General features: G+C 42.9%; 6 protein-coding genes and 5 long non-coding RNA genes across 15 annotated transcripts in view; 6 read left to right on the plus strand and 5 right to left on the minus strand.

Annotated features, from left to right (window-relative positions):
* LOC310691387 overlaps nucleotides 1-2,304 on the plus strand; it is a 6,217-nt gene extending 3,913 nt beyond the window's left edge. Inside the window, exon 3 of the long non-coding RNA XR_014518488.1 lies at nucleotides 1,348-2,304. This is a non-coding gene — a long non-coding RNA (uncharacterized lncRNA). The remainder of the gene's footprint in view (nucleotides 1-1,347) is intronic.
* A 7,457-nt stretch (nucleotides 2,305-9,761) lies between these two features.
* ASNSD1 (asparagine synthetase domain containing 1) lies at nucleotides 9,762-20,435 on the plus strand. Of its 2 annotated transcripts, XM_083468674.1 has the most exons (5): nucleotides 9,762-9,941; nucleotides 11,503-11,556; nucleotides 14,008-15,565; nucleotides 17,045-17,226; nucleotides 19,865-20,435. In XM_083468674.1, the coding sequence occupies exons 3-5, from the start codon at nucleotides 14,105-14,107 to the stop codon at nucleotides 20,118-20,120; spliced, it is 1,899 nt and encodes a 632-aa protein (XP_083324800.1). In that variant the 5' UTR covers nucleotides 9,762-9,941; nucleotides 11,503-11,556; nucleotides 14,008-14,104; the 3' UTR covers nucleotides 20,121-20,435. The 2 variants fall into 2 exon arrangements, with proteins under 2 accessions (XP_083324800.1, XP_083324799.1); XM_083468673.1 differs by lacking the exons at nucleotides 9,762-9,941; nucleotides 11,503-11,556 and adding an exon at nucleotides 12,814-12,889.
* A 3,657-nt stretch (nucleotides 20,436-24,092) lies between these two features.
* ANKAR (ankyrin and armadillo repeat containing) lies at nucleotides 24,093-72,793 on the plus strand. Of its 3 annotated transcripts, none has more exons than XM_083467423.1 (25): nucleotides 24,093-24,239; nucleotides 26,033-26,668; nucleotides 27,702-28,139; nucleotides 30,009-30,172; nucleotides 32,642-32,757; nucleotides 35,051-35,228; nucleotides 37,809-38,028; nucleotides 38,807-38,836; nucleotides 39,370-39,414; nucleotides 40,618-40,825; nucleotides 42,917-43,125; nucleotides 45,604-45,708; nucleotides 48,767-49,011; nucleotides 50,302-50,470; nucleotides 52,150-52,391; nucleotides 52,594-52,747; nucleotides 53,302-53,463; nucleotides 56,145-56,251; nucleotides 58,448-58,570; nucleotides 61,834-61,992; nucleotides 63,392-63,509; nucleotides 64,869-64,978; nucleotides 66,985-67,181; nucleotides 68,483-68,529; nucleotides 72,365-72,793. In XM_083467423.1, exons 2-25 carry the CDS (start codon nucleotides 26,068-26,070, stop codon nucleotides 72,607-72,609), a joined length of 4,392 nt encoding a protein of 1,463 aa, XP_083323549.1. In that variant the 5' UTR covers nucleotides 24,093-24,239; nucleotides 26,033-26,067; the 3' UTR covers nucleotides 72,610-72,793. The 3 variants fall into 3 exon arrangements, with proteins under 3 accessions (XP_083323549.1, XP_083323550.1, XP_083323551.1); XM_083467424.1 differs by having other exon boundaries at nucleotides 24,097-24,239; nucleotides 26,040-26,668; XM_083467425.1 differs by lacking the exon at nucleotides 27,702-28,139 and having other exon boundaries at nucleotides 24,107-24,239.
* A 2,640-nt stretch (nucleotides 72,794-75,433) lies between these two features.
* Nucleotides 75,434-95,089, minus strand: OSGEPL1 (O-sialoglycoprotein endopeptidase like 1). Its single transcript, XM_083469466.1, has 9 exons — nucleotides 94,959-95,089; nucleotides 85,891-85,976; nucleotides 82,958-83,208; nucleotides 81,126-81,513; nucleotides 80,151-80,355; nucleotides 79,917-80,065; nucleotides 78,841-78,971; nucleotides 77,890-77,961; nucleotides 75,434-75,941 (listed from the first exon to the last, which is right to left on the minus strand). The coding sequence occupies exons 2-9, from the start codon at nucleotides 85,903-85,905 to the stop codon at nucleotides 75,866-75,868; spliced, it is 1,287 nt and encodes a 428-aa protein (XP_083325592.1). The 5' UTR covers nucleotides 85,906-85,976; nucleotides 94,959-95,089; the 3' UTR covers nucleotides 75,434-75,865.
* A 2,657-nt stretch (nucleotides 95,090-97,746) lies between these two features.
* LOC310709689 lies at nucleotides 97,747-98,304 on the plus strand. Its single transcript, XR_014527623.1, has 2 exons — nucleotides 97,747-97,854; nucleotides 98,251-98,304. It is a non-coding gene; the product is annotated as an uncharacterized lncRNA (long non-coding RNA).
* Nucleotides 98,305-103,002: 4,698 nt separating this feature from the next.
* ORMDL1 (ORMDL sphingolipid biosynthesis regulator 1) lies at nucleotides 103,003-114,264 on the minus strand. Of its 2 annotated transcripts, none has more exons than XM_083470591.1 (4): nucleotides 114,129-114,264; nucleotides 111,523-111,710; nucleotides 106,634-106,785; nucleotides 103,003-104,996 (listed from the first exon to the last, which is right to left on the minus strand). In XM_083470591.1, exons 2-4 carry the CDS (start codon nucleotides 111,694-111,696, stop codon nucleotides 104,861-104,863), a joined length of 462 nt encoding a protein of 153 aa, XP_083326717.1. In that variant the 5' UTR covers nucleotides 111,697-111,710; nucleotides 114,129-114,264; the 3' UTR covers nucleotides 103,003-104,860. The 2 variants fall into 2 exon arrangements, with proteins under 2 accessions (XP_083326717.1, XP_083326718.1); XM_083470592.1 differs by having other exon boundaries at nucleotides 114,165-114,263.
* Nucleotides 114,255-165,506, plus strand: PMS1 (PMS1 homolog 1, mismatch repair system component). The gene is made up of 13 exons (XM_083468276.1): nucleotides 114,255-114,448; nucleotides 119,664-119,817; nucleotides 122,384-122,566; nucleotides 124,736-124,838; nucleotides 128,110-128,273; nucleotides 146,869-146,985; nucleotides 148,474-148,596; nucleotides 149,992-150,135; nucleotides 150,364-151,232; nucleotides 153,072-153,530; nucleotides 155,393-155,523; nucleotides 162,912-163,063; nucleotides 164,847-165,506. Exons 2-13 carry the CDS (start codon nucleotides 119,686-119,688, stop codon nucleotides 165,003-165,005), a joined length of 2,736 nt encoding a protein of 911 aa, XP_083324402.1. The 5' UTR covers nucleotides 114,255-114,448; nucleotides 119,664-119,685; the 3' UTR covers nucleotides 165,006-165,506.
* On the minus strand, nucleotides 146,332-170,105 carry LOC310691148. The gene is made up of 4 exons (XR_014518358.1): nucleotides 169,839-170,105; nucleotides 156,006-156,092; nucleotides 150,344-150,458; nucleotides 146,332-146,651 (listed from the first exon to the last, which is right to left on the minus strand). It is a non-coding gene; the product is annotated as an uncharacterized lncRNA (long non-coding RNA).
* Nucleotides 170,106-170,256: 151 nt separating this feature from the next.
* Nucleotides 170,257-238,966, plus strand: LOC310691077. The gene is made up of 5 exons (XR_014518320.1): nucleotides 170,257-170,818; nucleotides 173,502-173,576; nucleotides 186,239-186,347; nucleotides 232,592-232,666; nucleotides 238,497-238,966. It is a non-coding gene; the product is annotated as an uncharacterized lncRNA (long non-coding RNA).
* MSTN (myostatin) lies at nucleotides 199,067-208,117 on the minus strand. The gene is made up of 3 exons (XM_083470277.1): nucleotides 207,530-208,117; nucleotides 202,591-202,964; nucleotides 199,067-201,805 (listed from the first exon to the last, which is right to left on the minus strand). The coding sequence occupies exons 1-3, from the start codon at nucleotides 207,885-207,887 to the stop codon at nucleotides 201,425-201,427; spliced, it is 1,113 nt and encodes a 370-aa protein (XP_083326403.1). The 5' UTR covers nucleotides 207,888-208,117; the 3' UTR covers nucleotides 199,067-201,424.
* On the minus strand, nucleotides 210,767-218,704 carry LOC310691357. Its single transcript, XR_014518478.1, has 2 exons — nucleotides 218,636-218,704; nucleotides 210,767-211,070 (listed from the first exon to the last, which is right to left on the minus strand). It is a non-coding gene; the product is annotated as an uncharacterized lncRNA (long non-coding RNA).
* Nucleotides 238,967-240,179: the final 1,213 nt, after the last annotated feature.

The raw sequence follows: 240,179 nt of genomic DNA on the forward strand, positions 1-240,179 counted from the left end.
ACACACAGGGGAGTAGAATGGAGTAGAAGGCACAGGAGGACTGGATGGGCAAATTCGCCCCACATCCTTGGCACATGAGAAAGGGCCTGCCACATTGAAGGCATAGTCCCTGGTGGACACCATCCAAACCTCAGGGGCATCAGGGATCACGAAAAGTAACCCAGCAGATCTTGCTGATCAAGTCAGAGCATAGGGAACCAGGGTTCCGGTTGTTTATGGCTTTGTACATAGCATCTTACATTGAAATACAGGACAATCCTGTATTCTACTGTTGTTGTTGTTTAGTCGTTTAGTTGTGTCCAACTCTTAGTGATCCCATGGACCAGAGCACGCCAGGCACTCCTGTCTTCCACTGCCTCCCGCAGTTTGGTCAAACTCATGCTGGTAGCTTCGAGAACACTGTCCAACCATCTCGTCCTCTGTCGTCCCCTTCTCCTTGTGCCCTCCATCTTTCCCAACATCAGGGTCTTTTCCAGGGAGTCTTCTCTTCTCATGAGGTGGCCAAAGTATTGGAGCCTCAGGTTCAGGATCTGTCCTTCCAGTGAGCACTCAGGGCTGATTTCCTTCAGAATGGATAGGTTTGATCTTCTTGCAGTCCATGGGACTCTCAAGAGTCTCCTCCAGCACCAGAATTCAAAAGCATCCATTCTTCGGCGATCAGCCTTCTTTATGGTCCAGCTCTCACTTCCACACATCACTACTGAGAAAACCATAGCTTTAACTATACGGACCTTTGTTGGCAAGGTGATGTCTCTGCTTTTTAAGATGCTGTCTAGGTTTGTCATTGCTTTTCTCCCTAGATTCTACTATTACTACTACTAATTTATTTATACCCCACCCATCTGGCTGGATTTCCCCGGCCACTCTGGGCAGCTTCCAACAAAAGATTAAAACTACATTAACACATCAGTCATTAAAAACTTCCCTAAACAGGGCTGCCTTCAGATGTCTTCTAAACGTCAGATGGTTGCTTATTTCTTTGACATCTGATGGGAGGGCGTTCCACAGGGCGGGCGCCACTACCAAGAAGGCCCTCTGCCTGGTTCCCTGTAACTTTGTTTCTCACAGAAGGCCCTCGGCGCTGGACCTCACTGTCTGGGCTGAATGATGGGGGTGGAGACTCTCCTTCAGGTATATAAATAGAATAAAATAAAGCCTTGAACTTGGACAAACTGCATATCGGCAGTCAGTTATATTTATTGTTACAGATTTTCAGCCTTATAAGTCAGGGAGATGGAGCCCATCTCGGACAGCATTAAAGGACAAGTGGTCAGTTGTTTAATTGTTTTGTTTATTCATACCACTAAGCAGGATGCCATTAGGGTTTTATTTTTATTTTCCCGACAGGCACCAAAACATCCTCAGGATATGAAACCTCACTATAAGACAAAGCCAGCCGCCTCGTACCAGGTCAGAACATTCGTTCATCTAGCACAACAGTCTTTACAGAACTGACAGCAGCTCTTCAGACAGCCCTACCTGGACCCAGAGATGTCAACCTGAAGATGCTGAATATAAGACTTGAGACCTTTTCCGTTGCAATTTAGATGCTCTAGTGTGGAGGTTCTACAGTCCCGTTCTTAATGTGGTTCAACATATGGCCCCGAAGTCTTTGCTTTCTCTGTTTTGCCCGAGGTTTAAATGTCTGAGTCAAGTGCTTAAATTGCAAAGTAAGGTCCATTATAGAATTTAAAACGAATTAAAGTCCTTCCTATCAGAAAGGCAAATAATCCCTTGCAAATGTGGCATGGAAACTTGTTTCTTTGCTGAGATGTTTTCTTCCGCTTGACTCAAAGAAATAGATGTGTTGTTGTGAAGTTGATTTTAGCAGATCAACAACTAGTCACTGAATGATGCACTTTTCAGCTCTTAACGATATTAGATTTATTTGCAAAGCTCCTGTAGCCTGAGAGAAAATAAAATCTAAACAGTCATCTACACTTAATTCCAGTTGTGAATAACATTGTCAGAAAACCACAAAGGGTATAAAATAATCATGCTATTTTTCTTGCTCTGATTGCATAATTTCAGCGACCTGGTTCAATGTTGAACTAGAAAACTACCAGCTTTCAAAATATGTATTTTAACTTTTTGACTGCTTTGAGTGACTCTTTGCTAAGCTTTTAGATTTAAATATCATTTTCTAATTTGCAACAGAAAAGGAATTGTGTAGCTGCGTGAAAATCACCTGAAATTCATTTGATTTGTTTTCTTTGATGCTTTACATGCCATTTTTGTTTTATTTCTGTATGCTGTTTGTTCACTAAAGCTGGGGGGTTACAATCCATTAAATGACAGCTGTTTGCTTAATAATGCAGCACCCAGCCTTATTTTACATCCTTTTTAGTATGCTTGTTATTGCTATTTATGCTGCAAGAAGTGCTTCTGTAGCCTTATGAGGCTTTGCCCTCGGGTGGGAAAAATATTGTGCCTGGGAAAGGGAAGTGGGAGTCAACAGACACTCAAGAAATAGTTTCGGAGAAAAGGCTTTTTATTTATACCATCCATGAACTGGTAAAAGGAGTAAGTGTGATAAGTCACAAAAAGCATGCACGAGTTCACAATCATGTGCACAAGCATATATACCCCTTTCCAGTTCCCTCCTCCTTTCTCCTCCCTCAGGAGTCCTGCCCCATGTTGAGGTTCCTGAGCATGTACAGAAAGCTGTCTTGGGACTATTGTGGACTCTTGGCAGGAAAGGGGGTGAGGGGGTTTTCAGAGTGTTCCCGTTGTTTCATTCTTGTGCTTTGGCATGGTTCCCGGAGAGAAAGCAAGTTGCAATGTGGTTCTGAGAAAGGCCTGAGAAGACAATGGGCTCTGTTCTCTACCTTGTTGCAATCTTTTTAGTTACAGCAAGCGGAATGTTTCTGATGCTTAGCTGCTGAGAAAATGATTTTGAAAAGCTTTGAGAAGCTTTGAGCCTGCTTTGGTGGGGGGTGACTTTGGGCCTAGGTGAGGTCACCTGTCCTCACCTTCCTTCACTTAAAAAAAAACAAAAACAGAAAGGCAAGGTTCTTTTTTTCTTTTTAAAAATAAATTTATTTGGTTTTTCAGATTAAAATTTTACTGTCACATATCGAATATACAACATAAAAACAAGATTCCAGAGAATCTCCTGGACTTCGCTTTTCTCCTTTATGAGTCCTGTTGTTAATGATATCCTCCTGCATCTTTTATAATAATCCAAATCTTTTACCTCTCCACTGTGTCCAAAATTCACCATTGAACCACAAGTGATATTCCAATCCTACTAACGATCTTAACTGTTTACAATAGTTTTTAAGATAAATTATAACTTTCCCCCATTCCTTATTAAAATTTTGGTCTTCCTGATTTCTGATTCTTCCGGTCATTCTAGCCATTTCGGCATACAGTGGTGCCCCGCAAGACGAATGCCTCGCAAGACGGAAAACTCGCTAGACGAAAGAGTTTTCCGTTTTGGAGGTGCTTCGCAAAACGAATTTCCTATGGGCTTGCTTTGCAAGACGACAATGTCTTGCGAGTTCCTGCTGGCTCCCCCCCTTTTTCTAAGCCGCTAAGCTGCTTATCAGCTGATCCGATCAGCAGATAAGCCACTAAAAGCCGCTAATAACGCTAATCCGCTAATCCGTCAATGGGCTTGCTTCGCAAGACGAAAAAACCGCTAAACGAAGAGAATCACAGAACGGATTCTTTTCGTCTTGCGAGGCACCACTGTAATCCATCAACTTGATCTGCCGTTCTTCTTTGGTAGCAACTTTATCTTATTTCCATCTCCGAGCTAATTACATCCGCGCAGCCGTGGTCACATACATAAATAGTCTTTTCTGCTCCCTTAGGATTTCGGCCCCTAGAATTCCTAAAAGAAAGGCTTCAGGTTTTTTTAGAAACAGAAAGGCAAGGTAAATAATAATAAATATGTCAAGTTTCCAGTTTCATAAAAGCAAATTAAAAAATGGAAATACCCCCTTACACGGGGGTTCTGGTCCTGGCTGTTGCAGACGTCAGCTCTGTCCCTAATAACCGAGAAGAAACTATCTAGCTGGTTGTGGCTAGGTTTCTTTCTACAAAAAGTGCAATCATCTGTACTGATATAACCTTTGTGTTATATCAGTTAATTTGGATATGCAGAAGATATTAAAAATAAATTTAAGGAACTGCAGAAAGAGGGCGAAGGAAGTCAAGTTTTGAAATGTCAGAATGATTGTAAAATTAGTGAAATGTATAAACCTGAAAAATAATTAAAAATTAAAAATCGAGACATTAAAAAAACCAACCCATTACGTTGCAATTATGTTGTAATGTTGAAATAACCACTGGTGATACTAAATCATATAAAACCAGTGCAGGAAAAACATCATGCCATGCTTAATAATATATGGATCCATAATGGGACCACCCATAAAAAGGGAGGTATCAAGTGGCTTAAGGAAACCCCTAGATTTTCAGAATAGTGTTGCACGCCACCACAATATCTGAGTGGGGCAAGATTCCAGGCGTTCCAGGTGCTTACCCATCGTTTATGTTTCCTTTTGGAAATGAGGCAAAGCAGAGACTGTGGTGTCTTTATGATATATGGTTTATATACACACATATACATCCTGAGCCCATCATGAAGGGGTTGACAGCATCAACACCCAAAATGGTCTTGTTTCTCCCATAGCTGCAGCCTTAGATTCAGATATAAGTCAACCATCTTGTTCTGACCCTCTTTCCAGCTTGCTGCCCTTTACCAGCCTGCAACCTTTTCCCCTCTAGGTCACACCATAGCCAACCTTAAAGACATTAATTCAAGCTCTGGCTTTGTCTTCTAACTAATTCTGAGTTGATTTGTCGTCTGCCACAGGGTCTTTGATTTCTCAGTGACTCATTACCTTTCCTTTGTTCTTGTAATGGCCCATTTCCCTGAACACGGAAAGCTGGGTCTAGCATCCAGTTTAACTCCCCAAGCCTTCTGAATTGTAACACCTACTGGACCCAGGAATTTAGGGGAGTCTGGCACCCACAAACTCATAGCAGTGAAAAAAAGTCCCATCCCACTGCCAAAGAAACCCATTAGAAAGAGGATTGAGCTCAGTCCCCACAGAATGTTGACTGACTGTTGAGGGAAGGAAACAGAAAACCAGAGGGTGGAGGAAGAATGGACTGGGTTGGCAGAATCCTGAACAGGAGTTAATTATGCCGCATTACAACACTTAAAACTTCATGTTGTTAAGTTTGCGATACTTTGGAGTGTTGATGGAGTGGTTTTTATGCAGGTGTTATTGGACTTTTACATGTGGTATGTTGCCTCCAAGAATGTAGTCTACTGACATTCCAGGAATCATGTTGAATAATCATTAGTCCTCAGTACACACACACACACACACACACACACACGTATATATATTACCATTAATGTGCAGGGAACTGTACAGCTTAACAACAAAAGACAGATCCTTTTTCTGAGGAATACTCTCTCTCTCTCACACACAACATATATAGCTCTCTTTTTCAGTGCAATCAAACTCTATTGATGCACAGATGCTAAAACTCCCCAAAAAGGGGACATGCAGCAAGTTTCAGGGCTATGCTGCAAATAAGTAGTTACCCTACTTGCTAAAAAGAAAACCAAGATGTGTTTGATTTTGGGACAGTTTCGCTGCCACCCTTGAAGCCCCACCCATCCATCATGGCTTCGTTGCAAAGATCTCCAAGAATTTCAAGCCCAGCCTTAAGAGCTAAAATCTGACCAAATGACCACACACAAAAACACTATCAGAGAAAAGAAACGGGTCAAGTATTCTACCTGAAGTATGGGTTACACGGGTGAAGAGGCAAACGATTTAGAGGCTGCGTGTTTTCCTTGAGGGGAAGAGAGGAGAAGCAGAACTTATCCACCCTGCATCAGAAAAAAAATCTCAAAAGCTTTCCTGTTTTTAGGTATGCCTGCGCACAGCTCTAAAGCTGACAGCCTGACATGATCCCAAGGCGTCCACTAGACGGCACTGCACACTTGTATTAAGAGACGGCTAGGGATTCCTGAGCTAACTTTTCAAGTGGTTGGAAAAGGGACTTCTGCTAGGTAATTATCCCACTCCCCAAATGCTGATGAAGAGAATGCCATTAAAATCCATTAGGTACTTTAGTAGTCCTAGTCTCTTTAATGATTCTTGACATCTTATTTGTAAAGGGACCCCCAAGGGAATCTTTTGTGGAACTGCACACCTGTTAAAACACAACAGCTGCCTCCTATTTGTAATTTCCAGGGGGGGAAATTAAAAACCATTTTCTTCTGACAAACTTTTTCAGCAGGATTGGGGAGTAAAGTCTCTGTCTCGGGTGTTTGTTTGTATTATTCCTAAACTTATCTTTAGGTGTTTTATTGTATGGTTTTAAATTGCCTCGAAATGTATATTGAAGTGCGATTTATTCATATTCCAAACCTCGCTCTCTTTCAAGCCTGTGTTTGGCTGTACCATTTCAGACCACAGGGACACGCAAGATGCTTCACACAGAATTATAGGTGTCAGGGAGAAGGGTTGTTGCTTAGCCTGGAGGTTCAAAATATTGTTCGAACTTTATCTTTGAATTATGCGGGCTACCTTCACCGAACAAAACAGCCCACCCGTCACAACGCGTTGCGTTGCTCAAGCCTCGGGGTGGTTAGATTAAGCCTCTTCCAACTCTACGATTCCACAGCGGCTATTTGGGATTTGCAGCCCCTACCCACCCAAGAGTCCCTCGCACGAAAGCACACCGAGGCTAGAGCAACAAACGAATCCGTTTAAAAAAGCGAAATCTGGAGCGAAGCAGCGATAGCCCCCGATTTGCATGCAAAAACGCGCCGGGGTTTGTTCCAATAGGAAAAGCAACCCAATGCAAACGGCAGCCTGCAAGCCGGCCACATTGCAGGCCGGGATTCCTTGCAATCATCTAATCTAAAGCGAAATCTGGAGTGCTGCAGCCTTAGCCACCGATTTGCATGCAAAAACGTGCCGGGGTTTGTTCCAGAAGGAAAAGCAACCCAGTGTAAACGGCAGCCTGCAAACCGGCCACATTGCAGGCCGGGATTCCCGGCAATCATCCATCTAAACGTCTTATAAACTGCTCCCCTCCTCAACCAGCCTGCCACTTCCTAGCTCCGTTTCGTGCGTAAAAGCGCAACGACCCTTTGCAGTGCTTCCTTCCGTTTGCATATTTTCTCCCTCAGTCCCCCCCCTCTCTTGAGCCGATTTAAGCCGTCTTCATAGGTTCTCCAACACGCCCGTCATCCCTCCGACCCAATCGGAAGAAGCACCGCGATGGACCCACCCTGCTTCCGAGCCCAAGGAAAGAAGCGCGTCACTGTGGGCGGAGAGGGTCGTTGGATGGCGGAGGAAGCGGAGCGCCGGGTACGCTGCACGTGTGAAATGTAAGGTGCCCGTGGGGAAACCCTAGGGAGGTCTCAGGCAACCCTGAGCTCGTTGGATCAGATTCTGAGTTCAAGTGGGACTTGTCCCCTAGTTCACTGGGCGCAGTAGCTTTGCAGCCATAGACATCAGAATCATTTGATATTGTGATGGCTGCTGCCTCGCAACGCTCTACTCATCTGCCAGATGTATGCGGGGTTTCCAGTGGGTTACCCCAGTTCTGCCTCCTGAGGCAGCCGCTTCAGTGTGCCTCATGGGAGGGCCGGCCCTGTGATAGAGTCAGGAAGCGATCCGGAGTTTTAGCCTGGGAGGGGAGGTGGAAAATGGATATTCAACCTGAAGGACTGTCTCCACCCCCATCGTTCCGCCTGGACACTGAGGTCCACCTCCGAGGGCTTTCTGGCGGTCCCCTCACTACGAGAAGTAACGCTACAGGGAATCAGGTGGAGGGCCTCCTTGGTAGTGGCACCCATCCTGTGGAACATCCTCCCATCAGATGTCAAGGAAATAAATAACTATACAACTTTTAGAAGACATCTGAAGGCAGCCCTGTTCAGGAGGGTTTTCAACGGTGGATGTTTTATTGTGTTTTTAATATTTTGTTGGGAGTCGACTGGGGCAACTCAAGTCAGATGGGCTGGTGGCATATAAATCATAAAATCGTCGTCGTTATTATTCAGAGAGTTGCATTTCCTTACTTTCCACCATGTGCAAAAACGGTGTCATTTTCCACAGATCCAGCTTGTATAAATGGACTGGGCTGGGGCGGGTCTCTTTTTGAATGTAAGAAAGGGAGCCTTAACCCATTTCCACCATAAGCAAAAGTCTTCCTGCTTAATATCAGCAACAGACTTTGGGCTGTCAGCAACACCCTGTGTGATGCCAAAATTTGGTGCCCCCTGCCCTCACTTTCTCTTCTACATTATTGTCGCGGTGCTTCCCCCCCCCCCCCGGCTTGGTATCCAGTGCGGGTGAACCATTCACGCTCCCCTAAATCTGCCTCTGTTAATCTAGTGCAGAGTTCCCCAAACGTGGGCCTCTAGCTGTCTTTTGGACTACAACTCCCATTATCCCTATATAGCAGGATCAGTGGTCAGGGATGATGGGAATTGTAGTCCAAAAACAGCCAGAGGCCCATGTTGTGGAAACACTGATCTCATGGCATGAGTGCCTCTTACATCCCATCCTTCTTGTTTAAATTTATCTGTGTTAGTTGGCAAACTTGCACTGGCTTTACTTCCCCTCAGAAGTTGTGTGATACTGCTTACTTGGCCTCCCCGACACCCCTTACGAAGGCAGGAGGGGAAGAAGTGGGGCTGAGGCAGCAGCGAGGTCACTGCAGTTCAGATGCCCCTTTTGGTAACCCATCTCCCCATCCCATGAGGTTGAATCCTGACAAGACAGAAGTACTGTTTTGGGGGGACAGGGAGCGGGTGGGTAACTGTGCCCCTGAAGGACCAGGTGCGCAGCCTGGGAGTCATTTTGGACTCACAGCTGTCCATGGAGGCGCAGGTTAACTCTGTGTCCAGGGCAGCTGTCTACCAGCTCCATCTGGTACGCAGGCTAAGACCCTACCTGCCCGCGAACTGTCTCGCCAGAGTGGTGCATGCTCTAGTTATCTCACACTTGGACTACTGCAACGCGCTCTACGTGGGGCTACCTTTGAAGGTGACCCAGAAACTGCAATTAATCCAGAATGCGGCAGCTAGACTGGTGACTGGGAGTGGCCACCGGGACCACATAACACCGGTTCTGAGAGATCTGCATTGGCTCCCAGTACGTTTCTGAGCACGATTCAAAGTGTTGGTGCTGACCTTTAAAGCCCTAAACGGCCTCAATCCTGTATACCTGAAGGAGCGTCTCCACCCCCATCGTTCAGCCCAAACACTGAGATCCAGCGCCGAGGGCCTTCTGGCGGTTCCCTCATTGCGAGAAGTGAGGCTACAGGGAACCAGACAGAGGGCCTTCTCGGTAGTGGCGCCCGCCCTGTGGAATGCCCTCCCATCGGATGTCAAGGTGATGGACAACTATCTGACATTCAGAAGACATCTTAAGGCAGCCCTGTTCAGGGAAGTTTTTAATATGTAACGCTGTACTGTTTTTAACACTTGATTGGGAGCCGCCCAGAGTGGCTGGGGAAACTCAACCAGGTGGGCAGGGTATAAATAATGAAGAATTATTATTATTATTATTATTATCCCACTGTGGGAGGCATTGTGACTCTTCAGTACTGCCAATTGCTGTGATTCACAGGTGTGGAGAGTGCTGTGCTGCTCAGGTCTTGCTTGTGTGCTTCCTACAGGAATCTGTTTGGCCACTGAAACCAGGATGCTAGACTACATGGGCCTCTGGCTTGATCCTGAAGCTTTCCCCCCTCTTTTCCTTCAGATCTCATGATCCTGGCTGGTTTTGAGGCGCGATTTTCATCCGTCGAAAAAGCAATTGCTGATTGCACCGAAAAAGAAGTGTGGGTGGCCTTGGAATAGCACGGACTTGCAGCAAATGTCGAGCCAAATACCGCAAAAGGCAGAGGAGATGAAGCTGTATGACAAAGAAGAGCTCAACAGAAAGGTGAATGGGAAAGGCATAACCTTAACAGAGGGAGATGGTCATCCAACACTTTGGTTTTTTATGGAATCGGTGCTGTTCATGGATGCAAGTGGGGTTTGGGGATGTGGGTTTGTTTGTTTTTGGTTTTTGTTTATTTATTTGCAGCATCCACCTGATATTGTCCTCACCAAAAGGCCAAGCTGCGGTTTCCCCCATTTAATCAGGATTTAGCATTTCCGTTGTTGTTGTTTTGTTTTTTGCTGCTGTTTTGTAACTTGCTGGAATTTCTGTGCAAATGGTAAACTCAGATTAAATGGGGAAATAATGAAGGGCAGTGTTTTCATGAAGACAACGTTGTGTGGCTGTTGTGTAAAACTTGCATGCAGCTTCATTTCATGCCTTCTGTAACAACCGTGTTCTTTATAAATATATCATGGCAATTTTCCATTGTGAGGTGGGCAGCTCCAATGGTCAGCTACCTCAGCTTGTATGAATATGGCTTGATATAGTATATTGGTGCAATATTTGTGCTCTGCTGTTTCTCTACACTTGGTTGATGTTATATTGTTAGTGGAAAACAATAACGGTTCTTTTTACAAAATAAAACTTGTATGCATGAGCAGTGTTCAAAACTCCCATTGTTCTGGGCTCATTTTGCGACAGGGAAGTTCATTAGCACCAGTGGTTTCTGAGCTCTGGGCGCAGTACTGCACCTAAGATTTCAGATTAAAACTGCGCAGTGGAAGAAAAGGAGGACCTTTTTCTGCCTTCTCACTTCCAGCTACTGTCTGTCCACTGGAGAAGAGACCCTCTTAAGAATATTAGGGGGGTGGGCAGGGGAAGGACTAGACCATGTGAAAAATGAACATAATATTTTAACCGCAGTTCATTCATTTTCAGGTTTGTAAGCGCACCTAGACATTCCGTTGTTGCACCCATAACCTAGGTTTAAGGTGCCATTTAGCTCCTAACTTTCATATCTTAGTTTCTAACATTGTGCATGAGCAGCACCAAGTCCATGGGAAACTGCCACACAGAGGCACCCTAAATTGTTGCTGTGCTTGCATTGTTTCTGGTGGAAGAATCTTGAGCAAGCGTTAAGCTCTGCTGTCAAGAGAGAGATAAAATAACTTGCTGTGACATTTTAACATCCTGATGTCAACAGTTGGTTATCTTACAACTGAATCCCTAAACACACTTATTAGAAAGAAAGCTCTATTGTACACAGTGGGGTTTACTTCTGAGGAAACATGCACTTGTGCCAGCCTGTTGATGCAACAACTATGTCTTGCAAATCATGAGAGTCTAATTAATGGAGTTGGTAATTCTCAAGGCATAGCTGCTGCCTTCAACACAGAAACACACATCAAGAAAGCAGAATTCCACAACTATTTCTATCACTGTGCATTTGCAGAAGGTGCAACCCCATTACTTCTTCCCATTGATGCTGTAAGGAAACTCAGAAGTGTGCCTTCAAGGCCATCCACATGCTGTGCTCCTGTAACGTCCAAGTGTATTGGTGGTATTGAATTTAGTAGCAGAACATTTGCATTTTCTCAGTTTCTTTTCCCTTTTGTTGCAGATTAAAGAGCAAAAAGTTGTAGTTGATGAAGTTTCCAACTTGAAGAAGAACCGGGTAATTTCTTTTGCTAAATTATAACTAACTGTATATGAAGAAACCTAGGGTGCTTTGAAAATGTGGTGTCCAGATTTGCGTATAACTGCAGCAGTGCACAGAGTAAACTGAGTTGTGATAGCTTTCGTACCTTCCACTTTTGTTCTGAAAGATATCTGCAATGTATTAGGTACGTGCAAAGCGGTAATTACTTCATGGGTCCCTAGAAATGTCGAAACAGGGAATTTAATCACACATGGATCCTTTGTGCCCGCTGAATGAGTGGGATCCTAATCCATGAAAACCATGACACGCTACTCGCCCTGACCTAGCCACTGTGATCCACGCGACGGTCACCTCCAGACTGGATTATTGTAACTTGCTCTACGTGGGGCTGCCCTTGAGACTGACCCAGAAACTCCAGCGGGTGCAGAATGCTGCAGCGAGACTCCTTACGGGGTCTTCACTGCGAGATCACATTCACCCGGTGCTATACCAGCTGCACTGGCTCCCGGTGGAGTACAGGATCAGGTTTAAGGTGCTGGTTTTAACCTTTAAAGCCCTATACGGCCTAGGACCCTCGTACCTACAGGACCGCCTCTCCTGGTATGTCCCACAGAGAAACTTGCAGTCTTCAAATAAAAACATCTTGAAGGTCCCAGGCCACAGAGAAGTTAGGCTGGCCTCAACTAGAGCCAGGGCTTTTTCGGCCGTGGCTCCGATCTGGTGGAACACTCTGTCACAAGAGACTAGGGCCCTGTGGGACTTGACATCTTTCCGCAGGGCCTGCAAGACAGAGCTGTTCCACCAGGCCTTTGGCCAGGGCACAGCCTGACTCCCTCCCTCGGCAATCTTCGCGGAGCTCTAGCCCAATGGTTGGCAGTGGCTTGAATTAATTAATTTTATAATGAATGATTTTAGAGTGTTGTTTGTGCTGTACTTTTGTACTGTTTTATTGTTGTTAGCCGCCCTGAGCCTGGCTTCGGCTGGGGAGGGCGGGATATAAATAAATTTTATTATTATTATTATTATTACTCTTGTGTCAAAGCTTTGTAAAAAAAAAATTAAGATAAACCTGCTTATAGACTTCTATAATCTAGTAAGATACCTCCCTCCCTGAAAAATGGTAGAGAAATAAGGTGATTTTTGATTTATTTTTTTAAAAAAACCAATTGTAATTTAAGACCAAAATTCAAAAGCAATAACAAAAACCTCAGAAATAAGAACACTTCCCCCCCCAGTGTAGTTAAACCTACTTGTTTTCTTCTTGTTTTGCAGAAAGTTTACAGGCAGCAGCCCAACAGCAACATATTTTTTCTAGCAGACAGAACCCAAACACTATCCGAATGCAAAAGTATGTTCCTTGGCTCTCTTAATTTTTTATTTGTGATTGGATGTAGAGAAGTTGCGTGATGTTACATAGTACGGATTTTACATGGTATTACACTTGTACAGATAGCGTTCCTTTATATATGCCCAATTATGTCCTTAATATAAGTAATCATGAATCATGTTTCATGAACCAGTTAGGAATTTTTGGTCCTTGGACCCATATAAAGTGTGTTGTGTGATGGTGGGAAGCATATCACTAGTCTGAAAATAGTCATAGATAGATAGATAGGTCAGAAAGCTCAGGTTTACTGAGGATCAAAGTTGTATATTTACGGGGTTTCTGATATTAAGAAGGAAAGAAGATTAAAATATTCTTCATATGTGGTTGAGATTAAGGTTAAATCAATTAGAATGATGCTTAAATATAGATTTAAGAAGCCAGCTTACCTCAACAAAATATACAGGGTGAATTGATGGATGGGTTTCATTATAAAATGTAAATTCTTACATAAAAGAAGCTACTGTCTTCATATCAGTTTTTAGCATAGGGATGTGATCATAAATCATCTGAAAGGAGTTCATTACTGTAATACAGAAATATCAGTATTTGGAATATAGCAGGCTCAGATACTGCTGTTGCTAAATTTTACAGAAGTGAAATTAAACAGCTATATCTGGTGGAAAAAAATATGCTATGAAGTTATGTGATACAAGTTCCTGTTTTCCTACCCTCTTTTTTTTTATTCATACCTTCCCCATGTGTTCAAAAGAGTTCTGTAACCCGCAGCTCTCAATTTTCAGGTTCTGGTGTAGATGCCCATGAGAATGCTAGCAGAATGAGTCTTCTGTTGCGACTATTGTGTTACCTTCCCTGCTGTTAGCTGGGACATAGATTACATATTGGCACCCCCCCCCCCATTTCCTGCTCCTGCCCAGTCCATTTGATTGGAGGAGTCGTTCCCCTACTTGTTATTGCAGATTTCTGCATCGTGGACGCAGTTTAAAGTGTTCATTTTAAATTTGGCAATAATTGGACATCTAGAGCATGCAGTTATGGACTGTTTAGAATACTTTATAACGCTTTTATTTTGCAGTTTTTAACTGATGTGCTAAATACAGGTTTTCCTCTCTTTTTTACAGACACATTAGATGAACTGAAGAAGGCACATCAGGAAATGGAGAATTCAGAGAAAGCCAAAATCAAGAAATAAGCTAAGGCTTCAAACAAACGTTTACAATGTGTGGAATTTGCTGTGTGGTCAGCTTGTCTGTACATCCCCCTGACGGCTGTTTCTTGAAAGAGGATATTTTATGTAATCTTAGGAGACGAGGACCCAGTAGTAGTCAACAACTGATTAAGACTGTACCCCAGCTTCCATACCACTGCTTATTTTCTGGCCACGTGCTTCACTTAAGGGGACAGTTGACTCCACAGCCTGTGGAAGATCCTACGACTGGCAATGTGTTTCTTTGGAATGGAGAAATCTTCAGCGGTGTTCCTGTAACGGCTGAAGAGAACGACACTCAAATTATTTTTCGGCAACTTTGCACGTGCTGTCGTGAATCGGACGTTTTGTCAGTGTTATCTTCCATTCGGGGTCCATGGTCTTTTGTTTTTTATCAGGCGTCGGAGCATTGCTTGTGGTTCGGCAGAGACTTCTTTGGCCGCCGCAGTCTGCTGTGGCAGTTCAGTAAAGAGGCAGACAAAATTTTCGTTCTTTCTTCCGTAAGTGCCGTCTCTGGTAATCCATGGCAGGAAGTTCCGGCATCAGGAATCTTCAGATTGGATCTCAAGGCCTGCGCTGCATCCGAAGCGGTGACTTTAACGCTGTATCCTTGGAAATACCCTTCCAGACAGAATGCTACCGAGAAAGCAGTCCTTGGTGACTTAAATATGGCTTCCAAATATTCCCCAAGTTACGTGTCTCTTGTGGTGAATGACTCACACACGTTGGTAGCGCCTGTCATTCCATTAAATAAGGAGACCCTTAACACACAGGAGGAGTCCCGGTTATTTGATTTTACCAATGTAGCGGATGTGGAAGTTCTGCAGATGTTTCTTGCAGAGCACCATAAGAAGGAACTTGTTCGCCAGTTTATTGACGTGTTGAGCAGAGCAGTAGAAAGACGAGTTTTATGTCTGGCTAGAGAGGCCGATCATTTAAGAGGAGAAATGTCAGGTACAACTCCGACGAAACCCCATGTTGCGGTGCTTTTTTCTGGGGGCATTGATTCCATTCTCATAGCAGCCCTTGCTGACAAGCACGTTCCTTCAGAAGAACCCATTGATCTTCTCAATGTGGCCTTCAAGGTAACAGACCAAGGAAGGCAAAGCAGTTCCACCAAGAAACAGAGCAAGGAACAGAAACAGTCGCCCCCTAGTCAGGGATGCTTCGATGACACCGGTATTGTGAAATGTGGCTCTTCGTCATCTTTTAACGTGCCTGACAGAATTACTGGCAAGGCAGGGCTGGAAGAACTGAAAACCATCAGTCCTTCCAGATCGTGGAATTTCGTGGAAATCAACGTTACGCTTGAGGAGTTAAAAGCAATGAGACAACAACACATAAGTCATTTAGTTTATCCCTTGGGCACTGTTCTGGATGATAGCATCGGTTGTGCTGTGTGGTTTGCTTCCAGAGGAGAAGGCCTGATTACCAGTCAGGGAGATATAAGGCCATATAAAAGCATTGCGAAGGTATAAAGCTAGCTATTGATTTATGACTAACGACTCTCTCACACGCATCTGTTTTTACTCCATAGTTGGTATTGCAATCCTAAGCCTACAAGGGAGTGAGCCCTGCTTATACTGCAGGCATAACTCTGCAGTTCATTTTTATTTTATTAGCTCTTTTGCCACACATGCAAAATTGAATGTGGACAAGTTACAGTGGTGCCTCGCAAGACGAAAAGAATCCGTTCCGCGAGTCTCTTCGTCTTGCGGTTTTTTCGTCTTGCGAAGCAAGCCCATTAGTGGATTAGCACTATTAGCGGCTCAGCGGGCTTAGCGGATCAGCTGATTAGCGGATTAGCGATCACCTGATAAGCGGCCTAGCGATCAGCTGATAAGCGGCCTAGCGGATCAGCTGTTAAGCGGCTTAGCGGATCAGCTGATAAGCGGCTTAGCGGATCAGCTGATAAGCGGCTTAGCGGATCAGCTGATAAGCGGCTTAGCGGATCAGCTGATAAGCGGCTTAGCGGATCAGCTGATAAGCGGCTTAGCGGATCAGCTGATAAGCGGCTTAGTGGCTTAGGATCAGCTGATAAGCGGCTTAGCGGCTTGGGGAAAAGGGGGGGGACCCGCAGGAACTCGCAAGACATTTTCGTCTTGCGAAGCAAGCCCATAGGAAATTCGTTTTGCGAAGCACCTCCAAAACTGAAAACCCTTTCGTCTAGCAGGTTTTCCGTCTTGCGAGGCATTCGTCTTGCGGGGCACCACTGTAGATGCGTGTAAGTAAGTTACGGGCTTACTGTCACTGATAGAAACTGAGATACGAAAGTTAGGAGCTAAATGGCACCTTAAACCTAAGTTAATGGGTACACCAACGGAATGTCTAGGCATACTTTTTTATAACAAGAATACAAACTGAAAATGAATGAACTGCAGTTAAAATACGTCCATTTTTCACATGGTTGAGTCCTTCTGCCGACCCCCCTAATATTCTTAAGAGGGTCTCTTCTATATTCTTCAGAAAGTGGCTGGAAGTGGGGAGGCAGAAAAAGGTCCTTTCCTTCCACTGCAGTTTTAATCTGAAATCTTAGGTGCAGTACTGTGCCCAGAGCTCAGAATCTGCTTGCACTAATGAAATTCCCAGTTGCGAAGTGCGCCTAGAGCAATGGGAGTTTTGAACACCGCTTACTGTATTCTTTTGGTAACGATGATGGCTCTATGATTAAAATGGGATGGAAATCTGGCCCAGTCGTAATAGTCATCTTCTGCATATTTCCAGCTGAATAAAAAGCAGTTCTGCTCCTGTCTAAATAGATCGCCAGTTGTTCATTGGAACAGAACTGAACCTTATAAAACTGTTTATTTAAATCTAAATAGAGTTTAATTTGGATGTAGCTATAATTAGATTTACCAAAGTAAATGCAAAATCTTGCGGAATAAAAGTGTTTTAGGGTACAGCGGGTTAAGTAAATAAATGCTAAGACTGCAAGTTGTGCTCTATTGCAGATTGTACTTACTGGAATTGGAGCAGATGAGCAGCTTGCCGGCTATTCTAGGCACCGGGCTTGCTTTGAAAAACATGGTTTGGAGGGATTGAATGAAGAACTGGAAATGGAACTGGGGCGAATTTCATCTAGGAACCTTGGCCGAGATGATAGAGTTATTGGGGATCATGGCAAAGAAGCTAGGTAAGCTGTTTGGAAGGGGAAGTTACTGGGCTATTTCTTTTTAAATCATCATAACTGAGGCTATTTTGTTAGCATCATTACTTCATTCAGGTGCAGCAAGTTGGAGTGATGATGTTGATGCTGATTTATTAAATTTCTATACTCCCCTTCATCCAAGGATCACAAGGTGGTTTTCAATATAAAAAGACAAAAAATACATACCATAACAACAAATGAAATCAGTTCCCCACCCCCACCGCTTTAAAAGGCCATAGATTGTTTCATTAGCCAAAGGTCTGGGAGAAGAGGAATGTTTTTGCCTGGCACCTAAATACATGCAGGAACTTGTGGCACTGAAGTCTAAACCACTGAGCCTCTTGGGCTTGCCGATCAGAAGGTTGGCGGTTCGAATCCCCGTGATGGAGTGAGCTCCCATTGCTCTGTCTCAGCTTCTGCCAACCTTGCAGTTCGAAAGCACACCAGTGCAAGTATATAAATAGGTACTGCTACGGCAAGAAGGTAAACGGTGTTTTTGTGCACACTGGTTTGCGTCACAGTGTCCCATTGCGCCAGAAGCGGTTTAGTCCTGCTGGCCACATGACCCAGAAAGCTGTCTGTGGACAAATGCTGGCTCCCTCGGCATGAAAGTGAGATGAGCGCCGCAACCCCATAATCAAGTTTGACTGGACTTTTACCTTTACTAACTACAGTCATACCTCGGGTTACAGATGCTTCAGGTTGCGTTTTTTCAGGTTGCGAACTGCCGAAACCCGGAAGTACCGGAACGGGTTACTTCCGGGTTTTGGTGGTCACGCATGTGCAGAAGCGCTGAATTGCAACTCGCGCATGCGCAGACGCACCACTGCGGGTTGCGAACATGCATCCCGCATGGATCACTTTTGCAACCCAAGCGTCCACTGTACAGTGGTAGCTTGGGTTATACGCTTCAGGTTACAGACTCCACTAAGCCAGAAATAGTACCTTGGGTTAAGAACTTTGCTTCAGGATGAGAACAAAAATCGCGTAGCGGCGGCGCGGCAGCAGTGGGAGGCCCCATTAGCTAAAGTGGTGTCTCAGGTTAAGAACAGTTTCAGGTTAAGAACGGACCTCCAGAACAATATAAGTATGTAACCAGAGGTACCACTGTATATGCAATGAGGGCACCGGCTGAACCTCCTTCCGGAGAGCATTGCACAGACAGGGAGCCACCACAGAAAAAGCCTGTTCTCATGTTGCCGTCTTCCAGACCTGTTGTGGAGGAGGCACACGAAGATTGCAGGGTTCAAGATTGGTTCATATGGGGAGAGGTATCATGGTCCTGAGCCGTTTAAGGCTCTATAGGTCAAAACCAGCACTCTTAATTGAACCCAGAAACTTATTGGCGGCCTGTTCAGACCAGGATGGGTGTAACCATCTTGCCCTGTTGAGCAACCTGGCTGCAGAATTCTGCACTAGCTGAAGTTTCCGATCCATCTTCAGAGGCAGTATAATGTGTTGCAGTAATCTATCCTAGAGTTTCCCAGAGCATGGGTGACAAGTTAGGCTATCCCAGATAAGGGCACAGCTGGGCCACCAGCCGAAGCTGATGGAAGGGGCTGTATGTCATTCAGGCCACCTGAGCCTCAAGCAACAGAATCCAGACGTACACCCCCCCCCAAAGGCGTACCCGCTCCTTCAGGTGGCGTGTAACCCCATCGAGAGCAGGCAATCTTCCCATCCATCCGGTCTAAGGAACCGCCCACTCACAGTGCCTCTGTCTTACCTGGATTGACCTTCAGTTTACGCATCTCAGAAGGATGTGTCTCTCCACAGTTTCCCACAGTATGCTTGTCTAGCTCTGAGCTGCTTGGTTTTTTTTATAGGTGTATGTATGAATACACGGGTGGCGCTGAAGTCTAAACCACTGAGCCTCTTGGGCTTGCTGATCAGAAGGTCGGTGGTTCGAATCCCCGCAACGGGGTGAGCTCCCGTTGCTCAGTCCCAGATCCTGCCAACCTAGCAGTTCAAAAGCATGCCAAAAAGTGCAAGTAGATAAATAGGTACCGCTCTGGCGGGAAGGTAAACGGCATTTCCGTTCAGTGCCGTGCGCTGCTCTGGTTTCAGTGTTCCATTGCACCAGAAGCAGCTTAATCATGCTAGCCACATGACCCGGAAAAACTGCGGACAAACGCCAGCTCCCTCGGCCTGTAAAGCGAGATGAGCGCCGCAACCCCAGAATCGTCCGCAACTGGACTTAACTGTCAGGGGTCCATTAACTTTATGAATACAGTGGTGCCTCAGGTTACGTACTTAATTCGTTCTGGAGGTCCATTCTTAACCTGAAAGTGTTCTTAACCTGAAGCACCACTCTAGCTAACGGGGCCTCCTGCTGCTGCCAGAGCACAATTTCTGTTCTTATCCTGAAGCAAAGTTCTTAACCCGAGGTACTATTTCTGGCTTAGCGGAGTCTGTAACCTGAAGTGTATGTAACCTGAAGCGTATGTAACCCGAGGTACCACTGTAGTTCACACATTCGGATACTTATAGGAAACTACTAATTAGCTCAGATCGTAACCGCCAAATAAGTCGATTCTAGGATTTTTCCAAAAGTATACTTTGCAATTTATTTTTGAATTCTCTTTAAAAGTATGTTTTGCTTGGCGTTCTTTTTTCATTCTAGGTTTCCGTTTCTTGACGAAGAAGTAGTATCTTTTCTCAATTCTCTTCCCATCTGGGAGAAAGCAAACTTGACTCTGCCTCGAGGCATCGGGGAGAAATTGCTTCTCCGCCTGGCAGCGGTTCAGCTTGGCTTGACAGCCTCGTCGGTCCTGCCAAAGAGGGCCATTCAGTTTGGTTCCAGGATTGCAAAAATGGAAAACAGCAGCGAAAAGGCATCTGACAAATGCACAAGACTCCAGTCACTTCCAGTCGAGTAGCTGCGTACAGGATTCTGGGAAGCCTGTTACGAACTCAATCACACGGTAGTCACAATCCAGGAAATGCCAGGTACAACCAGTGTGCTTAATTGGGAGTCAGCCCCAGTGGGATCAGCACTGGGACTTACTTTTGAGTTAATGTGTGCAGGATCAGTGCTAGAGATCCCACTGAGAACAAATGTATGTATGCAACCCACGATACTCTGTTGGCTTCAGTGGAACGTTGTCATGGCTAGCTAGCTAGATGTTCCCTGGTTTCTGAATGATGTTTGTGTGTTGTGAACATGAAAGAAAATAAAGGGTTTTTAAAAAGTCTCGGACTCTGTATATTCGTTAATGTAGTCGTACATCTTAGCCAAGGGCATCAAAGCAGACACTCAAGTAGATTCCACAAAGGGAACCAGCAAGTAGTTGAAAGGTTCTAGAGCTGCTCTGTGTGCAGACATTTTAAGCTGTACCCTTGTAAAAAAAAGTGTTATACAATGCCAGTGTATTAGCTCCCAAGTATCTCTCCATAAGGAGCCATTGGTCAATGCTGCCTCTGTACACTTGTACAGTTATTCCCAGTGCACATTTTTTGTTCCTGCAGAATATGTCAAAATGGTCAAAGGCCTGGAAACGATGCCTTATGAGGAACGGCTAAGGGAGCTGGGCATGTTTAGCCTGGAGAAGAGGAGGTTAAGGGGTGATATGATAGCCATGTTCAAATATATAAAAGGATGTCACATAGAGGAGGGAGAAAGGTTGTTTTCTGCTGCTCCAGAGAAGCGGACACGGAGCAATGGATCCAAACTACAAGAAAGAAGATTCCACCTAAACATTAGGAAGAACTTCCTGACAGTAAGAGCTGTTCGACAGTGGAATTCGCTGCCAAGGAGTGTGGTGGAGTCTCCTACTTTGGAGGTCTTTAAGCAGAGGCTTGACAACCATATGTCAGGAGTGCTCTGATGGTGTTTCCTGCTTGGCAGGGGGTTGGACTCGATGGCCCTTGTGGTCTCTTCCAACTCTATGATTCTATGTCTTTCACATAGAGCAGAGGTTTTTAACCTTTTTGAGTCCACAGCTCCCTTGACCAGCTGGCAGCCTCTCACCCTTTTTCAAACACCCTTTTTCACTCCACCCTTGCGCAGTGTTCCCTCAGCCTCCTCTCCCCTCTCCTTAGGAGTCCTCCAGGCAGTTGCTGCTGCTGTCCCTGGTCTCTGAGCTGCCCCTTCTCCAAAGAGGTGCCTCCCAAAGTCACCATTTGCCCACGGAGCTTGTAGCCAGGGCTGCTGCAACAAACAGCTGTGCAAGTCTTTGGGAGGCAGAGATGCAAGAGGGCACCCACACAGGGCACCCACACAGATGCTACGAGCCCAGAGGTGGAAAGAAGATGAAAGTCCCTAGCAGACAAGAATGGTAAACTAAGCTGTTGGAGTATGCCGAAATGGCAAAACTGACGGGAACACTCAGGAACCAAGAAGGCAAAAGTTTTAAGAAATAATGGGAAAGATTTATAATGTAAGAGACCACTGTAAGCAAATGAAAACTTTAGGATTTTAACAACGCTTGTAACAAATACATTGGATAACATGGAGAGACTTAAAATACAGATGAAGAAATAAGATGCAGTTGAAAAATATGACAATAGTGTGTATTTGATATTGTTATAATTTTACACTTGTAAAATCAAATAAAAATTACTTATGAAAAACACTGGTATAAATACTTCTGTGAGTGTAGAAGCAGCATGTACCTGTGTGAAGAAGGCTACAGAGCAGGTGTGCTGAATTTTCCAAGAGGACCAAAATTGCTTAGCATCTTTGCTAAAGTATACTGCCCGTAAATTTTGGCAGCTGCCCTCAGGCGCTAGAGGAGAAGAGTCTGATGATGGACAGTTCCATCTTCTTTTTCTTCTCAAGGACATCATAGCTGCTTGCTGTCTTGCTCCCACCAGTTTCCTTTGCATAAGCGAGGGGAAGGATGGTGTGGTGGTCCGAGATCGGAGTGCATTTTTATTGGGTAGATCCATACTGCAGCTGCACCTGAAATAAAGATATGGTGCAGTTGCTGGCAGAGATGTTGATGTAAATGACAACAAAACTGGTTCAGATGCCAAGAAAACCTCACTAGAATGAATATATCAGCAAAGGTTTGCTGCAGTCATCGTATTGTTCAATGTGGATAACAAATTACTGTTGCAACAGTGATCAGGTGCCAAAATCTCTTTCCAGGTTGTTTGACCCACACTTATACCTAAACTCCCCACTTGAGCTGGAAGAAAATTATGCAACTGATGTTTGAAGAGCAGCACAAAGGCAACTGAAAGCAGAGTGAAGAATTCCACTGTAGTAACTAATTGCAGAAGTAGCCTACTAGCTAACCCAAATTCACTAAAAAGCTGAGTCCAGTGTGGGCCTTGGGGGAAACACGAAACAGATCACAACCTTTTTTGTGCAGATGAATGCAATCTTGAATTCAAGAATTAAAAGCTACTGTTCTGCTCTGGTCAGACCTCACCTGGAGTACTGTGTCCAGTTCTGGGCACCACAGTTCAAGAAGGACACTGACAAACTGGAACATGTCCAGAGGAGGGCAACCAAAATGGTCAAAGGCCTGGAAACGATGCATTATGAGGAATGGCTAAGGGAGCTGGGCATGTTTAGCCTGGAGAAGAGGAGGTTAAGGGGTGATATGATAGCCATGTTCAAATATATAAAAGGATGTCATATAGAGGAGGGAGAAAGGTTGTTTTCTGCTGCTCCAGAGAAGCGGACACGGAGCAATGGATCCAAACTACAAGAAAGAAGATTCCACCTAAACATTAGGAAGAACTTCCTGACAGTAAGAGCTGTTCGACAGTGGAATTTGCTGCCAAGGAGTATGGTGGAGTCTCCTTCTTTGGAAGTCTTTAAGCAGAGGCTTGACAACCATATGTCAGGAGTGCTCTGATGGTGTTTCCTGCTTGGCAGGGGGTGGGACTCGATGGCCCTTGTGGTCTATTCCAACTCTATGATTCTATGTTAACATGCCACAGGAATAATCTCTTTTGGAGGAGACGGGATCCTGAAATAAAATTAAGATTACTCCTGATGGCAGAGACGTTTCTCTTTCAATAGTGGAATGGTTGTAAGTAATCTGAAGAGATTTGTTGATTGTAATAAAATTAATGGTTGTAAAACTCATGGAACACGCTGACCCGGCGTTCTTAATATTTTTAAATGGCAGATCTGGAGCTATTTTGTAGAATGGATTGCAACACAGGAGGTGATATAGGAAGAAATGCCTTGAGGATGAAGGAAATTTGCTTTTTTGATTAGCATGAGCGGGATGGCTCCTTGCCGAAAGCTCGGGTCTCCTCTGATTTTCATTTCTTAGGAGTCATTTTTCAGCTTGCTAACAACAGCTGTGCATTTGTTGGCAGAACCACAAAGAATTTGAAGTATATATACTGACTAGGCCAGGCATAGGCAAACTCGGCCCTCCAGATGTTTTGAGACTACAATTCCCATCATCCCTGACCACTGGTCCTGTTAGCTAGGGGTGGTGGGAGTTGTAGTCCCAAAACATCTGGAGGGCAGAGTTTGCCTATGCCTGTACTAGGCTGCCTAGATTAGGCCATGGAAAATTCTAGTGTGGCCATGAATATCCCTCTTTATTTGGAAAGGTGAGCTGTTTGGTGTGAAATAGGGAAGAGGGCAGCCTTTCAGAGTCAGAAATCCCATTGGATGCAGGCAGACGAGCACAGTGAAGTTCCTAGCATACTTATTTCATACTGAACTGTAGAAGGGACACTCAGAAACAGCACATAATACAATTGACATTGTCTGGGTCCACTGAAGAGCTGTCTGCCCCCACAGAAAAGGTGGAAATTGCCCAGTAAAAATAGTCTTTTTACTGACTCCATCCCACAGGCTCCCTCACTGTTGACTTCCCTCATTGTTCTTTGGTTTCCATGGCTACCACATCTAGTCAGCAGCCTCTCTTCCCACATTGTCTACTACACAACAGCTGAGGGAAACAAAAGTGGGTGCTCCCTAGACCTGGGTCAAGATACAAGGCCTCACAGTTGCTGGTTGGTACCTGCGCAGGCTTGTCTTTTGATTTGGAACTGCCTGGATTTGGAAAAGCATTTTTCTGGTGATGCTTCTATTTTTCCTTCTGAGAATTCGGCAATATTGCACTTTATTTCTTAACTACGGCAATCTTCTGTTTCCCTCCCCCTCTACACCCACCTCCCGCAATCCAGAAAACATACAGTTTAGAATGGGTGTTCAAGATTGCAGGTGGTTTTTCCCCTTGAGGCTTTTCAGTACCTTCATGTTCCAGTGGGTAGTTTAAAAAGAAGAAAAAAAGTAACCAAGTAGACTTTTCCTTTTACCTTACTTTTCAGGTCATGCTTAAATAGAAATGGTAATAATAATAATATTGTTGTAGCTTTCATAAGGGCCCAGTTCAAAATGGTGTCAGGGCTAGGATTGTCATAGCTGTTGAGGTATTTTTGGAGCAGGGGGGCAAAGTTGTCAAGCTTTTCAAAGTTTTGCCCCAAGTTGTTGAGACATTTTTGAGGTATTTTTAAGAAAGTTCGCCAAAATCTACAATACCAACATGGCAGTTGCCTTACCTCCAGATTTCCCAGGACATTTTCAGTGATTTCCACCCGGACGCAGCTTCTGACGGCCAAATCCCAGCTATCTAGACATATGACAACCCTAGTCAGGGCAGGCTATCTGAGGGGACTTTCTTGTCCCATAAGAAATTGCTTAGTTATTGCAAACTTCTATTATTTATTTACTTATTGCCTGCTATCCACCCTAAGCCCCCAGTGCAGATTACAGCAATTAAAAGGCAATATTAAATACTAAAATTAAAATATTAAAAACAGGTTGGTTGGTTTTTTTAAAAAACCTTACAATCGCAGAAATAAGGTTGGGCCAAAGCTAAAGAAATGCACCTCTAGAGAGGCATTCTTCTCTAGTCCTATTTGAGTGTCCAGCTTCACCTGGCAGTAATCTCTACATGTACCGTTGCACACCACACTGACCCCTCTGCATGCATTGAGGGCATGTCCACCCCAATAATCATAATTTTATTGTTTATATGCCGCCTATCTGGCTGGGTTGCCCGAGCCACTCTGGGCAGCTCCCAACGAAGTATTAAAAGCAGGGCTGCCTTAAGCATATGCCGCGCTGGGGTGCAAAGATCCGCCCGGGGCAAACCCCCCCCCCCCCAGGTTGCTCAGTCCCAGGCGTGCAGGAAGGTGGAGCTGGCCTCAGCGTCTCGCAGCCTCGGTCGCCCCCAAACTCACGGCGCAGAGCTGCCCGCAGCAGAAAAGCCCCTCGCGGCGCTCCGACTGACAGACGGGGTCTTCCCCAGACTCAACTCTCGGGCCCCGGACTCTCGGCCTGGTGCCCCTGAGAGCCCGGCGCCCAGGTGCCCCACACCCCTAGCGCCTTTGGGTAAGCACAATAAAACGTCAACCATTAAAAACCTTCCCTAAATAGGGCTGCCTTCAGATGTCTTCTAAAAGTTGTATAGTTATCTATCTCCTTGACACCTGATGAGAGGATGTTCCACAGGGTGGGTGCCACTACCAAGAAGGCCCTCTGCCTGGTTTCCTGTAGCTTCACATCTCACAGTGAGGGAACCGCCAGAAGGCCCTCAGAGGTGGACCTCAGTATCCGGGCTGGACGATGGAGGTGAAGACACTCCTTCAGGCATACTGGCCTGAGGCAGTTTAGGGCTTTAAAGGTCAACACCAACACTTTGATTTGTGCTCCGAAACGTGCCTTGTTAAAGGTCAAGGAATATACTACTTAGGCTCTGTGTTTTAGTCCTATCTTCACAGGAATATTTCTGTTCCAACAACCCATAAACCACTTGATTAACTCACGTGCATTACATATTCTCTCTCCCTCTTTTTTTTTTTTAAGTGTTTAGGAAACAATAGAACAGAAAAAGAGGCCATATGATGCTGAGACCACTAAAAAAGCAAGTGCTTAGGAATGAGCAAGCAGATGAGGCGACTTATTTAGCCCACCTAGCTGCGCAGAGAAACGCAAGTGCCTTCTTTGAGAAGTACGAGCGAAGCGAGCTTCAGGAACTACTGACCACTTCGTTTTGTAGCTGGCTGGCAACCAAAGATAACTTGCGACAAACGTTGGACCTCCCCACTGGGCTGCTGAGACAAATGAAAAGCATAAATGTCCCAACGGCTATTTTTCTAACACCCGTGGAGCCCGACTTAGAGTTGGACTGCAGAGAAATCCATCAGATCATCAGAGAGTTGTCTGTTGGGATTTACTGTCTGAACCAAATTCCGTCCATCAGTTTGGATGCTAATTACGACCAAAGTACTTCTTGCTCCCTCCCTCCAGCATACTTTGACACGCGAATCGGACAAATGTTGATCGCCGTGGATTACATGCTGAAAGCCTTGTGGCATGGGGCATACATGCCCAAAGAAAAACGCGTCAGATTCTCTGAACTGTGGCGTTCTAGCATGGATATTGACGCAGACGGCATCCCTCAAACAGAAAGAACTGCCTGTGCAGAGTTCTGTCAAGCTGGTAAGATAGGGTTGCCATATTTCAGAAGGTGAAAATCCAAAGCCCGGACCAAAAAGTTGCTGCCTAAAGTAGAAAATTGTACCTAATCATACTAGTTATAAGCCCTGTGGCACAGATGAGGAGCATCCAAATTCTTATCTGCATTGGCAACACCCACCAAAGGGTGCCTTGGAATGCTTGGAATTTGGGTGCCTGTATTTAAAACAGAAGTAAATGGGAATTTAATAGTTTCCAAATTTCTCCTTGACAAAATCAGCACTATTTCTCTAGAAAGAGAGGTTCCAGAACTCCCCATGAATGCCTCCCTTGTTCTCTTATAACGGCAATGGCGCCCACCTGAGAGGTGCCAGAACTGAATTCTGGTGAGTTCCGGCTGAAAAAAAAGCCCTGACAAAAATTAAAGTAAGGATGAGTAACCGAGTTCTCTTGACATGCAAGGTTATCCTGTATGATTTAAAAAGCCACTTCTGTGAACTTTTATTTGTGTTAGATTTTTTTACATACTAATTACAGTTATTTCACTTGCGCTCATATATATATACATGTGTGTGTGTGTATACATGTAGGTAAAAAGGTATGCGGGTGGCGCTGTGGTCTAAACCACTGAGTCTCTCGGGCTTGTCGATCAGAAGGTTGGCGGTTCAAATCCCCGCAATGGAGTGAGCTCCCATTGCTCTGTCCCAGCTCCTGCCAACCTAGCAGTTCGAAAGCACATCAGCGCGAGTAGATAAATAGGTACCGCTGTGGCAGGAAGCTAAACGGCGTTTCCGTGCACTCTGGTTTCCATCAGAGTGTTCCGTTGTGCCAGAAGCAGTTTAGTCATGCTGGCCACATAACACGGAAAGCCATCTGTGGACAAACGCCAGCTCCCTCGGCCTGAAAGCGAGATGAGCGCCGCAACCCCATAGTTGCCTTTGACTGGACTTAACTGTCTGGTCCTTATCCATGTAGGACAGGGAATATCTGTATTTTAACTGATGTGTTTTTATTTCATATATTTATATATCTTTTTGTGTACATATGTATGATATAGGTCTAATGGATATTTCAAAAGAACCAGATTTCCAAGGAATCTATGAGGAAAACCTGAATGAAGATCCAACGTATGACCCTAACAGTCCAGAGGAAAAGGCATTCTTTATGCAGTTTGCGGACTACATATTTCTTAAGTTGACTTTTGCCACCACAGAGGTTCAGCAGTATGAAAATGTGTTCAAGTTTGATGCAGCATACAACCTTTGTAATGCAATAAGGATGACTGAGGATACCCTAAGTATGCATGGGTACCAGAGGCTGCAGCAGAGGCTAACTCTTCAACAAAAACTTGTGAAGAAATACCTAGAAAAAAAGGTCGAGATCCGGAAAAACATAGCATATCTCAAGCTAATGAGTTTTCTTATTCCGTTTATTATCAATTTAAAAAGGAAAAATAAAATCCCGAATCTAAGTCGGCTTCTTCAGCCATATTCAGGTAAGACTGTGTTCTATCCTTTTGCTGAGAGATTGCTTTTAATCCATGAACAAGTTATAGGCCATATCTGTAAGAACAATCATATGAGCCCCTTAGGTAAAGGTAAAGGGACCCCTGACCATTAGGTCCAGTCGTGGCCAACTCTGGGGTTGCGGCGCTCATCTCACTTTATTGGCCGAGGGAGCCGGCGTACAGCTTCCGGGTCATGTGGCCAGCATGACTAAGCCGCTTCTGGCGAACCAGAGCAGCACACAGAAACGCCGTTTATCTTCCCGCTGGAGCGGTACCTATTTATCTACTTGCACTTTGACGTGCTTTCAGACTGCTAGGTTGGCAGGAGCAGGGACCGAGCAACGGGAGCTCACCCCGTCGCGAGGATTTGAACTGCCGACCTTATGATCGGCAAGCCCTATGCTCTGTGGTTTAACCCACAGCGCCACCCGCCTCCCTTTACGAGCCCCTTAGCAGTTGTCTAAAATGGTACAGTCCTGATTCAGGTTTAACAGCGCAGTGAGAACTAGAACTGCTTTTTTAAAACAAACAACTTTACAATCAGTCCAACCAGCAATGATACATCACACACAATCCACATTGGACAACAGTAGCATAAAGAAAAGTAATGAGAAATGCAAGTAACGCTTAGTAAACAAACAAAAAAAGCCAGGCAATCGACATTACGTGCTTGTATACCCTGCAATGGACTAAAACAAATGAAATTTTGTGTTAACAAAAGCATACAAGAGGCAGTGCACCTGAAACGTACCCTCCAACATTTCTCTGATAAAAGCAGGGACGTCCTTTTCCATAATAATAATTCTACTATTTATTAACCAGGCAGAGGGCCTTCTCGGTAGTGGCACCTACCCTGTGGAACGCCCTCTCATCAGATGTCAAGGAAATAAGCAACTATCTGACTTTTAAAAGACACCTAAGGCAGCCCTGTTTAGGGAAGTTTTTAATGTTTAATGCTGTATTGTGTTTTTAATATTCGGTTGGGAGCTGCCCAGAGTGGCTGGGGAAACCCAGCCAGATGGGCGAGGTAGAAATAATAAATTATTATTATTATATCCCACCCATCTGACTGCCTTGCTCCAGTCACTCTGGTCAGCTTCCAAAGTATATAAACTTCCCTATACAGGGCTGCCTTCGGATGGCTCAGGGGCTGGATAACTCCAGATCCTCAAACATTTCTCTGATGACAATAGGGACATCCTAAGGAAAAGCAGGACATTCCAGGATCAGATGAGAAACTGGGACAGTTTTCTGTAAATCTGGGACTGTCCCTTGAAAATAGGGACACTTGGAGGGTCTGCTAAAATTAAGGCACCAGACCCCCTCCAAATGAATCAATAACTGTTGATTGGGGTTCCTTGTGGCAAGAATTAATAAAGGAAATAAAAGGGAACCAGTCACCATGAAATTTGTTCCTAATGAACAAGAACTGGAACTACTTCTTAATCCAAAATGTCAATCTTAATATCAAAAGAGTACACTATGGCTCTATCTCCACCATACATTTAAAGCAATATTATACCACTTCAGATAGCCATGGTTTTCCCCGAAGAATAATCAGAATTGTAGTTTGTGAAGGGTTTTGTGAGGAGACCCACGTTCCTCTCATGGAGATACAAGGTGGTTTAACAATCAACTCCTCTTCCCAGGGAACTCTTACATAGGATACTCTTTTGACACCAACCAGTCCTTATTATGTGATGAAACTACGGGAAATCTGCATTTTTGAAAGTGCTGCTTAAACTTTGGGCATATAATTTTATATTATTAGTAATGTCATTCATTCGTGTCATTCGCTGAGAGCAGTGGCAGCTGCCTTCTCCTCTGTGGTAAAAAAGCAGTTCTTCCTTTTTGTAGACGACAAAGTCAAAACGGAACGTGAACTTCCTCCAATTTTGCTCGGACCAGATTTTAAGTGCCAGCATTTTGTATACACCCAGAACCAGTATTTCCATCTCCACGGTGGCATTGAATATGATGTTGGTACTCCTTCAGTTGAAGACCTTTCAGATGAGATTAAGGTACTAAATCGGCATTTTCGAAATAATTTAGCCTGCGATAAGGAGAGATTGTAGGGGTTGGGGATTTGCAGCTTCAGGGGATTACATTCCACCTGCTCTGGAAAATAATAATTTGCTCCCACTGAAGGTTCAGCTTTACAGCTTGGGGTGCCTCCTTTGTCATGGGAAGCTCATGAAGACTGCATATGCACTACACCTTTTAAAGCTCATTCGAAGCAGAGTCTCCCTCAAAAGAATTCTGGGCACTGTAGATAATGTTAAGATTTTCTGGGAAATGTAAATCTGTGACAGGTAAAGCTACAGTGCTCAGAATTCTTTGAGGGAAAGAATCTGCTTCAAATGTGCTTTAAAGATGTAGCATGGACACCACAGAAACTCGTCCTACCACTAGCTGGGTCTGGTTCAGCAGCTACAACCTCTCCAGAAGACAGGCCATCTAACCAGTCATCTATGCCCTGACAACCTCTTTTTCAGATTTCTGTAAAATGTTCCATCTGGGGCTGCCTTTGAAGCTGGTTTGGATGTTTCCCTTGGTACTTTCTTGTTCAGATTGTACCTCAGAAAAATGTCAAAACGGTTCGGCTTGTTGCCAATTCACTCTGGAGCCCTCTTGGAAGTACTAGGGCTCCCTTTTAAAGCCCTACGTATACCTGAAGGAGCGTCTCCACCACCATCGTTCTGCCCAGACACTGAGGTCCACCTTCTGGCGGTTCCCTCCCTGCGAGAAGTGAAGTCCCCTCCCTGCGAGAAGCCAAGTTACAGGGAACCAGGTAGAGGGCCTTCTCGGTAGTGGCACGCGCCCTGTGGAATGCCCTCCCATCAGATGTCCAGGAGATAAATAACTATACAACATTTAGAAGATATCTGATGGCTACTCTGTTTAGGGAAGGTTTTTAATGGTTGACATTTTATTGTGCTTTTAATACTTTGTTGGGAGCTGTCCAGAGTGGCTGGGGCAACCCAGTCAGATGGGCGGCATATAAACAATAAAACTATGATTATTGGGGTGGACATGCCCTCAATGCATGCAGAGAGGTCAGGGTGGTGTGCAACGGTACATGTAGAAATTACTGCTGGGTAAAGCTGGACACTCAGACAGGAAAAAGAAGAGTGCCTATCTAGAGTTGCATTTCTTTACCCAGGGGTATAAATAATATATTATCATGATCTTTTTTTAAAAAAAAAATTATTAGTATTTTCCACACAAAAACAACATGAAAGATATCAGAAAATAACAATACGCAACACACAAAAATCAACATTCGAAAACTAAAAAAGCAACAACAACAAACACAAAACAAAAAACCACAAATCCATATCTTATAAGTTAATATTATAAACACTAAAACAACAACCACAAGACATTGACTTCCACCAATCCCACAGCACCTCCTTTATCTCTCATTGTGTCTTCCTGTTTTCCTGTTACTTACTTACCTGGCAGGGGAGACACCTTGATCATATATCATCATCATCATCATCATCATCATCATCTAGGATGGGTGAAAGGAGCAGCTTCTCTTATATCAAACAGCCTGTACTTTGAAGTAATCCACTGAGGCCCCTTTATCTGCACCTTCTTTGTTATATTTAGGCATATGGCAAATAGAGAAGGGTCTTTTGTTGTGGTGGCCCCATGATGGAAAACATGCACATCCTCTCCTGCTAGCAACTTTACATTCTTTCAGGCATTAGGCAAAACAAAAACAAAAAACACCTCTCAGAGATTTGAAGGGACTCTCTAAGCATTTTAAACCTTTTAGAGCTGATTAGCATTTTGTCTGCTAGTTTTTTTATGATTATTGTTTATTGCAATTAATTGCTTTCAATATCAGCATTGTAAATGCCCCTGGTTTCATTCTCAAGCAAAGGCAGTATAAACATATTTAAAGTGCATACATAATTATTAAATGACACCATGAAAGGTAAATTGTAGGAGGTGATTGTCAGCTTCCTTTTACTCAGAGCAGATCCATTGAAATTAATGGGTCTAACCTAGTCGTGTTCATGAATGCCAATGAGTCTGAGCAAAATTTAGTTTAATACCACCCTTCAGTTCTGATTTGTTTCAAGAAAATGTATTTTAAAAGAGAATACATTTATTTTTATCTGTATTGTTTTATTTTAAAGAGCATTTACTTTGAAGAAATTCAGCATGTAATCACTTGACGGTAGCAAGAACAGGACTGTTGTAGAACTGTAACCTCACATGTTATGGGTTGGAAGTCAAATAACTTTGGTTCTTTGATTCTATGAAACTAAAAACCTGTTTCCACCATGTGCCCAGACAGGATTTGAACTTGTGTTTCTCTACCCATTGGGTTTTTTCAGCTCTTAGCAGATTTTGAGCCTGCATATTTTACTGAAAAGATGCTTTAACTACTTAAAGCAGTGCTTGGCCTTGATACAGGAAGTTTTAAAGGCTTTGCAAGCATAAATAGGGTCTGTTATTTTTAACATTAATTGTAGGCTGCCTATGACGAAATGCACACATGTGCAGCAAATCACCTCGCTCAGCTGTTGGACCCAGATGCACCCTATAGAGAACATTACCCCATACCAATAATGGATTTTCAAGGCAAGAGGTAAAGAGCACGTGAGATGCTTTCGATTGAGTTTTTGGGAACGTAACACTAGTTAATGGTTGAGAGTCAAAAAGTGGCTCATACATAAGTGCCAGCAAACACTTGTGTACATGCAGCAGATGTTACAGTATGCAATAATAATTGATTAGAAATAAGTTTGCCTAAAAGACATACTGACGATTGAGTATGGATGTTTATTATTTATTCATCGAGATTTTTTAATCTGAATGTAGAATTGAGTTTTGCTGCTTTTTAAAAACAAATTATTCTGACCATAGCTCTTTGCCCACTGTGCTTTATCATAAAGGGAATACAGTCATGTAATGGAAATCTTGTAGATGGAATCCAGTCTGGCATAAAGCATGACACAATCATATTTTCTGTGCTTCCTGTTAGCCCTTTAGTCTAAACTAGGCAAAGGCAAACTTGGCCCTCCAGATGTTTTGAGACTACAGTTCCCATTATCCCTGACCACAGGTCCTGTTAGCTAGGGATCATGGGAGTTGTAGTCCCAAAACATCTGGAGGGCTGAGTTTGCCTACAGTGTACTTCTACTCTATCAAGTTCCCCCCAGCCCCCAGAACCACCTTTGCTCCATCTTTTATGCCTAGGTTCCATTATTTCAGACTTAGGGAAACATACACTTCAGTGATATTTACAGTGCCCAATTACTAAAAGGTAAAGGGACCCCTGATCATTAGGATCGGCTCTGGGGTTGTGGCACTCATCTTGCTTTATTGGCCAAGAGAGCTGGCGTACAGCTTCCGGGTCATGTGGCCAGCATGACTAAGCATAGCTGTCAACGTTTTCCTTTTTTTAAAGGGAAATTCCCTTATTCCGAATAGAATTTCCCTTAAAAAAAGGAAAAAGTTGACAGCTATGTGACTAAGCCGCTTCTGGCGAACCAGAGCAGTGCACGGAAACGCCATTTACCTTCCCGCCGGAGCAGTACCTATTTATCTACTTGCACTTTGACGTGCTTTTGAACTGCTAGGTTGGCAGGAGCTGGGAGCAAGCATCGGGAGCTCACCCCGTCAAGGGGATTCAAACCGCCAACCTTCTGATCGGCAAGTCCTAGGCTCTGTGGTTTAGACCACAGCGCCACCCGCGTCCCTTTTGCCCAGATACTAGAGCAATGTTAAAAGGATACTACAGTGGTACCTTGGTTCTCAAACTTAATCCGTTCTGGAAGTCTGTTCCAAAACCAAAGCGTTCCAAAACTAAGGCGTGCTTTCCCATAGAAAGTAATGCAAAATGGATCAATCCGTTCCAGACTTTTAAAAACAACCCCTAAAACAGCAATTTAATGTGAATTTTACTATCTAATGAGATCATTGATCCACAAAACAAAAGCAACAAACAATGTACTGTAGTCACACAATCAATCAATCAATCAATCAATCAGTCAATCAGTAGCTGAACTGGGTTCCACACAGTCACAAAAACAAAACAAAAAGAGATGCAAAACCAAAAACACAAAATAAATAGCAAAAACAGACAGACCTCAGCATAACACTCAAAACAGAAGCGTAACACTCAAAACGGAGCACATTCGGCTTCCAAAAAGTTCCCAAACCCAAACACTTACTTCTGGGTTTGCAGTGTTTGGGTTCTGTACAAATAGTGTGGTGCAGTGGGTAGAGCATTGGGCTAGGATGATGGAGAGACCCAGATTAAAATTGACACTTTACCCATGAAGCTCACTGGGGGACCTTGGACCAGTCACACTCTCTTACCCAAACAACCAGGGTTGTCGCAAGGATAATTTTTGAGGAGGGTATGCTGCTGTATGCCATCTTGAGAGGAAAGGCAGGATTAAAATGAATTATAATGGTATGCCATGGTCCAATTTAGACAGCTGTACACAACCTGCGGCCCACTGAGCTAAATGCAGCTACTACTGCTTGATTTTCTTTAATAAAGTCCTATACATAAGAACCTGCTGAACCAGGTCAAAGTTGTCCACCCAGTCCAGTATCCTCACAGTGGCCAACCAGATACCCATGGGAAGCCTGTAAACAGAACATGAGTGTAACAGCACTTATGACTCCCAGCAACTGATTTTGTGTATTGTGGCCTGCCTAGTGTTTAACCACGATCCCAATTTTGCAGTCTCGGAGCCCCTGGTGACCACCATATTAAGCGGTTGGGATGTCCTTGGTTTGGTGGGTCAGAAGATTCTCAGGCTCACTTTACAGGCATTGTGAAATATAGGCTATGAAATAACGTGTTAAAATATTCCAGTTTCTACTGTGCATGTGTGTGTGTTCCCCCCACCCCCTGCATTTTCCAGCTATTATGTAATCGGGATCGAACTTGAACCATTTTATCTGCTTTTTAAGAGCCAATGGTGGGGAGCCATAAACGAAGTAGTAAGCACACTTAAACCCAAAAGGCTTCCATTAACTGATATTCAAGCAATGGACCAATTCAAGAAAAGATTTGGCTATAAGAAGGCTATTAAATGCAAGGTATGGTTTTTGTTTTTTTAAGGGAATGGACCCTGTGAGGTCCACCACATTTATGGTCATCTTCCTTTAACAGCTCTTTCAGAACAGTTTTGCTCCTCTCCCTCTGTCGCTCAAAATCATGCTTCATTCCAGTTACAGCAGCCTTTGTGGATGGAGTCAACCCGCCTGCCCTGCTTCTCAGGCCAGGTGGAAAATTTAAGGTTGCCAACCACCCTATATGAAGCGTAGGTTCCCACGAGGCAAGAAACAGCGATAACAGCAAGAACCTTTATTGAACTAACAGAACTGGACAGCAGGGGCAAACAACTGCTTATATACATTTCTGAAGGCCTGGGCCACTCCCACTCCCAACGTGATTGGCTATCTAAACTTCCAAGCTGCGAATCATGACTCAGAGTTTAAGGGCCAATGGCAGAGGCCCAAATCCTGAAATGTTCTGTGATTGGATATCATGTATCGAATCAGAACACAGGAGCTCAAAATCCTTAGTCCAGACTCAGGCTCAGGCAAACACAGAACACTGAATACATAACACTGTATAATACAGGATCGTCCTGTATGATAGTGCAAAATACTATGTCCTGTGCTGATTCAATATAGGATGAAGTTTATCCCATATTTCCGCTCCCCTGCCCCCACTTTCTCTCTGCCAAGTTAGGGCTCCTCTCCAAATCTATCTGTGTGAAAGGGTGTGTGAAAAGATATGTATTAAAGCTACGGGTAGCAAAGCTCAGACAGATTTACAAATTCATGCATATCTGTCTCTGTGCATGTGACAAATTCCAGAGGGGCCATCTTGTTAGGCTGCCACAGATTGTAATGGATTGCTTTGAGTTCATTTATGCACCAGGTGGAAAAGATAATCGCTCCAACGCCTATCTCTGCCCCACCCTACCCTGCCCAGTATTTTGCCAGAACAAAGGTGGCAACCTTAGTGGAAATTGCCCAAACAGCCCATTGCTTCCCTATTTATCAGACTCCTTCTGCCTCTGGCTGGGCAGAGCTGCTTGCCTTTTAGCTTTCTTCTCTGCTAACCTCAGCGAACGCCTGGTTTTGGGGGCAGCTACGTTTTCTGGGAGAAACTCCAGTGACAGCGTCTCATTCAACTGCTGCTCAAGCTTTGCCTGTTGAATGCTTTCAAAGTCCTCCTCCTCATCTCCCATTATCTCCCAAGTTTTGCTCTCATCTTCCTCTGTAGTGTGCCCTCTGCCAAACCACTTCTGGAGTATGGGGCCTCTCCCTTGGATAACAGGACTCTCATGAAGAGTTCGGCAGCAGTCCTGTATCTCAGCGACTCATATCTGCTCATTTGTTGTTGTTTAGTCCTTTAGCCATGTCCGACTCTTCATAACCCCATGGACCAGAGCACGCCAGGCACTCCTGTCTTCCACTGCCTCCCGCAGTTTGGTCAGACTCATGTTTGTAGCTTCGAGAACGTTGTCCAACCATCTCATCCTCTGTCATCCCCTTCTCCTTGTGCCCTCGATCTTTCCCAACATCAGGGTCTTTTCCAGGGAGTCTTCTCTTCTCATGAGGTGGCCAAAGTATTGGAGCCTCAGCTTCACGATCTGTCCTTCCAGTGAGCACTCAGGGCTGATTTCCTTAAGAATGGATACGTTTGATCTTCTTGCAGTCCATGGGACTCTCAAGAGTCTTCTCCAGCACCATAATTCAAATGCATCAATTCTTCGGCGATCAGCCTTCTTTATGGTCCAGCTCTCACTTCCATACATCACTACTGGAAAAACCATGGCTTTAACTATACGGACCTTTGTTGGTAAGGTGATGTCTCTGCTTTGCTTTTTAAGATGCTTTATCTGCTCATATGAACATGCAAACAGCAGAGTAAACAAAAGCTTGGCTGTGAAAGTATGTAGCATCGCATACTAGGGGGCGCAAATTACTTGCCTTGCCCCGGGTGCTGACAACCCACGCTACGCCACTGTTCCTGGGCTTTAAGAAGGATGCTGGAGCCCTGATGCCTCCGTGATGGGAGGACTCTTGGACCCGGTCAGAGCATCATGTCTCCCACCCTAAGCTGGGCAGAAGCTTCCCAGGCTTTGAGAAGCAGGCACCAGAGTATTAATACTTTAATACTCTAATTTACTGGGAACATTTAGGGGACTAACCTAGTCCCCCTAGTCCAATGACTGCATGCCACTGGCAGGGTGATGATTTGGCTAAAATTTGTTGAGGGAGGGGGGTATCTTGAGGATTCCATTAAGGGCCTCTCTACATTTCCCCCTGTAATTTGAGTACTGAAACTGACATCCAGTGGTTGGGGCCAAGACTTCAGTGGCCTATATACATCCTTGCCCATTCAATCTAACAAGCCAGGATGGAACGTGTGATACAGAACAAGTACAAAATTATATAATGCAATGCAGAATAAGAAAGATCCTGTGTCTTTCTACAGTCGGCTGGCCTCAGGAGTCAATTTATCTTGGTACAGAGTTTTAACTGTTCTCTTTCTTTCAGGGCATGGTACACACAGCCCAAATCAAAGTAGCTGGAGTGAAAAATCACTGTATTCCTATTCTTGTTGTTTTTCTATGTGCCTGTTGGCCGTGTGACATTTAGAGCCTGCCATTTGGCATGAGGGCTGCTGCTGAAAGAGGGTTGGCTGCTATCTTCCTCACCTTCTGCCGCAAGACATCCCTCTCCAGCCTTGCTCTTTCAGACGATCATGGCTACGGTCTTATCCACTATGCTGCTATCTACAACCGTGTGCCCATCATATGCCAGCTGATTAAATCATATCTGACAATCAACCAGAGGCGCAGCATCCCAGTTAGCCAAGGTAAGAAATAGTATATGCTGAGAAGTTATTAGAGTCACAACTCCCAGGGGTTCTTCCCACAAGGAAAGCATCCCCCCTGTCCCCTTTCTTGGTTGTAGAAAAGACTCTGTGAAGAACCAGAGATATCTAAATCAGGCTTCCTCAAACTTGGCCCTCCAGATGTTTTGAGACTACAATTCCCATCATCCCTGGCCACTGGTCCTGCTAGCTGGGGATCATGGGAGTTGTAGGCCAAAAACATCTGGAGGGCTGAGTTTGAGGAAGCCTTCGTTCACCTTTGTGGAGATCCCTCTTGATTCCAATTTTCTTTTCCAAGCGTGTGAGATACTTTATTGCTCCAGACATCACTGTTAGCCCTCATCTGACCTGTTACCGACTCCAGTTCAGATACCTGTGTGGGCGAGCAGGCAGAGCAATGTGGTCCCACTTGGCTCCAGTGGGGGGTTGCTTTGGCGCTGGGCTGGAGCAGCGGTCTCTGTCCCCCGCCTGGCATACGTGCCCACCCACCCTGGGCATTGGCAACCCACAATATGCTGCTGTGTTGGACAACAGCTCCCATCATCTGACCATTGGCCCTGCAGACTGAAATCCATCAACATCTGGAGAGGAGAACCACAGATTCTTCATCTCTGAAATAACTGTTTGGAGGAGGCCTTTATCATTAGAGTGAGAAGCAGGATAGTGTATAAAGAAAGAAAGAAAGAAAGAAAGAAAGAAAGAAAGAAAGAAAGAAAGAAAGACGCAATAGCCAAATCATAATAAATACATTTTTTTCTAGGGAAACGTCCCCAGAAACCTGATCCAAAGGGTAAGTGATAAATAATTTGTTGTCCTCTGACTTTTGTAGTATATATAAGTATACAAAATAAAGTTGCGCTAGCTTTAGGAAAACTAGGGGCTATAAGTTTAAGGGCAAAGGCTTGCAGCTTCTGTACCTTAAGAGATAATGCTCTATAGTGTCACTAGAACGGCTCATTCAGTGAAATATTTGAGTTAGTGGGAGCTTTGCTCTTGCCATTAAGGGGTGCACAGGTAAGCCCATTCGGAAGAAAATCCCTTCGGAATCCATTAAGCATGTTGCAGTTTTGTAATTTTGTTCTGGGAGTAAATTTAATGCAGAGATCACATTGTAAACACACACACACACATATAAAATAATAATAATTAAAAAGATTGATTGCACTGAAGTCGATAGTATTTCGTCACTGGAAATTCTGCATAGCCAATAGCTTTGGAACCTATGATATAATTAATCTTAAAATAAGAACCTATGTCTATATATCACACTGGCATGTAGGGATGTCATGCTTGGAGTGATTAAATAAATATGCTTTCTTTCAGGAACAACGAGCTTCCAAGATAAGGACATTGCAGGAGAGAAAAGTGGTGAGTTGCAAAAAAACCACAACATTAATTTTTTATAGTCTACACTGATGAAAATTATTTAGTTTGTTGCCATTGATTTCTCTTTCTTCCTCCACTAAGGCTGGGCTATATGCTGTTCATATTCAGGGGTGGGCAGAGCTTTTGCTATGTTTTCCATTTTTAATGCTACAATGCATGGCATGTTCGATGCTTTTTGAAAAATCTGATAAATTCACATGCTATTTTTCTAGTGCTGGAAAGAGAAACAATATCGATTCTGTGAAAATTCAGCGTGGTGGGGAGGTGAGAGTGTGAAACTAGGGCCTTAGAGAGACTAGGTTTCAAGTTTACTGGGTGACCTTGGGCCAGCCCCTGCCTCTCAGACTAACCTACCTTATAGGGTTGTCGTGGTTTTGAAACGAGGGGGGGGGGGAGAAGCAAAGACATCACCTTGAGCTTTTTGGAGAAAAGAGCTATAAATTCAACACATACATACATATACAGTCGTACCTTGGAAGTCGAACAGAATCCGTTCTGGAAGTCCGTTCGACTTCCAAAACATTCGGAAACCAAAGTGCGGCTTCTGGTTGGCTGGAGGAAGCTGCTGCAGCCAATCAGAAGCCACAGAAGCTGCGCTGGACGTTTGGCTTCTGAAAATCGTTTGAAAACCGGAACACTCACTTCTGGTTTACGATCATCCCGGAGCTGAAACATATGAGTTCCAAGGCATTCAGCCACCAAGGTACAACTGTACACATAAAACAATAAAGGAGTGGTGTAGAAACAGCACTGGTATAAAACTAGCAAATAATTATTCAAATCATTGGGGGCTTTGCCTTAAATTTTTCCAGCTGAAGTGTACCATGTCTGTGTAGTTCAGGGGTAGGCAACCTAAGGCCCGGGGGCTGGATGCGGCCCAATTGCCTTCTAAATTCGAGCCGCAGACAGCGTGTTTTTACATGAGTAGAATGTGTCCTTTGATTTAAAATGCATCTCTGGGTTATTTGTGGGGCCTGCCTGGTGTTTTTACATGAGTAGAGTGTGTGCTTTTATTTAAAATGCATCTCTGGCTTATTTGTGGGGCATAGGAATTTGTTCATATTTTTTTTCCAAAATATAGTCCGGCCCACCACATGGTCTGAGAGACGGTGGACCGTCCCACGGCTGAAAAAGGTTGCTGACCCCGGTGTAGTTCATTCTACTGCATCTTGTTCCCTCTGTCAGGTTTTGGTCCCACTGCTTTGCACCTTTCAGCTCAGTGCTCCTCCGTCGAAGCCCTCCATTTCCTCCTGGCCTTAAAAGCAGATTACGAAATACCCGATGAACATGGGTGGCTGCCTGTACATTACGCCGCCTTCTATGACAATGTTACCTGCTTCACAATTCTCTACCGAAAACACCCAGCTTCGTTAGAGTCTGAAACACGAAATGAGTAAGTAAGCAGAAAACAGCACGGGAATTTACGCCGCCTTGTTTCCTTTTGGAATTCAAGTAAGGAAGGTTAGTGATTATGCATAATGTAACACCAAATTGCCCGATCTTGGGTCAATCAGTTTGAGACAAGGGTTCATAATGTGCCCGTCAGCGGGCTACGTAACTACATTTGCCTGCAAGGGAACAGGCTATTCTAGGGTGTGATCATGTTTTGAAGTGTTTGCTATGTCGACTTCTGGTCAATCTAAATATGTAATGTCCCATATCAATCAAATCCTCCTGGAAGAGTCTACTGGGAGCGTGGAAGACCTTCAGATAGCCTAAGAATGCAGTCTAGACCAACACTCACCTTCATGTTCTGGGTTCAAGCCTGGAATCCTTGAAAAGAGTCCTTTTTAGAGCAATCAATGTTGCAAAGTGGGAAGGTAAAGAGAGCTGGATAGGCAGGCAAAGAGACTATCCCACCACAGCCCGGTTCAGCTCAACTGCGTTTCTGTTACATGCAATTTATCTGGAAGGATAAAATAACAATAAATTCTATATAAACTTGCCAGTGAGTATATCCCAATGAACATTAGGGCTGGCCAGCATATGGTTTTCAACACTGTGATATATCCCCAGTTAAACATCACAATATGCCAATATATCATGATGTCTGAAATAAGGATGGAGCTATGTAGAGGCATTGGCTGGCTTCACGGTTTTCCCCACATTGTGATTTTTCCATCGCACATGCACACATCAAGATCCACAATATGTTGCCAGGTCAAAAATTATGAAACCAGTATCATGATACGGATTTGAAACCAGTTTTGAGTGATATATTGCCCAGCCCTAACACACTTTGTGATTTGCAATATATTGCCAGGTCAAAAACAATGAACCCGATATCACGATATGGACTTCAGACCAATTTTGGATGATATATCGATATCTCACCAAGCCCTAATGAACATGATAGGGCTTTCCTTATTAGAGAACATAGGGAGATGTGTATACTTTTATTTGTTCGTTTTTGCCCACAATTCTTCATCTACTTTTCTGGGAGTGAATCTCATTGAACTCAGTAGGGCTTGCTTCTGAATAGATGTGTGCAGGATTCTACTGTCACTTGGCAGCTAACTTGCAGAAACAATGCCCTGGCTTGCACATAGCTTAGCATGAACACATGGATGTGCAAATAGCCAGTGTGGTATAGTGGTTAAGAGCGGTGGACTCGTAATCTGGTGAACCGGATTCAATTCCCCGCTCCTCCCCATGCAGCTGCTGGGTGACCTTGGGCTAGTCACACTTCTCTGAAGTCTCTCAGCTCCACTCACCTCACAGAGTGTTTGTTGTGGGGGAGGAAGGGAAAGGAGATTGTTAGCCGCTTTGAGACTCCTTAGGGTAGTGATAAAGCAGGATATCAAATCCAAACTCCTCTTCTTCTTTGGGAAAGGAATCACAATCGTAGTTTGGCTTAGCATCTTGTATGACTCCAGACCAATGGTTTAGCTCTCTCTGGACTAACCATGAACTATGACCAAGGCTTGTCCTGTACAGTGGTGCCCCGCAAGATGAATGCCTCGCAAGACGGAAAACTCGCTAGACGAAAGAGTTTTCCGTTTTGGAGGTGCTTCGCAAAACGAATCTCCTATGGGCTTGCTTCGCAAGACGACAATGTCTTGCGAGTTCCTGCTGGTTTTTTTTTCCTTTCCCCCCTTTTCTTAAGCTGCTAAGCCGCTTATCAGCTGATCCGATCAGCAGATAAGCCGCTAAAAGCAGCTAAAAGCCGCTAATAGCACTAAGCTGCTTATCAGCTGATCCGATCAGCAGATAAGCCGCTAAAAGCCGCTAATAGCGCTAAGCCGCTTATCAGCTGATCCGATCAGCAGATAAGCCGCTAAAAGCCTCTAAATGCCGCTAATAGCGCTAATCCTTCAATGGGCTTGCTTCGCAAGACGAAAAAAACCGCTAGGCGAAGAGAATCACAGAACGGATTCTTTTCGTCTTGCGAGGCACCACTGTATATGAAATAAAATCCATTTCATCATCCTATTTCGCTGAGTATTTATCTGCACCGCAGTGATGTTTCTCCTCTCTCCTACAGAAAATGCTCCACCCCACTTTTGCTTGCGGCTACATCTGGGGCATTAGATACAATCCAGCATTTGTTTTCTCTCAAAGCCAACTGGCTGAAAAAGGACAGCGAAGGAAATAATATCATTCATTTGGCGGTGCTGAACTTTCACACGGAGGTTCTGAAGCATCTGGTTGAGTTGCACAACCCTGATCTTCCGGTTTGGAAAACTCTTGTTGGTAAGCACATCAGTTCGTCTCCCTGCAAAGTGGTTCTAGGTGGTCCTGACTCACTGGGATGTTTCAGTAACAGATAGGTAGCTGTGTTGGTCTGCCATAGTCAAAATAAAAAAATTCCTTCCAGTAGCACCTTAAAGACCAACTAAGTTAGTTCTTGGTATGAGCTTTCGTGTGCATGCACACTTCTTCAGATACACTGAAACAGAAGTTGCCAGATCCTTCTATATAGTGAGAAGGTGGGGAGGGGTATTACTCAGAAGGGTGGTGGGAATGGGAGATTGGCAGATAGCTGAGATGAGCCTGTTGACGACTCTTAACGACTGCAATAGGTCTTACAGGAAAAGGCAAGGGGTGAGAAGGTGAAAAATGGCTTAGTCATGTATAATGAGATAAGTGTCAGTGTTTGTAGAAAGCAAAAAAAAAAGAAGGAAAGGGTTCTGACCTCCCTTTATCTTCTCAGTCTCCTTGTCGGTACAAAAAGAGTCCACAGGAATATCCTTGCAGAGTTTTATTAAAAGTCTTTGTGCAAAACACGACCGAACACACACCAGCACCAACCAACCCAAACACCAGCCAACACCCCAAACCAACATCTCTCACATATATATACAGCCTGCTGCAAGCCACTGAGTCATGCTGACCCAGCTTTATTCACATTAAAGAAACAGCGGCCATTTTAGCCGTGACAATAAGAATCCAATGTCTTTGTTCAGACCAGGTCTCTCCATGGTTTTAAGTTTGGTAATGAGTTGCAATTCAACTCATTGAATTGGGATGTTTCAGTTCATGAGGATGCAACAAGGTGGCCCATGGATGCAACAGGAGGGTGCAACAGCCTCCATAGCCCAGTGATAACACATCTGATGCTGTATTATCTAGAGGCAGGATAGGAAGCTGGAGGGAACTCTGGAAAGACTTGTCCTATAGCAGCGCCCACACCATAACAGATTTGTCAGAAGGAACTTTGAACTACCACGTGGTGGCAGCATAGGACTCAGCAGGCTGACAAGGAAATATTGGCAGACTAAATGCTTTCTATTAACCCACTAAAAAGGTGAACGGTAAAGGTAAAGGACCCCTGGACGGTTAAGTACAGTCAAAGGAGACTATGGGGTTGCGGCGCTCATCTCGCTTTCAGGCTGAGGGAGCCGGCGTTTGTCCACAGACAGCTTTCCGGGTTATGTGGCCAGCATGACTAAACCGCAAGACTACCAAAACTAAAACAAAATAACAATAAAAGCACACCGTTGTAGCTGTTGAATATGTTGGCCATCAAGTACTAAAGACCTGGGTAGACTGAAATGTTGTTTGAATGAGCTGTACCGCTTCAGGATCATGAAAAAGAGGAGGGATACCTCTTTTGAATGCCTCCAAGTTTTTAAAGCTTGCTCCAAGTAGAAAAGGAGCTTTATTTTAATGAAAGGGAATATTAAAAAGAAATAAAATCTGCCAACTGTAGCCTGAAATGGTATAATCTAGAGGTTGTCAACCTTGGCTCCCTTAACCGACTACATTTTCTTCTCCAGCAACCCTTTGGGGCTCAGGAGCCCAGTTACATCACCCCTTGCCTGCAGAGCTGCCAGCCTCTCACCCTTTTTAGAACACCCTCCTTTGTGGAGTGTTCCCTCAGCCTCCTCTCACCTCCCCTCTCCTTGGGAGTCCTCCAGGCAGCTGCAGCTGCAGCCCCTGGTCTCTCGTCTGCCCCACCCCTGCCCCAAAGAGAGGTGCCTATCAGAGGCACCATTCGCTTGCGGAGCTTATAGCCAGGGCTGCTGCAATAAACAGCCGTGCAAGCCTTTGGGAGGCAGAAACACAAAAGGGCATCAGATAAGGGAGGGAACGAAAGAGGAACAGAGGCCAGTGTTGCCCGCGGTACCCCTGACCATCATTCAGGGCAAAATGCAAAAAATAAAATAAAAAAATCACTGTTGATACCTCATTCTCGAACTGCCCCTCTGAAATACACTCGGAGTCGAGAGTGGATTTCATGCTCTTTATTCAGCTCATAGTGGTGAGGAGGAATAGAAGTTCCCCCAGAATGTCTGCTTTATATACATTATTTACACAATGGGCCCCACGTGATTGGCTAATTCAGGGATTCTCCTGTGGGCCAATCAGGTTGCGGATTCCCTTCCACCTGGAGCTGGATTGAGTGGCTCCTGTGGACCAATCAGACTGCTGCATTCTGGATCCTATTGTTCTAAGACCAATCAGGCTGCTGCATTCTGAATCTATTGTTCTAGGAGCAATCAGACTGCTGCATTTTGGATCCTATTCATCTCAGTACATAACAAATCCATTCTACCTAGAGCTGCATCAGCTCTATTGAAAATGTGTTTCCTGGCCATTTATTGGCTGGATAAACTCCAACGAAAAACAATTCTGCAAACTGGAGTTATTGCAAAAAGGTTCTGCTTGGGTACATCCTTTGGGGGTAACCAGCAAGTGTCTTCAGGTTGCTTTGGGGGTTCTCAACAGGTATGCTGGACTGCAAAGAGCAGAAAAAGAAAGAAATGGCAGTACGGTGTTTGGAAGTCCTTTGTCTCGCCAAAGATAATTACTGGAAGTGCATTTTGGATGCAGGTGAGATAAGCAGAACAAGATATGTTGCTGTCTTTATGCTATAGGTCGGGGGGGCAGATATTGTTGAAAGACAGTTCCAATAATCCCTCCCACCACTGGCCTGTCTGGCTAGGGCTGATGGAGTCCAACAACAACTTGGGGTGCCAAAGGTTCCCCATTCCTGCTGTAGGTTTTCATAGAAGTATCTGTGCACCAGCTAATAAATGCCCATATAAGGTGATTTCAAGCCTTATGAGGAACAGTTGAGGGAGTTGGGTAGGTTTGGCCTGGATAAGAGCAGATAATGACAGCCACCTTCAAATATCTAAAGGGCTGTCACATGGAAGAGGGAGCAGACTTGTCTTCTCCTGTTCTGGAGGCTAAGACCTAAAACCAATGGCATCAAGCTACGAGAAAGGACACTCTAAGCATCAGGAAGAACTTTCTGGTGGTAGGAGCTGTTTGACAGTGAAATGGACTCCCTTGGAAGGGGGTGGAGGTTTTTAAGCAGAGGTTGGATGGCTATCTGTCATAGATGCTTCAGTTGAGATTCCTGCATTGCAGGGGGTTGGACTAGATGACCCTCGGGGTCCCTTCCAACTCTACTGTTCTACGATTCTAATAACAGGGGGGGGGGGCAATAAAAGAGATTAATCCAAGCCTGATGTGAATGCATAGGAAGACATAGTACCTCTTCCTTCCATCCTTGCCTTTTTAAAGCAAATGGTACACACAGGGTTGGATCCAGACAAATGTGGTTCCCACTAAAAATCAACTATCTATCTGTCTGTCTGTCTGTCTATCTCTATCATCTATTCTTTTCAAGTTTATACATTTCACTGATTTTACAATCATTTTGACATTTCAAAACTTGACTTCCTTCCCCCTCTTTCTGCAGTTCCTTGAATTTTGTTTTTAATATCTTCTGCATATCCAAATGAACTTAATTTGCTCATATACTCATCTTCTTTAAATATATACTCTTATAAAACTGCAGGTTATTACAATAATCCTGCCAATGTTTTCATCTGTTTATAATTTATCTAGTTCCCACTAAAAATCAAAGGACTTGAAGCTATGACAAACTTGCCGCATTGCTTTCGGTGCTATACCTAAGCTGCGTTCGGATGACTTATTTTTAAACTGTTATTTATGCAGCACCATCCGTTGCAAATCCCACAAGGATGTACTCTAGGAAAGTTCTCTGCTTCTTTGCTCCTGGGAGTAGATCAGCTTAAAATAAAGCAAACTGTTGTGGGCAACTCTTAGCATGTTGGAAGCATCTTCTTCAAATACATTTTTAAATGAAATTGTGAAAGACTGAATGTACTCGCTGAAAGAAACCACTGGGGGCAGAATTCAGCAGAATTAACAGTAGATGATAAAGCCCCAGTTCATAACTGTATGGGGGTTGCAGCATCCTCACTTTTTTGTAGATACCAGCCACATTCAGATGTAACAGTAAACCATAGTTTAGTACTGCTCTATAGTTTTCTCCTCCTCTGGCACAGCCTCCCCTAAAACCTTGCTGCTGGGAGGAGATTGGCTTGATAGATTTAAAATGGCATAACAATGAAATGAAAAGGATGTTCAAAATAACTTCTATTCAAAAAACTAAACAGAAGCTTTTCTTTTGGGAATTATAGGGACAGAACTACCTAAGTTGTATAGAAATTTATTTACATATGTTACTACAGCAGCAGGGATGCAGGTGGTGCTGTGGGTTAAACCACAGAGCCTAGGACTTGCTGATCAGAAGGTCGGCGGTTCGAATCCCCGCGATGGGGTGAGCTCCTGTTGCTCGGTCCCTGCTCTTGCTAACCTAGCAGTTCGAAAGCACGTCAAAGTGCAAGTAGATAAATAGGTACCGCTCCAGCGGGATGGTAAATGACGTTTCCGTGCACTGCTCTGGTTCGCCAGAAGCGACTTAGTCATGCTGGCCGCATGACCCGGAAGCTGTACACCGGCTCCCTCGGCCAATAAAGCGAGATGAGCGCCGCAACCCCAGAGTTGGTCACGACTAGACCTAATGGTCAGGGGTCCCTTTATCTTTACCTTTACTACAGCAGCAAGAATGTTACTGGCCCAAAAGTGGAAAGAAGCAGAAGTCCCAGTAAAGGAAGAATGGATACAAAAACTTACGGAATATGCAGAAATGGCGAAACTTACCGGAAAAATAAGAAATCAAGATAACAAACTTTTTTTATAAAAGACTGGAAATGGTTTATTTAATATTTACAGATAAATTGCAAACAGATAAAAACATTAGCAGGATTATTGTAATAACCTGCAGTTTCTCAAGAGTATATATTTACAGTAGATAATTAAATGCGCAAGTTAAATGAATTTGGATATGCAGAAGCTATTAAAAATAAATAAATAAAGGAACCGCAGAAAGTAGGGTTGTAAAATTAATGAAATGTATAAACTTGAAAAGTGTAAATAAAATCTGTAAAATGTATAAATAAAATGGCATCTTTAAAATGATATGTTAATATTTAAGTTTCAGTATTTTTTTAGTTTTGGGACCTCACTTGTTTTCCATTTTTGGGCTAATGAAACATGGGCCACAGTAGTGGCATACATAAATAAACTTTTCTGACACATGGGAATTTCTATCTGAATTATCCCCAACAAAAAGGACTCTGGGTGTTTGTTTGTTTTTGGAAAAGTTATTTTAAACATTTTTTTCAATTCATTATGGATTATTTTCCAATACTCTTTTACCCTTTTACAAGTCCACCACATGTGAAAGAATGTGGGGGTTCCCCACATGATTTAAAGCCCTCTGTTGTATTTTCCATTGAGCAGGAAACCTCCATGGGTTTGAGAGCGAGAAGGATGGTGAGGTTAGGGGTGTGAGGAGCAAAACGTACTCAATCCTACCCTGTCTTGCTCACGTGTAGGGTTACATGCACAAGAAGGGCTTTTGTGATCTTTCATACATCCCTTCCCTGCCAACACATACAGATTCTCCTATTCTCTTCTAAACAAGTCAGGAACTTTCAAGTGATTCACAGGATGTTGTGTTTGTGAAAGAAATCTGTAACTGACCCTTCGTTTGCGCTCTGCACTGCAGGTACCATACCCTCGTTAATCAACTTGTTAAAAAGTGGCATCATCTACCTGGAGTGCATCACTGTGGGAGTTCTGAGTAACATCTCAATCCATGAGTCCATCGCCAAAGCTTTTGTTGAAGCAGGAGGCATCACAGTATTAATTAAGCTACTGGCATCTCATGAACCTGAATTGCTTTCCCGTTGTGCTGTCCTTTTATATGATATTGCCCAGTTGGATAACAATCAGGTTATAATTGCTGAACAGGTAAGCCTAACCCTAAAAAAACCAAAACACCTTAGTATTTTCTTTCATTCCCTCCTTTTTAAAATGTACTATAATAATAAAAAAACGTGTTTGCTTTTACTTCAGGTGTGTTCAATTTGTAAAAGTATCCTAAGTTAGAGACCCCCCTTTCTTCCTTTGAATCATAGAACTGTAGACCTGTAAGGGACCCTGAGGATCATCTAGGTACATTGAAACTAATCTTAATTGTGCCTAAGGTTCCTGATAGTAATGTCAGGAGTCCAGGTTCCCAACTTGATAACACAGTAAGCGTAGGTAATTAAAAAGGAGGATTTATTGCAAAAACAAACAGATAGCTTCTGACAGCTCTGAGAAAGCCTCTGGCATCATTACTCAAGATGACCCTTCTGAAGACTTCTTCCGGCGTTGACAGAAGATATTGAACTTACGACCCTTAAGTCTCTTGTGTTGCTTCCTATCAAGCAGCCCTCCCTTTCGCCGACTCTTCAGACTTAGTGGATCAGCTACAACCTCTTCCTGTTCTGCGAGGCTGACTCTGAGTCTTTTCGCGCCTATTTGTACTTCCTGCAAGCTTTGGCTGTGTTCCAGCCTGCTCTCAGCTACTGCCTTATCAGCCTGCTTGTCAAGGTCAGGAAGAGCCGGTCTGCAGCTGCCGGCTCTCCCCTGCCTGGCTAACATCTAAGCCCCTCTGTTCCTGGCTGCTATCTGCAGTTGGCTGCAAACCTTCGTTTGGAGCTGGCTCATTCCTGACAAGTAACTAGAGTTCTCCTCAGTGGTGGAAGCTGTTCCGACATTCTGCCGTGAGCCACCACCATGCTCCCTGGCCCCTTACTTACCGTGGGTGGCACTCTAAGGACTGGGTTGTCAGCTTCTTCCTCCTTAGTCTCAGTGTTGCCTTTGTAGAATTCAGTAGGGGGAATGGGGTCAAAACCAGAATTAGTTGGTTCTGCCTGTTTCTGGCTCTGGCTCCACCTTTTGCTGTATTCCCTGCCTTCTGCCCTACCAGCCCCTATGAGCACCAGTCTCCTCTGTTCCTAAACCCAGGATTAGGAACCCACGTCAAGCCAAGAGATTCAGATCCCAGGTTAAGAAAAGTACTGGTTAGCCTTAAGAAGGGGTGAAGATGTATTTACTAATTGCGGCTAGATAAAGAGGGAACATTCTCAAAGTTGGCTTCTGATGAACAGAGAACAAGAGTCGTGTCTGCACTATCGACAGTTTGGTATATGTGACTGAATGGATCTCGCTGCTTTCTTCAACACTATTTTTCTTTCTTTCTTTTTCCTGCAGGGTGGAATTCCTGCGCTTGTCAATCTGTTGCAGTACAACATAGAAGACCTGCTTGTGAACGTAATAAATTGCATTCGAGTAATGTGCATTAACAACCATGAGAACCAGTTGAAAGTGAAAGATGCCAGGGGCATCGAGCCACTTGTCAACTTCTTGCAGTCAGATTCAGGTACAGCAAAGGAACAAAATGCAGAATCACAAGTGCGGCTATCCATACACAGAGGAGTAGGCATGTTCTCCTGGACCCCCTTTTTGGAGGAGGGCAACAGACCATCAAAGCTGGGGGTGCAGCAGGGGCAGATATAGGGCAGTCCAATTGGTGCAGTCACACCAGGCCTGCTAAATGCTTGCCTGGCTTTGGGAAGGAGGTGTGAGGGCTCTGGCAGGGTCCTAGAATCCTCCTGTGAGCCAGCGTAGTGTAGTGGTTAAGAGCGGTAGACTCGTAATCTGGTGAACCAGGTTCGCTTCCCTGCTCCTCCACATGAAGTTGCTGGGTGACCTTGGGCCAGTCACACTGCTCTGAAGTCTCTCAGCCTCACTCACCTCACAGAGTGTTTGTTGTGGGGGAGGAATGCAAAGGAGATTGTTAGCCGCTTTGAGATTCCTTAAGGGGAGTGAAAGGTGGGGTATCAATTCCAAACACCTCCTCCTCCTCCTCCTCTTCTTCTTCTTCCTGCCTCCTTCCCAAAGCTGGACAAGTACTTACCGGACTTAGGAAAGGTGGGAGGAGGGCCCTAGGACCATGCCATAACCTCGTGCCTCTTTTCTAAAGCCCAGCTTAAGCCGGTGAATGGCCTTGCACAGGGCGGCATATTACCAAGGTTTGCCCCTGAGCCATAGCTGTCAACTTACAGATTTGAAAATAAAGGACCAGCAGCCTCGAAAATAAGGGATCAGCAACCAAAATAAGGGATTTTGCTTAGCTTATGAGTTCCATTGGCCCTTCCCCACCCAAGAGGGAGGGAGAGAGACTCTCTCCCACGCTGCCCGCAAGCCTGGCATGAGGCAGTTACAGCGCGGCCTCTGAAGCGCCACCCTTCTGCATCCCTCCCCATCCCCTCCTCTTCCTCCTCCCTCAGGCCAACTCCTCAGCTGCCACTGCTGCCTCCGGTTTCCCGTAGCAGTGCGGACGAAGAGAGGGGCTGCCTGCCCGCCCGCCACCACCCGTCTCCTCATGACGCGCCCCTGAGGGGGGAAAGGGAGAGACGGAGACGCGGCAGCTCGTGTGCGCTCTCTCTCTCTCTCTCTCTCTCTTTCTCTCTCGGCAGAGAACCCCAAGCCGCTGCTTCCCTCCCAAGCCGGGCGAGCATGAAACCCAGGAAATTTAAGGGACATCATCAATCCGGGACAGCAGCGGGACACGGCACTGGGATAAGGGAGTTTCCCGCCAAATAAGGGACGGTTGACAGCTATGCCCTGAGCACAGAGATAGATCTTCTTAGAGAGGCTGCTTTTTAGGGGAGGGGGCAAATCAAGGAGGGGTCAGGCCCAAGTAGCAAGTTTGGGTTACACATGGACATGGATTATGGATTTACTGGCTCGGTTGAGAGCCTATATTGCAGGGATAAGGAACCTGTGACCTTCCATATGCTGTCAGACTACAACTCCCATCATCCCTTACCATTGGCCTATCTGGTTGGGGCTGATGAGAACTCCCCCATCCCTGCAGTATTGCTTAACAAACATTGTCTTAGGTAACAGAATACTAGACGTTTATTACTACATCAAATCTCTGATCTGCAAATGAAACGTAAAATAATAACAGCAAAAACAGTAACAGGGCTGTTATTTGCTGTGGTCTTACATGTGGCTGGCTCTTACTGTTTCGTGATCTTTTTCTGCATAAAGATGTGCTGCTGGCCGTGGCTTCGGCAGCGATTGCAGAACTTGCTCGAGGGAATTTTAGAATGCAGAACGCCATTGCTGATGCGCAAGTCATTGCCCCTCTAGTTGAACTTCTCAGAGGAAGGAAAATCAGTGTCCAAGTGAAAGGAGCAATGGCGATCGAGGCACTCGCTGAAAGGAACACTAACATCCAGATGAGATTTCTATCCAAGTCTGTGACCAAATTCCTTTTAAAGCTCCTGAAGGCAAGTATTTTCCCATCTTTTCTCTGGGATTTGTAGAGCAGCTGAGTAGGCTGTTATCTGACCTCACTGGATAACTTTGTAGATTGGTCCTTCTGAGTTCAGCGGAGCTTATTGATGATGAAGTCTGCTTGGGATTATAGTTAATGCTTTGAAATATAACCAGGAACATTTTATTATTATTATTATTTTGCCCAATCTGCAGGCTTTTCACCTGAAAGTTAAAGAACAAGGTGCTGCCACACTTTGGGCCCTGGCAGGGCAAACCTTGAAGCAGCAGAAATACATGGCAGAACAGATTGGATACAACCTTATTATCGATATGCTGCTGTCACCCTCTGATAAAATGCAGTGTGTTGGTAAGTCAACTGTCAGGTGGCTGTTGTGGTTGCTCGAGAGTAACCAGGCAGGACTCCAACCTGTGTTTTACAGGCTTTATTTTGGTGCAAACTATTTACAGTGAAGAGCCCCAAAGTTCATGTCTGGCTCAATCGCTAGCAGAATCCGGGAGAGGTCTTTTTTTGGACCTCCCCCAACATAAGAGTTTTGTTACCCCCAACCGTCTCCTCCCCTCTCTGCACCTCAAACTACTGCTCAGGATGGGCGATGGCAAGGGCATGTTTCCCTCCTGACCGGCTTGCCCAGAAGCGGTGTTAAGGCTCCCACCAGCATCCTCTGGTCCTTGCACCTCATCCTCACTGGAGGTGGGTCTTTCCTCCTCCTCCCTGGAAGAGGAACTGCTTTGCAAGATTTTCAGAGGCTCACTGTAACACAACTGCCCTTCTATTTCTCGCCTCTGAGCTGATGGCAGTTTCCTGACATGACATCAACCTTTTCCGTTACATTTCTGAAAGAAAAACTAGGCATGGGGCTGAAGGTTTCTAAATGCGTGTTGCTGTGGTTGTTTTGGAAGGAGGTGAAGCCGTCATAGCTCTTAGCAAGGAGAGCGAAATTCACCAGAACCAGATCTGCGAAGGGAATGGAATTTCCCCTTTGGTTCGGCTGCTGAGGAGTGGAAGGATAGCAGAGGGCACACTGCTCAGTGTCATCAGAGCCTTGGGGACCATTTGTATTGGTTTGTAGTTCCTTTTCTGTTGTACTTAGGTTATGCTATAAGAAAAAACCTCTCCCTTTCCCTTATGGGGTATTCTAGAGCCCGTATAGAGTCCTTGAGGGTTCCCTATTGGTAGGAGCAAACAACAGAGGCAAACCAGAGCATATCTGAGAAGCAAAGTGGCTAGTAAGCCTGATCTTTGTTGAAGAAAAAATAAACTGTTGCGATAGGGTCCCCACTCACCACATACAGGAGGGAGGAGAACCCTGAACAATGGTGTGCAAGCCCTTATATAGACTTTTGAAATTGCCCACCCTGTAGCCCAAGACTACCTCCAAAAACATCATGCATACATCACAGAAAGGAGGTGGTCTACAGCAGAAATCACAGAAGGAGGTGGTCTATAGCAGAAATCCTTTCTGCCAGGATACCTGATCATGGTCACTGATTGCATTACCTGGGCAGTCTAGCCATTCTTTTGTGATGGTTAATAATTTAGTTCCTAACTCCAGGTCACAGGCTCACCCTATTCATACACAACTACACCCTTAAGAAAGGATTTGCAAGCAAAACGACAATGGGAAGGCTTACCCCATTTGCCTCCCTTACTGCAGAGGAATATTTAAGGTAATTGGGAGAGTCAAAATGGCTTCAGGATTGCTCTCCCATACTATTTCAGACACATGGTTCATATATTTAGATATGTGTGCATTATGAATATTTATTCTATATTTGAGACCTTAAAATTCTTCTAACAATCCCCCGTTTGGGGCTTACTACCCACTTTGCCTCTCAAATATACTCTAGTTGGCCTCTGTTGTTTCCTGCTACTGATAGGGAACTCATTTAAGGACTCTGTGCGGGCTCTGGAATACCCCATAAGGGAAAGGGAGCAGTTTTTTTATTATTATAACAGTTAACAATAATTAAGCAGTTTAGAACAATGCAAGAACTTTGGAAGTTGGGTTGTATACAACTAAGTTCTTCTCAGACTACACCCACTGAAATTTAATGGGCCTACGCTAGTCATGTTAATTAACTTCAGTGGATCTACTCTAAGTAGGACTGTCATCAGATATAATCCCTAATAAATTTTCAGTGATATAAGTAGTCTTTTCCATTATCAAAAGGCGTGTATGGTATTTGACCAGGGCCTTGATAAATCTCCTGGTTTTCCCAGTCTGTAATTGCAAGAAGAGTTTCTCAAGTAGGGATGGGGGAGAAATGTGATTCAGTTGACATTAGAAGACAAACTTGCCCAATTCTCAATTTTTTGCAACAGTAGGTGAACGCGAACACAGACATCCTCCTAAATTCACACTTCTCTGAATTTTGCAATGCAGTTCTCCAGCCAGGTGCTGGGTACAAAAATGCATTTTTACTAGTCTGCATAAAAATGCATATGTTTGTGAAAACAGCATGCAAAAATAATAGGGACAAGTGGGTGGCAAAAAATGTGCATATTAGGCAAAGTTGCATTAAAATGTGTATATTGGCCGAAGAAATTCACACTAGATTGCTGATGAATTTTCATGAGGACTCTTTTTTTTTCCTAATCACAAGCAGATGTGAAAATGTGGGGAATTGAATTTAAGATGAGGAAAACTGGAAATGGAGACAAACCAAAACTGACTTCCTAGTGTTAACTACCTAGAAGGCCTAGTCGGCCAATCCATGGCTGATGACCTGCATTTGGCTTGTGCCCCAAGTTTTCATAAGGACAATGTTGGTGAGCAGGCATAGAGCCTCTTTCTACTGCATGACTATGCAGATGTGTGAGCTTTATGAAACATGGACCGCTATCACTCTCTAACCTAGCTGCTATCTATGGGCCAATACACACAAACAGCCAGCAAGAGGCTACCTTGAATTGCTTTCGTTGGCAACCACATAATTCAGCCTTATTTATACCCCGCCCATCTGGCTGAGTTTCCCCAGCCACTCTGGGCGGTCCAGATGTGAGGTCACCACATATTATTAATAGAATTATCTGCAAACACACACCTCACATCTGGACCAAAACTCTATAAAGCCCACATTTTATTTTTATCTTATTTCATTGTTATTCTTCATTAATGTAAAATCAAAAATGCAAACAAACAAGTCAGAGTTACAGCCTCCGTACTGTTTGCCCGTTTTGCATTTTCCAAATATGTAGGGAGCAGATAATGTAGAGAAATAAAAGCAGCAAAACACACAATGAAAGCCAAATTTTGCTATTTTTGGGAGGAAGAGAGGGCTCGTTCACACTTCACTTGTCCTGAAAGCATGGGTTTGGGCGGTTTTCTGCTTTCCCCAGGAAAACCTGCTCTTTGCCATTAAATCAGAGCAAACAGCAATTCCCGGAAAACCTGATTGACATTTGTTCTGATTCAGCAGTAAAGAGCAGGTTTTCCCAAGTGAAAGTGGCTGGACATGGAGAAGTATGGATGATCCCAGGGTTTCATATGTCTGAATTTGACATAAGAAATGAAATCCCACCAAACGGCAAAGAAATTTTCCAGGTCTTCCACATTCCGAGATAAGGCTCCCTAGACTAGAGGTAGCCGTTTGGAACATGTTCTTGTCTAAAAAGTTAAGAATAGTTACAAATATGAGGTTTGCTTGTACTGACATTACATTTTCTGATTATCTTTTCAATTTTTCCTGCTCCTTATGTGCTCCTTATGTGGGGCTCTCTGCCTGATTTGTTGGACCTTCAGGTGAAGCCAACATAAACAATCCAATCAGTCAAGACAACGTAGTAGATGAAGGAGCCTTGCCAATATTGGTCCACTTGCTGAAACATCATAGTTCCCTTCACATAAAGGTGGGTTTTAAGTGGTAGCCTTATTCAGTATAGAGATGAACTCCTCCCAAGCATTTCTTGAGTAGGTTTAAGTGCTGGCATCTGTCTTTCTCGGAAGACAGTGGAAAAGTGTGCCATCGGAGGAGAAGTCAAACCGTTGGAGAATTACAGCGGCTGCTGTGGCTGTAGAAACGTGTTTTGTTGCAGCTGGAGAAGATGAAGGCGTCTGATTGTGCTGCTGCAGATGAACTATGGTTTCCCCATATCTGGCTTGATATCCTCACATCTTCTCTCCCCTATAATATCTAACATCTCCCCTGTGACCTCTAATCATACAACTCAACCACTAGTGGCACCCAGTTATGTGGAGCAAGGATGGGGAGATTTGCATTTTGATGACCATGTGATGACCATTTCACTAGAGGTTATGGGGAGGTTGTGGGAAGAGGGAGAGAATTAGGTATTAGGATGTTGTTTGGGGCATTGGCTATTTGGCTGGCAGAAGACTAATTGCGTGGACAAGCAGAGACACTCCCCCCCAACTCCAGGCGACTCCCTAGTGGAATAATGACTCGTGACAATGTGTTATGGCATTAAAATGGGCAACTTTATTAAAGATTCAGATGCAGGGAGACCTTTGCTTAGGCATTGGTCGTTTATCCCTCCCAGTCCCCAGGCGGGGATCTGGGGAACATCAGGGTTATCCAAAATGTGTGGGGAATGGGCTGACTCTGGAAAACATATGTTTAACAGAGAGCCTGCCCCCGCCCCCCCCCCATTTCGACTCAACGCAGGGGAGACCACTGACAACCTATTGGCGTATAGCCAATGACTCCCCTCAAAACAACCCCTTTAACAGGGAACCGTGATAGTTCAGCCCAGATAGTGAGGTCCACCTCCAAGGGCCTTCTGGCGGTTCCCTCGCTGTGAGAAGCCAAGTTACAGGGAACCAGGCAGAGGGCCTTCTCAGTAGTGGCACCCGCCTCAGTAGTGGCACCTCCCACCAGTTGTCAAAGAGAAAAATAACTACCAAACAAGACATCTGAAGGCAGTACTGTTTAGGGAAGCTTTTAATGTTTAATAGGTTATTGTATTTTAGTGTTTTGTTGGAAGCCGCCCAGAGTGGCTGGGGAAACCCAGCCAGATGGGCATGGTATAAATAATAAATTATTTTTATTATTATTATTTTGCTACGGGGAAGGCAAAACCTGCCAATGCAGGGAAATTCCTTCCCGGTCCTTTAACAGCAACCAATGACGTAGCAGCACCCACATACTTGTGGAGAAGAGGTTAACATGCAAAAGAAGGCGTAACTGAGGGAGGGCAGGGTGGGAGAAGCTCTGGAGCCACTGAGGACTCCCAGGTAAGTTCTACCCTCTATTGTGTGGGCAGGGCAGTCCCACACTACCTGGCCAACTCCCCTGGCAGGATTGGTTAACTGTCTGAGGATAGGTGGGAACCTCCAGGTATCCAGCGTGGGAGGGGGCAAAGCCAGGTTGTATTTTAGGGAGCTCCGTAGGATCGGGGGAGGGCTGTGCACGACCATGCAAAAAACGCCCCCCCCATTTGATGTTGGGAGCGGTTATTCCAGCCTAAGTGTCTTGGTGTGGCTACCGTGTTAGACTAGGACCTGGGGGACCACAGTTCAAATCTACATGAAGCTCCCTGGGTGACTATGAACCAGTTAGTCTCTCTGAATCTAGCCTATCGCACGGGGTTTTTTGTGAGGATACAGTTAGGGGAAGGAGAACTATGTTTATCAGTAAATATATTTGGGAAGCTCAGGGCAAGGCAAAAATCTCCATTAAGCAGTGTGGAACTGTTGTGCTGTGAGAAAGAGTCCAGTTTGTTATATATTAAGTGCACTTATTATCACAACTCTGGACGAGGTTGTGCCTTTTTATGGTGTAAATGTCCTTGTACTGCAGCTACATGTTACTTAAAGGGATTGTTCATTGGGGACTGAGGGATAGTCAGCAAGCTCTGAAGGACGTTTGGAACGGGGCTGAAAATTTGGTATTGGGCTAAAAATAATTGAATTTAACCAATGTGTTCAAGATCACCTATTAAATCAGTAAAAATATTCTTTATATGCAGTGTATATGTCTGAATCCCATTCTGAACTTTGATGTGATAGGATAGGATAGGATCTATTATATAAAACTGATATTTTCTCTCTTTTTTAACTTTTGCTTTTCCATCCAACTGATTGTTTAGGTTGAAGTTGCATATTCTTTGGCTTGCATTGTTCTAAAGAACGATAACCTGCAGAGTGTGTTGCGAGAGAAGGAAGGCTTTAGTTATTCTGATGTCCTTGGGCTCCTTTACGCACCAGAGAAGGTACTGGCTTTACTGGAGAACATCATAGTGCCCATTTAAGAGAAAAGATTAAATACGCTTCATGCTGTAATAAGGCACTGGCATTCTTTCTTTCTTTGTTTCAACTAATGTCAGTGCCTGATTACAGGAACGGATCCTTTCCCCAAAGCTGTGAGCAAATACTCCTTTCCATGTACAGATCTGCTCCCGCCATTAGAATGGAAGAGCCAGTGTACACATACAAGAGATTAAAGGGGACCTCCGAGCTCACATATGGATCAAATCAGGCTGTTTTGTAGCACAGCATGAGAACAGTTGGCAGTTACTTGTTAATTGCACAGAACCACCTTAGAACTACACCACAAGCTCGAGGGCCAATGAGTATATGCACCGGCCAAATGTGATGCAGCTAGGTAAATTTTAGATCCAAACTTGGGTCTTCAGCTGCTTTTGGACTACAAATCCCATCATCCCTGACCACTTTTCCTGCTAGCTATGGATGATGGTAGTTGTAGTCCAAAAACTGCTGAAGACACAAGTTTTGAGACACCCTGTCCTAGACCCTGGGCTTAATGGTGTGGGGAACAGAGACTTTACATGATTGTGTGTGTGTCTTAGTTGAGTTATGAAGTGCACAATTAACAATTAACCTTCACCCATGCTTTGCAACTGCATCTACATTCCTGATACCCTTCAGCCACAAACGATTTTAAAAACCACAACTCTGAGCGTGTGCCATTCTTATTCCAATCTCACTTAAATCTCGCCTGGCAGCTTCATTATACACCTTTCAGGCACCAGGCAAAAACATTCCTCTTTGACCATGCCTTTGGCTGACTGACATCCAATGCCCTTTTAAAATGTGTGTGTGTGTGGAGGGGGGTGTTGTTGGGGGGTTGTTGTTGTTGTTGAGTGTGTATTGTGTGTTTTTGTACTGTGATTTTATGTTGCAGCCACCCTGAGACCTGCGGGTACAGGGCGGTATACAAATTTTAATAATGAGGTGGTTGTTGTTGTTGTTGATGATGATGATGATGATACAGTGGTACCTCGGGTTACATACGCTTCAGGTTACAGACTCCGCTAACCCAGAAATATTACATTGGGTTAAGAACTTTGCTTCAGGATGAGAACAGAAATCGTGCAGCAGCGGCACAGCGGCAGCAGGAGGCCCCATTAGCTAAAGTGGTGCTTCAGGTTAAGAACAGTTTCAGGTTAAGAACAGAACTACAGAACGAATTAAGTTCTTAACCCGAGGTACCACTGTACATTCATCCTGATCCATTGTTTCTTAGTGAGCATGGAATTTCATGGCCTCATTTCGCCTCCTCCTTCTCTCTATCAAACTAGCTACAGACAAGACTGACACACTCTAGCCATACTCAGGTGTGCTGCATTGGTTTTAACACGTGTGGGAGCACTGGGGACAAGAGAGCTAGCTCTGCCCACCCCCCACCAGCACCAGTCAAATTGCCCTCCGTGAGGGCAAACTTAAAAAGTGGGCAACCTTCTGTGCTTACGGAGGTTCCCTGTCTATTCAGGAATGCTGGAAATTTATAGTTCTGCAATGACCGCTCCTCACATCAAATGGGGGCGCCTTTTGCGTGGTCGCGCGCAACCCCCCAGATCCCAGTGCTACTCCTGGTAGTCCGGGCTGGCTTCATCCTCCCAAGGCTAGATACCTGAAGGTCTCCGCCTACCTCAGCCAATCGCCCAATGACGTCTGGGGAGGCTTGCCAGGGGATTGGCCAGGTAAGGGGAGGGACAGTCCTGCCCACACAACAGAAGGTGAATCTTACCTGTGAAGCGGCAGGCAGCTCCAGAGCTTCTCCCCTTTCCCGGAATGCTGGAAATTTATAGTTCTGCAACATGGGCTTGCCGGTCAGAAGGTCGGTGGTTCGAATCCCCGCGACGGGGTGAGCTCCTGTTGCGCGGTCCCTGCTCCTGCCAACCTAGCAGTTTGAAAGCACGTCAAAGTGCAAGTAGATAAATAGGTACCGCTCTGGTGGGAAGGTAAACGGCGTTTCCGTGTGCTGCTCTGGTTCGCCAGAAGCGGCTTAGTCATGCTGGCCACATGACCTGGAAGCTGTACGCCAGCTCCCTCAGCCAATAAAGCGAGATCAGCGCCACAACCCCAGAGTCGGTCATGACTAGACCTAATGGTCAGGGGTCACTTAACCTTTAACATGCAGATAGCCTTCACAAGCCTCCTCATTTCAGAAGATCGCCTTCCAAGTCCTGAAGGGGAATGGGGGCAGAACTACCATGCTTGTCACCAGTGTCCCTTCCCTGATGTGTAAACACAGGTACAGGATTGCCTGAAGAGCCATCGAAAAACAAACAAGTGAAACCTTATGCCGCAATAAATATGTCGGCTTTTAAGGGTGCGCAAGATTCCATTCTTCATACTGCAACAAATTTACCCAGCCACCCTCTGGAATTTATTTTATTTTATTTTATTATTTTATTTTTATTTCAAAGCAAAAAAAAATTACAAACATCAAATTCAAAATCCATATTCATTTTCTAACATAAGCCTATTACATAGATTACCTAAATTAAAATATATCTAGTTGTGCTAGGCTTCCCTTTGCTATATGTAAATACAATGCAATTAACAAATTATATTATAAATGATATTATAGGTTCCCATATACCCCCCACTCCCCTTCACCCATGTGTGATCTCAATATTTTATTTCTTCCATCTTGCTGTGTTGTTATAATTTAATACGTATTCAATTGATTCTATTATGATTTTCTTGCTTACCCCTGCACGTTTTACATATTCTCTATTAATATTTCAATTCCGGAACCATATTTTTTCATGTATTCCTTCACTCCATACCACTCTCTAATTATTCTCTGATTTGCGTGGCCTCTAATAACTGCCATCAATTTTGCCATTTCTGCAAACTCACAGAGTTTGTTTTGCCATTCTAACAGCGATGGGATTTTCTCCCCCTTCCAGTTTTTTGCAGTCAAAATTCTGGCAGCTGCTGTTGCGTAATTCCACCCTCTGGAATGTAATAATACCACATGGAAAGTGCACCCCCTAAATCTGTTCTAAAGGTTCCCCCAATCCTCTGGAGCAGGTCTGGGTAGGGTGTGGGGTGCTTGCTTGAGTGTGTGTGTGTGTGTGTGTCTCCCACTGCACAAGCAGAAATTCTTGCACTGACAGGACTTGGTAGCTGAATACCACCCATGGGTGTGTGTGGGTGGGTGTTTTATGTACTTTATATTTCATGGTCAATACAATTTACTTCTTTCTCTGATTGCTTTAAGGATATCTGTTTGCGAGCAGGAAATGCTATCGCCCTTTTTGCATATAATAATCCCAGCCAGCAGTTATTGATTTTAGAGAGCGGACCAATATCTGTGTCTATATTTGAACCTTTCCTGGAATCGGAAGTAGAGACAGACAGAGCAATGGCTGCCTTTCAGGTACAAAACCAGAGATCATGCTCAGAGTTCACCCAGAATGCATAAGCACGCGTGTGCCATTTTTGAAAATGGAGTTTTCCATAAAGGACTGTTTGAATGCTATGCCTGTCTTCTTGCTCAAATACAAAGGACTCTGCTCAATCTACTACATTGGAGAAGGAGATTTGCATTTTCTCCCTTTCGGCAGCAGCTTCTGATCCTTGTGGGTGTTCCATAAACATCTGGTTTGCCACTGTGAGAATAGGGTCCTGGAAGAGAGATGGACCGTTTTCCTGATCTACAAGGGCTCGTCTTATGTTAGTTTTCTGGTATAGCTTCCGTTTCTCAAATCTCTGGAAAAAACGATATATCTATCATTTTGAATACCTTTGAAAGGTTTTCAAAGTGTCATAGGTACAACCTATGACACTTTCAGGTGTCATAGGTACAACCTAACACCTGCGTAGTACCCAAAAGAGCCTCATTAGACTACCTGCTACCTCCTCCCACATTTCAAGATTGTCACAATTAAATAAAGACTCCATAGTTTCTATATGAGTCAACTTTCCCCTCCTGACTCCTACTCTGTTTACCATCTAGCCTGGTGAAGAGTTCTGGAGAGCTTGAAAACTTGTGACCTCTTCATTGGCCTAATAAAGGTATATGTAATGTGGATTTTTTATTTTTTATTAAAGGCCACCATGGCTATTTTTGCTTTTTCTGTTATCAATGACTTGTGTCAACGTAGCCTGTCCAATTGTTCTTTCAACCATTCATCTATTGTGAAGAGTCATTTTTGCCTGAGAAGTTCAAGACATTGCTTGGGAATCTGTGATCTCAACATTTTTAAAGTTGTGCCCAATATCTCAATCTGTGCCCACTTCAAGTACTTCTGCTATTGTTACTTCATTGGTTGCAGTTTCATATTTTTAGTCTGCAGAGAAATGTATATACACTAACAAGGGCATATGTACATAAATAAACACAATAGCATATCTTTGTAAAATATAAAGAATATAGGAAAATTGCAATTTTTAAAGAATTGGTTTGAAGTATGGGAAAAGGTGTGTTTTTACTTGCAAAATGTGTACGCATGTCTTAATTTCTAGTGTAAATTCTCCCATGTATGTCTGCATATATTTGCATCATAGACTAATAAATGCTTCTGCAAACTCAGAAGTGTGAGGGCTGAGCTTTTGTGCTTTGTCTCCATCCGCAGGTAACACAAACATATTTTCTTCCATTCCTTTGATTCTGTAGCCATAAACCACATTCTCATTAAAATATGCTTGCTTTTTACTGGGACAAAAAAAGAATAACAATTTTTGCTGGAAGCAGGAAATGCAGAGAAATGGGGAAAAATGTGTGAGGCCTGATTAATATATTAATGCATTGTGTAAAAATGTTTCTTTTGTTTCAGATAGTTATACTAGCCAGAATAATAGTTGATAAGGATAAAGTCAGTCTGTCTGCAAAAGGAGTTTCTATTTTGGTCGACCTGCTATGTTCGGAAAAGACAGCGACTCTTGTGTTAATAGGCAAGTGATGATGCAAAGAAAAGCACTGTTTTTCAAGGCAGCATGCTTATACAACACTGAAATAGTGCAAAATCTTAAAATAGTAAGATGTGATTGTTGATATGCCTTGTCTTGGTTTCTATTACTCTCTAGAAGAAGGTGTTTATTCTGTCAAGACTATTATTATTATTATTATTATTATTATTATTATTATTATTATTATTATTATTGCTATGCCGCCTATCTGACTGGGTTGCCCCAGCCGACAATACAGCAAAGGTTCTTGCTTCATTTAAATTACCATATTTTTCGCTCCATAAGATGCACCTAGTTTTTAGAGGAGGAAAACAAGAAAAAAAAATATTCTGAACAAAACAGTGGATGTATGACTTTTGTGGTTCATGCTGTGGCCACAGACATGATATGTGATTTGACGGTGAGTTTGGGGTGGCCCAATGCAAAAATCCTGAGGATCCATGTGCTTATACCTCCCCCCTCCCAGGCAGCCACCTTTTTCGCTAGAGTTCCTTATCTCCCTCCAATCGCTTGCCGATCAGCTGCTCAGCGGCTTCGTTTCAACACCCCCTTCCCTCTTTCTAAAAAAAAAGAAAAAAGCACAATCTGCTTTTCGGCCTTGGGCAATTTGGCTCCAGGGACCACACATTCGCTCCATAAGACGCACAGACATTTCCCCTTACATTTTAGGAGGAAAAAAGTGCATCTTATGGAGCGAAAAATATGGTAATTACACATTGGAGCACACATTTTACCTAAAGCCATAAGTGTCAATATGTTCCAAGAGTGCAATAAAAAGAATACTGAAAAGTGTGGCTATAGAAATTGTGCTGGGGTTCTTGAAATGTTTCAGAAATGGACACCTGCCTGCTGAAGTTAATTGTACCAAAACGCTTTTTTGTATAATTTTACCTCAATTTACTAGTAATAATAATAATAATAATAATTTATTATTTGTACCCCGCCCATCTGGCTGGGTTTCCCCAGCCACTCTGGGCGGCTTCCAAAAATACAGTAAAATATCACAGATTAAAAACTTCCCTGAACAGGGCTGCCTTAAGATGTCTTTTAAATGTCAGGTAGTTATTTATCGCTTTGACATCTGATGGGAGGGCGTTCCACAGGGCGGGCGCCACTACCGAGAAGGCCCTCTGCCTGGTTCCCTGTAGCTTTGCTTCTCACAATGAGGGAACCGCCAGAAGGCCCTCAGCGCTGGACCTCAGCGTCCGGGCAGAACGATGGGGGTGGAGACGCTCCTTCAGGTATACTAGGTCGAGGCCGTTTAGGGCTTTAAAGGTCAACACCAGCACTTTGAATTGTGCTCGGAAACGTAACATTTAATCTCAGTTATCTCTTTCTCTATAGGGAAGCTATTGGCTAGTTTGGCTCACACAAGAGCAGGTATTCCAGAAGCAATTACATGCTTAGGAACTGTCCAGCGTCTTTGTTATCATTTATACGCAAAGGAAGAAGAGGTACAGCTATTTTATTTTTGCAGTTTTCCCCTCATTTGATCCATTCAGTCTAACTTTCTAATGCAACTAAACTGTTGAAATATAAAACACGATGAAAATAAGCAATGTTAACTCTTTAATAGTATCAAAATATCATCACCTCCTTTTACCCTGAGATTATTAATCCAAAATGAATGCCATATACAGTATTGGTTTTTCAGTAACGCACATTGGAAGCCATATTTCGCCAATATGCTTACATTAGACAGGTGGCAGTGATGGTGGGGGAAACCCAACTTTTAAAGCCATTATTTAGCCACTCTGCATTAATTTCATAAAAACAAGAAATAATTAATGGGAAAAGGTGGAGGGTTTTTTTTTTTTTTTTTTTTTTTTTTTTTTGTATATATGCTCTCAGGGTGCTTCCAGACTGAATATCACTCCAAAATAGCAACAGTCACATTCAGATTGCTCAATTAAAGACCATCTCTTTTGTAACACGGTTTTTTAAGAAAAGGGAGATCCAGGGAAGATCATGGACTCGACAGGCTGGTTGTATTGCCGTCTTTTCCTGGAAAATTGGTGAAAACGCTGGTGTAAATACAACCACCATAAATTGTAATTAAAATATCACTGCAGCAGGAACTGTTCAATGATTAATTGTTCATTTAAAATATATCACCTCCCTCAGTTGGATGGACCGTGAGGCTATCTTGCAGAGGAGCAAGCTGGATTTAGGCAAGGTAGATAGATCACTAGCATAGATAACTGTTTTGTCTTAGCATATCTTATTGACAAATACGCCAAGAAAACCTGTGGGGTCTTATATGCAGCCTTCATTGATTTGAAGGCTACCTTTGATTCAATTTCACGAGTAAGACTCTGGGCCAAATTGAATACATCCTGTAGTGGATGGGAGTTACTCGTGCATAAACTGTCCCCGTTTGGGAGCTTGGCTGCCTGGGTTAAACCGTCTTGACTGCACAGCCCATCTCAGCGTGGCTGCCTCAGTCGCTAGCAGAATCTGTCTGTGGGCGTTTCTTAAACCTTTGCCAGCATAAAAGCTGTTTGACACCCAATCGTCTCCGCCTCTCATTGCGCAGGAGTCTCCTGCGCAGGGAGGGCGTGGGTAGTGGAGGACCAGTGCTCTCCTCACTGACTTCCAAGGAAGAATCCCGGAGCCCTTCCCCCTCTTCTCCCATTTGCTCTCCTGGATCCTTGGTGTTACGCTGATTTCCTTCCCCCTCTATCAAGCTGCGTCTCCCCCTAGTGCTGGTACCTTCCCCTGCAGAATCGGAGAGCCTCTCCTTCTCCTGTTGCTCTGATGTCTGTTCCCTGACGCATCCAGTATAGATGAAAGATTATTATTTTTGATTAATAGCCTATCTAAAGATACTGTGTTGTACGTAAGATCCTCCACAAATGGCCAACTCATAGACCCCTGTACCAGCCACCAAGGAGGTTAAGCAAGGCTGCATTTTAGCCCCAGCTTTTTTAAACCTATATCACCTCCCACCACCACTTTAAGTAGAAAACAGGTACTATAGAAGGTGGACCTCCCAGACAAGATGGTAGAGAATACAAGAACAGACCAGATCCCACATGGATCACACATTCCAGGGTGTGGCGTGCAAGTCTTTTGATGCAGTAAACAGGGATCTGGGAGGTCTGAATTCCCATCACTTTAATTGACTGAATATAATAATTTACCAAGGGTAGCTAGAAACCTACAAGGGACTCAGCTACATTAGTCAAAAAAAATATTAGATTTTCTAATTTAATAATCCAATCAAATCTCGTTAAATATTCCAAATTATACATCTACATATCAGATAGTTCAAATATTCTGCCGAATTATAAACTTTCTGTGATGTGACAAGTTCTAATTTTGAGAGAGAACTCTCCATTTTAATTTCTCTTTCTTTCTCTGTGTTTTTATTTAGATGAGTTTCTTTTTATTGATTATATATATGCTTTAATAAAATCCTTCAGGGAAAAGACACCTGAAAGTGAGGTTCTTTTTTCAGGTTCGTACATCTATGGCATGTGCTCTGGGATATTTAACATTCAACCGAACTGCATATCGCCATTTGCTAGTACAATGTAGGAATAAGCCCAAGTTGTTCAAGAGGCTAATACTGAACCTTAGCAAGGATGCAAGAATAAATTCAGACTTTGTGAGAGAATTTAAGAGGCAAAAAAGAGTTGGGCTTCCAGCTCTCAGGTAACAATTAGCAACCTTTCAATTATCTTATGGTTTGTTTGCTTTTTAAGGTTTTGAGTCCCTCACTTTTCACGTACTGAAAATCTTACTGATTTCTATTCAGTACCCCATGCAGATAGCGATCAAAATATCAGTTGACTTCAGGGTAACATTGATTCTGGGGGACAGTGGTGGAGAGGGTTTTGATGGAGCAGCTGCAAGCATTATTGAATGACACAGATTATTGGGATCCGTTTCAATCTGGGTTCAGGCATGGACACAAGACTAAGTAGCCCCATGGTTTCTTTGCAGAGCAGGACAGGCAGAATGCAACCTGCTTCTTGATTTCTCATGAGTTGTTGCAATTCTCTTTTAAATCCATTCAGTTTGTATTGACGCTCTTAATTATGTTTTTATGGACCCTTGTTGAGTTTGTTTTTATATTCCAGTTTACTGTTATTGTTTTTTAATGACAGTGCAGCTTAAAAATTCATAAATATATATATTTTTTGTAATCTCCAAAACCTTCAGGGAGTTTTATATTTAGTTGTATAGCGACTTGTTCCCAAAGCAATTTTTTTGTGTGAAGGGTTATTTCCTTCACAAAGTTCTCTAACTGAGAGGTATATATCACCAATATTTGGATGTTTTAGCTTTATTTCTATCTCATTGGACACCTTCGATGGTGAAGTTTTGTGAAAATCTGTTGAAGAACAACATTTCCCCCCCCCGAAATAGTGGGGGGGGGAGCTTTGTCCCGTAAAACGAAAGCATTTTTTAATTTCCCAGTACTACCACAGAAAAAATCATAAACACAACAGCGTGTTTCTAGTTTGTCTGGAAGGCGATTACAGTCTAGCACCACAATTACATATCATGATATAAATAGGAAATGGCTGTTATATAACAAGCCGTGCATAAGATTTCTTCTTTTTCTCCTGAGGTTAAGGACCGGTGCCTAGCTTAGAGGAGAGGAACCTGTGGTCCTCCAGATGTTGTTGGACTACAACTCCCATCATCCCTAGCTAGCAGGACCAGTGGTCATGGATTATGGGAATTGTAGTCCAAAAACAGCTGGAGCTTCAAGTTTGGGAAACCCTAGTCTAGATCCTTAATACATTCCCCCGCAAGAAACTCATTTAAGTAAGCAAAGCTTCTGCCGTCCAAGCTGTTTGGAAATCAGAGCTGAGGTTCAAAACAACCTTCCGCATTAAATTGTTTAAATGCCTATTCCTTAATTGGAACACAGATCCTTTGTTGTCCTTGCTGCTTGTCATTATATGTCAAGACTACTGCTAACATCTTGCCTTTTTAATTTTCAGTTTGGAGATAAACGGAGGGCCACCTGCAGTTCCTGTACACATACGAGGTAATTTATTCAGAAATAACTCTCGTTGGCTAGACAGCTCTGCCCTTTTAGCTCAGCTATATACCGTATTTTTCGCTCTATAGGACGCACCGGACCACAAGACGCACCTAGTTTTAAGAGGGGGAAATCAATTTTTAAAATATTAAAGAGGAAGCAAAGACAGCCAGCGGGATGGATCCCGCTCACTGTTTTGGCTTCTTTAGCCGTGCACAGCCCCTCCGGCCGGGAGAGGCTGAGCGCGGCTATGGCAATTCCCCCACCTCCCGCAAAAGCCCACAGGAGCCGAGCACCCTTTCAGGAGCGCGCGGCTCCTGCGGGCTTTTCTACGAGGAGGGAGAAGGGACTGACTGGCCGCGTCAGTCCCTTCTCCCTCCTGGGGAAAAGCCCGCAAGAGCCACGCGGAGCTTGTTTGTGGCTCTTGCGGGCTTTTCCTGCCTGCCTCCCCCCTGCATTCGCTCCATAAGCCGCACACACATTTCCCCTTACTTTTTATGGTGATATACAGTATTATGACAAATGAAGGAAGTTCTGAATTACCCATAAAGAGCAAAGTGCATGAGAAGCCGAGCATGTTAAATCTCACTGTATGTGTGGCGGAGAGCTGCTGATCTCTATTAGCTCATCAAATACATAAAATAAAAGTTTGATTATATCTGGACAGAATCCAGAGAATTGAGGGGCCCATTCTGCCTTCCAGTGGCAATCCCTCACACTTCACAAGCTGTTGTTCTGGGGGGGCCCTTGATCTTTAGACATTACGTGAAGGGGACAGACACATTACCTGCGTGTAGACCAGACTTCAGGTGTGTCAGATTTTCTTTGTTTTTTCTTTAGAAACATAAGTTCTACCAAACCGAGGCAGATGCAAAAAGCCATTAAAGAACTGGGTACAGTATGCTTGGGCTGAATCTCAATCCAAACAGTGTGTCTAAAGTAGTGTTTCCCAAACCTGGGTTTCCAGCTGTATTGGGGGGGGGGGGATACAACTCCCATCATCCCTAGCTAGCAAGACCAGCTGCCAGGGATGATGGGAATTGTAGTCCAAAAACAGCTGGAGACCCAAGTTTGGTCTAAAGCAAAGCAGTTATTTTTTTTGCAAGTGAGGGGCAGTTTTTGTATGGCAAGAGTGCCAACAGTTCAGAGGGGGAAAGACAAACAAATGCTTTACTTATGTAAGCTTAAGAATCCCTTTGTTCCGTGGGCTGTTAGGCTGCTGAACGGAAAATAATATAGTGGAGGTTAAGGGGTGATATGATAGTGATGTTCAAATATATAAAAGGATGTCACATAGAGGAGGGAGAAAGGTTGTTTTCTGCTGCTCCAGAGAAGCGGACACGGAGCAATGGATCCAAACTACAAGAAAGAAGATTCCACCTAAACATTAGGAAGAACTTCCTGACAGTAAGAGCTGTTCGACAGTGGAATTTGCTGCCAAGGAGTGTGGTGGAGTCTCCTACTTTGGAGGTCTTTAAGTAGAGGCTTGACAACCATATGTCAGGAGTGCTCTGATGGTGTTTCCTGCTTGGCAGGGGGTTGGACTCGATGGCCCTTGTGGTCTCTTCCAACTCTATGAGTCTATGATTCTATGATTCTAGTGCAACTGACTTTCGGGGTTGGTGTGTTTCGCGACAAGCACACAGAGTGCAATGAGATTGAGTGTTGGGGGGGGAGGTACACAGGTTGTACATTGACAATAAAGGTATTATTATTATTATTATTATTATTATTATTATTATTATTATTTATTATACTTGCCAGTGCATAACAAGGGTGCCAACTTGAATAAAATATTAGAGGGTCCCAGGTAAGCCCTGCGCCCCACAAAATTGACCACAAGACGGGGGCACACATACCATTTGAGTGGCAACCGCCATCAACCAGGTGTTGGAAAAACGCCCGGGAAGGCCACCAACTTCCTGGGTGTCTCTCCAGTGGTCCTCCGTGGCTATAAATTTCCCTCAGTCCAGAGAGACCGGTGATAAGTGACCCTTCCCTCCTGAGAGGAGCATACTCGTCTTCTGGCATGTCATAGCAGAAGAAAGAGTCAATCAGTAGCTCTAAACTACTTTCTTTTACAGTCTATATACAGAGACTTCATCAGCATGTCTCATCAGTACAGAACAGCATCACAAACAGAAATGAAACTACCAACAGTACTCCAACAGTACTGAGACTTCCTGTCTCACGCTCTCTCAGACACTCACATGATATACACAACACTCAGGAACTTTCTACCATATGTGGTGGATATGTAGGAAGATACAGGTATTCTGGGAGAGTATCCATGCAGAACTGCAAAAAATGCTAAAGATCTCTTTCAATAAAAAACCAGAGGCCTACCTCCTGGGAATAACTGATTTGGATATTCCGCAAAAGAGGAAGGGTATCTTTTTATATGCGACGGAGGCAGCAAGAGTTCTGATTGCGGCAAAATGGAAGAGTAATGAAATCCCCTCTGTACAAGATTGGATCCAAAAGCTAACAATATGCCGAATTAGATGGTCTATCAGAAAATAAAAGAATAAATCAAAACAGGAATTTGTTTCAAAATGGGAGGTTTTCAAAGAATATCTGAAAAATAAATATACTAGTTTAATCCTGTTGCAGCATTTGAGGAACTTCAGTAATAGTTGCAAGGTAGATATATGAAATTAGATATATTAAGAATAAGTTTAATTGTGATAAAAGTGTGTATTGGCAATAAGTAATATGTAATCGAAATATGGAATAGACTGGAGGTTGGGTCTTTAGTGTTAAGACCAATATATGTGTGTATATATATATATATATATATGCAGGTTTTGGTGTCTTCGGGTGTCTTCCCGTGTAAGAGTTGGGGTGTCTAGGCGACGTTTCGACGAGGTCTCACTCGTCATCTTCAGGCTGGTGCTTTCGGCTTCTTGTTACTGGAACAGAGCAGGATCTCAGTGTTTGAGTTCCTATAAATACTGTTGAGGGGGTGTGGTGTATAGCCTCCAACGTTCTGGGCAGAGAGGAAGTTCCCAGGTTAGTGTGCCTTTTCTTCTTTTGTTCCTTAATTACTTGAGGGATATCTTGAGTGATTTCTTGAGTGATATTCTGAGTACCACTTAGGTGGGTCATTAAGTGTGGATTAGTTGCTAAAGCTTTCGTGTCTTGACCTCTTGAGCTTGTGAAGAGTTTTTCTGAGAAGATGGCTGTACTGCACTTAGTTGTGCTCTGGCTTGGCTTCGTGTATAGGGGCGAGCTGTGGTTTTGTGCCCTGTGCCAGCCAGATCTGTGTAGGGATTGCAGGGGGGAATGACCCACCTAAGTGGTACTCAGAATATCACTCAAGAAATCACTCAAGATATCCCTCAAGTAATTAAGGAACAAAAGAAGAAAAGGCACACTAACCTGGGAACTTCCTCTCTGCCCAGAACGTTGGAGGCTATACACCACACCCCCTCAACAGTATTTATAGGAACTCAAACACTGAGATCCTGCTCTGTTCCAGTAACAAGAAGCCGAAAGCACCAGCCTGAAGATGACGAGTGAGACCTCGTCGAAACGTCGCCTAGACACCCCAACTCTTACACGGGAAGACACCCGAAGACACCAAAACCTGCATTCCTGTACCCGTGAAAATCTACGAAAGCAAATATATATATATATATACACACACACACACATATATATATATACACACACACACACACACACACACACACACACACACACAAAACATAGTGCTACTGCTGGAGCAGCACAAATGGATAAAAATCCTAACACTGAGAGGGGGAAAAGTGTGACCCCCTCAAATATTCTAGGAGTCGGCTCCTCTGGTGCATAAGAAAGCAATATTTTCATTTTGCAGACAAATCCCAGACTAGTGGTGTCAAGATATACAAAACGAAGTGTCGTCCAAAGGATTCCCTCTTCTTGGTGCCCACGGTGCCCCACCTAATGGGAAGGTTCAAAACACCGGAAAAGCCCCGCGTCCCAGTATCCGGCCACATTCCCTTTCCACACGCCACAACATCGGACCTCATTCAAGTTTCGAGACCAAGAATTGTCGATGTCTCTGCGCTCCTCAGCAATTTGTCAGGAAAGAGATCTTGACTTTAGTGCCTGCACGGGGGCAGCCACGGAAACAGTAGTGTCTCTGCTAATACCTTTCAGATAATTAGGGTAATTATTACTGCTCTGTCCGTAACAGATTTGCACAATGAAAGTTTGTCTATTAATAATGCAAAAAATAAAATAATTGCTGCTGTGGTAGAGAATAAAAAGGCTGGCTATTAACTGTAAGCATTCATATCTTAAAAGAAACTTAGGTGCAGTATTGAAACAGAAGTGTTTTTCCATAGCCTGCAGTGTTGCCTAAGAGAACACTCACAATATCTCTCAATGTTGGTATCTTTTATAATAATTTAATAATAATAATTTATTATTTGTACCCCGCCCATCTGGCTGGGTTTCCCCAGCCACTCTGGGCGGCTTCCACGGAGACCAAAAATACACTAAAATGTCACACATTAAAAACTTCCCTGAAGTTGGACTGCCTTAAGATGTCTTCTGAATGTCAGGTAGTTGTTTATCTCTTTGACATCTGATGGGAGAGCGTTCCACAGGGTGGGCGCCACTACCAAGAAGGCCCTCTGCCTAGTTCCCTGTAGCTTTGCTTCTCGCAATGAGGGAACCGCCAGAAGGCCCTCAGCACTGGACCTCAGTGTCCGGGCAGAACGATGGGGGTGGAGACGCTCCTTCAGGTATACTGGGCCGAGGCCATTTAGGGCTTTAAAGGTTAACACCAACACTTTGAATTGTGCTCGGAAACATACTGGGAGCCAATGTAGGTCTTTCAAGACCGGTGTTATGTGGTCTCGGCGGCCGCCCCCAGTCACCAGTCTAGCCGCGCATTCTGGATTAGTTATAGTTTCTGGGTCACTTTCAGAGGTAGCCCCACGTAGAGCGCATTGCAGTAGTCCATGTTTTAAGCCTAAAATCCTAAGCACACTTGCTAGGGAGAAAGACCTTGGAAGAAAGACCTGGTGGACTTACTGTTGGTGCCAACACAGTGTCTTCAAGTGTTTGGAATATGGCGATGTTGGCGTGTTAAGATAGGCAGCCGTGCTAAGCCCCATTTCCTTCCAGTTGTTTTTCCAGGGTTCCAAGAGTTGTGGGGAGCCCACCCCCCACCCCCGAGATAAAGACAGCCCCCTGCTTATATACTCAACCTTCTTCAAGCTGGAAGGCAACAGAAATAGTAAGTGTGTAGCACCATTCAGCCACAGCCAAGCACTTTTTAAAGCATGATTGACTTCAATGGGAGACCATCAGCACATCCTTAACCATTAGACTTAAAAGAGCTAAATGATGGCTGGATTGCACACCACATGCTAATTCCAGCCTTTGCCCAGTTTAACTAGTATAGCACGGTGTTCCAGAGGCTGCATTTCATGTTAGAAAAATCCCAATTTTGGGAGCTGGGCTGTCTGAAGCCTTCCAGGCATGGCTAAGAAAACAGGGGATCGTTCATTGCAAATCAAACCCACTTTCACCCCAAGAAAACTCAGTTGCAGAATGCAAAATTAGATCTTTGCAGACAATGCAAGATTCTATTCTGTGCGATTCTGGTTCACCCCAGAATGTTCTGGGAAAACCAAGATCCTTCAAAGCACCGTCAAGACATTCATTCCAATTCCTAACAGATTGTCGAAGCCCACAAAGCTATCTTGGGCTTCGACAATCTGCTTGGAATTGGAATGAATGTCTTGACGGTGCATTGAAGAATCTTGGTTTTCCTAAGTATAGCTCAATAGAAATATAGCTCATACTTGTATGTACACCAAAGGTACAGGTGACAAATGTGAACTGTGTCTTTCGTATGATGCTTCCAGTCTTGCCTCTGTGTTAACTCTCACATTTCAAGCAATCACGTTAAAATTAATTTTATGTCTTTTCTATACGGGCATAGTAGAAAGGATGCTGGGACATCTACTCTAATAATTCAAGTCTTCTTCATAGAAAGTATCTGTCCGTGGTATGTTTTAAGGTAAGGTAAAAAGGTAAAGGATCCCTGGATGGTTAAGTCCAGTCGAAATCGACTATGGGATCCGGCGCTCATCTCTGCTTTTAGACCGAGGGAGCCGGCATTCGTCCGCAGACAGCTTTCCGGGTCATGTGGCCAGCATGACTAAACCGCTTCTGGCGCAACGGAACACAGTGACAGAGGCCAGAGGTAAACGGCGGTATGTTTTACATCCTTCCCTTCACCTTGAAAACTGGTTTAAGCAGATGTTTTAACTTAAAATAGAGAATTACGTTGTAAATGTGCTTATTAAACTACAGTGAGGTAGCTCGGTTTCGTAGGGATGTATCCTATTACAGTGATTCCCGCATCTTTCTTGGTCCATTTGAAAGGGGCTGCTGGGGCTGTATTCCTGGATGCAATATATCAACTTTAATATCAATAACTTTCAAGGCAGGTATAACATTTCTCCCCCACTTGCAAACAGGTGCAGGCTTTGAACTGGTATTCCCATTTGGAAGGTACTAAACAAACGTACCAAATTTGATTCTCATCCCCCAGGTGCTTAGTGTGGTTACTGAGTTACAAAGGGACTAAACCAAAGGACTTACTTCGCTGGGCCATGATCTTAAGCAAAGGATGGTGACAGCATGCTAAAGATAAACTATACAGTAGTACCTCGGGTTAAGAACTTAATTCATTCTGGAGGTCTGTTCTTAACCTGAAACTGTTCTTCACCTGAAGCACCACTTTAGCTAATGGGGCCTCCTGCTGCTGCGCCGCCACTGCACGATTTCTGTTCTCATCCTGAAGCAAAGTTCTTAACCCGAGGTATTATTTCTGGGTTTGTGGAGTGTGTAACCTGAAGTGTATGTAACCCGAGGTACCACTGTATTAACAAACAGAGTAAAATTATAAACAAGTTCAGAAGGGGATTTATTCCAATTCACTTTGGTATAGGTAGCCTCACAATCAAGAAGTCCACAATCAAGAAGAGCAACTGTATTCAAGTATGCAACCACTTGGGAAAGGAAATGGCATTATCTGTCATGCAGAAACCCTTCTGCTTTTACTTCTTCTTTCCACTGGTCCTTTTGGAAACCAAAAGCCTTGTTTAACTGTTGACAAGGGTCAGTGTTGAAATTTACAGAACAGGGTAGAAAGCTTAGAAATATCTTCTTCATTTACGGCTTATAAGAATGCCTATGCTGTTCTTGGTTTATTTTTCATTTTGATATCCCCAGCGTAGTAATGAAAAATCTCAGCAATGGCACATTGTCATATAGAGGCTGGGGCAACTGGCATGGAGCTCCCATTGAAACGGATGGTGGCAGAATTCACTTTTCACATCTGATTTGGTGCTGGCATTTTGATGGAAGCTTTTTGGACTTCTTCTGAGATATCCGTCCCAAGTGCAGCTCTAATAAATAATTTTTTTAAAAAAAATACATTTAAGACACAAGCATAGGCATCCCGTTATAAATTCAGTATCATACAAAATAATTAGCCAGCATTATAAACCGCATACATATTTGGCTCCTGTAGGTAATAATGAATTCTATACTCAGTATCCCCTTTATATCATTATTAATCTTAATTCCCAAAATGAAGATTGTTGTACTATGTAAAACAATGCAGCTATAGTTTAGTATTACTACATTGTGCAGAGTAACACTAAGCGGAAGTATTTGGGTTTTCTTGATCCGTATAAACAGATTTAACCTTTTGTATCTCATCTAGAATTTAAACATCTGTTAATAAATTTTAAGTTTCCTCATAAGTCTTCGGACGATTCCTCTCATAACAGTGACCTCTTTTCATAGGATTTTGGAGTTCAGTATACTTTCTTCAGGAAAAGAATTATACATTTTCCACAAGGATAAAATTATTATTTGCCCTCACCCTTCTTTTGTTCCCAAGACAAATATCAGTAGTTCATTCTCCCCTCTTTCTCTCCTCAACCCCAAGGAGAGGAGGAGCTACACAGAGAGATTTACTAAGTCCTGAAAGACCATATAAATAGGACAGAGAACATCCATAAGCGGAGCACTTTGTTTATTTCCTTCAGCCACGTGAGAAATGGTAAGTTGACACTATAGCTAAAGGAACGTATTTACATGTCTTTTATTTTCCCCACTCCCCCAAATTTCTATCTCGGAAGTAATTCAATGAGAAGCGTGGCTACTTCTGTTGGTTTTTGGGAAGAACTGTCCTCCCCAGAAATACAGAGGCTCTGAAAGTACAGCTGGAAGAGCAAGAAACTTGTTGTCCAAGCCAAAAGCTGTAGACAAAGTCGCAGGGAACCAGACACAGCCGTTTGTGAGTGAAAAATCAGATACATGGCTGAGAGCCCGGAAGAGGGCATTGACAACAGCACATAGCTCAAATTCTGATGAAAAGCCAAAATGAATTTGGTCCTTAGGAAAGTGTAACTCAGTCTATGTTTAGATTTGGGATTGCAGCTGAGCCTAAAGAAAAAAAAGATGCCAAGCTACAGCAAAAGAAAACAACAACACGCGACTAGTATTGCTGAACAAAATGCCACTTATTCTGTCTTTTTTATATATTAATTTAAACAATTTAAGGACCGCCCACTATATAATATCAGCAGTAGTGTGTACCTCCAAATCCAGTGAGCGGAATTATGTGCTGTCTATAATATGAACAGGGTCAACACTGATATGGAAATCGTCCATAAAAAAGCACAGTGGTGAATAAACCTGTTGAAATATCTGAGCACTGTAATTAAAATTTAAAAACATTCTTTCTGTCTCTATGAAACCCCTGGTGGATTCTGAGGTCATATAACACCTTATCCAAGGACGAGTAACAGAATTCAAAAAGCTCTATGTATCCATTCAACCTCCTGCATGTCCGTCAGTGTGGGCCAGCTGGAATTTGCCATCAACTTTTGTTCACCACAGTGGTTTCCAACGGACAGGAAATCATATTCCCAAATTTTGAGAAGAACACCTGGGTAACATTAAAAATCTGAAATGGTCAGAGATTAGTGTTTTCTCTGTCAATATGTCCAACTTTATTCCCAACGATTGTGCAACCTTTTCCTACACCCACCCACACACCCAAGACATTATATTTTGCAAGGTTTTAGGGACAGAATTTAAATACTGAACTGATTTGGGCTGCTATACAGCAAGGAAGAATACAGAGGTATAATCCTGGATATAAGGGAGAAAGGAGAGGAACAGAAAACTATGGCATGGGACTTCTGCTGCTCCACTCTCTCTAGGTCTCGTAAGATTTTAAAGCACTCAACAGATATTGTCTCTGTTTTTCTGGAGTGCTACAGAGATAACAGAACACAGTACTGAGGGGAAAATATAATAAATAAAATAAATACTACTTACTTTGGTTCGTATCTTATGCCTTCTGTGCTATATAAAACACCCAGTCCTGCACAAAGCCTTTCAATGCCATTCCTAAAGAGAGGATATTTGTGTAAAGTGTTTTCCATAAACTAGTTCATTTCCCCGCCCATTACAGTGATGTAATGTGCAGTATTGTTGATGTAAGCTCAGCAAAGAGATTTCAGACAGAGATAATTTCTGCTAGCCTAAGAAGGGCCCTTGACTGGAGAAAACGTGGTTTGGCCGTGCTCTTTCTTCTCCTTCTCCTTCTTCTTCTCCTTCTTCTTCTCCTTCTTCTTCGCCCAACAATAACAGGCAGTTTTCTCTCCGAAGGACAATGCTACCAGGGTGGTTCGCACTTAATGAACTTCCACGTAAGAAAGGTAAAGGTAAAGGTACCCCTGACCGTTAGGTTCAATCGTGGACAACTCTGGGGTTGCGGCGCTCATCTCGCTTTACTGGCTGAGGGAGCCGGCATTTGTCCGCAGACAGCTTCCGGGTCACGTGGCCAGCATGACTAAGCCGCTTCTGGAGAACCAGAGAAGCGCACGGAAACCCCATTTACCTTCCCACCAGAGCAGTATCTATTTATCTACTTGCACTTTGACGTGTTTTCGAACTGCTAGGTTGACAGGAGCTGGGACAGAGCAGCGGGAGCTCACCCCGTTGCTGGGATTCAAACTGCCGACCTTCTGATTGGCAAGCCCTAGGCTCTGTGGTTTAGACCACAGCGCCACCCGCGTCCTGTAAGAAAGGTATGTACCCCAAATATATAACGCCATCACATATACAAAACGTATACATTTGTTGGCAACTAACTCCCATGGGGCTATATACAACTATACAGAAACTGTGTTTAGATATACTAACGAAGTGTTTTCCAATTAACTATGTTGCATTATAATTCAGAACAGAATTCCAAACAGAAGAAAAAAACACATATTTGCTTACCATGCAATCATAACACCGTTGTCAGTGCACAGCCTGGGAGGCGGACATACCAGGGCGAAATCGGTGGCATCTGTTAAAACCTGCAGAGCTTTCCGGATATACTGGTTACTTGCAACACCTCCCGAAGCCACCTGAAACCAGTGTTCGAAAGTCATGTTTATGGGAAGTCTGAGGAAGTAGGGCGGCAGGATTATGCTTATAGCAACCTGGCTCACCTTGCCGGCAGTAATCCCTGCACAGGGCAGAAACATGCCCTCTCCCCCTCTGCCATTTTGAAATTCATATAAACATATTTGAGTAGGCACCATTAGGTATTACCTACAATGGGTGTGGCAAAGCCATAGCCCCCCATGACATGTTGACTTTCCCCAAGTACATGCAAAGTCTTGTGCTCTTGGATTCAGTTTTTATTTTATTTCCTTTGTGTTAGTTAATAATATTTGTTACTAATTTGTGTCTCTCTGTTGATCAGGTCACCACTTCCTGGACCTAAAGGTACAAGCGATTAATACAACTAAGCTGCTGGCCACATTGTTGGAGCTTAGGATAAGTTAACTGTGCAACACACACGTTGCGATTTCATTCCTCCCCACTGCTGATGTGTGATTGTTTTCATCACATGTCTGTGTTGACATTCCACATTGTTGGAGTCATGAGAACGGAAGTTTGGTTACACTGTTCCGTTATGTTATGCTTCCGCATTTTCTGTTCTCTCTCGGACGAGAAGGAGAGAGAAGCCTTGATTTCTTTGTTCTGCAACACTTGATCTTGTACATCATAAATTAGCTGAGTATTCTACACCTCAAGTCCAGCTTCTGCTTTGAGCTCTGCATTTGTGTGTGAAGATATCTTCAGATATATGTCGCAGTAGCAACTCAGGACAGAAGAGTGATGAATCATCCCAAGGGGTGCTTCGGAAGGAAAGACGCAGTTCCCTGGTTTGTTTTCCGGACAACACACACACACACACACACTGAAGAAGTGTGCATGCACACAAAAGCTCATTCCAATAACAAACTTAGTTGGTCTCTAAGGTGCTACTGGAAGGAATTTTTAAATTTTGTTTTGACACTTACCAAAGTTGCCTTCCTCTGTGGCAAGATACCCTTCCTTCTACAGAAATGAATGGCTCGGTGCGTTCGAGTGACAATATGAGCAGTTACCGTGTGCTGGACTGCTGCAGCAAGGTCTGGTATGCAGGACAGAAGTTGTCCTTCCTGACGCCCTGCAGAAATCACGATCAAATAGGTTTCCCAAGCCTATGTGAAGCTCTCACGCGCAATTTGTATCCGTCCTATTTTGGTCAGTACCTTCCTCCTTTTCTTTTTCTGCGATCGCTCTAGTGACCTGGGACTGAAGTCCAGCAAAGGAAAAGTTGCAGTTGTGATGTTGCTCCATGGGGACTTTGAATTCATAACGCCGTCTATTTCCCTGCTGAGCCAAACGTTCTATCGCTTTTCCACCGCTCAGGCCAGAGCACTCTGGGTGCTTTCGTAAAGAAAGCCTTCTGGCTACCTAAACATTCCAAATGGAAGCAGAAATAAAAGAAATGTGCACATATATTTTAAAAGTCACTGGAAAAGGCAAATGAGCACAAGGAGTAGCTTTATGATTCTGAAGGACCCAAATCACACCTCAAATCCTTGTTGTTATGTGCTAAGGCTTGAGACTGAGCCAGCCGCATGACAGCCACATCATTATGGTTTTATCCCAATTAGCTAAATGATCACCAAGTAAGTGGGACAACTGCACAGGCCTTTCCTCATTGGCCCTGTCCCGTGGGCTATTCTGCCAACAGAGATTTAGCAGGAGCCTTCTGTGCCAACTTTTAAACGCCTGCTGAAAACTTATCTATTCCACCAGGCCTATGCAGGCGATTAGAATACTCAATCGAACTCAATCTGTTCCTGTAGTCCATTCAACTCCTGAAACGGTTCGAAAACCAAGGCGTGGCTTCCGATTGACTGCAGGAGCTTCCTGCACTCAAGCAGAAGCTGTGGAAGCCGCGTCAGATGTTCGGCTTCTAAAAAACGTTCACAAACTGGAACACTTCCGGGTTTACGGCATTCAGGGGCCGATTTGTTTGGGAGCCAAGCCGTTCGAGTACCAAGGTACCACTGTACCTCCTTCCACAATGGTTAATTGATGTCCGTTTTTAACTTTATAGCTTTATTGTATTGTATTGCTTTGTGTTTTTATTGCTGTAATCTGCTTTGATAGATATATATTTATGATATAGCAGCATGCAAATGTTTTAATAAATAAACACTAATTAAAAGGATTACCTTATCCAACATGTCCCCAGGTGCAATGTCCAATGTCTGTCCAAGGAGAAGGAAATCTGAAACTCCTTGCGCTACCGCTAGTATACAGTGACCCCCCGAGAGCAAAAGTACCAGGAACGGGAAGTCCACACGATTGGTCAACCTAACGGTGAGAGCGTGCGCCTCCATATGATGGATGGGAATGAAAGGCTTCTTGCATTTCTCCACCAGTTCCAGACTATAGGCCAAGCCAACTCCGAGGCTCAAAGCAAGTCCTGGCTTCACGGTTGTTGCAATGGCTGAGAGTCCATCTGCGCTAACTCTGCTGATGGCAAGTGCTTCTTGCACTACCCTTGCAATGTTTTCTTGGTGAAGCTGTTGGGCCACCGAAGGAATAATTCCACCTGTTCTGATGAGAAACAAACAGGTACATGATGCTTACGTGATAGGATAAGAAAGAGGGATTTATATCTAGATGTTAGGATAGAGATGATAAGGAAAACAGGAAGACACAGTGAGAGATAAAGGAGGTGCTGTGGGATTGGTGGAAGTCAATGTCTTGTAGTTGTTGTTTTAGTGTTTATAGTACAGTGGTGCCTCGCAAGACGAAAAGAATCCGTTCTGTGATTCTCTTCGTCTAGCGGTTTTTTTGTCTTGCGAAGCAAGCCCATTGACGGATTAGAGGATTAGCGGCTTATCAGCTTATCGGATCAGCTGATAAGCGGCTTAGCGGCTTAGAAAAAGGGGGAGGAAGGGAAAAAAACCCGCAGGAACTCGCAAGACATTTTCGTCTTGCAAAGCAAGCCCATAGGAGATTCGTTTTGCGAAGCATCTCCAAAATGGAAAACTCTTTCGTCTAGCGAATTTTCCGTCTTGCGAGGCATTCGTCTTGCGGGGCACCACTGTATTAACTTGTAAGATATGGATTTTTTTTTTAGTTGTTGTTGCTTTCTTTAGTTTTCGAATGTTGGTTTTTATGTGTTGTGTATTGTTATTTTTTGAAATTTTTGTGTTATTGTTGTGTGGAAAATACTAATAAAATTTGTTTGTTTTTTTAAAAAGTACATGATGCTTACGTTGAATCTGTTTGGCCCAACTCAAAAACTCAAACGCAGAAGTTGATGTTCTGGCTAGTCAGCACTTCTTTCTTTTTTGGCAACCTGCAGGTCTGGCTTCCAACACAGCTGTACTAGCAACACTAGAGATCAATTGTGTGTGGTGTATGTTTTTAAGAAATCTGCCTTACTGGGTTTTCACCCAGACTTTAAGGAGTTTTTTGACACCACTGATCTTGGATTGTTGATACTGTGGCAGCAATCTAGATGCACTTACAGATACTGTGGCGTGACACGTGATGACAAAATAACAACATGATATTCAATGCACGTAGTGTATGGAAGTGAGAGCTGGACCATAAAGAAGGCTGATCGCCGAAGAATTGATGCTTTTGAATTATGGTGCTGGAGGAGACTCTTGAGAGTCCCATGGACTGCAAGAAGATCAAACCTCTCCATTCTGAAGGAAATCAGCCCTGAGTGCTCGCTGGAAGGACAGATCATGAAGCTGAGGCTCCAATACTTTGGCCACCTCATGAGAAGAGAAGACTCCCTGGAAAAGACCCTGATGTTGGGAAAGATGGAGGGCACAAGGTGAAGGGGACGACAGAGGACGAGATGGTTGGACAGTGTTCTCAAAGCTACCAGCATGAGTTTGACCAAACTGCGGGAGGCAGTGGAAGACAGGAGTGCCTGGCATGTTCTGGTCCATGGGGTCACGAAGAGTCGGACACAACTAAACGACTAAACCACCAAGTACCTAAAACTATGTTTTCACCAACGGTAAGAATTACTTACTTCAGATGAACCGCGCTTTGAGAATGCAGGGCTTCTCCTAAAATGTTGCCAGCTTCATCCACCACAGCTGCGGCTGTATCATCGCAGCTAGTTTCGATACCCAGAACTATTTTGGTAGAAAAGCATTTGCCACGGCAAACAGAATCTCTTCTTAAACAATAGATCCAGCAAGGTTCAGGAGGTTTCGAAATTGCTCCCCCAAAACCGCTCACTGCGTAAGATTTCTGTAGACAGGCATACCTACAAAGAAACTGTACAATAACAAAATTTAGAATTTAGAATTTAACATCTTGTAGCCACTACCGTGACCAGGCTCTCTATTCCCACCCTACAGGTGATTAGTTCTGGCATAATTTATGAGGGAAGGGAGTGCCTCAGTTGGCTTTTTAGATGATTTTCCAAGTGAAACTAATTGGTTTTCCCCCGTTCTCAGTGGGACGTCTTGACTGAGCTGACATTTAACCCCAAATCACCAGAACTGAGATCCTACATTCTGTTCCCTATGGACTACAAGCTATGGTTCAATGTGAACACTCAACATCCTGGAACACACTGTTCAAAAATTTTCCATGGTGCTCCTCTGCTGTTGCTGCTGTTCCCATACCACTGATGAAACAAGCCAGGATCCGGACTGTTGTGTTGTTCAAACCTGGGCTGCTGTGGACTGTTTTCCCCAAACCAACCACGAGTGGAAATCAAGGTTCATTCTTAGATTACTGCTTGTTGTTTGTTTGGGGGAAAGCAACCGTGAGCCCTTTGAAGACGTTATGATAAGCCAGGCTCAGGGTTGTTTCATACACATTGTCAGTGCTTTTCTTCTAGGAAAAAATGGTACTGCATACCTTGGAAAAAACCCCAGGGGTGAAAAACACTGCATGGTGTGGCAACAGCTGGAGCAGGGAACATATACCCTGGGAATTTTTGAGCATGCTACATGTTCACATTAAAACATAGTTTAAATTTTTTTAATGCAATTTAACAATACAGCCCCTCCCCACTATTGTTTGTATCCGTGTATGTGAGATACACCCACAGATGTTATTTAATGCATATAGGCTTGAACAAATTCTGTTCTCTAAGCATCAAGCAACATGACAACACTTTTGTCAAGGTTTATCTATTTATTCAAAAAAAAAAACCAAAGGCAGCCATCTTGGCTGACAAGAAAAGAATAAAAAATTCACATTAATAAAGATGTTGACCTAATATCCCCCCCCCCAAATAAGGATTTGAAAACCTGGAGGGGGGGGGAGAGAAATTGGTAAGCCTTATAATTCTCTTTATCAAAGCTGGAGTCCCAAATAAGAGCTAGATGGTTATTTAAAACAAATTTAAACTGCAATATATGTTGGGGTGAGACCACAGAGCCTAGGGCTTGCTGATCAGAAGGTCGACGGTTCGAATCCCCGTGATGGGGTGAGCTCCCGTTGCTCGGTCCTTCTTCCTGCCAACCTAACAGTTCGAAAGCACATCGAAGTGCAAGTAGATAAATAGATACCGCTCCGGCGGGAAGGTAAACGGCGTTTCCGTGCGCTGCTCTGGTTCTCCAGAAGCGGCTCAGTCATGCTGGCCACATGACCCAGAAGCTGTACACCGGCTCCCTTGGCCAATAAAGCCAGATGAGCGCTGCAACCCCAGAGTCGGTCACGACTGGACCCAATGGTCAGGGGTCCCTTTACCTTTTTGCATGTTGGGGTATTTCAAAAACCCAGTGGATTCACACAATCCAACAAATTCATTTGTTGGGAAAGATTCAGGCGTCTTTCCTTAATGTTTCTGGAATATCGGTTTCCTTGCACTCAGCAGTGCATTATTTTTCTACCAGGGCAAAAGCAATCCTCCTTCCTCCTAGCACAGGCATCTCCAAAGTCCATTTCAGGGGCCTAATCTGGCCCGCCGGTCGATTTAATCTGGCCCCCATGGCAGTATATGTCCTGGGGTAAAATCCTTTGAAAAGCTCAAGAGCTCAACAACTTTGGGGTTACCGTATTTTTCGGCCTATAGGGCGCACCGGCCCATAGGGTGCACCTAGGGTTTTTTTGGGGGGGGAATAAAGGGGGGAAATTATTTTTTCCCCCAGGCATGGGGCGGGGGAAGCCCGAGCTTCCCCTGACCCCAGCCCCCAGAACAGGCTGCTATCCGCAAGCCTTCGGAGCCCGGCGGGAACTCCCGCTGCGCTCAGAAGGCTTGCGGATAGTTGCCCGAAGCCCGGAGAGCTCAGCTCTGCGCTCCCCAGGTTTCGGGCTGCAGGCTGCTGTCCGCAAGCCTTGGGAGCCCGGTGGGCATTACCGCCGCACTCCGAAGGCTTGCGGATAGCTTCCTGAAGCCTGGAGAGCGAGAGGGGTCGGTGCGCACTGACGCCTCTCGCTCTCCAGGCTTCAGCGAAAGCCTGCATTCGCTCCATAGGACGCACACACATTTCCCCTTCATTTTTGGAGGGGGAAAAGTGCGTCCTATCAAGCGAAAAATACGGTAAATCCTAAGAACCTAAGAAAAGCTCAACAACTTTGGTCGGTCCTCACGCATGTTCACTTCATCAAATCTGGCCCTCTTTGAAGAAAGTTTGGGCAGCCCTGTCCTTGCATATTAATTGATTTTGAGGAATCTGTTTCATAAGCAGCACAAAGCAAACATATCCATTCTCTTGCGGTTTTGCAAACTTTATAGCTGCATAATTTTAACAGGTTTTTTTAATGTCTTGGCTATCTGTATAACTTGTTGACGTATGCTGGATTAAGGGCAGCCTGAGGCTAGTGAACTATGAATAAATGTCATCGAACTATTTGGAAAACACCAATACTGTCTAGAATGACAGTCATGCTGAAGGTCAAACACTGACAGAAGAAAACAAAACACATTCTGATGTAATGTAATGGGCTAGACATCTGGAAGCAAAGAAAGTGATCAATCATATATATATGGGATGATTTTACCTGTGTCAAAAACATTGTGTTGAAAGAGTGTTCTTTCTTTATCAATTCAGGCGTCACATTTCCAAAGACACACGGTTTGAATAAATCTGGAATAAATAGAAATCATGTTTTGGTTTAATAATAATAATAAGAAGCCAAGATAAAAAGTAGGCCTTTGGGTAATGCTACATGTTTTGGGATTGGCTGCAGCTCTTTGCCCCTTCTCTCTTTCCGCAAGCCAGCAAATATGTGCCACTAAACGATGAAGACTTTGATTAACTATAGTTTCCTGTTTTGTCTGAACTGGGAAACTGTGGCTAATTATTTCAGAAACAAGTCAGGATCTCAAACAATGGTTTGAAGCTGTCTTAATACCATGACTTGTTCCAAAGCCATTGACCAATTTTTCAACAAGCCAAGATTCTGGGTTGGTTTATTGGCTTGTGCAAAGGGAAAAGCACATGAACAGGCACGAGGCCCTGAATTCTTTGTGCTATTGTGTAGTACAATGCTAGGGGCTAACAGACAGAAGGGGAGGTTTCTGCTGGGGTTTTTCTTCTGCTGGGTCTTTTACTGTAGTTAAGCATAGGGCTATTTTCACAACAACCTTCTCTGCCCACGGCAGGTGTCAGTTATGGATAACAGGTGTTTATGAAACATAAAGTAGCTGTGTGAGTGTGGGACGTGGGTGGCGCTGTGGCCTAAACCACTGAGCCTTTTGGGCTTGCCGATCAGAAGGCTGGTGGTTCGAATTCCCACGACAGGGTGAGCTCCCGTTGCTCGGTCCCAATTCCTGCCAACACAGCAGTTCGGAAGCACACCCAAAAAAGTGCAAGTAGATAAATAGGTAGCACTCCGGCGGGAAGGTAAACAGTGTTTCCATGCGCTGCTCTGGTTTCAGTGTTCCGTTGCACCAGAAGCGGCTTAGTCATGCTGGCCACATGACCTGAAAAAACTGTCTGCAGACAAACGCTGGCTCCCTCAGCCTGTAAAGCGAGATGAGCACCTCAACCCCAGAGTTGTCCACAACTGGACTTAACCATCAGGGGTCCTTTACCTTTACCTTTTTAAAGCATAGGGCTCATTTGCACAACAACCTTCTCTGCCCATGACAGGCATCAGTTACAGGTAACTGGTGTTTATGCAACATAAAGTAGTGAGTGTGGATGATACACAGAAAACTGAAAGCAGTTTGATTCTTGGAATGCTGCAAAGAAGAAGTGCGTGGCAAAAGCTGGACAGTGGTGAATTCTGTGCATTTCTTCAGGATTCATGTGACCAGGATATTCAGGTGTAGCTGGAAGTCAGTATCAATTGCCCCAAAAGTGGGAGAATAGTGATAATAGTTGATAATATTTCTTGGAGTTTTATGAGGAAGAATCTTCATGGGATGGGGGTAGGTCAGGGTTTTGAGAATGGTATGGCTGCAATATATTCTGAACAAAAAGCCAAACTGATTGTAAACAATGTTGTGACTGAGGAACTTAAGATAGAAAAAGGAACACGACAGGGGTGCCCGATTTCCCCATTACTTTTTATTTCAGTTCTGGAGGTGTTGCTGAATATGATAAGAAATGACCAGCAGGTCAAAGGTGTGCAGGTCGGAGCTAAACATTATAAGTTAAGAGCGTTCGCAGATGACCTAGTATTGACTTTGCAAGAGCCAAACACTAGTACGAAAAAGGTTTTAGAAATAATACAACAGTTTGGCCAGGTAGCTGGATTTAAGTTGAACAAGCAAAAAACCAAAGTTTTAGGGAAAAACCTAACAGATATGGAAAAGGAGAAATTTCAAGAGGAAACAGGTTTGACTGTGGTCAAGAAGGTCAAATACCTAGGGGTTTACTTAACATCTAAGAATCAGAATTTGTATAAGGACAACTATGAAAAATGTTGGTCAGAAATTAAAAAAGATTTAGAAATATGGTCAAATTTGAAACTGTCAATGTTAGGCCGAATTGCAGTAATTAAAATGAATGTATTGCCTAGAATGTTATTTTTGTTTCAGACCTTGCAGATTATTGATAAGATGGAATGTTTTAAGAGGTGGCACAAAGATATTTCGAAATTTGTCTGGCAGGGCAAAAAGCCCCGAATTAAATTTAAAATATTGACAGATGTTAAAGAAAGAGGGGGTTTTGCCCTGCCGGACCTAAAATTGTACTATGAGGCAGCAGCTTTTTGCTGGCTCAAAGAATGGATGCTCCTCGAGAACACGGACATCTTGGATCTGGAAGGTTTCAATAACGCTTTTGGTTGGCATGCATATCTTTGGTATGATAAAGTCAACAGTGCCTTTAAAAATCACATTGTCAGAAAAGCATTGTTTAATGTTTGGATAAGATATAAAGATCTATTGGAAAACAAAACCCCTAGATGGGTGTCACCAGTGGAGACTAAAGCAGTGAAGAAACTCAATATGGAGGTCGGATGGCCGAAGTATTGGGAAATTTTAGAACAGGATGGAGATAAGTTCAAACTACAAAGTCAGGAGAAATTGAAGCATAAAGTAGAAAATTGGTTCCAATATCGCCAAATAATGGAATTTTTTAAACAGGACAGGAAAGTCGGTTTCCAGGTGGAAAAATCAAAATTAGAAACCGAACTGTTAGAACCCAATACTAAGAATTTATCTAGAATGTATAACTTGTTGTTGAAATGGAACACACAGGATGAAACAGTTAAATCGGCTATGATTAAGTGGGCTCAGGATGTTGGACATAACATTATGTCAGCTGACTGGGAATGGTTATGGAACACCGGTATAAAATTTACGGCATGTAATGCCTTAAAGGAAAACATTATGAAAATGGTATACAGGTGGTACATGACCCCAGTCAAGCTGGCAAAAATCTATCATTTGCCCGATAACAAATGTTGGAAATGTAAAGAGACTGAAGGTACTTTTTATCACCTTTGGTGGACATGCCCGAAGATTAAGGCCTTCTGGGAAATGATCTATAATGAAATGAAAAAGGTACTTAAATGTACCTTTCTTAAAAAACCAGAGGCCTTTCTCTTGGGCATTGTCGGCCAATTGGTGTCAAAGAAAGATAGAGCTTTTTTCATGTATGCCACAACAGCAGCAAGAATACTCATCGCAAAGTATTGGAAGACACAAGATTTACCCACTTTGGAAGAATGGCAGATGAAAGTGATGGACTATATGACACTGGCCGAGATGACAGGCAGAATCCGTGACCAACGAAAAGAGACGGTGGAAGAAGAATGGAGAAAATTCAAAAGCTATCTTAAGGACTACTATAAACTTAATGAATGCTAAAATGCCGTGGTTTCCAGAAACAAAGGGGTACAGGGATATAAGGTCAGATTATAAAAGAGGACTAAGATGATAGAGATTGGAAAGTAACAATTGGGAGTTGCTAGTTGAACTATGGACATTGGGATGCAGAGAGGGGGGGTATGGGGAAGTCCAAGAAAAGAGGTTTATGAAAATATGTTTGAAACTATACGTGTATGTTTGTCATTTTTAGTGTTTGTCTGTTTTTCTTAAAAATGTTGTAAAACCAATAAAAATTTTATTAAAAAAAAAAAAAAAGTGGGAGAATAGTGAAACTGGATATTTGTCTTCAGCCACCTTCATTTTATGAATGAAGACTATGCCAATACTAATACTAATCAAGCCCTGTGTGTTGCTTCCAAAGAATCCTCAAGATTTGAGAAAGCTAAGCGTTATGGTTGGCTTCGTATGCCAAAACTAAGAAAGAGAGATGTGCTTTTGAAAGCTTTCAAACACTGAGAAATCTGTTGCGGACAACAACAGAAGGATTAAATAATTGGACAAAACTCTGTTGGCAGGTTACAGAAGGGAACACAGGTGAATAAAACGTAAGCATCTGCGTTAATCCTTTATTATAGGGATTTTCCTTCATCGCTTCTCAATAAGCTTCTCTGGCAGAGATCTCATTCATTTAAGAAAGGCTTGTGCAGGAGAGCTCAGAGCAACCAGAGGCAATTTCTGCAGAGACGTCTGGTAGGTCTCTTGAGTGATTTGCAGGGCGATTGCAAAGAGCTCTAGGCTCTCAATCGTCTTAACAACAGCAGCAGCTAAAAAGCTCCCTCCTCTTCCACTCCACGCCAAATTAGATTGTTCAAACAGGAATCCTGAAGGAAAGCCAGGAATGGATTTTTCATGTGAAAGGACTTGTGAACTTGGAGAGGTATCCAATGAGGTAGTTCTGTTAGTACAAGGGTTTCGATTTGCACAACAGAACTTCCTCTTCTTTCTCCCTCTCCTCTCCTTTTCTCATGTGTAATTGGCTCCAAGAGGTTTAAGGAGACCCACAGAACATATATACAGAATGCACAGGGAGAGGAGAGGGAGAGGACGTTCTACTTCATAGGCAAACGTCCTTGTGCTAACAGAATTACTCTATTGGATGCTGCCCTTTTCCTGGTCCAGATCACAAATTCCTGGGGTTTGAGCATGATCCTTAGAGCCACCTGGCTAAGGGACTACAGTCGTATCTTTGGAATCCGTCTGGAAATCCATTCCGACTTCCAAAACGTTTGGAAAGCAAGGCGCAGCTTCCGATTGGCAGGACGCTCCTGCAGCCAATAGGAAGCCGCGGAACACGTGTTGGATGTTCGTATTCGAAAGAAGCTGAATTTCCGGGTTTGCGACGTTTGGGAGCCAAAACGTTCGACTCGCAAAGGGTTCGACTTGCAAGGTTACGACTGTATTTCTGAAGCAACTGGAGGACCTCAAAACCTTTAGATATCACAAGACTGGTCTGCCTATCCCGCTCCTAGAAGGGCCTAATCTAACACCCACAGGGCAGGTGTAGGGTTTAACAATGCAAAGGCAAATACACCGCCATCATTTGGAATGCAGTGGCAGCAGAACATAAAGGCCAAAGAAGGGGAAAATACTTAGAAGTACAGTGGTGCCTCGCAAGACGAAAAGAATCCGTTCTGTGATTTTTTTTGTCTAGCGGTTTTTTCGTCTTGCGAAGCAAGCCCATTGACAGATTAGCGGATTAGCGCTATTAGCGGCTTATCTGCTGATCGGATCAGCTGATAAGCGGCTTAGCGGCTTAGAAAGGGGGGGGGGGAGGGAAAAAAACCAGCAGGAACTCGCAAGACATTGTCGTCTTGCGAAGCAAGCCCATAGGAAATTCGTTTTGCGAAGCACCTCCAAAACAGAAAACTCTTTCGTCTAGCGAGTTTTCCGTCTTGCGAGGCATTCGTCTTGCGGGGCACCACTGTACTCTGATACCATTTGTTATTTTCTTTTACATTCATTTCCTTCTGTGCTGCGTCTTTATTGTTCAGCGTTACACAGCGACAAAAGGAATGTAATATGATCTCTTCTGGTTATTCAAGATAGGAGATTAAAATCTTGCGGAACAGGGTTTTTTATTCTCCTTGTTGAATATGTTGCCATCTGATCAAACATAGCTCATGCAAAGTAAACAGTATGGCTCACAAGAAGTTGTTTTTTTTTTTAAATACTGATGAGATGTCAATAGAAAAAGAAAGGTAACCATAATCAGTCATTGTTCCAAGTCATATTCTGAAAATTGATTATTCATTTATTTGTTAGATTTATATACCGCCTTTCATCCAAAGATCTCAAGGTGGTTCACAAGATTGATGATTATCTGTCTGAGGATTTGAAAATAAGAAGTTCTCCCTCCTGCAATTCTAGCTTACTTCCTGATCAACATGCATAGGATCATGCTATAAATCTGTTTTGATGCATAATCTTGTTTATAACTTCGAATGTAAATTTGGCTGTAGGTTTGACAAAATGGTGTGTTGTGACTTAAAAGACTCTGGAAGTTTGTTTTGTAAACTAACAGCACAGTCGAATACAGGTTTCCTCAGTACTGTAGTTAGTTCTACTGTACAATGAGACATGCTTCCTAGTAAATGTGTTTAAGATTGCTGTCTAAAGCAGGTCTATACAGTGGTAACTCGGTTTTCGAACATAATCCGTTCCGGAAGACGGTTTGAGTTCTGAAACATTCAAAAACCGAAAACTCAATAGCCGACAGCTAGGCCTCAGGATCTTGCGTTCAGTGGAAGCCGCGTGGCATGTTCGACTTCTGAGGCGTGTTCGAAAACCAAAGCATTTACTTCTGGTGCTCAGAAACCAAAATGTTCATCAATGGAGATGTTTGAAAACTGAGGTTGTTGTTTAGTCGTGTCCAACTCTTCATGACCCCATGGACTAGAGCACGCCAGGCACTTCTGTCTTCCACTGCCTCCTGCAGCTTGGTCAAACTCATGTTGGTAGCTTTGAGAACACTGTCCAACCATCTCGTCCTCTGTTGTCCCCTTCTCCTTGTGCCCTCAATCTTTCCCAACATCAGGGTCTTTTCCAGGGAGTCTTCTCTGTCCTTCAAGCTAGGTAAAGGTAAAGGGACCACTGATCATTAGGTCCAGTTGTGACCATCTCTGGGGTTGCGGCGTTCATCTCGCTTTATTGGCCAAGGGAGCCAGCGTACAGCTTCTGGGTCATGTGGCCAGCATGACTAAGCCGCTTCTGGAGAACCAGAGCAGCGCACAGAAACGCCGTTTACCTTCCCGCCAGAGCGGTACCTATTTATCTACTGGCACTTTGATGTGCTTTCGAACTGCTAGGTTGGCAGGAGCAGGGACCGAGGAACGGGAGCTCACCCCGTCGCGGGGATTTGAACCGCCGACCTTCTGATCGGCAAGCCCTAGGCTCTGTGGTTTAACCCACAGCGCTACCCGCGTCCCTTCTGTCCTTCAAGCTACACCTGCTTAAATTCCTTCTTCCATATAGCTATTCAAGGCACAACAGCCGTGTGTCCCCTACATCTGGTTGCTCTTCCCTGTATATAATTTCATTTCCCCCTGTAGGCTTGAAATTACTGCAGTTTTGCTAAAAGCAAACTACATCCATAAACAGTGATTTATACAATCTGATGTTTCAAAACAACCCCTCCAAAAGTCGATTTTGTGTGTTAAAAGTAATTTTAAAAGCTTGTGGCGTAAGAATTCTTTATAGTTTTTGCTCTTATCACTTGTATCTAAAAATGTGTTACTCTTTTCCTTCATCCTTTAAGCAATATAGAAGACAGCCAAACACTAGAGTATGCTGTAGATGGAACATTAAAGGCCTCTGTCTCCTGCTTAAGAGGTAGGTAGCATCCCTGGAAGGTTTGATGTAGGGTTATATGAAACTCAGGTTACATATTTGTAATCTGTCATAAATAAGGCAAATAAAAAATATCAGCATACATTTAGTACTATTCCCTAGAAATTGCTATTAAAATTTGGGCTGCCCTTGAAGAATGCTTAGAAGTTTCAACAGAGGCAGAATACCGGAATGCTTAACTGCCTACTGCTAGGTGGAATCATATTACACCAATTCTGAAATATCTTTTGCTTCCCACCCTAATTCAAGGGGCTGGTGCTGACCTTTAAAGCCATAAAAGTCTTAGAACCCAAATACCTAAAGGAGTGCCTCTTCCTAAACCACCTGCCCATTTCTTAAGGGGAGGTTCTTTTCTTTGTCCTGTTGTCAGGGGAAATTCATCATGCAGCAACAATGTCATGGTGTTCCATTTGTGGAATGGAGAACGACTGGTGCCAACATTACCATCTGGGTTAAAAGCTTATTTGACCAAGCATTTGAAAGTTCAAAACCTGTTTATTATTTAGTTTCTTCTGTTTGTTTTTATATGCCTCTGTTTGTTCCTGATGACTTTTTTCAGCATGACTCGTTTTATTCCATGCCTTTTGTCTTCTGCCTGGGTGTGTAGATGAAGAGCAGTTTAAAAATATTTGTCATAAACATTTTTATTTATTATTATTAAACAATCCTGAGGATGTTTTCCTGTAGAAACTGTGCACCCACCACTGAGCTGCAAGGCTTCTGCTCAATGTTTGAAACTCCCATTGTTCTAGGCACATTTTGCGACGGGGAATTTCATTAGCGTGAGCAGTTTCTGAGCTCTGGGCGCAATATTGTGCCTAAGGTTTCAGATTAAAACTGCAGAGTGGAAGGAAAGGAGGACCTTTTTCTGCCTCCCCACTTCCAGCTACTCTCTGAAGTCTGGAGGAGAGACCCTTTAAAGAATATTAGGGGGGTGAGCAGGGGAAGGACTAGGCCATGTGAAAAATGAACATAATATTTTAGCTGCAGTTCATTCCTTTTCAGCTTTGTATCCTAGTTATTAAAAAAGCGTGCCTGGTTTAAGGTGCCATTTAGCTCCTAGCTTTCATATCTCAGTTTCTAACACTGCTTCTGCTGTGGAAAGCATCCAATTTACCAGCACTCAAATCAAATCACAAACGATATCCCTGAGATCGCAAATTGTACCCGTGACTTAAAGATATACACAAAGTCACGCAGAAAACTGCCTTATGCCAAACCATTGCACAGCCTTGCATGCTCTTCCCAGTGTCTTCACCTGATGGTTATCTGTCTGTTAAATCAGAGATGCTAGGGAACTGGACAAGGGACAAGGCCCAGTGCTAGCACATGGCACAGAGAGGCAAATTCGGAAACCAGTTTCTCCTATTTCCTTTTAGATATTTCAAGTTTTGTGACTTTCTGTTTTGTGGTTGGCGAACCCTAAGCAAATAACATCAGCATTCGTACAAGGTACATTGCAAACCACACTGGGGTTGTTAGTGTTGTAGGACAATATGCGTTTTCCTTTTTGTCTTTCTATGCACATCTTAGAATCGTTGCTCCCAAGTATGCACGCGCAGAGAAGCAACTTTAAATAATTTTTATTTAGGCACTGCCTCGTTGCCATTACCTCGACCCTTTCTTTCTGCATTTGGCTTTGGCGGCTCCGTCCACAAAAATCATAGAACTGCAGAGCTGGGTGGGATCCCAGCAGGTCATCTAGTCCAACCCTCTTGCAATGCAGGAAACTCAATCTGAAGAAGTGTGCATGCACACGAAAGCTCATACCAATAACAAACTTAGTTGGTCTCTAAAGTGCTACTGGAAGGATTTTTTGTTATTTTGCAGCATCCATGACAGGTAACCCCCCAAATTAAACAAGGTCCCTGCAGAGAAGGTCCCCCACCCCATCCCTTAATCTAAAATAACCTCCCCTTTTCCCCAGGACGAGAATTACCTTCCACTCGCTACCCGCCAACCGGGTACTGTACCTGTCTATGAAAGGGCAACAAACAGCCTCTCCCCCATTCAAGGGCGTGCAAAGGAGCCCCGAAAGGGTTAAACTGGCGCAATGGCGCTTGGGACGGCCGTCCCCACTCCTTCGCCTGGCCGGCGGGACCACGTGAGCGAGGATAAACCAATCGAATTGGCGGGAGAGGCGGGCGCCTGCAACAACCACGTCGCTGCAGACGAGCGAAAGGGTAGAGCAGCAAGCGCACCTCGATTTCCGGGTCGCTTTTTGAACCCTCCATTTTGGAGGGCATGGGGTCTGCGGGAGTTAGGGTTATTCTTTGTTTTCTGTGCTGTATTTTGCATGCATGGCGCTTTTTTCTTTTGGTAGGGAATCAAACAGGGAATTATAAAGGGGAAAAACATTTCCCCCACGCTTGCTTTCTATAACGAGGGCTTTTCCAAACAATCATGCAAATTTTATAGTAGATGTTCCTAACTGCATAAAAACTTTGGCCCCAATTTTATTTTATTTTTTAATCCAAAAATGGGGTACAATTTTGGAGCAGCCAAAAATGCACACCATAATGGGCAAAGCTTTGACTTCTTCAGGGCTCTTAATCAGACTATGGCAAACAAAATCATTGACGGGGGGGGGGGGATTATCGGGCTGAAGAATTCTAGGGAACTGGAAAGCTTGCATCCTGCACCCTCATGTGACATTTTAATTGGTTGGGGCAGCTGCCGGACCTGAAAGAAAACTTCCCTTTTCTACAAAATAGGAACTCTGCCTTCCTTTGCCCTCTGCTTCACCCCACTCCCACAGCCATGACATTAAAAAAAACAAAAGCCTATGAGGTGACCGAGCAACTTTTGGAACAAAAGAGTCCATCAAGCAGCAGTCAGGAGCCCATGAATCAGAATGGTTCTGTTCTTAATCATGATGTGCGAGTCTGTAGTGTGGAGTGGTATATGCCGCTTTCTAAAATAATTCAGAGATATTCTTGGTCTCAATGCAAGCCTTGTCCTGTCCCTTTCACTCACCAAATCTTTGCCCAACAGTAAACATTGGACTTGTTGTTTAGTCGTGTCCGACTCTTCGTGGTCCCATGGACCAGAGCACGCCAGGCACTCCTGTCTTCCACTGCCTCCTCCCGCAGTTTGGTCAAAACATTGGACTAGATGAGCCTTGAACCAGCAGACTCTTATATTACATTCACATGCATTGCAGGGGATTGATTGCTCAACCCTATGATTTGATGATTCTATCTGTCATTATTAAAAACTCCCCCCCCCCCCTTTAGGCTGCTTACACGCCATACACTTCAAGCATGTTTCAAGTTTCATTATGCTTTTATATGTGCTGGAAGCCGCCCAGAGTGGCTGGGGAAACCCCGTCAGATGGGCAGGGTATAAATGATAATTATTAACATAATTATTAAATTGTTATGAGCACACCCACACACCCTGTGAAATGTCCAATATCCTTAATGATCAGTTACCAGGATGGTTGGAGGTAAGTGATGCGCTTGCAATGTATGGTGGCTTTGCAGTTAGTCTGGATTTGCACAGCTGTTATCTTTTCCTTAGGAATATTATTTAAGAGGAAAAGAGAAGCTAAATGAGGCTGTTACCGTATTTTTCGCTGTATAAGACGCACCAGACCACAAGACGCAGCTAGTTTTTGGAGGAGGAAAACAAGAAAAAAAAAAATCTGAATCTCAGAAGCCAGATCAGCAAGAGGGATCGCTGCGTAGTGAAAGCAGCAATCCCTCTTGCTGTTCTGGCTTCTGGGATAGCTGCGCAGCCTGCATTCGCTCCATAAGACGCACACACATTTCCCCTTACTTTTTAGGAGGGAAAAAGTCTTATAGAGCAAAAAATACGGTATATGATTTTTCTTTGGTCCTCCCCCCCCCCCCATATTGCATGTTACAGTGGTACCTCGGGTTAAGTACTTAATTCGTTTCGGAGGTCCGTTCTTAACCTGAAACTGTTCTTAACCTGAAGCACCACTTTAGCTAATGGGGCCTCCTGCCGCCGCCATGCTGCCGGAGCACGATTTCTGTTCTCAACCTGAAGCAAAGTTCTTAACCCGAGGTACTATTTCTGGGTTAGCGGAGTCTGTAACCTGAAGTGTATGTAACCTGAAGCATATGTAACCTGAGGTACCAGTGTACACCGTTATAGGAATTCTAAGGTCTCATTTATAAAAATCATATGTTCATAAATGTACAAGGCAAACACATACGGTACATACGTGTCTGAAATAGTACAGGAGAGCAATTTTGAAACCATGTTGACTCTCCCAAACTGACCTCAAATATTTCTCTGCGAGGAGGAAGGAAATGGGAAAGCCTCTCCATTGTCTTTTGCTTACTGTCTTAAGGATGAATTTGTGCATGAATAGGGTGAACCTGTGACCTGGATTCAGGAACTAAGTATTTAGCATCTCAAAATGAATGGCCAGGCTGCCCAGGTAGAGGAATCAGTGGCTATTATCAGGTATCCTGACAAAACAGGAATTTTGTTGGAGACCACCTCCTTCTGTGATGTACAGTGGTACCTCGGGTTAAGAACTTAATTCGTTCTGGAGGTCTGTTCTTAACCTGAAACTGTTCTTAACCTGAAACACCACTTTAGCTAATGAGGCCTCCCACTGCTGCCATGCCGCCGGAGCACGATTTCTGTTCTCATCCTGAAGCAAAGTTCTTAACCTGAGGTAATATTTCCTTGTTAGAAGAGTCTGTAACCTGAAGCGTATGTAACCCGAGGTACCACTGTATGTATGATGTTTTGGGGTGGTGGTCTTGAACTACAGGGTGGGCAATTTCAAGTGTCTATATAAGGGCTTGTGCACCATTGCTCTGGGTTCCTCCTGCCTCCTGCGTGTGGTAGTGAGCGTAGGGATGCGGGTGGCGCTGTGGTCTAAACCACTGAGCCTCTTGGACTTGCCGATCAGAAGGTTGGCAGTTCGAATCCCCACGACCAAGTGAGCTCCCGTCGCACTGTCCCAGCTCCTGCCAACCTAGCAGTTCGAAAGCATGCCAGTGCAAGTAGATAAATAGGTACCACTGCGGCAGGAAGGTAAACAGCGTTTCTGTGCACTCTGGTTTCCGTCACGGTGTCCCGTTGCGCCAGAAGCAGTTTAGTCATGCTGGCCACATGACCCGGAAAGCTGTCTGCAGACAAACACCGGCTCCCTCAGCCTGAAAGTGAGATGGGCGCTGCAACCCCATAGTCGCCTTTGACTGGACTTAACTGTCCAGGGGTCTTTTACCTTTTTACCTGGTAGTGAGACCCTGTTGCAACAGTTAATAAAGATCAGGCTTACTAGCTGCCTTGCTTCTCAATATTCTCTGGTTGGCTTCTGTTATTTTCTCCTTCCGATAAGCGACCTACTTAAGGACTCCATACAGGCTCTTGGATACCCCATAAGGGAAAAGGAGCAGTATTTTCTTATAACAACCCAAATTTCAGTTTTTTAGTACCTACTTTTTCCATTACAGAAAAACAATATGCATATTCAAAAAACACACACCGATACAGTATCAGAGCAAAAGCAGATTGAAAGGAATTAAGCCACAGCAGTGTAAGAAACTTCAAGAGCTTATGGATGCAAGCATTCAAATTCTGTTAAGTCAGGTAAGCTGTCACATGATCTCCCAAACATGAAGCTGCATAATATTCTATTTCTGGATATTTGGAAAGAAGATGTCTTGGACAAAATGAGTCACTTTGTATCCAAAGTCCAGGCCAGTTCTGACTGTTGTTGCTTTCCTTGTGTTATCTCCAGTGATAGCAGAGTCGAAAGCCTTAACAAACAGCAACTGATTTAAAAAACAACAACGTGGCTATACAAAGCTTCTGTCACTCATTTTTTTAAGCGTTGCTGACATTTAGCACTCGAGTACATTTCTTCCATTAAATCCTCTTCATTGATCAAGCTGAAGGTAAACGTTCCTTAGATATGTGTATCTGGGTGGCTTAGCCTCTAATTCTAAAACCAGCTACTCCCGTTTATTTTGTCCAGCTGAAACAATTATTTAGTCATTAAAAGGGCTTGGAACAACTTGCCCCCAAAAATACAGGAGCATGATGCATGCCACATGAAAGGGCAATGATTTATATTATTAATGATAATAATATAAAAGCGATGAAACATCAGACATTAAAAACTTCCCTAAACACAGAAGGCAGAATTTCATCAGGTTTGGCTCTCTCCCCATCCCCAGTGGGCTATACAAGTTCTCTAGGCCAGTGTTTCCCAACCAGTGTTCCGCGGCACACTAGTGTGCCACGAGACGTTGCCTGGTGTGCCGTGGGAGGGAGGCGGGCGAGTCGGGCGGCGAGAGGCGGGGCGGTGGCGGCGAGGAGAGGCCGCCCAGCGCGGGACTCTCACCGTCTGCCTGCCTGGCTGCCTGTGTGGCGCTGATGTCACGGGGCTGTAACGTGCCCCACATAGGCACACGCGGGGCGGTGAGCGAGCTCCCTCCCACATCCCATCGCCGCTCGCTTCGACCGGCCTACTGGGCTGTCGCAGGCGGAAGGCCTGCGCATGCGCGAGGTTTTCGCGCCTTCGGGATTCCCTTCACGCCTTCCTCCTCCCGGGTCCTTGAGAGAGCGGGAAGCGGCAGCGCGAGACCGGCGTTGAGCCTGGTAGGTATTGCGCTTGCCAAGGCAGTCATTTGGGAAATGAAAACTTGCAAAGCAAGCAACCAGTTCAATCTGAAGTACGTGTATGCTTAATATCCTGTATCTGAAACCTGTTCTACCCCCTCCCCCACACTTGGTGCCATTTTCATCTACACATGCAGCAGAGTAAGTTGACCCAGAATAGTACCAATTCAGATGGCAGATGGGAGAATGACAGTGCTGAATGCTTTCCCATGTAGAACAGTCCCTGCAAATAAAAACCTAGCATATTTGGAAGAGGGATGCTAGCCTAACCATTACCTTCTATGCTGTTACTATTTTTTTATTTTTTTTTACATAAGTAAAAAAGTGACCTTTCCCCATCTGGCATGGTGGTGTGCCTCGAGATTTTTTTCATGAAACAAGTGTGCCTTTGCCCAAAAAAGGTTGGGAAACACTGCTCTAGGCCAGCGTTTCCCAACCGCTGTTCCGCGGCACAGTAGTGTGCCGTGGAACTTTGTCTTGTGTTCCGCGTGGAGGCGGCCAAGTCGGGCGGTGAGAGGCGGGGCGGCGGCAGCGAGCACATGCGGGGCTGCGAGCGAGCGAGCTCCCACCATCGCCGCTCGCTACCGGGCCTGCGCATCCGCTCGCTAGTGAGCGGGGAATCCCATCCGCCCCCACGTGAGGGGGAATCCCATCCCAGCCCCCGCGAGAGCAGGGGAATCCCATCCGGCCACGCCTCCTGGCCAGCCAATCGGCTGGCTGGAGGGGGCGTGGCTTACCCTTTTTAGGGCCGGAGCAGAGGGGGCTCGCCCTCTCTTCTCCGGCTAGCCCCATCGCCGCTCGCTATTGCCGCTACGAGGTGCCGCTACTGGGCCTGCGCCTGCTCGGCAAGCACACGTGGGGCGGCGAGCGAGCGAGCTCCCACGTCCGACGGCACCAGGCAGGGGCCCTTGGCCGTGCCGGTGCCCACCGTGCCCGCCTCCGCCCAGGAGGGCGGCAAGCAGCCACCGCCACCCCCGCCGCTGCCCGGCAACCGCGCCGCCACCCCCGGCTCCCCGCGGCGGGTGATCGTGCAGGCTTCGACGGGCGAGCTGCTCCGCTGCCTGGGGGACTTCGTGTGCCGCCGCTGCTACCACATCCCATCGCCGCTCAGCCTGCGCGTGCGCGATCGCTGCGCGCTGACGTCATGGGGCGGGGCTTTAATGGTGGTGTGCCGCGAGATTTTTTTTTTGTAAACAGGTGTGCCGTTGCCCAAAAAAGTTTGGGAAACACTGCTCTAGGCAACCCTAGTTGAACTATAGTCAGAAAAATTGAAAAGTTTGTCATTTGGAATATTATGCAAAAAGTTACTACATTTACTGCTAGAAAAGTGTTATCGTATCAGATTTAAATATTGCGGTGGCTGATAATGAAACAATGTTTGCATTTAGGATCTTTTAGTTCTTAACTGCTAATTTTAAACAAACTGGTAAAGTGCACATCCAACGAATGGGCAGGAGGACATTCCCATCTGCTCCCTATTTCTGTTAGCAACATAGTTGGTAGAGATAGGATATAGGCCAGGGGTAAGCAACTTAAGGCCCGGCGGCTGGATGCGGCCCGATCGGCTTCTAAATCCGGTCCGCGGACTGTCTCGGGATCAGCATGTTTTTATGAGTAGAATGTGTCCTTTTATTTAAAATGCACCTCTGGGTTACAGTGGTGCCTCGCAAGACGAAAATAATCTGTTCCGCGAGTCTCTTCGTTTAGCGGTTTTTTCGTCTTGCGAAGCAACCCTATTAGCGGCTTAGCGCTATTAGCGGTTTAGCGGCTATTAAAGGCTTAGCGGCTAAAAGGCTATTAGCGGCTTAGAAAAAGGGGGGGGGAGGCGGAAAAAAATCGGAACACTCGCAAGACGTTTTCGTCTTGCGAAGCAAGCCCATAGGGAAATTCGTCTTGCGAAGCAGCTCAAAAATGGAAAACCCTTTCGTCTAGCGGGTTTTCCGTCTTGCGAGGCATTAGTCTTGCGGGGCACCACTGTATTTGTGGGGCCTGCCTGGTGTTTTTACATGAGTAGAATGTGTGCTTTTATTAAAAATGCATCTCTGGGTTATTTGTGGGGCATAGAAATTCGTATTCTTTTTGCAAAATATAGTCACCCCCCCCCCAACATGGTCTGAGGGATGGGGGACTGGCCCACAGCTGAAAAAGGTTGCCGACTCCTGATATAGGCCTAGAGATCAAGACAAATTGCAGGCAACTTCTTACTTCATATTTCCCCCTCCAACTCTGCATGGTTAATGCCCATCACGTCTTATACTATGTACTTTGGAATAAGTTCAGTATGTTGTGCATGACCTGCACTACTTTGCCTTAAGGTTTTCAGTTTTTATTCTTTAAATGGAATATGACTATGCAAACCAAACCCAGTGACCCAGGTTAGCTGTCTGGTTAAGACTCACTTGATGCATGAGTAATTTCAATGGGGCAATAGTTACTCTGTACTGCAGCTTTCATTAGTCACAGTGGAATCAAAAGCAAAATACAAGTGAAACATGGAAGAGGCAAGCCTAAATGATGACTTAAAGGTAAAGGTAAAGGGACCCCTGACCATTAGGTCCAGTCATGACAGACTCTGGGGTTACGGCGCTCATCTCGCTTTATTGGCCGAGGGAGCCGGCGTACAGCTTCCAGGTCATGTGGCCAGCATGACTAAGCCGCTTCTGGCGAACCAGAGCAGCGCATGGAAATGCCATTTACCCTTCCCACCTATTTATCTACTTGCACTTTGACGTGCTTTTGAACTGCTAGGTTGGCAGGAGCAGGGACCGAGCAACGGGAGCTCACCCCGTCGCGGGGATTCAAACCGCCAACCTTCTGATCGGCAAGTCCTAGGCTCTGTGGTTTAACCCACAGCGCCACCCGTGTCCAAAAGGACTTCTGAGTTAAATCATTTGTCTCCGTCTTGGGAAAATTTACTATGTAAATAAGCTACGCATGCCTGGCAGAAATAAATGGGAGCGTAGGAACTGTAGTGCCTGAAGACTGTCAGAATGCATAGCAGTAACCACTAGGAGGAATGCAGAGAGAAGGGACGCCGTGGTATATCTGTAGCAGCACAACCAGACGCTTTCATCTGCAGCTGCAACGAAACCTATCTCTCCCCTATCGGTCTCTACTGCCACAGCAGGCGCCATAACCTTCCAACAGTTTGACTTGAACCCCAAAGGCGCACTCCTCCATTGTCTCCTGAGACTGATGGATGCTAATAGTGACCCGTATCTTTCTTGCCACATCACAGGCCATTTAACGTGACAATTTTCACATAAGATCAGGCATCTCACATTGTGTAAGCAAGCCTTAACCTGCCATGTTAGCTTACGTAAGGTAAGCAAAATGGTGGGTTGATTAATTCATTTTTAAAACAAATGAAAGACTTCTTAGGGCATTTTTTCTTTAATCTGAATAAATCACAGAAATCAGATTTGAGGGGAAACGTCAATAGGCAGACAGAAAACCCTTACCACATCAATGTCTTAGATAACTGTTGAAAATGCTTCTTACTCAATTCTTCAAACATTTTTAGTACGTAGTGTTTCAAACACTAGCCCTACATTACAACTATAATTCTATTTACAATTCATTATGCTTGCTTCTTCTTATTTTGGTACAGTGAACTGTACTTAACAATGCACTGTACTGATATGATCAGTCTCAAAGTCATTCACTTTATTAATATAAAACATTGATATTTTAACAGACATTTCCAGAGTCCAAGGAAAGTATAGTTTATTGAAAGTAGCCCATTAGTGCATAATCACTACTAGCTTGAATTCACACGTCTCTGTGGACAATGAGGCAAAGTCTTAATTGAAGCAAGGTGCTTTTGTTTGCTACCAAGTCACAGCCATTCCCCATTCAACAGGGGGAAACACATGCCTCTTCCTTGGGTTACACAAAATGATTTATCCAAGAGGTATTTGCCACATCAGGTTGTTTGTGCATATGCTGATACAGGGTGTGGTAGTACCAAACACTGAAACAAAGACCTTAAGCTCTTAAGGCAAAAAAATCCTCCAGTTTACAGTTCTAATCAAGCCTGCAGTCCACCCTTAATTTTCACAACTTGCGCAAAGCACAAGGGGGGGGTGTGTGCGGAAATCTGGAGGCAACACAATATGGTGTTGTGTGTTTCCCATCGCGTGGCAATTTCCAGCCGAGTACAGGCAATGAATGTTTTGCACGTGTCCAATATGTGTGTGACTGCACACGTGGGACAAGGAAGTATCTGGAAAAGGGGGCATGGGCACAACAGAGCAGAGCGGGCTTATGCGAACTCAGCCGACGCACACTGGGGTCAGGTCCACAACCCCCGTGCAAAATGGTTGTTGCCTGTACAAGGCCAGATATTCCACTGGAGACAGCGTTTCTACTAACCGAAACAGGGCTCTCATTTTTGCGAGCCATCTCTGGGAGTGAAAAATTATTTAGCTGTTTGCACTGAAGGCAAAATATCTCGGTCTTCATGAACCCAGCCACTAAGGTCAGCCGAAGCGGAAAAGAACCCAGTTCTACAGATCATTTTGTAAGTTTAGATACCCTGAACGTTTTAGAAGGATCAGCTTTGTCTGGAAAACATTATTGATTGGTTTAAATTTGTATGAAACAAAAGACTTTAAATTTGACCACAGCCCCCTGAACCGATAAGGCATGAAATCCATTACAATGGAGTCACAGCACTTGCTAGTATAATATTAACCTGGCAACTCCTGCAGCTGGAGATAAAATCCCGGATGTAAAATAATAACATTAAAAAACACCCAAAAAGCATTAGCTGGCTACTTTACAGCATTTAAACCATACTCATCTCTTACAATGGAGAACTTGGGCAATTCCCCTTCTTTTCCTAATGCACTTTGCGTTACCACAGCTGTCTTAAGTTTGTGAAACATTATGCCTATGCTTCAATCAAATTACTCATTCTCCTTTTGAGACTCATTTATGCTAGCTTGGCATATATCCTGCCAGTGCACCTAACATCATAGAACTAGGCCTGCCCAGCTCCTTATGTAAAGCCTTTCCTCCAAAGATATACCGCTTAAGTTTGATACGTCTTGAGAAAGTCTTATTCCTCTCCCGCATAGCTTTGAAAGAATAGCACACATCTTGGGAGTAGAAAGTCTTGTTGTAGATTGTTAGATAAGTGGCACTGCAAACTTTTGCTTCCGCCAAGGGAAACAAGCAGCTAATGCCACGTTTTGGTCAGATTGCTCGTAGTTTCGTTTCTCCTGCTTAATACTTGTTGATCCCAAAGATTCTGACTCCGTGCAGCTGTGGCAGCTTAGGAATAAGTACGCTTAAGAGAGAAGCTGTGTTTAGGATGAAATGTGCCGGATCATATTTTGTGTAGAAGCTTGCCAGGAAATACCTGCAGAAAAACAAAGGGGGAGTGAATACAGGGCAGAAGGAAAAAAAAATCTTTTTAATGAAGGGCATGCATAAAGTTACCACTTCAGAACTGACAATTGGTTCAAGGGGAAAATCTCAGCAAAGAATATGCATTTATTACAAAATATTTCCAACTGCAGAAGTCACAGGAACTTTTAAGAGATTAGACCAGGTGTAGGCAACCTGGGACGCGGGTGGCACTGTGGGTTAAACCACAGAGCCTAGGACTTGCTGATCAGAAGGTCGGCGGTTCGAATCCCCGCGACGGGGTGAGCTCCCATTGCTCGGTCCCTGCTCCTGCCAACCTAGCAGTTTGAAAGCACGTCAAAGTGCAAGTACACAAATAGGTACCACTCCGGCGGGAAGGTAAACGGCGTTTCCGTGCACTGCTCTGGTTCGCCAGAAGCGGCTTAGTCATGCTGGCCACATGACCCGGAAGCTGTCTGCAGACAAACGGCGTCTCCCTCGGCCAATAAAGCGAGATGAGCGCCGCAACCCCAGAGTTGGTCACAACTGGACCTAATGGTCAGGGGCCCCTTTACCTTTACCTCTAGGAAACCTAAGGCCTGGGTCGGATGTGGTCCAATCGCCTTCTAAATCTGGCCCGCGGACAGTATGGGAATCAGCGTGTTTTTACATGAGTAGAATGTGTCCTTTTATTTAAAATGCATCTCTGGGTTATTTGTGTGGCATAGGAATTCGTTCATTTTAATTTTTTCCCAAAATATAGTCCAGTCCACCACATGGTCTGAGGGACGGTGGACCGGCCCACGGCTGAAAAAGGTTGCTGACCGCTGGGTTAGACTTTCTGGTATGTGGCTTGCAAGACAATTAGCATCCATTCACAAAAGCACTTTCCCCAAGCATTCAAACCATCATATACAATATCTCATAAATCATTACAACGAGTAGGAAGCTAAAGGATTCAGACAAGACAGTGACTTACCTACAACAAATTGCCATGTTTATACTACGGTATAAACGGTTTATATACTGTAGCTGAATGCCAGCAGTCTACTTGAGATATTTCAGGTTGTTGCATAACGTTATTTGCAATACCTACTGAGCTGCCAATGGACAAATGCATTCCTCTGTATAGTTCATGTTTCACAATCTAGGTTGCTACCTTGCTTGTTTCAGAAAACAAATGTTCAACAGAGTGCCCACGGGGCATTCTTAATACTTGTGAGCATTACCAATCGTTGTAATAAGGTTGCTCAAAGTTTGACTCTGGTTTAGAATACCATGGATACTGCATTAGTTGGTGGAAACGAAAGATCCAAGAAGAGGAAAAAAACAATCAAAAGAGTCTTCACTACAGTAGGTGTGTGTTTCCTGAGGACAGGAACAGCAAAAAGATTATGTTTCTAAGCAGCTAAACAGAAAAAAAATGAGTTCTTTTGTTTGAGGAATTACTGAACTCAGTGGGACTTACTTCTGAGTAGACAAGTAAAGGATTGTGTAAAACATATGTGACCCCAATATTATTTTTTGCGGATTTCACACATTAAGTTACCCTATGCAGTAACTGATTTTTCACATCAAATATTACTGTTTCACAATTTCCAGACTACAAACACTGCCATAGTTGAACTTGAAAAAAACAAAGAAACCTACAAAATAATTGGAGAGATTGTGAAGAATTTCCGGGAGGATGTAAACTGTACGCCGTAGTCCAGCTGCTCCCAGTGCGTCAGCAGCCTTGCTTTACCTTGGTCAGGTGTTTCAAATGGTGTCCCCTTTACAGCATGCAAAAATACATACATTCCCTATGGAGAAAAAATAAAATAAAAGAAGGCAAGCTATGGCAATATTAGAAAACCACACAGAATCTCTGCGAGAAATAATCATGCCACATTAAGAACTGTTATTGAACAAAAAGAGGAATTTGTTCTGTGTTTGCATATGTACCCATGCTCGACAAATGACTACGCAGAAATGCCAAGACAAATGGCGATTGTCCTCAGTGGCTGGCCTCTATGTGACACACCCCTTGGCTTATTATTTTGGAAAAGTTGAATAGTTGATAAAGAAACGGACTGTGTGGTCTTTCTCAAAACCCTATGAGTGGGGGTGGCTAACTTCAGCCAAAGCAAAATTTTTGGCCCTGCGAGACTCCTCTGATTTTGAGCAACAACAAAAAAAGGGGGGGGAATTAAAGTACACATAACACTGGATGAGGCGAAGGGGAGAGTTTTAAGTTCTCTACTCTATTTAGGGCTTTAATGGGGATCCAGATTGCTACTTCCCTGCCCATCAGACTGAACATGTGATGATCCCTTCTCTTCAGCTGATCTGCACAGAGGGGGGCACCTACACTAAAGTTGGAAGGCAGCAATGTTAAGTACCGTATTTTTTGCTGTATAAGACTCACTTTTTCCCTCCTAAAAAGTAAGGGGAAATGTGTGTGCGTCTTATGGAGCGAATGCAGGCTGCGCAGCTATCCCAGAAGCCAGAACAGCAAGAGGGATTGCTGCTTTCACTGCGCAGCGATCCCTCTTGCTGTTCTTATTTTGTTTACCTTAAATGTCACATTTAAAGAGTCATATAAATTCTGATACAAGAGGCATCTTGGGGAATATTACTAAGTGCCGTACCTATAAAAACATCTCAGCTGTGATGAATTACTCCTGGCCAGTATTAATGCTGCCTTTAGAATTAAGTGTCGATTGTGACTAGTAGATAACTTGCTCAATTTCAGGCACTATGAATGGAGAACTGTGAGATGTTAGACTTAAAATAATTTGCACATTATCTGCTATTAATTAACCTGTAGGTGGCTGCACAGTGAAAGCAGCAATCCCTCTTGCTGTTCTGGCTTCTGAGATTCAGAATATATTTTTTTCTTGTTTTCCTCCTCCAAAAACTAAGTGCGTCTTGTGGTCTGCTGCGTCTTATAGAGCGAAAAATACGGTAAATCCCAGGCCTTGTTTCTGAATAGAACTGCCCAGGATTGAGCTGCAAGTCAGACCAACGTTGGAGAAATTCGCAACTGGGGGTGCGACCCAAATAAGCTGATTTAAAGGCAATTTGAGGTAGGGATAGTGATGCACCGGTGAGTTTCACAATAGGAGCTCTCAAGTAACAAGTCGCTTATTTCTCAAGTATGTCTCTTCAGGTGTCAAGGGTGTTAAGTGTCCTCAACATTGCACTCTCTTCAATTGAAGGAGAACATAGCATTCCAACCGCCCATTTTCCAGGGGTTTCAAAGTCAAAATGGTTTTGTAAGGTTCTCCCTTCAATTTTTGCATTGGTTTTGTGCAAAGCAGGTGGAATTCCCAGGCTGCACCCAGTTGGGAAATTTCTGAAACATTAAGCAGCATGTAAATGTTTTCAATAAATAAAATAATCAAGTCTGTGATACCTAAAGGGCACGGCAGGACAAGGCGGCTCCTGAATCTTCACTCTAAATCACCTTTTTTTCCCTCAACCACAAACTGAAGGTGCAAATTGACGGCAAGGCCCGAAATTTGACTTTGCTGTTGTGGTCTCCCCACGTGAACTCCCTTTCTTCATATATCATTTGTTCCCTTTTCAACATCAAAAAGTACAGGAAGACTATTTTAATGCTCCAGGTGCTTTTAGGAGCAGCCCTGGAGGGTTTTTTTCCTCAGAGAAGAGCAAAATAAAAGGTAGTCTATAAGCTGGTACTAGGAAGCAATAATTTTAAAAATAATGGCCACTGTGTTTCTGGAGCTTTGTGTGTTACTCCAGTACAGTAAAAGCAGCTCACTTAAAATTATTTCCTTTCCCTACAACCTACAGGTTAATTAATAGCAGATAATGTGCAAATCATTCGCAGTCTAACATCTCACAGTTCTCCATTCATAGTGCCTGAAATCGAGCAAGTTATCTGCTTGTCACAATCGACACTTAATTCTACAGGCAGCATTAATACTGGCCAGGAGTAATTCATCAGAGCTGAGATGTTTTTTATAGGTACAGCACTTAGCAATATTCCCCAAGATGCCTCTTGTGTCAGAAGTTATAAATTTGACTCTTTAAATGTAACATTTAAGGTAAACAAAATAAGAAGCCACTTTGGCTTGCTTTAATCAACCAAATGCCTCCCTGCATAACATTATCCAGAGATTTGCCTGCATCAGCTAAGTCTCTCGGGCCTTTCTAATGACCCCAGAGGCCTAGGCCCTGAGGTGGCACTTTGTTTATCCAGGGGAATATGGCAGTCATAGCATTTCTCATTAAGATCTTACTGCATGCTTAACCTGTTGTGCCAAACAATTGCAAAGCGTTTGCAAAATTAAACTCTGCAGTTGCACACAAGGATCAAAGCTCATCTATATGAAGGTGGTTGCTTCAGTAATGTATGGCTTGCAACCTAACCCCATCTCTGTGAAGTTAGCGCTGGACAGTCGAGAAGGAGCATGCAACAACAACAATTTATTATTTATACCCCACCCATCTGGCTGGGCTTCCCCAGCCACTCTGGGTGGCTTCCAACAAAATATTAAAATACAATAGTCTGTCAAACATTAAAAGCTTCCCTAAAAGTTTCCTGCTTCGCAGGGGGTTGGACTCGATGGCACTTGTGGTCTCTTCCAACTCTATGATTCTATGATTCTAAACAGGGCTGCCTTCAGATGTCTTCTAAAAGTCTGGTAGTTGTTTTTCTCTTTGACATCTGGTGGGATGGCGTTCCACAGGGCGGGCGCCACTACCGAGAAGGCCCTCTGCCTGGTTCCCTGTAACTTGGCTTCTCAAGCGAGGGAACCGCCAGAAGGCCCTCAGCGCTGGACCTCAGTGACCGGGTAGAACGATGGGGGTGGAGATGCTCCTTCAGGTATACTGGACCAAGGCCGTTTAGGGCTTTAAAGGTCAGCACCAACACTTTGAATTGTGCTCGGAAACCTACTGGGAGCCAGTGTAGGTCTTTCAAGACCGGTGTTATGTGGTCTCCGCTTGCTGTCTCTAACTGATGTCCTTTCCACAAAGAATGGGAAATTATTAACCCAGAGCCCCATGATCTTCACAGAGATGTCTGCAGAACTCTCCCATTCCTCTATGGAGGAGCTAGTTGGAGAGCAGGCTTCTTTTCTTGCAGTGGTTAAGTGCCTACTCCTTTAAGAAATGCAAGAGGACCCCAGAAGCCCCCCTGGCCATTTTCAAAGGGAGAAGCCCACGCAGGCCAGTAGGGAAGTGGCCCATAGGTCCTCGAGAGAGCACGTGTTGCGGTGGGGGCAACCAAGACATCCCCTGTTGCTGGGCGGGTTAGTATGAATGGCCACGAATTTGATAGGGAACCTCCAATTGTTGCTGGGGAAAATGTAATGTTGCAAAATTGTTTGACTGATGGGGGTGCTATTTATTCCCTGTGCGCAGCGTCGAGTTTCCTCTTTTCGCTGCGCACATCAGATTACCCGTCCACCCTCCCTATATTTAGGGTTTGTTCGTGCTGACCTTGCTATGCCTGTCATGGGGTCGTCTGCTTTGGAGAAGGGGCCTAGTAGGAATTTTTACCATTTGGCTGATTGGCTGCTGCCATTTGGTTTTTTGCCTACCGCGTAGCAAACCGTCACAACTTGTAAGGTTGCAGTTAGGCATTGGGTTAATTTTGGTTGGTGGAGGGGATGTGGTTGGCTGTGCCTGCCCCTCCAATGCTGCTGCTGCAAGGGTATTCCGGTCAAGGAATCCAGGGGCTCGCCATGCTCTTGTCCGAACCCCTGGCAAGGGGCTAGGGCCACACAAGAGCCCCTGGGAGCATTTGGGGAGAGGTGAGAGCCTGGCGCCCAGCTCTATTCTCTCCCCAAAAATGTTTACCCTTACTGACTTCTGCAGGCTTGCAGTTGTCAGTTCTGTTCCTACCTCTATATAGGAACAAAGTCGCTAACCAATGCCTAAGCAACCACTCACATACTGTAATTCAGTATTTACATACTGCAATTCAGTTGTGGCCAAAATTATTCCAAAACCCAAAACAAAGATGTTGTGTGAACTGCGTCTTTATTTGGGGGTGTCCAGGGGGGCCTCAACACGCAAGTAACGCCACCATCAGGAGGGGACCTACAACCCTCAAGCAGCTTAGCTGGGGAGAATCCAGCGCCCTGGATTGAACGCAATTGTTGCTCTAGAGGTCCAATGAAGTCATTTAAATTCCTCACGAGTTTTCAGATGAGCAAGAGTGCTTTCAACGGCCATTTTATTTGAATATTCCTAATATTTTTTTTGGTCCATGGGGTCACGAAGAGTCGGACACGACTAAACAACAACAACAAATATTTATTTTTTGTTCCTGTTTTATGTCCTTGGGTGTGTTAAGAGCAACCCCCCCCCAATTAGATAATTCTACATCCAGACGATGAGATTAAGCATTTTATTTATCGTCTTGGGAACAGAATGAATTTACTCCAATGATATTTCTGTTTTGACAAATTTCAAGACAATATCCGATAGTCTCAGTTGTTTTCTGGCAAAGGAACCAGGCCTCTACCTTGTAACAGGTATCTTAGTATCATCTTTCTTTCTCCATTGCTTTGTAGGGTACTTACCAAATTGTGAATAACATTGGTTAAGGTCCATGCAACCGGAACACTGAAGAACGGGATGCTCAGCAAGACAATATGGAGCAAGCCAACCCCAAGAGCGTACGTGAGCCACATTCCTCTGCTGTTCATTACTCTTGTGTTGGGGTTAACTTCACTGTGGGCAACCCCGACGTTCATCTTCTTTTCTTATTCTGAAAAGGAATATTGCAGAAAGGTTGACAGAAAGTATGCTTTGTCAGGGATACCTGTTACTTTCCACATACCCCTGGCAGTCTATAGATGTGATCATAACAAGTAATTGCTGCACAAAACACCTTTAGCACCTTTCTCATAGGTTAAAACGATATGCGGTATTTCAAAACAGTGTATCACCAACTTCTGGCTTGCTTTCTAGCTGCGCTGCAACATTACATGCACAGTATCTCCATTTTTACAAGTAGACCTATCCCTACCTGGCCGCAATGTTTGTGGCTTAGTGTATAAGAAGTGCTTGAGTTCAGAGGCACTTTAGTTTCAATGGACTTTAGTTTCATTTGCCTTCAAGGCAACAAAAAATCCACATATATCAGACACACACACACCTCCCCTGCAAACAAAGAGTTAAGACTGATGGAAGTTAAATAAGTTTTGGAATGTTTATAAGCTGTCAGTTTTAGAGGTTGCTGCAATTTTATGCAGTTAGTCAATCACAGATCAATTTTATGACCTTCCATAGAAGAAATAAGTCCCCCCCAACAAATTAGAGAGGGAAATATGTTTGCTAGAAAGTGTAGTCAATTCCCTACTCAGAAATACTCAGAATTTAAGCATAAAATGTCAACAGTAGTTAACATTACCTAAACATCAGGCTTAAAAACACACACTGAATGCTTATTTCAATGCACTTTACACAATGTAAAATCAGTCACAGAATTCCGTACACACAAAAAGGTCAATTTAGGAACAGGTAAAAAGGTAAAGGACCCCTAGATTTGTTTATATTTTGGATGAAAGAAGATGAGAGAGTGTAAGATCATCAATTTCCTAAAACTCATCTTCTTTTTTAAAAAAAGAGAGTTCAACTGCATCTTCTTAATAATGGGATCCAGTTTTGTCATTCAAGAAATGACTGACACCAAGGATGAGAATAATTTGCATTATGTTGGGAATAGAGACTTTGTGGAAAGCCTGTGTCAGGTCCGAGTCTTATTTCCAAGGAGGCACTAGCAAGTGTGTTGTCAATTTTAAACAGAACGTTCACTCCATTTTCCCTTTTGCATTTTCCTTATTGTACTAGGAGATGCATAATACCTGACTGGTGAAGGATGCCTCCTTGAAAACAATCTTCAGTTAGGCTCTGGTCCCTCCAATATGTGCATACTCACCCACCTGAGTCGCCAAATGAGAATATAGTTTAATGTAAATTGACCGCACACAAGCACACAGAGTAACAATTATTCTCAAGACCAGGCTTCCTCAGCCCTCCAGATGTTTTGAGACTACATTTCCCATCATCCCTGACCACTGGTCCTGCTTGCTAGGGATCATGGGAGTTGTAGGCCACAAACATCTGGAGGGCTGAGGTTGAGGAAGCTATGGGAGCAAGATCCTCAAGACGAATGAGTACAAGACCGAAGCCACATCAGCACATAGACTTAGGGCATTTAAAAAAATGTGCATACTTGAAATTTAATCACTGTCCCAGTAAATCAACCAAGGCTCATCTAGCAATAAAACTTCATCCTTTCTCGAAAGTTGAACTTTTTAGGACTGGAGGTATTAGGGGTGCTAGCTCCACTAAACCCAAAGCTCTAAAACGGCTTTAGTGGCAAGTATACGGGCATGTCGCTTGCAAACAACCTCTGACTATAAAAGAAAGCGGAGAAGAACTCTTTCCCAATAGTTTGCTTCCAGGGCGAGAGGCCATTGTTTCGCCACGTTCTTAAAATGTGCACGCCTCGGGGTGCATTCCTGCTTTGTAACAGGATACACAACTCCTGTACGTCTCTCTCTATGGGGTACAGTATATATGGGGAAAAGGTAAACATCGTTTCCTCCTCCTCCGGTTCACACCCCAGTGTGGCCCAAGCAAAACTGCACGTCTATTTCACACCCTCCCCCCAAGCTCCGCACAGCTCAAGCCACTTTTTGCGTTCAGCAACTACGCACTAGCAACCACCACCACCACCGTGCATTTGCTTCGGCAACGTCTGCATCCATTTCTCTCTCTCCTTGCCAGCAGCACACCATCGCCACCAGCCCCGACACCCTGATCATGGCAGATGCAGCGGGCTCGGCCCGAGACATGACGGCAGCTTACTGAGGATCCTTTGTCTCGAAGCCGAGAGGTGCGCCTTTGCTAAAAAAAAAGACGGGGCACACACCTCTAAAGCAATTCCTGCATTTAGATACCAGCAGCAAGAAGAGGCCTCCGTGCAATGCCTCTAGGACGCAGACGCAGCAACAGCAGAGCTCTCTGCATTGTTCCCCGAAGGGTGCAGCCGCCTTTTGTTGCGCAGAGGAGCCGCGCTTGCACGGAGCGCACGGCCCCGAGCACCGCCACCAGTTGCATAACGACGGCCTTGGCGCCGAGGGCGCGCGCACACACACAAAACCATCCATGCACCTACCCGCCCCGCGGCACAGCGCGCCTTCTTCGCCCTTACCGGGAGGGGAGATGCACTCGGCGACGGACCCTCCTCAGCAGCCGCGGCTCGCTTGCAAACGCTGCCCGCCCCTTCTGGCCACCGCCGTGGAACGTTGCCCTGGGAGCAGGCGGAGCAGCTGATTGGACGGGGCGTCTCGGCCCCGCCCCCGCCCCTCCTCCGGCCGAGGTGTGCGCGCGCGTGTGCGCGAGCGGTGTGGGGAGCGGCTCGGAGCGCGCCTCGTTCCCGGAGGCGGAGAGAAGGGGGAGTTTCTTCGGCCGGCTTGCGTGGCCGCCCCGGAACAGGTAGCGGAGGGCCGGCCTGACGAGCTGCTTTTTTGGGGTGCAGGGGGGGCTTTTTGTTTGTTTGTTTCCCCTCGCCATCCTCTGGCCTCGCGGCGCTGCGTAGGAAACAGCCCCCAACGCCCCCACCCCCCCCATATAAAATATTGCAATATCGGAGGCATTGCAATTCAATCGGCGTGCATGCGTCGCGTCATGCGATCGGTTCTGTGAGGGTGGGGCTTACCTGCCCCCCTCCCCACCCCCAATATTTTATTCCAGTTGGCACCCCTGCAACAAGGACCTTCCTGCGCTTTGCTCTAGGCCTGGCTTGTGGCACCGGATGCAAGCGAAGGAAGAAGTTGCGCCTTGGCGGAGAGATTATATGGAGGGTGGGTTTCGAAGCTTTCTGGGGCTAAGAAACTTCAGGTTCTGTTACTTTTGCCACATACACCCCCCAGTCCAGTGGCATCTAAAAACTGACCAGCAGGCAAATACAGTATTGCACATAGAATCACAGAATTGTAAAGTTGGGAGGGATCCACCAGGGTCATCTAGACCAACCCTGCAACGCACCTATCCTGCCCACAGTTGTCGCTTGAGCCATCAATTTTCTTGGTTGTAGGAGTCAACTCCTAGGAGCCGAGGTCCTCTTCAGCACCCCCCCCCCCAACATGGATGTAGCCAGGAGGGGCAAGTCCGTAAATAAAAATGCTTAACTAATAATAAATAAGAAAAAAATACTTAACCATTGGAGATAACTCGGTTCCGCCCATCCCGCAACATAATCCTGAATATGCCCATGCCCCCTAATAAAATATTTGAGGGGGCCACCCCTGTCCAAGTTGATGGGCATTGCCATTCAAATGGTATGCATGCACCGTGTCTTGTGGTCAATTATGTGGGGCAGGGTTTACCTGAGCCCCCCCCCCCCCAATAATTTATTCAAGTTGGCACCTTTACTTCTAGTTAACAGACAGTGCGCACTGACTCACTGCGCCACGACAACCACCTTCACCTTTTTAATTTCTCTGTTCAAGGGCGGGAGGTAGAATGCCCTTTCCACATTTTTTTTTTAATTTTGTGCTTTTTGGTAAAAAGGAGCAAAAAAGGGGGAATTTATTGCGGTGTGAACGCCATCCACATCCAGAGCGCTGTGGGATGCTGACCTTTAAAGCCCTAAATGGCCTTGGTCCAGTATACCTGAAGGAACATCTCCACCCCCATCATTCAGCCCAGACACTGAGGTCCAGCGCTGAGGGCCTTTTGGCGGTTCCCTCCCTACGGGAAGCCAAGTTACAGGGAACCAGGCAGAGGGCCTTCTCGGTAGTGGCACCCGCCCTGCGGAACGCCCTCCCACCAGATGTCAAAGAGAAAACCACCAGACTTTTAGAAGACATCTGAAGGCAGCCCTCTTTAGGGAAGCTTTTAATGTTTGATGGACTATTGTATTTTAATATTTTGTTGGAAGCCGCCCAGAGTGGCTGGGGAGGCCCAGCCAGATGGGTGGGGTATAAATAATAAATTGTTATTATTATGGGATGTTTTGGCTTCTTTCCTTCCAGAGTAATAGCCCAGTCACAAAGCATGCGCAAGTAGGAAGAAAGGGGTGCCCATCGCATGGTGTGGGTCTTGCTGTCAGCAGGATTTCTTGGGAGTGTTAAATTGTGCTCAGGTTGGGACTTTCCATAGGCACCTGGTTGGCGACTGTGAGACCAGAATGCTGGACTAGATGAGCTGTTTTCCTGATCCAGTGAGCTCTTCTTGTGTTCTTATGCATATCATCTGCAGATCGTAGAGTAGGAGGGGACCACAAGGGTCATCTAGTTCAACCCCCTGCAATGCAGGAATCTTTTGCCCAACGTGGGGCTGGAACCCACAGCCCTAAGATTAAGAGGCTCATTCTCTACCGTAGAGGTTTTCAACCTTTTTGAGCCCACAGCTCTCTTGACCAACTACATTTTTCCCGGTGTTAGAAAGTGAGATATGAAAGCTAGAAGCTAAATGGCGCCTTATACCTAGGTTATGTGCGCAACAACGGCGTGTCTAGGCGTGGCTTTTTTTTTAATAACAAGAATGCAAAGCTGAAAATGAATGAACTGCAGCTAAAATCTTAGGTTCATTTTTCACATGGTCTAAGTCCTCATCTGGAGACTGAAAAACAAAACAAAACCATGCTTCCCCTGCCTGCCCCCCTAATATTCTTAAGAGGGTCTCTTCTACTGTATTTTTCGCTCTATAAGACGCACCAGACCATAAGACGCACCTAGTTTTTGGAGGAGGAAAACAAGAAAAAAAATATTTGAATCCCAGAAACCAGAACAGCAAGAGGGATTGCTGCACAGTAAAAGCAGCGATCCCTCTTGCTGTTCTGACTTATGGGATAGCCGTACGGAGCCTCTTCAGGGCAAAGGGAGGAACGCCCTGAAGAGGCTTGGTGTTGCTTTCGCTGAAGCCAGAACAGCAAGAGGAATCGCTGCGCAGTGAAAGCAGCGATCCCTCTTGCTGTGCTGGCTTCTGGGATAGCTGCGCAGCCTGCATTCGCTCCATAAGACGCACACACATTTCCCCTTACTTTTTAGGAGGGAAAAAGTGCACCTTATAGAGCGAAAAATAAGGTATATTCTTCAGAGAGTGGCTGGAAGTGGGGAGGCAGAAAAAGGTCCTCTTTTCCTTCCACTCTACGATTTTAATCTGAAACCTTAGGCGCAGTACTGCGCCCAGAGCTCAGAAACTGCTCGCGCTAATAAAATTCCCTGTCGCAAAACGCACCTAGAACAATGGGAGTTTCGAATGGCGATTCTTTCTGTGGCTCCCCTTTGAAAAAAGGTGCTCCGAATCTCAGGAGCTCAGTTACGTCACCCCACGCCTGCCGAGCCGTCATCTCTTCACCCCTTTTTTTGGACACACTCCCTTGTGGAGGGTTCCCTCAGCCCTGTCTCCTCTCCCCTCTCCTTGGGAATCCTTGCCTGCTGACTCCGAGGCCACCTTAGCTTCTGGCCACCGGCACCCCCTGCCCTGTCGCAGAGGCACAATTTGCCAGCAAACTGCTGTGTGTGCCTCTGGAGGCAGAGACATGAGAGGGCAGAGGAGGAAGGGAAGGAAGGAGGGAGGGACAGAGGCCGGTGCGCTTGTGGCGCACTTGTCCAGGATTCAAGGCACCCCAGGGTGCCATGGCGCACTGGTTGGAAACCACTGCTCTGCCAACTAAGCTAATTGGGTAAAGAAAGCCAGAAAAGCAGCCTCTGGGGAGGGAGGCAAAGGTTAGCCAGTACAGTGGTACCTCAGGTTAAGTACTTAATTCGTTCCGGAGGTCCGTACTTAACCTGAAACTGTTCTTAACCTGAGGTACCACTTTAGCTAATGGGGCCTCCCGCTGCCGCCGTGTCATTTCTGTTCTCATCCTGAAGCAAAGTTCTTAACCTGAAGCACTATTTCTGGGTTAGCGGAGTCTGTAACCTGAAGCGTATGTAACCTGAGGTACCACTGTACTGTTCCAGGCCAGTACCAGCAGCGTGGGCAACGCCTTTGAATCAGTGTGGTTGCATTCAGTCATTGGCTGGTCCAGTTTTTGCATTTAACAAACACACAGTGAGAGGGCATGGCGTATAATAAAGTGCATGGAAGCGATGGAGTAGTCTCTGTCCTCTTCATAGAGCTAGGTTTAGGGACCTGCTATACAAAGGGTGTGTAGGACGTGGGTGATGGATGCTGTGGGTTAAACCACAGAGCCTAGGACTTGCCGATCAAAAGGTTGGCGGTTCTAATCCCCGCGATGGGGTGAGCTCCCGTTGCTCGGTCCCTGCTCCTGCCAACCTAGCAGTTCGAAAGCACGTCAAAGTGCAAGTAGATAAATAGGTACCACTCCAGCGGGAAGGTAAACGGCATTTCCGTGTGCTGCTCTGGTTTGCCAGAAGCGGCTTAGTCATGCTGGCCACATGACCTGGAAGCTGTACACAATAAAGTGAGATGAGCGCCACAACCCCAGAGTCGGTCACGGCTGGACCTAATGGTCAGGGGTCCCTTTACCTTTACCTATACAAGGGTGTGCTGTGCCCCACAGGACATTGGGCACACATCACCTGGTCAGACACAAGGGCCACACATTGTAAGAGCACCGCTGGATCAGGCCAGAGGCCCATCGAGTCCAGTGTCCAACCAGATTCCAATGCAAGCAGGAGCTGTGAGCAACAGTGCCTTGCTCTCCCCACTGATGGTTCCCAGGAGATGTTCTTCAGAGGCGTGTTGCGTGTATACTGTCCTTCCATAGTGTCCAAATAATGGCTCCCAGCAGGCAGCTCCCTCCAACTTTGCCCAACATTGGACCACTTCTGCATAGCAGGAAGGCTTGATAGCCTCGCTGTGAAAAGAAATGGAACGTGTTCTTTTTTAGCAACCCAACCAAGATCACACTACTCATACAAAATGAGGATATAGTGTGTATTCCTTCAGGGATATTCTTTCCATGTTCAGTCTAAATCACTCACCTCAACGGATGAATTTTGTTAACTACTTGACTGCCTTGGACCTCAGTAGGATGTTTTCTGGGAGGGTTCTGTGTATATACCGAAATCAGTGTTTTGTAGATCACAGTCTATAACTAATAAATTTATATTGTGATTCTTCTCTTGAAAATATATCTACACATTAAAAAACACCCGTACATAATCTCAGCGTCTCCAGTTACAACTGAATACAGTCGTCTCTGGGGTCTCACACGTTCATGTTAAGCCATGGTTGGCTTAGTATGTCATGCAGTCTGCGTCACAGTCACATTCTTACAATACTAAACTATGTCTGAACTAGTCTATCGACAACGAAAGAGCAGTGTGCTGTTAAAATACACTGGCTTTTTATTTTTTTTATTTTTTTGCAATGCAATCTTGAAAATATTCAGCAGTGGGTCTTTGGGTCATTTAACCTTTCCTTCCCCATCGGCCCACTTCCATCAAAACTTGAAATTGGTCCCTGAAGGTAAACCAAGTGTTACAAGAACACAGCTGTCTATATTTGAAAGGGATGGCCTACATTTTTTCCACTAACAAATTGATATTTACTGAAGTAGGCTCTGATTATATATGCAGTATGCAACAGTTCAGTAAAACGACACCTGCAATTTAGCATTGTTTTGTGCTTCTGTCTTATTTTATATTTTACCCCAGTCGGAAATGAGCAAATATTTTTTTTTAAAAAAACTACTACATTCATAAAATTGTGTTATTTATATTTGCCCGTTCAGATTTGATCCTGAAAGCCTGGAAATGAAGCAATTGGCAGCAGAAACTATCCGGCTGGTTTCGAGTTCGCAGGTGATAACGTCTGTTGTCAGTGTGGTTAAAGAACTATTAGAGAATTCTTTGGATGCTAACGCAACAAATGTTGATGTTAAATTGGTAAGTCATATTAAGCTAAAACTGGAATGTGGATGGGAATACAATAATACTCATTTGTTGTTGCATGAAGGTTTGAATAGTGCGTTCTTTTATATACTTGTGCTTTAAAATTTGACAAACACATTTCTGTCAACATCTGACAATCTTTGGCGGTTTATATGGATATATAGCTTGAATTCACACAGGCACCATATAAATCATTCTGAAGTTCCTTAAACCTGCCAAGCGCAAGGAAATTGAACTTTGCTGAAATGCAGATCTCTTTGTTTGTGTCTATGATCTAAAGATGTTGGGTTTTGGCTGGTAAGTTATGGATTGAAAATGTGTGCATATAATTGTAGAGCTCCCTAGTGAACTCAAGATTTCATTTTGAAAGGAAATCATATTTTTGCATATGACTATTCATGTGGAATAATTATTAACATTCAGTACATACCAAAAAATAATAATTGTTCCACTCAGTGTGTTAGAATATGATTTTCAATTTTTTTTTGAAAAATCCAAAGTTCCAGATAATATCAAATCATTGAAACAAGTTTGTGGACTGTTTCTGTGACTTCTGTGGGGTTAATCATTTGTTTGTTTGAGGATTACATTTTACATTTTACAGACTTTGCTCACTTGAATGCTGTTTACTTGAAGAAAGCTTCTGGTAGCCTGTTTAAAAACGGAGGGAGTGACCGGTTTTAGGAAGGGGTTGACAATAAATGTTTTCTGAAATGTAGAGGTCTCTGCTTTTCCTAAAACATATTTTATTTTCATTTTTAAAAAAATCCTAGCAGCAGCAGCAGCAACAACAGAATTCCTCTTAAAATACTGCACCCAGTAAGATCAAATATTCTATTTTCTGAAGGACATATGAGGAGTCTCTATGCAGAGGCGGTAGATTTGTTGAATATTCAACTATAAAGCATAGATTTATCTCTTATTGCTTCTTTTGTCTTCCAAAACACTATTTTGTTTGCACTCCTCAAATACTGGAAGGGGGGGGGGGTTATATAGAACAAGGCAACGAGTTGCTGTCTGCTACGCCATAGGTCTGGACTAGATCCAATGGGCTTACATTACAGGACAGTGGATTTTAGTTGCACGTTGGGAGGAACATACTGATGGCAGTTTGGAAATGAACCAGTTGTCTGGATGGGGTGATGGACTGTTCCTTGCTGAAGGTCTTTAAGAAGATCTTGTATAGCTGTGTGTTGAAATTATGGCCCTTGAACTGAGCGGGATATAGGATCAGAATGAAAGCCATGGGACCCATGTACCCAGCAGGGTCTAAAAAGGTAGCATAGAGTCCAGGCGCAAATCTACAAGTCACATTGCGGTAACCGTGTGCCACCAGATTCTCTGCATATCTGTGTGTGTTTCATAAGTAGGCAGTAGGCTTTCATGTGGGATTGATTAGCAAGGGAATACCAGTGTCAACAAATATAATGTGGAAAACAGCCCTGAGGAATTACAGATTTTGGACCCCAAGGTATGTACACGTGAACCTCTACAAAGAGCAGGTTTTCCAAGATTTCACTTGTATGTTGCTGCTTGTTTTGACAATGTGGATAATCTGGTTTAACTTGCCTTCAGGACTAGCAATCAAAACCAAAGGGGATTGTTTGAGAACACAGAAGTCTTTCCAGATACAGTGCCAGCTGATAATTTTCTGAACTTTGCTTGCAATCTTTTGCTTTGTTGAAACATTTAACTAATGGTTTGTGTATGATTTATAATACAGGCCGTAAATCTTATTGGGCTTGTGGGCCTATGTGCAAACTGGAAAAGCCGTTGTGGCTACTGCCTACATGTTGCAGCCATGTACAATTACAATTAACCCTTTCCTCCCCAGATCACAATTAACTCTTTCCTCCCCAGATATGACCCCCCCCCCCCAGAAATCACCACTCTCCTGCCACAATTAGGCTTGGGGAGAGTCCTATATAGTTGTACCTTGGAAGTCGAACGGAATCCGTTCCAAAATGCTTGCAAACCAAGGCACGGCTTCTGATTGGCTGCAGGAAGCTCCTGCAGCCAATCGGAAGCCGCGGGGGACCCTCGGGTTCCAAAGAACACTCACAAACCGGAGAACTCACTTCCGGGTTTGCAGAATTCGGGAGCCAAAATGTTTGAGTCGCAAGGCGTTCATCAACCAAGGTAAGACTGTACTGGTTCCAGGTGAGTGAGCATATTGTGGCAGGAGAGTGGTGATTTCCAGGGGGGGGGGGGAGGAAGGGTCATATCTGGGGAGGAAAGGGTTAATTGTGATCCCCCCAAATTGTCCCTCTGCAGTTGTATTTGGGTTTGGGAAACTCTGTTATTTTGGTTCCAGTAGAAGGATGTTGTTGTGTTTTTTTTAAAAAAATTCTTATGGATACAGGCTAAAATTTCATCAGAGTTAATGTCCGTAGAATTTGTGGTACACCATAAATTGTGTGCATGCTTACAGGCCCTGTAGCCTATAAAAGTACACATATTTTTGGAGCTCTTTGACAATTATGGATATGATATGTATTGAGAAGAGTTAAACAGTGTCCGCTTACATACCTGATGCGTTTGTGTGTGTTATTTTAACTAGGAAAACTATGGTTTTGATAAGATTGAAATTCGAGATAACGGTGATGGGATCAAGGCAGCGGATGTTCCTGTTGCGGCAGTGAAACACTACACTTCAAAAATAAGCTCATCTGAGGACCTTGAAAACTTGGCAACATACGGTTTCCGTGGCGAAGCTTTGGGTTCAATTTGTAGCATGTCTGAGGTAAAAGCCTAACATAGTTTCAGGTGCTTATTTGTTTGTAAATTATTCTGGATTGGCCTGAGTGCCGATCTCAGGTAAGGTTCTGTTAGTTTCACATATTCCATAGTACTTTATCACATTTCTACATTTCACTCCGGGTACCATGTGTTGCCTTCAAACCTAAACTTCTGGATTCAATGTAGTAATTTAGAAGATGCTAACAAGAACACACCCATATACGTACAACATCCGTCAACGGAACCTAACCTCCTCGCGCAAAACAAGCTGACAGACTTGCTCTTAAGATTCTGTTTGTCTTAAACGACCTTGGCCCAGCGTACCAGAAGGAGCGTCTCCACCCCATCATTCAGCCTGGACACTGAGGTCCAGCTCCGAGGGCCTTCTGGCGGTTCCCTCACTGCGAGAAGTGAGGTTACAGGGAACCAGACAGAGGGCCTTCTCGGTAGTGGCGCCCGCCCTGTGGAACACTCTCCCACCAGATGTCAAGGAAATAAACAACTATCTGACATCTGAAGGCAGCTCTGTTTAGGGAAGTTTTTAATGTTTGATGTTTTATTGTGTTTTTAATATTCTGTTGGGAGCCGCCTAGAGTGGCTGGGGAAACCCAGCCAGATGGGCGGGGTATAAATAATGAATTATTATTATTATTATCATTATGCATTGTATGTCCTTAGTCAGAGTTAGCAATCTGTCTCCCAGGTCCACAACTACTTTCTTTAGTCGCATCCACACCATTATTTTAAAACACATTTAACACACATTTAAAGCCCATGGTTTCCTCCCAATAATCCTGAGAACTGTAATTTACTCCTCACATCCTTCCTTCCTTCCTTCCTTCCTTCCTTCCTTCCTTCCTTCCTTCCTTTCTTTTGAAGGGGATGTAACCATAGTTAAACTTCCCTTCTTGGAGATGGTGCAAATTGTCTTCCCATGAACAAAAACAACAGTGCTCACATGACAGTTTTTAATATTCTTTTGGGAGCTGCCCAGAGTGGCTGAGGAGGCCCAGCCAGATGGACAGGGTATAAGTAATTTATTATTATTATTATTATTGATAAAGTAGCACAGATTTGTACATGGTGTGTGCACAAAGGATGCTAAAGGAGGAGAGGAGGCGGAGGCGGCGAGTAAATGGGTATGGTGTTGTGTGTGGAAGGGAGAGTGAGGAGGACGGAGGAGGACGGAAAGGGGGCAAAGAGGATAATGTGTGCATGTAAAAGTGTGCTGCACAAAAGCAGAGAGAATATGACTGGGACTGGGGTGATATATCAGTGTATTGTCCAAAACTGGTTTGAAGTCCATATTGTGATGCCAGTTTCGTAATTTTTGACCTGGCAATATATCATGAATCGTGATTTTTGCATAACACACACACAATGTGAGAAAAGGCTTCTCTCGATTCCTGCAGTCCCCATTAACTCTTAACGGCTCAGCTCTCCCCTCCTGCCTCACACAAGAGGCAGCGAATCACAAGAGGAGGTGCTGGCAAAAATCACAATGTGGGGAAAACCGTGAGCCCAGCCAATGCTCCGTCCTTATTGCAGACATGGTGATATATCGTATATTGTGACGTTTGGTTGGCGACATATTGCGAGGCTGAAAACCAGATCTCGCCTAGCCGTAGATAAGACACGGAAATAGGGGTGATCAATGTGCAAGGGAGAGTTGAGGAAAACTGAGGAGGAGAGTAGAGGAAAAAGGAGTGAAGGTGAAAATGGGGCGGGGGGAAGAGGGAATAGGAGGCATGGGATTGGATTCAAAGATAAAAGGGTCTGCGGAAGAGGAGGTAGGGGGCGACCTCACAGCTACGCAGAAGGTGAGAAGGGTGCTGAGCAGCTGCAATGTGTGGGGGGAGAAGGAGGTGGAGGATACAGGAAGCTACCTATAAAAGTGGTTTGGGTGCAAGGAGGGTTGCACAGAAAGGGGGAGCACATGGGTATTGGCGTGACGGCGAAAACAGGTTCACAGTGGGGCTGCAAAATGGAAGGGAGAAATCGCTTTGGGATTGGCAGGGGACAAGCGAGCTGAGTCGTCGTATGGGGTAGCCAAGGGGAAGCTCCAGGCGATTAATATGTGGGAAGATGGCAGCAGGGATTGGCCAGCAGGAGAGCAGCCTCTACCAAATGATTTTGGAAGCTTCCGTTTGACGCCAGCACCTTCCGCTTCTAGGTGCTGATTACAACCAAGACCGCTTCTGACGATTTCAGCACCCAGTACCTGTTGGATAGAAGCGGTCACGTGACTTCTCAAAAGCCGTCTCATCTCGGACAAGGTAGGGCCGTTAACAGGATTTATGGGGAGGAATTCAGTATCGCACTCTTTGGACCATTCCATCTGCAGGAGCGTTTCGGCTGGCCAGAGAAAACAGTCCCTTTGCTCTCCTCCCATCGCGGGCTTGGCGGGGGTTTTGGGGGGAGAAGATTGGGGGGGGAGCTATGTTGCCCTAGTGGGAGCCCTTGGCTGGCTTCCACTTGCACAGGGTTAATTGAACCCAGGCCATTTTCAATACCGTATTGGCCTTGAATATAAGCCACACTTTTTACCCCCAAATTCCAACCATGAAAAGTGAAAAGTGCGGCTTAAATTCGCGACCTTACCAAAATTGGCTTTTACGACATCGCTGCTGAAACAGACATATGGTAAAACAAAGGAATGTTTTGTTGCCGATTTGCGAGCTTGAGACTGCCGTGCAATTAATTCTAATGTCATTCATCGCTTTCGATTGCGGGTCCTCTCTAGTACCCGAAGGATTTTCTTCTACATTTGCCATTTACGGGTGTGAGTGCCTGTGGAATTTTAAGGGAGTGGCTTATATTTGGGTATTGTCTCTCCCCACCCCCCTTGAATTTGAAAGGTGCGGCTTATTTACGGGTGCGGCTTATATTCAGGGCAATACGATATTTGAAGGGGTCTTCTCTTCTAAACTGCTCATGGACCTCCTCTCCCCATATAATAATGGTAATAGTAGTAGTATCAGTAGTAGTAACAACAACAACAACAACAACAACAACAACATTTGTATGCCGCCCATCTGACTGGGCCTATCCAAACTCTGAGATCATCTTCTGAGGCCCTCCTTCGTGTGCCTCCTCCTTGAGAGGTCTGGAGGGTGGCAACACGAGAACGGGCCTTTTCTGCAGTGGCTCCCCGTCTGTGAAATGCTCTCCTCAAGGAAGTTCACCTGGCACCTTCATTATACACCATTAGGCAGAAACGTTCCTCTTTCACCAGGCCTTTGGCTGATTGACATCCAATGCCCTTTTAAAATGTGATGGGGAGGGGGGATATTAGGTTCTTCTTTTTCATTATTTTCATTATGTCTTTTGTGTTTTTATACCTTGGGTTAAGAACTCATTATTTTTCATGTTAACGGCAAGCAACAATAATATGGAAAACTCCGTGACACGACTAAACCATTCAGAATGTAAAACAGATCTTATTAAGGAGATTATATGCTCATTTGAGCCCACAGAGCTCGGGGACAGGAGAGATAAACGTTGCTCAAATTTGCTGAACCAAAAGGAAATACAATTAGTATAGTAACTGATCTTGACATGAATTTACATGTGCCCTTGTGCATGTCAAACATCTCATGCAAAAATGCCCCCGCCATTCAATTTCTGTACAAGTTTCACTTACACATCTTAGGACCCAAAGCCTTATATATTTTACAAACCCCTATAAAAGTCAAATATAGATGAAAGTTGGCATCCTAACACCATGGCATAACCAAATGTTAAGTGCAATAACATCTACAAAATCCGTGATTAAATGCAATAATGTGCAATTATTTTAGAGTTTGGAAGATTTAACCCCCCCCCCCTTAATATATAAAAAAGGATATAAAAATGTCCTAATTTTCCAAAGCAGCAAACAACTTGCCGATTTTTAAAACTGCTGTATCAGGTGAAAATCTTTCAGGGAGGGGGGATAACATTTGCAATGCTAGCACAACACCCCAAAACATGATGCTATATAAGTGACTTTACAGTTGAGGTGCAAGCAGATATGACTGCACAAGTGTTTTATGATCTGAGCGATAACATATTTACAAGCAAAATGGGGGAGACACTATCATATTTAACAAGAAGATTCTTAAGATTTAACTGCTCTGATTTCTGTTTAGGCGACTCTCCACGCACCATGATTAAATTCCAGCATGGTACTCTATTTTACGAAGTACACGCCGTACCAGCTTAAAAGTCCTACCCTTTATAGATGCAACGTATAAAGTTACATTTAGGATTGCACCATGGTGAGGTTTTCATTTGTTAAAAAGGTGACTCTACCAGCAACCAGCAATAAAATCAAAGTGGTGTGCCATCAAAACACATCTATTTAGATGTAGATAATGTAGTAGAAACAAGTTACATCTTTAGAGTATAATCCTGCCAGTTTTTTTTACTATTATTATTATTATTAAACAATCATAGGAAATGAAATGATTGATGAGTGATTGCTATTATTGGAATACATCTTATTAACTGAGATGCGCCTAGCTTACCCTAGGTAAAGGTAAAGGGACTCCTGACCGTTAGGTCCCGTTGCGAACGACTCTGGGGTTGCGGCGCTCATCTCAGTTTACTAGCCAAGGGAGCCAGCATACAGCTTCCATATGGCCAGCATGACTAAGCCGCTTCTGGCAAACCAGAGCAGCGCACGGAAACGCCGTTTACCTTCCCCCCAGAGTGGTACCTATTTATCTACTTGCACTTTGACGTGCTTTCGAACTGCTAGGTTGGCAGGAGCTGGGACCGAGCAATGGGAGCTCACCCTGTCACGGGGATTCTACCCACCAACCTTCTGATCAGCAAGTCCTAGGCTCTGGTTTAGACCCCAGCGCCACCCGCGTCCCACTTACTCCCACTAGCTTACCCTACTTAAGCCCAATTCTCAGTTTTTAAAATACGGTTTCACTCCTGTGCTTAAGCTGCACCGACTGAGGAGCTATGGGATATGGCAGAAGGCCCTCACACCAGTGCCTTCTCTGCCAATGAACTCATAGATACAATGCTACCACTCCATGATATATACAAGCATAAGGTTATGGCAGCTAAACTGGCACAGCTCCACCAGCATGACAGCCATGCCAGATTGGAGACATCTTTATAATTATGATTATGATTATTAAAATTTGCAAACTGCCCTAGACCTGCAGGTCTCAGGCTGGTTCACAAGATAGAATTGCAATGCAGTGGTACCTCAGGTTACAGACGCTTCAGGTTACAGATTCTGCTAACCCAGAAATAGTACCTCGGGTTTGAATTTTGCTTCAGGATGAGAAAAGAAATTGTTCTCTGGTGGCGCAGTGGCAGCGGGAGGCCCCATTAGCTAAAGTGGTACTTCAGGTTAAGAACAGATTCAGGTTAAGAATGGACCTCCAGAACGAATTAAGTTCTTAACCCGAGGTACCACTGTACTAATATGGGTACCAGTGGGAGGGAAATAGAGAGAGCCATGAGCACTTGGTCATCTTTGGCTTACGTCATATATCAAGTTAATCGTACTCTGTGGTCCCCGTCCCCCCTTTCTCCTTCTGGTAGGTACAACTGTAACTGTTCTGAAGCTGTTCAAGAATCTGCCTGTGAGAAAGCAGTTTTACTCAACAGATAAAAAACGTAAGGAAGAAATTAAAAAAATCCAGAAACTTCTGATGGCATACGGCATCATAAAACCAGAACTGAGGATCACATTTACACACAACAAGGTAACAAACGCATTGTCTTCGAAATGACTAAGATGGCTGCACTATTACGGTTGTATTTTTCAAACCTGGAGTTCTCCAAAGTTTAGATAAGGTCAGATTTCCGTGGCCCAAATCCAAAGAAAGTTAAATTAGGCACCTTGTGATTTCAGCAGAGCTTGAGCACAGCAAGGTTTCCTATTTGGGCACCTATTGCCTCCATTTTGAGATGGTGGCTTGCTATCCTGACCAGAAGGGGAAAGGCTATTTCATTGGCTCTCTGGAGAGGCAGCTGCCTTTGGTCTCTAGCACTACCCGTTTGGTCAGGCTTTGGCAATCCGGGTTGTTGATGGGTGGCTGCCAACTCAAGAGTTTCCCCAACCTGTCGTGTTTCTTCATGGTAGCATACTATTGCTAGGAATTTGCTGCTGCTACTCTTCCCTTGATACCGTACTTTTCGCTCTATAGGATGCACTTTTTCCCCTTCAAAAATGAAGGGGAAATGTGTGTGAATCCTATGGAGCGAATGCAGGCTTTCGCTGAAGCCTGGAGAGCTAGAGGGGTCAGTGCACACCGACCCCTCTCGCTCTCCAGGCTTCAGGCAGCTATCCACAAGCCTTCAGAGCGCGGCGGGAGCAGCCTGCAGCCTGAAGCCCAGGGAGCGCAGCGCCTATGGTCTGGTGCGTCCTATGGAGCGAAAAATACGGTGTGTTTTTATTAACCAAAATTTATATTCTGCTTGTTTGTTTAAAAACAAAACACCTCTAAGGAGCTGAAAATGATGCACTGCTCATACACTGCTTAACTTTCTGCAAATCTGTGCAAAGCACTTCTTTGACTTGGTACCATTTTTAAAAGGGGATTGGGATTGTGGAGTGTTTTCGGAAGGGGATATTTCTGAATAGGTAGAGGTGCCCTACCTGTAGTCCATGACCGTCATCTTTCCGGGCTTTGGTGAAGTTTTAAATAATCGTATTCTATAACGGTAAAAGTTACCCGCAACTCTCCTTGGATCTTTCTTGCGTTTGGAGGAAAGAACCTTCCTGGAAATAACTGCACTGTTATTTCCAAGACGAGAGTGACATCTAATGGTCAAGCTGAATTTGTCAAAGCAACTTGATGTATCTGTGTATCTGAAGAAGTGTGCATGCACACGAAAGCTTATACCAAGAACTAACTTAGTTGGTCTTTAAGGTGCTACTGGAAGGAATTTTTTTATTTCAACTTGATGATGTTTGGGTTATTCCTTCAGAGAAGCTGAGTGCAGCTGGCTTAAACTGGTTCTGTTATCTCTTCTGTCAAGGGCATGCCAAAAATAGGGCCAGAAGGAGCCAGGGTTTCTCTTTCTCTTTCTGTCTCTCTTTCCTTCTGGTGTGGGGTTCTGTACATAGTTTGCTTAGTGTTAAGGTTTAGACTTATGATAAGTTATTGTAAGCTTAAGTCTGCTGCAACTGGATTTCTTATGGACAGTGCCAATCCTGAATGTATTGGATTTGTGACCATTATGCTCATTTGCCTTCAGTAGCAGCAAAGCGCTGCTGGGTGAAATACAATTGCCTCCGGTCTATTTTGGGGGGAATACTACAATGTATTTTAAGTTTTTACTCTGCTAACTAGATGTTAGAGTCCTGCTCTGGATCGAAATTGAGTAGAATTTCATGTCAGATAAATCACAATGTTGCAAACCAGATATCGCCCAGCTCTAGCAGCCGGGCTGCCCTCATGCTTTACAAATGAGTTCTCCCCGAAGCACAGCAGCCTAGGACTTGCCGATCAAAAGTTCGGCGGTTCGAATCCCCGCGACGGGGTGAGCTCCCGTTGCTCGGTCCCTGCTCCTGCCAACCTAGCAGTTCGAAAGCATGTCAAAATGCAAGTAGATAAATAGGTACCGCTCCAGCGGGAAGGTAAACGGCGTTTCTGTGCACTGCTCTGGTTAGCCAGAAGTGGCTTAGTCATGCTGGCCACATGACCCGGAAGCTGTACGCCGGCTCCCTCGGCCAATAAAGCAAGATGAGCGCCGCAACCCCAGAGTCGGCCACGACTGGACCTAATGGTCAGGGGTCCCTTTACCTTTACCTATGTTCTTTTTATTTATTTTTATTTTTAAAAAACATTTATAAACTGCTTAATATTTTTAAAAAATCTCTTTAAGCGGTTAGATGAGCTGCTACAATTGTGCATTGAATTCCTCGTTGCCAGTGGGGACCAGGTAAGTAGTTAAATTCAAGACGAGAGACTCTTATTTTCCCCCACTCTTGTTTGATTTCAGTATGAGTAAATCAGAGTTATTTATAATAAGAAATCCTATCTGGGGGGGAGAGACATTGTACATGTTTATTGAGAGCCAAGGGGTCTTTTAAGACAGAGTATAGCTACTCACAATTGTGTGGGGATTTTTCTGTAGTGTTGACTCACCCCAAGTGATTTCTTGGGGGGGGGGTGTCACAGCTTGTGAAAATCACCACTTGTTCATTTACTTTGGTTGCATTGCGCTTGCTCTTATTGAATTTGTTTGACTCACCTGAGTAGTTGTGTAATGTCATCCGATGTGTGAACAATGGTAATTAATCGTGGACAAAAAGAAGATATTTATCCGTATTGAAAGGGTGGCAATGTGTCTGCGCTAGCGGGGGAAAGCAATTGAAGTGAACGCTATTGGAATAAGGTGAATATTTTCCCAATTGAGACATTTTATGGAAATGGCTTAACAAAAAAGTCCACGTTCATCATTTCAGCTCAAAAATATAAACCAGGGAGTATCGGATACAGCCATAACCTTCATGATAATCTTACAGAATCACATCCTTCTAAAATGTTGAGAATAAAACAAGCGATCTATAACAATCCTTGTCTAAATATATTTATAATGAGGGAAATCCTATATAAATCAAGAACCAGTAAGAAGCAATGTTTTCAAACAGCGATTTGCAGCAAAGTACTAAGACTCAAAATGTTTTCATAGGTCAAGAGATTCTGTAACAGCAAAAAGCAAAAAAGCCACATAATATGAATTCAGCTCTCTGTGGTGAGAATTGCATTTCTAAGTGTTAAATTGGAACTTTTGACAGGGCAGCTGTTAGTATTCAAAGCATTGCCCTTGAGACTTTTCAGCACTAGAGGGCAATCATTAGCTACAGCATGAGTGGGAACAAGGCAAAAACAAATCACTAGAATCCATTGGCCTCTTCATTGACCAGTATATATACCTTATTTTTCGCACCATAGGGCGCACCTGACCATAGGGCGCAGAGGGGGAAATCAAGGGAAAAAATATGACACCCCCCCTGCACTGGGAGCAGCGGACAGGCTGCAGGCAGCCTGTGCGTTTCTCCCAGACCTACTGCCTGCTTTTGCGGGAGGTGGGGGAATTCTCCCGCAGAAGCCGTGCGCTCTTTAAAGGGTGCGTGGCTCCTGTGGGCTTTTCTACGAGGTAGGAGAAGGGACTGATGCGGCCAGTCAGTCCCTTCTCCCTCCTGGTGAAAAGCCCGCAAGAGCGCACGGAGCTTGTGTGCAGCCCTTGGGGGCTTCCCCCCCCCTGCCTCCCCCCTGCATTCGCTCCATAGGACGCACACACATTTTCCCTTGCTTTTTAGGAGGGAAAAAGTGCGTCCTATAGAGCGAAAAATATGGTATATATATATAGAGAGAGAGACAGGTGTGCTGCCTAAAAGCCTATCCTGAAGACCAAGGAATCCATAAAGGTTGATAGGGTGCTATTGAGAGAATCAGCAGGTGCACAGACCTCGATCTCTGGATTCTCATGTTTAAAACCAGCCTCATTTTTCATATACTTTGGTTGTTGAATGCCTTGCGACTCAAACATGTGGGCTCCCAAATTCCACAAACCCAGAAGTAAGTGTTCCGGTTTGCAAACTTTTGGGGGAAGCCGAACATCCGACGTGGCTTACGTGGCTTCCAGTTGAGTGCAGGACGCTCCTGCAGCCAATCAGAAGCCGCGCCTTGGTTTCTAAACGTTTTCGGAAGACAAACGGACTTCTGGAACGGATTCTGTTCAAGAACCAAGGTACGACTGTGTAAGGAAGTTTTGTGTGCAGTAAATAATTCCGTTGTGAGCCACAGGAGCTGTGAGGGATACAGAAAAATGCCACTGATTATTGATCAGCTTTATGTGTTGTGTTATGTGTTCTGTCCATGATTGCGACAGAAGAGTCCCGTGAGCTTGCGGAGGCAGCTCCTAAAAACAAAAGAGCAGGAAGAAATGGCTTATGAGATAAATTATGAGATGAAACAGGTAGCATAAAGTATTTTCAGGTAATGGGCACTTTAATAGCTAACTGAGGTGGTAGCGTAGTAGAAACCTTTAGCCCAGGGGTCGGCAACGTGCGGCCCATGAGCCAGATGCGGCCCAGGAAGACCGTTTTACCGGCCCACGAGCCGCCCCCGAACCAAGCTGCCCACTCAACGAGTCCCCTGTGCACTGCGCTAAACCAGCATGGCGCGGGGACTCGCTGAGCGGCGTCAGAAATGGCGTCTGCGGACACACAGATACTGGAAATGGCGTCTGCGGACACACAGATACTGGAAATGGCGTCTGCACATGCCCAGAAGCCGGAAATCGCTTCTGCACAGGCGCAATTTTTGGCGTCTGGGCATGCGCAGAAGCGATTTCCGGTATCTGGACATGCGCAGATGCCATTTCCGGCATCATGCTGCTCCAGTCCGGCCCCCGGACGATCTCTGTGGGAGTGATCCAGCCCATGGCCGGTAAACCTTGCCGACCCCTGCTTTAGCCCCAAAACTTAGTGATTGTATGAAGAAAATTAAGAAATTCACTTGGTGAAGCGTTATGGCTCGAACTGAGAGAAGCGTGAGGGAATCCTTCCTTAAACAGTGAGGCTCCCCATGAAAACCTTGTGGGTTTTGAAGAATGAGGTCTCTCTGGAATGACATGGGGGAATTGAAAGAATTTGGGGGGGTTGCTTTGTGTGACTAAAAGTGCCTTTCTGCTCTGCTCAAACATCACACCGTTAGACCCATCCCTATAACTACTGTGAAAATTTATCACAGCTCTTTTAAAAGGATTTCCCACCCCCATCCTGCGGTCAAAGATATTCTGGTAAGAAAGCCTCTTTTTGGGTATCTCATCATACAGTGGTAGCTAAGCTCAATGCAAAAAAGTAGGTGCAGTGCTTTCCCCCCCTAAAAAAAAATATTTAGGGGTACTCTCATTTTCCTACTCATGTTGAAATGCTGCCCTTCAATGAGGCCAAACTTAGATTCACGAAATGTTTAGGGGTATGCTTACCCCTGCATACCCCCCAGAGAAAAAGCACCGAGTAGGTGTACAGTGGTGCCTCGCAAGACGAAATTAATCCGTTCCGTGAGTCTCTTCGTCTAGCGGTTTTTTCGTCTTGCGAAGCAACCCGCTTAGCGGATTAGCGCTATTAGCGGTTTAGCGGCTATTAAAGGCTTAGCGGATTAGCGGCTAAAAGGTTATTAGCGGATTAGCGGCTTAGAAAAAGGGGGGAAGCGGAAAAAATTGGAACACTCGCAAGACGTTTTCGTCTTGCAAAGCAAGCCCATAGGGAAAATCGTCTTGCGAAGCAGCTCAAAAACGGATAACCCTTTCGTCTAGCAGGTTTTCCGTCTTGCGAGGCATTCGTCTTGCGGGGCACCACTGTATTTTATAACACGCTGAAAATAACGACAAGAAAATTAACAAACCTCTTGGTTCTTTTCAACCCCCCTGCACATTTTCTGTGTTGTCAAACAATATCAGTCAAATTACCTCTTTCATTTCTTGACATTTTATTGTCTCATACTGAAAGAACCGTCCATTTTGTTTACGTGTTAAATGAAGACTTTTTGCACAATCAGTCGGTGTTGCCACATGCTTACATTTTATTTATTTATTTCCAGACAAAAGTGGATATATAGGCTTACCAGTCTACTTGGAAGTTTCCTGGTCGCTGCCCTTTACAAATTTAGGATGATTTTTTTTTGTTTTGTTTTTGTTTGAAATGTTTTGTTTGCATTAGCAGTAAATAATGGCTTGCTTAACAGATCAACCCTTGACGGGACTATTGCTATTTTGACAACTTGGATTAGCTTGTGCCTCATGTGTTTATGAAGGTTTATCCTGCCAAGACATTCTTTGAATGCTGATAATGTTGATACTCCTGCCAGTATGGTTATGTTAGAAAGAGGTATTTTCCCTCTTTCGTCACCATGTTCCTTGAAAGCCAACTGAATATTGAGGTGGCCACAGGGAGATAATTTACTGAAGTACTTGTTAGTTTGGTGTGTTTTTTTTAAAAAAAATCGATGTTCTTGTGGACAACAGAAAGCTGAGAATATTGGGTGTTTAAAAGGCAAGAATTAAAGAATGTTAAAAAAAAATAGCTTGCCATATTCTAAACACCTGGAAACGACTAATTTCACCCTATAAAAGAGTGCTGCACCTTGAAATCTGAGCTCTCTCATTGGTTGTTGGTAAAGATAGCTTCAAATTCTTTGCTATTTAAAATCTTAGGAATAATTTATGCACATAAACTATATGTACTTCCATACTATATTAGCTATGTAGGCATTTTATTTGAATGAGTTCTAATGATTTTTTTAAGGTATTTATTTTGTTGTCTTGTGACAGTTGTAGTGAAGGGCAGCATGGAAGTAACTTCCGTTAATCCATCTCAAATCTTCTGTCTGCAGAATTCTTTAATCTGGTGTAAGGAAATACTATATATAGCACACATAGCACAAACTCTAATTGATAATTCCATTCCAGCTATTTGTAACACTTCAGAAATAGCACTGAAAATAATACGAGATTGTGTTGCTACCTAGGAAGCGCTAACAGTTGTAGAGGCAACTTGGAGAGTGATAATGAGCTGTCACCTGTGCCAACCTGCTCACATTTTGCAGTAAAACATCTTCAGGAAATAAATTAGACCACTCAGTAGCTGGAAATTTTGAGCTCCTGTTGCCTGTGTTTACCAGGTGTAAGGTAAAAGGTAAAGGACCCCTGGACAGTTAAGTCCAGTCAAAAGTGACTATGGGGTTGCGACGCTCATCTTGCTTTCAGGCAGAGGGAGCTGGCGTTTGTCCGCAGACAGCTTTCCAGGTCATGTGGCCAACATGACTAAATTGCTTTTGGTGCAACGGGACACCGTGACGGAAACCAGAGCGCACGGAAATGCCGTTTACCTTCCCACCGGAGCGGTACCTATTTATCTACAGTGGTTAAGAACTTAATTCGTTCTGGAGGTCCGTTCTTAACCTGAAGCACCACTTTAGCTAATGGGGCCTCCCGCTGCTGCTGTGCCGCCGCTGCGCGATTTCTGTTCTCATCCTGAAGCAAAGTTCTTAACCCGAGGTACTATTTCTGGGTTAGCAGAGTCTGTAACCTGAAGCGTCTGTAACCCGAGGTAACACTGTGCTTGCACTTTGACGTGCTTTTGAACTGCTAGGTTGGCAGGAGCTGGGAGAGAGCCGACATGAGCTCACCCCGTTGCGGGGATTCGAACCGCAAACCTTCTAATCGGCAAGCCCAAGAGGCTCAGTGGTTTAGACCACAGCGCCACCCACGTCCTACCAGGTGTATGGGGTGTTAGGGGAAGGGTAGTACCTCTGGTGGGGGACATGTCATGCTCCTTCTGGGATAGTTCGCCCTCCTGTGGTCCCCACCCTGCCCTCAGCTCTCACCTGTGGCTCCTAGAAGCTGTGAGCATGTGATGGTAGCCACACCCTGGGAAACAGCTTCGACTGGCTGCCTACATCAGGTGAGGTTAGCCAATGAGTGTCAAACCCTCAGTGAGTTAGGGACCTACCCTGCATGGGAAGATAGGCTTCAGCGGATTGAGTGGATGAGATCGGTGGCGCCTTATATGTTTCCTTCCAGCAACTCCTGCCGCCAAGCTGGTGCCAAACATATCGCTCTGCTTTCCTTTGGATCGATATCAGCGAGGCGAGGCCTTGTTTTCTGGGGAGGCCAGGACCTCCATACAAACTGCCCAGGCTTGCGCCTCACAGAGGTTCCTTTGGTGCTGTTTGACTTCACCCCTGGAGGCGCACTCCATTCTTATCTTAAGGCAACTTAAGTGCAAGGAACTGACTTTGAAGAGGTGGAGAGAACAAGGAAGGGCCTGTTTGTATGATTCACTGGCGCTGTAAGCAAGTGATCAGTGGAGCCTGCTGAGCTGTAGGCCAGAAACAAACATGTCTACCTGAGGAGTAAAGGTAAAGGGACCCCCGACCATTAGGTCCAGTCGTGACCGACTCTGGGGTTGCGGCGCTCATCTCGCTTTATTGGCCAAGGGAGCTGGCATACAGCTTCCAGGTCATGTGGTCAGCATGACTAAGCTGCTTCTGGCGAACCAGAGCAGTGCATGGAAACGCCGTTTACCTTCCCACCGGAGCGGTACCTATTTATCTACTTGCGCTTTGACGTGCTTTCAAACTGCTAGGTTGGCAGGAGCAGGGACCGAGCAACAGGAGCTCATCTCGTCACAGGGATTTGAACCGCTGACCTTCTGATCGGCAAGTCCTAGGCTCTGTGGTTTAACCCACAGCGCCACCCACGTCCCTGAGGAATAGTTTGTGCTACTATGGCAGATTGGGAAAATGTCTCCATAATGTCTGCACCCTGGCAGTTTCATGTACGGCCTCCTCCTACATTCGTGCAATAGTTCATCCACATAGCATCTCCGTGGGTGTCTTCTGGTTGCGTTCTTGGTGAAACCTCTGGCTAGCGTGAAGAGGCCTAGCTTAGCAACCTTGCTGAAGCTAAGCCGCCCTGGATCTGCTCAGTCACCTGGCTAGAGAACTGCTTGGAGGCCACATGTGTGCTGCCTTGGCTTCGATGGCAGAAGGGCGGTGGGATAAAGAACAGGTAAAAAAAGTACAAGCGTTGGCTCTCAAAGACTGAACAGCTATATATCTAGCAGCTTTTGTTGGTTGAGGGTTGGCTTGACAAAAACAGGATACTTTCACTGCATTGTGGTTATTGAGGACCGTGAATGTCGCAATTCCCTTCAACTTCATGCTCAATAGGACTTCCAGTCGTTCCATTCTTTCTTTCTTTTAGCATTATTCTTTTTATTTGTTTATTTAGATTGTTTCTTAGGAGAGCCGAGGTGGAGAAATTAGGTGCTCTGGAACCTCTGCCTCTCTGTGTGGCTTCTTTTAACTCTGCCATTTCTCATATTAGCATGTTCCGATCTTTTGGACCTTTTCACTCCCCTCTCTTGAGCTTGTGAAGAAAGGAGGCGGTCATTTCTTGATGCCCGGGAGTGGCTCACTTCCCCCATAGCAGGGGAGCAGACTGTTTTCAGTCAATGTTTCTGCCTTGGAACTTACTCTGCAAAGGTCCCTTCCAAGGCAGTATGAATGGAGGGAAATGTTTTGCGTAAGAAAAAAAGACCCCTGCATACCCATGTGAAAAAGGAGAAAGGGAGCATGTTTAATAGAACCAGAAAAGAACTTATTGATTGGTTAGTAAATGTGTGAGAGATGGACACCTGTCTACTAGGAAATGACTGAGACCAACTCATCTTACTCTCCCAGCTGTTCAATATTCGATGTAACAACTCCCCCCACCCCCACCCAAAAAACAGGTTGAATTTGAAGTGCTGACCTAAAGGTGGAATGTTTTGTATCATGTTACCAATTCCTTGAGTCATCTAGTTTCTCATCCATTGCATTTTTCAAATGACAGCACATCATTTATAGCAGAAATGTTGTATCAGCTGCTCGCATATATAGTATGCGGTACCTGTTGAAATTCTTGTCTTCAGGTCTTATAGGTCATAGTCAGACATTACAGGCAGGGACTGCATAGATTGGAGTCCTGTGAGTGTGTTTTGCAATTTTTCGAAAGAGAACGGACTTGCTTTCCACCGGTGTTCAGGAGAATCGGAGGCAGCTGCAGAAACATCCAATGGTGCCTTCGTTTTACTGCCTGCTTGCCTTGCAGTGTCACTGCTGGACACAAAGATCTGTCCTCCATTGCTCCCCCAGAAAACAAAACAGTTGCTCTTGAAATGGTTGAGGCAAAGCTCAGTTGCTGGGCTGGCTGCCCGTTAAAAAAACCCAATCAGTATGCATGACATGAGTGCTTTCCCCCCTTTGTGCAGGAAAATGCAAGCAGCAAACTATCCTGCCCCTCCACATTTTTCCTGTTCTTTCTGATTTTACTGGATCCTACTCTTTAGGAGTCCAAATTGTTTCTCCCTCCCACAGATGCACGCCATGTATAGGCTAATGTGAACCCGCACACATCTCTTGCCTGTTTTCAGCTATCGAGTTATTTGGGGACATTCAGGAAATGTTTTTAAAAAGGCAAATGGACCAGGGCAGTGTTTCCTTGGTCACTTAGGTTAGAGCGCAAAGCATCTAAATGGGTTGGCTTCAGACATTCACCATTTGGACTTTCAGCTTGGGCCAGATTGTTCTTTTTCTCGGGCGATTCCACTAAAAGTAGTAGAATCATAAAGAGGCCACAAGGCTCATCTATTCCAAACTCCCTGCAGTGCGGGAATATTTTGCTCAATGTGGGGCCTGAACCCACAACCCTGAAATTAAAAGAGTCTCATGCTGTGCCGGCTGAGCTAATAATAATAATAATAATAATAATAATAATAATAATACAGTGGTACCTCGGGTTACATACGCTTCAGGTTACATACGCTTCAGGTTACATACGCTTCAGGTTACAGACTCCACTATCCCAGAAATACTGCTTCATGTTAAGAACTTTGCTTCAGGATGAGAACAGAAATTGTGCTCTGGCAGCGTGGCAGCAGCAGGAGGCCCCATTAGCTAAAGTGGTGCTTCAGGTTAAGAACAGTTTCAGGTTAAGAACAGTTTCAGGTTAAGAACGGACCTCCAGAACGAATTAAGTACTTAACCCGAGGTACCATTGTAATAAAATCTTCTTCATCTTATCAGAAGAATGAAACCTGACACCTAACAATACAACCTGCTTTTGAACTGTGTGATCTTCAGTGGCAGATACATAATAATTGGCAGAAATTGTGGATCATCTTATACACGGAAAGCAGAGGTGTGACGGGCGATTGGAGGCATCAGGAGATTTGCAGCAGCGATTGGGCATGTGATTTGTTGCTGTGGCAAGGTCTGTTGGTGATTGGCTGTGGTTGCATCAAGTGGGCAGGTGGTCTTTTGGCTGCGAGCGTGCAGATGATTGGTGGTCGCAGCAATTTCCATCCCCCCAGCAACTCTGGCAATCTCCTCCCCCAAAAAAGCTCAACAACTTTGCTGACCCCCCAAATAGGGGTCATCTTATACATGGGGGTGTGTTATACACGGAAAAAATACAGTATATGCACATGTATGTAAAGATTAAAGGGGGGGGGGGAGCCAAAACGCAATAAAGTGCAACACTTTCTGTCACACTTCTTTGCATTATTTAATACATTATCTGCTAACTTTAATCCATGAAAGCTAATGCCACCGAAAGACTGTTAGTCTTTTAAGATGCCGCAAGATGCTTCACTGTTCAAAATAAGAAATGTCTTTAGCTAACTCAAACAAGCGGACTTTTGGAGGGAAACCTTTTTCGTGTCGTGTTCTTCAATCTGTTTCATATGCAGTGGAACAAGGGAATCATAGCTTCCTTGCTAAGATTTGTATGGTTGGGGGTTTTTTTGCTAAACTTCGCTAGAGGGAAGAGCTCGCTGTCTGGAGGCTCAGTACTCTCCCAACACTTCATTTTCAGATTTTTGGCAGTCTCTTTCAGTAGCTAGCTACCCTGCCAAAGGCTTCTCCGTCACCTGCTCCCCCAGAATACCTCCCCCTTTGAGAGGAAAGGTTTAGATGAGCAAGGAGAAATTTGAGTATGACAATGTTGACAGAATTTGCTCTGAAGACTGACAGTGGGGAAATCTAATAGAAAACAGATCTTCCCAAGGCCTGCAAGAGAGTGCGGGTGATGCTGAGAAGGTGTCTATAAAGAATAAAATGTGGCTCACCTGATTAGTAATGCACTCTTCAGTGAGCTGGGATTTATAATTGAGCACCATTCAGGTAAACAACAAATATATTTTTTAAAAAGCAACCACTGCTTGTTAATTGAGGGTGCAGAATTCCTTATCTCTGGAATTTACAAGTACTTGCAGTGCTTCTGTAGGACCAAGCAAACTCCTGATGGAGGTATTATTTTTCACCCGGCATTAGCTTTCAGTACTACACATGGCTGCATCTGCTTGTAACTTTTTAACACAGGATTCTAAAGTTAGGCTCTTTAAAACACGGGAGGCCATCTGGCAAGCCCATAGGCCAGATCCTGGGCCCTGAAGCGGCCTACCTTGGCTAGAAACGGTGGTCCGTCCCCCCAACGTAAATGTGTGAAGGTATTTTTACACTGGAACTCCTTGCAGGCTGAGGGTTCAGCGCTCATACAGATTTTTGCATTTGCATAATGGGCCTACAGGACGAAGTAAGCCGTACAAATAAAAGTCTCTGCAAACGCAAGTTCGTCTTCTGTGGAACCACTCGCGGGACAATGATCTATGTGGAGATAGAATGACTGCCGAAATCATTCCCTTAAGGGAGAGGAAACAGTTGATCTTCCATGTTTGTGTTCAGTAGTAGCATACATATTCTAAAACAAATTGGTTTTACTTGAACAAGTATAGAATTCCATGAGGTAAAAAGTAAAGGTAAATGACCCCTGGACGGTTAAGTGGAGTCAAAGGCGCGACCATGGGGTTGCGGTGCTCATCTCGGTTTTGGGCTGAGGGAGCCGACGTTTGTCTACAGAGAACTTTCTGGGTCATGTGGCCAGCATGACTAAACCACTTCTGGTGCAGCGGGACACAATGACGGAAACCAGAGCACACGGAAACGCTGTTTACCTTCCTGCCACAGTGGTACCTATTTATCTACTTGCACTGGCGAGCTTTCGAACTGCAGGAGCTGGGACCAAGCAACGGGAGCTCACTCCCTCACAGGGATTCAAACTGATGACCTTCCAATCGGCACGCTCAAGTGGCTCAGTGTTTTAGACCACAGTGCCACCCGCTCCCGGAGAATTCCATGAATTGTGACATAATTAAAGGGAAGACACATTTTACATAATGAATAAGCGAACGAGCTGTGCTTTCTCTTCTTACACTTCCAAGGTTTCTTCAGATATGCAGAGTAATTCATCTCCCCTCTGGAGAAAAGTATGAATGCATGGTGCAATTTTCTATGCACTAGCGTGATGTTTACCTGGGATAGATTTACTGCATGGGAAAAGCTAGATTTTTCTGTCTGGGGAGAAAACAAATGAATTAGGCCTAGCAGGAGATATTAACACAGCCTCTTCTATAATTGTTTTCTCAATTTATAGGACATTGAGCTTGTTTACACATACAGTGGTACTTTGGTTTACAACCATAATCCGTCCCAGAGGTCTGTTTGTAAACCAAAACAGGTTGTAACCCAAGGTGTGCTTTCACCAATGGGGCCTCCAAAAGAAATTTGTTCGTAATCCCAAAAAAAAGGGGGGGGAAGGGTTGTAATCCAAAAAACTGGGACACACACTTCCGGGTTTGACGTGTTTGTAATCCAAAACGTATGCAAACCAAGACGTATGCAAACCAAGGTACCACTGTATTGCTAACCATGGTTTAGCAGGTAAATGTTAGCACTACATAGAGAAGCCTCAGGGAGCCTATGCAAAGTGTTCTTGTACACAATCCCTTCCCTCTGCTTTCTGTGAAGATTACTTTGAGTTTCAAGGACACAAACCAAGAATCCTGGTTTCAAACAAATAATAATTAAGCTAGCTTTATAACCTGTGATTCGTAACTTGGGCTTAGTAACTAAACATGGTTCGTTTTAAACCAGGATTCTTAGTTAACCCACTATTAAACCATGATTCTTTGAAACTGGAGGTAATTTTGGCAGAAGGTCCTCCTCATTTATATAGGAGGAAGAAGGGGAAGGAAGAACATGCAACCTGATGCTTCCTGTCTCACTGAGGGTTGTCCACTAAACCATGGCTTAGTGCTACTTGAGACCCGGCCATTGCCACAGATCACAACTCAGTTTTCATTGCCTATCAAGTGTTTGTTTGCTTAGAACAGATGAACCAGTTAAGATTCCTACAGAATCTTAACTGGTTCATCTGTTCTATGGAAACAAACACTTGATAGGCAATGAAAACTGAGTTGTGCAAGTAATATAAAGAAACGAGAATAGATTCTATTCTGTCATTCAGTTCTGAACAGTTAGCATTGCCTCAGTGGACACTAAGCCAAACTTTGACTTATGCACCTAACACTAAGCCAAACTTTGACTTATTGGGAACAAGCAAGCGTGCTGGTGCACATGGAGAAAATTGCAGCTGGTTTGCTCCTTCCCAGCTCTTGGTACTGCCATGCAACCATTAGCTAAGCCATGGTTTGCCCTAGTGTTGTGTCCAAACTTGCTTGTAGTGAGACAAACCATACATCCAGGTTTGGATATAGCATTTAAATAAACTATGGCTCAGCTTTTGCGAACATGGCAGCAGAAGAGAGGGAAGAGGAGACTCGTGACAGTTGTTTTCCTGTGCATGAGTAAGCTTGCCTGTTCATGGTAAACCATACTTCGATTTTGTGTTACATGTGAACTAGGCCTTTGTATATGCTTTTGTTTTTAATATGGGCTTTTCTAATAATATATCAGTGTTTGCTTCTTCAGAGCATGATTCTGGTACTTGCAAATTCCTTGCAGAAGTCATAATGGTTCCCATTTTTCTCTTTTCTTTCCAATTTTTTATATTATTATTATTATATAATTATGCCACCTATTCAAAAATGTATTCTGGGTGGTTCACTCAAATCACGAAGCTTATATAAAAATTATATTAAGACAACCAGGACACCTGGAAACAAAGTCTTACGAAGGGCAGTTGAGGGAATTGGGTATGTTTAGCTTGGAGAAGACTGAGAGGTGATAGCCATCTTCAAATAACTGAAGGGCTGCCACATGGAAGATTGAGCCAGCTTGTTTTCTACTGCTCCAGAGAGTGGGACATGGACCAATGGATTCAAATTACAAGAAATGAGATTCTGACAAAACATTAGAAAGAACTTTCTGACAGAAAGAGCTGTCAAAACAGTGGAATGGTCTACCTTGGAAAGTCTACCTTGGACGCTCCTTCTTTGAAAGTTTTTAAGCAAAGGTTGAGAGGGACGCGGGTGGTGCTGTGGGTTAAACCACAGAGCCTAGGACTTGCCGATCAGAAGGTTGGCGGTTCGAATCCCTGTGACGGGGTGAGCTCCCGTTGCTCGGTCCCTGCTCCTGCCAACCTAGCAGTTCGAAAGCACGTCAAAGTGCAAGTAGATAAATAGGTACCGCTCCGGCGGGAAGGTAAACAGCATTTCCGTGCGCTGCTCTGGTTCACCAGAAGCGGCTTAGTCATGCTGGCCACATAACCCGGAAGCTGTACGCCGGCTCCCTCGGCCAACAAAGCAAGATGAGCGCCGCAACCCCAGAGTCGGTCACGACTGGACCTGATGGTCAGGGGTCCCTTTACCTTTACCTTAAGCAAAGGTTGGATAACCATCTGTCAGGGATTCCTTAGCTGTGATTCTTGCATTGCAGGGGACTGGACTAGATGACTCTTGTGGTCATTTCCAACGCTACATTCTGTCAGAAATAAGCATCAGCATAAAAATAGTTCAATCACCACAAGACATCCTCCTTTTCACAAGTGTGAAGTTGTGTCTGTTTTGAGAGGAACTTTCATGCTCATCTCTAAGATTTTGTTTTACAATGTTTGCATCTACTTAAGGATCTAAAATGGAATTCCGCCAGGACGCAGTTGTCCTAGGTGGCAAGTATCTCTCTCTTTTTGCCCTGCTTGTAAATATACTATTTCTTTATCTCCTCTCTTGTTATTATTTTAGTCTCCTTAATCCAGGAAGGAAGAGTGCAGTGCCTACAAAATATAGTTAGGTTATTCTCTTCTGGATTGAAAAGGGACGGACAAATAACTTTTATATGTCAAACAAGTGCAAAACAGTTTATGCTGTTAACTAATTGGCAGCTTAAAAAACGTACTTTGAAACAGCAAAAGTTTTCAAGGGTTGGAGGGAACAGTTGGAAAATGGAACATTACTGGTTTGTATCATTGATCATGGGAATTCACCAGCCCTGGAATCACCTCTCTGTGGTTTTTTTTTAAAGCAAATTTTCTCAGTGACAGCCCATAGGAAGCAGTATCATTCGAATAGGTCTAGCAGGCATTTGTTCTGTGTAAGGTGGGCTGGTTCTCCAGCACCCCACATAGAACAGATCTGGGCAAAAGCGATGTCAAAGACTTCGTAGTCTTTCGATTCATGCAGTACTCTTCAATGAAACAGAGAGGAGTCAAGATATATTTGGCCAGCTCTGTCAAAACCTAAGATGGTCTGTATGTAATAATATATTTTGATAGGGTACTTTCGCAGTGTCATCATACTGCCCAGAGTCATATTCTTTCTTGGCTCATCCTAGGCCCCAGGTTTATGTGACCTAGAAAATACATGGGGGTGTGTGATATATTTATAGCACGATTTCGGAGTATAATCAAGATTATAAAGTAGTGCAAGGAAGCTTGCTTGGGAAATCAAGTTGCTTTCAGAAGTAAAGAAATGTAAAAGTTAACAAGGCTTTTTGGGCTTGGTGCATTTGATTTTTTTTAAAATCAGTTTTGGAGGTTTTCCCTACTGATTCCAGTTCCTAAGGAAAAGTAAATAAGAAATTCCTCCGGTGATTAGCTGTTACCTGCTTTTACAAACTTTGCATTTAGTAAGTTCTCATGTTCCAGAGCTCTCTTAAAACTTTTTTTAACTGATCTTTTGAAGAGTTATGTATATCAGACATTCAGCAGGTCAGGCAATGTAATAACATCCTTGCATTAATCAGCAACTAAGATTTATATCTGCGGCGTCACATTGATAGAAGCTAAAATAAGCACCGTGATGTTTATATCAGTTGTGTCAAAAGCGTCTTGGTCTAGATGTAATCATTTGCTTTAAATGTTTAAAAAAATACTTTTTAACAAAACAAGTGAAAACAATGCCTTGCAAATATAACCTCTCTCTTTTTTAAAATGCTATTAAAAAACTGCTTTGTTGGAAGAAACAAGACCCAATCAGAAAAGTGAAAAACTTTTGAAAGTGTCTCTACAAACAACAATTCCACAATTTTGGGGACAACAGTGTTTGGGTCTCTGGTTGATTTCTTAGGCACTGTTTGCAGTCACATTACACTGTTTGCAGTCACATTACACATTGCAATCCATCTCTGAGTGTGGGTACAAGTGCAGAGCCGTAGCTAATACAGTGGTACCTGAGGTTACAAACACTTCGGGTTACAGACTCCGCTAACCTGGAAGTAGTACCTTGGGTTAAGAACTTTACCTCAGGATGAGAACAGAAATCGTGTGGCGGCAGCGAGAGGCCCCATTAGCTATAGTGGTACCTCAGGTTAAGAATAGTTTCAGGTTAAGAATGGGCCTCCAGAACGAATTCAGTTCTTAACCAGAGGTACCACCGTAACTGCTGCTGTGAATGGAACATACTACAGTAAGCAGCCTTTTGAGGATGTGCATATCTAGATAAAGGCCGTTTTCTGTTCTCTCTGCAGTGGTAGGTTAATTGAGCATTTTAAAGTTTGATGGAAGGTGCCTATTTTGAACAGGATTATAATGAGGTAAAGGTAAAGGACCCCTGGACGGTTAAGTCCAGTCAAAAGCGACTATGGGGTTGCGGCGCTCATGTCGCTTTCAGGCTGAGGGAGCTGGCGCTTGTCCACAGACAGCTTTCCGAGTCATGTAGCCAGCATGACTAAACCACTTCTGGCACAACGGGACACCGTGACAGAAACCAGAGCGAATGGAAACGCCATTTACCTTCCTGCCACAGTGGTACCTGTTTATCTACTTGCACTGGCATGCTTTCAGACTGCTAGGCTGGGAGGAGCTGGGACCGAGCAACAGGAGCTCACCCCATCACAGGGATTTGAACTGCCAACCTTCCAGTCGGCAAGCCCAAGAGGCTCAGTGGTTTAGACCACAGCACCACCCGCTTCCCTAGGATTATAATGAACACTTAAAGGAAGAATGGATTCTAATGCTCCTGCGTCTTCGCTAATTGCTGCTTTAGTTATTTTATATTTTTTGGGAAAGGTTTTATAAAGATAACCAATAACTTTCTACATACATACATGTATCCCATCTGCACCAGTGAGCCTATTTATTAACCTGTTTTGCAACTTCCCTTAAGTTTGTTAATTGCGTTGTTGGGCTTTGTGAGTGAAGAAGCAGATATCAGTGGTAGAATCCTGCATTTTCATATTTCACAGTGGTTAAAAATAAAGCCCAAATCCTCAATCTGGAAGACAGGCAGCTCAGCCAGTCATGCCCCCTGCACTCGGATAGACAGTCCAGTTGCTTCAGCATAGCTCATTGTGTACAAAAGAAGAAAGAAAGTGTTCCGTATTAGATACTATATCATAAGAAAATAATGGGTTCACATTGGTGTCTAGGAACAGAATGTTAAATGCACTGTTTCAAGTGTAGTGTTGCGCACAAATATCTGTGGTCATGTCATGTCCCTGTTGAATAAATCTAAACCTAATGTCAAAATTTTGACACGAAGTCTATGCTATATTGTTTCAGACAGTTATGTGGCAGAAGACCAGGGTGTCCGATCACAAAATGGCTTTCATGGCAGTAGTGGGAACTGCCGTTATGAGCGGCATGGTACCTTTTCAACACCATAGTGAAGATCCTGAGGTAAGTTTCTAATTATCTATATGTTTCCCCCACCTGTTATTTAATCAGTTCAACCAGCATGAGTTCTTCACTTTTTAAATAAGGATATAAAATCGAGCACCGTGCTTATATTTTGGGTTGCTGTTGTGCTAAATTCCATTCCTTTCCATCTGCATATGTTTTGTTTCAGCAACAAAAAACACACTTAATTTTTTAATTTCTTTTCTCAGTAAGGTGTAGTTGATATCTAAAGAACTTTTTATGCTTGGACCATCAATGGGTATATCATAGGAATGGCTTTGGAGTCTACCTGTTTGTCACTGGTTCACACAGTGAATTTCTAGCATCACATTAAAGGGGAACAAAGTTCGCACTTCTTAGGCTATAATCCTAACTAGATTTCCATGACAGTACAGGGGTACCTCGGTTTTCGAACGTCTCCGTTGACAAACATTTCGGTTTTCGAACGCTGTAAACCTGGAAGTAAATGCTTCGGTTTTTGAACGCGCCTCAGAAGTCGAACATGCCACGCGATTTCCGCTGAGTGCAAGATCCTGAGGCCTAGCTGTCGGCTATTGAGTTTTCGGTTTTCGAACGTTTCAGAACTCGAATGGACTTCCGGAACGGATTACATTCGAAAACCAAGGTGCCACTGTACAGTCACATGAAATCAATATGGCTACCTTCCAGGTAACTGTAATTAGGAATGAGGTAAAGATATTGTTCCTATAAAAAGGATGTAAAAATACTTAAGTGCTGCACATGCAGTGCTTTTGTGATTCTGATTGGCTTGCGGTTGGTTTGCTCTGTATCTTTTAAGGTTTCTTCATTGCTTCTTTTTAACATTAGTGGAGGTGGGTGAGATCTCTCTCACCTGCCTTGGATTAGCTTGGAAATTATCCGAGTCCCTCCCTCCCTCAGTTGAGAAGAACTTGATTATTTCCTGAATTATCTTAGCAGGGCTGTTCTTCAAAACATCCCATTAGGCAGAGCAGTGGAAAAATTGCTGGGGGGGGGGGGGCAAAAGAACATTTCTGTAGAAGGCCCTTAGGACAAGAAGATCTGCTGTGGGGGCTTCGAGCCTCCAGCAGCTTTTCAAATTCAGGCTTAACTCCAGAAATCTACCTTAGTTCAGAATTAAATCTCAGTTGGAGATGAATTCATGGTTAACTTCAATGTCTGGTAAGTGCTGACCAGGGGAGTGAGAACCACCTGGTGAGGTTATGAATGACATCTAGGGTTACCCGGTGACCTTCAAACCTGGATGAGATTTGAACTTGGCTTTTCAACATCCAAATTTAGTGCTCTGTCGACAGCCTCACACTAACTCTTGATCTCATTCATCGTCATCTGCCTTGATTTAATTTCAAGGAAAGTGAAGCAGGAGACTTCTAAATGCCATGAAAATCTGGAGTCATTTCTTCTTTCTGATCCGAACCTTCTAGTTTTTGTGAACCGATTGTCATGGGAAACAGTGGTTTTTAATGGCCAGTTTAATTGCAATTCTAGGTGTTTCTCAGCGGCTTTCTTCCAAAGCCCAGTTCAGATGGTTGTTTGACAAGTCATTCAAGTGCAGAAAGGAGCTTCATCTTTGTAAACAATCGACCAGTGCATCAGAAGGAAATTCTAAAGGTATGGTTTTTCTCAGCTCCTTGTCCCAGCAGATTATAAAATATTTGCCAGGTTCCAAAGAGCTGCATTAGCTGCACGCAGTGGCTAGGTTGCGCCAGCAGGGTTTTTAATTTTGTCAAGCAGGCCACATCATTTGAAATTCCATTCACTTTCAGAGTTGGTTAGTATGAGCTAGAGATGGCAATGCCAAATCCCACTCTAAATGTAAAGGACCCCTGGCAGTTAAGTCTAGTCGTGAACGACTTTGGGGTTGCGGCGCTCATCTCTTTTTATTGGCTGTGGGAGCCGACATTTGTCCACAGACAGTTTTTCTGGGACATGTGGCCAGCATGACTAAGCCGCTTCTGGCGAAACCAGGGCAGTGCACGGAAACGCCGTTTACCTTCCTGCCGGAGCGGTACCTGTTTATCTACTTGCACTTTGACGTGCTTTCAAACTGCTAGGTTGGGAGGAGCTGCGACTGAGCAATGGGAGCTCACCTCATCGCGGGGATTTGAACTGCCGACCTTCTCATTGGCAGGCCCAAGGCTCAGTAGTTTAAACCACAGCACCACCACGTCCTAGTTTGTGTAATTAGTTGCATGGCTCTTTGGATCCTGGCCATGAATTTTTGCCTTTTATATATCATAAAATTGAGAGAGATGCAATCTTTCTTAATAAGATAACGGTAAGAGACCCCTGGACGGTTAAGTCCAGTCAAAGGCAACTATGGGGTTGTGGCGCTCATCTCACTTTCAGGCCAAGGGAGCTGGCGTTTGTCCACAGACAGCTTTCTAGGTCATGTGGCCAGCAGGATTAAACCGCTTCTGGTGCAACAGAACACCATGACGGAAACCAGAGTGCACGGAAACACCATTTACCTTCCCGCCGCACCAGTACTTATTTATCTACTTGCACTGGCGAGCTTTTGAACCTGCTAGGTTGGCAGGAGCTGGGTTCAGAGCAACGGGAGCTCACCCTGTTGCAGGGATTCGAACTGTTGACCTTCTGATCGACAAGCCCAAGAGACTACTGATGGACAATTAATTAGTGAATTAGTTAACTCTTGTAAGTGTAGAATAGTAATGAGCCAATTTTATTGACTCTCACATCCATTTACAATGCTTAATGAAAAATTGTAGGTCAATACCTACATTTCAGTATTTCTGGTAATAACATTTCAACATTTCTGGTAACAAGGTTTTTTACAAAAAAATCACAACTCTTTGAAAGCTAATTCCTTCCTATTAATGGGGGACTCCCCACAAGATGTTATAGAAAAATTCATGCTCTGCATGCACATAAAATGTTGCTACTTGCACACATAGAAGATAAGTATATATCATATTAAAGTTTTGTATTGCATTCATTTCTAATTGGAAAGTACATTTTAAATGCTATTCTTTTTGGTTTTAGCTGGTTCAACAATACTATAACCTGAAGTCACACAAGGATTCTAATCGTTCACACCCTGTTTTCTTTATCAACATTGCTGTTCCTCCATCTGCTGTGGATGTCAATTTAACACCAGATAAATCTCAAGTGTTTCTGCATAATAAGGTACAGCGTGTCCATTTATATATAAATGAGCAGTCTAATAATGTTGTTTTGCTACAATTACAGTTAAAAATGTGTTTAGATTTTTTAAAAAATAATAATGCTTCTATGCAAAACTTTAAGTTTAAAAATAAGCTGAGCAGAATCCGTTTTCAATTGACTTAATTATGCTGTAGCTAGCTAGCATAAGTTATTTATCACAATAATGTACTTACCATTTTTCTTCTTTAGGAGTCTGTCTGTCTTGCTGTTGAAAATGTCTTGACCTCACTCTATGGACCTCTACCTGGGACTGCTTCTTGTGAAACTGATTCGTCAGGAGACATCTTTGTTAATGAAGCAGAACAAATGAATGTGTCTGTAAATGAAGCTGAACCCAGGAACATCGATTCACATGCACACACTCAATTGATTTCATTGAGTAGTGCACAAAATAGTGGAACGGAAAAACCCACAGAGGTTTGTTTGGAGAATCAAATGTTGTATAATAATTCAGCTGTAGGATTTTCTACCAAAAATGAACTATCTGGCTGCGAGACAGCTGTGTCTGATAGATTTTTGTGTGAGCACCAACAGAATAAGTCTAAGGTGATATTTAACCTAGATGGCAATACTTTAACAGACACAAATTCTAAAAATGACCTTGATGATGATTTGAGAAATGACCATTTCCAGGAAGCAGTAGAGAGAACCACAACCATGAAAGACTTTTCTGAAGTAACTGCTGATAAATGGAGTTTGGGGAATGCATTTAAGAATACCAGAGGAGAGAACATTGAGCCTGTTCAGATTTTGGTTCCTGAAATGGAACGTGCAAGGCCTCAAGAGAGAAGAAATGATGATGGCCGACAAACATTTCAAGAGGGAAGTAGCATTCAAAGTCTGAAAAAAACAAACGTGGTAAATGATAAACTGGGACAGATTACAGCCTATGACATAATAAAAAATCGGATAATAAAGAAAGCCATGTCAGCATTTGACTTTTTTACTCAAGACTATCGCCCACGATTGTTAGCTGAAAATACCAAAGTGAGCATGGAAGAACTAATGCTGAAATTGGAAGAAATGTGGGAAACACTGAATGAAGAAGAGAAAAAGAAGTAAGTTTACAAACTTCACATCTGCTGACTAAAACTGGACAGTAGTTTCCATCCTGTGTGTGACTCATGTTCAGAAACAAGTTTTATCCATATTGATTTCAAAACCAGAATGGAAAATGCTTTTGGCTTGATAAGTGTAACATCTTGTATAGATAATTTAATTCTAATTATCTACTGCTTGCTGATTTATAAACTTAGGTGTTGCTGCCTCCGTCCCTCAGTTTTCCATTAAATGTACTCACAAATCTGTATGAAACAGCTTAATGCCTGTACAGCTCATAAATTCCCATAATCTTGTATACAGTGCATATAGTTTGTATATCATATTTTGCATTTGGCGTTAATACTTTCCGGGTTAGTAGCGGTAAACAATACAAACATAAAATCAGTAAAGTAATGTGTTGATAAGCACTACTACAAACAGAACTGGCTGCTGAACATTGGGGTACAGTGGTACCCCGCAAGACGAACGCCTCGCAAGACGGAAAACCCGCTAGACGAAAGGGTTTTCCGTTTTGGAGGCGCTTCGCAAAACGAATTTCCCTATGGGCTTGCTTCGCAAGACGAAAGCCCATAGGGAAATCTCCGGGGACCTCTTTTAAATGCTAGCGGTGGGGAGCAAAGCCTTTCCCCCCCCCTCCGGCCTTCAGAAGAGGTCCAGGAAGGCTGGCGGGGGCCGAAAGGCTTTGCTCCCCAGCGCCAGCATTTTAAAAGCGGTCCGGGATAGCAGGGAAGGGCTTCCCGCTATCCCGGACGGCTTTTGAAGGCAGGAGAGATCCGCGAAGCCTGGGCGCGCTGATGTCAGCGCGCGCAGGCTTCGGCATGCCGGCAAGTCTCCGCCAGCAGCGGCAGCGCTGCCGCTGCTGGCGGAGAGGTCCGCGAAGCCTGGGCGCGCTGATGTCAGCGTGCGCAGGCTTCGGCATGCCGGCAAGTCTCCGCCAGCAGCGCTGCCGCTGCTGGCGGAGAGGTCCGCGAAGCCTGGGCGCGCTGCGCGCAGGCTTTGGCATGCCGGCAAGTCTCCGCCAGCAGCGGCAGCGCTGCCGCTGCTGGCGGAGAGGTCCGCGAAGCCTGGGCGCGCTGATGTCAACGCGCGCAGGCTTCGGCATGCCGGCAAGTCTCCGACAGCAGCGGCAGCGCTGCCGCTGCTGGCGGAGAGGTCCGCGAAGCCTTGGCCGGACAGCTTTTGAAGGCAGGCGGGGGGAGCAAAGACTTTCGCCCCCGCCAGCCTTCAGAAGAGGTCCAGGACCTCTTCTGAAGGCTGGCGGGGGGCAAAAGTCTTTGTCCCCCCTGCCTGCCTTCCCAGGGGCTTTTAAATCGCCCCGACAGCGGAGAAGTCCTCCGCTGTCCCGGGGCGATTTTAAAATGCCGCCCGCCAGCATTTTAAGATCGCCCCGGACAGCGGAGAAGCCCTCCGCTGTCCCGGGGTTTTTTAAAATGCTGGGGGTGGGAAGAAAAGCCCTTGCCCCCCCCCCAGCCTTCAGAAGAGGTCGGGGACAGACTGTCCCCGGACCTGGTCTGAAGTCGGTTTCCCTAGGAACGCATTAATTGATTTTCAATGCATTCCTATGGGAAACCGTGCATCGCAAGACGAAAAACTCGCAAGAAGAAAAAACTTGCGGAACGAATTAATTTCGTCTTGCGAGGCACCACTGTACTTGTAAGAGACAAGATATTAACTAAGATGATAAAATAGCGTGGGAGAATGACATTTATTTTTCTTCCAACAATTAATTTTGAGAGAAAACATATTTTATAGGTGGATATATAATGACTCTGACTGAAACATTGCTAGTTTTTCATATGTTCCTTCTCTTCCCCCTTCTTCCCCTCTTTGTTAAGATTTGAAGAAAAGGCTAAAAGAGACTTGGAGCGATACAACAAGCAGAGCAGAAAAGCTGCGGATCAGAGTATACAAAGATCAACAAGGGAGAGAGAGAGAAAACATAAGTCCAAACTTAAAGACTGTCTAATTAATCAACAGAAACTTGATAAACTTTTTCATTCTCAAATGGAGGAGAAACCAAATAGTTGCAAAGGAATAAAAATTGTTCAAGTGCCCTTCTCTATGGATTCATTCAGACATAAACTTCATGTGCTTAATCAGAAAGAGACTGTTAAGGATGATCCTTGCTTGATTCGTCTTCCGAATTTTCCTGATGCGTGGATAATTGCCTCTGAGAAAAAGATAATGATGTTGAATCCATACAGAGTAGAAGAAGCCCTTCTGTTTAAAAAACTGCTTGCAAACCATAAACTTCCTATACAGAAACTGGACAACCCGATTATATTAACTGATAGGTAAGGCGAAAGCCATTTCAAAAGCAGATCATATAAAGGGCCACAAGCAAATGATTCATTTTATTTTATATTTTACAACAGTGTAATAAAAGTGATTCCACCTTCCTGCATTCTCTCCCAAATCCAGTATAGACCCAGCTTATATAGTTACAATCTAACAGAGATCCTAAGATCTCCAGCTTCATTTTGCTTGTTCTAAATGTGCCTGTGGCCTGTTTTGGACATTACATTCCAAGCTTCCCAAACCGTGGTTTTATTAAACTCAAAATGCGCCTCAGGCCTGCTCACCAGCTTCTACACTGCCAGCCTGGTCTCTTCCCCGTTATGTCTGAAATAGGAAACCGTTGTTTAATACCGTTTCCCTCATCAGGGTCCTTAGTCCATGGCTTGACCCTGGTTGGTAAATTGACAGCAAACCATGGTCCTGTGTTTCAGACACAATAGGAATCAATGTTGAAGCCAGAAAATAACAGGCGGCAGGGTACTGGACATTAAAGCTTGACATTACAGCTGAATTGGCCCTATGATTGTCGTATGCATTGAGGTATAATTATATTCCAGTATCAAACATATTCAGTTAAGGAGATTTGATAAGTATAAGATATGTATAGATACCTACAGAGACTACTGGTTCAGACAACCAGTACAAGACACATGTAGTCCAAGAGTTAGACCAGATTTTATTTACCCTTGAATGCCAAAAGCGCCCTGGTGATTTTTTGAAAGCCTACTACCTATACAAACAAAATATGGCAGTCTTAGTAAATATCAGTGGTGGGGGTATGAAATATGACATCATCAATATGGCCACCATTTTGTGAATCACCTTTTAGCTGTGCTGTGCTTTCTCCAAGGAAAGGCTTGCTGTTGCCTGGTCGCCATAATGTTTTGACTGAGTAGAGGGAACAAGGAAACCTTTGCTTTCCTTGCTTTCTCTTACAGGTAGGTAGCCGTGTTGGTCTGCCATAGTAAAAAAAAAAAATAATTCCTTCCAGTAGCACCTTAAAGACCAACTAAGTTAGTTCTTGGTATGAGCTTTCGTGTGCATGCACACTTCTTCAGATACACTTTCTCTGGGATTGTCTGTTCTTGCCTTAAGTTGAGAGGGGAAAGAGCAGGAAACACTGGATGCCAGAGAGAAAAGAACTGTGCAGTTACTTCCTTTGTTCCTGTGGGCCTTTGCTCTTCGGCCCAACTATATGTGACGGCATTTAAATATCTTTAATATTACGGGGGTGATTTCTAGTAGGATTTCCGCATGCGGGGAAGGGAGGTTTCGTCCTTCTCTCCTCAGCTGTGATCCCAATGGGAAAGCCCCACATGTGCTTCAGTTGGCAAAAATAAAAGTGTCTCGATGGTTTTCCCTACATCACTTAACTAGAAGAATTAAGATTGCAACTGCAATGATTTAAAATGGACAGCAGCTACTGTGGCTCTCTCCTCGTGGGGTAACACAGGACAATGGATAGCTGGGAAGATGTATTCTAACAGTGTATATGTTTTTGTAGTTGCTGTCTGAGCTGGGATCCTCAGAAATACAGTGGTACCTCAGGTTACATACGTTTCAGGTTACAGACTCCGCTAACCCAGAAATAGTACCTTGGGTTAAGAACTTTGCTTCAGGATGAGAACAGAAATCGTGCTCCGGCGGCGTGGCAGCAGCAGGAGGCCCCATTAGCTAAAGTGGTGCTTCAGGTTAAGAACAGTTTCAGGTTAAGAATGGACCTCTGGAACGAATTAAGTACTTAACCCAAGGTACCACTGTAAAGCAGTTCTAAAATTTCATTGGTGTGTGCTTTGATTGTGGGACACTATTAAAATTTGATTCTGTCTCATAAAAGTGATTAATGATTGATTTTCAGTCTTTTTAGTGACTCGCGTTATAAAGAAGTTCTTTGCAATAAGCCCAAGGAAAGCATAAGATTTGATGGGTCATCCTACTTGTCGGATACAAGACTTACAGCAAACGGATTTAAGATAAAGATAATACCAGGTATGGTGTGGCTTCATATTTTGATTTAATTCAGCTCCTGTAGTTCTCATTACTTGCTTGCCTCTTTTTCATAGTACTGTATATAACAATACTTGTGTTTCATTACCACATTTGTGTCTAGAAAACAACAGCCCCTATTATCCACTATGGGCCCCTCCAGACTTCCCTTTTACTGAGCATTCATTATGATTTTTTGCTTATAATGTAATATGCAACCAGTTGTACCCGCAGATGTTTTGGCCTTGTCGTAGTCCTTCGTTTGCAATCAGTGCATGTCCTGTTGCTTCCTGTGAAAATCCTGTAACGTTTCATACCACAAATGTTCTGCCCTGAGCCCAGTTTTAAAGAGGAAGAATGGACTCTCTCTCTTGAAAAGGACATACGAATTGGTGCCGCCTCATAGCTTGACCAATCACAGCTCGCAAGCAGCTCGTAGCTAATTCAAATCATAGATTTTAAAAAAATAGTGTAAACTCAGATACCAGCCAGCTTCCATTTTGACTTGAAATGCTCATTTTGGGCTTCTCTGAAGTACATAAAGACAAGAAGCGAGCAGGGGGAGCGCTGGCCTGCAATGACACCCATTAGAGAGGTACTGGAACTATGCTCTGGCTGAGAAAAAGCACTGATTTTAATAATAATAATAATAATAATAATAATAATAATAATAATAATAATAATAATTTTTATTTATACCCCACCCTCCCCAGCCAAGGCTGGGCTCAGGGCGGCTAACAACCAATAATAAAAACAAGTTGAATGAATACAACTTAAAAACAAGATTAAAATACAACATTGAAATATTGAAAAATTAAAATATTAAAATGTACTTAATATTTAAGTAGAATCATAGAATCATAGAGTTGGAATAGACCACAAGGGCCATCGAGTCCAACCCCCTGCCAAGCAGGAAACACCATCAGAGCACTCCTGACATATGGTTGTCAAGCCTCTGCTTAAAGACCTCCAAAGTAGGAGACTCCACCACACTCCTTGGCAGCAAATTCCACTGTCAAACAGCTCTTACTGTCAGGAAGTTCTTCCTAATGTTTAGGTGGAATCTTCTTTCTTGTAGTTTGGATCCATTGCTCCGTGTCCGCTTCTCTGGAGCAGCAGAAAACAAGCTTTCTCCCTCCTCTATGTGACATCCTTTTATATATTTGAACATGGCTATCATATCACCCCTTAACCTCCTCTTCTCCGGGCTAAACATGCCCAGCTCCCTTAGCCGTTCCTCATAAGGCATCGTTTCCAGGCCTTTGACCATTTTGGTTGCCCTCCTCTGGACACGTTCCAGTTTGTCAGTGTCCTTCTTGAACTGTGGTGCCCAGAACTGGACACAGTACTCCAGGTGAGGTCTGACCAGAGCAGAATACAGTGGCACTATTACTTCCCTTGATCTAGATGCTATACTCCTATAGATGCAGTACTTAATATTGATTGGATTATTTCCACTGTTCACAGAGGTATGCATAGCATGAAGCAGGGGGCAGGGGGTTGGACTCAATGGCCCTTGTGGTCTATTCCAACTCTATGATTCTATGATTCTAAGCAGAGTCTTCAAATGTTTGCAAGGACTTGAAGAAATAAACCAGCAGGTCTCTTGGGTGACTGACCAGCAATCCTTGCCCTGCTCATCTTCATTCACTCAAAATCATTTAATTTCTCAGGGTTGTATTCTATACTATTCCTACTCAGAGTAGACCCATTGAAATTAATGCGTGACTAATTTAGAACCATTAATTCCAGTGGTTCTACTCTGAAAAGGGCTAGCATTGACTACAACCCTCATTTTCCATGAAATTTTGCTGGCCTCCTTTTTAAATTCATCTCTGTAATCCTGCGGATTAGAGAATAGGGAGAAAAGAAGGTGTCATGCAGTATGAAGGAGACATGTGGCACACCCGAGCTTAGCACATAATTCATGCTCTCATTTAGATGTTCAGAGAATATAATGTTACGTTCCCAATGGTACAAATGTGTTGACATATTTTGCTAGTCTCTAATAAGTAAGGCCCACATAGGCCATGTGTGATTAGTTTCCTGTGTAAAAACTTCCTTGCTTGTGAATAAAAGTAATTTCTGTTTGTTTACACATTTCAAGCTTTTTTCTTAATAATAATACTATAATAATAATTCTATTATTTATATCCCACCCATCTGGCTGGGTTGCCCCAGACACCTTGGGTAGCTTTCAACACATAATAAAACATGAAACATTAAAAACTTCTTGATACAGGGCTGTCTTCAGGTGTCTTCTAAAATTTGTGTAGTTTGTTTTTAATCACCTTGATATCTGATGGGAGGGCATTCCACAGGGAGGGTGCCCCTGTCAAGAATGCCCTCTGCCTGGTTCCCACTAAGTTCACTTCTCACAGTGAGGGAACCGTCAGGAGGTCCTCAGAGCTGGACCTCAGTGTCTGGGTTGAATGATGGGCGTGGAGACACTCCTTCAGGTATACAGGTATTTCTTACCTCACAAAGTCAAGAAATGGATTGTACCACTCATAGAATTGTAGAGTTCGAAGGTACCCCAAGGTTCATCTAACCCCGGCATGGCTAAACTTGGCCCTCCAGCTGTTTTGGGACTACAATTTGCACCATCCCTGACCACTGGTTCCTGTTAGCTAGGGATGATGGGAGTTGTAGTCCCAAAACAGCTGGAGGGCCAAGTTTGGCCATGCCTGATCTAACCCAACCTCCTGCTATTCAGGTATCTCAACTAGAGCATCCAGGACAGATGGCCATCAAACCTCTGCTTAAAAATCTCCAATGAAGGAGAGACCACCACCTTCCATGACAGTCCGTTCCACTATTGAACCGCTCTTACCCTCACTGCTGTACAATAATATTCAGTTCCTCTCATCTTAGTATGGTTTTGCCTAGACTGCTAAACTGGTGAAAGAGTAGCATTGTCCAGAGTGCAGGCCGGACATTGTCACAGCCAAGCCTTTGGGCTGTCCTGCTCTTACACCAGGCATGCTGAAGACCTTCTGCTTGTGCCTCAGATTAGCCACTCATGTTTTAACAGCCACTCATTGTTTTAACAGCTAAAGTACAAATAAGATGTTTCGGTCAGTATTGTGGGGAAGTGAGCTTTAATTGCAATATGATGCCAAGCTGGTAATTCGCTAGGTCCAAACAAAGATTTGCTCTGAGTTTTGAGAAACGCTATAGCTTCATGTGTTACCATTTCAGCCTTGTATGTAGAGGACTGCTGACAGATCTGCCGTAACATATGGGCATCTCAAAGGATAGGTCTTTAAAAAGAAAAAGGGTGGGGGAAAGATAGAACCTTGGAACAGTGTCTTGATGAAAAACCAATTCCCTCCAAGAAGAGTGTTTTCCTTTCCTAACCATCCACAAGTCTGGTGAATGCAGGCTGATTTTAAATTCAGTTTATAAATAAGTCTCCAATTAGCATATTCTGTAATCCCAACTACATGTATTGCTGTAGAAACACAGTTTGTGTTTGATTTAAAACTCTTTAGCTTGACTTCCCAAATGTCTATCCCTGCATCAAAGTTTATAGTTTCTGATCAATACTCTCTTGTACTTCTGGGGAGCGGAACCTGTTTTTGGGTGCCAAGATTAATACCCAGAAAAACAGAATATGGTATAGAGCACAATTTATCTACTGGCGCTTGTCTCACTCCAAGGGGGGAAATTATGTTAATGTATATGCAGTTTTAGGGAGGCGGGTGGCACTGTGGATTAAACCACAGAGCCTAGGACTTGCCGATCAGAAGGTCGGCGGTTCGATTCCCTGTGATGGGGTGAGCTCCCATTGCTCGGTCTCTGCTCCTGCCAACCTAGCAGTTCAAAAGCGCTCCAAAGTGCAAGTAGATAAATAGGTACCGCTCCAGCGGGAAGGTAAACGGCATTTGCATGCGCTGCTCTGGTTCGCCAGAAGCGGCTTAGTCATGCTGGTCACATGACTCAGAAGCTGTATGCCGGCTCCCTCGGCCAATAAAGCGAGATGTGCGCTGCAACCCCAGAGTCGGCCACGACTGGACCTAATGGTCAGGGGTCCTTTACCTATATGGAGTTTTGTTAAATGCTATATAACAATAATAAAAAAGAACAGTGCCTGCTCAAAAGCAAAACCTATTAAGTTCAGTTTGTCTTACTGCCAGATAAGTAGGTATAGGATTACAGCTTCAATAATTGTAGAATCCTTCCTCCTGATCAGGAAGCTGTAAGGTGGAAAGGCGGTTCTTTCTTGTTTGTTTTTTGCTGTGCCAGCTCCAGACAGATCAGTGGGTCACCCAACTCCCATAATTTCCCCGACTCCCATAATACTCTTTTTGGGGTAATCCAGCACAAGTAGGGTTGCCTCCACTTCACTCATCTGTAGCTGGAGACTTTCCCATGGTGGAAGTCAGTGGACAGGGGTGTCTCCTGACTGCTACCCTCTCAGAAGTGCTGATCGGAGGATGAGATATAATTCAGGGTTTACTACGTACACACTGATCCAGACTACCGTATTTTTTGCTCCATAAGGCGCACCTAGTTTTTAGAGGGGAAAAAATATTATCCCCCCCCCCCCAGTCCCAAAGAGCAGCGGACAGGCTGCGCCAAGGAGCAAAGAAGCCAAGACAGCGAGTGGGATCCATCCTGCTGGCTGTCTTGGCTTCTGCCATAGCCGCGCGCAGCCTCTCCCAGCCGGAGGGGCTGCACTCGGCGAAAGAAGCCAAGACAGAGAGTGCGATCCATCCCGCTCTCTGTCTTGGCTTCCTCTTTAGCAGCGCAACCTCTCTAGCCAGAGAGGTTGGTGGCGGCTATGGCAATTCCCCCACCTCCCGCAAAAGCCCACAGGAGCTGCACACCCTTTAAGGAGCGTGCGGCTCCTGCGGGCTTTTCTACAAGGAGGGAGAAGGGACTGACTGGCCATGCCAGTCCCTTCTCCCTCCTAGGGAAAAGTCCGCAAGAGCCGCGCGAAGCTTGTGTGCGGCTCTTGGGGGCTTTTCCTGCCTACATCCCCCCTACATTTGCTCCATAAAACGCAGACACATTTTCCCTTTTTAGGAGGGAAACGGTGCGTCTTATGGAGCGAAAAATACGGTACTTTGCTCCCCTGCCAGCACTTGAGAAAAACAAAACTGTAACCTCAGGCTTAGATGTCTAGACTTGGGGGATCATTGTACCTTTTGCTCCAAATAAGAGAATCATAAAATTGTAGTTGGAAGGGGCCACATCTAGTCCAACCCCCCACAATGCAGGAATCTTTCTCCCAATGTGAGGCTCGAACCCATGTCCCTTGGATTAAGAGTCTCATGCTCTACCCATTTGAGCTATAAGGTACAATATGTAGCCAGGTAGTGCTGGTGAAGGGGAGGGGATTCTCCTCCCCACACCTACCATTTCCCCAATCTGCAGAACTCTTTTTAGCTCTTGGCTGGATAAATTAGTACAGTGGTAAAAACGGTAAAGGTACCCCTGCCCGTACGGGCCAGTCGTGTCCGACTCTAGGGTTGTGCGCTCATCTCGCTCAAGAGGCCGGGCGCCAGCGCTGTCCGGAGACACTTCCGGGTCATGTTTGCCAGCGTGACTAAGCGGCATCTGGCGAGCCAGGACCAGCGCCGCACACGGAAACGCCGTTTACCTTCCCGCTATAAAGCCGTACCTATTTATCTACTTGCACTTAGGGGTGCTTTCGAACTGCTAGGTGGGCAGGAGCTGGGACCGAACGACGGGAGCTCACCCCGCCGTGGGGATTCGAACCGCCGACCTTGCGATCAGCAAGTCGTAGGCACTGAGGTTTTACCCACAGCACCACCCGCATCCCAATGCAGTGGTACCTCGGGTTAAGAACTTAATTCGTTCTGGAGGTCCGTTCTTAACCTGAAACTGTTCTTAACCTGAAGCACCACTTTAGCTTATGGGGCCTCCCACTGTACCGTGCTGCCGCCGCGCAATTTCTGTTTTCATCCTGAAGCAAAGTTCTTAACCTGAGGTACTGTTTCTGGGTTAGCGGAGTCTGTAACCTGAAGCATATGTAACCTGAGGTACCACTGTATAGATTTTCCTGCTTTGCAGTTGTGTACATTGGGTCAAGCTTGTCATTCTGTTGCCTGGTTGCTACCTCCCTGTTCATCCCAGATATGTTATTGATTGTATCAGCCTTAGTATAAATAATTGTGGGGATCCCAACAGCTTTATTCTCTCCATTATGAAAACTATATTTTTGCTCTACCCTATGTGATTCTTATCTATCTATCTATCTATCTATCTATCTATCTATCTACACACACACTTGTAAAAGGACTGGCATTAAGAGATTGAAGGTTTAATTGTGATCTGAACTTAGCACAGGATCTGGAAGGTTATAAAGTTCAGTACTTGAGCATTTTGAGAATTAGGGAAGTTTTTAGATAAAATGTATTCATGTATTTTACACATTTTAGACTGCAGAACTGTACAAGCTGTTAAATGTTGAAGGTGTGGTTGGGATTTGGCAGACTTTAGGCTTATATGGTAGATGTGTTAGGTTTTTTTAAAAAATGATAATTGGGACCATTTTGAACATAATGGGATTTATGTTACCTTGAGAACCTATGGCTCTTTTATTAGAGAGGTTGGCAAATAAAGCAAAAACCAAATCCATGTTGTTAGCAGATTAGACTTTAGAGACCAAATGTCAGGAGGGGGGAATTTTCAAAATAGGCATCAAGCATTCTACAGAAAAGAGCTAGGTTAGACCATATGAAATTATTCTAACATCATTTTTCTCTCTCATACACACACACACACACACACACACACACACACAGTGGTACCTCAGGTTACATACACTTCAGGTTATAGACTCCGCTAACCCAGAAATATTACCTCAGGTTAAGAACTTTGCTTCAGGAGCAGCACAGCAGCAGCAGGAGGCCCCCATTAGCTAAAGTGGTGCTTCAGGTTAAGAACAGTTTCAGGTTAAGAATGGACCTTGAGAACGAATTAAGTACTTAACCCGAGGTACCACTGTATAGAATTAAAGCTTTGTTTCAAACATTGAAATACTAACAAAAATTTAAATAAGCATTTAGCCAATGCTTTCCAAAGTTGAACTTGAATAAACTGAAGCACACTCACCGTGCAAGTAACTAATAATGAAATATTTTAAGTTGTGTTCTTCATTTTAAGAAAATTAAAAATGCGTAGCTCTGGGGATCTATAATTGCAACTTTACAGCACAGTTTGTGTTGTATGCATGTTTATGTGTGTTTACTCAAAAGTAAGTCCCGATGAGCTTAGCCCCCAGCGTGTCTAGGATTGCAACAACAATTTTCAATGTGAATATTTTGTTGTGTAAATCAAAACAGTATTTAAAACACACTTGGTAACTCCAGGTATCATTGTGTTCAGTTTATTCATTTGTTTACTATTTGGTGTTTCAGCTATGGGAAATCAGCTGGAAATAGAAGGAATGGCAAACTGTCTGCCGTACTATGGGATACCTGATCTGAAAGAAATTCTGAGTGCTGTGGTAGATTGCAATGCAAAAGAAGTTCATGAGTGTCGACCTCTTAAAGTCATGAACTACCTGGAGGTAAGTATTGCTTTATGGTTTGCAAGCTCTTCTTTAGCATGCTGCTTTTAATGCCACTGTCCTATCAAAAGATACAGCTTGATGCTTAAATATAAAGCATTGCTACCTAAAAGGAGAAATTAATACCAGACGCAATCACAATACAGATCAGGCCTGGATGACTGTTATTTGCATTACAATAAAAGGTTCCATTGGCACAAATGGGTGCCCTTCTTCCAATGCAGGTAGCAGATTTGGGTTTCCTGATCTGGAACGCACAAGTGGTCAGAGTGTTTAAAGCTCTACTCCTGTGCCCCAGTCCAGATCGCTTTCCTCCACCACCCATCTGGTGGTTGTTGTTTAGTCGTGTCCGACTCTTCGTGACCCCATGGACCAGAGCACGCCAGGCACTCCTGTCTTCCACTGCCTCCTGCAGTTTGGTCAAACTCATGCTGGTAGCTTTGAGAACACTGTCCAACCATCTCGTCCTCTGTCATCCCCTTCTCCTTGTGTCCTCCATCTTTCCCAACATCAGGGTCTTTTCCTGGGAGTCTTATCTTCTCATGAGGTGGCTAAAGTATTGGAGTCTCAGCTTCAGGATCTGTCCTTCCAGTGAGAACTCAGGGCTGATTTCCTTAAGAATGGATAGGTTTGATCTTCTTGCAGTCCATGGGACTCTCAAGAGTCTTCTCCAGCACCATAATTCAAAAGCATCAATTCTTCGGCGATCAGCCTTCTTTGTGGTCCAGCTCTCACTTCCATACATCACTACTGGGAAAACCCATCTGGTATCAACTTCTAAAAAGCTATTCATGTAGTTGCTAAGCCAGGAGTGCCCAAACTGTGGTCTGCAAAATGTCTGGATTTGTGGTGGAAGATGGAAGATGGCCCATCAGATACCCATATAGATTTTAAAACTGTGTTTTTAATGGCCATTTTTATTTCTTATATATTGCATTTTATTGTTTTACAGTTTGAATCCTGTGGAATTGAAACAGTAAAATGCAACACATAAGAAATGAAGCAACAAAAATATAGTTAGAAATCACACGGCCTCTAAAATAGAGCATTGCAAGCAGAAAAATCTTTGAGTGGTCCATCGAGACACTCAGCAATTTTCAAAGGTTCTGTGGAGGAGAAAGTTTTGGAGCCACTGCCCTGAGCCATTTGAGTCCCCAGAATGTGGAATATATGAGCTAAAGGAAGGGAGGAGAGTGAAGAAAGGTCCCTTTCTTAATTTGAGCCAGCCCATGTATCAAATTCCATTCCTTCCTCTTTCCTTCAATGGCAACTTCTGAGTAGAATAATTTAGCTGCAGTATATCTGTAGGTCACCTATCCGAATCTGTACTTCAATTTATGGCAGGATCTTTTCCACACAGAAGAGTAACCTACTTACACATTGGGATTTGGGAAACTGGACTGCAGGGCAAATTTGTTCTAAAGTAAGCCTCACTGAGCTTGTTTCTGAATAACAGCCTGATCTTATTTCCGCAGCAAAAAGGGGGAAAAAAGAATGTGGTTAAGAATGAGCCACTCCTTAAGCCCTTCTTATGATGGTTAACTGTTGCTTGGGAGCTGCCCCACATTTTGTTTGCAAAATTTCTTCTTTCATAGATTAGATTTGGAAAAAACCAAAGATACCTAATTCAGTTGCTTGGCCAAAGAAGATTGGAATATGATTTTCTATGAAAAAGTATAGTAGTAAAAAATGTTCAATGGAGAAGTTTGCACCCTATATAATTTATTGGATTTTATTGTAGCCTCAGGTTAATGTCTAAATGTAAACATTTTTGTTCCCATAGGGAGAAGCAGTAAGACTGTGTCGGCAGCTACCTTTATATATATCCAAGGAAGATGTACAAGACACCATCCACAAAATGGAGACACATCTTGGAAATCAACATAAAGGCTGTGTTCATGGTCGTCCATTTCTTCATTATTTAACAAATATTCCAGAGTAACTAGCAAGGAAAAACCTCGTCCTGCAGTCACATTTCACACGATTACAAACAAAACTCCTTTTTTTGCATAATTTATTAAGAAATTATTTGTAACTGTCTTGTGTTTTGATCTCTATGAAGTGGAAGAGTGCTATTTTTTAAAATGAACATGAGCATTGAATTAATGGTATTGAAATGTGTTTTCGAATAATTCATTGTTTCTCAGAAAATATACTGAAGGACAGACCACATTCTGAAAGTGTAAGATCAGCTGATGGAAATTGATTTCCAAATTACATTATTTTTCTACTGGACAAGTTTGTAGTTCATAATAAAAAAGTACAAAAGAAGACTGCTCACAGCAAGAAGAAAATGGAATATAATGTTTAATGCTGATTTGTCTCCACTAAACTAAATGGATACTCAGGGTTGAAGTGTATGGCTCTACAAGTATTTACAGATGCATTTTCTACAAGTGAACAATATGTGGATACATCCAAATAAAAATTTGTATTTCTCTTGTGTTATTTCATATTCTAATTTCTCAAAATTTATGAGATGGCTATTACTCAAAGCCACTGAAGCATATGCAGAATCTGCTTCTGCTTGGGGATTGTTTTGCTGAATTAGGAGCTCTACAGATAATATTCAGATGTATATTCAAACATGAAACCTGGGTTGGATCTAGACACATCAAAGAAGTGTTTCAGTTAAACGCATTGTAAACTTTGCATGAGAAACCCGCTTGGCAAAAATGAAACTCCACAGTGCCATCTGTTGTCACAGTGTTGTAATGAATATACAGGACACAGGTGGTTCTGTGGTCTAAACCACTGAGCCTCTTGGACTTGCTGATCAGAAGGTCGGCGGTTTGAATCCCCATGACGGGGTGAGCTCCTGATGCTCTGCCCAAGCTCCTGCCAACCTAGCAGTTCAAAAGCATGCCAGTGCAAGTAGATAAACAGGCAGCACTGCGGCCAGAAGGTAAATGGCGTTTACACGCGCTCTGGTTTCCATCAACAGTGTTCCGTTGCGCCAGAAGCGGTTTAGTCATGCTGGCTACATGACCCGGAAAGCTGTCTGTGGACAAACGCCAGCTTCCTTGGCCTGAAGCTCAACCCCGTAGTCGTCTTTGACTGGACTTAACTGTCCAGGGGTCCTTTACCTTTTTACCTAATGCATATACAACACATATATCTTTATCTAGCTGAAGAAGTGTGCATGCACACGAAAGCTCATACCAAGAACTAACTTAGTTGGTCTTTAAGGTGCTACTGGAAGGAATTTTTTTATTTTATCTAGCTGAGTTCTTGGTGAGTCTTCACTGGTGTAGCACTTTGAAAAATTAAAAATTAATCTGTGGACTGTTGCACTCAGCATAAGGTTCACAAGATCCAGTTTTAATATTTCAAATTAGAGTAGTGAACTAACACTGCAGCATGTGGCTGTTTTTAAGAAAATGCAGCCTTTTTTAAAAAGAAAAAAATACAGCCATCTGAGAAATGCACATTAGCAATCAAATGAAGCTGATTTGTGAACAATGGCAAAGTAGTCATTGCAGTCGTTATGTTGCAAAAGATTTTTATGTCGCTAATCAGTTCCGCAGTAATCTAGGTCTGCATGAGACACACCAAACATAATCAGATTTCACTGCCTTTTCCATAACTTCAGAATCTGGATATGACATTCTGGGCCACATTTGAAAGATAGTTTTTTTTTGTTATTGCCACAGGCTAGGCTTGCTTGAGTAGAGGATCTGCAGTTCTCTATCCTTGGGTGTTTGTTAGAATCATAGAATTGTAGAGTTGGAAGGGACCCTGAGGATCATCTAGTCCAACCCCTTGCAATGAAGGAATATGCAGCTGTCCCATACGGGCATCAAACCTGCAACCTTAAGCATTATTGGCACCACATACCAACTGAGCTTAAAAAAAGAAGTCTGTTCTGCTAGTCTTTAACCACATGATTGTGAACATGGTAGTGGTTCACATGCGTTAGGGGACATTGGTTTATTAGAAGTATCTTGGATCTGTGATGTGGAATGTGTAGAACATCCTAACTAAAAATCTAAGTCTTTACAAAACAGCTCGGTCATCTCCTGCATTTCAAGCCACGTTTGCACGTTGCTGTATACACCAGAGAGATGGGGATATCTACTCAATGTGCCTTGGCTGTTTCTTTTCTGCATGCCTTTAACCCCCTTGAACTATTAATGAAGCTGTCGTCTGTGCATGTGATAATGGCTGCGGTTATCACATGTTTAGCTACACTGAGGTTTTCTCCTGGTTGGACTCTGATGGGTATGTGTGATAGATGAAACTCAATCAAAAATTCTTCATTTGCTGTTTGGCAGTGCAATTCTGTGCCTGTTTTTGCAGCCTGTGTTCAGTGGGGGGCCTTTTCCCTAAGAGACGTTTACTTTTTTTTATTATTACAACCACATTCATGTTGCAATTTGAGTTCCTCATATGGGCTGCACAAATTTAAATGCACCTGTCTTGAAGGGATCATAGCATTCTAGAGTTGTAAGGGACCTTGTGGGTCATGTAGGAATGTCAATGAAATATACTCGGAGTCGAGAGTGGATTTCATGCTCTTTATTCAGCTCATAGTGGTGAGGAGGAATGGAAGTTTCCCCAGAATGTCTGCTTTATATACATTATTTACACAATGGGCTGCACGTGATTGGCTAATTCCGGAATTCTCCTGTAGGCCAATCAGGTTGTGGATTCACTTCCATGTGGAGCTGGATTGGGTGGCTCTTACAGACCAATCATACTGCTGCATTGTTCTAGGACCAATCAGACTGCTGCATTCTGAATCCTATTGTTCTAGGACCAATCAGACTGCTGCATTTTGGATCCTGTTGTTCTAGGACCAATCAGACTGCTGCCTTTTGGATCCTATTCAACTCAGTACATAACAGTCAACTAAAGCATCCATGACAGCCATCCAACCTCTGCTTAGAAACCTCCAAGGAAGGAGAGTCCACTGCCTGTCATGGGAATCTGTTTCACTGTTGAGCAGCTCTTACTGTCAGAAAGTTCATCCTGATGTTCAGTCAGAATTTCCTTCCTTGTAACTTGAATCCACTGGTTCGGGTCCTAGCCTCTAGAGCAAGCTAAACATTCCCAACTCCCTCAATTGTTTCTCTATGAAGCTTGGTTCCAAGACCCTTGATTTTCTTGGTTGCTCTCCTCTGCGTATGTTCCAGCTTATCAATATCCTTAAACTGCGGTGTGCAGAACTGGACACTGCGACAGGTGTGGTTTTACCAAGGCGGAACAGAGCGGTACTATGACTTCCCTTGATCTTGACACTATACTTCTGTTGATGCAGCCTAGAATAGCATTAGCTTTTTTTTTTGCTGCTGTATCACACTGTTGACCAGGCTTCCTCTACCTTGGCCCTCCAGATGTTTTGAGACTACAATTCCCATCATCCCTGACCACTGGTCCTGCTAGCTAGGGATCATGGGAGTTGTAGGCCAAAAACATCTGGAGGGCTGAGGTTGAGGAAGCCTGCTGTTGACTCATATTAAGCTTGTCTACTAAGACTCCTAGATCCTTTTCACACATACTACTGGAAGCCAGATGGCCCTGTCTTATATTTCATAGAATTGTGGAATTGTAGACTTGGAAGCGACCATGAGGATCATCAAGTCCAACTCCCTGCAATGAATGAATCTTCTGCCCAACGTGGGGCTTGAACCCACAACCCTGAGATTAAAAGTTGCATGCTCTACATTTGTGCAGCTGGTTCTTCCTGCCTAAAGATATGTCCTGCAAGGCAGCAGGTCTGGATTTTCCCTTGGGGGTTTATTTCCAAAGCCTTCTAATGTATGAGTAGAGCTGCAAAGCAGTGAAGGTTTAGGATGAGAGTTTTCCTTCTAGATGAGTGCAAAACAACTACTACTACTTCTGTTTTTGTAATAATGTGAAGTTTCAATGAGCCTGTTGACAAGATCCATTAAAAAAAGCAACTGTACCAAAAGGAAATATTGTGAAAATAAGGATTTGGGGTGGGGGCAATTTTTTGTCCTCCCTCAAAGCGCCAGCAAAGCTGGTGGGGCTTCCCTCTGGCTAAATTCTGCAAACATACGAGGTCACGGAGACCCCCAAGTGTCCTATTTTCCAGGGACTGTCCCAGATTTACAGAAATCCGTCCGGTCTCTGATTTGAACCCAGAATATCCCGCTTTCCTTAAGATGCCCCTATTTTCATTGGAGAAATGTTGGAGGGTATGGAGTTATGTGACCCCAGAGTCAGGGAGATAAGTAACTATACAGTCTTTAGAAAACACCTGAAGGCAGCCCTGTATAGGGAAGTTTAATGTTTTATTATGTTTTTATTTATTTTGGAAGCCACCCGGAGTGGCTGGGGCAACCTCGTCAGATGGGTGGGATATAAAGATGATGATTACGGAATAGGACGTCCCTAGTTTCATTGAAGAAATGTTGGTATGGAGTTATGCAACCTGGAGCCAAGGAGATAAGTAACTATACAACCTGTAGAAGGCAGCCCCATATAGGGAAGTTTTTAAAAAACGTTTAATGTTTTATTATGTTTTTTAGGGTTCCCATATTTCAAAAGTAAAATCCGTGACACCACATGCAAAGTTGTTGAGCTTTTTTAAGGAAACCGCCAAGATTGTCGAGCTTTCTTTTAGAAAGCCGCCAAAGTTTTAGAAATAAACCCAAAATTGTTGAGCTTTTTGGGGGATAACTAACCCCAAAATAGTGATTTTAAGCTTTTGGAGCGCTTTCTGCCGTTTTTTCCATCCATCCATCCAAGTTTCCCAGACATTTAGGCAAAATTCCTGCCCGACACCTATATTTACACCCCAAAAGCCTACTTCCTTATGTATGTTGGAAGCCGCCCAGAATGGCTGGGGCAACCCAGTCAAACGGATGGGGTATAAATAATAAAATGATGTTACCATGGACAATATGGTCAAATACGGATTATGCAATAATATGCCGTTGAAAATGTTGACAATAGGACCCATGAAGGGGGGGGGGAGGAGTCCAGAGATTCAGAGTAACCTCTAGATATGGAAATGCATTTGGATTGTTATAACTTTATATTTGTAAAATTAAATAAAAATTATTTTAACAAATTATTGTTATTAAGATGATGATGGTGATGATGAAATAGGGTATCCCTATTTTCACGGGATAAATGTTGGAAAATATGCACGCAGGTGTCACTCCCCCATCCCATCCACACACCGAAGATCTCTCGCTCTCTACCCCACCCGTTCCTTCTGTTGTGACTCCAACCGCCATTCCAACGGCCGCAGAACGTTGCCTCCATTCGAAACGAGCTCGTGGCCCCAGCTTGGCCAGAGAGCGAGCAAGAGAGCGAGAGAGAGGCGCGTCGCGGCCTTCCTCATCCCCTCACCATCATCCTCCTCTCTCCTCTCCCGGCGGGGAAAAAAAAAAAACCTCTCCCCGTCCCCCAATAAATACTTAAAGGAACACCGACGAAAAGCGGGAAAAAGAAGGGGATGTTGTGAGGAAACGTTGCACTGGGGCGCCTAGATCCGAGTCCTGCCCGGCTTTCCCGCCTCGTTTGTGCGCCTCGAGTCCCGCCGAGTTGACTCGGGTTGCCTCCTCAGGCCTTGCTGGTGGTGATTGTAGTTGTGTGTGTGTGTGTTTTTAACAACGACACACGCACACACCCCCGTCCGCTTTAACTCAGTGCCTCAGTCTCTCAGCAGGTGAAGGAGAAGGGCGCCGATAGGAACCCCCGCCATTTTCTCTAAAAACGGGCAAACGGGCTTAGTCGGGTTTCGAAAAAACAGAGATGCCATTTCGGGTTTGGGAGCAGGAGGTAAGAGTGGCAGAAATGTCCCCAGGTTCAATTGCAAACACCCACCCACCCCCAAACCAGCCTGTTTTAAGAGCCTATGCTCTTAAACCACCAAAAATACTCATAATAATTAGAAATAAGTTCTTGGTTCATGAATTGGTTTAAACAAGAAGAAGAAGAAAGGGGGGAAGAGGGGGACAATAATGAAACATACGTTGTAGATATTTTTTTCCACATTTATTATGCTATTTTTGGGATATACAGACATGAGAAAACTTGGTGCACTTATTTGTACAACATTCTTCTTGTTTCTAGAACCCAGTAAATAATAATAAATAAATTAGGCCCTGAGGAATAATTCATGCACGGCTCTAAAACACACCTTTCTAAATCGGTGCGATTTGCAAACAGCTTTGGGAGTGGCTACTTTATTACTATTATTTATTGCATTTATATACCGCCCTATACCCGGGGGTCTCAGGGTGGTTCAGAGAATACATAATAAAAATAAAAACAACAACAACCCAATAACCCCCCCCCCCATTGGCAGTGCCTCTCTCAGGCAGCACTTGTCTGCCTGTTGAGGCCTAAGCTTGCCAAAAGAAGCCTTTGGAGACCTGCTTCTTAATTATGTGTTTTTATGATACTAGTGCTGTGGTTGCAGTCTTAGGTCAGATTTAGGCCCTATAATGGGTTCTGCCAGGGTCTTGGGGGGCACTCCCCCCCCCGGTATTTCTGCCATTATCTTTCATCCTGAGGTCCCAGGCAGGTTGCTTAATAGAGTCTGAGGAGGTTAGAAGAGTTGCTTCTAAAATTTAAAAATACTGTGATGCAGTGGGGAAACGAACAAGGACTGGAAAATCCCCTGTATTGCATAGTACAGTGGTACCTTGGGATGCAAATGGGATGCGTTCCGGATCCCTGTTCGCATCCTGAACAGAACACAAGATGCGACGGCGTGTGCGCGGGCCGCGTTTCGCTGCTTCCGCACATACGCACGATGTCATTTTGAGCGTTCGCGCATGCACGAGCGGCGAAACCTGGAAGTAACGCGCTCCGTTGCTTCCGGGTTGCCGCGGAGTGCAACTCGAACACGCTCAACCCAAAGCACATTCAACTCGAGGTATGACTGTAGTAGCATGTGATGGCTGAGGTCTAGCCCTGAGCATCAGCAAAGCAACTCCAGCACAGTGGTACCTAGGCTCTCGAACGTAATCCTTTCCAGAAGTCCACTCGACTTCTGAAACTTTCAAAAACCAAGGCACAGCTTCTGATTGGTGCAGGCGCCCCAGAAACAATAGCCGGCAGCTGCATCCGACATTCATCTTTTGAAAACCGGAACCCTTAGTTCTGGGTTTTCGGCGTTTGGGACCTGAAATGTTCGAGTACCAGGGCTTCAAGAACCAAGGTTCCACTGTACAGTGGTGCCTCGCAAGACGAAAATAATCCGTTCCGTGAGTCTCTTCGTCTAGTGGTTTTTTCGTCTTGCGAAGCAACCCTATTAGCGGATTAGCGCTATTAGCGGATTAGCGGCTATTAAAGGCTTAGCGGCTTAGCGGCTAAAAGGCAATTAGCGGCTTAGCGGCTTAGAAAAAGGGGGGGGGAGCGGAAAAAAATCGGAACACTCGCAAGACGTTTTCGTCTTGCGAAGCAAGCCCATAGGGAAATTCGTCTTTTGAAGCAGCTCAAAAACGGAAAACCCTTTTGTCTAGCGGGTTTTCCGTCTTGCGAGGCATTCGTCTTGCGGGGCACCACTGTACTGTGCATTGTTATGAACAGAAATTTAGCTAGTATTTCTGTAATAATATTTGTATTAGAAGAAGGAAAAAGTGTAATATAGCATGGCTTGATTTCAATAAGGCTTCTGACAAGTTCTTCCATGATATTTTTGCCAGCGAGTTGGTACCATGTGGGCTAGATGATGTTTATATTAGGTGGATTTGTAGCTGGCAGGTGAGCCATACTAAAGGGTGCTAGCCAATGGCTGCTTATCAACCTGAAGAAAAGGGACTGATGGGATGTCCCTGGGTTGTGTCCTGGACCTGGTGTTGTTTAACACATTTATAAATTGCTTGGCTAAGGAGCAAATGGCACCAAACTGAGTCAGCGAACACTGACAGAAACAGGATCCAAGATGATTTTGACATAATGGGAGACCTGGGCCAAAACTAACAAAATGAATTTCAATGTTATGTGTAAGTTCTGTATTTATATGGCAACTTAAAAAGTAGCTGCTGTTTGAACTTTTATGTTGGACCTTTGGAATTAGTTCCACGGAATGCAAAACCAACCAGCAAATTTGGCATGTATTGGCTTAGGTCAGTGTTCTTAAACTCAGTAAGTAAGTATGGCAGTACAGTACCATACCATACATACAGTACCTCGGGTTAAGTACTTAATTTGTTCCGGAGGCCTGTTCTTAACCTGAAACTGTTCTTAACCTGATGTACCACTTTAGCTAATGGGGCCGCCTGCTGCCGCTGTGCCGCCGGAGCACAATTTCTGTTCTCATCCTGAAGCAAAGTTCTTAATCCAAGGTACTATTTCTGGGTTAGCGGAGTCTGTAGCCTGAAGTGAATGTAACCTGAAGCATATGTAACCCGAGGTACCACTGCCCCTTCTTTAACAGGCTTCCAGCTTAACTTATATAAAACGAATAACCGTTTCTTGATATAAAATAGTTTAATTTTACTTTCAATTGCAGGAGACTTATATTGCAAGAAAAAGCTTGATATATGACATCTCTGTGTGTAAAGTTGAGGCCCGTGAAGTAATTGAAGTAAGTGGAATTATCACATCTGTTAAAAAATACTTATAAGCATTTTCATACTGATAAGTGGATTTCTTTTTATTCTTTAAAAGGATACCCAGAGGAGTTCATAATTATTACAAGTAATATGATTTATTGCTTAATACAAATCATTCTATGGCATTTCTTTAACCAAAGCCAGCCACTGCTTAGATTAGTTTAAAGGATTTTCTTTTTACTTTTGTTGAAGTGCTGTAAGACCTAGAGTCGTGATAATACGTTTAGCACTACTGAGTGTTTAAAAGTGAAAATATTTATCACATTTTGCGAAGCGCACATCGTTGCAAATGATACAGAAAACTGATTTTAAATAAATATACGATTTCAAGCTTGATGATCATTTATAGCTTAACTAAGATAGAGATATATTACTGCTATGAATTTGATCCTCTGTTACTTCATAATTATCATGGTTTTCTGCAGTGAATTTGATATATAACAGTTGGCGAAGAAAAGCTGTTCAGTTGTGTGACTAAAGATTTTATAGAAAACATCTGACATAATTAGTTCAGCATGTGCACAGTATAAGCATAAGATTTTGAATTAAACTTTGAAGAAAAGTTATTTCATATATGTTACATATGAATCAAAGTCCATACAAATTAACTGTTTATAATATTGTAAATAGTGTTTGGAATATAATTTCAAAACATTCAACAAGGAAATTGAATTTAGCTTCTGTTTAAAGGCTTGAATGAACTGTTCACACCTGTTAGTTTAAAACAGCTGCTTCTTTTATTATCAGTAAGCAGATGCAGAAAGTAATGGAATGTAATAAGATAATCCTCACTACAAAATATCCTCAGAGCATAATGATTCAGTATTTAAATGTAATGCAGCTGTAATTTACAATTGTAGAATTTATGCCTTTTTCTTTTTATTCAAAATGCATATATAGTTGACAACCATTTCTCATGGGGGTTCTGTTCCTGGCTCCTGCATACACTGGCAGAGTGCGTATAAGCATATTCCTTCCTGCCCCCGTTCCGCCCTTTTAATGATGCATTCAGTGACGTTTTTGGATAATTTCCGGGTTTGGCACCATGCATGCTTGTGCAATTGCACGTCATTCAGACGTGTGTTAATCAACCGTTGCCTGTACTTGAAGTCTAAAAATGTAAGAAATCCTATTGAATTCTTTTTCATATCCTCCAGGCCTGATCCTGCATCTATTGTGCATATGACTTTGCTTATAAGTTCATGTGACAGGATAACTGACTGAATAACTGCTTCATTTTCTCTGTTTATTGTACGTAGTTTTATGTTTCAAAATGGGCTTTCAACTATTGAGTCCCATCAGCGGAAGCCCTTTGCAAAGACTTTTGCCTGCCCAATAAGGTTCTCCCCTCCAGCCAACTGAATCTGTGGGGGTCTGGAGAACCCCTGGAATATACACTGTGGGTGGGAAGAGGGAGATTGTTTTGGTAAGCCAAAATGCTTGTGCTGATCGAACATTCGGAAGAGCACAGTGTTGAATTCCTCCCAAGAAACAGACATTTTAGAGAAAAAATATTATCCTAGAGTAGGAGCAAGCCAGTAAGATATGCTTAGACTGTGCACAGTATTCATGAGAATACATTCAAGGTGAAGCAAGATGTTAAAGTGGTAGTCTGTGACCCAATCCAAATTTTGTCAAGAAGATAGTAGGAAAGTGGGAAGGGCAGAAGGCACTTGCAAGGATGGATTTACAGATAGGAGTGACAGTGTTTAATCTACAAATTCCATCCCAAGGTTAATTTTTCCTCAGCTGAGTTTACTTGGAGTTTTGGTGTTTTCTTGGTGGTGGGAATGTTGTAAAACTGTTTGAACAGCATTTGCACAGGGAAATAATGGAGCACTGCTTTCCAGCCAGAAAATTCTTTCCTACAAGGAAGGCTTTTCAAATATATTTTACTGCCTGAGAACAGCAAATAGCACCACACTAGTCAAGGTGTGTAGTACTTGAGGCGGCCAAGATAGCATGGCATCCATATCAGAAAAAACCCCACAAACTCCTCTCCCTAGGAATGAAAATACTTTAAGTAACATTTTGTTGCTTTTTCATGACTTCTGAATTCAGCCGATAAAGGGAGCAACCTTGTTCTGTCTAATGGTAACACTAGCCCTGTGCCCCCAGCAGTAGCATTACTATGGAAATAGAAGTTAGAAACTCTGTATTTCCTTCTAGCTTTGCTTAGACTAAGTAGAAGTGGAATGGAGTAGCCAAGTACCGTAGTTAAATAATTTCATTTTGCTCTGCATGTTGTAGATTGACTTGAAGTCCAATCCTTAACATATTATGTGAAGATACACTTCTGTTATTGAATAAATTTGATGATTAGCTCTGGATCCAAGTAGGTGTGTTTGGAAATAAGGATTATGTCAATTTTTTTTATACTATACAAGTAATAATGGTCTGTTATATTAGTATATTTATGGCATGCCAATCACTGTTCCTCTGGTATGGGAGCCTCAGCCAAACAACAGAGGCTTTCTCCAATCTAGTGTTGCTTCAGATTTAGGAAAGGATGATGTTTTTGGCATGGAACTGGAGTAGATGCATTTTAGGCTTTTCCCATACGGTTCAGGCTACATGTCTGATGTTATCAGAGTATGATGAAAGGTAGCTAATGCTGTTAAGATATAACTGCAGGCACATTTGATTTACTTTGGCTTTATTATGGCTTGAGGTGGGAAAAGGTTTTGTTCCATAATTAAGAGGGATGAACACTATTGTACTCTCCTTATAAACTGCATGCGGGAGACCTGGTGGCAGATATTTTTTTCTTACTAGGGAATTGCCTCACACTGTGATACCATGTTTAGCTTCCTGGAGTCAAGCATGCATTTCATTTCACAGTGTCCCTAGGAAAATGACATTGTCTAGAGCAGGCATAGGCAAACTTGGCCCTCCAGATGTTTTGGGACTACAACTCCCATGATCCCTAGCTACCAGGACCAGTGGTCAGGGATGATGGGAATTGTAGTCCCAAAACACCTGGTGGGCAGAGTTTGCCTATGCCTGGTCTAGAGATGTCTTAATATAAAAAAGAAAGATGATTCCCCCCCCCCCCAGATACCACTCATCCTTAGCATTGTGAGAATGCAGCGATTAACTTGGATTGCTTGAAAAGAGGATCCAGAGAAGTGTGTTCAGAATTCAGCTTGCAGGGTGAGGATTTTGTGGCTCCTCTTCCTTTGTAGCCCTCTGCACTTACTAAAACCCATTCCTGTGGGCCGAGAAACCCTCTGCAACAGTGAGAGATGGAGCATGGGGAGTTTAAGTAGGATGAGGAAATAAGAATTCAGTGGCGCTGCCTCGTACAAGCAGAAGTATATTTCCTTTTGTACAATACATCATTGGATTGCTTTAAGCACTGAATTACATAACTTTCATTTGTTCCTATTGTCTGTTCATTTCTCACGGCAATCTTATCAGGTATAATGTATTTAGACTGTTATGTCGGCTACATTATAACTGAATGTAATTTAAGCATAAAGTGTTGACGTTATATTATAAATTGAATTAGGTATTCATTAGCATTGCATTAAGAACCTTTGTATGAACATGCAATCATAATTTACTTATAAAACAGCATTTATTCATTTTAATTTGGGATATTGGCAGATATTTTCATATTTTAAGTAGCGTTGTTAATGAAATGTCATGCAACTGTGAAGCATTATTAAGTCATCACTCAGAACAGAATAGAAGCATAGTAGTTGAGTGTTGTAACTTACGTAGGAGATTAGTTTCCGGAAACATAGAGACTAATGAACATGGCAGCTGCATTATTAAAATATTGTACTCCAGCCCAGAACAGTTTCTTAATTCATGCATACAGAAATTTAACATTAATTCATTCACTGTGTTTTTTGAGTCATCTATCTTCCATGTTTTTAGCAAATTGTGAGCGGAAGCCCTGGCCTGTGGGGAACTAACACCTGCTGCTTCAGCCATTTCCAGCCCAGGAGATTCAGCTGCAGAGTAAAAATTGAAATGCTAGAGAACTCCTTCTAACACCATTGCTCCCCCAAGCTCCTTTTGCAGCTGCCAGCAGGTGCAGAAGGTAAGGCGACATCAGCAGCAGCCCAGTGACAAAATCCCTGGCCTGTCTGCTTCTGTAGACATATCCAGGCTGGGAGTTTCAGCCGCAGAGTGTTAGTTAGAATATCAGAGGGCAAGGGGAAGACTTCTAACACCATGGCTCTCCATCACATTCTGCATCTACCACCAGAACCAGTAGCTCAGCAGTGGCCCGGTGGGAAAGCCCTGGCTTGTTAATTATTTTCATCCATCTGCTTTGGTCCCATAGTAGAAAAGGCGCTTTCCTGTGACTTAACTAGCTGGCTCTCTAAAGGAGGTGCAACACACAGCCAAGTCCTTTGAGCACAGTGGACAGGCAGAATCATATGGGAGGGCACAATATTTTTCAAATATCCTGATCCCATACTATTTAGGACTTTATAGGTAAGAAGTTGCACCTTAAATTGCGCCAGGAAATTAATTGGAAGCCATTGTTGATGCAATCAGGAAAGTAGAAAAGAGAGCAATTTGGCCACTCCATTTTGCAGTTACTAAAATTTATAAATTCTTTTCAAGGGTTACTCTATGCAGAGTGCATTACAGTAATCCAGTTGGCTGTGACAAAGGCATGCATGGCAGTGGCAATATCTGCTTTATCACAGTCAAAGCTCTACAAAAGCACCTTCCTAGCTATGGCAGCCACCTGGGAATCCAGCAGCAATGGCAGATACAGAAACACCCCCAAACTACAAACCCTGTTTTTCAAAAAGGAGTGCAGCCCCATTCAAGACAGAACAAATTCCCACTTTAGTTTCAGCTCTCCTGCTGGCTAACAGCACCTCTATCCTTTCTGATTTAAAGCTGAATTTATAAACTTGATCCCATCTGTGACGGCACAACTGCACCCTTATAACACTTCAAAACCTCCACTGCTTCCTTGTCATTTGATGGAAAAGACCTATATAGAGAAATTGTTAAAACAGATTTAAGGATGATTATTTTGTTAAGCTGTTTTCTGGTTATCCAGCCTTTCAGCCATAGGTTTAAAAAAAATCCAGAGCAACTATTTTGGCATAGGACAGTTTGTTGGAAGGAAGATTTCATAGCTTGTTATGCTCTATTTATACAAACACAAGTCACTTGGAGTTCAGGAGATATATTTAGGATCAGCATTTGTGCATGGTGTTGCAGCTAAATAAAGTAATGCTAGAGCAGCTTATTAGAAATGCATGAAACCAGAAATGCAAAATTGTCATTTATTAGTAATCAAATATAATTTGAAGATTCAGTAATGGAATCTGAATAAGTAGACCATACCTAGACTTCATTTTTTGTTTATTTAAAAAATGATAAATATCATTTACAAACAATTAGCACAATCAAAATATTCATATAATATAATTTTTATTTACAGATATTACTGTGCAATGTTTCTCTGTTATCATATGTAATTATGTTGGTTCTGTTATTGTAGTTTCTAGGCAAATCCTGTGTAATTGTGAGAATTTGCCAGAAGGATTAACATTTTGAGAGGTCTGTTATGCTTTATGCATGATGTATCAGACTCTTAGCAGAGATTACAAAATGATTTCTAATCTGTTTTCTGATTTGAAGACTGAAGTGTCTATAATAGCTGAAAAAGTATGCTAATCTGTCAGTTTATCATACGAATTTTATAGCATATGGTAAACTAAAACCATATTGACCTTTTGGTCTTGTTGATCACATGGATGAAGATGATCATCTGATGATCTGTACTAATCACTCTGAAATAACACCTGTGCAGAAGGCACCATAATACTGTTTGTTTCTGCTGTATTTCCTCTTCTAGAAATCTTTTATATTTAAAAACAATTTAGTGCACCTAGCTTAATAAAAAGAATCAGAATATGCTTAATGTAGTGGTTTTATTTTATATTTGACTGGAATTTAAATTCATTTTATAATCATTTTAATTATTTATTTTAACATTTATATCCTGTCTTTCCTCCAAGTAGTTGAAGGTGGCATACATAGTTCTTTCACCTCCTATGAGATAGGTTTGGCTGAGAAACTGTGAACAGCCCAAGTCACCCAGTCAGCTTCATGGCTGAGTGGGGATTAGAATGCTGCTTTCCCAAATTCTAGCCTGACACTAATCCTAGGACACTTTACATTCTTAATACAAGAATCCTTAAAAATACGACATCTGATGGGAGGGCAGGCGCCACTACCAAGAAGGCCCTCTGCCTGGTTCCCTGTAACCTTACTTCTTGCGGTGAGGGAACCACGAGAAGGCCCTCGGAGCTGGACCTCACTGTCTGGGCAGAACGATAGTTACACTACATTATGCTTTTTGTAAAGGGACAAACAGGTAGTTGGGCTATGGCACTGTGTACATACTGTTATGAGTTTGGTCAGTCTGGATGATACCTGTGAGTACCTTCCACATCTGTATATGTGGAGGTAGAGGAGACAAATGAGTGGATGTTGGGTGATCTCAGGATGAAAGGTAAACACCAGCCAGTAGCTCATAGACCAGAGGAGCGGGGAAGGCTGAGAAATGGGGGAATAAGGGTTGAAGGGTGTGCAACTCAAGATCAAGAGACAGAAGGACTGATGGCGGGGCATTATAGATTTTGGTGCTGAACCTTAAAAACTTTAATTTGAGCTTCTAAACTTAATGGATGCTAATGCATTAATGGTATTGTTCTACTGGAGGGTTTCATGGTGCTCCCTGCACAGTGCCTTCTACCTCTAAAATGCCATGTGACTTGATCTAAGTAGAAAAGTTTCGATTGGAAGGAGTAAGGCATTTACTCATTCTCAGTGCTTTTTTTCTAGAAAAATAGATGCCGGTACTCACCATGAAGTTGTTACAGTAAGTGCCACACTTTTTAACAACAAAAAGAGGTGCCATTGCTGCGTACATTTGAGTACCCCCCTGAAAAAAAGCACGCTCATTCTGGAAGTCCAGGTGCTTGGTGGGGAAATTCTTCCTGTCCATTCCAAAAGAGGACAGGTATACTTTTCTGCTGTTTGTAACCACTCCTAGATTCCCTCACCTTCCAAAGCAAAACAAAGGTTTTGAAGTAAAGGTGCTGGGAAAACCTCTCAAAATAATAATAATAATAATAATAATAATAATAATAATAATAATAATAATAATAAATTTTATTTATATCCCACCCTCCACAGCCGAAGCCGGGCTCAGGGCGGCTAACAACAATCAAATAATCCAACATTATAAAAACATCTCATTCTAAAAATTAATTAAAATCAAATTGATGGCAACCGTTAAGCAAAATTCTGTGCAGATTGCCAGAGGAGGGAGTCAGGCTGCGCCCTGACCAAAGGCCTGGTGGAACAGCTCTGTCTTGCAGGCCCTGCGGAAAGATGTCAGGTCCCACAGGGCCTTAGTCTCTTGTGACAGAGCGTTCCACCAGATTGGAGCCGCAGCCGAGAAAGCCCTGGCTCTAGTTGAGGCCAGCCTAACCTCTCTGAGGCCTGGGACCTTCAAGATGTTTTTATTTGCAGACCGTTAGTTCCTCTGTGGGACATACCAGGAGAGGCGGTCCCGTAGGTACGAGGGTCCTAGGCAATGATACATGCTCCTTAGGCTAAAGCAGTTTCTGTTTCATATGTTCCAAGCCATGTACAGCTATTTTTCCACACTTACAGTCTTGGAAGACAACATTTCAATAATGCTAAACTTACATCCTGAGATACAAATATTTCTATTGACAAATGACTTTTGTAGGATTTTGCTGAGTAAAGCTATTCTTGTATATGAGCAATTGGCCACCTGCAACTGTTTGTCATGTAGCCTTGTTTGGGAAATACTGGTAGTAACTGAAAACTTAGGAATGTGTGAAAGCTAGAAGCCAGCTGTGCCTTCCTCAGCTTCTTCCAGGTGTTAAGATACATGGTTTCTTTGCTTCACTTTTGGCTATGTAGGCATAATAAACTCTTAACCCTTTCATTGATGTGGAATTGTTTTGGTCAAATATAGGGCAGTAATGGGTGAAATAAAAAGCAATTGGATGCCCAGATAACTTCGCTACCTCCTGTACCCTCATTGTACTCATTGCTTCATTCCTTTGTGTGGCAAAAACAGGATGCAACTTCTTGGGGTGGCAGGAATAAGTAAATCCAAGCACAGTCATGGATGGGTCAGAATGGGACATGGAGGGGGAAACTGGCTCCTCAAGTACCACACTGCATTTAGCATGCATTTTCTTAACTAAAAGAATAGGTTTGCTGATTTTGAAACCCTTGTTTAAAAAGCGACATGCAGAATAAGCATTTGAGGGGCTAGGGCCAAGAATGGGGAAAGGCGGCTGCATGGAACATCTGCATGAACCTGGCTGGTTCAGTTAGTAGAACATGGCACTCTCTATCCTAGAGTGTTGGGTTCTCTGCCCTATGTTGGGTGTATATGATTTTCCATATGATTGTAACTTTTTTTATAAAAACAAAACCAAAACCAAAAAAACCCTATGCTGATTGTTGAGACAATCCTGCATAAACTCTTTTGTGAGTTCTGTGAACTGCCCTGAGACCTCCTGGTATAGGATGGTAAATAAATTCAAATAATAATAATTTAAGATGGTAATAGATTGTCTTTGGGTGAATCCTATGTTAATATTAAGGTTGTTATGTTCTGTCTATGTATCCATGTCACACATTTTGACATATGATACCATCTTGATGAAATGTTATGCAGCCTGCTTAGATGTTTATACACTGATGTTGTATCTACATGATTCACATAAACTCCTGTACTTTGTACTTGCTACAGAACATTTTTTTCAACACTGAAGCATCAGCCACTAAATCTGTAACTCAAACTATTGTCTAGAAGGTTGCTAATCCTTCATTTCACATAACTGCTTAGATCCTTGTAGACCTTTGCACTCTTTATGTTAAGCTAATATAAGATAGAAGCAAAAGGCTTTGTCTTGATGACAGATAGTTGGATGGTAAACCTCTAAGGAATAATCTAAATGGTGTAGGAACTTGTGAGGCATATCTCACCCTTCCATTTAATTCCTGCATAAGCCAAAGCCAAGCATTATGTTTTAGAGCTTCTGTAGACTGAGATGTAAAACCAAGGTCCTGACCACTTGTAGCTGTTAAAATTCCTATGGGACTCATCATAGAAGTATAAGATGTTAATCTTAATATCCTGGCCAAATTCCAAAAGGGATAATTGCATTCTTCCTACCTAAATTCTCCCTGCAATTTCAATTAGTTCTGGTATTCTTCTTCACTTCCTTTTCTATGATGGGATGCATTCTATACTATGAAGCAGTTGTTGCATTTCATTCCAGAAGTGGCTGTATTTCAGTAACTGATTAAGTGATCACTGTGTATAAACTGTAGGCACTATTGAAGGAAGTGGAACATTTGATTATACAGCTGTAAATTATTTACATTTTCAAGTAAAAGAACAAGGTAGCAATGATAAAGTGCAAAATTAGCAGCAGCAGATAAAGCAATAGAGTGGGAGTAAGAAACTGTTTTATAGTTCCATCCTTCTCATTTGCTTGCTGGTAGCTGGACCAAGCAGGATAGCCAGCAGGAGTCAGTGTACATAACACCACCTGGATAAGATGGAGGTACTATTCCTGCTGTAAAAATTATGTCTTATTTTTAAGCACTGCTGACTTTAATTCACCTGTCCTGCCACCCATTTCTCTTTCTTGCAGCTACCAGCAAAACTTGAGCTACTGTGGGAATTGCCCTCTGACAATGTGGTGCTAAACTGCTCACTTTTACAAACTCAACGTAGAAAGCTGAAATTAGATAAGCAATCCTCACTGCTGGTCATAAGTCTGAAAGGCCTAAAAGTGATCAAGAGATAAAAGAAACAGTTACTCATTTTAAATAATGTGTGTGCATATGTTTTAGAGAGCCATGGCCTGGTAATCTCACAGTGCTCAGAGTACAGTAGCGCAAGAGTCCTAAGCTCCAGGGAGAGATGGATAACTTACTGCTCACTCAACCTTGTGCAACAGTACACTTGTCCTGTAGCGCTGACTTTGTTCCAGTCTTGCCATGTATGGCAACATCCACAGGTTTTGGTTTTACACTTTGGAGGCAAAGATTTGGGGTTATTGAAGGGCATGGCCCTTAGTCTTACAAGCCACATGGACATCATGTTGATTCAGCAGTGATGACCTGTGGTGGTCATCTTAAGGTTGAAAATGTCTCCCCTAGAGGTTATGGAAAGGTGGTATTGAAACTAAGAGTTCAAATAAAGCAATCCACAAAATAAGTAGGGAACTGCAGCTGGCCCTGGATAGGTCTGATGGTGCAATGGTACCTCACCCCAATGTTACAACAGCCTGGGAATGGATTTCCAGCAAGTGAGTGTAGAGGAACTAAACAGAGGCTTGACCCAATTCTGTGGCTGGTAAGTTTGGGAAACGTTAATGGGAGATGAGGGAACAGGTGATGACCCTTAGACACATTTGCAGGTGAAGGATTTTTCTGGGGGCCAGAAATATTATTGAGGCCAACCTGCCCCACCTGCAGAGATGGGAAGGCCTGGAAAAAACCGGAAAAATTTGGGAGGGGCAGGTTTTTTCCCCCCAAAGCCATATTTTACCAGAAATAAAAGTCTGGAATATTCAAACTATATCAAACTGTTTTTCCCCCCATCATTTTTCTGGAAACTAGATCTTCCCATCTCTAGTTGTGGGGCCCAGGAACGTGGGGTAGGAAGGCCTTTCTGCTCATAAGGTTGGGCCCAGGCCTTGGAGCTGGGCTTCTTTTTTGTCACTTGGCAAGGCATGATTTGGTTCATCCAAGGTTCCCAGACTTGTCATTTCTCCTGCAGATGTTCTTAATAAGATGTGGCCCCAGTTTAAGCCATTTCATTCAACCCATCTCTATATCCAGTTGCAATTGTCCTGTGGTTCTTGCAGCTGAGGTTTGAGGCTGGATGAGTATGAAGCTTCTCTTCTAGATGTGTAATCTCAGCCTATGTAGGGCTTCACTTGTGCTTGATCTGGAAGCTGCAGTTACAGGAGTGGGAAAGACTCTGTCAGCATATAACACCTGTGCTCAAAGATCTGTACTAGTTGCCAATTTGCTACTGGGACAAGTTCAAGGTGTTACTATTAGTTTATAAAGCCCTTAATAACTTGGGCCCAGTTTACCTGCGAGATTGCTTTACCCCATATATGCCCACTCAGTCACAACGATCTGCAGAACTACAGGCACCGCATAATGCTCATTCTTCATTTGTAAGAAATTGATCTTAGTGTGGCTGTAGCCACACTTTGGAACTCCCTCCTATTGACATCAGACAGGTATCTTCACTATGTTGTTTTCAGAGCCTGCTAAAAACATTTTTGTTTAAAACAATCCTACTCAAATATGTAGAATATTTACATTTATTTACATGTTTACAAGGATCTGCTTCCATTATCAACCTCTTATAGTTTGTAATATTGAGCAGTATTCAGTTATTAAATGAATGAATGAATGAAGGAAGGAAGGAAAATGAAGTAATTATTACTTGTTTTCTCTGAATTGGGAACCATAGCCAGCACAACCCAGTTTTTCAGTTCTTGTCAAGTAAGTATGAAAGCTCTGCCCACTATGATGGTCCAAACATTCTAGCCATTCTCAGTGCCAGTCACAAGCTTGAGACTGAGAACCCTCGCAAGGAAAAGTGTTGAATTAGAAAAAATAATAAGATATTCAAAACTAGCTAAACACAGACAGTGTCAAAGGGAACAAAGCTCAGTGCTGAACAATATTGTAGAGATGGATTCAGAAGGACTGTGAATGTCTATGTTTATGTGTTATTAATGTTATGTTCCAAATATATTGAAGTACAAATGCTGATATAAAATATCATTTCATTGAAAGAAAGTGACAGGAAATGTTTGTATTGCTTACTTAATATGAAAATAAAGATCTTGACATTTAAGAAATAGCGAAGTCATCAAGAGTTTACAGTGGTACCTTGGGTTAAGAACTTAATTTGTTCTGGAGGTCTGTTCTTAACCTGAAACTGTTCTTAACCTGAAGCACCACTTTAGCTAATGGGGCCTGCCGCTGTGCCGCCACCGCGTAATTTCTGTTCTCATCCTGAAGCAAAGTTCTTAACCCGAGGTAATATTTCTGGGTTAGTGGAGTCTGTAACCTTAAACGTATGTAACCCGAGGTACCACTGTATTTGCAGCTAGAAAATCATATGGAATTTGTGTGTGTCCCCCTCCAGTATGTCTTCATCGTTTCAATGTGATATAAAGCATTTATACATTCTTTACAACCTAGTTCTATTTAATTCCCTCTTATTTTAATTATTCACAACCACTTCATTGGGTTCTCATAAAAAATAGCTTACTGAAATTACGGAGACTTGTTCTTATGGAGAGCTAGTGATCATCTTACTGTTTTTATTGCTTGTTCCTTTATCTACTTCCACTTTTTAAACTGCAATCCTGAATAAATAGGGAGGATGTAATTCCCAGTGAACACAATGAGACTTCCTTCCATACCCAGAGCTCTGTGGTTATCTTGGCTCTCTTTTTAGTTCTTTGCATTTTATGGCAGTTTCCCTCTATTTTCTTTTTGTTCTGTACAAATACATGCTTCCAAATGGGGATTTCTTATTCATAATTTTCAGATCTGACACCTTCCAGAGGAGTAAGACAAAGCGCTATGATCTACTATCACGGTGTGAGCTGTGGAAATCTATGCAGTCCATTGCCAAGAATGAGCATCACAGGAAGCAGGTACTTTCAGTTGAACTAAATTTAGTAAAACACACGTTGAATTTAGTATTGAAATACAGCAGTTAATAATATTTTAGGAAGGTGTAAGGAATAGATTCAGAGCAACTGGAAGGACAGCTCTGAAGCATGTACTGTTGAACTTGGGTGATGCCCAATATGTTGGTTGCTGCTTGGCACTGATAGTAACTGAATAAGGTCAAAAGTTCTGTATGTTTTTTCTTCTCATCTGAGGCCATCGGCCAGCAGCCGTAATAGCTGTCAGCTGTGATGAGAAGTAGGGGCTGTAGGAAGAGTACATCAGTACAGACCCATCCCAAATCCTAGAATAGGCTACTCTACGTAGTCATTTATACTTTACTTCTTGAAGCACTGCAGGACTGTGGGAATTTTCACCTTCACTGGAACCTCAGAGCCAATTCATGACATCATATTAAACATATGACTTCTCACAGAAGTGCCAAAAGTTACAACTTGCTGGCCATAGCTCTGTAAAGTTAGAGTCATGCTACATATGATTTATACTATGCAAATCTCCAGTCAAACTCCCCAAACATTATGATAATAGCAAGAGCGAGAACTAGAATTTACTAAACAAATTGGTGATTTTTTAAAAGAGGGTTTGTTTCTCAGGATTTAGAATTATGTCTTGAAGTACATGTGTGTGTCTCTTTGAGAGAGAGAGAGAACAAAAAATGTGGATAGGAGTGTATTATAAGAACAGAGCATAGAAGTACCGGTAGGTTTTTGGAAAGCCATATAACTCAGTGTTTGATGATGCTTTGTTGGAAATCACACCTATCCCAGACCACTTCTGTTGTGTCTGTTTTTAGGAGCAGTTGCTTATACATTAATCTTTGATCACCTAGAGAGCAAGCCTAATTTCTGGGTGGGGAGCAATGGGGTTCAAATCTGAAGCCCTGTCACTTGCATTGGTCGGAGCAGAAGGGGGGGCAGTATTTTACTTTTTTACTTTTTTTGCTGTACCAGTACCAAACTGACTTTGCAGAGAAATTGAAATTGGGTCCCCTCAGGCTACTGGACCATCTTAAGACTCAGTAGATTCATGGGTGACTCAGCTCTCTACCTCTTTCCAGTTCTTGCTCTACCCTGCTTTGGGGGCCTTACACTTGCTACATGTGACAGTAGTCTGTCCAGAGCCTGCATTATTGGTGGATGTAGGAATGACCTCTGTCCGCTGTTAGCAGAGCTAATCAAAGATGGATGAAGACTGATGGAAAAAATCTGTCCCCACAAAATGCTCTGCCCCAAAGTGTTTCTCCTGCATTGCTAATATGTCAGTCTTAGTTTTCCACAATTTATAACTGAGAGTAATTTACAATCAATGAGTACTGAACATTGTCAACAATTGATGGTGTTAAAAACTGCGTCTTTCATTCTTTCTCAGTTCAATGCCACAGATGCAATACTTTACATTATAGAAAATAAAAATAAAATATTTCTGAGTAAAGATCTAATGGACCATTCATAAAACCCACAGTTAATAATACAATGCAAGTATTTGCTAAAAGAGCGACATTCTGGTTCTGGTGTACATGCAGCCAGGATTTCATCTGTGCTGTAAAAGGAATAGTATTTTCACTTCAAACCTGATATGAATTCTACGCTTTTTGTACTACATTTCCCACTCTTTGGCAATCAGTACTGCATCAGTCTTCCCACATGCTATTGACCGGTAAAGCTATTTCATAATATCTGCTTGCAGAGCAATGTTGTTACTCCAATTCTTTAGTAATGTTTCTTGTTTGCTGACGTCTTCCCAGAACAACTTTTAGCCAATTCAATTTTACAGTTATGGATGCTAAATGTTTGAAATCACTCTCAAATACTTCATCATGTGCTGTTCAACTGTGTCTTAAGCTCCCAGACTGATTCCAAAACTAACAGTTGGATCTGGAGTTGGTCAGCTGTTGAACAAGCTATTTACACATGTCAGCATCAAAGCACCTCGGCCAATAATTACCCACTTCTTTTAAAATTTATGTGTAGAATCCTTACATTGTAATTGAAGAGCAAGGTTGTGATTAGTAAATATTTAGCTTATTTTTAAAGAATATTTAGCTTCTTCCAGTTGGAAGATAGTAGAAAATGAATTACTAGATAGGGAAAGTCATTCCTATAATGTGCATAATATGAACTGCATTTATAAAAAAACAACCTTAAACCCTTTTGCTGATAGGTATGAAGTCAATGATAGTCATAAAAGGCAGGCTCGATAGTGAGAAAAGCGTGTAGTATTAGGAGGATTATAGACTCAGTTGTTTAGAAAGCAGAAATTTAAGAAGACCTTTTGTGGACATAGTGATAGCCATGGTGGGAAGTGCTTCTGGCACGAATGTGTACTGCAGCAAAAGTAGGGTGAAGGTAAATATGAATAATAGCTAAGCACTTAAAAACAGGTGCAGCACATTTTGTCTTCCCTGGAGGCTTGCCACTGTTATGTGATAGCTCAGCTTCTGTACAGCTGGGGTGGCAGTGATATTGAATGCACATCACTCTGCATAAGGCACATAAACGAATATGTCCTGATAAAGTCACATTAGAGGTGCCGAATGCTCATTCAGTAGTTAACAGAATAGTATTGTAATATTATTTAATATTAATACGGAATTTCTCTACCTTTTGCATGTTTGTCCCAGAAAATCAACCTGGTATTTAGGTGAAATTAAAAGCTATCTTGATAAAATAATTACCGTACCTCTTTTCTACTGGCTACAATCTTGGTAGCTTTCCAGAGGTGCACTTTGCATTGTTGTAGATACAAACATCTAGGTTGTTAGATACATTTCTGACACAGAAATTTATCTTATTCCCACATCCAGAGTTCATTTTCAACCCACTAATCTACAGTATTGCTGCACTTTAATTTTTTCCCTTTTATTGCCAGGTTTCTCAGTTTTCCTCCTCCTGTTTCTTGGCCCCCCACTTTTTTCTTTCTCCTGCATTTTCCTCACCCCACATCTCTCTCATTTTCTTAAAATCCTTGGTATTATTATCACTTCCTGTATATCTGTGTTTTGCTCATTTTAATGGATGTCTTGCATGTGGTACATAATGATTTCATAAGCCACCCTGAGATCGCTTGATAAAGGGTTTGCTTATAAATTGATGGTGTTGATAGTTGTAGTAATAATAATAATATTAAACAATTTGCTTCTTTCAAGGCTTAATTTGTGTCAGAGTCAACCCCATATCCTATTTAATATCAGGGTTGCATTCTGAGATATAAGAAGAGAAGTTTCTATTTGCATAGGGATTTCCCCTCAAGACCAAGTAAATCACCAGATGCCTGTTTCTATACATTTAGGATTAAGGGAGTATTACTTCTAGAGTAGGTAACGTTCCTTCCAGCCCAAGGAAATACCACACTTTCTTTTTACAAATCATTCATACCCAATTCAAATATTCTTTACCCATCATTAAATAAACATTAGGGATGGGAAAGATATTCTGTTCAGTTTGCATTTAAAGGTGAACCTCCCTAATTCACTTTACAAAATAACACAGGAACTGAAACAGCCATGCACTTTTTGGAATTTTGCAGTGCAGGTTTCCAGGCAAGTAATACGTACAAAAATGCATATAGTAGAGCGCGAAAACTCGCTGCGATCTCCCTGCGACCTGCCGCTGACTCTGGCAGCGAGAAGGGGGGGGGGGGAGAATCGGCTTGAGTTCGCTCAAAGGCAAAATTGCACCCGCCATCAAGTCAAATATAAAATGCAGATTTAAAACAGCTTAATTAACAAGAGAATAAAATATTATCATAAACATAGAATTGAGAGAAACCAAAACTGACAGAATTGCACATCAATAGAAACCTTATCTAGTCTATGTACCTTCAGAATTGGGTGCATTTGCCAAAACAATTATGATTTAAAACACAGAGGAAGATCAGATAGATAAGAAGAAAACCTTTCCTGGGATTACAGTTTGTTTTTAAATTATTATTATTATTAAAAATATGTTTAAATACTTTAAATAATATGTATACTGCTTTCAAGTGGATCTCACAAAGCAGTTTACATGAGATTATTGCAGCAATAATAATAGATTTTTCTAAAAAGTTGCAATAAAATGGAAAAGACAACTGTTTAGAAGAAGCTGTCACTGCTGCTGCTTACTTGCCTCAGGGCTAGATGTTTTCTCTCATCCTGTGAAGACAATTGGAGGAATGAGGAACCATCACTGGTAGCTGTTTGAGGTACCAGTAGAGTTAACAGCTTTAACAACTATTTCAATTCGTGTAAGGATATTTCACAGCTAAACATGGTAAAACCATGAACATAAATACTTAGCTCTATCAGGTAGGTTTGCCTATTTACCTTCCTATGAAAATGCATAGGATTAGGCTACATGCCTTCCCTACCTCCTCCAAGCAGACTCAGCACACTGGGACCCAGTGTACTGAGGAAGGCCTGTTCAGTATACCAGCTCTAGGGTGCTTGTACAAAGTCTTGTGGGGCCATCTAAGTACCCTTGAGATTTCCCAGAGCATCCCTAGCCCCTCAAACAAGGCAGAGAGCTTAAAAGCTCTTTTCACGTCTGGTCTGCTTGGGTTACTGGCAGTAGGGAGGTGAGGGAGAATATATTTTCCTCAGTTCCACCCTCGCCCTTTGTTAGAGAGTCTTCCAGCTCTCTAGAACCTATTTTCAGGATAGGGACTGCAAGGAGAATGAAGAATCCCACTTCCACTGGTGTGAGTGCCCTGTGGGTGTAGTCTGCTCAGTGAATGCTTCCTTCAGTGGGAACAAACTAAGGATCTTAAGTGGCTTATGTTAAGGCTTATAAAATTGTGCATGGTACATTCATTATACTAGAACTTGGGATTGCTCAATGAAGTTGATTGTTAGTAGATTCGGGACAACAAAATGAAGTACTTTTTCACACAACACATAGCTAATAGAATAGTAATCCATACTAGCTTAGCAAATTCTAAGGGTTTAAATCCTGAATTATAGGTGATGGATCTATGTAGATGGTGACTCCATGCATCAAAGAGAATTACCATCACTTTTATGCTCTGCTTGGAAGCTTCCAGAGGCACCTAGGCATCCACCCCTGGAAACAGAATGGTGTACTGTGATCTAATCCAGCAAGGCAGTTATACTAAAAATTAAAAAGAACCCTACAGTTTCTTCCAGAACCAGGTCTTTTTTTCAGCCAGAACTCACTGGAACTAAGTTTCAACACCTCTCAGGTGAGCGCCATTGCCATTCTAAGAGGGAGATGTTTGTGGTGGGTTCTGGTACCTCTTTTTCTAGAGAACTAGCACTGCCCAGAACTGAAGTGTTAAAAAAAGTTGGAAGCAGAAAACAAATTAGAAGGCTTAATATTTCTGTTAACCTAAAACCACCAAATTCCTTTTCCACCAAATGTCGCAAAAGCAATTTGAGAACCCCAGGTGCCTGGACTGCACTCCCAAATTGATAGTGTTGTTGAGGGAAGCAGAAGGACCTAGAATCATTCTGTTGTCCCAGCAATTGGTTAGATTTGTGACAATCAGATATGTTGCAGTTTGTTTCTAGCACTGTGCAAGCTCCTCCTCCTTTTTGCTGGTTGCAGCACATATTTTTGTATGAGGCACTAAATAAAGAAGGGCCATTCAGTTGTGGAAACCTGTTTGTGCACATGGATTGCCATGTGCTGTTCTGATCTGTATACATTCAGAAGCAAAGAAAACTGCCAGAGGTTGAGAGAAGATAGGGAGCTACATCACTGCTGAGAGAAATGTGGTTGGAAAAACTGTTAATAGTAGTTAAAGCTGAAAATCACTTACAATGTAGTATTTTACATTCATAACATAGTTCTTAGAATGATTTCCATGGATACACATCCTAGAAAACCTTCCATTGGAAAGGTTCAACCATGCAACTTACTGGAAGATTATCTTGTGAAATGAAACCATCCAGCCTCATCTCACAGTATCATCTTTGAGCAAATTGCATTCTGTTGAAATGTTTTCATACGTATACATCTCTTGGATGCCAAACATTATGAGAGGATTGACCTCTATATCTCTCCCTACTATGGAATGTTCCAAACTGCTGTCAAAATCAGAGGTATTAATAGCTTTAGAATTAAATGTCATATGCATTATCTTCAACTGTCAGGCAAAACTGCAACTTAAACTGAGACCTTGACTCATATATCAACGTTGTTCAATGGCTGTATTGTTTGATCCAGCACAGAAAGGTATTACAAGATCCTTCAGAATAGAAACACAAGACCTAATCTAGACCAAGAACTAGTTATCTGTGTATTTCCCCACAAACATTCTTTGTGCATGGTCTAAGATTTTCATTGATAGAAGAGTGATGGTGAAAAACAGGGGTTGTAGCCAATATTGTGCAAGTAGAATAGACTTCTGCTCACACATCCCTCCCCCTGCAGCCCCCTGCACACCCTAAAAATCTAAGAACCTCTGGAGCAGATTTTGTGGGTATGAAGGGGGCTGCAGGGCAGAAGAAAGAAATTCTGTTGCACTTGCAGAATGTTGGCTACAACCTTATGTCTTTATCATTTTTCCATTTTCTTTTCTCTGGAGTCAACATAGCAACTAGGCATACTCTTTCACATTGTTTTAGACCAACAGCGTATGATTTTATGAAAGAAAAGTGTTCCTGAATTATATTTTGAATTATAGTAATGAATGTGACTGCCGGTCATGTAATAATGAACATTAAAGTACAACATAACAAAACAAAATATTTTTGATATAAGATCTTAGAGGAACGGACCATAACATTGTGTGTTTTTGTATCAGAACTCACTTTAAGAAACTTATCTGTTGCTATCTGATTAGTTGAAGATACAAGTGGTTAATATGCAGGAGGGTTGATTTATGCTGCAATCCTAGCTCTACTTACTTGTGAGTAAACCCCATTAAATTCAGTGGGACATACTTCTTAATAGAGTTGATTCAAATTCTGTTGCAAAAATACTCTCCCCCGGGTAGGGCTGCAGCACCACAACTAGGGTAGGTGGCGCCATTACAGAACTTGTCACTTGTGGGTGGAGCTTGGAAGAATCTAGAATTTGCTACTCTTTCAGACCCCCAAATTGACTTTCTGGCAGAATATGCAGGAAATTGCAGAACATGCAATTTTTCATTCAATTTTGTATATTTAGTTTTTATGAGCTGTGTATATTTGTGTGTGTCCTTTTATTTCTTTCCTGTCATTCTATTTCTAATTCATCATCAGAACTGTGTTTACATTTTTAAAATTATTAATATTATATAGAAAAAGTAATCTATATAATTATTATTTCCAAATGTAATTATTAGTCTATTGAAGACACATTGAGATGCATTAATCCCAGACGGCATACTGAATGCATCAGCAGAAACTTTAGGAAGATGAGAAGCTCCTTCTGTTTCCTGCAGAGGGTTACAGATGCCTCAAAATATCACATTCACAAGCTTAGCACGTATATTAGGTTTTAGGCATTTATAGATTTCATTCTTTATATATAGCCTATGTATGTCTTGAAAATAATTCTGCAGTGGAATCTTTTTTTATTAAGCTGAGATCGTCAGTGCAAATGTAATAAACGAAAAGGCAATTAATTAATTTCTTAATCAAGCAGTGCCTTGGCCAAGCATAGTTACCATAGTGAGAGGCAAGTTTCCAGGTCTCAACATTCCAGACATGTTAATCTAATGGAAACTAACGGAAAATCTTAAGTAAGAGTATTTTAGTGATGCCATTAAGATGTGATCTATTACACTTTGGTTTCAAGTTTCAAATGATCGTATTATCTTGATCTCAAAACTTGTTTGCAAAATGAATTGTAGTGGTGGTAGTAGTAGTTGGAAACTGAGAAAAACATTTTAACATGTCATATCAAACTGATACACCTTTGTGTTATATTTTATCAGGATTTTTAAATTGCAAATAATGTTTAAGACTGATCTACCATTTTACACACATTAATTGATTACCTCTATCATCTGGTTTCTTCTTTGTTTTTCTGATGGTTTACTTGAAATAACAATGCTACTTAAGGTGATTTGCAAAAGTGTTTATTCCAGCCCCCCTGGATAACTGCATGGTATTGCATGTTTAGACCTTGTGATATTCACATAGCCAACTGGTATTGTATATTGATTGGTACTGCACATTGACATACATTCACACAAAACCAAAGACCTGCCTCCTGGCCAGGATAAATATTTACATAGGTGTAAGGGAATGAGATGTTAAGGAAACAAGAGGAGCAGAGGGAGAGCAAATGTTGTGTTGGAGCCTTGAACTGCTGTACACAGGGTTGAGAAACTAGCACTGAATATACCACATGTTCATCTTATTTCTACACTAGCCATCAATGAAAACTTTTCTATTTTAAATGTTTGCATAGATTGCCTTATTTCTACATATAGTACTTGATATAGCTCTGCTAACATTAGCACCACAATTGCACTATGATCCTTCAGGCAGCTGGCAATACTCTAATGCTTTTGGATAGTGACATAAAAGGGAAAGGGATATATCTTCTTTCAGTGTGCATGTGTAACTGCAATTAGTGTTAATAGGAGTTACGTGCTCACATTGGGAGGAAAACATATCCCTGAAATATGTAACTATATTTACAATTGGAAAATAAATATACCCTACCGGCGCTGCGTATTACTTTTAGAGTAAACATCTGTTCTCAAGGAAAAATATGCACTCTTATAATGTCCTTGCCTTTATTTATTTTTATATTCTTTCTGCTTTAGAATACTTGATTGGCCCACAGATTATGTGAAAATTTCAGTTTCCTTCACCTTTGTGATCCTATCCACAATGTAATCAGTGTACTTTTACTTAATTTTTTGGGAAGAAAATGGGTTTATAATTTTAAGTGTTTTCTATAATTAATATTTGCCCCATCATTAATCCTTTGTGATTCTTAAATTCAATTTAAAGTAAATGTTAGATCCTTAATCTGCTTGACCCTTTCAGCTGCTTTGCCTCAAATAGTGGCATAGATATTGTGCAGTACCTTGCTGCATGCTATTACATGATTATTCCCATGGAAATGTGGCCTTTCAGGAAAATTATAGTTGGGTAGGCTCAGAGATGGCAGTGGCCTGCGATAAAGGGTCAGAGAAAGTGAACAACAGCAAGGGGATAAAATAAAGAAGAAATAAAGCAAACAAGTTTCCTAGGAAGGAAAGTGTGGAAGTGTGAAGAAAGAAACTTACTTTCGTGAAAACCGCTCAAGGGAAAGAAGCAGAAGTAGCAGGTGTCTGAGCTGGAACACAGGAATGGAAAAAGCAGAGGTACCATTTCAATTTACAGATGCGGGTGATTTTCAGCTATTTGGTTTCTGGAAATATTGGCGCACTTCAGGTACATGAATGGATACTGGAAAGCCAGGGGTGGAGGAATATTTTATCCCTCAGCCTAATGACATGCAGGATAGATGTAATCAAAAGATGGAAGGAGAAAGGCAGGGGCCTTCTGCAAGTAAGCTGTTCAGATCTCTAGCAAGAGAGTCCAGTTCCTCTGCTTGGGCATATCTAGGAGTTGGTGAGGTTGGCAACCACCAAAGGCACAAGCATGGGGAAGTGGTGCAAAATTGGCACCTTTCCACTGTGGTTCAGAGTGGCTATGAGCCTGTCTGCCCATCCGTATGCTCTCTGTTGCTCTGGGCTGCTCCCTGTTGCTCTGGGCCATTGAGAAAGTCACGGTGGAGTGCGAAAGGTGACAAAAAGCAAAATTTCTGAGTTTCTGGTCCATGGTCTGGGGTGGGTGGGTGGCAGTACAGCTCTTTGAAAAGGGTGCAATGGAACCTAGTGTGTGAAGGGGAAGTCAGAGGAAGAAGAAGAAGGGAGTTTAAGAAAACAGAGGGTGGTAGAAAGAGTGAAATATGGGTGTTGCAGAAAGACTTGGTTTTGGCACCACCACTACCAGCATATGACCCCTTGCAGATTGCTCCTAAGATAATGTAGAAAAAGTTTCCCATTCCTTCTGTATGCAGTTATGTAATAATTGCATGAGGATGATTGACTAAGATGTGAAGTTTCATAGATTCTTGATGCAATTGATGTTGAAAGTAAATTCTCTTGCCTGGGTACTGTAGCTTGGAAATTAGGGAGTCTGCTTTTTTTCTTCGTCTTTTATTACAAACTGTAGAAAAGGTTAGAAAGCCTTGGAGTGTGTTCAGTGTGAACTATAGAAAGTAATTTTGACATTATTAAAAACATTTTCAGATAAAAACTTACACTGAACTAGCAAGTTGTTTTTGCCATATCGCTTGTAAGAAATCACATGGAAAATGGAAAATATTTTTAGGATATGAGATAAGATGCTGCGTTTTGTGCCATGTATCAGTGGCAATGAAATGAATGGCATTTTCTCTATGGCCCATCACCCAGGCTGTGTAGTAATACCACATGGCAATAGCATCATGACACAGCAAACATCTTATCACAGCCAAAAAGCATCTATGTAATATTCCTTCACTGCCATTGAGGTTGTTTGGCACAGTTCTACTGAATCATGCTGAATAGTAATGTAATGAAGATGAAGGAGTGTTTGTGTGTATTGTTTTGATTTATGAAACTCAGTATGTCAAGTATATTGGCTATAACTGGCAGTGAAAACACCAATAAATCTTACTTAGGCCCATCTTTTCAGCAAATCAAAGAAAAATTGTCTTACCCAAGCATGGAAATGTTTTGGGGGTTTTTTTTCCATTTCCATAATATGGAATATTTTTCACCACATACTTTTTGTGTTATTTATGATAAGTGATCAGTGGATAAACTGGGTCCAAGACAAAACATATGGAACATAGTTTTAGACTAGCTGATTTATTGAAATATTGATCAAAACTGTTCTTTGCTGCAGCTGCTAGTTGAGGTGTTGCTTATGATCTCTGAGTGAATGTTGTACATCAGTAAGTAATATTTTTTCTGAGAACAAAGTGAAGTATTCAGAAACAAAGCGGCCCTTTAAAACCCGACTTATTGCTAATCTGTGTGAATATTCTCTTTCAAAAAGTGCAACAGAACTAGATCCAAATGTTGCAAGCATGGAGTGTAATAGGATTTTAAAGAATTGTATTATTTAAAATTATTTGGTAGGAAAATATTTTGAAGGACTCCTGTTCCCCAGTTCAGGCAAAGCCCATCAAAACATGCTATTTGGGCAGAGTGAGGCAGCCATGTATGGCAGCAGAATTTGGGGATGTTAACAGGGCATTAAATTTTATATATTGGTGAATTTTAATCCAAGGGGGAAACATTTGTGGACTTTTTTCCCCTGAGATGCCAAATAACTTTGTCGGCCCTGAAAACTATTGCTGTTGGCTCAGGGAAAGCACAGTTATGCACAAAATATTAGGGCTTTAGTGCTTTGAAGAGAAACTTCTCTTAAATACATAAATTGAAGAATGTGGTGCATGCAATTTAATGTGAAGCTAGCTATTTAAAAAATATTTCTTCAGCATTAGAAGAGACATGTGTAAATCTTGTCATTTGTGTGAGTTTTAAGACAAGGACCTATTTTATTATCATTGTATATATAATTTATTGCAACCGCAGCTACCATTGTATCCAGAACCTGTGCTATGTATTGAATCCATTTGATCAAAATGTTGCTAGTTCTTTAAACAAATTCCTAGCTGCTAAAGTGCTTTCTGGAAAATCAGATTTGCGTTATCTAGTCATCTGAGATCTGCCAAGATTTCCTACGCATTCTTTCTATGTTTAGCTTTAAGGGCCTATTCCTTAAGAATGTCTATAAAAGGGGGCTAGACCAAAACAATGCCTAAGGCACACACGACTGTTAAACACGAGAGTCACACGATTGTTAAACATGGTCCCTTCTCACAGGGGTGTGGGCTTGACACTTTACACAAAATGGAGCATGTGGGGGAAGTGATATTAAAACACTCTCATGTGTTATCTTGCTGTATTTTGTAGCTTTTAAGCAAATCTTTCTTAGCTTGGCCTCGGTACTAGAAGCGAACCAGGTAGGGAGCACAGCAAAGCAAGGCCAGGTGAGGGGTTGGTTTTGTTCCGTGTACTCCATTTTATGTACTGCAAGAGTATTTAATGCCCTCCAGATTTTGGGGAAGTACAACTGCCATTACCTGCGACATCAGTTAAGTTGGCAGGACTGACATGAGTTGTAGCCCAACAATATCTAGAGGGCCACAGGTTAACTACCCATGGTGTAAAGAGCAGGTCACCCAAACCTGTTTTATATGCGTATGGGAAAATGTGTGTTTTCAATGCTCCACATGTCTCACCTAACATTGTATTGTAATATACCTAATATTCTCCAATATTGCATACACATTCTGGCTTCAGTACACTACAGGGCTAGACATACCTAAGTCTCACTGATTTCTGTGACTGCCATGTGTGATCTTCCATACGTGCGCAAGGACTTCTCAGTCATGCCATTCCTAATTTAGCCCCTCCCATGTAGATAGCTATGCACAAGGTCAGGGGACCTTCCATAGTGACATTCTGTTATGCTTGAGGAGTTGCTGTTGCGAGTAGAGAAAATAATTAGGCTCACTGTGTACAAGGGGAAGTGCTTTGCATGTATGCATTATATTTCATGGATTCTGATAGTGGATCTTAACTGCACTGAACTGTGGCCTCTTTGTGCAACCCACAAAACTGTTTAAATCCCACTGAAATAAAAAGAAATAGAAAATTGGCATTTTAGCTATTTCACAGCTGGGGGGAAAGAAGAAAACCCAGAGACTGATATTCTGCTGTAATTTCACACAAAATGATAAGTTGAAATCCAGTATACAACAAATAGAGTTTTGATATTATACAAAAGTGAAAATATTTTAACAGAAATTATAGTGGTTATTGAACAATGTTTGTATTTTCAATTGTTTTTCACATTTGAAAATAAAGTTTCTTAATAGGAAATAGATTTCTAAACTTTGTTTTGATTAAAAATTACTGATTATGCTGAGCAAAATATACAGTAATACATGAAAATTAAAGTTTATTACATACTTATAAAATGAAGGTAATAAAATACTTTGCAAGATTCTAGCTCATAAGAAAAATACAGTTAGTGAAAATATATGGGTTTGTGCTGTCAACAGTGTGTTTATATATTGCTAAGAATTTAACTGAATCATTGATATGTTGAATGCAAAGAATGTTGAGTGAAGGAAAACAGCCACTAGTGCTGTTCTGCAAAAGTTTGTACAGAAGCTTATGCCACAGTTCACACAATGCTATTAACAGGTAATTTTTTTACCCATTCTCATACTTTTTACATGAGAGGCTGTTCATGCTGTTGTGCAAGTGAAGGAACATTTGGGACTTAGTTTCTCTTTTCTCATGCAGTGCTTAAACACAAAGTAAACAGCCCTTCCCTTCCATCCCTGAAAGGTAATCTTTTGATCCAGCCCACAATATCTCCTGACATACGTCTAACATAGTTGATCTGGCAATAATAGTTTGTTGCAGCAGACTAAATTCTACTCAGATTAGGCCCATTGAATTTACTGGACATAAGTTAGTCATGTTGATTAATTTCAGGGCATTTGTGTTTAATATGGATACCATTGTTTACAACCTTATGTCTGCTATCGCTCTGATCCACTAATTCAGGTGAAGCTACTTGATGTTGTTGGACTCCCATCAGACCTGACTGGTATGGCCAATGATCAGGGATAATGGGAGTTGGAGACCAACAAATATCTGGAGGGCACCAGGTTGGCAAACCCTGCACTAAGTCATGTGCATATGAAACTCTTACATGTAGGCTCACTCATAAATTTTAAAAGAAAGAAAAAACAGAACCCATATAAGCAACAAGTATACAACAAGTGGGTAGAGCAATCATTGATTAGGGTGATTTCATTTATATAACAGTGTTCTCAAGAGCATTAGAATAAATACTGAATCTGAGTATATTTGTTGCAAAATAATAAAATAACTTATTTATATCATTGACGGAAGTGTAATTTTAATCTGAGTTATTCCAAATTTGTTGCATCATATATATGGTATAGTCATAGTAACTTAAAAAACCCCACATTTATTTACATTATAATGTTGTGTGTATATATAATATATATATTATATTACACAAATATTCATGTTTTATTTTTACAGTACTGTACTTATGAATTCTCTCAATTGGTTTATCATAGTGCAAACTGTAATGTTGCAATATGGGTTATAACAATTGTACAATAAAGAACAATTTCTTGCCATTTATCATTTGTAATACAGCTGTCTGCTAAAGTAATTTAAAAAAATTCTTGTGAATGACAAACTGTAGTTTAGGAGAGGGAGATTCATTGTCGTGTGTGCACTTAAAGCTGTCAGAACCTCAGTTCTCCTGGTGTCTGCAATTCCAATACAATATCCAGTTTTGTGACAATATTGTAATCTAGCTTTTGGTACATCCCATCCAAAATACTTATTGCTTCCTGCAGCAAATCTTGGGACTGGATTGTAAGTCTACTATGATAGCACCATTGGCAGAAAGTAATGTACATACTAATTATAAAAGGAATGGAAACAAAATGTACCTACCCTAATTTATGAACTTATCTGTTTTGTGGAATTTCATCTTATCAGTTTTTATACTCTAAACTCAATTCAAGTGTTTGAGAAAAATTCACTGGTACTCTGTTCACTCTATACGTCACAAATATATCCTCTAATGCAAGTACAACAGTGAATTCAACTGTTCAGACTATATTTAATAGCCTGCTCCTTTTCATTCTCTGGAATACAAGGAGGTTGCCTTTTTCTACTTCTATCTGCTGAAACTTGTATATGATTATGTTGTTTGCATAAATGAAAAAATACCTTCCCAGAATAAGAAATTCATTGTGAAATCCTGTGAGTTTGATTGTAGCTTATCTTTTTCACTGGTTTTTAACCAGCCCTTGCATAAAAATGTCTTTCAATTCACATACTGTAGCTTGTCTGGTACGAAATCTTTACAATAGCCTAGAGTATAGCCTATCAGAGGTAGGCCTATTGTACAAAAATTCACAGTTTCAAAAAATGCTCAAGGGAAATACTTTTCATAGATTCCACATTTTATGAAGTGGCAAACCTAATGAAGAACTCATGAGCACCCACAACGATCTACCACCATAGCTGGTATCTTTCCATATATTATCTGTTCTTTTCCATTGAAATACAGCATATTTATTGGGGACATCTTAGTAGGTGTGCAGCATGGGCCTGCTGAACCTCTTGGATTTGCTTGGTGTACAAGATGAGTGTGTGGATACTTTTGTAAAAATACAAATTCACATTCTCCAGAGCAGTAATTTGCTTTGTATCTTTTGGGTGCAATTATCCAGTCCCATCCAAAAGCTTCAAAATCCACAGTCAGCGGGTAACGGCAACATCGAGATTCTGTTGAGTGTTCATCACAGTCCAGACCAAAATCTCTGCGTGATCTTTTTGGTGTATCTGTAATCCTGACCTCTAAAAATGGGTTCTATGAATAAAGAAAAAGGAATAGTATTTTGGTAAAGTGATTGACGTTTGACACACAAAATATATTTTTCTAAGCATATAGCATTCGAGAGCTGTAATAATGATGATGATGATGATGATGATGATGATGATGTAACCAGCCTTGTTACAAAAAACAACAACACCTTGTCTACTTTTTGCTTGGGAGGGGCTTTTATGTGTAAGGAGAAGAGTGGTAAAAATAAAATAAAGCCTAGAAGAATTGCAGCAGCTACAGTGTTACATGGCAATCCATTTTTAAAAAAAACTAGGGTGGTTTTGAAAACAATTTGTTATACAGTATACTGCCCAAAGGATAAAATTTTAAAATGTCACTGTAAATCCTCAAGCTCTTGGACACATACAAAGAGGAACTCTTTGGCTCCTAGTCATAAACTTTTTCATTGTCCTGTTAGAAAGCATTAAGACATCAAACACCCAAATTGTTGGTGTTATTAATTTTTAGCTATTAAAAATGCCCTATATAACCACCTTCCATATAGCACTCAGCTTGAGGAACTGAAAAATAAGTGTTAATAATTCCAGTTACAGGCAAACAACTACATGAAGTTTATATACAATTCTGGTTTAATTGTTCTGCTGGAGCACGGAGGACATTTTCCAGCTCCTGGTATCATTAATTTGCTGGAGCTTTCACACTGCATTAATAATCACAGCTTTTGTAAATTCCTCTTTCATTTGTCTGAAACATCCTTTTAAGCAATGAATTACAATTAAGTTCCTGCAAAATTTCCAAGTGAAACTTACCAAACCATCTTCCCCTGGTCCTGGATAAGTTACTGCAAGATCTCTTCCTTTTTCATCCAAAGCTTTGATTTCAATACCCAAGTTAGATTCAGGTTGTTTGAGCCAATTTTGCAACACAGTCTTCACATCAATGCTCTGCCAAATACCAGTGCCTGGGTTCATGTCAAGTTTCAAAGATCGAATTGCAGTAGAGGTTGTACCATCTTTCATGGGTCTGATGAGTCTCAAGATCTGTACAAATACTGTTGTAGGCCTCTGGACTGGTCTTAAGTATATCCACAACTGAGCCTTCACTACTTTATTATACTGTATTTTGGAGCTAAACTTAAAGAAGCAACATTTGGGTTTTCCTTCCACTGGCATAGGGAAATCAGCTATAAACAAATGGATAGAAAATATTACTTGTTTGCAAACATCAGAAAACATGTAAACATTTTATAATATCTTCAGACAATTTCTTAGCAGTGACTTACAATTTGCAGTGGAAACAGTTGCTCAGATCTCGTGACCACCTAAGATGTATACCACTTTTATTTTTTTAACCACCACAAGTGCTTCACACTTTGCCCCATTTTAATCAATATCCAATACTTCCATCAATATTTTGCTATCCCCCTCCCACAACCTCTTGATGTACAGCAAACATTTATGGCCAATTTGAGTGAGTGCATATCCAGTAATAAGGAGCACATAATAAATCCATGCCCTTATCGCATAGAGATCCCCATTCACAGTTTGTATAGTTCCATGTATAATGTCTGCTGTTCCAGTGGTATTTTGGAGTAGGTCCAGTCACTTTTTACATTTAAAATTCTCCCTTGTCAATAGATTGTGGCCTTGGATCCAGTATTTATTTGTATTTGTTTAATTTGAATTCCACCACCTTCTGGAGTCTCTAAAGCACCTCACAGTTTCCATAGGGTTGGGTCCAGAGTCCAGACTAAATTAGTTGCACCTAGATTCTGTTGATTTCAGTGGGATCTAAGTCATAACTAGGTTTTCATATTGATTTGAATGATACCTACATGCAGCTAACTAAATCTGGATCTACCAATAAAACACAATGATTCCATTAGCTTGCAATAAAAAAGAGAAACATAATCACAAAATAAGTGGCCATATGAAAGCAGATCGTAGGAAGAAAAGAAAAGGGGGGAAATACTGAACATAGATTAAGAAAGAAACTAAATGAAACAAAAAAGCTTGGATTTTATTTTATTTTTAATTTCCAGTACTCAAAAGACCTTTCTTGGAGGAAAGCCGCTGAAATCTTAAGGAATTGCTTGTTCATTTGAGGACTTAGGTGAAAATGATTCATGTGTATATATAATTTCACTATTTGCTTTTTCTGTGTTGTGTTTTATGTTTTGATCTTGTACCATTTACCTGGGAGTAAATACCATTGAATTCCATGGACTGCTAAGTGGATATGATGAATATGATGTAATGTTTATACTATGTGATTACGCTGATTTCTGCTGAAAAGGACAGGCTGAACTTTTAAAATTATACTGATTATTAAAAAGAAAACAAATCATAAGGGAATATACCCTGAGAATCTTGGAGAGTCTGTGTAGTTATACTAACTGTCCAGCTGTACAAATCACTCTCTGAAATAAAGACTCTCTCTCTCCCCCCCACCCCCTAGTCAAAATTACCAAGGGTACTGAACACATTGTACAGTGTACTCAGCCTGAAAGTGGCTATGACATATAGCTTCCACTTAAAACACAATGAATGGCAAACATTCATTCAAGTTATGTTAGTGTTATTTCTATTTTAATTACATACAGTGGTACCCCGGGTTACATACGCTTCAGGTTACAGACTCCGCTAACTCAGAAATAGTACCTCAGGTTAAGAACTTTGCTTCCGGATGAGAACACAAATCGTGCGGCGGCAGCACAGAAGCAGCAGGAGGCTCCATTAGCTAAAGTGGTGCTTCAGGTTAAGAACAGTTTTAGGTTAAGAACGGACCTCCGGAATGAATTAAGTACGTAACCAGAGGTACCACTGTATAGTAGAGTTGTGAATAAGCTATAAAAGAGTAGGTATAGCAGAAACCAAGTTGCTTTCATTTGCATTGCAACAAAATGTATGGTTAATAACTATTTTAATTTACTGATTTTTAATTTGCCATATCTGACTTACTTTGTGAGACTAGGAATTGCAGTATAGTAGGAAATCTTATTTTAGCATACAGTGAGATTATATAAGCTGTTAGATACATTTTAACTCTCCGTACATCTAGTGTAAAATAATATCACATATTGATGTATTCTAGCACTCATGTACCACAAAGAACCCCTATATGAGTGGCTTTTTCCAGAGACAGCAATATAAAGGACAGATTTACAATAGCATTCTTTTCTGTGCATGGGCCTGCTTCTAATTGGGATGTGGTTGCAGACCCAAGATCCTGTGCCTGAAGTAAAAATATGTTAAGGCTGCAATCATAATCACAGGGGATTTACTTCTGAGTAGACATGTACTCTTAAGTCATTTTCATATTAAGTTACCAAAAAAAGTTTTTGCATTTTTAAAATGCCATCAATGAAGAGTGAAATAAATAGAATAAAAGTATTTTCTACAATGTTTTTTATAAGTCAGCACAAATGATTAAATCATGTTTCTTTAAATATGAATTTCTAAAACATTTCCAAAAGAAATGTTAAAATAACCATTTCACTCCTTTTGAATATTTTATGCCACTGTTGCTGGTAGCAAATCTAAGTCGTGTGTGCTCAAGCTGTCCTTTTACTTTATTTTATCATCGCCTTAAGTGTTATTCCGAAAACAGCTGCCATAGCCAAATACTTCAGCTAATGAAGAACATAAGATACTATAATATAAGCTGTGCAAAAGATACTTGATAGGAGCCATGGCAGATGCTCAGCACTAAGAAGATAACTAAGAATCTGCTCATTCAGTAAATATCTTCATTCCTTAACACAACTAATAGAATTCCTAGAGCTGTGCATGAACATTTCATTATTTAAAATATAGCACCATTGGCATTTATTAAGTGCTACATTAATGAATGCATTAGATTAATAATGTGGTTAATATATATATTGTATTAATTAACAACTGTGGACAAAGTAATTAGATTAGGAGAAAGCAAATGTATGCTAGAGCTAAGCACAGAGACTGTGTTGTGAACATTTTAGCCACTCAGAAAGTACCCATCATGTTTAGTGTTTTACGGGGACGCAAAATGGCATGAAAACGTTTGTTGGAGAGAGAGTATGTGGCTCTGGATGTATTGACAACTCAACCAAGCCTTGCTGTCTGGTAGCATTTTCGCCGCAGAACACACCTTGGCAGAAAAGGAACGTTGTCTCTCAGTACTATGTTACCTCAACAGGACGCATGTTTGAATGAGTATTGACTTGGTGACTCGGAAACTAAAACTAATCCAGAATGCGGCAGCTAGATTGGTGACTGGGAGCGACAGTTGGGACCATATCACCATATAATTCATATAATTCACTGGTTCACAGTACATTTCCAAGCACAATTCAAAGTGTTGGTGCTGCCTTTTAAAGCCCTAAACCTCCTCATCCCCAGTATACCTGCAGGAGCATGTCCACCCCCCTTGTTCAGCCCAGACACTGAGGGCCTTCTGGCGGTTCCCTTACTGCGAGAAGTGAGATTACAGGGAACTAGGCAGAGGGCCTTCTCGGCAGTGGCACCCACTCTGTGGAACGCACTCCCATCAGATGTCAAAGAGATTTATCTGTACAACTTTTAGAAGACATCTGAAGGCAGTACTATAGTGGGAAGTGTTTAATGTTTGACCTGGGCTCCTTCCAGTACATTAATTCAATCAATTACTTTGGGGTGCAGCTAGAGCTGAGTTTGGGGTTCCGGCTGGATTTTTTGCCCTCACTGACAACATTAGGTAAAGGGTAAAGGTACAGGGACCCCTGACCATTAGGTTCAGTCGTGACCGACTCTGGGGTTGCGATGCTCATCTAGCTTTATTGGCCGAGGGAGCCGGAGTACAGCTTCCAGGTCATGTGGCCGGCATGACTAAGCAACTTCTGGCAAACCAGAGCAGTGCACGGAAACGCCATTTACCTTCCCGCTGGAGCGGTACCTATTTATCTACTTGCACTTTGACGTGCTTTTGAACTGCTAGGTTGGCAGGAGCAGGGACCGAGCAACGGGAGCTCACCCCGTCGCAGGGATTCGAACCGCCGACCTTCTGATTGGCAAGCCCTAGGCTCTGTGGTTTAACCCACAGCGCCACCCGTGTCCCATGACAACATTAGGTAGCCAAATCTAATTGATTCTATGATGCTATCAAATTCACTATGTGATACATGATTGGCTGAGATAGTGTAAGGAAGAAGAAACGAAAGCTCTGCTATAATTAAAAAATTGTGCCAGTGCAACAAAAGATCAGAAGAATGATTGTGAATAAACACCAAAATTCAAAAAGTAGGAGTTTGGGGAATTTTCACACAGAATATTTGTCATAGTTATAATTTATATATCTGTATGTGAAAACATGTAAAAATATATTAGTACATTGAAGCTTAATGTTTTATTTTGTCAGTTACATGGATGTTCCCCTTACTCCCTGTTTTCTGGAACTCCTAAAAACAAGTGTCCCTAGAAGATTTGTTAATGCAAACTGATGCATTAATATGCCTTTTTTTACTTTTGCACAATAAATTACTGAAATAATAAGGTTGATTAACTAAATAACTTATTTACATACCAACAGCAATAAACAAGTTAATTGTTAGTTTGTATATAAAGGGGGAAATACCATTAAAAGAAAAATTACTTGTCAGTAGAACATGATTCAATTAAAAAAATGCTTTTCTCTCTCTCTCAGTTGCATGCTTCCACAAGCAGTTTGTTAGATGAGATCAAGAGGAGATTGTTGGTCTCTAGTGCTATCTTATAAAGGAATAAACGTACTTACACTCTGTAGGCATTGTAATAATAGTTTCAGTTGTAGCATGATAATCATCATCTTCCAAAGAGCCATCACTGCTGTCATCTCTCTGGACATCATATTGATCAATCAGTTCTTGCAGTGGCGGAGCTTTAGGTAAAAGTTGCCTTATAGCATCCCGGCTAATATTAGGTGCTTGCTCCAGACGCAGTTTACTGAGGATCTGAATTTTTATAGCTTCTATTCTTGAAGATTTTGTACTTTGCCTCCATGTACATGCGTTGCACAGTCCATCTTTTTCCATGTTTTCATTTGCCTGGTTACTTTCATTAAGATCCACTGGACCAGGTATGATTAACATGAAAAGGTAAATATAAAGATACATTTTTTATTTCTGCAGGATCTCACATTCAGTGCAGTGCTTTCCCTTCCTTCCTTCCTTTCTCCTTCCTTTGGTTCCTTTTTTAATCTTTCCGTACTGTGTGAATCACTGAAGGCAAATGCAATCTGAGACAACTCACCACTCTGGTGAATCATGTATATTCCAAGAGGGCTTTTTATATTCCAACCTTCATTAGACTTGTGTCGTCAAAACCAATGATTGGCTGCTAAACCAACAATGAATCTAACTGTCAGATGTTAAAGCCATGTCCCTCATAAGTTGCTAGACCGCATTTTGTTACTGCCAAGGGTGAGCTGATTTTCTGACTATTCCATAGAGAGTATCTCCTCACAGGCTGTAAGAATATTTCCAAGGAGCATGGCCAGCAGTATCAAAAGATAGTATTACCATTCTTAAATGTGAATCAGCTGCTGTTTTTATTATGAATCAGTCTATGTATCCTTCCCATATCTAAAAAGGCTAGCCAATAATTGAAAAAGAAAACATTTAATAAGTGTAAAGACTGTCACTATTATAAATTAAAATTGTTCTTAAATATTTTATTTAACAATATGGATTTTTAAAAATGAAATGTGAAATACACCACTGAAAAGACAATAGCTAAGAATTTAAAACCAAAATCTTAACCAGCCTACATATGCATGTTTTATTAATTTGATTATGTTTGAGTTCAGGTGGTATAAGTAATTAAGGAGATAGAATCTCATTTACATCCTAATGCTAAATACATTACAGGGAACAAATACATAATGACCACTCTACACAGGTCATTGAGTGCAGTAGTAGACAAGACATGTACTGTTGAGAAGGAATCTCCTTGTGCATATATCCAGGACAGCTGGCTTGTGTGGTATCCTTTAACAGCACACCAGTCACCTGTTTAGGGGTGGCAGTGTAGAGGACTAGATTCAGTATCTCTGCCCAACCCAAACAGAGATGCATATGCTGGCATAACTCTGAAACCAAGCAGTTACCCTGTGGAACACACTTTTGAAAGTTTGAATAGTATCATCATACACAGGATCCTGCTTCAACATTCACATCATCTTTCCTTGATTGAGGTGAACAGATTTAGGATCAAGGTGCAAATAGCTGCAATTAGGGCTGGGAAGAAACACCATTTCCACCAATAATTTGATAAATTGGCCCAGTAATTTGAGGAGAAATGGTTTTGTGATATCATTCTGCTCCTAGCATTGTTTCTCTGGATCATTTCATTAATACTTCAGCTTGTTTTCTTGGGATTTAACCCACTGAATTTATATCTTCTGGTTTATTCAGAATTCACTGTTACTCTTGAATCCCACCTCCCCCCATCCCCTCCCGGCATGCGACCTTCTAAAACCTCAAATAAAACATCTTTACATGGGGGCATGGTTATTGATTATTGTAATATTTTGTGTTTATTTTTCTGTTTAACACTTTGGGCTTTCCCTAGTAAGGAAACATGGGATATAAACAATAGACAAATTTAAATTAAATCTCTCACCATTGGCCATGCCGCTTGTGGGTGAGGGGAGTTGGAATCCAATGAAGGCCCACAGATTCACCGTCCCTGATTTAAGCCTTTGCTGAAATATCATCCCAAAGTCAACTAGCAGGAATTGCTGGGAACTGCCCAGGGTCCTGCTTCATCCATGTACAGGAAGAGGCTCTGGTATTCATTACTACTTTTTCACAGGTTCCAAGCCCCAGCAGAATAAGATAAGGACCTCAGAATCTCCCACAAAGAGAACTTTAAGCTGTATGTAGCTCAAATAGGTCGTGAAAGATACAGTTGCACCTGTTGGGCAGCATGAGTAGCACAATTTGATAGAAATAGGTGTGAGTTAAGTGAGTCATGAACCACAAAGACATGAGGATCGGATCATCTCCTGTCCTTGGTTTCCAACTAACAATTGGCAGTTAGGTGCATCTCTGCTCAAACATTGGTGGACAACATAATTCACCGCTGAACATCACATTTCTGAGATGACATTCAGAGTCTGTAAGAACTAAAGAATGCTTGCATCCAAATGTACATTTTATTTTATTATAATCACAGCCCAGCATATAGTTGATACCATTGAAAATATTTAAAATTACAGAAAATCAATAACAACCTTCAAAACAGCATCAGGCACTAAAAAGTCTGGGGAAATAAATATGGCAACTAAATGTCAGCAATGCAGGAGAAATTCTGATGTCAGTCAGGAATGTGTTCCAGACTTTGTGAACCATTACCAAGAATGCCATGACCCATGCCAGTGCTGTGCCCATCAACAGCACCATGAGCAGGACTTACCCTGCAGATATCTGAAAGTATCAGAGGTAGTGTGCCTTTAAGTATTTTGCTAGGTTGTAATGAGCTTTGTACACCGTTACTAATACCTTGAACTGGGCCTGGTCCATTAGTGGAAACAAAATTGCAGACTACAAATCCTACACCACTTTTAGAGGCAGCCATCTATTTCATATCCCTCATCCCTTGACCTCAATATGGAGGGAAGTGACCACAGTAGATCGACTTGTGCATCAATTTTACCTAATTATCATTTGTGAAAAGAGCAGTTTCCTACCAAGGATTATCACTTTAGTCTTTACATAATTGATTTTGAGAAGGCCCATGTTTTCCATGCCTTTCTAATCTGACTCTCAAATTTTGTAGGATAAAAACCATTACTAATATAAATATCACCATTTGTTCACATGGGGTGATATGTGTTATGTGTCAGGCTATGCGTATGTAGAGCAGACCCACTGAAACCAGTGGCTTATTTACTTTATAAGCATAAAATACATTGTATAATGTCTACTTTATAAGCATAAAATACATTTTCTTACCAATAACATGTTTATCGATGAAATTATGTAGAGTGAAATTGTGATAAATTTTTGATTATCCACCTAGTCCGTTCTTCCCCAAATCAGTAATTGCCCTTGCTTCCAAAAGGTTGAGAAGAAATCTTTTCTCATATGGCTTGGTCTCCAGTTTTTCCACCATCCTTGTTGCTTGCCCCTGGAGTTGTTCCAGTTTGTCAGTATCCTTCTTAAACTGTAATGCCCAGGACTGGACATAGTACTCTTGATGCTTCACCAAAGCAGAATAGAGTGGTTGTTGACTGATATGCAAAGTTACTGCACAGCTTGGACGCTTTCAGCTTGTGAATCCTTGTTAGGAGAGAGCTGGAAAAATAAGAAAGAGGTTTATTATTGGAAATATATACTTGGGTGGTAAATAATTCTCTAGTTTTAACTAAGTAAGTTGGAGTTCAAAGGAGCTATGTCCCTTGGTTTGTTTATTCCTTTGTTGTGGGCTGAGTCACAGTGCTGCCCCAAACCCGGGTCAGTGCAAACTGCGCTGAGGCAGGATGGTGCTGCCAGCTTTTGTGCCTCACTGGCTGCGAGGACATGCATGCAGCCAATACCCTCTCAGCCTGCAAGGCACACCACCCCCCGAAAGGCGACTCATTGGCTAATTTGGGGTGCAGCATCTGGCGGCAACTCAAGCCAGGCGGCCAGGGGAAATTCCCCCAAAGGCCACCCAGCCATGTGCACTCTGTTCTCACTGCCTGGGGATGGGGACCAAGCATGAGAGCCCGCAACTGCTGCCCACCCAGAGAAAGAGGTAAGCGTCTATTTTCAGCAGAGAGAATTTCAAAATGATGTCTCTGAATAAAGTAAAAAAAAAAAAGTGGGAGGGGAAACAGAAGCAAAAACATGCAAGCTTAAGAGTATCAGTTAAGATTTTGAAGAAAGGGTCTGCATAGAGATCAAAGGACACAGAAAGAGTTTAGGAAAATGAAGGTTCCATACACTGTCTGCTTTAACACCATGCAAACCTTTCTCAGAAGTTATATCCCACACTTTCAACAGTTGTACTTTTCATGATCTGGTTTCTATAAGTCTGTTGCCGCAGTCTAGAATCTTTTCGCATAGTCTTTGTAGCTGCTGCATCACACTGCTTACTGTGTTTGTAGTCTGCTAAAACTCTTTCTCACATACCACTGCTACATCATGTGTCACCTATAATCTCCCTCAGTAAAATTGTGCACTCAACAGAAAAATATTCACATTCAAACACAAATACTATGATCAACGTTGCACCAAATTTTAGCTTGAATGAAAGGATGCAAAATGGATGTGGGAAAGGGTGGAATGCTCTCACAAACTGAAACTTACCATTTTCAAATTTTAGGAGGCTACATTAAACCCCCTTTTCTTCCCTTTGTTTCCCCCTCAACATCATTTTCTTCTCCCATAATCTCAGCCAATTTGCAGGTAGGGAGAGGTAACCTACTATTTGCCACCAAGAGAAGACAAGATTGCTGCGCTAAATAAGACAGTTGGCCTGACCTAACACATCAATTCTTATATTCTAAAGCATTTTGTGCACAAATTCATTGCTCTTCTAGTTGATCACAGTAGCCATTCCACAAGCAAATTCTATTCATGCCATATTCCCAAGAGTATTGGGAGTATTGAGACTCAATAAGAACCCTACAGTATCCTCTCCATCTTTTATTTATCTTCTTAGTATAGAAATATGCGTACATGCATTTATATCTCATTCATTGCTTATAGTATATTGAGAATTGTGGAAGGATTAAAATGCTTTAAAATGCCCTTCAGATTTATATAACTTTGTAAAAGTCAAAGTGATTTAAACATAACAATTTATAAATTAGATTTTGGTCCTTGTCGTCTTTGTGTGCCAGGTTTTAAACTAGAGGAAGTGTTACACAATGTTTAAAAAGAAACAAGATTTACAGTGGAAACAAATGTACAAATATTAAGCATCATTGTAATAAAATGCTGGAAAAAATGTGAGTATGCTGACGTTAATATCCGAGCTAATATTTTCACTGAAAAAGGTCCATGTTCAGCCAACTTTCTGATGCCAGCAAAAAACTTTGGATGGGAATCATCATGGCCACACTTAACACTTTATCATTCATTTACTTTTAAAAATTATGACAGTTACATCCTAGTTGTAAAGATATATGTGCTAATGTTACTGCCACAGTGTCCTAAACAGACCACATGCAGCAAGTCAGTCAAGCTATGTTGCCTAATTTTCCAGTGCCACTATAATAGGTTAATGCCATGTATAAAGTGTGAGTTGTTGCTGAATTACCGGTAAATTGGTGGGTGGTGGCTAAAAATATCATTTAGATGCCGCATCAGTGAAATAACTTCAATCCCATTTCTGCAATTGCCCATTTCTGTGCCATATGACAACTTTACAATAGTGTATTATACCCTATCATGCAATCGGGACAATTCATGCTTGATTGGTGCTGCCATTCCTGGTTTTATATGATGTCATTTTACTTATAGGGAAGTTTTAAATGTTTGACGTTTTATTATGTTTTTATATGTGTTGGAAGCCACCCTGAGTGGCTGGGGCAACCCAGCCAGATGGGCAGGGTAATAATAATAATAATAATAATAATAATAATAATAATAATAATAATAGAAAACAAGGTGAATGTTACTAATAAAAAGAAGCAAGTTTGCATGGCTGTTACTATGATAGTTGTATTTTAATATCCCAGTGTCAACTGGCACTTGCTGAAAGAGTTGTGTAAACTATCTACCTTCAGAACATAACCCACTTCAACTGGGCCACTTGGAATCATATGACAGTTTTAGCAACCTTAGGCAATTTCCTATTCCTGGGACTCATGTTTCTCTGTTTCTATCATTATAGAAGATAGGACCTGGAAGGGTTCCCCAATGTCATCTAGTTCAGCCTCCTGCCCTTTAATAGAAAACTAGCCAAGACTGCTTGAAGACATTGCTTGTTTAAACAGAAACTCCAATATGATGGTGGTGGTGAGTGGACATGTGGCTGCCATGCTGCGTGATAATGTCCACTTGTACCTGTGCACAAACATGGTAATATGGGAGGAGGGGATTATAGCAACCCCCACTATTTCCCATGGTGGGATTAAGCCTATCAGGTCATGTTGGGTTCTGTGATCCCACCAAGCAGTCAAGGGCAGGTACAACATACTGGGATGCAGGTGACTCCCATAGCCTGTTCTGCCTTTGCGAAGGCAATCACATATCCATCTTCAATTCCTGTATCTTTGCTGTGTTTTCTCTCGGGCATTTCTTCTTCAGGCTTGTTTCTTGATATTTTTTTCTTCTAGAATCAGTTCCTGTTCATTTTGTGTCTGTGTGTGAGTCCAGAGTTCCCCCCCTCTCCCTTGGAGAGTGATTGTGTGGTTGTCGTTTGTCTTGTTGTTCTGGTCGCCATTTTAGCTTTCCCCCAGTCTCCATCTTGTTGCCTTCCTGCACACTCTCCTGATCTCTGCCTCTCAAGAAAAGATCATTGTGTTTTCCCTCCCCCCTTCCCCTCTTCACTTGAGTTTCCAATGTTGCTTTCCAAGGGAGAGGGATCTAATGCTACATTCTGAAGCACTGGAGCAGTAGTGCTCCATCCCGATCTTTTGATCAGCTGTATGACGGGGTTCTGAACAGTCAGTCCCTTACTGCATCAATTTTTATGCCTGTCCTCCTTTACAACCGTTGAGTTTACTGCATCTTAGGCATGTACTGTATGTTAGACCTGCATACCAGTTGGACACATAAATGCAACAGAGATGGCTTCTGAGGACCCTGCCTCAGTGGCAATAGGTGTCCTGGATAAAGCAACAACCAGCAAGGCCACAAAAAAGTTTAAACAGTTGGAGTAGCAGCAGCAATATACCCAGAGCACTCACTAGCAGAGGTGTAGAGCTCCTACTGATGTCAGAAGGGCTCAATACATTGGTAAGGCATCAGTGGTCCTTTAATCTCCTGTGGATGGGGAGGGTGGTTGGGTCCCTGTTTAAGGGGTTACTAGTCAGCAGCCTATGGATACACAGTTCTCAGTGCAGCCAGAACAACTTATGGTGTCCCCCCACCCTTCAGCCTACTCCAGCTGCAATGGATTTTCAGCACAGTAATGATCAGATCTCCTCTAACTTTAATCTAGTGGTTGCCCCTTATTGTAATGCCCCACTACTTCAGTCCACTAACCCTGTACAGCTGAACACAGAACTGGTTCCTCCAAAAGGAGCCTTTTAAGGGTCAACTTCTTCTTCATCATCTTCATCCTGAAGAAATAGCCAGGCTCCTAAAGTGCAGTTCTTTTTTGTTCCAAGTCATCTCTAGGTTTCATAGGCTACCAAAACTTGTTTCAAACAGCTTCCAGGGCCCGTTTCTCCATTTTTTAAAAGGAATTTGCCATCCGGTAATTATGCCTCAGTTGTGGAACGTTTGGGAAGTCGAACTGTCTTCTGGAATGGATTATGTTCAGCAACCAAGGTTCTACCGTACAACTATTAAGCATCATTATAATAAAATGGTGAAAAAAATATTCACTTATAGTGTTGATTTATTGCCTGAGGCTTTTTTTAAAGTAACCACCCCTTTACATAGCATCATGAATCCTTTGGATTTTGAAATACACCTTTCCACCAAAATGATAAAAGGGGGGGAAAGTTTTCTTTAACTGTAGAGCTTTTCAGCACAGTGGTACCTCAGGTTAAGTACTTAATTCGTTCCGGAGGTCCGTTCTTAACCTGAAACTGTTCTTAACCTGAAGCACCACTTTAGCTAATGGGGCCTCCTGCTGCTGCTGCGCCGCCGGAGCACAATTTCTGTTCTCATCCTGAAGCAAAGTTCTTAACCTGAAGCACTATTTCTGGGTTAGCGGAGTCTGTAACCTGAAGCGTATGTAACCTGAAGCGTATTTAACCTGAGGTACCACTGTATTATAATCTGTGCATTTCTTGCATTTCTTCTGATACTGAAGATTTCCTATAAAGCACATTATCAAAAGGAGACCATTGAGTTGTGTAGTACTATGTATATATACTGACCTCTGCTGGAATTTTTGGTTCCTATATGCATTAATTAGAAAATCTCTGGATTTCCCTCACTAAATTTTAAACTTTGTAAAAATAAAATACAGTAAAAATGCATGCTCAATTTTAAATAACATCATTGAACATAGTCCTTTCCACCACTCACTTAACCCTTTTACAATTTAGCTCATACTTAGTGTTTTAACACAATCATGTGTAGCATTAACAATAATTAATTTAACCACATGTTCCCTATTTATTCAGTTACCCTTTATACTTAAGTCTGCATTTTCATGATTTTATTTAATTATTACTGATATTGCTTGGCTTGTACTTACACATATATAATTCTTAATGGAATATATCTTTACAGTGGTACCTTGGGTTAAGTACTTAATTCGTTCCAGAGGTCCGTACTTAACCTGAAACTGTTCTTAACCTGAAGCACCACTTTAGCTAATGAGGCCTCCCGCTGCTGCCGCACCACCGAAGCACGATTTCTGTTCTCATCCTGAAGCAAAGTTCTTAACCTGAAGCAATATTTCTGGGTTAGCAGAGTCTGTAACCTGAAGCGTATGTAACCCGAGGTACCACTGTATGTGTCTTTATCTGAAGGCTTTCAAGATCTTGCTCTCTCATAGTCTACAATATCTGTGTGGCCACAGCTAGGCATTATTTTTCCTGTCCTCTGTCCTGCCACCAATGAATTAGGTTTTTTCTGGGGGGAGGATTGGATAAAACTCCCTGCAGCACAATTGGTTAGTGGTTTTGGCTGCTAATTGAAAGATTTTGCTACTTTATTTTCTCCCTTCATATCTTGGAGAGGATGCAAAGACACAAGGGATTTGAGGAGACATCTCTTGGCAGAATTTATTGGAAAATAATATTTAATTTATTAATTTTCCCCCTGAGTGAGACTTGAACCCTGGTCTCCCAAGTCCTTGTGTGACATCATCTGCTACACCACAAGCCCTATTTTGTGTATTAAATGTGTTGCTTACCCTATTCCTTAGGCTCAGAATTATTTAAATAAACAAATTTATGTTTATATTTTTATACTTAATATAATTTTATATCTAAAAAGGAAAAGATAATTGTGCCCAAAAGGGCAACTTTGTAAAGCCCTGTCCATCATTCCACCTTCCAACCCATCTAAAATGAAACTTTTAAACAAATCAGTATGATTGTAAACAAGGTGATTCTTATTTTTAAGATGGAAATAAATTGTTTTGATATGGTTATGTCATCTTTCTAGACTTTTGTGCAGCTTGCAAGCAAAAGGTGCATGTTTAATTGACATGTTCTTAGTGGACACTGGAAGTCACAGTTATGTAATTCTGAGCATGGCCAGTAAAGATGACAAGACCATGAATTTTGTCCCAAGGTGAGGGCTTCAATAATGGCCTCACCACAACACCCTTCAGATGACTGGGAACCATCTTTTCTCAGAGGATTCAACATGAGGAAAGTATCTGAGTACATATGGATGGCTGAACAATAGCAAGCAGTTTCTCCACATCCTTGGGCAGCAACATGTGGTAAACCAAATGGATAAAATGAGGCCAAGAACACAGCACCATATCCAAAGAAGATTTGAATCCCTGAAGAGGAATCCAAGTCAAAATGAATACAATTTATTTTATTTGGAAAGTCACAGAGGGTTTCATAGGTGCAAGAGGGCAGACAGCCTTTTTCTCTACACAATTGCCAAGTCACTTCCTGAGGCATTTCAAATGGCATTTTCCCCCCATAGCATATTGGCCCGAAGATAAGCTGCACTTTCCCCCCAAATTTCGACCGTGCAAGGTTAAAATGTGGCTTATATGCGTAACCTTATGCCTCCAGCAAAGTGGTGCAGCTCCCCCCCCCCCCCAGGAAGCAGCCCGGGAGTGCAGGGGAATGGTACCCATAGGATTTTCTTCTACATTTGCCATTTACGGGTGTGAGCGCCTGTGCAATTTTAAGGGAGCAGCTTATATTCAGGTATTGTCTTTTTTTCTCTCCCCCCCCCCCCTTGAATTTTAAAGGTTCGGCTTATTTGTGGGTGCGGCTTATATTTGGGCCAATACCAGGGGTCTGCAACCTTTAAGACAAAAAGAGCCACTTGGACCCTTTTTCCAAAGAAAAAAACCTGGGAGCCGCAAAACTGGGAAGGTGACGTCGGGACGGTGCGTGACTAATGCACGCACCGCCCCCATGCGACGTCACAGCCAGTACAGCGCCCGCCACAGTGGGGAGTTTTGGGGCACACAATGCACCTCCTCCCCTCGCTAGTATCCGCTCCGGAGCCGCGGCAAAGGTGTAAAAGAGCCACATGCGGCTCCCGAGCCGCAGGTTGCAGACCCCTGGCCAATACAATACCTCCGCATGTTGCATTTATGAGCTCTTCCAAGCGGTTTGAAAATACCTTTAAAAGGAGAAAGAAAGAAAAAGGTGTTCCACCTTCTAAGGACTTTTAAAAAAACTCCTAAAGCTTCTGGGTTTCTTTTTAATTTTTCTTTTAAAATCTACACAGAAGTGGAATGGAACTGACTTGCCAGTGAACATGTATGAAAAGTACACAAACCAGATGAAGTGTGTTCCCTCCATCCTCTTTAGATATGGAAAGTCTGCCTGGTGCAACTAGTAAGAAGGACGAAATACTTGTAAATTGCAGTGATTCCCTTTCTCTACCCCTCTGTCAGCTAGGGGTGAACCAAGAACTTCCCTGGGCACAATGGAACCCATGTGGGAGCCTTTGCCTTGCCCAGCCTAGTTGGCAAGGAATACGTTTTTGCACATCTACATGTTCTGTGCTTTGATAACTCCATCTCTATGACAGACATGCAGAAGCTGAAAGCTATAATTGAATTCACAAATAGATACATTAAATCCCTCAGGGGCTAATATTACCTTTCATGGGTTCTGCTTCCAGCGGTTCTCAACCTGTGGGTCTCCATCTCCGGATGTTGTTGGACTACAACTTACACCATCCCTGAGCTCTGGCCTTGCTAGCTAGGGGTGATGGGAGTTGTAGTTCAACAACATCTGGGGACCCACAGATTGAGAAAGGCTGTAAGCTCTTAAACACAGAAACTCATCCTAAAATGCCCTGAAGCTAGCAATTGTGTCACAATGGCTGTATAAACAATGCTTGCCTAGGAAACCTTTCCTGACTAGTCAAGAGATGACAGTTAGTGGTGGCAAGAGGTTGTCAGAGGTCAGAACTGTTACCAGCAACAAAAATTGTTTGAAAAGTTACTACAGCTCTTGTTTAAGGTACAGCTTTTTAAAATCACCAGTCACTATAGTCATTTGGAATGTATATTTGTGCATATTTGTATACGTGCATGTGTGTCTTATGTGCACTAAATGCAAATGTTTGTTTTGAGCAGATGACTGCTGAAAGAAAAATGTGAATGGAAAGAAAAGGAAAGTGACTAGATCCAGTTCTATTAGTCATTGTATCTAGAGATACTCAGTTTCTCTATTCTGAAGGACCGGCCTACTCTTCTAGGCACTTGTTTGGGAGCTGCAATAATCCAACACCATCTTGGATTGTCGAGTTTTATAAACAAAGGTCCCATTATCTAGTAGTAAAGGTTTGTTTGTTTTCACAGTGTACCCCTGGTACACTAAGATCTTCATTAAAGACCCTTCTCCAAGTTCACATCTGAAATGTGTGGCAGGATTACCTGGGAAAGGTCTTAGTGGTAGCTCCTACAAAAGCAGCCACCAATGGACCAATGGTCTTATTTGGTGTTAGTCAGCTTCCTCAAGTAGTTTCATGTAGATGTTAATATGCCTGGAGGATACCATAGAACCCATAGCAATTTTCCAAGTTCCATATTTAGGAAACAGTCCTGCAGGTAGGATCAGAATCATCATGTCCCCTATAACACTATGTCCCCAACCCCTTTTCACTATACAGTGGTACCTCGGGTTACATACGCTTCAGTTTACAGACTTCGCTAACCCAGAAATAGTACCTCGGGTTAAGAACTTTGCTTCAGGATGAGAACAGAAATCGCACGGTGGTGGCGGGAGGCCCCATTAGCTAAAGTGGTACCTCAGGTTAAGAACAGTTTCAGGTTAAGAACAGACCTCCAGAACGAATTAAGTTATTAACCAGAGGTACCACTGTACCCTTAATCAGCTATTTGAGAGGCAGTGCCCCTAAGAAACTGCCTCCCTCTGCCTGTTGGTAGAATTAGCCCTGACATGGGGTCTGCTGCTCAAGAGGAAGGGGGGATTACAGTTATTACACCTAAAGTAGCTCTAGGAATCTAAATCTTCATCAATAAAATGTTTGCTTCTATATTATGAAGAGTGTTGAAACAGATCTCATATATTCCATTGCTTTACTTCTAAGTCCAAACACTGATTTTACTTTCCTGGGTTCCATGATCACTGCAGATGGCGACAGCAGTCATGAAATTAGAAGATGCCTGCTTCTTGGGAGAAAAGCAATGGCAAACCTAGACAGCATCTTAAAAAGCAGAGACATCACCTTGCCAGGGCCAGTGTAGCTTGTTCCTCCCTCGACTGCCTGCGTGGGCAAGCAGCTCGTTTAAACTTCATTGAGGTCTGGCCCTCATACTGGTTTTGGGCAATGTATTGATACATCACACAGGCCTATCAACCAGTTGATTCCTGATTTTTTTAAAGCAGTTGTTAGTCTGATTTCTCGGCTCTTTATGTTCCTAGTTTCTGATTTCTCAGTCATAAATCACTCTGATCCTCTTTGGAGTATTTTAATGGCCTCTGCACAGTTAATCCCTTTGCTGTTTGGCAGATAACATGCCATATACTCTCTTTAACCTAAAACAATTCTGTAAATTGAACACAAAATATGGTTAAAATACTGCAAAATGAGTAATTAAAATGCTACAGGATCTGTCTCAAGCTTTGATTTCAGTTATACTTTTTAATGCTTTTTGTTTATAATAAATTGAAGTGTGCATGCAAGGATTTGCATTGTAGTTCTAGGATGGTATCCAAGGCAAGGGGCAGAGTCTATATGCTTGTTAGTAATCTGCTACTAGCAAATGAGAGCCCCACGATACCTGTGAGAAAGCACTGCAGCTCTGTGGTTGAAGCAGAAGATTCAGCTTTCTCCTTGTATAAATAAATTACTGGGTAAAACATCCAATCTGCCATTTACAACATTTGGCTGAGATCCTTCCTTTACATATAGACCTGTTTCAGAAAGAAACATTACCCAGCCTCCTCAATGGAAGTGACATTGCAGAGTACTGTGTTGCAATTAGATATTTGTGCAGGGAATTGCTCCAGCTTGCTGCTTCACATAAACAGAACAAATGGGCAGTGTGTCTTGTGATGTCCATTTGTATTTAATGCAGTAATTACTTACTTGTAACTGGAAGTGGGAGTCTAATAATTAATACCAATGACAACCAGATTGCTATTCCTGTTACTTTCTGGTATGTCCTGAGACATAACCTAGGTAAAACAGCTGGTGCATACAGTGGCGTAGCGTGGGGGGTGCCAGGGGTGCCGGCCGCACCGGGCGCAACATCTGCGGGGGGCGCGAGTCCAGAGGGAAGGGACAAGTTCCTTCCTCCGCCGGGCTCCCCGCCGCCACCGCCAGCCTTGCGCCCTAGCGCGCGCGCGCCCCCCACCGCCGCTGCGGCTGCGCTCCGCAGACTGGCCGTTTTATTTGGCTTTGAAAGCCCAACAGCTGCAAATCAGGCGCTCTCCCCCGACCCGCGCCCAGCACCTCTCCCCTTTCTCTCCCGCTTCTCCCTTTCCCAAGGAATCCGACAAGACCTGCGTTTAATGAAACGTGAAGTGTGAAAACTTCCTGAGCTGCAGAGGCGACTCCTTAATGATGTTCCCAGATGTGGCGGGGCTGGAGAATGGGGTGAAGGCGCGCAGAGGCGCCTGCCGGAGAGGGAGAACCTCACCTTGCCGCGGGCACCGCTAGGGCCCGGGTAATGGGGGGGAAAGAGCTCTCCAAGCCGCGCGTAATTACGCACCGCAGAGATTCTGCCCTTGCGATGGGCGGCTTCCACCTCGCTCTGGAAAACAACCCGTCCTTGTTATCTTCTTTTTTTAAAAATTATTATTTCTTTTCGCGCTGGGGACTTGTTTCATGGGGCTGAGGGGAGGGGAAGAGTCCGATCACTTGTTTAGAAAACGAAAAAGCGGGGTGGGGGGGAGGGAAGCGGGCTGCCAGCACCTCCGAGCTATTCCGGTGAAATTCAATTTGCACTGAATTCTAAAGATCCTCTCGCTGATTCTCTTCCAGGCTGTTACGCGCCGCAAAGACAGCTTGGAGGAACAGCCCACAAGGCAAAGCTGAAACTCCTTCCCTACCACAAAAATACTTTGTATTGGACTTTGTGGTTGGAAATAATTTCACTGGGTGCCCACCAGATACCCAAGCGGTTGCAGGGAGAATGGGGCTTTGGTAATCCTGGTCCCTAGTTAATTCTGAGAGGGTGTTTTTCGGTTTCCCATGTGAGGGACAGAAAGGATGAAATTTCCACCCTATCTGACACAGCCTCATAGAATCATAGAGTTGGAATAGACCGCAAGGGCCATCGAGTCCAACCCCCTGCCAAGCAGGAAACACCATCAGAGCACTCCTGACATATGGTTGTCAAGCCTCTGCTTAAAGACCTCCAAAGAAGGAGACTCCACCACACTCCTAGGCAGCAAATTCCACTGTCGAACAGCTCTTACTGTCAGGAAGTTCTTCCTAATGTTTAGGTGGAATCTTCTTTCTTGTAGTTTGGATCCATTGCTCCGTGTCTGCTTCTCTGGAGCAGCAGAAAACAACCTTTCTCCCTCCTCTATATGACATCCTTTTATATATTTGAACATGGCTATCATATCACCCCTTAACCTCCTCTTCTCCAGGCTAAACATGCCCAGCTCCCTTAGCTGTTCCCAGTGGCGTAGCGTGGGGGGTGCAGGGGGCCCGGCCGCACCAGGCGCAACATCTGGGGGGGGGCGCTCGCACTCAAGTGCTAAAATCCACGGGTTAGGGGGCGCAAATTACTTGCCTTGCCCCGGGTGCTGACAACCCACGCTACGCCACTGGGTGCATATATGCTGTGCCTTATAGTCATATCTGTTCAGTTCTCATACTATTGTTTCTTAAGAAAAAGCAGAAAAGACTTTGCTGTAAGGAACAGACAACAGCAAGCTCGTTGAAAAGCAACCATATAAGAGTTATTAAATTTAATGTTTAATGCTGATCAGCATCAAGTATTTGGCACCTTCCAGTAAATGATATGCCATAAACATTAGTGATAATTGATCTTATAAATTTGTAATGTCGCAGCATAGCTATTGCAATTTATACTTCAATTCCCAAACTCTGCTTCCCAAAGTTCTTGAAATGCAAGCACCAAGCAAATCAATACACCATGTGATATCTGTAGTAGTTATTGGGGGGGGGGACATCACTGTAAATCTCAGTTTTATTCTTCACCTTAACTAACATTTTTATATAGCAAAATCAATCATCACTTGGACCTTGTGAGTTAAATTACCCTTGGAGGACTACTGCTGCTTTAGGCTTGTTTCTTTTAAACAACTTGAATGCTTTCTGCATAATCCATTTGTAGGCATACATTGCATCTAACCAATTTTTAAGTGAGAAGAATTGGCTGCTCCAAAATAACTGGGTCTAGAAATCAATTATGTGCCCTTAGGTTTGTCGCTACTATGTAAGAGACAATTACTGTCTGTATCTCATTAAAATGGTTCTAAATTAGGGCACTACTGAATAACTTAAACACAATATGCCAACAGTGAACCAAACTTGTTTTGTATCGCCACAATGCTAACATGAAATGGTGTTCAAAGAGAATATTGGATTTTTTAAAAGAGTAAATGTCTTTAAGGCCCAGCTAGGCAAGTTTGGCCATATATGTTTGCTGCTGTTATTTTTAACAATTAGCTAGTACAGGGAACACAAGGTGGATAATAACTGGGATTTGTTCAGTGGTGCTGGTGCCCACTAGAACTGGTAGCCAATGAGCAGTAAGGGGGGGTCTGGCCAAGTTGTTCTGGTTTTATCCCCATCCTCCCTTGTAAAGCTACTGTGGACATGCAAGCATTATGATTTGACAAATAGCTAAACTGAGAAGTGTCTTGCTTTGGTTAAGAAGGGATCCCAATTCTAATGTGGGTTGATGGTAAAGAAGCTGTACATTAAATGAAAGTAAGCCCCACTGGATTCCATGGGGATTGCTCCCTAAGACACGATTGCAGCCTGAACTGGTTAATATTAAAGGTGCTAAACAGGACTGTTAGCAAGAGAATCCATGAGTTTCCAGACATGGGAATAGATTATACCCCTCCCTCAGTTTATTCACTTCTACATCTATTTTCCAGAATGAAGAATAAGGTGAAGGGATATTAAGTGGACCTGAAAGACCAAAGTTAAAATCAGCCACAACCTCATTGTCTGACTTTGGGCCCAATTGCTGTCTCTCTGCCTGACCTCCATCACAGGATTAAGATGGAGAAAATGGCACCTTGACCTCCCTAGAGGAAAGGTGGAATGAATACAAATGCAATATTGATATATAAGAAACAAACGAAATCTGAGTCTCTCCAGCCAGCCAGTCCCCAATTTTGAACTGGAGAAGGGTTTGGAATCATGAAAAAAGCCTAACCCAAAAATAAATTTAAAAATCAGGGACACAATCAGGATCCTCAGGCCTACAAACATTGGACTTTACATGTAGGTCTTCATCAAATCCAGTGTGAGACTGTCTGCTAGGACAAGCTTGCCTGGGTGGGGTGTGCAGGCAGGTGCAAACCTTGATTCCATACTACATACATATAGGCTCTGCACACCGCATTCTCGTCAGAACCAGCATGGAGCTCACTCCTTGTTGAGATCAGGCAGTCTCCTGCACTATTTCTGGACCCTTCTGGAATTGTTTTAATTTCATTGATGACTGTTACTGCTGCATTGTATTTTATATTACTTTGGATTGTAATTTTAATACTTATTTTAAAAGATTTTATTTCTGTGAGCCAGCCTAGACTACAGCTGAGGAAGGCTGGGGTAAAAGGAATTGATTATTATTGGTAGTAGTAGTAGTAGTAGTAGTAAAGCCAACAGATATAAATATATAATTGAACTAGATTGCAACTAAGTACAGGTGAAAGGTTGCACATTGTCTACCCCACACACAGAGAAATGGGGTGTTAGCTTTCAAAGTATATCTCTGGAAAGTGTGACTATTCTGCTCTAATTTTATTTTCCTTTCTCTGACAAACCTCTTCCTAACAAATTGATTTTTTTAAACAACAGCAACAACTGGGCTCCTCCTTGAATTGTCAGTTTCCTTAGACGAAGCTTCTTAGCTCGACCTCCAGGTGTCGCCGCAGTGCTGTGTGATTGGCGGGATTTGGCGACTGGGTGGTTAATCGTGCAGGTCAAGCGCAATAAGGGGCGGATGAATTGCACGGAGGTGGTTGGGGTTTTCTGAACAACCGGCAGTTTCAATTGCTGATCTGACTAGTCTATAGGATCTATTAAAATCTGTTGCATTGGAGTGAGCCCGAACTTGGGCCCGCAGTATACTTGTAAAAGATGCATTCCCTTGTCTCCAGGCAAGCGGCGTTTGGAGCTGCAGCAACAGCCTCGAAGACGAGAGTGAGTAGCCTAAGCAGAAGGACGCCCTGTCCTCCAAATCCCTGCTCTTTTCCATAAGCTATCCACTACGGGAGGGGCTGCCGCTGCCCTTTCGGGAATGTGGGTGATTGGCAAAGCAGAGTTGGAGGATTGCATTCTTTCAGCCCAGCTCCGCAGCATGCGTGCATCTCCCCGGGACGCAATCTCTCTGCCGAGCAACGTGAGTGACACCGAGGAGGAAGGGAGTTGGGCGGGGAGGAGAGGAGAGGAGAGGGCGCTGCCCCCAAAATAAGGCTGTAAGACGTTCCTGGGCCACCAGGGGGTGAAGAGTGATCTGCGCGGTTTGATCGGGTACAGCTGACGTGTTTTCTGCATAGATATTGCCCATCACGATAAAAGTATCCGGGAAGCTGTTTGCGTTCACAGGGTTGCCCCAGCCCCACCCATGGTGCTTAATTTCTAATCCACTCCATTCCTCCCCCTCCCCCCACCAAGTAGTTGAAAGGGAACAAATCACCTACTTCCTTTAGCTTCTCTGAAGCCAACAAAACTAAGGCGGGGTAAGTGGTTTCAGTAAGAATGGCAACCCTCCGTTGCAAAAGGTGGGCTTTGGAGTCGTCAGCAGGCTGGAAGTAATGGCTTAGTGACTTGTGCAGCCCTGTGTTTTTGGGAGGAGCCGGTGGGGCTAGCCATCCTTCAGTCTCTGCTAGATAGATGCAAAACACCCTACGTCAAAGGGCTTTGATGCCTGTTAAGCTGTCCATCAGGCTTAGGACTGGAGGCTCCAGCCGTGCAGTTCCTCGCCCGCTTTTTCTGTGCTGCGGTGAAAAGCAGACATCTGGTACTGGGCTGGCTGAGCCTGACGCTTGTTTCTTGTCTCCAGTTTATTGGTGGGGCTTCATTGATTCCACCTGTCACCACTCCCTTTTTTTAAAAAATAGCGACGGAATTAGGAAAGGAAGAATTCATGAAGGGAAAGCCAGCAAAATGTGACGCTGGCTAAGCAAACGTGGCTAAAGGCGGACTGGGGGCACTACAAAATCCCAAATCAGTAGCTTGCAAGTGCAACCACTCCCCAAGCCGTGTAACCAAGGATAGGCAGATAGTCCAGCTAGAAAGTTTTGTGCTTTTCTTAGAAGCTTGCTTAAATTCTTCCATTAAAAGTGGTTCAAATTGTAGCGGCAAGTTGTATCATTTCTTGCTTGCTTCTAAGGTGCGAAAATGAAGTACACCTGTAACAACTTGTGTGAGAAGTCTCACTAAATTTAATAAATTGTGCATAGGACTAGGTTGATTGGTGACCCATTCCAGCTTCATATTAATTTCTGATTAAATAATAGGCAGCTTTACACTTGTGCAACTAGAAGTTCTGGAGGTTGCACAGGTGTTGCTGAGGCATATGTGAATATGCAGAAAATACACAGATAAGGGCAGAGTCTTTCAGCTGCTTGATTTGAAGTCACTTGGAAACCAAGGACAAGTGCGTCTTACACAGAGCTGTGTTTGAAATTATCATCAGAGACCATGTGATATGCCACTGTGAGACCAGGATACTGGACTTGATAGGTTTTTAGCTTCTTAAGTTCATGTAAACATTTTCCTTGGACACAGTTGCTTATGGGCACATTGAAATGGAACAGGATAGTTTGGTTAAAATTGGAGAACATCGCCAGATTTAGGGCATTGTGGGTGGTTCCTTGCACAGGGCAGCAAGCTGAGGAGAAGCAAAATAATAATTGTGAAAATAATAGCTATGGGAAGGGGGACAAATTTTGTCCTTGCCCACGATGCCATATTACCATCTCTGCCTCTGAGTGGGGCAGTTGATTTATATGAAAGAGTAATAGTAAAGTGGCGGGATTAGGTTGCTGTTTGTGTTAAGCCTGGCTAGTATTTAGTTAGCTGTGGAGCACCTGTCTAAATGTTAGTGCTTTTAGTACACTGCTCCAAGGGCCAAGAAAATGTGTAAGGAGAAGCTGAGAGCTTATTGACCAGTTTCAAAAAATACAAATGCCAATGCTCTTGCCTTGGAAATCAATGGGTTGAAGAGTCTGGGAAGCTTGTTCAGTCTGTTAAGTCAGTAGACCAGTCCAGTTACCTAACATAGGCTGTTTCAGCCGAATAATGCAGTATTGTCAATACACTAGGAAGATACTGGCATTAGTGGCAACTCTTGGGCAGTTTGTTTGTTTGTTTGTTTGTTTGTTTGTTTGTTATATTTTCTTGGTTTACAAAAGTACATGCATTGTCTCTTTTTTCAGGTTGTAAAGTCTTTTCTATATATCAGTTACATATGATGTGAGACAGTGTTCTGTACAGAATAAGTTTGGGGCATTGTTATGCAGAATTGAGAGAATAAAAAGTACTAAACCTGAGGGTTTATCATGGGCATCCTTGCCTTTGTAGGTGGATAATTCCTGAATCAATCCCTGAGACAGGATAAAGCAGGGTCTTCTTGTACAGAAATGTTCATTTCACTTCTCAGGTGTGAGATGTAAATGTTGAACTGACTGGAAACTGGGTTGCCATCAGTTGAGTGGAAAAGTACCAAGAAAGTCCAGCATGGCTACTATTGATTTCAAAGGGGCCATTTTATTTTAAAAAGAAAATGATGGATTTAGTTACAAGGAAGTGGAAAGGGGAGAGTCAACTTCCTCCATGAGTGAAAGGTTATTGAAGGTTATTTAAATAGAAGCTTAGCTAGAATGTATATCAAAGAGCAGGAAAAGTACCTATAAATCCCAAGGGGATGCCAGCATGGTTAAGAAGTAAATTAAAAGAAGCTATAAACAGCAAGGTTGTCTTCAGAAATAGAATTCTTGTCCAAATGAGAAGAAAGAGCCCAAGTTCTGGCACAACATATGCAAGATAGCAAGACGCTGCAAGTGAAAAAAGAATTTGAAGAGTATATGGCTAAAAATATCAAATCAGCGATACAGATCTCTTTAATTGTATCAGAAATAGGAAACCAGCTAGAGAGGCAATTAAACATGAGACGATAAAATGAGTGGGAAAGGGGGATGTGGAGACTGCAGAGCTGAATCAAAATCTTGGCAACTCTGCTGTAGAAAATGTAGGACATAGATGTGCTTGGATCTGGGGTTTGTTTGTTTCTTTGTTTTGTTTTAATATGGATGCCTGAGAGATGAGTCCAAGAGATGAGAAAAAGTTTTAGAGTTCACTGATAAATTATCAAGTCATCTATCTAGATGGAATCTAGGCAAGAATTCTTAAAGAATTCAGATTTAAAATGTATATTGTAACAAAAATAAGCAGCCTGTCCCTAAGGATAGTATTTGGATTGAAGAACTGGAAAATACACGATGTAAAACTGGTAATAATTGTTAAAGAGATTAGGTGTATGGGATGACAGGCCAGTTAGTTTAATCTTTGTTCCAGGGAAATTAGTGGAAAGCATTATTAAGTACAGGATTATTAAGCATATAAAGTAAAAAGTCTTGCTGAGGAGAAAATTCCTTGCTCCTGCAAAAGGAAGTTCTGTGTTTCCATCCTTTTATATGTCTTTGGTGGCATCAACATGTATATAGGTGTGGCCCAATAGAAACGGTATAGTTCCAGTTTTCTTTTTAATGAAAGACTTCTCTCCCCAAAGGCTCCTTACCAATTATTGGAAATGAGAATTATTATGGGTTGGTAGCAGCTTCAGCAGCAAGAGTGTGGGAATGATTTTCATAATCTAGAGAAATAGGAAGTGGGGTCCTTCCTATTTGATGCTTTTTTACTTAATAATAAATGAGCTGGATGTAGAAGTGAGCCTTTAGGTAACCAAATCACTCAGGGTGTTGAAAACCAAAGCAGACTGCGAAGACCTTCTAAAGGATTTCTTGAAACTAAGTGAATGGGTAACAAAATGGCAAATGCAGCTCAGTGTGTCTGATTAACCTAAACTTCTTAATGTCATATATACACTGATGGCTTCTGAACTGCTGGTGACTAACTAGGGGAAACATACTAGGATTGTGGTAGGTAACTTAGTCTTAAAGCATCAACCCAGTGTGTGGTAGCTGTGAAAAATGTAAAATCCATGTGAGGAATTATGAGTGATCAAGTTCATAGTGCCCTAATACAAATCCATGGTGCAGCCACACTTGGAATAATGTGTGCAGCTCTGGTTTCCCCACTTCATAAAGAATATTGTAGATTAGTGAAAGGCATAGAATACTGAAGTCAAAATAAACACTTGCGCTGTGGCAAAAGTCTACAAGCTTTAGAACTTTTTAGTTTAGAAAAGTAACTAAAGGGGGACATGATAGAGACTAGCAGCGTTATGCATGGTGTAGAGAAAGTAGGCAGAGCAATGTTTCCCCCTTCTCCCATAATATCAAAACACAGGTTAATCAAATGTGATTGATAGCCAGGAAATTCAGGACATAAGAAGGAAGTACTTCTTCACACAGCCCATAATTAATTTTATGGAATTTGCTATCACAAGATATGGTGATGACAGAAAACTTAGATGAATTTAAAAGGGGATTAGACAAATTCATCAAGGATAAATCTATCAGTGACTATCAGTCATGAACTCTGTATGGATCTTCCAAATTCAGAAGCGGTATGGAACTGAATGCCAGTTGCAGGGGAAGGGGTTAGAGTGGACAGTTACTTTCAGTTATTGATTGTGGGAAACAGAATGCTTGACTTGGTGAATCTTTGGCCTGATGTGGCACGACTGCTTCTATCTTCCCAAGATTGTGCAGTATGTTTGGAGTATCTCTGATATGAAAAAAGTTGCTAAATCCATGTGGATTGCACAGATTAGAGAGAGAGATTGTGCAAGCCAGCAGAAAGTAAAGTTGGTTTAGAAGCCAAGGCCATGGAATTTAGTAGAGACTTTCCTGTTCAAAGTACAATAAACTTCACTGTTGTTGCACTTTACAGAGTACTAAAGAATAGAATAGTTTGGCAAAATAAAATACAATATACTGCTTTATAAAAGTATACAGAAATATTTACATACTATGATTACTCTAAAAATGCTGTTGATAACCAATTTGGAATTTGGAAATTTGGAAATTTGGAAAAGTTAATACCAAGTGGAAATATCAGGGCCAAGAATGAAATAATACTTTTCACACCAAAGATGTGAATACCCTTTCCCACTATCACACGTTTCCAAATGCTGTCTTCTGCCTATTATAAGCTTTACTCATTTTCTTGTCAATAGCTCATTATCCATAGTTTCTCAAATGGGTTGTGTTCATTAAGTCACTGCTTTTCAATCAGTGTGCCGTGGCACCCTGGAGTGCCTTGAATGATGGTCAGGAGTGCTGCGGGTAACACTGGCCTCTGTCCCTCTTTCTTTCCCTCCTTCCTCTGATACCCTTTCACGTCTCTGCCTACCAAAGGCTTGCACAGCTGTTTACTGCAACAGCCCTGGCTATAAGCTCCGCAAGCGAATGGTGTCTCTAGGAGGCACCTCTCTTTGGGGCAGTGGGGACTCAGAGACTGCCCAGAGGACTTCCAAGGAGAGGGGAGGAGAGGAGGTTGAGGGAACACTACACAAGGGTGGGTGTTTGGGAAAGGGTGAGAGGCTGGTAGCTCTGCAGGCAAGGGGTAACATAACTGGGCTCCTGAGCCCCACAGAGGTGCTGCAGAAAGAAGGTACAGTAGTTGATTAAGGGAGCTGTGGACTCAAAAAGGTTTAGAACATCTGCATTAAGTGATTGTGACCATTTCTTACTATTGTTTAATATGGCAATAGATCTAGTTCTCCTTACTACTCTAAAATAGCTATAATCTCAACACATTACAGGTTTTCTATCTGGATAGGTGGTGATGGTAGGTGTGTGCTAAAATCAAAATGCATCTTCCCACCACTTAAAACACTGTCACATGTAACTTCTAGATATTCTGAGAAGATGCAATTCTATTTAAAAGGCAACCCGAACATCCTTCCTAAAACTGTATTTTACCAGAGAAACACACAGAAGATTTAGAGACTAGCTCCGGGACAGTAAGGTAGAATGTTACCATAGATTTGTCATTGGACATATGATGCTGTATGTACCGTATTTTTTGCTCTATAGGACGCACCGGACCACAAGACGCACCTAGTTTTTAGAGGGGGAAATCAAGGAAAAAAATATTATTTCCCCCACAGCCCCCAAGAGCAGCGGACAGGCTGCGCGCAGCCTGTCCGCTTCTCCCAGAGCTTCTTGGGGCTGCGGGGGAAACCAGGGTCCCCCCCCCCATCCCCAAAGAGCAAAGAAGCCAAGACAGCCAGCGGGAACCATCCCGCTGGCTGTCTTGGCTTCTGCCACAGCCGCGCAACCTCTCCAGCCAGGAGCTAAACCTCTCCAGCGCAGCTAAAGAAGCCAAGGCAGCGAGCACAATCCATCCCGCTCGCTGCCTTGGCTCCCTCTTTAGCCTTGCGCAGCCTCCCCCGGCTGGAGAGGCTGCGCGCGGCTATGGCAATTCCCCCACCTCCCGCAAAAGCCCACAGGAGCCGAGCACCCTTTAAGGAGCACGCGGCTCCTGCGGGCTTTTCTATGAGGAGGGAGAAGAGACTGACTGGCCGCGTCAGTCCCTTCTCCCTCCTGGGGAAAAGCCCGCAAGAGCCGCGCAAAGCTTGTGTGCGGCTCTTGGGGGCTTTTCCTGCCTGCCTCCCCCCTGCATTCGCTCCATAGGACGCAGAGACTTTCCCCCTTAGTTTTTAAGAGGGGAAAAGTGTGTCCTATGGAGCGAAAAATACGGTAAATACGCAAGCTACCGTTTTAATGCTGAAAGATTAAAAAAACTTTAGCATACTGATAAAAGCATTTCTGTAGCATAGGTAAAGACAAACCTCATAAATTCTTGGTGTACACTATATTCTACATGGGAAAAATATGTCTATTGTAGGCATAATCTTAAAAGATAACAGTGGTGTTATTTTCTAAAATGCAATAGTACAGTTATACTATAAGGTGCAAGCATGGTGAGATAGAATCAAAGGCTTAGTAATTAATACACTGATGTGCTTTGGCTCTTCTAGACTGTACTGTACTTTAAAAGCAAAACACATTTCTAGTTAAAATGCTTGCCAAATTAAAACTGCAACCTCAAACATACATTCCAAGAAGTAAATCCCATTTAACTTGGTGGGACTTGCATCTGAATAAACATGAATAGAGGTGGCCTGTCAGAACTGTTAGGGCAAAGAGGTAAGGAGTTGTGGTAGGGCAGCTTTGTTCATTTGAGGCTGCTTAGTTTTAACAAGAACAAATTCTCTATTTGTTACACAGGAACCTAGACTGCGAGTTGTGCCTCTTATTCTGTGGATCATTTGGAGAAATACACTCAAAGCACGATACTAATTGGTAAGTGGCCTCCATAAACGCTTAAGGAAAAGGTTGTAGCTAGATTTTTCCTTTTCAAAAGAGGTATTTGGCACATCTAACTGTAGTCTTAGGACAGAGTATTCTGGCAAAGACAAGGCCTTGTTTAGGAGCTGTAAATCATAATGAGAGAAATGTTTCATGCCCAGCTGGTCAATTAGGCTTCAGTATGCTTAATTTAATGAAGTGAAATAAGCAGGGGTAGAAAAACTATGGCACAGAATGTAGAACATAGCAGCCTGAGCAGAATGTTCAGATTCTTGGCTTTTGTCATTTTAGACTGCATGTTGCTTCCAGTCACATAGTTGTATAGAAAGAATGTGGAAATGTGAGACAACCGTTGCTCAAAACATGAGCCAAATTCAAGCCTAAAATCTGCAATCCTATACAAACACTTACCTGGGAGCAAGTCCTTTCGAATCCATAGGATTTATTGAGTAGATGTAACTGAAATTTGTGATGACATAGTTCTACTAACCCAGAGCTAAGGAATTATTGGCCATACTTCCACAATGGTAGCCTGCTCTTGAATGCCTATTGCCCTCTCTTCAGTAGTTTCTGTATATCTCATCAGTTTGGGTTCCCCTCCTCCTTCAAAGTCCTCAAAAAGAAGGACCTAGTCCAGCATCCGGTTCTCACAGTGGCCAAACAAATGCCCAGGGGGACCCTGCAGGCAGAACCTCATCTGCATTTCCCAGCAACTGTTATTTGTATTGCCTCCATCAGTGGGAGCAGTACACAGCCTTTGTGTCTGGCAGCCATTCATACTCTTCTCCTCCATGAATTTCTCCAATCCTCCTAAAGGCATTCAAGTTGGTGGCCATCATCACTACATCTTGTAGGACCAAATTTCATTGTTCAACTATGCAGGGTGGGAAAAAGTGCTTTGTTTTGTCTGTCCAGAATCATCCAGTACTCAGCTTCATTGTTTTTGTATTATGTGAGGGAGAAAAACCTCCCTCTGTCCACTTTCTCCACACTCTCTACAACCTTGTACATCTTTATCAGGTTCCCCTTTACTTGCACTATTTCTAAACTAAAATGCCCCTAATGTTGTAACCTTTTCTCATAGGGGAGTTACTTTTCCCCCTTGATCATTCCTTTTGCCCTTTCCTGAACTTTTTCCAGCTCTACAAATTTCTTTTTGAGGTGAGGTGATTAGTACTATACCCAGTATTCCAAGTGCTCTTGCACCCTAGTTTGTGTAGTGGCATTATAACACTGGGAGTTTTATTGCTCTCTTTCTGCATGATCCAACATGTGGAATTCACCTTTGTCTGCAGCTGCCACATACTGAATTGACATCTTCATTGAGCTATCCACTATGATGCCAATGTCTCATTCCTGGTCAGTCACTGAGAGTTTATATGTGAAATTAGGATTCCGCCCCCCCCTTCCAAAAAACATGCATCTCTTAACATTTGCTTTCACTGAATTATATGTGCCATTTTACTGTCCATTTACTCAGTTTGGACAGACACTTTTGGAGCGCTTTACTGTCTTTCTTTGTTTTAACCATCCTGAACAATTTGGCACCAGCAAACTTGGCCAACGCATTGCTCACCTCTAACTCTAGCTCATACATATATGAATGAGTTAAAAAGCATAGGTCCCAATAACAATCCTTGGAGGGACTCGACTTTCTGTATCCTTCCACAGAGGACTTTCTGTTTTCTGTTCCTTGTTAATGATCCATTAGAGGGTCTCTTCCCTTACCCCTTGTTTGCTAAGTCTACCCAGGAGTCTTTGGCATGGGATATTCTCAACAGCTTTTTAGAAGTCTTAAGTACACAATGAACACCAGGAGTTAAAGTTTTAAATATCCTCCTTTCATGTGCAATCTTGAAGCTTGTAACAGCAAACCAGTGTTTGTGGATTACATCTGTATCAGGCCATTGTGTGAAGCATTATAATTTGAGTCAAGTTGTGGAGAAGTGGTGCATTTGCAGAATACCAATCATAGGATTTTATCTGATATACTTTTGAGTTCTTGGTTGCAGAACACCGGAGCCTTAGTACAAAATCCCAAAATCTAACTGGCTTTTTTTAGTATATAGTACAGATGCAGTTGAGTAGTAGTCTTTTTGGAGGTTAGTACTTGGGAGTAGAGGGACACAGGTGGCGCTGTGGGTTAAACCACAGAGCCTAGGACTTGCCGATCAGAGGTCGGCGGTTCAAGTCCCCGCAACGGGGTGAGCTCCCGTTGTTCGGTCCCTGCTCCTGCCAACCTAGCAATTCGAAAGCATGTCACAGTGCAAGTAGATAAATAGGTACCGCTCCGGCGGGAAGGTAAACGGCATTTCCATGCGCTGCTCTGGTTCGCCAGAAGCGGCTTAGTCATGCTGACCACATGACCTGGAAGCTGTACGCCGGCTCCCTCGGCTAATAAAGCAAGATGAGCGCTGCAACTCCAGAGTCGGCCATGACTGGACCGAATGGGCAGGAGTCCTTTTACCTTACTTGGGAGTAGGATTCTTCAGTGATTTTCTAGATGAATAAAATGAATAGTGGAATGAAAAGAGTCCCCTCTTTAGCCTAGCGGTTACTTCGACTCTAATTAAGGAACTGCTAGGCAGACCATTTTCTTTGATCTGTTAACTAGTTTGACATTCGGTGTAGTTATAGCATAATACCAATAACCCAATATTTGCATTCATTTTCAAACAATGCTGAACTTCTGTCATTAAAATGCTTTTTCAGACTGGTCACAAAAGCCATTTTTTCCCCAAATCATAAAATTGGCTTATGTTAGTTTACTAATCCTGGAGTTGCTGTATGATAAGTAGAAGGTGCACTGATTAGCCACTCTGCTTTAGGAGGCTGAAGACGTGTCAGAAAATATTGAACATGGACTGACAGTTTGATTGACAACTTAGTGCTGCAAATTCCCTTGTTATCTGTTAAATGCACCTGGACTTAAATTGGCTAAGACTGTATTTTTTCTATGCCACAGAGAAGTATCTATTATAAACTATATGTAAGATTCATTCATGTTTAAAAACCTATGCATCCATCAACACTATAGGTCCTGAGAGCATGACTGGTGCACAAGCAGTACACGCATTAGGAGTTTTGCACATGGGAAAGGGCTTTTAAACATTACCCTCCCTATATATATGATCAGGACAGTGATAGACTTTCCTACAGCTTGCATGTGGAGTCAGTTTTTTCTTAGCCAAATTTTAGTACAGGCTTTCCCAAACTTGGGTCTGCAGTTGTTTTTGGGACTACAATTTCCATCAACCAGAGGTCGGGGGTGGTGGAGATTGTACTCCAAAACCAGCTGGAGACCCAAGTTTGGGAAATCCTGCCTTAATACATCAGTTGGACTACAATTCGCATCAGCCCCAGCCAGCATAACCACTGTCAAGGATATTTGGGAATTTTAGTTCGTGTAATTTCTGGAGGGCCATAAGTTTGTCTTGCCTGCATTACAGCATCTGCTTTGCATGCTGAGGATCATGGCTGGGAATGTCTCATGTCTGAAACCCTGGAATGCCATTGCCACTCAGTTGGACAAATGGTCTGACTTGTCATAAGACAGCTTTCAATGTTCTGTAGTGTTGAATACGTAAAGGAGTTTATCTTCAGGTGCAGCTTCTGTCCAAGAAATTCCTTTAACGCCTACCATGAAATACTTCTGAACTTGGATGTTTCATTAACAATTTACTGACAAAGTTAAGGTGATGTCCATCTTTTCTTCATCTCTACTTTGCTGCTCTCATTCTCTGGACATATATGACAATAGCTGCTTGTATCTAATTAACTGTTGGAGCCTGCTGTTGAGCTTTCTGGTCTGAGTACTGTACTGTGTGTTTAAAATACTAGTTGTTAGTGTTTAAAATTCTGGCTATAGTTGTGGAACAGGTGTGTGTGCCAGACAGTGGAAGCAAGAGATGAGTGGAAACCTGTAGGTACACAGATGTTAACTTTATTAGGCCAAATGCATTTAAGACAAGGATCTTCTTCAGGAACTCTATGCAATATAAATGGTTGGGTTTTTTCGTTATTTTAACTGCATAGTGCCCCTGAAAAAGTTCCTAATTCAAAATGCATTGATCCTAATAAAGTACATACCTATGAATGAAGAAGCCTGTTTCACCCACAATTGGTGCTTTCACACCTTTCCTTTCTTGCCAGAAACTGCAGCCAGTTCTTAAAATTCATATGCAAGTTGATTAGCAACACAAACTTATTAAATTTCTATACCATCTTTCATCCAAGGATCACGTGGCAGTTCATAATTAAAAAATGCAAAAATAACTAACATAGTAACAAACAAAACCCCCTCCCCCCCCCAGTTTAAAAGGCCATAGATTATTTAATTAGCCAAAGGCCTGGGAGAACCTGGTTAGATGCAATCCTTTAAACCAGGGGTGGGGATCTGATTGTGCTCAATACTCTTACTTTGCAGCCCTGGCTTTAATTCGATTTCAAGTCAGAGCTCCAAAGATCCCTGCCAAAAGCAGGTTTTGCAGTCAGCTCGGAATTTAAATCTATGGCTGAGTGCAAGTTCCATTTGGCAGGGATCCACTCCCAAGAGGATCTGATCCCAGCAGTGCATGCATTGAATTCAGCATCAAAAGCAAGCCCTGTTTTCCATACCAATCAATCATAATAATAATAAGGACCCCCCACCAGGCCAAATTCAAGCCAGAGGTTCCTCATCCCTCCTTTAATAAGAGGTCATTAATGGTCTAGCATTGCCAGAGGCTTGCAAAATCCCAACTGCGTAGTAGTGTTGGGCATTGCTGAACCTTCTGTATTTTCAGGATGCTAGTGGCTGCTAATGGCACTTGCAAGTGCTAGTGCTGTCATCTCCTAGATGATTGTCCTGCCTCTTAAGTCTTCTGAGGGAGGAATTAGCTGCTGGGCAGTGTGCTAAATGAAATTCTTTTTTGCTTTACAAGGATAAAAAAGTTAGAGGGGCTTAAGGACCAGTAAAGTGGCAGCACATATGGCCATTTCAAACACACACTTTAATGTAGAACACACTCCAACGAGAAAATTTGTGCTCGAAAGTAATTTTACATGGCTTCATAAAGTTTCTGAAAGTACTTGAGATGTTGAGTCTCTTTTGTGATTAGTTTCTCCAATACTTGTCTGTCTGCTCTTTCCATCCAACTGCATGGCTTCATTTGTCAAAGTTCTTGTGTAAGTTGTTATCCTGCTGTGTTGTATTTTGGAGGTTCTGAACATGCAGGCTGGCTGCCAAAGTTCCCTGCCCCATTTTCAAAAAGTCCTTCTGGCCGTACAGGACAGGGGAGGAGTTTGTGAGCCTGATGCTACTCTTAACCATGGAGGTTTATCCAGGTACCACTAAACTGTCATTAGCATTAATTGTATCCTAAAGCAGTCTAAACCCAGTTAGGCTAAAATTATGCCCATGGGTGAGATCCAACACATCCTAAGAATAGAGCCATTTAAATTAATGGGCATTAATTTCAGTAGGTCTACTCTGAGTAGGGCTAGCACTGAATACAATTCTATATTCATATCCAGGACCAGCCTTTGAGGTCTGCTGAGCAACTCAGGCTAAACTTGAAAATAACATTTAGCTAGTGTGGGTAACAGTTATGAAACTAAACTTTTTAGTATTTATGTTCTAAATTGGGGAGGGGGTGTTTGGAGAGAGTCCTTTGTTGTAAGTGGTTGCCATTTGCCTAAAACCTTTCAAGGCCTAAATAGAAAACAAATTATATTTTTCTTAAACTCTGTCTAGCAAATCTGTCTTTTAAAAATCCGCTTTTAGAGTAGAACCCAAAAACAAGAACCTATCTAAACTCTACCATGTAAAATGTTTTCTCCACAGATATTGGGAGAGAGACATATTCTCATCTCTGCTTTCAAGAAAGTGGCATTCTCGAGCCCTCTGAAGGACAGTACTTCAAGGTTGACCGTGCAGCTAAATTGAACTTCCATTTACTGTTATTGTACCATGGGCTGTATTAAATCCAAAAGCCCCTTCCCACACACTATTCTAGATGATGGAAGCCGGGAAGTCAGCGAATATAGTGGAGGTAACGTAGATAAATCTTCCCAATTTCAGACAAAGTCTGGGGTGTCGCCTTCAGCAAGCCCTGCAGTGATGGACTTTGCTCACCGTCTCTCCCTAGAGATTCTGGATCAAGCTGTGAAGCAGTGGTCAATGATTGAAAACAAATATAGTGACATCCCCTACATAGAAAGTGACGATTCATGAATTGCAAGGCTTGGCTCCTCTCACTTTGTCAGGCGTCTCTTGTTTTTGGTGCTAGTGCAAATAAAGCGACATTCATACAACAGCAGTTGTGATTTTGAAAGACACCGGTTGTACAGATGCAGCTAGCCTTGATTCTGGTAATGTAACACCTTGCCTTTACTATTCAGTTTTTAACAGAACCACACACAGTAGCATCAGATGGTTCATCATCTTGTGTGTAACTCAGTGCTTCAATCAGTTGTGTTCAGTATTGGCGGCAGCACTAAAGGTGCACAAGAAACGCGTAAGTGCTCGCGTTTTTGAAATCTCTGGAACAGTGGGTATAGTTGAATTAAGATTGAGCCAGGGTTTAAGAAATAAGGTTATAACTATTAGTTGTGATGGTGAAGTAGGCATGTGAATTGCTAACTTCACCTAAGAGAAAATTGTAAATGTAAGCATTGAAATACAGTGTTGCCAAAGTTAAGCGTTTTAAGTCCCATTTATAGGAGAGAGTTAGCAAAGTGTTTAACTCTACCAGTGAAATACAAGGGATACAAGTGCTTATACCACCATCAGAGCTTCTTTTTCTAGACATATCTGATCCTTTTGATGTACTGGGGCTAGTTGTTTGCAACTTTGTTCGGTTGAGTACACAAATCGTATGTCAGACCAAAGACTTGCTGCTGTAAGGGAGATGAATTAACATTGAATGTTGATGGTTAAGAAACAAATTACACTGAAAATACTCAACAAATAATGAAAATTCCTGGGTACTATTGAAAAAGCATTCCAGACTATTTTTTTGTTGGTAACAAAGTAAACAGCAGATACCTTTAAAAATATCACATTTTAATTTGAATACCCTTTGTCGAGACCACAATATTCCAATTTAAAACACTATTTGAGAGAGAAAAGGGGAAATGCAGCAGACAGAATGAAAGGCAGAACTGGAAGAGGAGAGAACTAGGTAAGTTATTTGAGGATTTAGTCAAATGATCCACAGTTTTGCTGAAAATGTTTGGGGTATGTCCTCAGTATTATTTTCAGCTATGCAAGTTCTAGTTAGCACAAGACAAATGAAATGCAGGTTATATCCAAGGCAACATAGGAGTCCCACTCTTTAGTTTTGCTGGTGAAAAGAAATTTAATTATGAATGTAATGAACTTTTACTTGTTCTTGAACCAACCGTGGCATGCAATATCATTTCTGAACACTAAATTTCAATTTAGTAAAATTTCAGTACTGAAATGGTGGGGGTGGAGGGAAGGGTGATCTCCAAGCAGTGCTGTCGTTCCTTCTGATGTATCTTA

The sequence above is a fragment of the Podarcis liolepis genome, assembly GCF_965112155.1.
Source record: "Podarcis liolepis genome assembly, chromosome: 1".
Taxonomy (NCBI): domain Eukaryota; kingdom Metazoa; phylum Chordata; class Lepidosauria; order Squamata; family Lacertidae; genus Podarcis; species Podarcis liolepis.

What these genes read in the sequence shown, in the direction of transcription:
- PMS1 (XM_083468276.1), top strand. Translation starts at nt 119,686, where the DNA reads ATGAAGCAATTGGCAGCAGAAACTATCCGGCTGGTTTCGAGTTCGCAG. An exon ending in GCCGTCTCATCTCGGACAAG is followed by an intron (nt 124,839 to 128,109) that starts GTAGGGCCGTTA and finishes TCCTTCTGGTAG; the next exon opens with GTACAACTGTAACTGTTCTG. An exon ending in TAAGATAAAGATAATACCAG is followed by an intron (nt 155,524 to 162,911) that starts GTATGGTGTGGC and finishes TTGGTGTTTCAG; the next exon opens with CTATGGGAAATCAGCTGGAA.
- OSGEPL1 (XM_083469466.1), bottom strand. An exon ending in AACGGTGTTATGATTGCATG is followed by an intron (nt 77,962 to 78,840) that starts GTAAGCAAATAT and finishes TCCTCTCTTTAG; the next exon opens with GAATGGCATTGAAAGGCTTT. An exon ending in GGCATAAGATACGAACCAAA is followed by an intron (nt 75,942 to 77,889) that starts GTAAGTAGTATT and finishes ATTATTTATTAG; the next exon opens with AGCTGCACTTGGGACGGATA.
- ANKAR (XM_083467423.1), top strand. Translation starts at nt 26,068, where the DNA reads ATGATGCTGAGACCACTAAAAAAGCAAGTGCTTAGGAATGAGCAAGCA. An exon ending in GAAGTGCATTTTGGATGCAG is followed by an intron (nt 45,709 to 48,766) that starts GTGAGATAAGCA and finishes TCTGCACTGCAG; the next exon opens with GTACCATACCCTCGTTAATC. An exon ending in GTTGGGCTTCCAGCTCTCAG is followed by an intron (nt 67,182 to 68,482) that starts GTAACAATTAGC and finishes TTTAATTTTCAG; the next exon opens with TTTGGAGATAAACGGAGGGC.
- ORMDL1 (XM_083470591.1), bottom strand. Translation starts at nt 111,696, where the DNA reads ATGAACGTCGGGGTTGCCCACAGTGAAGTTAACCCCAACACAAGAGTA. An exon ending in CCAATGTTATTCACAATTTG is followed by an intron (nt 106,786 to 111,522) that starts GTAAGTACCCTA and finishes TTTTCTCCATAG; the next exon opens with GGAATGTATGTATTTTTGCA. An exon ending in ACAATCTCTCCAATTATTTT is followed by an intron (nt 104,997 to 106,633) that starts GTAGGTTTCTTT and finishes GTTTTTCTGCAG; the next exon opens with GTATTTCCTGGCAAGCTTCT.
- MSTN (XM_083470277.1), bottom strand. Translation starts at nt 207,887, where the DNA reads ATGTATCTTTATATTTACCTTTTCATGTTAATCATACCTGGTCCAGTG. An exon ending in TATTACAATGCCTACAGAGT is followed by an intron (nt 202,965 to 207,529) that starts GTAAGTACGTTT and finishes ATTTGTTTATAG; the next exon opens with CTGATTTCCCTATGCCAGTG. An exon ending in GACCAGGGGAAGATGGTTTG is followed by an intron (nt 201,806 to 202,590) that starts GTAAGTTTCACT and finishes CTTTATTCATAG; the next exon opens with AACCCATTTTTAGAGGTCAG.
- ASNSD1 (XM_083468674.1), top strand. Translation starts at nt 14,105, where the DNA reads ATGTGTGGAATTTGCTGTGTGGTCAGCTTGTCTGTACATCCCCCTGAC. An exon ending in CATATAAAAGCATTGCGAAG is followed by an intron (nt 15,566 to 17,044) that starts GTATAAAGCTAG and finishes GCTCTATTGCAG; the next exon opens with ATTGTACTTACTGGAATTGG. An exon ending in GATCATGGCAAAGAAGCTAG is followed by an intron (nt 17,227 to 19,864) that starts GTAAGCTGTTTG and finishes TTTTCATTCTAG; the next exon opens with GTTTCCGTTTCTTGACGAAG.